General features: G+C 32.9%; 14 protein-coding genes, 2 long non-coding RNA genes and 1 pseudogene across 22 annotated transcripts; 10 read left to right on the top strand and 7 right to left on the bottom strand.

The window, feature by feature from the left end:
• Positions 1 to 39,785: 39,785 nt before the first annotated feature.
• On the bottom strand, positions 39,786 to 44,189 carry LOC144545600 (putative xyloglucan glycosyltransferase 2). Its single transcript, XM_078294164.1, has 5 exons — positions 43,199 to 44,189; positions 42,399 to 42,707; positions 41,461 to 41,751; positions 41,150 to 41,263; positions 39,786 to 40,672 (listed from the first exon to the last, which is right to left on the bottom strand). Exons 1-5 carry the CDS (start codon positions 43,901 to 43,903, stop codon positions 40,055 to 40,057), a joined length of 2,037 nt encoding a protein of 678 aa, XP_078150290.1. The 5' UTR covers positions 43,904 to 44,189; the 3' UTR covers positions 39,786 to 40,054.
• A 13,018-nt stretch (positions 44,190 to 57,207) lies between these two features.
• Positions 57,208 to 63,002, top strand: LOC144545698 (Ribosomal protein L4/L1 family). Its single transcript, XM_078294246.1, has 8 exons — positions 57,208 to 57,222; positions 57,310 to 57,594; positions 58,393 to 58,513; positions 59,301 to 59,449; positions 59,961 to 60,068; positions 60,589 to 60,708; positions 61,643 to 61,816; positions 62,609 to 63,002. Exons 1-8 carry the CDS (start codon positions 57,208 to 57,210, stop codon positions 62,708 to 62,710), a joined length of 1,074 nt encoding a protein of 357 aa, XP_078150372.1. The 3' UTR covers positions 62,711 to 63,002.
• Positions 63,003 to 64,052: 1,050 nt separating this feature from the next.
• LOC144545838 (tRNA-thr(GGU) m(6)t(6)A37 methyltransferase) lies at positions 64,053 to 67,333 on the top strand. Of its 4 annotated transcripts, XR_013508604.1 has the most exons (10): positions 64,053 to 64,189; positions 64,307 to 64,428; positions 64,513 to 64,610; positions 65,234 to 65,429; positions 65,772 to 65,864; positions 65,960 to 66,019; positions 66,193 to 66,267; positions 66,375 to 66,455; positions 66,664 to 67,091; positions 67,246 to 67,333. XR_013508604.1 is itself a non-coding variant. In XM_078294404.1 (9 exons), the coding sequence occupies exons 1-9, from the start codon at positions 64,093 to 64,095 to the stop codon at positions 67,015 to 67,017; spliced, it is 1,170 nt and encodes a 389-aa protein (XP_078150530.1). In that variant the 5' UTR covers positions 64,053 to 64,092; the 3' UTR covers positions 67,018 to 67,333. The 4 variants fall into 4 exon arrangements, 3 of the variants coding, with proteins under 3 accessions (XP_078150530.1, XP_078150529.1, XP_078150531.1); XM_078294404.1 differs by having other exon boundaries at positions 66,193 to 66,261; positions 66,664 to 67,333; XM_078294403.1 differs by having other exon boundaries at positions 66,664 to 67,333.
• Positions 67,334 to 67,767: 434 nt separating this feature from the next.
• Positions 67,768 to 73,907, bottom strand: LOC144545837 (glutamate receptor 2.7-like). Of its 2 annotated transcripts, none has more exons than XM_078294400.1 (5): positions 73,630 to 73,907; positions 70,385 to 71,706; positions 69,475 to 69,775; positions 68,914 to 69,320; positions 67,768 to 68,623 (listed from the first exon to the last, which is right to left on the bottom strand). In XM_078294400.1, the coding sequence occupies exons 1-5, from the start codon at positions 73,901 to 73,903 to the stop codon at positions 68,216 to 68,218; spliced, it is 2,712 nt and encodes a 903-aa protein (XP_078150526.1). In that variant the 5' UTR covers positions 73,904 to 73,907; the 3' UTR covers positions 67,768 to 68,215. The 2 variants fall into 2 exon arrangements, with proteins under 2 accessions (XP_078150526.1, XP_078150527.1); XM_078294401.1 differs by lacking the exon at positions 73,630 to 73,907 and adding an exon at positions 72,980 to 73,245 and having other exon boundaries at positions 70,385 to 71,738.
• A 9,151-nt stretch (positions 73,908 to 83,058) lies between these two features.
• LOC144545868 (uncharacterized) lies at positions 83,059 to 84,203 on the bottom strand. The gene is made up of 2 exons (XR_013508611.1): positions 84,160 to 84,203; positions 83,059 to 83,703 (listed from the first exon to the last, which is right to left on the bottom strand). It is a non-coding gene; the product is annotated as an uncharacterized LOC144545868 (long non-coding RNA).
• Positions 84,204 to 89,653: 5,450 nt separating this feature from the next.
• Positions 89,654 to 93,687, top strand: LOC144545697 (putative disease resistance protein RGA3). The gene is made up of 2 exons (XM_078294245.1): positions 89,654 to 92,773; positions 92,890 to 93,687. The coding sequence occupies exons 1-2, from the start codon at positions 89,654 to 89,656 to the stop codon at positions 93,685 to 93,687; spliced, it is 3,918 nt and encodes a 1,305-aa protein (XP_078150371.1).
• Positions 93,688 to 105,301: 11,614 nt separating this feature from the next.
• Positions 105,302 to 110,804, bottom strand: LOC144545696 (uncharacterized). The gene is made up of 5 exons (XM_078294244.1): positions 110,613 to 110,804; positions 108,067 to 108,497; positions 107,611 to 107,805; positions 106,760 to 107,517; positions 105,302 to 106,371 (listed from the first exon to the last, which is right to left on the bottom strand). The coding sequence occupies exons 1-5, from the start codon at positions 110,802 to 110,804 to the stop codon at positions 105,302 to 105,304; spliced, it is 2,646 nt and encodes an 881-aa protein (XP_078150370.1).
• A 1,688-nt stretch (positions 110,805 to 112,492) lies between these two features.
• On the top strand, positions 112,493 to 115,159 carry LOC144545694 (uncharacterized). Its single transcript, XM_078294243.1, has 5 exons — positions 112,493 to 112,513; positions 112,743 to 112,913; positions 113,951 to 113,996; positions 114,375 to 114,489; positions 115,132 to 115,159. The coding sequence occupies exons 1-5, from the start codon at positions 112,493 to 112,495 to the stop codon at positions 115,157 to 115,159; spliced, it is 381 nt and encodes a 126-aa protein (XP_078150369.1).
• A 12,001-nt stretch (positions 115,160 to 127,160) lies between these two features.
• LOC144545936 (putative disease resistance protein RGA3) lies at positions 127,161 to 132,169 on the top strand. The gene is made up of 2 exons (XM_078294488.1): positions 127,161 to 131,892; positions 132,050 to 132,169. The coding sequence occupies exon 1, from the start codon at positions 127,831 to 127,833 to the stop codon at positions 131,716 to 131,718; it is 3,888 nt and encodes a 1,295-aa protein (XP_078150614.1). The 5' UTR covers positions 127,161 to 127,830; the 3' UTR covers positions 131,719 to 131,892; positions 132,050 to 132,169.
• A 3,498-nt stretch (positions 132,170 to 135,667) lies between these two features.
• Positions 135,668 to 183,310, bottom strand: LOC144545545 (uncharacterized). The gene is made up of 3 exons (XR_013508541.1): positions 183,187 to 183,310; positions 135,907 to 135,978; positions 135,668 to 135,787 (listed from the first exon to the last, which is right to left on the bottom strand). It is a non-coding gene; the product is annotated as an uncharacterized LOC144545545 (long non-coding RNA).
• LOC144545538 (putative disease resistance protein RGA4) lies at positions 173,055 to 177,938 on the top strand. Its single transcript, XM_078294106.1, has 2 exons — positions 173,055 to 177,619; positions 177,816 to 177,938. Exon 1 carries the CDS (start codon positions 173,461 to 173,463, stop codon positions 177,361 to 177,363), a length of 3,903 nt encoding a protein of 1,300 aa, XP_078150232.1. The 5' UTR covers positions 173,055 to 173,460; the 3' UTR covers positions 177,364 to 177,619; positions 177,816 to 177,938.
• Positions 183,311 to 183,584: 274 nt separating the features above from the next.
• LOC144545543 (transcription termination factor MTERF8, chloroplastic-like) lies at positions 183,585 to 208,499 on the bottom strand. 2 transcript variants are annotated; one of them, XR_013508540.1, is made up of 2 exons: positions 207,207 to 208,499; positions 183,585 to 184,030 (listed from the first exon to the last, which is right to left on the bottom strand). XR_013508540.1 is itself a non-coding variant. In XM_078294111.1 (1 exon), exon 1 carries the CDS (start codon positions 208,438 to 208,440, stop codon positions 207,301 to 207,303), a length of 1,140 nt encoding a protein of 379 aa, XP_078150237.1. In that variant the 5' UTR covers positions 208,441 to 208,499; the 3' UTR covers positions 207,163 to 207,300. The 2 variants fall into 2 exon arrangements, 1 of the variants encoding a protein (XP_078150237.1); XM_078294111.1 differs by lacking the exon at positions 183,585 to 184,030 and having other exon boundaries at positions 207,163 to 208,499.
• On the bottom strand, positions 184,086 to 184,904 carry LOC144545693 (uncharacterized). Its single transcript, XM_078294242.1, has one exon. It carries the CDS (start codon positions 184,902 to 184,904, stop codon positions 184,086 to 184,088), a length of 819 nt encoding a protein of 272 aa, XP_078150368.1.
• On the top strand, positions 199,276 to 200,031 carry LOC144545692 (putative disease resistance protein At4g19050). The gene has a single exon (XM_078294241.1). The coding sequence runs from the start codon at positions 199,276 to 199,278 to the stop codon at positions 200,029 to 200,031; it is 756 nt and encodes a 251-aa protein (XP_078150367.1).
• Positions 208,500 to 210,430: 1,931 nt separating the features above from the next.
• On the top strand, positions 210,431 to 212,069 carry LOC144545917 (cytochrome P450 CYP94D108 pseudogene; annotated as a pseudogene). The gene has a single exon (XR_013508628.1). The product of XR_013508628.1 is annotated as a cytochrome P450 CYP94D108 pseudogene (transcript).
• Positions 212,070 to 234,515: 22,446 nt separating this feature from the next.
• LOC144545574 (uncharacterized) lies at positions 234,516 to 237,156 on the top strand. The gene is made up of 2 exons (XM_078294140.1): positions 234,516 to 235,763; positions 235,918 to 237,156. Exons 1-2 carry the CDS (start codon positions 234,631 to 234,633, stop codon positions 236,777 to 236,779), a joined length of 1,995 nt encoding a protein of 664 aa, XP_078150266.1. The 5' UTR covers positions 234,516 to 234,630; the 3' UTR covers positions 236,780 to 237,156.
• A 21,765-nt stretch (positions 237,157 to 258,921) lies between these two features.
• Positions 258,922 to 260,061, top strand: LOC144545691 (transcription termination factor MTEF18, mitochondrial-like). The gene has a single exon (XM_078294239.1). It carries the CDS (start codon positions 258,922 to 258,924, stop codon positions 260,059 to 260,061), a length of 1,140 nt encoding a protein of 379 aa, XP_078150365.1.
• The last annotated feature ends 3,595 nt before the right edge of the window (positions 260,062 to 263,656 follow it).

Raw genomic sequence — 263,656 nt, 5'->3', positions numbered from 1 at the left:
AATGTGCCTTTAGACTCCAACAATAGTTGAATATTTAATCCTAAAATGACTGAATTAAAATATATTATCATTGATATTGCCTCCTCATGAATTGGTAATATTTCTCAAAAAAATTGAAAAGTTTATGTAATGATAATTGAACGGATAATTTGACATTTTATATTCATGCATGTTTCATTAAGGTTCATGTCATTGAAGTTCCTCTTTGAATATCACACTAGTGAAGGATGCAATGCTCGTTCTGTTTGATATTTAAATTTTTTTTAATATAAATGTGAAAAAAACAAGAGCAATTACGTTCATAAATATATATTCTTTGAGGTATTTTAACAGAAAAAATTTTTACAAAAAAATGATAATTTTGAATTTTGATTGAGCATGTCAATATCTTCATTCTTATCTTATGCACGTAGATGTCCTGATTCAGTAATGACTTTGATTAAAAGATGAAATTTCATATTAAATATCAGCTTTCTGATCAAATTTTTGATTCTATGCATTTTTTTATGTTTCTTTTACAGGTATAAGTCTAATTTTATTTATACAAAAAAAACAAGAGCATTTACCTTCACACATATATATTATTTGAGGTATTTTAACAGAAAAAAAATGTACAAACATGCCAAGAAAAAAAATGATAGTTTTGATTGAGCATGTCAATATCTTCATTCTTATATTATGCACGTAGATGTCCTGATTCGCTAATGACTTTGATTAAAAGATGAAATTTCGAATTAAATATCGGCTTTCTGATCAAATATTTTAATTCTATACATCTTTTTTATGTTTCTTTTACAGGTACAAGTCTAATTTTATTTAGACATATACTCGTCACATGTGCTCTTTACGTAATTATCTTTCTGATTGGTCATGATTTTTTTTAGATGTCATTTAAGAAATTTTTTAATTGATTGATAATTGATTGGTCATGTATATTTTTGTTGCAATGCATGGGCACAATAATAGTAAAGAAATAAAAATTAAACATGTAATACTTAATACGTAAGAGCAAAAGATAGAATTAATGAAATTTATCTCATTACTTGTTAGTTTAAAATTTGAAATTGCTTGATGGAAGGTTAGATAGAAATACATCAACTATAATTTTTTAACTAAAAGCAATATTTTATTAAGAGAGCAAATAAATGTATCATAAAATTACTATTTTTCTAAATAGTAAAATATGATATTTTTCGTCTCAATCTAATAAATTCATCAAAATAAAACAACAAATAGTATCAAGTATCTTAACAATAAACTGAATAAAAATAACATCTATTGAGAATTCAATAAAGCTGTTAATAATATGCTCGATGCGTATTCGATCGGATAAAAAAAATAAACAAACATTACAAAAAATGCATTTTCAAATTAAGATGTATTTCTAAATTAACATCTTTAAATTAAGATGTTAATAATACTCGATGTGTGTTCGATCGGTTAAAACAATGAACAAAAATTAAATAAAATACATTTTCAGAAAAATGAAATATAATTTTAAGTAATTTAAAAACATCACAAACATTTCTAAATAATTCCAGACTAATATGTGAGATTGATTTCATGGAAAAAGAAATATTAATAGTAACTTCTGAAAGAAAATTCGGAAAATTGTGAAATTAAAATTTAAAATTATAATGAGTCTTAAATGATTCTAAATTTAATTATAAACTGACAAAAACTTGCAAAATTTAATGGTTTTTTTATTTTCTTCTAAACAGATTTAGTAACTTAGTAATGACATTATAAATTTATGATTTGGTCAATAATAACAATAAGCTTAATAATGACAATTTAATTAGTAAGTTACATTGACTATGACATCCTAAAACTTTCCATAAATTATTTAGTAGTTGAACTTTTTTACAATACCTTAAAATATTAAGGTCAATTGGAAATTATTTCTCAGAAAAAGAAAATAATTCACGTCGCAGCACGTGTCCTGTGTTGATGAGAGAACAAGAAAAATAACCCACAAATGATTTAAAAAATATAACTTTTCTTGATTAGGAAAGATGTCTTATTCTTGTCATTTTCTATCAGGTTACTGTGCGTATTACAGTAATATAACTAAGAGGATCTCTTTTCTGAAATGATTGGGTGCTGAAAATGTTATTTTCCGAAATTTTTATTTATACCATATTTGAAAAAAGAAACTATATTTTTTTGAGAATTTCAAAAATACTCGGATCGTCAATTCAATCTGCGACTCATTCTTAGGAGAGCGCAGGTTGAATTGGAGCCCCCCAAAAATCCTAAAATATATTGTCATATACTGATATTTAGGTTTTTGGGACCTCCAATTCAATTTGCAGCCCCTCTAAGAATGGGACCACATATTGAATTGACGGTCCGGATATTTTTGAGATTTTCCCAATTTCAGAGGTGTGTGTGTTTTTTTTTTTTTTTTCGAAATGATTATTAATAAAAAAAATCAGTGTTATTTGACTACTGAAAATAGTTCGTGATCTTTTTTTTTGTTTTGCCCTCACCTAAATATTACCATTTGTAAATATGAAAACAAACGCAAAATACATTGAATATTGAAAACTTATCCTATATGAAGACACGTACAGATGAGTCCAGACACAGGGACACGTCCAATAATATAAGGAGCAGGGAGGATTGATCTCGGCCAATGTTATTTTTTTCTTTGGAGAATATTCGGAAAAAAAAATGAATTTCAACGGTTACTTGCATAGCTATTTACTTCCCAAATAATCAAACACAAAATATATTGAATATTGAACTTATCCTATATCCCGACACGTACAGATGTGTCCAGACACAGGGACACGTCCAATAATACATGGAGCAGGGAGGATTGATCGGCGAATGCTGTTTTTCTTTGGTGCACATCCGTGAAAGATCAATAATTTAATATCAACTGTTACTTGCCTAGCTATTTAGTTCCCTAATAATCAACTTTAACGTATTCAGGGGTGGATTCAGAATTTTCATCAGAGATGGACAAAAAAATATCAAATCGGATTTAAACCCGTTAACTAATTAGGTATTCAATAAAAAAATAATATTTTAACTTATACTTTCCAATACTCTGACTTATAATTTTTTATTTTCTAATCTATAATTCTAATTAGCAATCATAATTAAAGAAATTTATTTTAATTTTAACTCTAACTTTAATCTGAATTAAAAATCAAAGACAAAAATATTTTTAGGGAGCAAAGTCATTCATATAAGCTAGCATCTAAATTTATTATTTGATTTGAACAAATAAAAAATGGTTGCGTGCACCATTAGCAGTCTTGTGATCTGAACAAATTTTCCACAGATTGATGATGAAATTAATTTTTGAAAATAAGATGTAGATTGAAACAAATGGCAATTATTTGAAGGTAGTCTCCGACAAAATCACGGAAGAGAAATCCTTTTTCTTGCTCCACCTAATTATGAAGAAAATGAAGGAAAAAGGTAAATTCAGTCGGAAAAGAGTAAAAGAGACGCAACCATTTTTTACCCAAGTTCATGCATAAGTGATATCAGATTTTTTGGATTTTGTTTTATATCGGTGATTTAATTATTATAATTGAATTAAAATATTTTTCATTTTTTTACTAATTAATTAATATATATCTTACTTAAAAAAGTTGTAATAAAAATATTAGTATTAATAAGTTATAATTAAAAGTACAAATAATCTTCATTTTTTCATAAAAGTACATACAGTTTATCCGAACCGATCACCATAATCTTCATATTAAAATGGATTTAAAAAAAAAATTCAAATTTTATATTTTTGGACCATCCAAAAATAATGATTTTATACCTCTCTATGAAAAAAATTAATAATAAACAGTGGTCTTCATATTCTGATTCATGCGGTTGGATTTTTCTAATTTATTGGTAATGAATTCTCAATGAATGAAACATTCCGATCATAAAAATCCAATTTTAAATAATGTTTGTTCTGCTTCTTTCTAATAAAAATATAAAATCAAAGGTCTCTTGTCACACCCCGGAACAGGGGGTCGCGCAGTTTTGTTTTAAAATGCGGTTTTGTTCATGTAGATTTATATATATATATAAATTGTTATGTTTATGTGTGTGGGCCCGCTTCTAGGAGTATGCGGGGGGTGGCAGGGGGGCGGCAGCCCCCTGCGAGCGTTGTCTGAGGTTATGAAGCATCGCTCAATAGAGCCCGGAAAATTTTATTTCGGAGAAGTCAAATTGCATTAAAATCCTTTAACCGACGGCCCAGATTAGTCAAATTATCATATGATTTGATTTAAAACAAGTTTGGTTCAAATCCGATTTAATTTGGCTAAGTTATACCCAAAACAGCATTTTTTCAGAACCCATTGCGGCCCGCAACAACTTCCAAATTTCCAGCCTCTGCAAATCGCCTCTGCCTCAATTCATTGCGGCCCGCAACAAATTTCAAAATTCCCAGCCTCTGCAAAGCGCTTCTGCCTCCATTCATTGCGGCCCGCAATGAATTTATTGCGGCCCGCAATGACCTGGTTGGCTTTTTAAGCTGCGAATTTTTCTCTGTCTACTCTCATTGCGGCCCGCAATAGGGTTATTGCGGCCCGCAATAGGGTTATTGCGGCCCGCAATAGGAGTACTGTTTTTCATTCCTTTGTCCATTTTCGTGAAATTTCACCCCGTTTTCAAACCCGATCAAAACTCCGTATAATTAAACAATTATTCCCCATTCACTAGCAATTTTAATGACATTTAATATGCAATTTCAACATTTAAGTCATAACAACAATTTAAAACATACCGTTAGGGTTTTATAACATAATACGGTTCGATAACAACCTATACATCAAAATAACCGACTACGGGTTCAACTACACATTCAAAATGGACATAAAGGGTTTGGCATAACCTATTAGCTCGGCCTAAACTCACGCGTCGAGCCCGAGTCCCACTTCACTCGCGTTTACCTGCACATTTCAGTTCAAAGGGAAAAATTCCCCGAGGGGAGGGGGTGAGAAAACCTGTCATCTGTTTTCTCAGTGCGGAATTTAAAGGGCTACTGGATTTGTGAGAAATCCATCACCAGAACTAAATACACTAGCAATAGGGCATCTATTTATTTATTCACCAATAATAATAATGCACATGTACCGGGAATAGATTCAAACGGATTTCAATTCACATAAAATCAACATCAATCAACGAATTTCCAGAAAGATTTGGTTTCACAGATATAATATATATAAGTCTGGTTATGAGGTACAGATATCAACTATCGGTCACCTCCGGCTTAACAGTTCTAATTTCTGGTTTCAAGTCATACAATCTCATCAATTCATCACTTAAAATATACACGGGCATATTCCGCGAATATGCAACAGAATATCACTTTTCTCAAAAAGAAATCACTGATACTTTCACTGAATCACTGAACCACTGAACCACAGTTCTACCTAAAATTACACTGCACTTCCCTTACCCAACCGGTACTGGGTTCACTAGGGCCATTCTCCAGATGCGCATAAGGGTCCTGGATGAAAGTCTAGTAGCTAGCTAGACTTTCCACTATGATACACTGTTCACTTCACACAATCAATCCAAGTCATACTGTGGTTCCACTCACTTATTCAAAACGACAGATCAACAATCGATAAACCGTACCAACATGAGAATCATAACAGTTATACAATTCAATTACACTAATATCACAATTAATGCAATGCAGCAACAAATGCTTTCAATCAGAGATTCAACATGCTATGCACAGTTTATTTAAATCAAGCAATCAACATAAATATAATAATATGCACCGTTATTTAGTTCTACGAATAAACCCCAAAACAGATCCCGTGAACCCCCGCACCTGGTTATGTAGGGCACGTAGAGGGTCCGCGATCTCGCGACTCGGTAAGCTCGTCAATCCCGCTAGCCGTGCTCGTTAGGATCTATCCATAGGTCAATTTATTAAATTCCGGCACTTTTACAATTTAAACCCTAATCAATTCTTGGGAAAATCCGTAAATTGGAAATTTGGTTGCACTTTGGAACACGGAATCAATCAATTTACACTATAGAAACAACAAAGGCACGGAATAATCAGTTTGGTACGATTCTACGGGTTTTCACCGAAACCCTAAAAACACAGAATCGAGAAATGAGCGAGAAATAGAAAGGGGAATTACCAATGGAACGGATGGATGTGCGAGATTTGAGCTCCTCTTCCTAAATCTCCGGTTTCGGGTCACACGGTCACCGGGGATCGTCTCTCTCTCACTCTCTCGTTGTCTTTCTCTCTTGGCGGAAACAAAGAAAAGAGAAAAAAAGGGGATGGGGCGCAGGAAAGGAAAGAAAGGAGGGGAAGAGAGAAGAATGACAAGGGGCCCCCACTTGTAAGTGGTCTTTTTGCAAAATAAACCCTCTACTTGTTCGATATTGTTTAAATGATTTATATAACACCTATTGTTCCTCTTTCTTAACACAATTAATCGTATAATTATTGTTCACCATCCACGTCACTAATTTCGTATATACGTATATATATATAATTCGATTTAACCACTTATTATTTTAATTAAATCTGAATTTTAAAAGTTCACAGTGTTACATCTCTTTATTCAATAACTGAAATCTATACCATTGAATAACTAAAATTAAATATTATATGTCTCGGTAATTTAAATATCTATGTCTGAATTCTGATGATGTCTAAAAGACTATAAAATATAAATAATTGAAGTCTAGTCAACTCAAAAAAAAAAAAAAAAAAAAAAAGACAACAGGGAAATGGATTCTCCAGTTTTATTTACAGGAGAGGATAGGATACTGTTAACCTGTCTATCCATTTATTTTATTTTAAAAAAGTTTCAAAAGCTGGTAACTTCTCTGTCATTACCAGACGGCCTTATCTTCTCCTCTCCCAGCTGGCAAGTGGCAGCGCATGCTGTTGCTGTGCATCTTTTTTTTTTTTTTTTTTTATTGTTAGAAATTAAAAAAACCAGCTGGCATGCTGCATGCATGCTTTACATTTTTTTATCTACTTTAGAAATTGAAAAAAATTCAAATTATCTGAAATAAAATAAGCTATTTATTTTGGATCTGGTAAATGAGACCAAGCCAATTATTAGATTCTATCGAGTATTTACTATAAATAATTTAGTCTCAGTAGTTTATGTAAGTTGTTTATAGTCTCAGTAGTTTATGTAAGTTGCAGTGTGTTTTTGTCGCAGAAAATTAAAAAAATGTGTGTCTAAGTAGAAACTGCAGAATTCACAAAGCTACTTCATCTCTTTTCTTTTTTTCTCTTCATGTGACTAGATTATCAATTGAGAGAGGTTAATGGGATCGAATTAATAGTTTGATTTCATTCATTTATAGAGAAAAAAAAATCCATCTTGTTGTTAGCTTGTAATAATCTAGAAGTCAATAATACGATAATTTTGATTATATAAAGCTTTGTTCATGAATTGGATGATTAATATCATTTTGTTGCCTTGAGTATTATTGTATTTATGGATCATTTCGAGTTCATGACTGAAATTGTGAAACTCCATAATATAGATGATATATACTCTTAAAAGGTCACTGACCAAGGTAATTAGCAGGAACACTAATTACCGCTGTAAGGTTAGTATGTGGATTAAATGATGGTCAAGTTTTACAGACCATAGACAAGGAGTTGTCATTTTAATCACATAGATATATGTTCCAGGAACATGATATCTGACAGACCCCGAATGAAACATTATACAGAATTGTGTTCGTGTCATTAATGCTTTCATTCAGTGTTAAGTTCTAAAGTATGAGATATTCATCTTTCCTACTAAGAAATGTATATGTGTGATTGTTATCAAACGCTGTCGGTAAAATGCAGTTATAACGGTAGCTCTTCGGTATACATGGCTTAGCTGAGGTAGTGATGGTTTACCAAAAGTACTATTGTCCCTCGTATCTCTATACGAGCTATAGCATCACTGGGCCCCTTGATAGAGTAAGATTATCAGCGCGCGGTATGATTACAAGAGTAATCATATTTGATAATCTGCTCAAGATCAAGAAAATATTAAGTTTACAAGGATGACACACACCTACCTTGAAACTAATCTGATAGCTATGTGACAAAAGAACTGACACGAGTAAATTGTTTACTGGATCGTGATATTGTATTGTACAGCATCATCTGTGTAATTGGATGGTCATGATGCGTTTTGCCAGATGCCTATCATGATTATAGAAGTTAAAACAGTTTTAATTCTATTTACCAACATAACACAGATCCTATCGGGTCACACCATATAGGAGTTAATCGGAGAATCTTATTGTGATTGATTATAAATTGGTTATGATCAATAGTAAGATGGTTATAATTAATTATACGTGTTATAATTAAATTATAAATGTTATGTAAAAATAACAAGCAAAAACATTGGTTAATTTATAAACGTGTGTGACACGTTGTATAAAAGTTAACCGGTTAATTTATAAATGTGCAGGACACGTTGTATAAATTACCGAAACAACAACCGCAAGAAAAATATATATAATTGTTCAGAATAATTATACGAATATTATTTGTATTCGGGCCGAGGGCATTCGGGTTTTTTCAGATTCGTCCTTATCCGCATGACATGTCATCGATCCTATCCAGATGACACGTCATCGATCTTATCCACATGACATGTCATCCTTATCCATTCAATGACATATCTTGTAAATAGGCATATGTTGAGGGGTATTTCGGTCTTTTGCGAACCTCCTCAAAAGCCTATAAATAGAGGGGTGCATGTAGAGAGAAAAACCGCTAATTCACTTGTATTGTTTCGTGCAGAATCGAATCGGTATTTTCTCTCTTTCTCGGTTTCTCTCCCAAATAGTGTTTCAGTTGAGAAAAGAAAGTTATACGTAGTTGACGTATAATCTTGCGGGTTGTTGTGGAGTATATTTACGAGATCGATGAATAGTGTTTTACCGAATTTCGCGGTATGTCAGTTTTTGCTTATTGATGAAACTGAGTAACCGAAAATTCGTATTTACGGGTTTTCATCTTTTTCCCCGTGAATAGTGTTTTTGCAGAATTCCGCAGTTTATAGTATTTCTGGCAAAAGAAATAAACCGCTCTCTGGTTAGTCCTGGTGGATAACTTATAGAGGTATCACACGTGTGATACTCCGAGTCGATTCCTTCTCTGGTGAGGCTCTACTCGCTCGGTCTGCATTCCAACTGTGATTTGGAAACAAGGTATAAATATGTTATATTAATCTATTTAATTGGTAAGTAGATTAAAGTTTTATAAATCAATCATGGAGTAGATCTGTAAAATGATTAAATTGGGTTTTGATACCAAAGGAATACTGAAGGTGGACCGCCTTGGAAAGTTTCCTGACATGCCCCGTTTAATCCTTGGCTTAAGTTAGAAGTAAAAATTTTTGTTCTACTTTCTTTCCGAAGCTTAAGTCTAAACGGGTTTTGGTTACCCCGAAACCCAACACTTGTTTCTGACATAATAAAAAGAAAATGCTTAGTGTGTGGGGGATGCTGTTGAATGTTAAGTTTAGTTTAAACAAAATGTGGTAACTCTTTTGTTTTTTGTTTTTTTAATTTATAAATGTGTCTAATATATAATTTACATATCGTTAATCTAAATATTTTCTTAGTTATTTTTAACAAAAAAAATAGTATAAATATTTACTTTTTAAAAATATTTATTTTCAGAGAACATGGACCTGAAACAAAAAGAAAAACCAAAGAACAAAATCTTAGTTGCTAAGGGTAATTATGAGATGACCAAAATGCATTTTCGCTACTTTATTAGGTAAGGATTTCAACAGAGCAATTTTGACTTCCTGCAGCGCAGAACAATATGAAGCACTATTTTGATTCTATAGTCTGCGGGCTGCATGAAGCCAAAACTACTCTGTTAAAATCTTTACCTACTTTATTGCCATAAACAATGCTACGTGAAAATTATATCTTTCTAATTTTGTTGTGCAAGGTAATCATGCATAATTGCATGATTTGAAACTCCATCTGCTGCCAACTAACAGAATGGAGACAAGTCTCTGAACTAGGGGTCCCGCAATAGTGGACCCCAGGCCCAGCTGTCAGTGAAATCTGGGTTTAATTTTTGGATTTATGGAGTTCCCTGCGCATCAAAATGAAACCAAATAGACATGGCGTATGGACCAAAAAAGTGAAATAGTAATTTCTGTGTTCGCTTGAAAATGAATTAAATAAAAATAATGCAATTATTCTATGTAATAATATAAAAGATGGTTACCAAGGATATAAATTATGTGGGCCCCGATAACAGTGACTCAGAACATTATTATGTAACTCCAAATAATCAAACTTCATTCATTATGTATACTTGGCTAAATTTAAAAATCACAATACCAATTCAATACAATTAATTAATAATTAATTCATACAATTCAAAACTTCAAAAATATAGTAAAAGAAAAGGGATGAAAGGAGAGATGATATTTCTGTTATAAGTTTTCTTAACGAGTTTCTGAATGAACCGCATATTTGATACGGTCCTTTCCATAGCATTAAAAAAATTCAGCATCTTTCCATTTCTTTAATTATTTTTATTTTATTTTCTAACAATAAATATTTTTTTTAAGATGATATCGTAATATTCGTTTATAGTTTAGATTATTGGCATGACAAATTCTCCATTTAACAGTGATAATACAAACATATTTCCATCATTGCATAACTTGTAAATAATCAAACGAGCGGTACCACAACAAATCAACAAATGTGTTCTTTGTTTTAGATAAAAAAGAAAGATTAACCTTTCAAACTTCATTTAATACTCTTAAAATACATTTTTTTTATATTTTTAGATAAAAAAAAGGAAGATTAATCTTTCAATTCTCATTTAATACTCATAAAAGACTTCATTTGAATTTCAAACTTGTGACTTCTTACATAAAATGTGTTGCTTTTTACCACTGTAGTTAAATAAAAAATAAAAAGTATTGAAATAATTTTATTCAACATATTTGACCCCCAAATGTAATCTAGAATATGTTGTATATGAAATAAATAACGCCGCAAATTAATTATTAAAAAATATTTCTTTAAAACTATTTTTGAAAATATCAAATAATGCTGACAGTTCGACACATCTCCAAAACCACAAGAAATCTAAAAAAAATCACATGAGATGGAGACATGAATAATGGATATTTTACCAAGATCACATGATGAGATTTACAACTATCTGAGTTTGACATTCTTTCATATAATTTAGCTATAAATTAAAGGGACCCTTAACCGCCTTTTAAAGTTTTTTAGGCGAGATTTCACAAACAAGACCCATTAATCTTTCCATTGTCAACAAAATTATGTTATCTCATGTGCTTTTCACATAAAATGATATCATCAATTTTTCATATAGTTACAACTAACTTTCAGCAAGATTTAAAGTGACACATGATATAGCTCAGAGAAGTCTCCACCTGCTGCTATAAAAACAATGGACTGTTAAATCAAAATCAGACGGTCACAATCAATTTTTAATCTAGTGACAAAAGATAACAATTTATGTACAGAAGGCAAAGCCGGTCCTGAAAATTTTGGAGCCTGGAGAAAATTTTGGGCCCTTTATATATTCAATTTTTTTATGAGTCCGACTAATACACTTCCATATATAAGTACTCATGCAACGCCATATGCCTATTAAGTCATTTTTGCATTTTGAAAGTCTAAACATTTGATCCGAATCGGTCAATATGATATCCATATTAAAACGTGCTTGGAGACCAAATTATATATTTTTTTTGGATTTTTTTTACATTTTTTTTAAGATAGGTAGAAAATCTATTGATTCAGACGATTCTAAACCATAAAAACAATGATTTTCTACCTACCGTAAAAAATAGTAAATAAATTAAAAAAAATGTAAAATTTGGTCTCCAAGCACGTTTTAATATGGATATCATGTTGAACGGTTTGGATTGACTATTTGGACTTTTAAAACACAAAAACAACTTATAAACATATGGTGTTGAACAGTTTAAGTACTATGGAAGCGATTAGTTGGTATGGTTTTTTCATTGACATGCCAATCGATCATACATATTTATAGAAAAATTTGAGTCATTTATATATCCAAAATTTGAACCCTAATATTTTATTTATTTTTAATATGTGCAAATTTTTTTTTATATATATACAAACATTTTTTTTTGGGGGCCCTTGGATCTCAAGTCCAGGGCAGTTGCTCTGGCTGCCCAGCACTAGGATCGGCCATGATAAGAGGTCACATGTTCAAATATCAAATGAGATTTTTTTTTATATAAATATTAAATAGTTGGGTGGCTTGAATCCAACATTATTTCAACAACAAAAAAAATAATAATAGCAAATGGTGTGTATTTTGATTATATATAGGAAGAATCTTATTATATCTCATGATCTGACATGAACCATTTATAAAACAGTTTGTGTGCAAATTATGACATTATGTGATCATCACTTGTATTCTATATATAGCAGCAGATGAGGAGTGATCAGAGAGGGCTTATATACTTCGTGTATAGTTTAATGGTTGATCTGAGAGTTGTACCAAATATTTCTAAAATTCTCGAGTTATTTTGTTTAAAAAATAATGTGCATTTTTCTTTTTCAAAAATTTGAGTTCGCATTGGAGTCATGACACAGGTGTCAGTCCATATTTTCTGTTCACCTTACTCTACAAACAACTGTATAGCGGATCAAGATTGTTGAATAAAATATAAAATCAACATTTGATCTAGTGACAAAAACAATATATTTTTTTTACATATGTAGATGGTTGCATATTTGAAATCTAAATAAAAGTTCTTTGTAGATATTTAATAATTGATTGGGTGACTTGATATCTAACCTTTACTTGGAAAAAAGAAAAGAAAAGAGATAGTTAAATTAAATGGAGAAGAAAGAAGGAAGACGCTCTGTTGCACAGAAGGGGCACAAAAAATCAGAAAAGGAATTGAGTGGATAGAGGTACTTGGATGAGTGCTGGGTTTGGTTTGACGTGCGAAAATTGTCTTCGGATCGGATCATGTTTTCAAACGATTCGGATTAGATTGGATCAGATGGGACGTGTTCTTCAAATTGTGTGAGATTCGTTATGTTTAAAGTGGCATCAGAATATCAGATAGAGTCAGATCAGCTTCATTTGACTTTAAACAATTTTGGGATTCCGAGTTGGATTTCAAGTGATCTAATTAACTTGGGATTATGTTTGAATCTCAAATCATCTTGGGACGAATTTGATTTTTTTACTTTCGAATTAGATTGAATCAGATAGGTGTAGGGGTGGCAAAAAAAACCCGTAACTCGTGGCTCGATCGTGACTCGCTCGTTAACAGCTCGTTTGTTATTGGATAGAGCTGTTAACGAGCCAGCTCGATTTAGAATTAACAAGTTGAAGTTGTAGTCTAGCTTGCTCGGTTAGGCATCAATTAATGAATTTGTATGAATTAGTGTGCATTTTATACTATCTAGCTTGGTTCAGTTCGATCCAAAAAGTTTGTAGAATTTATTTTCTTTTTAAAACAAGATCCATTCAGACTCAGCGAGCCAGCTCGTCAGCTCGGGCTGACTTGTCACGATTTCAAGATGAGGTTTTAGCCCGGATGCCCTGTACCTCGGTCTAGAATTAACAAGCTGAGCTAGAGCCTAACTTGAACCGAACCAGCTCGTTGCCACCCCTAGACAGGTCCTTGAAGTCGGGCCAGATGAGCTGAGATGTACCAGAAATTCAGATTCCGTGCGATACCTGACTGTGTAGAATGAGAACTGAGTCGTCTTTGAGTATTGTATACGGTCAGGTATCTTAGGGGATATACTCATGTATTATTATTGGTTATGTTTGGTTGTGGACTAAAATTAATGAGGTCTAACTTGATTATTTTAACTTAGATCGATCTAAATTATTCATGTTTGGTTGATAACTGAAGTTATACCTTGACTAAAATTATTCCTTGTTTGATAAGAATTTTATGGCTTAAGGCATGATTTGATATTACAAATTATTTTGTCCTACAAAATTTGTAATAACAATAATAAAACTATTCTTCGTATTTTTTTTCTTTTCATTTTGATTGAAAGAAATTATACAAGAAAATGAGTTATGTATAAATTAACTATATATCTTAGAGAAGCACATTGTATTTAATGAATCTTATTAATTAAAGTTTTATGTGTACTAATTTATTTGTCAAAAATATATTAGATTGTTTTGTAGTACAATTTTAAAAATATTTTATTTAATTATTTTCTAGATTGCATATTTTTGTTGATTTAAAACGTTATGTCATTTAAAAAAATGTTGACTCTATAATTGATAAAGTTAAAAGTTTCCTTATACATAAATGAAAAAAAAAACATACTTATTTTATATTTCTTAAAAAGTGATTAAAAATATATAATGAAAAGTTAGGCCTCGTACTCAATTAAAATTAAACCACCTAGAGAGTTGGTTTAGTTTAGGTCAATTTAGTCCGGTCTAAAAATCAGCTTATTTCGTCTTAGTCTGACTCAATTAAACCGCATTTGGTAGAATAAGTAAGACCTAAAGCCCTTATTTCACTGTTTAGTTCACAACCAAACAAGACCATTGGGCTCAAGTAACAATAGATCTTGGAAACCATTAAATTTTATCAAATTTTGCTTGTATGTAGAAACTAAAGCATTTTTTTAAGGTTAGTCAGTGGCTTTAAATATCTATTAAGAATTTTAATTTTATTTTAAACTTCTCTAATTAACTAATTATATTTATCTACACTTTTATTCTCTCTATTGCATCAATTTTTCTCTCTTTTCACAGTCAGATTTATTTTCGTCTGATAACTGTCGTGCTTTGACGATTGGATTTGTTCACTATCGCGTTCCGATTGAGATGAGAGGAGCGGTAAAGACTACGCTCCAAGTTTCAATAATACCACACTCTCAGCTCCAGTCGGCACTGCTCGACTCAGCTCAGCTCCCTCCTCTCTACCTCATTTTCCATTTCATTCGAGAAGGTAGTGACGAAAGAGAGGAAAGAGTATCGTTATTTCGAGAGTGAAAACTCGAAGAGAAAAGGGTGTGAAGGAGGAGCAGTGGCTAATTAGATCTAGGGTTTGAGTTTTGTTTTTTCTGATTTAGTTAAAGAATATAAAATAGGGGTATAGAATATAGATAGATATCATTTTTTTTTTCAAACTAAAGCATTTCTTATGACACTAATTGAATTTTTAAAAACAATTCAATAAGTTTAACTTATCCATTTGATGTCAATTTGGTGCAAAATGACAGTGAAAGTTATCAGATATAAACGGTAATCTTGTAAACTTCTAATAAATTGTAAATTAACTTTTATGCATGTTATAGTGTACCTTTAATTATTTAATTTGACCTTCATGTTTTAAAAGTGAAATAAAGAGTCCAAGACCTAAAAGAGCATTTTCATACCACCATTCTAACTTTAAATTAAACAACAAAACAAACAATTATAAAAATCATAATAATTGCACTGGCCATCTCATAACAAAAGTCTTAAATAATCTAAACCATTAATCTATTTCTAGCATGGACCAAAAAGGTTCTTATCCGGTACCACATAATCAATTCAATAAACCAATACCTAACTAATGCTAAGGCTAATAATCTTAGGATTATTCATTAATTATAGAGAGGTGCTTTATTTATTATGATATCTGTTTATAAAATGAAGATTGGTGGGAAAGGATCAACTTAGGCATGCGGAGAAGTGGACCACAACTATTTTACAATTTAATGGCTTATAATATAATAATATATGTATAGAACATGAAATAATTGTTGATAGACCCATAACATTTACAAAATTAGAAAATTAGAAAATTAAAACATCAAAATATGTTAGTTTTCCATTAAAATTAAACATCCTTTCCTAAATCGTCTTTATTCTTATTTTAATCTATTATTGTTTTTTCAGGGAATTTCATAGATGCCCCTTAAAAGACTCAAAATTACGTATTTTCTCTTCTAAAATTCATAATATTAAATTTATCCCTCTAAATTTCAAAACTCACAAATTTAACCAAGTTATTATCTTTTCTATTAAAAATAATTTAAATTTATAAAGTTCTCATTTATCCATTATTAAAAAATAAAAATATGTACTTTCTGTAAAAAAAATTGTTCAGTCTTCTTATTGGTCAGTTTTTTTTTAGTGAATGGTTCATTTCTTTACTGGTGACAACATATAGTGACATTTAGGCATACGTTTGTGTTCATGTTACAGGTAAGAAATAAGTCATTTGCTTTCACAACTGACCAATTAGAAGACTAAACATTTATCTTAAAAATATTACATATTTTTTATTTCTATTATAGAGGGTAAAATTGGTACATTACAAATATAAAATATCTTTATTTGAACATCGTAATAAATTGAAAAATTATAAGGTTTTGGAATTTAGAGAGGCAATTATGAAATTTCAAAGTTTTTAAGGAGTATACATGAAATTCTCCCTTGTTCTTTTTATTAAGAGGCGCATTGGCCAATTTGTCATTCTTTTACAATTAACGCAATGGTTTTATTTCTTTATTTATTTCATTTTAGTCCTATCCCTCTGAATTTCAAAACTCACAAATTTACCCAAGTTATTATCTTTTCTATTAAAATTCATTTAAATTTATAAAGTTCTCATTTATCCATTATTAAAAAAATAAAAATACGTACTCTCTGTAAAAAAAAATGTTTAGTCTTCTAATTGGTCGTTCTTTTAGAGTGAATAGTTCATTCTCCACTTGTGGCAATATACAATGACATTTAGGCATACGCTTTTGTTCAGGTTACAGGTAAGAAATGAGTCATTTGCCTTCACAACTGGCCAATTAGAAGGCTAAACATTTATTTAAAATACTACATATTTTTTATTTCTATACATAGGGTAAAATTGGTACATTACAAATATAAAATGTCTTTCCTTGAACATCGTAATAAATTGAAAAATTATAAGGTTTTGAAATTTAGAGGGGCAATTATGAAATTTCAAAGTTTTTAAGGAGTATACATGAAATTCTCCCTTGTTCTTTTATTAAGAGGTGCATTGCCCCATTTATAATTTTTTTATAATAAACGCAATTGTTTTATTTATTTATTTCATTTTAGTCCTATCCCACTCTGAGCAAACCCAATTCATTTCTGTTGTTCACGTGAAAAATTAATATGAACTAAGTGCATTTCCTCGTATGACAAGTACAATGGGATGATTAAAAATAAAAATAAAAATAAAGAATAAGAGTATAAGACAATACGAATCAGCGCCTTAATTTGCTCCGCTTTAGAGGATTGTCAATTAACTAATGAGGTTATTATTCAGACTAATTATGCTTTCGAATCTTACATTGACTTCATACACGTTTCAAGGATGAAATATTTTAGTTAACATTTGAGAAGAAAATTAAACGAATAGTCAGCTTAATACTTAGGAGAAAGTCAAGCTTAATTTGTTGTTTAAATTGTCGTCAAACCGCCCCCCTATTTTATTACCAAGATAATTACAAGTTTAGATCACGTATATGCTAGAACTAATATATACATGCAAAACATAGAGAAAATATAAACAAAGAATAGGCCCCTTTCTTTTGGTAGGCCTGGCCCAATCACAACAAGAGGTAATTTTTATAATGGGCCAGACCTATTTTAAAACAAATTATTTTGATCACCTATCATAGTGATTCTATATAGTATACTGTACAAAATTACACACAAACGATTAAAAAGGAAGGAAGGAAACCATGACATCTAACTTGACTGAGCCGAACCCAGTCGATCATTTGACTCGAGTCCCGACTGAGTCTGAAGACTATTTTCATATAAGCCCTTCCGAAAAAGCTAAATTATAGCGCACTTCCCAGAAATTTACAAATAAACCTCTAGCGACTTAAAACTTCTTCAAACTGGCCCTTGGCAGCCCATTTTGCATTCCAAACCCTGTTAAAAGCCCAAATTATAATCCCAAGTTCCTCAGAAATTACAAATAGACCCTTAAAAGTAAAAAAAAACTTCACAGAAAAGCTCTTCTAAATTCTTTTTTGTCATAACTTCTTCATTGCAAGTCCAAATTGACTCAAATCAGTTCCAAATGAACCCAAATTAAATCCTCTACACTTCTAAACCAAAATTGAATATATCCAAATATCAACCAAGTCCTTAAATGACCAAAATATTCCTCTTCTTGATTTTTAATAAATTAAAACATAAAATATAACATTCAAGAACATTTTCAAAGCATAAATGATAAAGTGATACATTTGACATATATTTCATGTTTTAAAAAAAAATTCAAATATGCATCATGTCATTTGCACACACGTAATACATATCCAAAGCCAACCAGATTTGACCAAAGTCAGTCAGGTCCGATCAAATTCAATCAAACTTGACCAAATCATACATGAGCCCTTCTTTAGCCCTATTATCCAATTTACATCAAAATAGACATAAATCCTGGGATGTCTTGAGTTATTCAGACCTGAGAGAGTCGGTTGATGTAATTAATGGCAGGAGATTGCGCCCGTTGAGAGATAAACATCTCCACAATGAAACAATACGCTCTTGTCATACTGATGATGAAGTGTAGATCAGTCAAGGGTGGACCGTAAGAAAGAGCGAAATGAAAAGGAAATGTCTCAAGTTTGGTGTCTCTCCCCACACCTCAAAAGATAAGAGACTGAACTTTGAAACATTTTACTCACTTTTAACTCCCACATACAAAAAGCAAGCTTTTTGTTCCCACACTTGTGTTGTTGAATAATCTCTCTTTTGAACTGTTGAGAAAATGTTTGAATTAAATTAGTTTAAGACATGCTCAATAGTTTTAAGATTTTGCAGGATTTGCTTAATTATTTTTTTAGTGCAGACTTAAATTACTATTGGGTTTAAACAAAATATATTGTTCTGATTTTATTGTATCGTATAGGGTTTTTATTCTTAGCAATATATTATTCTGATTTTTAGTGCAAGCAAGACTTAAGTTAATGTTGGGTTTAAACAAAACATATGATACTTTATTTTACTGTGAGCAATGCTTAAATTATGATTAGCAAATTACTGTTACTTTGTTGAACTGTTGGATCTATATTGTTCTGATTTTATTCAGCTGTTTAGGGGCCTTAAAGTACTAGGTTAATATACTTCGGTTTGTTTGGTTGGATTCTTAATCGGTTGATAAGCTTAATCATTTTTATTTAGTTTTATTTTTGAAAACCAAAACAATTTGGTTTTACTATTTACTTAGTGCTCAACCGACCCGACTATTTGAACACCCCTAATTACAACACACTGTAAGTTTAAATGCAACAATCCCAATCCGGTATAGTAGTTTTGATAATTTTTTTCAAATTTAATATTTTTTTATAACAAATGGACAAGTTTTATTAAAAAGGTTGAGTGAGTCTATGGTACTATGCATATCACGGGTTGTTACCGTACTACGGCTCTATATTCGAGTTTTCAAATCCTAACGGTCGATCCGAACCGTTCATCTTGTTCTCCATATTAATATGTGTTTGAAGACCAAATTTTACATTTTTTGAAAAAAATTTACTATTTTTTTAGATATTTAGAAAATCACTTGATCTGAAAATTCTGGACCATCCAAAAACAGTGATTTTCAATAAATCTAAAAAAATGCTCCTGAGAATTATTGTCACTCCAAGCACCAGTTTTGTGTAGCCACGCTTCATACTTGTTGCCTAAGAAGCGCTCTACCTCTTCTTTTAAATTATAGAAGACAGACTGTGACTAGGCTCTTTCTCTCTCTCTCTCTAACTGTGGTAAGTGCTCTTCGTTCCTGTGCCAGTTTATTCAGGTGCTTTGCATTTAGGCCCATAATTTAGCAATTTGGTAGATCGTGGTGACTGTGCAAGTTGCTTGGATAAATGTCCAGAGATGGTACGGTCTGGAATTCAATTTGTCAAATCTTTTCATGAAAAGTGTCCTTTTGCTTATTTTTGTCAAATAGGTGCTTGGTAACATGGAATAAAACCAATTTACTACAGTTAGGTCTTAGGATGGTAATTATGCATCATTCTTAGTATTTATTTGAAAAGTTGGGTTAGATCAAAATTGAAATACGAATTCAATTTAGTCATGTTTAATTTAGGACACTGAGAGCACACTAGGGATACTATTGTGAACTACTATTTTTTATTAGTTACTAGTTAATATTATTCATATATTTACAAGTTGTATGAGCTAATTATTGTTCTGAAAGTAATTAGGATTTGTGGTGGTTATCACCTGGGAGCTAAACTTATTTCGAGGTTACAGGCATAGTGGTGAAACTAGGCTGTTGGAAAGAGTCGATTAGAGTTTGATCGAGGTATTTTGCCAAATGAGGTTACTTACCGATCAATGATGGATTCTTTGTGCAAACAAGGACAAAGCAAGGAAGCTCAAAAGTTGCTTGACTTAATGGTAAGGGGAGGTATAAAACCAGATGCTGTATCATATTGAAAATGGGGCGAGATGATGATGCGAGAGATCTCATGGATCAGACTGCTAGTAAGCCTAATGATTGAAGTGCCGAGTTTTGTTGAAGACAGCTCATTTGAATTTAGATAATCATCTGTAATTTGGCCACTGCTTTGCTCAATATTTCTCTTATTCTGGATATTTTCTTTTCACTATTCTTTCTTGTAATGTTTTCTTTATTTAGTTTGCATTATGTATTCAAGTTGGACTTTTGAACTCTCTGCTCTTGGGAGTTTGTCACATACCACTGTGAATGTGTAATATTGTATATATGCTTAAGCGGGGGGTGCCAGTGGTATATTTAACAACTCAGGAGTCTCTTTGTAAATTTTAGTTCCAAGAGGGTTTCTGCACACTCTTGTTCATTGGGACTGGTCACATAGTGTTTTTTTTTGTTTTTGTTTTGATGTACATGTCTGTAATTTGATGATGTCCAACTTGCATCATCAAATTTATTGTTGATCTCGTTATACTGAGGGTATAATGCAAGCTTTTGTCAAATGTACATGCAAGCAATTTGATGATTTTAGAAATTAGGTGATGTTAAACTTGTACTGAAACAATTGACTTGTATGCTTATATATAATGTGATGATGTAATTAGTTGATTTTGGCTGTAGTGCATAATATTAAATTAGGAACTTCAACTGAAACAGCAAAGGTGATGATAAATTACTTAGCAGTATATGTTAAAGGTGATGATATTCTACAGGAATATATTCTAAAGGTGATGATAAATTACTTAGCAGTATATGTTAAAGGTGATGATATTCTACAGGAATATATTTTAAAGGTGATGATAAATTACTTAGCAGTATATGTTAAAGGTGATGATATTCTACAGGAATATATTTTAAAGGTGATGATAAATTACTTGGCAGTATATGTTAAAGTTGATGACATTCTAGAGGAATATATTTTAAAGGTGATCATATCAATGCTCTCTAAATTTAAACACAATGCTCTCTAAATTTCAACTGCCAGCTTCACCTAGTAGCAAGGACTACAATTAAACCTGTTTATATGGAAGACCAAGTACCATTTCTCTGGTACCAATTAAACAATTAACAGAACTCTTAGGTATTTTAGCAAATACATGATATAAATCTACAACAAAAGCCCTAAAAACAAACAGAAATTCATTTCAAAATCCATACTAAATACCTGACAAATATTACAATTTTGCAAAATGACCCCTGTCAATTATTAAAATCCAAAAACTCTCAAAAGCGTTAAGCATTGCTTGATCTTCTTTATCTTCACCTTAGCCATGTCTCACAAGCAATGAAAAGAGAAATGTAATGTGCAAAAATCAATCAATTCTAATTTCTAACGGTCTATATATAACTAAAATGACACAATATGTGATAGGATCCAAATTTTGAGTTCAAGAGCAGCCGACCTGTCATGCTCATGCACAAAAAATAAAGAAGATCTCTACTACCACATTTCCATACCAGCTTATTGATACAGATACTGGACCAAACTTGTACTGTATCTATGCTGTCAATAGTTTTCTAATTGAGAGTTCATATCTAAGTCTGTAACTAAACTTTTCGTACCTTAATTAAGCCCTGAAACATTTATTAGACTAAGATGCAGCTAAGTATATATTGGTAAATAACTTGTGCAGTATTAAACCGACAATATCAATATAAGCAAAAGAAAAATCATAACTTTTGGGTTTCTGTTACTAATAAAACAAAGCTTCTGTTATCATAGTGGTTTCCTAATCCATATCAGTATATTTTCGATCTTTTAGTTGCTTGACCAAAAAAGATTTCGTTTATCCCTAATGCATGTTTATCTAAACCACTATATATAGGTCTCTGCTGCAAGAGAAGAGTTGCTAGGTAGGCGTGTATATCCTGGATATATGTACACTGATCTGGCCATAAAATTGGTTACCTTACAAAAAGAAAAAAGAAAAAAAAAATTCCCTTTATAAGTTAATATATATGACAATAAATTAATACGCAAAATTTCAATTAAACTATTACAAATTTTAAGAAATACTATAAAATTTCTAAAAAACAGATTTTACCAGGTCGTCTACCGAACTTTCAAGATTAAGGGAAAATTATTAAAACCAGATTTAGGAGGCGATTGAATCTATTGAGGCTGCTGTTTAGAGTTCTGAGGCGAAGTGGCAGAGTGGCTGTTGAGGGGGAAGTGGCGGAGTGGCTGGCCGTGTTCTGTGTTTTCTGATCAAGGGTATTTTAGTCATTATTTTTATTTTTATTTTTATTTTTTAACAAGACTAATACAGTATAAATAACAAATTTAGGAATTAATGAAATTTGGATTGACATTTTTCCAATTTCAAAGTTTGGGATGACATTTTCACAAATTCAAGATTTTGGAGTGAAATTTTCACAATTTTCCCTCGATTAATATGTTTTCAACTATCTAGCTTATAAATTTATTATTTTCTTGTTTTAATTTATACTGATTTATTATCTACCTCTTGAATTTGTGATACCTCTTTGAGTTTTACAACTCTAGAATTTTTTTCCAATTGGTTTTCTCCAATTTCTTATAGTTTCAACACAAGTTATCAATGATTTAACATAGGAAAATAAGCTATCAAAAATGGATATATTAATTAGCTTTTATTTTTTGTAGTATTACACCATGATTATCACATTCATTTATTTTATATTATTTTGGTGATCAGATGGGTTGATTGGAGATTGCAAAAATATTAAAACAGCTGGGAATTTTTAAGTTGCCTATCGCATAAAACAAGATTATATAATAGTTGTGTCAATTTTACTAATTCTATATCATGAAATTGTTGTGTATGTGAAGGTACAAAGAAATTTTTTTCATTCCATTGTCATATAGATACAATGACCAAATCTTTCAATTCATGTTGATGCCTCACGTTTCAAGGATGAAAGATTTTAGTTAACATTTGAAGAGAATTAAACGAATAGTCAGCTTAACATAAAGAAAATACAAACAAAGAATAGGCCCCTTTCTTTTAGTAGGCCTGGCCCAATCAAAACAAGAGGTGATTTTTATAATGGGCCAGACCTATTTTAAAACAAATTATTTTGATCGCCTATCATAGTATACTGTACAAAATTACAAACAAACGATTAAAAAGAAAGGAAACCATGAGATCTAACTTGAGTTTATCGATGAATGCCAAGGCAGCCAAACTTGTGGCTGATCAGTGATCACCTTAGAGAGATTGGTGAGGAAGCGAATCCAAGCCGGAGAGATTTTTCAGTTACCGGAAGCCATGTATCTCTTTGATCGACTTCTCTTGCTAAAAAATCACCCGCCATCCATTGTTACTATCAACAACCTTCTTGTCTCAATTTCTAAAACAAAAAAACTCCAGCCGCTACCGAACTGTAGCGGCTTTAATCGCCAAATCGGATCAAAAACTCGATATTTTTAAAGAAAGTTTGTTTTATACTCTAAAAAATAGAAAAATAATTGTAAAAAGTTATTTTGTCAAAAAAATATATTAATTCAAAATATTACAATCAAATAATTATTTTGTCAAATTTGGTGTTTGTATCCAGACTGTCCGATGAGAATTCGGGCCAATCCGATCCGAGATGAAATATGCGGAGACCGTTAATATTCGTGCCAGATTAGATTAGACAGTTCTGATCTAAATACAAAATTTGGGTTACTTTTGGGAATCTGAATTCCCGTTATCCTCGATTACAACAGTTGACATCTATAAATAAACAAATAATAGTTATTCATATAAACAAGTGCCAATTAAAACCTTTTTGCCTTCCCTTTTTTTTTCTTTTTTTTCTTTTTTCATAAAAACATATTCTAGATTTAAAAATTTCCTTTTGCAGTCTGATCTCTCTTTGCCCATTTTTCTCTTTATCCATTTCCAGGTCGTTAAATGTTTCGTTCTCATTCCTTTTATATTTTGTCCTTTTTTTTCTTAATTTGAGTCCAATTTGGATTTTTATTTCGCTACGCTCCTTTTTCTATATTTCTATTTACTCAATGGTTTGACAAGTCAAACATATATTTGATCTCCAACATAATATAAATTTTTGTAATAAAAATTGAAAGTAAAACCACATTCACAAAAGCATTTTTTTCAGCCAACCTTGTGTTTTTCTAGCGCATATAACATTCTCTTTATAATAATTAACGATAGAGGCCACCAGCACAAGACACACATTGCCAGCAACAAAATGCTATTTTCAGTTACAAATTTAATCATTACAAATTCTAAATATCACTTAACAAAAAAAGCTGTATTCTTCAAATTCTCAAAGCAAGAACAATCTTAAATGAAACGAGAGGACACATGCAGTTCCATTAAAAAAATAATGTCATATAATTGTTTCCATATTCTATTTGCATACAAAATATGGAAACCATGCATGCAGCAATCCAACATTATATAACTACAAAAAAATCACAAACACGGACAGGTAAAAAAAAAATGAAGATGTCAAAATTTAATCGTTTTAATCTATATATACCGTATGTTGCTTTCTAACTAAAATAGTAGTATAATTCATAAACTAACAACAACAAAGAAATTTTCCTCTGGAAATATTTTCTATTACTCTATTGATATGTTATCTAAACATCAAAATATACTTAAATATTGAATGTTTATAATTTTAAGATTTACTTACTATATTTTGAATAATTAAGGACAATATTATTACTATCATACTAAGTAATATTTAATTACAGTGAATTTCTCATGATTCAAAAATAGTAAATAAAATTAGAAAAAATATCAAACTCAATATTATTTATTTTAAGATTAGTTATTTATTTTAAGATTTACATGTTAATTAGATACCGCACGGGTTTAATTGAAAACTAAAATTTGAAGCAGATTATGGAATGCTGCTTTGGTAGTCACATACATTAAAATTCCAGATGCAACACACGTCAATATAATCCGCTTTTTTTGCTTCTTAATTTTAGACCAGCCGGTTTCTTCCCACTCCAAAATGAATGAATAAATGAGATAAATAAAGAGGCAGTCTCTTTCATAAATACTTCTATCATATCCGTGTAAGAAAGTTAGAAAATGAGTCGACCAAAGGAACTCTCCCTAGCTCCTACCTCTTCAAGCTTCGATGTCTCTCATCATAGAGATCTTCCCTCTTCATATGAAATGTCAAACAAGCCTATCTCCTCTCTTTCCATGGTAGAACCTCACATGCACAAACCATTGAAGATTCGAAACTCTGAATAATAGAGTTAAGTGAAGCTAGTAGACTAGTAGAGTTCAATGAGAAAGGAAGAATTAGAGAACGAAGCAACTATCCTAGGATGTCCGGATTGCAATTGTTGTTGTCTTTTAATTAAGGATATTATGATCAAATTTCTTTAAACTAATCAAAAATCATAGATGGAGCATTGTTTAATATTAATTAATTATTCTTTTTAATTATATGGGTAAATAAGAAAGAGATGGAAGAGTTGAGTGATAAATTTAATATATACATGAGTTAAGGGAGAAATTGAAAATTGACAGTGTATTGAAGGGCATTTAAGAAATTAAGCCTTTTTTTTTATTAATACGTTATGATTTCTTTAGCTTGTAATTTTATTGTTTTAATTTTTATTTTGTTTTAATTTATTGTGTGAATCTCAAGTTTATGATATCTTTTTGGTTTATGGGCTTCTTGAATTTATTATATTTGATTTTCTCCAATTTCCTATACTTTAAATATATGACATCAATAATTAAAATAAATTATACTATCAAATATTTATTTATATATTATATTTTATTTTTGTAGTATTTAATCATGATAAATGCACGTATTGTTGTCAGATTAATTTATTTAATATTATTTTGGTGGGAGTGGGTCGATTAAAGTACCAAAATTTTAACACGCCTAGATTTTTTTTTTCGATGTCTATTGCATAAAGTAAGATTATATAATAATTGTGTAAAGTTTACCAACTCTATATCATGGAATTGTTGTGTATGCATGAGAAGGTACAAGGGATTTTTTTTTTTCCATTGTCATATATATACAATGACTAACACATTCAATTGATGTTGAACCCTCATGTTTCAAGGATGATACATTTTAGCCAACATTTAAACATAATTAAAATAAATAATATATACTCAGCCCAATACTTAGGAGAAAAATAATGCTTCCTTAATCTTGCTGTTTAAATTCTGGTCAAAAGTGTCTCCCTTTTTTAAAAATTAAATTAGCAATATAATGACAAGTTCGTCACATAATATAATAACAATGTTTGTGTAGTGTGTTTACACTTTTGCGTCACATAATGAGAGTAAGACTTAGGCACTCTGTGGGCTTTAAAGTTTTGATTTTAATTGGGCCTAAACTGATCAGTGATATGGCCCAAAATTGATCCGTTTTAAGAGGGGACTTTTGTTTGGTATTTGGCATGCAGAGCAGGGAGCAGCTTGTACTTTGAATATGTTTGTAAGATGCATTAGAGAAACGGATAACTTCTTGGTTCATTATTATAATGTTGTTATCTTAATTTTGATAGTGTTATAATTAAAACTCATAATGCTCTTTACATGATTGTAAAAGTTAGATGTTTTTTCCCTCTAAGGATGCTATGTATTTTTTTTTTCCAAACAATTTCAAATTGGATTTCTTTCTCTAATTTTAGTTTACTTTAGTAAATATTGTAGTCGAAGGACTTAAAAATGGGTGAATTGTGACTTAATTTTGTTCTTTTAGCTTAAGATTGACACTACTCATTTTGTTCTAATTGTAAATTAATATGACTGATTGTGGAAATGCATCAAATAATTAAAGAACTTCCATCTTTTTCTCAACTAATTAATGTCATTTTTTTTGTCACAAAAAAACCATGTATTATATATGTATAGAATTTATAAAGTGGTTCCAAGTTTAAGTTTACAAACAGAAGTATCTCTAATGCAAACAACTTATTATAAAAAAAATTTGTTAGATGACTAATTTATCTTAAAGTAAGCATAATGGACATAAAATAAACTAAAACAACGCTAAAGAAAAATTGCGTAGTAATAAAAATAGATGGAAAAAAAATACTAAATAGGTGGTTATTATGATCTGACCTGTTAAGAGGTGATTGACACACAAAAAAATAATGACATAGGCAACAAATTAAAAATATACATAAGCAAGTCACATTCATTCAGAATTTGATTATCCAAAATAATGTAAATGTTATTTCTATTATATGCTAAAACAAAAATATTAGTTTAAAATTATATTTATCACAATGAACTAAACAAAATAAATTGTAATGCTGAAAAATGACATATAATATCCATCTTGTGGTGCTTGTTAATTGGACAATAATGAGTGAAAAAAGACATACTCTTGGTTATCTTATTGCTTTATATTTCATATGCTATAGTATAAATAAATCAATCAAAAATATAAATCAAAAATAGAATCGAACTGGTATTGATATGGTTAACGATGCATTACAATTAATTCTTGATTCAACATACTTTACTTTCACAATTTGAATAAAAAATTTATATTGTTAACTACTATCTCTAATTCGATAAAATTTTAATTATTGATTTGTAACCTTTAAAAAAAATGTTTTTTTAATTTGTTTCCTTTGATGCATATGTGGTTCTTGATTTTATAATTTGTTTGTATGATAATTTTATTGTTTTGCATTTTGATTTTGCATTGATTTATAATGTGGCTCTTGATTTTATAATGTTTTTTGATTTGACGGGCTTCAGCATTTATTCACATTTGTTTTTCTCCAATATATTATAATTTTCAATTTGAGACATAAATATATATTTTGAAAAAATAATGAACTATCAAATATTTATTTATTAATTAGTTTTATATAGTGTTATGCGATGTTGGATGCACGTGTTATTTATTATTTTTTTTTGTAGAAGGGATTAATTAATTGGAGACTGTAAAATGTTAAAACATCTTGGATATTTCAATGTCTATTACACAAAAGTAAGATTATATAATAGTTGTGTAAATTTTACCAATTGTATATCACTAACTTGTTGTGTCCGCGAAGGTACAAATAAGAGATTTTCTTATGCCATTATCATATAGATACAATGACTAATTACTCTTTCAATTGATGTTGAACTCTCACGTTTTAAGGATGAAAATTTTTAGTTAACATTTAAAGAGAATTAAAAGAATATTCCGCATAATACGTAAGAGAAAATCAAGCTAACTTCTTTATTCTCTCGTTATCAAAATAATGACAAGTTTATCATGTATATGCTAAAATAAATGCTAGCTACTTACATAATAGCAATTTTTTTGTATTAATTGCATCACATAATGAGATTAAGACTACCCCACTTCGATTTAGGCAGCTGGGTTTTAAAGTTTTGATTTACATGTCATGATTGGAGCTTGTTAGTTGTTGAGAAGTGGGGTACTTAAAATTAATTAGGTCTAAAATATTTAGTGATATGACCCAAAAGTGCTCTGTCCAAAGAGTTTGATGGATATTGAATCAAATTTGATTTGATATTTATTATAAGTCATTCGATTTGCATTGCGATTAGGCCGGAAAATGGAGCAAATTCGGAACGGATAATACTAAATACCAAATTTGTATCTACTTGTTAATGATTGGATACGAATACAAATACAGATAATAAACGGATGTTAAAGTTTAAAATCAAATCAGGCTTAAAGTTTAATGAGTTAAATAAATTGTTTTTAATAAATTATGATATATATACATAAATTTGATAAAAAAAACGTTAAATTGTCCGCATAATTCCAATTAATCGGCCGCATACTGATTAATCGCTTGGCGGTACCCTGTCCATCCGACGACCGTATACAGTTATTTACAACACTGGTACGAAGTATGTAGTAGTTTAAATTATAACCCTCTCATTTATTTATAATTATTTTCTTTGGATCAAATCACTTTTTTGTGAGTCTGATAAAATCTAAAATCATTTTTATGAAAGCAAATTCTCTAATCATTTGGTACTATTGATATCTTGTGAACTTCTGTGTGGGGGTTTAGTAACATATATAAATTAGGACAGTTAAAATGTCTTATGTCTTTCATGTTTTATAATGTTTAACATTATTTATTTTTTGTTTTCAAAATTTAAAAAGTTGCTTCAAACCGTTTAACAGTCTCCTTATTAAAAATGTAATTGGAGGCTTAATTTATATATTTTTTTGGAACATTTTAACTATTTTTCGTTTTCATTGTCATATAGATGCAATGACTAACTCATTCAATTGGTATTGAACCGTACCCTCACATTTTAAGGATTAAAGATTTTACTTAGAATTAAAAGATAGTCAGCTTAATAATTAGAAGAAAATTCATCTTACTTAATCTTGCTGTTTAAATTATGGTCCAAATGTCCTCTTTATTGAAATAAATTACATAATGACAAGTTTATCATGTACATGGTAACTATACTTGGATAAAAGCAATGTTTCTAGTGTGTTTATTTTTTTGCGTCACTGACTAATAATAAGACTTCGCCACTATGATTGAAGCTGAACTCTCAAGTTTTGATTTAAATATTGCTATGATTGGATCTTATTAGTTGTTAAGAATAAGGATATTTAAAATAGGGCCTAAAATGTTTAGTGATGTCTTACAATTAATCTGTTGAAAGAAGAATTTTTCTTTAGTATTTGGAGTGCAATGCAGGAAGTATAATACGAGAGAAATGAGCAATAAATTAGATATTGGACAGCTTCACCTTAACAATATTTGTAAGATACATTGGGCAGCTTCTAAATATCTTGAATTTATTTCAATTGGTTTTCTCCAATTTCATATAGTTTCAACTTGAGCGCAACAATATTTTGGAAAAAGAAAATTAACTATTCAAGATTTATTTATTAATTAGGTATTATTTAATTTTGTAGTGTTACATCATGTTGATGGACTTGTTGTTGTTAGATTTATATATGTATTTACTATTATTTTGGTGGAAGGTGGTTGATAGACTTCAAAATGTTAACACGCCTAGGAATTTCCAATGTCTCTTACATAAGTAAGATTATATAATAGTTGTATATATTTTACCAATTTTATATCATGAAATTGTTATGTATACGGAGGTACAACGAAACTTTTTTCATTCCATTATCATATAGAGACAATGACTAACTCTTTCAAATGATGTTGAATTCTCATGTTCCAATAATAAAAGATTTTATTTAACATTTGAAGCACAATAAAATAATACTCAACATAATTAGGAGAAGTCAACATAATTTAAAGCGCACATGGTCTCTATGTGAGAAGTCATGGGTTCGAAATTCAGATAGGAGAAATTATTTGTTATGATAACATAGATATTAAATAGCCTTGCTGCATAGGGTGTTTAATTTTTTATTTTTTAAGAATACAGTATTTAGGTTGGGCTTTAAAGTTTTGATTTAAATGTTGCCATGATTGGAGCTTGTTGTAGTTGAGAAGAATAGTATTTAAAATTGAGCCTAAAATGTTCATTGAAATGGCCCAAAATCGATCTGTCCTAAGAGGGGCCGTTTCTTTAATATTTTAGACTTCATTTCCTTTTTCCATACTAGTTGCCTAAGCACCGTAAGGGTTATTCTTTTTTTAAAGTTAATCTAAAAAATAAAGATAATAATAATAAAATATATAGAGGATCGATTAAAGAATAACAAAACGAGCATTAGCAGTATGTCTGGGGAAAAAAAAAAACTATATATTAAATGAAAAAAAAAGTATTAGTATTGAAGCTTCGAATGTCTGATCCGAGCTAATTTTATAATTGTTTATGACTTTAAAATTTAAACTTACAAAATCCCGATACCTACGGTCATGTTTGATTGTGGAGTAAGAAATGAAGTAAATATTTTACTCTACACTTAAGCAGTCAAACGAAGAGTAAAATGGAAGAGTAGGAAGTGAGTTAATTATGTTGTCAACTGTTATAAACAAAGGTTCATTTATTAACATTTTACACCCTCTATATAGATTAATTTAATACATAACTTAAACTATCAAATAAGATGTAAAATATGAAGAGAAAGATAAAGTTAGCAATTTAACTTTACTCCATAACTAAACATGAAGTAAATCAAAACTTTGTTCTAGTGGTAATTAACAATATCCTCTGAGTAGAAAATCATGAGTTTAAAATGCGGATGAAAAAAAAAATGTTGTAATATTGGGAATATAAAAAAAATTCCGAGCATCTCCAATCCAGCAATTGAAATTAATTGCTAAATTAACAATTATGAAAATTTTAAAAATTAAGCAGTCCACTCTTACATTGGTGCAATCAACTAAACAATTGAGAATTAAACATTTGACCAATAAGAATTTAACATTTAGCCAACTCATCTTTAGAAAAATATTTCTTATTAAGCAATTATTTCCAACAATTGCTAAATAAGCAATAGCCATACAACCCAGCAATTACAAAAACAATTGACACGTCAGCATAAGCAATCCATAAACAATATTGTTGGAGATGCTCTAATACCTCTTAATTGATGATATATATATCCGGCCTTAGGTTATTGGGAAAAGCTCAAATATTCTGTGTCTGAATTGATTTCACTCCAACGAATTTTTTTTTTTTTCGGGATCTATTTTAGATTCACGAGAAATTTTAAAATTTGTTACAGATAAAAATAGACTGTTGGAATCTGATTTTATGAGGTCAAGGTACCTCTTATAATTCCAAAGTGTTAATGGATGCAAACAAACCGCTTCACCCGTTAACCGACACTCAAAATAATAGAACCGTCTCTGTCGTAGGCTTAGCTTCGTAGCCTCGTTCGTAGGTGTTTTATTCAAGTTGTCATGTCCCCTTTGCAATTAAAAAAAAAAAAAACACTTTTGTTTTGAGAGAATTCTATCAATAGCTAGAGTCAATCTGCGACACCATTTAATAAAGACTGCACAGCCAATTCGCGATCTCAGATTGGAGTCTGCATATTCAATCTGCGGTCTCAATTTTTTTTTTTTTTGAAATTTGTGTCCTTTGAGATATCTAAATCAGAAACATATGACATTTTTTTTTCTTGAAATTCATGTCCCCGAGATATATCAGTTTTCTTGTTTGAAATTCACGTTCTCTAAGAAATGATTTTTGTTTCTTCTCTGTCATGAATTCAATGAAATGTTTGCTTTATATTAAATGGAGGCAAGAGTATTAAGTTTGGCTATTTTTTTGCCTTTATTTTCACGAGTAATGCTTGGGTGCTATGGATAGCATAGAGGGCCACCGTGCTACGGCTCAATATTCGAGTTTTCAAAATCCAAACGGTCGATCCGAACGGTTCATCTTGTTCTCCATATTAATATGTGTTTGGAGACCAAATTTTACATTTTTTGAAATTTTTTTACTATTTTTTTAGATAGGTAGAAAATCAAATATCTTAATGGTGCAAAATTTTTTAGATTAAGTGATTTTCTACCTAGCTAAACAAATAGTAAAAAAATTTCAAAAAATGTAAAATTTGGTCTCCAAACACATATTAATATGGAGAACAAGATGAACGGTCCGGATCGACCGTTTGGATTTTAAAAACTCGAATATTGAGCCGTAGCACGGTGGCCCTCTATGCTATCCATAGCACCCAAGCCTTACTCTATTTTCAAAATCATTTATTGTAGAGAGAAATCAAAAGCACATGACATTTACTTTTATTTCTTGAAATTCGTGTCCCCAATTTTATCCTCTGAGAATGAGATGTTTCACTTTTTTTTTGAAATTCACGATCTCATGTTTGTTAATAAATGTTCTTAAAAAAATTTGGGGCGGCATAGCAACTGATGTAATTGACATATCCTCTGAGAACGATTGAAATCCAAGTTCCAACTTTATATTGATATGCTCTCTTGTTTGTTCATATTATATTATGGAAGTAGCTAACAGTCCTTCAACTCCAGTTCCTCAAAAATTTTCGGATATTTTCAACTAATTATGTAAACATCAATACTAAATCCTGTAAACTAATTCAACAAATCCTGTAAACATAAAAACGCGTGAAAGCTGTTAAAAACGCGTGACAGCTGTTGGGGACCACCTTCTGTGAACATACACATAATATCCTGTAAGCATACACATAATATCCTGTAAACATACACATATAATTCTGTAAACATACATATTGTACTTGAAATTATAGCAGTTGTAATTATGGCAGTTGTGGTAGTTAAAAACGCGTCAGAACTAAGTTAAAAAATGAAGGCTTTTATACACGGAAATTTTTGGAAGACTGTAGCCCGGGGGACATTACCTTTTCTCTTATATTATACATGACATTACAACTGATGTAATTGGCATAGCTAGTTATAGTCACATTATATAATTACACATCTAATATGTCTAACAAATTATTGCATAATGGTAGTTTGCTATGTGAACAACTGAAACAACTTGCGCTATAATTAATTTCCATATATACAATTTTAAAAAATTCTAAAATAATAAAAAAAAATTGATCTCTAAATACATTTTAATATAAAACGTATATTGAACGCTTCAAATCAATTGGTTAAATTTGAAAAATAAAGATATAAACAGAATGTAAAACAAATTAACAATTTAGTTTCAAAGCACCATGGTCTAACTCTATACACACAGTGGTTTGATGAAGTATTCAAACACTATACTTAATTAATTGAAAAACCATTCATAGATAAAATACGAGACATAATATAATATATTATTTTGAACATATTACTAAAAATGTTATTATTTCTTTGGGACGGTGACGATTCGATAGAACAGCACACCAATTATTCAAGTTTGTCTCAATATATTTAATTTAATAATTTTACAATTTATTTGATTAAATTACACAATTTTGATTCCAAAAATTAGGTTGAAATTATTGAAACCCTCGTACAGAAAACTATAGAAAGAATTCCAACAGATCTCAGAAAAGACAAAATGTTATAATTAGACACTGTTTGTACCATTTTTAATGAAAAATAAATTAAGATCCTCAAAAAAACAGTTGTAACCTCAACTTAAATCTTTTGTATATTTAATTGCACCGATCGATCGAAGGTCTTGATAAGGGTAGCTAGCGAGGGATTTTGAAATTAAGAACATCAGATCAAAATCTATCTGATACGGAGTCTAAACCATCCGATCAACATCGAAATTCGTACAAACAAATTAAATATAAACTGGTGGTGCAAATGTCCACTCAAACCGTATATTATTTATGTATATATATATGTGTATGTGTATGTGTATTTTTCTATAATTTTAAATTTCATATTTGATTTACAAATTTTTTTGGTGTAAATTTGATAAATCTAAATACGAATTTTCATGTATATTTTCAATAGAAAAATAAAAAAAATTTAAAATTTTCTGTTTTAAAAAAAAGTAAAAAAAAAAAAAAAATTGGCTTCGGTTAACGGTTAACCGAACCAACGAATCCGGTTAACCATTAACCGGACCCAAACCAAATTTCCGGTTAACGGTTAACCGGACTCTTTTATAGGGTCCGGTTAACCGTTAACCGGAAATTTGGTTGGGTTAACCGTTAACCGGAAATTTGGTCCGGTTAACGGTTAACCGGTTTGGATAGATTTCAAATTCCACAGCCGGTTTGGTTATTTTTTTAAATTTAATTTATTTTTTGGATATAAATAAAAAAATCGGCTCCAGTCCAGCTTGTACAATAATCTACATTGGCTGCATAAAAGGCCACGTGGTGAGCTACTCGGCTATTCGCCTATTCTCTTTTTTTTTCTGTCAGAGAAACATGCTGCTGCTACTACTATGCTAGCTGCTAGACATCCAATCCAATCCAATCTAATCCAATCCTATTCTACATGGACCATGCCATGAAATGAAACACGGTAGTAATGTTCATATATGTATATAAACAAAATCAATGGGCCATTGTGTCCATCTGTCTCTTATGCTTTATAGTGGGGTTACTGCCTTACTGGTACTGTGGTACAGCCTTGTGAGATTTGTAACTATGGATGTTTGAATGTAAATTGTTTCTATTTTATTCTAAGAAAAATAGGAAAGTGTATTTCTTGAATGTTTTTTTCTTTTTTCTTTTTTCTTTTTCAAAAGACAAAAAGAAGGATATAACTTAAGTTGCAGAAGATTATTACAGTTAAATTAAATTATGTTGTTTTGATTCATATACTAGTATCAAATTTGAAATTGAAAAATGTAGCTTGTTTTTTAGGATATGGTAAACCCTGTCTCTTTGTGAAACCTAATATCTTTCCTTTGAGTTGATGATCCGTACAAAATTTGAACCGTTTAGCACGAATCTTGAAGCAACCCATTTTATATTATTATTGTCCGTTTTGACATCAATTGAAAAGTTGAGATAATGCAGAGGGTACAACGGATTTTTTTTTTTAAAATAGAACTGAATTTAATATTTTCAACTGAATAAGCATCATTGAATTATTTTTTATAAAAAAATAACTCCACTGATCCTGTGGATTGGTGGAGGAAAAATGAATTTGCATAGAGTCATTTGCTATTTTTTTTTTTCTGACAAAATCATAAAATGACTCCACCGATCCTGCAGATCGGTGGAGCTGTTTTTTTATAAAAAAAAAATGCAATGGTGCTTGTTCAATTGAAAATATTAAATTTGGTTCTATTTAAAAAAAAAAATCGGGTACAACTGAATTCTTTACCACTTGCAATTGTAGGTAAATTTTTTTGTTTGAAATTATAAATTGTAGTTTTATTTAACATAACATTGCATTATTTGATTGTGATATAGAAGCCATGCACATGCTTGGTCCTGATTATTATATTTTCCCCTCGTGCTTTAAATGAGAATTATTCACATCCCATCTCTTCCAAGTTACAAATTAAGGTAGTATTATAATCTCTACTTAAATAAGAATGGGTCTGGTCTATCATTTTCTAGCAAAATTTGTGACAAAATCATGTGCCATGAGATCGAGCTACATAAAGAAGATTTATTATAGAATAACCTAATTGAAGATGTTACCTCTACACAATTTGGTTTAAGTTCAACTAAATAAGAGAAAATTGTAATAATTGATGGTAAATATTATTTTAAAAATAAGATAGCATTACTTTATGCGACAAGATTAAAGATTGATTTTTTTTTTAAATGCTTATTTATTATTTTCTTATTAAATTTTTATTTTAATGAAGCTTAAATAAAAAACATACCAAATTTGATTCCAAATTAATAACTAATCATGACCGAAAGTATAATATAGGTTATGCTACATTTACAACAAAAATGTTCCTAAAATGACAATGAACCAAACTTCAGATCTATAATCCAATAAAACCTAAACCAAAAAGGTTGTAATACATAGGCTATATATGTAGGGTACAACTAGGGTGTTCTCAAGCTTATCAAACTTTTTTGTGAATTCAACTCTATAATTTATCGGATTGGTTTCAAACGACGAATCTAAATCGTTAAAATTTATCTACTTTACGAATGATGCGTCTACATATGAAAATTTTAAATTTTCAAACTAATTTTGTATAGAGTAAAGTGGTAAAAAACACACTAAAAAAATAAATGCATTAAAATTAATTTATAAATCTTTTAATTTTGACCGCTTGACTTTATTTAAATTAATTTGAAAGTTTACATTTTTTTGCATGTAGATGCATTACTCGTAAGGTAGATGGATTTTAACGGTTTAAAATCAGTCCAGTAATTTTTAGAATTGAATTGAGTTCATAAAAATACTTGGTGAACTTAAGAACACGTTAGTTATACTCAGCTATGTAGCTTGATTGCATAAGCTTTTGATGTTGGTCATGAATTAATGATTCATGAATGATAAGATCTAAATTAATACTTCATATATAATTGGCCCCCATTAAGACCTCTATTATTACTTGGTGATAATTGAAGGAGAAGCGGTGGTAGGTATATTGCAAAACCAAACTACAAACACTATTTTCTTGAATTATTTTGTCTCCACCGACACTTTTGTAAGGACATCAGATCCTAGCCGTTGGATCTATGATCATGAGATCCAACGGTTCAAGAAGAGCACTAAAGCTTGGTGGGTGTTTTAATTAATAATCTAGAACTTAGAACTCTTCCATGACCGACAACCTAATTTCTTGTCTTTCTCAGCCATTAACTAAAATTTTGTCACTATCATCAACAAATTAAACAGGGTTTTTGGAAGAAATCACCTTTTTTATTGTCGACCTGATTTTGTTTCAAAAAGGTTGATGTTGACGAACTACTGAAATTTTGGATTCAGGGATAATTCTTTTTGGACGAATTTAGCTCCAAAATTTATTTAAATTGACTACAAAAAAAAAATTAAACTGGGTTTTTGGAAGAAATTACCTTTTTTATTGTCCACCTGTTTTTGTTTCAAAAAGGTTGATGTTGACGAACTACTGAAATTTTGGATTCAGGGATAATTCTTTTTGGACGAATTTAGCTCCAAAATTTATTTGAATTGACTATAAAAAACAAAACAAAAATTAAATCATTAAAATCGATCTATTTTATTTTATGGGTAATGCATTTGTTATATAAATTGAGAAAATTTTAAATTAATTTAGTATAAAATCGAATGTTAACAAAATTATGAAATATGAATATATTAAATTAATTTATAAATCTTTTTATGTTTGATTAAAAGTTCAAATAAGTCTAGTGGTATGCTAAACTTTCAAATTATGGCATCCATCATCTTTCAAAATTATAAAAAGGTGAAATTTATGAATTTGGAAAAGAGGAAGGATCCACTTAAATCCTTTTTTGGTGACATAAAATTACACTCTATATTTTCAAAGTTTTTAAAGTCCAAACAGTCGATTCAAACAGTTCAACATGATGAATATATTAAAATGGAGTAAAGCTAATATACACTTAAGTGTACCGTACTCTTAAGTTTAGGCCGTTCGATTTCTTTAAAAGTCGTGCTATCACGACTTTTAAAGAAATCGAATGGCCTAAACTTAAGAGTACGGTACACTTAAGTGTATATTAGCTTTACTCTATTAAAATGTGTTTGCATATCAAATTTTATATATTTTTTTTACTATTTATTAAGTATTTTACAAAATTATTATCTTCAGACTATTTAATATTTGTACCATCTTAATAAATAGTAAAAAAATTCAAAAAATTATAAAATTTGATCTTATAATTAAATTTTAATATATCCATCATGTTTTACGGTTTAGATCGACTGCCTTATAACTTAAGTAGTCAGTCAACACCAGCATAAAATGCAACTAGAATTCTAGCCAAAAGCAAAAGTTACTATAACTGTCCAATTATATAAATGATAGTTAATGAAAAATGCCAAAAGCAAAATAGTACAAAATTAATAACTAGCCAAAAATCATAATTGGATCGTACAAAAGGGCAGATGACTTAATTACCTCTGTGTAACTATCCGATAGGATTTCTCTTTTCTCAAACTTTTCATTGATTTTCTCAGATAAATTATTAAAAAAATCTTCTAAGGTAGATATTTGAAAAATAAATATGTAACGAGTCAGTAATGAAGAGAATATGGGTTAAATTTATGCTCGCTTGGTTTTTCTGACAAAAAAGAGCGTCACACGTGATCTTCAGAGAGGAGAAATTAAGAAGACTAACACATGGTAGCGACACGCCGACACGCTTGTACGGACCCACATGGTTTTCTCTTCTCCAATCAAATCTCTACACCGCTGCAAATTATTTTTTTCTCTAATATTGATTAATTGATTTAAAATAAATTAATAAACATTTATTATGTAAATACATTTGTTGCTTATTCCAAATTAATATGTTTCAAAAATGTTGCTTGCTATAATTTGTTGAATTTCACTTATTTTGCTTCTATTTTTTTAAACTTCAATTAATAAATTTATAAGAGGATGCTCATCAAGTTGAGAGGGAATTTTTTATTTGTAGAAATTAAGAAAAAGGAAGAGAGAAACAAAAATAATACATTGTATTTTAGATTGGTAGAAAGATAAATAGGAATTCTAGTAATCTAAACTTAGTTTTCTTTTACTTTTTAATCTAATACATAGATATAGATAATTCTTATATTAGATTTCTAGTAAAATTTAAAAAGTTTTCAAAAAATAGATGAAATATTTCTATTATTTATAGATTTTATGATACTCTGTCTATTTTTTTAAAACTTTTTATACTTTACTAGAAAAAATTTAAAAGAAATAAATACAAGCTGGTTTAAATCTGTATTATTCCTACCGATCCAAACATTTTAATTACTGATCTTTCTACCAATCAAAAATATGATGTACTCTATATGTTTTTCGCTCTTCCTTTTTCTTAATTTCTACAGATAAAAATTTCCAAGTTGAGACCATTGTTTATTTATGCACAATATTATAAAATATTTTACCTCTCTATTTAATTACAAAAAACATAACTACAATATAATTAAATACATAATACTAAAACTCATGTTTAGCTTTAGAGTAAAAATGAATATTTCTTCATATACAACTATGAATTAACCATTGCATAAACATAGTTTACATATATGTAGTTGGAAACAAGAAAAAATATAGAACAAATGAACAATGAAAAAAACCCAAAGAAACAAAGAATCTATCACAATCTCTACATACAAGTGCTTCCCTTTTCCTTTCCAAAAACCCATAAAAAATTAAAAAAAAAAAATGTAGCCATGAATTTTTATCAATCTACATCTGTTCCCCAATAAGATCGAGTCCGACGAGTAAAAATGAGACGCCTTGAAAGAGGAGGTAGTAAAAATGAATCCCTTGAGCAGATAAAAGACTTCTTACAGCTGCAGTAAGTAAAAGCAATGCCAATGCAAGTTCCTTTTTGTAAATTTTATTTACCCTTTTACCCCTCGGTACCGAGATCTTTTTTTCTTCCTTGATCAACTCTATCAATGCACTTTCTGATACATGCTTGTGAAATTGTGGCAAGCCCTCTACAACCTTTTGTAAATCTGATTCTGATGACCTTCCCGCCTTTTTTGTAACTACCCATTCATACGCGCTCCCGAGTTTAAATAACCCGGAAACCATGGCATTGAATTTGGTGATTGACATGGTGTTTTCGAAAAGTAGGTACGGTACAATGAAAGGGAATGAACTTGGTGATGGGAGGATGTTTAAAAAGGACATGAATACCGGTATGTAGCAAATGACCCATATGGGTAGCTCGGCTTCTGGTACGAACATCGTCAGTGGTAGAATCACACAAAAAAGTGTGAAGGAGTAAAATGGAAGGATTAGTTTGCGAAGGAGAAAGAATAAGAGGATTAAATTTGCCTTCTTCCATGCAGAAATCTGTTCAAGTGATATAGTAAAAAAGAGAAAAGACAAAATGTTAGGGGCAAAATAGGAAAAAAATTCCTGCGTAATAGAGAAAAAGAGAAACGTTTGAAATATTGTTAAAATTAAGTATCCTGCTGTCCATCAGTATTTTGTAAATCAAATTTTACATATTTTTACAAAAAATTTACTATTTTTTGTAGAAAGGTAGAAAATCACTTGATCAAAAAATTCTAAGCATTCAAGAATAGTGATTTTCTATATATCTAAAAAAATAGTAAAAAAATTCTAAAAAATGTAAAATTTAGTCTCTGTAAACATTTTAATATGGAAATCATGTTGAACGGTTGAGATTGTCTATTTTAACTTTCAAAATGAAGATATCGGTCCATAGTATGGACCAATCTGCGCTATGCATAGGACAATAGCTAATCACTCTTCTTTTTATCAGAAAAGAGAGCAAATGAAGGAAAGATAAGCTGAAATTAGAACCTTGGCAGAAAGTACATCAGGGAGACATAAGCGAAAGAGGTGCATCGGCCCCGAATGCCACCGGTGTTGTTGCTTTCGGTACGCCTCATAAGACTCTGGTACCTCACAGAGTACCTGACAAATTACAACAAAAAAAAAATATTGAGTTTTTTTGGTACCATGATATACATTTTTTTGGAAATCGGTACCATCAACTACATAGCACTGACCTAATTGAATGATACAGTATTCACAGTTATAAAATAAACAGATAGATGAATTAATAAATGACAGAATGCACCAGGATATCAATTCCTAATTTGAATTAATACCTTGACATCATTCAAGTAAATGAATTTCCATCCGTTTAAATGGGCCCGCACGGCGATATCCATGTCCTCGACAGTTGTCCTTTCGAGCCACCCACCGGACGTCTCCAGTGCCTTTATTCGCCACACGCCAGCTGTCCCGTTAAACCCGAAGAAATTGAGGAAAACACCATTCACCTGCTGCTCCACCTCAAAATGGAAGCAGAGATTTATGTTTTGAAGCCTCGTCAGAAGGTTTTCGTCTTTGTTTACAAAACTCCATCTCGCTTGTACCAGTCCGATTTCGGGCTTTCCCTGAAATATTAATATTTTTAAATTAATAAATAAGAAAAACAATTAGAGAAGAGTTATGCTTCTGGAAGTAAGCAAATCTGGACTGATAAAAAAATAAGTTTTCCTAAAGTAATAAGAAATCTCAAAAGTAGAACTTCATCAAGTACTCTAGGGACCCCCATGAAATTATCACACTACAATTTGAATAAAGGAGGCCACATTTCATAAACAAACTCAACAATGATGAAAATAAGTCTTTGCTTGTGGTTAAGTTTTGCCATAAAAGTATAGCAGAAATCAGATTGTATTATTTAAAGATATTGGGTGGTTTGGTAATTACTAAAACCAACGTATGTAATTGATAAAAGGAGGATTCAAATACATCTATTTTTGTTTCTTCATTATGCCTCTATTTTAAAACTTTAATAATTTAAAATTTAAAATTCAAATAGAAAAATAAAACCATCACATATAATCTAAGTACCACATCACTTCAAATTAGAGTTTTCTTTTCTCTCTTGATCTTCCTTTTAATTTTGAGCTCTTAGCTTGATATTTTTCTTGAATTTTTTTTAACATATCTATTTTCCAACAGCTATAACCCCAACAAAATTAAATTAGATTCTAGTGCAATTGTACAAGGATTAAAAAAAAATCAAAAGGCTTACCTCAAAATGAGGCACTGTTCGTTTAAGAAAATCAGGACTCGGCTGAAAATCGGCATCAAAAATAGCAACAAACTCATAATCCTTCACATAATCGCAATTCATAGCCGATTGGAGATTCCCCGCTTTGTATCCGGTACGCAATAACCTGTGCCGGTACACAATATTCACCCCTTGTTGGTTCCATTTTGCAACCTCGGCCTTTATCAGAGTTCTAATCGATTCATCATCGGAGTCGTCAAGCACTTGAATCAGGAACTGATCTCGAGGCCAATCCAATTGACATGCGGCTGAAATTGATTGATCATACACCTACATTATTCATTATTTCTGTTAGATTAAAACAGATAATACTGCTAAAACTTAGAAATGGGACAAACTTTTATAATTAAGGTACTCATTTCTAACATTTAATGATAATAGGACTTGATTACTAATGTCAATAATTGATGATTATCATGATGATGATGATAGTAGTGACTAGTGACAAGTACAGTTATTATCTGTATCATCATCATCATCAAATTTTAGCATAAAGAAATATGCATTTGACAAAAGTATCTTAATCATGAAGTTAATACTTGAAAACGCACCCAACATTGTATTTATCCATTTAAATAAAAGAAAGCAAAATTGAATAATCTATTGTCAATAGAAATCATGATTATACATTTACTTAGAATTTGAGAAAAGGAAAAGGAAAAGGAAAAGGAGAAGGCCTTGCTCTATTTTGAAATCATAGAAAAAAAGTAACAAAAAGACAGGAGAGAAAAATTATATAAGAAAAGGAAATTGTATTTTACCTCTCTTTCATTACACATAGGAATCTGCACAAGAACCATGGGATACTTGTAATTGGATCCTTCTTTAAGCGGGTCGGATTCAAGTGTCGGTTTAATTTTCTTAAATTTGATCCAAAAGCACCCGAGACAAAGCACAAGCCGGTCGATTGATTGAATAACAAACAAAAGTATACAGAATTTAGAAAGAATTTGAATCGGGTATGCAATATAAGACGCCCGAAACCCGAGCCATGTGAGGTACGCGCCGTGAGCCCAACTGGAGATCTCCAGTCTCTCCGGCAAGTGCAAATCCAAGTCGGGTCTCTGGAAATGCCATCCCTTCCAGTAAGCCACCAGTTCTAGACAGAGCACGGCGAGAGAAATTATTGAAAATGCTCTTATGAATTTGTAAAGAAGCCGGCTTTTTTCGGGCTTCTCCTCTGATTGGTTTGTGAGTCGCTTTCTGATGGCTCTCGGTAGGGCCCACACGACAGCGGCAAGCCACGCCATACAATTGGCCATCCGATGAGCTCTCAGCAGCAGCACCCATGTGAATTGCTTAGCATTCTTTCCTCTCCCTTTGTCGGCCGAGCTGAACACCTCCATTTCTGGGCCTTCGATTTCCACCACGGAATAGTTCGGGTTCTCCATTGTTACCACAACAGGAGTTCCTTTTCTCGCCTCCCGGCCCCACCAGTCAGAGAGAGTACCCATATTCGGTGGCATCTCTCTCCTTTCTTTCTCTCTCTCTGTCTCTCTCTTCTTTGTATTTCTCCCAATTTGTAAAGAGAAAAGCAGCAAATTACACACAATTTGAGGCGCAAGGTTGAAGCTTTTCACATTAATGGCGGAGGAGGTTTTAAGAAGAGGGAGCAAGGGTTTTTGGTGCTTGGCTTGCTCTCATGGATTCCTCAAGAAGGCATAGCAATAGCAGAGGGTAACTGGGTAAGGAAGGTATCGTTAGTAGTTGTAAAGCTCCAGGCCATGTGGGGATAATTTAATGTATCCCCAAGAAAACATATATTATATACATCGTCTCTCTTTTTCCTTTCTCTTCTCTCTTTTCAACTTTTTACTACTTTACTATTTACCAATCTCTATTTAGTCAAAACTTTTGCGTCAAGTACATCTGTACAACAGTAAAGAGAGAGAGAGAGAGAGAGAGAGAGAGAGAGAGAAGAGCCTCTGCCAAGGTTTCAAAAAGAAAAACAGAGAGAAAGGTAAGAAGATTCGAGCGGTGTGATTAGGATTTTGGGTTTGGGGCCAAGTAAAGGATAACGACAGGTAGAAAACAGAGTGCTGCGCCAGGCCTGGTGGTGAGATAATTAAAAGCTGAAAGCTTGAGTAAAAGAGAAGATAGATAGAGAGACTTGAGACTTGAGACTTGGGACTTGGAAAGAAGGATCCATAATTTTCATTTCTTTTTTTTTAAACAAGCAAAAAATAGTACAAGGTCAAATTAAGAGCAATAATTACGAAAATTGGCGCCAATAGAAATTTCACGCGGCCAGCAGAGAAGAATCCTCTCCAATATGTGTAAAAGATTGCCATCACTTTACGGTTTGAGATTCACTCTCAGTCGCTTTGAGATTCGTGCAAAGTTAAAATAACGGTCCGGATCCACTAATTCTTAAGTTTTCTTTCATTATTACCCTGTATTTGTGTGAAATATCACCAAAGTTCTTGTCAACCGATTTCATTTTCAACTAAAAGTCCCCCAGACCCAGTATTTTTCTGAAAAGTGAGAACCAAAATTATTTTTAATTATTTGTTCCGTCAATATTTCAAAATAATTGACGCGTCACTGGTCTCACAATTCATAATTGGAGGAATTACCAGTCCTAAACAAAAGTTTGATTTTCACCCTTTTCATCCCAATTGCAATTATTGGTCAATTTCAATCATTTTTATTTTTTTGAACGAGCAAAAATAGTACAAGTGTACAAGGTGGAAAAAAAAAAAAGAGCAATAACTTCAAAAATTGGCGCCAATAGAAATTTCACGCTGGTCCAGCAGAGCAAAAATTTAAGTTTTCTTTTATTTTACCCTGTATTTGTGAGAAATAAAACTAAAAACACTTCAGCATTAACAATGAGTTCAATTCAATAGAAAAGAGATGATATATAATTGAATTTTATTAATCGAAACCTTCAAGTGTAGAGAGAGAATTTAGTATTTGAAGTAGCAAAAAAAGTCTAAGTTTTTACTTAATTTACAAAAGTTGTCATTCAAATCTAACAACTAGGGTTTTGAATTTAGTATGAAAAATAATTACAAAGTAAAGGCCGCATACAGATAATTAGAGTAAATGTGAAGAGAAAGGAAAAAAAATTCTAATCCGAAGATTTATCCTCCACTAAGTGCTCAGAATAACCACATCTTGGTTCTACACAGAAGTACGAAGCAAGAGAAGAAGACGAAGGGTTATTACGTCTTAACACTTCGCTGAATTTGATTCTCGCCAAATACCTCCACTTTTCACGCGATTTTGCTGAGCACTTTTTTCTTCTCAAATTCTGCCGACTCGATTCTCTCTAGGGGTGGCAACGAGCTGGCTCGGTCTGAGCTAGGCTATAGCTCAACTTGTTAATTATGAACTGAGCTACAGCTGAGCAAGCTGGACCTAAGGCATTCGAGCTAAAACCTCAGCTTGAACTCGTGACAAGCCAGCCCAAGCTAGCTGACGAGCTGGCTCGCTAGAGCTAATTGGATCTTGTTTTAAGATGAAAATGAATTCTACAAACTTTTTACACCGAACTGGATTGAGCTAGACAGTATAAAATACACACAAATTTATACAAATTCACAAATTAATGCCTAACTGAGCTAGCGAGCAATCTAGGTCCTAACTCGTTAATTCTAGACCGAGTTAGTGATGAGCTGGCTCGTTAACAGCTCAGTCTAGTAACGAGCGAGCTGTTAGCCAGCGAGTCAGGTGCGCGTCACGATCGAGTCACGAGCCACGAGCTTTTTTGCCACCCGTAATTCTCGCTATCTTTAATGTTCTCTACCGATCACGAACGCAACACGAATTCCTTTTCCATTTCGCGTTTGAGAAATCGTGTGGTCATTCCGATCATAGGGTAAAGTCCTTGTCAATTGATTTCATTTTCAAATAAAAGTCCCCCTAGTAATTTATGAATAAGAGTGTGGAACCCACCATTTTTTACTTTTTGTTCCGTTCAATATTTCAAATATTTTGACGCGTTACAGTCTCACAAATCATAACTTGATGAATTTTTCTAATACCCATAATTCAAAAAACAAAATTTATTGAACCATCTTGAGTACTTGATTTTTTCAAAATAATCATAAGTACCGAATTGGATATTCAGTATATTTAAAGAGGTACCGAATAGGCTACTCGATACTGTCGATACATTCAATTTCATCTAATCCCACTTGCATCACTTCTATGTACCGAATAGGCTATTCGGTTGTTATGATTTTTATATTAAAAAAAAAATCACTCATGTTAGTTCAGTAATTTTTTTAAATTATGGTTATTAGAAAAAAATTCGTATTATTTGGATTTAATAAAGTTAGGTGCAATTTTTTTTTTTTTTGTTGTAAAACTATGCTCTTGTTATGACCTAGTACAGATTGACAAAGGGACCAGAAGTGGGACCGTGTCAAGTGGGACACAACTTTTGAAAGCGAATTTGTTCTTATCATTTTATATATATATTGGAAAAGAGCTTTTAGCAAGAACTAAGTAAAATTTCACTTTTTTTTGTAAAAAATATTCTTATTTACATTTGCTCACTACAAGCAAATTTTTAGCAAGTGAAAAGTGCCTCAAAATCATTATGAAATAAGATAGAACACCAATTCTGAAGAACGGTAGAAAAAAAATCAAAAGACAAAAATTAAAGCACATAATATAATTAATAACATAATTTGACTCCGCAAATATTACTTGGAATAAAAGTGGCAAAATAACTGGTATTTTTTTTTGAGTAAAGGTTGGAGGTCAAGCCACCCAACTATTTAATACTCTTGTTATTACAACAAATGATTTCTTTTATTCTGATTTTGAACTCATGATCTCTCACATAGAGACCGTGTGTCTTTGTCATTAGATCAAAATAACTGGTACTTGAGCACAAGGAAACCACGAGCAACAACAACGAAATAACTGTCAAAACCTAAAATTTAGAACAACGTGACTTCAAAATTTATCAAATTGCTTTTAAAAGACGAATTCAAATCATTCAATACCAAATAAAATTTCAAATAATTTTGTAGTCAAAAGAAGAAGGTTGTATGCAGTCAAGAGGTCAAAAAAGAAGATTAGCATTTTCATCGTATATTGATTTATTTTAAAAATTATGAATTTTGCTTATAAACATATTACTTATGAAGTAAATTGATTTAAGCAATTTGAATTTTTTGTTTAAAGCCAATACTATAATTTTGAAGTTAACCTCACCAAAAAACTTTATGAGCTTAAATACATCCTAGTTCTACTCATAATTTTGTTAATCTGAATTATTTTTAACTAACAAAAAAATTATTTTGACAAAGCATTCAGTTTCGCTTTCTATTATAAATATTTCAAAAACTTTGTGCTAGTAGAAGTTTGAAGTTTGAACAGTCGTTTTTTCAGGCGTGCTTCTTGCATGGTTGGAGATACATCTTTATCACCTAATAATAAAAAATAATAAAAATTGAAATTTTTTTTTTTATAAATTAATATATGGTAAGAAACATATATAAAGTACCGTTACCTACTCATGACAAGTGACAGCTACAGCACAAGGAAGCCACAAGCAACAACAACCTTAGTTAGAAAAATAATCAAGAGCTAAGCAACATGTTATTAATTTTTTCATGTTCCACATAATTCACCTTTTTTAGTCTTCAAAGAGGCTCTTTTTGAAATGTAAAAAATGAATTTTGTCATGTTATTACCAAAAACAAATATTCATTTAACAAAAATAAATTTAATTTAGAGCATATTCGGTGGTCTTTTTTTATGCAAAAAATGACTTTGGAAAAATACATTGGAATCAAATTTATACACAATGTAAAGGAAAAAAAAATTCTGAAATTGAACTAAATAGTTTTCTTTCTGCCATCTCTTGCGCATTCTCCCTTTGCATCTTATCAAGTTTGTTTTCTTTATGTTCATGACAAATACATTTTGTTTGATTTTTATTTTATTTAATAATTAATAATTTTTCAGTGTCACTTGTAAATTTTACTCTTTATAAAGTTTTCAAAAATATTATTAGATTTTAATCATTAGACTTTAGATTAATTGACATAAAATTATTATTGATAAATTGTTTAAAAAAAAAGAAAAGATATAGTTTTTCATAAATATCTTTTTCAAATCAGAATTTCTCACGTACTACAACCGAATATTTATTTTAGCACATTCCTTATTTTTTTAATGCAAATTTTTTTGTAGCCATGCAATAGAATTATTGCAGATGTTGCGCAAAATTTTAAAAGAAGCCCATGTAAAATATCCCGATTTTTTTATATATATCCAAAAATTAAATCAAATTACAAAAAATAACCGAAGCACTGTTGAATTTCGATTATTACCCAATCCGGTTATCCAATAACCGGATTTGATAGAAATGTCCGGTTACCCACTCCCCGGACTCAAAATGCACAAATCCGGTTAATGGTTAACCGGATTTGTGCATTTTGCCTTTTTTTTTTTTTTTTTTGAAAACAGAAATTTTTTATTTTTTTATTAAAATATTAGAAATATTGAATATATTTATTTGAAAATAGATAGAATACAGTATAATTTGATTTATTAGAAAGACTGCAACAAATAACCCGGATCAATATTTTTCAGATCGGATTTTTCGCGGCTGTAAGAAAAATTAATATATTTCTTTATGTGTTATTGGAAAAAAAATAAAAATAATTAGATTCTGAGTTATTGATCCCGGTTCAAAAGTCACTTCTAGGTAATCCAGAAAATATTGTGACCTTTCTAGTACATTTAATTTATAAAAAGTTGTATCTATTTTGATAATTCCTTTTGAAAAATAATAATTAAATAAATTAAAGTTTTTGATTTTTTTCAAAAATAGATACAACTTTTTATAAATTAAATGTACTAGAAAGATCACAATATTTCCTGAATTACCTAGAAGTGACTTTTGAACCGGGATCAATAACTAAGAATCTAATTATTTTTATTTTTTTCCAATAACACATAAAGAAATATATTAATTTTTCTTATAGCCGCGAAAAATCCGATCTGAAAAATATTGATTCGGGTTATTTGTTGCAGTCTTTCTAATAAATCAAATTATATTATATTCTATCTATTTTTAAAGAAATATATTCAATATTTCTAATATTTTAATAAAAAAATAAAAAATTTCTGTTTTAAAAAAAAAGGAAAAATGCACAAATCCGGTTAACCATTAACCGGATTTGTGCATTTTGAGTCCGGGGAGTGGATAACCGAACATTTCTATCAAATCCGGTTATTGAATAACCGAATTGGGTAATAATCGAAATTCAACGGTGCTTCGGTTATTTTTTGTAATTTGATTTAATTTTTGGATATATATAAAAAATCGGTAAAATATCAAAGGGGTTTGTTTTCAAATAACTTTTAAAATTATGAACAAAGTATTTAGAGACCATCGAATTAGAAGATTTTTAATATATTATATATTGTAAGTCTTTAACTCCTCATTTATTAATATAACTGTTACAATCGAAGAGGATCCAATACGTCACAACACGATATAATTTCAGCATAGTAAGTATATAAGTTGTGTGCTGTGAGTATCCTCCAAGATAAATAGCACGTCACGATACACAAATTAGTATAATCACAGTACGATATAGAACACGACACGACACGACACGATACGATACGACAAAAAACGTGATAAAAAATGACCACAATTGACCAAAATAATATACAATTTTGTCATTATTTATTCGCAATAACCGTCTAAATTATGAACAATGTATTTATTTTTGCAATATTGTTTTTTATTTATTTTATAATTATTTATAATTCTCTTTATTATTGATTTTTTTTTTCTGATTTTTCTTACTTGAAGTAATTTAAAATTTAAAATTTAAAAATAATAATTAAATGTGATCTAATATGATTATACTTGATCCTTTCGATCCGTTCGTGTGCACTCAACTATATAACGACAAAAAGGCCTTAATTTCACTATTATGGATAGAATAAAACAGGTTAAAGCTTCGTGTAAAAACTAAAAAGGAAACCATCGAATTTCCTTTTCGCATTGCACAAGCATTATTAAAGATTTAAAATAATGATGTCAAATGATTAGTATGTCATGATTTGATTATGTAACGTGATTACTATTTTTTGTAATCATATATGAAGTGATCAAAATTTTCTTTGCATTTTGCTAATAATGATCATATTACAAACACACGTGATATGATCAAGCGTAAAGTTAATACTTGTAACTTGTGCTTACATATTATTAAAAGTGGCGTGCCGACGCTACATTTTTCCAATTTTTTATTTTTTTTAAATTTAACCGTCTAATTAAGATGTAATGAATGACTATGTATTCTCATAATGTGATGCTTCTTATTATAAAGTATTTGTATATGACTTGTTACATAATATTATGTACTATGACTTATCAAGATCAATTTATGTGACATGACGTGTCATTTTTAACATAAGGTAATCATGTTATATCACATTGTGATGAATCCGATCATGTCGTGATTTTTTTTCTCTAAGGATCTGTCACCGCACTGGTGTGGAGTGGTCCTGTGAAACTTAAGTGAAGAATTTTATGCGGCATATACAATGTTAATTCGTATGTTGCACGTTATTTTCTCCGTTTAAGACCTTCACGCACCCTCAGATTTTGATCCGACTGAGAGCACGACCAATTATTAATAGGAAGGGGGAGGAGGTATCAGATCAAATTCGGTTCAATATTGAAATCAAACTGTTAAATTCATGTTAAGATTCGTACAAAAATTAAATTAAAATTATAAAACATTATGTGTATCTAAACGACGCACAATTCACGACCAGTATCGAACGGCTCAGATCAAACATGAAACCCCTTTGTCTCCAAATTTTTAAAGCGTTAATTAGTTTGTTTTTTTTTTAAGTTTTTATTTTGGCAATCTGTTGGAAACATATTCGTTCATACATGAAATCTGAATGCATGTTTATAAAATATTTGTCTTTACATACATTTAGGTTATTTATCCAGCAATATTATGAAAGTATTTCAATCTTTTATTTTGATTCGACTGAGCACGATTAGTTTTTAATGGGAGAGAAGGCATCAGATCAAATTCAGTTTGATGTTCGGTTTGAACTGTAAGATTTGTGCAAAAATTAAAATTATAAAATATCATGTGAATCTAAATGGATGCACAATTTTCAATTAGTATCGAACGGTCCAGATTGAGGATGAAACCCCTTCTCTCCATTAACCTTTTAAAGCGTTAATTAGTTTCTTTTTTTTTTAAGTTTTTGTTTTTGTTTTTGAAATCCGTTGGAAACAAAATGCAATTACACATGAAATTTGAATGTACGTGTTTAAAAGAGTGGATTTAAAATGTTTAATTAATTTTGTGTTTCAATCATACTTCATATTTTTTTTTTTCAAGTTCAAATAGTCAATCTGAATTGCTCAATATGATTTTCATATTAAAATGTACTTACAAACCAATTTTTTTTTTTTTTGGTAATTGTTTTTTGGACTTCAAAAATAGTGATTTTGTATCTATTTAAAATAATAGTAAAATTAACAAAATTAAAAAAAATGTCTCTAAACATATTTTAAATAGATATTACATTGAGCAGTTTGAATCGACAATTTAAACTTTGAAAACAAAAATAAAGATGTGTAGTATGATCGGAACACAAAACTAATAGTGTATTTTAACCCTATACATGTTTAAAATTTGTGTTCACATACATATTTCGATCCTGTATTTTGCATAGGTAGAATTTTCTTTGTACGCGTTCTAACAACTTGATTGAAACACATACATTTTTTCAAACGAAATATATATTTTATAGTAGTGAGAAAATCCCACCAATTTTTTTTCTTTAAAATCAAAAGGTTAGAGACTAATATCAAATATATGATACAGGTCTCCAATTAATTACATCCAGACTTGTCATTCAGTCAACAAAAAGAGCCAATTTTTCTTCCTTAATAGCATTCGAATAAGACAAAACAGATTAAAAGTCTTCCTAAATCATACATTCCAAAATATCATCAAAAATAAAAATATATCTAGCCTCCCTCAGTTGGAACTTGAAACAGGTTTGCTAACGAAATATAAAAAGATTATTATTAAAAAAATAACTGAGTTATTTTTAGTGGCCACACCTGAAAAAAAAAACCCCTTATTTATCTTTCTAGTCAAATAAAATTGACCATATTGCAGAAATTGATTGGAATTTACATGCATTTTAAAAAGTTACTATTAAAAAAATTGATTTATTTTAGTAGATCACACCTGAAAAAAAAAAATGTAATTTCTGTCCAAGAACCTTTATTTATTTTTCAGCTAAATCATGTAAATTTATATATAGACAAAGAAAATTGTCCCAATGGAAGAAATTGATTGAAAAACACATGCATTTTTTCTAAAGAAATATAAAAAAAATTACTATTAAAATTTGATTTATTTTAGTGAGGGCACACCTCAAAAAAAATGTAACCTCTGTCCAAGAACCTATATTTATTTTTCAGCCTATCATGTAAATTTGTAATAAAAAAAATTGTCCAAATGGCAGAAATTGATTGAAAAACACATACATTAATTTTTTCTAATGAAATATAAAAAATATATATTATTAAATAGAACTGATTTATTTTAGTGGGTTACACATTAAAAAAAATAGTAACATCTATCCAAGAACCTATATTTGTCTTTTAGCCAAATCATGTAATTTTTAGTCAAGCAAATTGTTCCAAATGGCAGAATTTGGTTAACTCCTAATTAAAAATTAAAAATTTGTAAAAGTAGAAGATTGTTATTGCTTTGACAAATTGTGCCTTTTAATTGGTTCATTCCCTTCTTGTGAGCAAAATTGAAATCAGACCTAAGCAATTGACACCAACGTTGTAACCGATGATAGTAACATCAATAGTTAAACTATTTTAATTGGATTCTAAATTGTAATAAAAAAAGATATGCTATGCATCCCCAATTAATCTCTTTGGTCAGATAATTTATCAACTCATCATGTCTTCTTTTCAAATGGGAGACCAGATAAAAAAATTGACTTTATACCCTGAATTATGTAAATTCGTTTGGGTATTTTATTAGATATCCAAAATATTTGTTCCATTGAGCAAATTGAATATGATGATGATGATGATGATAATAATAATAATAATAATAATAATAATAATAATAATAAATTTTCTATGTTTGGTACTACAAATGTTACATGAACTTGTTGCATTCTCATCAACAAACATAACAACAATTTTTTTTCTTACAAAATGACAATTAAATTTTTAGGAAGGGAAAACTTGAATAATGGTGCTTCCATTAATGTGTATGAGATATACAACTATAAGAACTTGATAGATCTAAAGCACAATTCCGTGAAAACAATAAATGGAAGATGGTTATGAAATCTATACTCATAACCAATATCAATAGCCATTTTAGTTAACTAAATTTGCTACCTAAATTGTGAAAGAATTAGACCCCCCTTTTAAATTTCTAGCAAAGGACATAGTATTATGTTATTCTTATATTTCCATTGTTGTTTATTTTTCTTACCTTTTCAAATTAATGCGTATGAGAGGTCCCTATTTAGTCACTTCTTTATTTTAGTTACTAATTTTACCGTTTAAAGTCGATTCGATAAAATTTGGAGGTAGTGTTATATAGACTGAAATGACACTGATGTCATACTAGCCAGACTCTATATAAATTTTCTATGTTTGTTACTACAACTGTTGCATGAACTTGTTGCATTCTCATCAACAAACATAACAACAATTTTTTGTCTTAGAAAGTGACAACTAAAATTTTAGGAGGGGAAAACTTGAATAATGGTGCTTCCATTAATGCGTATGTGATATACAACTATAAGAACTTTATAGATCTAATGCACAATTCCATGATGACAATAAATGAGAGATACTTTTGAAATCTATACTCTTAACCAACATTAATAGTCATTTTAGATAACTAAATTTGCTACCTAATTAAATTGTGAAAGTATTAGACCCTCTTTTCAATTTCTAGCAAAGGACACTTCTTTATTTTAGTTACTAATTTTACTTAAATAAGTTTTGGTTGTTTAGACATCATTATTGGATTATTACTTAATGCCTTAATGGTCAATGATTGCCTCATAATCCTCTCAATGTGCCACAATTAAATTAGAGTAAAGATATTGACAGAGCTGGTTTGGCTTCATGCAGCACACTAGTTATATACCTTTTCATTTTGTCTTTTATTATGCTGTGTAAAACCAAACCAGCTTTGTCAATATCTTTACCCACAGTTAATTAGCGTTTAAAATCTGAAGGAACCTTGGCTACTATGCATTTTTGGTTAAATCAAATTTGCATTGAATTTTAGCAGAATTAAAAAAAATCCAAACAATATATAGTACATACAAACAAAGCAATATGATAAAAACTTTTAAATTAATTAATTTAGGTTAATGTTTTGTCTTAATGTTCCTGTTCATTTTCTTGATTACATAAGAGCATCTCAAACGACTTTCAAATGCAATTGCAAAGTTCTTATTGGCAGTTTCATTTCTATTTTCAAAAATATTGAACTCTTTCAAAAGCACTTTCATATGAGAAAATTGATGGTTACTATTCTTTAAAAAAATAAAATTTTGCAATTAATATTCTTTCATGAATGCATTTATTTTGCAATTACAACTGTCTTACAATTGCTAATTAATTGCATTAATGGAGTTAGCACCGAACTGTATTGACATAGAATTCCAATGAAGTGCATACATATTTATTTGAATATAAAGGCACATCACATCAGCATATGATATGAAGTTAGAGATGTAGAAAATCATAAAGCAAGCAGGAATTAAATAACATGTCCCCATTTTTGTTCAGAATTTAATGATCAGTCACGGGAACTATGTTTATTTGAGATATTAAACCTACCTACACTGGATTTGGTTTAATTATTTAGTAGGTTGAATATTTTCAGTTTCTAACATGTTTCACCTCATATTTTAAGGAACCGGGGTTGTTTTGATGGGTATCAGATTAAATTCGGTCTGATGTCCGAAGCTGTTCAATTTGTTTTAAGATCCGTGCAGATAATTTGTATTAAAATTAGTCTGTGAATTTAATTGGAATGCACAATTTGGAGGTTGGTTTTTCTATTCTATTTTTCATCAAAGCAAAATTGAGGTATAGAGAAAAATTATCAAACAATTATGTTTTATTAATTGACATTTAAAATTTTCAAAAACCTTCCAAGATAAAAACGTGTTAAATATATAAAAAAAAAGGATGGAACTATTTGAACTCTCCTTCTTTTACATAGAAACCTAGAAAAAAAAAATCTAATTTGTCAAAAAAAATCTACAAACAAATTAAATATTGAGATACCGACAATTTTTGCAAGAGAATGGTCATGCAAAATACATGAGATTGTGTTTGAAAGATGCAACCAATAACCACACACACACACAATAAAAAATTCAAAAAGTCTCAAGTCTCTATTCAATTTTGTGAAAGCATGAAAATCCAAAAATACACAGCTGGCAATGTACATATATACATATAATCATGCAATATTGTGGGGCTGCGTTATGCAATCTATTTTGTCATGAAAGTGAGACCACCTACTTCTCATGTTTGTGTTATGTTATGTATTCTAGATCAAGAATAGACTTCCCAACCTCCATAAATTATTTTTAAAATCTCATCATCTTTAGTCTAATAGGATAAAAAAATGGAGGCCCAGATTTTTTATAATAAAAAAAATGGGTTATGACATAGATGTCTCACTACACATTTTGCCACAATTTTTTCTTCTTCTAGGTATTAATTAGGAGTCTGACTAGTATAATATCGGTGTCATTTCAGTCTATATAACACCAACTTCAAAACCTATAGAATCAACTTCAAACGGTGAATCCAAACCATTTAAATCGATCTACTTCATTAGTTGTGCATTTACGTGTAAAATTTATAACTTTATGAATTTATGTGGTATCAAGTCAAGCGGTCAAATGTGTGAGTTTAAAGTTAATTTAATACATTCATTTTTCAATATTTTTACCGCTTGATTTAATACTAAAATAACTCGAAAATATAAAAAGTTTGCATGTAAACGCATCACTCTCAAAGTAAATTGGGTTGAACGGTTTAAATTAGTCGTTTGAAGTCTATTCAATCAATTTTTGTTCATAATGTGTCATGTGACACTGATGTCATATTAGCCGGATTCATTAATTAGGAATGACTACTCTATGAATTAATTTAGTAATTTTGTCATTTATATTTTAATTTTTTTATAAATACTTATATATTTTGATCTTCTTATAAAATAAAATTATATTATAGTAATTTATTCAGTCCCTAATTTTAATTTTTTTATTTTTAATTTCGTCCTGAATACATTCATGTATTGTATTGAATACTCTAAAAAAAAAAATAGTCTAGGGTAATTATCATCTCCATTTATTAAAGCTGGAGAATAGCCGGAAAAACTTCTTTCGCTTGTATATATAATATATTCCACACGGAATGATTTGAATTTTTATTTGGTGGCTAATGGTATTTTGTTGAATTCATTCCGCCGACAAGACCGAATCGAAAATGGCACGCGTCCTTTGTGACCGTCGTGTCGTGACCTAATTGGAAACTTCCTTTGGGACGGCCAAGAGGTCCTTATTCTCTGTTACGAAACCTATGTATCAATGCCTGTAATAAGTGACTAAAAGTCCAGCGCAGATTCTTTTTCCCTTCTTCAGAGATCCATAATATACAGTTTTATGAAAATTACGTAACAGAAGATCTGGATATCTTTTTCTTCTTTGATTTAAGGTTTTTCCGAGGATGGCCCCATTATCTGTATGTACACGGGCCTCCAAAGCCCATATATTACGGCCTAGTTAAAGATTATTTTGTTGGGCCTAATATAGGCCCAATATATGCTAGATCAGATCAGACGAGCGGGGCTTAAACCAGCAACCGTCCCAAAACCTCACTTGTGAAAACGGAGAGAATAACCAAGTAAACGACGAGACACCGCCGCCGTCGTGTCGGAGATCAGGCGGCGCCACCTCTATTTGCTTCTTTGTCAATAGTTTGGGTTTGAAATCTGTACTGATGCGTGGTCTGATTCGAGCGGTGGCGCTTCTGAGGCACTGTCAGTCTCAGCCTCGCAGTTTGCTCACCAATCCAGCTCCGATCGAGGCGCCTCTCCTTCCATGGATATCTAAGGTAGTTCCTCTGGTTCGAATTTGTTTGATCACTGTTCAGGTTAATTTTTTGTTGGAATGTGGGTTTTACTGGGGTTTATCAGTTTATGTGAAGGAGTGTGATGATCCCATTGCATTTGGGGGTATTTGCAATGATTAGATGGGATGATAGCTAAGATTGTCTATGGTTAAAGCTTCAGGAGCTAGGTAGGGTTCAACAAAGTACATTAACACTCTTTGACCATGGTTTCACTTGGTAGAGTACCAATATATACCAGGTTTAGTATCTATTTATAAATTGTACCACATGTGACAGGTGTCGAAGTCTTAGCATCTTATCGAGCACATCATAGACCTAGCCTTTTTGTAGACACAACCCGCTTGTTGGTACCAACAATGGTACACCCAAACAAGCATATTAGCCACATGATCCAATTATTACAGAACTGACAGAAAACAAACAAAACATGCACAGCAAAAGTATCTGAGGTTCAACACATTTCTCAGACTAATTATGCAAAGATCCAAACTTTTCATCTTTTGGTAGCCATGAACCACATGCTCAAACTGGATCTGGCAAACTAATTGGCAATCAGCATTTGCCAGCACAACACTGGGCCCGGCACCTGAATGGGAATGAGGTCCATATCAGCTGGCATCTAGCTGCATAGATTCCTCTTCACTACTGCAGCATATTTGCCTAATAATTAAATAGAGAGCAAATTGATATAATCAGACTTTTTTACGGGTCTTCCTAATTGTGTGAACTTTTGATAAACATCATGATTTTTGTTTATTTAAATATGCTTTTTATGTGCAGAATTTGATCCCCTTTTCTCCTTACAAAGGATATTCAACTCTGGAGACTCATGAAAATGAAGTGCTGATTCCACCAGAATTATTGTCAGTCCGTTCTGTGCTGACGCCAGATAGACAAATTGGTAACTCATTTAGTTTTGACTAGTATTAGATAATAGTTTTAAAAAAAAATGCTCACAAAATAGGTTGGTTTGTTGGATGGCAATGCTGGAAATTATGTACATCGGAAATTCTATTTGAATCTTTTTCTTGGCTCTTTGTTGCTCTTTAAGTGTTATTGAGGCTTAATCTAATTGAAATATATATATTCAATTCTACCAGCTCAGTACCATTCTGGTATGGTCCTCTACAGTTTGTACCATTTTGATCCGGTCCTCTACTGGCATTTGCAGTAAGTACCACTTGGTTTGTACCAATTCTAGAATTTTGTCGGTTTTACTGCTTTTAGTCAAAGGCTGAGGCTTATTCAGGTAGTTAAGCCTGAACAATGTTTTTGCTAGCATGACCTTGATATTTATTGTATGTGCAACTAACATATACATTAAAATCTCAGTTGTAAGAAAAATTAATTTTGAGTCAAATAATTGCTTCTAGTATTGAATTGCTGAATAATTAATGCATAAGGAATTTCTTTTGATTAACATATTTGAACGGGGTTTTGTTAATTCAAGTTGGACATCAGAAAAAAAGACTCACTACACATGAACAGATTTGTCACCATTAAACAAAACCTCTTTTGTGCAAATATCTCAATTTTCACGTAATCATGGCGGCAGTAACATGAATTACAAGAATATAGAGCACTACATATTGACACAGGTCATAAAATAGTTGCATGTTAATTCCTGAACTTCATCGTACGAATAAGACGATTAAATTAACAAAAGAGAAAAATAAATACTATATTAGGTGAATATGCGGATTTAGTTACAAGGGTCACAAACTTCAGAGGAGCAGACAGGGGCTTCATGGTTTTAGCTGGAGATGTATTTGATGTTCCCCTTAGAAAAGATATTATCCATCGAGTTGTCAAGTGGCAGCTTGCCAAGCGACAACAGGTTTATTCTCTTAACAAAGAATTATTTTTTCCATTACAATTATGATTTTATCCACTTTATTATTATGTCGGTGGGGAATACAGGAGGTTGGATACCATGTTGAACGTTGACGGTAATAACTCAGCTCACATTATGTATTTTCAAATGAAAAAGCAGGTCAAAACATGTTAGTATATGTATGTAGCTTCTCTTTTTCATGATACATGAAGAATGATTAGTTTATCACTGGAAATTATGGAATGTATCATTCTCATTTTTTCAGAAAAAAAAGTTTTATGTTAGTGTTTCTTTACAATTATTTTTTAGATGTTTAGCTAAGCACTATGAAAAAACTGGGAACAGGAGGGGAGTGCAAGATATTTGCATATTTTGTAGGGTTATTGCCTCTAGTGGTACATTTCATATTGGATTACACAATATGCATTATGCATTTTAGATATTGCAGTCCTCCCCTTAAATAAATTTTGCAACTTCTTGGTTAACTAAAATTTGGATCATCTTTTCTTGGCAGGGCACACATTCATCAAAAACTGTCACTACAGTGAGTGGGACTGGAAGGAAGCCTTGGCCACAGAAGGGAACAGGCCGAGCGCGGCATGGACATCTACGTGGTCCTCAGGTTTTCTTATTTTGTCCTTTTTTTGGTTTCTTACTGTTTAGTTCTAGTTAACAATAGGCCCATGTAAATGTGTCGGAGGTTGCACTTCGTACATATGTAAATTTGTAGGTTTTGCAATCAATCAATTTGCACTGGCCTTAGTTTTTGCTTATATGTTATGTTCTTTTATGTGTGTACTTGTACTCACTTGAGTCAAATACAGTTATTGACATAATTTTTTTATACAATTAAGCGTTTAAACTTGGTTACTGTGAATGGCCCATAGTTGAACGAGTAGTTATTGGGCCTCAACTGAAAATTCTGTAACAATTTTTGATGAATTGCTAGCTTATGATATCAATTTAAAAAGGACTAGGAAAAATAATCAAAAGCATTCAGTGTCGGCAGATTTATAACACAAGGTTTGCTAAACTTTCCCTCTTTTTTGTGTTGTTTTATTTTGGTACACAATCACACATCTTTAATGGTGTTGTGTTTAAATCATCAATTTCTGATTATAGTTTCGAATTAAACATGACAGTTCAGGCATGGTGCTGCTTGCCATGGACCGAAACCAAGGAGCCATGCGATCAAGTTGCAAAAGAAGGTCAGGCGTCTTGGTCTCAAAGTTGCCTTATCTGCTAGGTTGGCTGAGGGCAAGGTGATTTACTTTATTTCATCCAATTAATATACTTCCAGAGCTTCTTTGGTATATTGGGAAATGAGCTTCAATCAGTTATCTTGTAAAAATTATCCGACATATTGCTGACTTTGTTAGCTAGAATTCAACAGTTTTTTCACGCGCCACTTAGATTACTTGCATGTTTCAAATTGTGTACCCAAGGCTGGTTCTATATTCTTCAAAGCCTTGATTGAATCAAAGGACAAGCAAACAGGTTTGAAATGATGATCTTCAAATTCACACTAGTGTCAACCTATTAGTTGAGTTAAAATGAACAATCAGAGTGAGGCTATGGTACCATGCATAGCGCACATTGGTCCATACTGTGGATCATTATCTTCCGTTTTCAAAGTTTAAACAGTCGATCGGAACCGTTCAACATGATCGCTACATGAAAAAGTACTTATAGACTAAATTTATATTTTTTAGAATTATTTTACTATTTTTTTAGATAGGTAGAAAATCGCTACTTTTGAATGATCTAGAATCTTTAGATGAAGTGATTTTCTACCTATCTAAACAAATAGTACAAAATTCTAAAAAATATAAAAGTTGATCTACAAGTACATTTTCACATGGTGATCATGGTGAACGGTTCAGATTGACTATTTGGAATTTGTAAACAGAAATATTGGTTCAAAGTACGGACCAATGTGCGCTATGCATAGTACCATAGCCTCACTCGAACAATCATATGAACTTTCAGTAATTATATTGAAATTAACACTTTTGGTTTCAATGATCTGATGTTTTCAAATACACATGAGTCTGAGTTGATAGTTTCTGTAGGTATACACGGGATTTTCTAGTAGCACAGATAAGCTGAACATTGGACAGTTTCCTTTTTCTACTTAAATTCTTTCTTGTTGGATGGAATTTAATTATTCTGAATTTATTTTGATGTTGTGAACAGCTTTTAGTTTTCGAGGATTTAGAGTTACCGAGCCACAAGACAAAGAATATTGTGAACTATGTGTCCCAAATGACAGACACAAAGAAAGTTTTGTTGGTCGATGGTGGTACGTTGGATGATAAATTAAAATTGGCTACCCGCAACCTTCACTATATCAATGTGCTACCCACTATTGTAAGTAAAAACCAATAATTACATATGTCCCATTGGCGGTTGCACTTATTCATCTGGTGATGTATACCCGTAAAAGCTCTTATTATCATGTAATTATTATGTGCATTCCTGCGAAACAAGATAAATAATTTATTACCACAATAAAGAAGTAAATACTGTCTGTATGAAACATCAAGAATTCTTCTTTAAACAGAAAAAGAAGGGACATTGTGTGGTTATTTGGGAAATCTTGAAGAAGCCCAGATATGGATATAACATTCTCACTTTTACTAGGGTATCTTGGACACACATAGAAAGTAATGTTTTGCCTCATGTATGCCTTGATCGTGTATAAATTAATGTGTAACCATGTATAACCTTGAAATGACATGCACACCCCTGCAAGATGAGAATTGTTGTTCACACTTCATAGATCCTTAACATAGGAAATACCAGGCATAACTTTTGAAAGGATAAAGAAAATATGATCAATACCTTCACTTTCAGCATTTTATAAAATATATTTAGCAGTTTTTCCAAATGTCTAGTGGCAATGATGGTTATTTTGGTTATATTTTGTATAAATATTAATATTTACCATTTGTTAGGAGTACCTGGTTTCTTGTGGTTTTTTAGGTTGATGCATTTCTTAATGGATAAGATGTACCATGAACCACTGTCATGGCAGTATAGATTTGTACTAAAAATTTACTTGTTGTAATGAATTGAGACTTTAGAACATAACCTCTCCGAGCAATTGGCTAATTGTTTTTTTTCTAAAATTTCTGCTGTCTGCTTGTACATTTAATGTAGGGGTTGAATGTGTACAGCATCTTGCAACATGACACACTTGTTATGACACGAGATGCCGTTAATAGAATCGTCGAGCGCATGCACACACCTATAAACCGGTGAACCATAAGGGTTTTATCTACCTAGAGTTGCACCTGACAAATAAAGGGAGACATAGCTTTGTGCATTTTAAATTGACTGAATTGCAATTACTAGCTCATGATGCTGTTCTATGTGCCCTTGCAATATTTTTGTTACTGATGTTTTCTTGTTTGGTCAATTTATTTTTTATGAGGCAGGTTGTAAGCTTAAAGCTGTAGATCAATCTTTTCTTTCATTTTACATTTTTGCGTCTGTAGTATTGTTTTCATGAAGAGAAACACAGTTGATGCAGCTCTCAAGTTTGCCTTGCACAGATTTTATTAGCTATGTTTTTATATTGTTGTGGGAGGTGTTTGAAGAAATTAATGGCCACTCAAGGTTTCAAATGCAATGCCCTTTTTGTTTGCTTACACTAGTTTCTGTTTCTTTGGCAAATTAACCAAACTTTATTGGAATGATAAAATTTATTTGTCTTGGTTTGTTGAACTCGGCCTGGGGATTGGTTCTCTGTAGGAATTATTATCTGACTACTGGTTCCAAGCATTCAAGGCCAATTGGAATGAGGTGTTACCTGGCAAATGATATATGTGGAGGGATCCACTTACAACAACTTGAAAGTTACAACATCTTACAACATCGTTTTTTTTCCATTTTCAAAGTCCAAATCGTCGATCCAAACCGTTAGATATTCAATCTATATTAAAACATGGTTGCAGACCAAATTTTATATTTTTTGGAATTTTTTTGCTATTTATTAAGATGGGTACAAAATCGCTGTATTTATTAAAATTCTGCACCATTAAAAAACAGCGATTTTGTACCCATCTTAATAAATAGCAAAAAAATTCCAAAAAATGTAAAATTTGGTCTGCAACCATGTTTTAATATAGATTGAATATCTAACGGTTTGGATCGACGATTTGGACTTTGAAAATGAAAAGAAACGATGTTGTAAGATGTTGTAACTTTCAAGTTGTTGTAAGTGGATCCCTCCTCATGATATATTGGTAGTATCATAAACTAAGAACAATCAGAAACCATTCATAGAGATTTCCAATTTGTAACGTGCAGGGAGCTAAATCCTGTGTTTCAATATTTGCGCTAGTGCATGGTTTTAATCTGCTGAGAAGAAAATTCCTTCGCAAAGTACCAATAAAACACAAATTGTATACATATTTATTTTTTAATTTTTCTCCTTTTTAGAGCATTAATTCAAGTGATCAATTATTTCCACAATGTCGGAAGGAAATGTGTAACACTGAATTTAGTAGAAGTAAAAATGAATTTAATGTAGTGTTAAGGCCCAAAACTAAAAGGCTGATATGGGCTTGGATCAGCCCGTATACGCTAGTATTGAAAGAGTACCTCCACCTCTCTTACTCTTAGTCAAGCCTCAAGCCTCAATGGCGACCTCTCCTCACGCAAGGGAGGCGCACATCACCTCCATCACCCTTGCCTTTGCCACCGTGGCAATCTCCGCCACTGCAGTCTTTCTCTCAAGTAACTTATTTCTTCTTTACTACTGTTTTACACAATTAATCTGGGCTAACTAATAGCAAGTGATAAACCCTAAACCCTATTTGAATTGATTGTATGTAATAATATAATTTTCTCCAGGGTTTTTCTATAGGAGAAGATGCAAGGGATTGGAGGCTCGGGTTAGAGAACTGGAGGCCTCTCTTGAGGCTTCACTGGAGAAAGGGGCTGCTGAGAGGCAAGGTCGCGTCAGAGCACAGCAGGTTTAAATAATACCAATTTATATATATTACCAATTTGTATGAACAGCTGAACTTGATCCCATTTTTTAATTTTGAAATTGTTAGGCTTTGAGGAAAGCCATGACTCAACAAAGTGGGGATGGATCGAAAGAGGTATATCCTATGATACCAATTGGTACGGTTCAGTCCTGTTTCTCAACTAGGTATCAATATTTACTACAGCGAATTTTACTATGCTCATGGGAAATGTTGTGATTTTTGCAACCCCAAATATGGGGTTGTAATTTGTAATGCAATCGCCTAACTGCGAGTTTTCATTTAAAGAAAATTCACCTCATTTGGAGGAATGATATATTCAATATAACATTCTGCGAGGATTTCAATGGACTTTGTGAAAATTTTGACAATGCCATCTCTCAAGATGCTTAATTGGAGGATATAACTTAGTTCAATTAACCATAGAGATAAAATCTAGTTGTTCCTTTAAGGGTCTGCTCCTGAGTTAGGAAGGAACGGAAAGAAAAGGGAAGAGAAGGGAAGAAACTGAGGAGGTTGAATTTCTAACCCTCTAAATTGAGAGGGAGCAAATTTTGATTGAATGAATAGAGGGATTCTCCCCATTTACCTCCCTTCACTTTTTTTCACCTCTGACAATTTTAGATCGGGAGCAAGGTGAATGTTTCTCTTGCACCCCCTCCCTTCCCCTCCTCTCCATCCACCTCTTCTACCCCAACTCGGGAGCACAACCTAATTCTAAGTTGAACCCAGTATAACCTAGATATAACCATGTGGCATTGAACCCTGAAATTTCATATTATCAATGTAGAAATGGCACTCCAAGACAGCCTCTGGTCGTGCCACTTGCAAGAGCCTGTTTGGTACTTCATCCAGCTAGGGTTTCGGCAGAGGCACTTGAAGGATTCTCGGACTACTCGCATTGTTGGATTCTTTATGTGTTTCACCTAAATACAGATCTTGAGAAAATGTGGAAAGACCCGGCTCGATCCAAGATAAAAGCTAAGGTAAAACTTCCTGATTGCTGTTCCATTTTTATGACTTCATCGGTGTTGGTCGTAGATTCTACTGTGACAAATGGTTTCTTATGGTACCAATGTGTTTTATGTTAAACATAAATCCTTAATCCAAAAAGTGAATTACTCTCTACATTCCTGTCAGATGTAATTACATGTAAAAGCCAATAACAGACAGTATCAGTACATCTTGACCTGTGCAAGTAAACGGAAATAAAAGGTTCATTCTAAGTTTCTAACATTGCATTTGATCAGTAGGTTATCAGGAAACATGACATACGGTGTACTTGTTCTTAAAGAATAAAATATTTTACATTATTATTTTAATGATAGGTTAGAGTGCCTAGACTGAAAGGTGGCAAGATGGGAGTTCTTGCAACTAGGTCTCCTCACAGACCTTGTCCTATAGGTCTTAGCGTTGCAAAGGTATATGAAAGTTATGAATCAAATCACAATGCATTGGCCAATATTGTACTATAATTTACAAATTTGAGATTTTTTATGGCAACAATGCTTTACAGATAGAGGCAGTAGATGGACAAGCAATTTTGCTTTCTGGGGTTGATTTAGTTGATGGCACGGTAGCCCCTCTCTCTCTCTCTCTATCTATCTATGCGAACTTTGTATGTTATGATAAAAAAAAAATAACAAAGATAAAAGGTTTCTGAAGGAAACAAATTATTTTATATTGTCATAATATCTCTTTTAGTTTGACCACTCCCTTCAATTAAATTTTGATCTGTTTGTGCAACAGCCAGTACTCGACATTAAACCGTACCTCCCATATTCAGACTCGGTGAAAGGTGCAACTGTTCCTAGTTGGGTACAGGTTTGCTTTTCAGCAACTTTTTTTTCTTGGAATATAATGTCTCATTGACCCCTCTTGAAGTCATGTTCCTCTTTTTAATGTTTTTATAGCATTACCTGTTATAATAGGAAGATACCACTTTGGCTGTTGGGTCAATCACCTTTAGTTCAGACTTTGTTTCTTCTCTCTCCACCTGCTGGGCTCATGTGGTAAGCAACCCCTTTATCTAAAACACAATGTTAATTTTTCCTATGGTATCTGCCAACAAATATTCTTCGAGGAAAAGGCATTTTGACTAAATGTGTCGGGTGAAATTAATTTACTTGTATGACTGCTGACCTCTTGTACCTCGGTTGCAACTAGCAAGCATGACTTACTAAAAATACATAAATTTCTCTTGTTGTTTTATCTTTTCAGGAAGAGCAATCACAGTACAAATCTTTAGAACAGTTTCAAGACCTAATAAAGGAGGTTCTAACTTGGGATATTAGGTCAGTTTCACAACGCACTCGGCCCCACACTGTAGTTACAAATAAAGTTAGTGATATAGTTGATGAGGAAACAGAGGAGGCCAATTTCAAAGAAGAGCTTTCCCCCGAAACTGCTAATGCCCTAAATCAAGTGGTGTACCACCTGATCCTTGAAGGCATTGATGTTTCATACCAAATTGACGAGAACTCGAATGTGGTAGTGGAGAAGGCTAATGTTCACCCTGATTTTGCTAATAGAAGCAGGTACAGTTACTTGGCACAGAGAGATAAGGTTAGATAGCAAAATTTGTGAACTTTTTGCATAGTTGATTTAATTTTTATTTCTAGTTCCATCAATTAGTTGTTTAACATCAGGTATAAGTTAAAGCCATGCTTGTATTTTCCATATTTGCTTTTATACGATAATTTTTATTCATGCGTGAGTGACATGGATATATTCATTAAACTATATTTGCTTTTATATGATAATTTTTATTCATGTGTGCGTGACATGGATGTTTAACGTCAGGTTTGAGTGACATGGATGTATTCATGTTATCACACAGAGAAAGCCATGCTTGTATTTTCCATATTTGAGTGACATGGATTTACAAGTTTCATCTAGAGTGCTGTCACTCAAACCTTGAAACAAGATTTTGGGAATACCTCAAGAAGCTGGGGTCCATTGGGAAAATCATGCAAGGGATTGAAAGTCTTGGAGGATTTTTCAGTTTTGATTTTTTTTTGTAAACCCTACATTTTCAATTGCCATTGATAGTGTGTGGATGGTGTCTACGCCCATAAACTACAGATACATTTTGGAGAGCTCCCCTCATTGCACTGATTACACTTAACACATAACTCTTTAGGAAATAAAATGTAGATAATTCTTTTTTTGGTTGGTTATGGATTTATTAAATGAACAAGGTTTGGTGCAATTAAACTTGAAATTTGTAATTTAGAAAAAGATCTTAGACAACAATATACCAAATAAACTGACAAACACTCCAACCTTGAGCCCTGATAAAACACATGACTCATCCCCAGAATGTTAGCAATCTCTGGTTATTTCTTTGATCCTCAAAAGATGTCTGAATTCTGTGAAATTATCAATAGTTTAAATAGACTTGAAAATATAATACCACTCAAGATAATCTTGTAAAAACTGAATAGTTACCAGCTACTTTTGATTACATCCACTATACTCACTACCTACCTATAATTTGTTTTTCCATGGCTGTCTAGCCTTCCAAATTCTAATATCCATAAAGGATCCTCCGTTCGGGTTTTGAATCTTTAACTTGCCACATGGAAGACATTGCCTTTTGTCACTAGACCAAATGTTAGTTCTCATTACCTACCCATAATTACTAACTAAAATAAAAGAGCCCGCACCTTCCAATTAATTATAAATACTTGTGACTCTTGGCATGAATCACGGAAATAAACTATACTGCAAAAATGTAAACTGAAATCATGATATCTTATTGGCGATAATTCTATGGCATCTGTGGCGAAGCATCATTGTTGTGCTTATCTGGTGATGGGCCAAAAATATCACTCTTCTGGTATTCCTCTTGGCTTATAGTAGGCAAGTCTCCATTGTCATTTCTCTCGTCAGAACTCATTTCAAGGCTCATAATGCTGATCATCTTTCGCCGTTTCTTGCAAAATGACATGATAGCAAATATTAGTAGGGAGATGGTAGTAACAACTCCTGTGATGAGAAAAAGTCCCCAGAAGTTGTAAAAGTTTAGGCTGTTGGATTTGTCGATGATGCTGCCAGTGTTGTGACAATTCTTGTCTCCAATCCATTTCTTCTCAATTCGTATTATGTCGTCTCCATCAGTTATGTTTAGAATTGCATGGGATATGTCTGGAACTAGTGGAGAACCCTTCGGGAAAGCCTATATATGTAGAACTAGAAATTAGTAAGATAAAACTGGTATCCCTACTTGTATATAAGAATTAACAATTTAAAATGTAAACTGCTTCCTTTTTCTTTTCCTATTTGTGAGTTCTTCCATATTTAATCAAAGATTATGAAGAAGCTTACATCGTCTGCTCTGAGAAAAAGTGTCATGTTTATATATCAAGTATTAAGAGTTTTCATTGTTTACAAGTTATTGTTTATGTAAAGTATGCCATTTGAATTATTTTGTAGCATATAAAATTACATAAGAAATGGTATACTTACAAATCCGTATCCTGCAGTCTTAAAAATGGGCCCAACCATTGTGTAAGAATCACAATACTTGGCAAGGAACAACTTGATGTAAGGTATTGAATGAACTATTACAGACACTCCACCATTGGCACTTCCTTTTTTGAGTGCCTCGTCAAATTCCTCGGGGTAGGAGTAACCTCTCATCTTTGATTCGTCAAAACCGATCTGTTGAATTAAACCCTCCACAAATGAATCCTTTTTATATCCAATATAGTCACCCTTGTTTAACAGATCATGGATGTCGGTTACTGTTGGTTGAAGCTGTTGGACAGTAAGCATCGAGGTTAGACTAGCAGTGTAACTCGATGTCAATACAAGGAGAACAAAGACCCATACCATAACCACTATCTTCGATAGGATGCTCTCTAGTTTCTCTTCTGCAATTTATTAGCTAAATTATTAGTTTGTGAATAAAGAGTGATAAATCTGTAAACTGTAATAGCTAATAATATTTAAAAGACATTCTTGGATTCAAAGAAAGCCTTTCAGGTATCCAGAGATCATTCTTTTGTGAACAGAGCTTTTACTTACTATATGCAAAGAAGGATAGATGCACTATGGTATGAAGATGCATAGATAATGAACCCCTAAGTGGAGCTCTCATCTTTGGCTCCAAAATCAATATGGCAATGCCTGTGTAGATCACAAACACAATGCTCACTAGCCATAGGTCTGCAGTTAATGGCTTCAAGAAAATTAATGTGTTTCTATTCACGGCTTCCTTAACCGGCACAATCATTCCTATTCCTGACTCGGTGTATGGTACTGAGAAATCAACATAGCGTGTACGGTTGTATCTAATTGTAATGTCGCCTATCACCACATCATAGTTCTGCAAGCACAAATCAATTCTTTAATCAAAATTTTGTTTATGTATTCATGGGATTGATTGATCAATTATATATTGGAGTTCAGAAAGTAAAAAGAAGAAACACAAACACACACACACACACACACCTGGATACATATTACCATGATATTATATGGCTGCAACATCTGAACAGTAATACCAACAAATTGTACTCATTTTACTCTTTTAAGGACAGTTATTCTTTTATGAGTGAGGCTATGGTAATATGCATATTACACAGTGGGCTGCACTATGGGCAAGTATTTTCATTTTAAAAGCCCAAGCAGTCGATTTGAACAGTTTAACATGATCTTCATATGTAAATGTACTTGCATATCAAAATTTATATTTTTTACCTATTTAAAAAAATAGTAAAAAAATCTAAATAATATAAATTTGATGTGCAAGTACATTTTCATATGGAGATCACGTTTAACTATTCCGATTGACTGTTTGAACTTCGAAAATAGAAATATAGATCCATAGCTTTGGTCGATTCATTATATGCATATTACCATAGCATCACTCTTCTTTTATATATATACAAGAGAAGGAAATGAAACTATGCATATTCCATAAAGAGATACTTACCCGAAGATAAACTTGATACACGTAATCGTCATAACTCAACTTCAGCGAGCTCTCGGAAGTGTCTCCAAAAAGTTTGTACTCAAAAGGGACTGCATAAGGCAATCTCTTTATCGCTTCCTCAAACACATCGATAGCATACCCGCTTGCTATTATGGCATTTGTCACAGGATCTATCTCCACGTTCATGAATCCGGGTGTCGGAGTCATTCTCACTCCTACACGCAGTTTTCTCCCGCTGACCGGGATCTCCCAACCCTTCGGCACTATAATTGATTCTCCAGGCCAAATGATTGGGTTCAAATCTGGTAATGAAGCCGAGTAAGTCTTATTAGAGTTTGCATCTACTCTTCTTGATAGTCCTTGTTTTTCTCTCCAATATCCAATTTCCCTTATCCCTGTTCCAACCACATTTATTATTTCGAATGTAGAGTACTGCAACTGCCCATCTCTCAATTCAAAATTGCCATTCAATCCTTGAAACTTGATGTTGGAAATTGCCTTGAGAAGTTGTGGTCCATTAGAGAAGACAGGCAAGTGCACACAACTCGTAAAATTCTCTTCAAGTTTCGTACTTTGAACTCCAACCTTTTCCACTGCCAGTGCCAGTGCGTTAACTGTGTCGTAGGCCCAAATGGAAAATGTACTTACTTCACAGGGTTCATCATTGGGGTTGTCTTCTTGGAATCTCTTTCTCCACCTCGTTGCAAAGTTCTCCAACTTCACTGTTTTGGGTACATAAGGTCGTACCCCGAGAGCTCCACTCATTGCTCTGACTACATTTCTATTGAAACATTCAATGACATTCACCAATCCATTCGTCATGATCCATACATATCCTTCCTCCATCATCCCTAGTTCTCTGGCCTTTAAAAATAATGTAGCGCCCTTGGAAGGCGTCATGTGTACGACAAACACCCTTGTTTGCATAGTCTGTAACTTGTAGAGCTCTTCTTGGATTTGGCCATCAGTTGACGATTCACTTATTAAGCTGCGATACGGAATTCGGACATCAATCTCTTGGAGTGCGTCGGCAAGGAAGGGTATTATACCTCTTCCGAATTCAGTATCTTCATATATCGGAACTACCTCTCGCCATCCATAGGATTTGATGAGCGCAGTAATGGCATGCACTTCAGCAGCATCATTTATTGTAGTTCTTATAAAATATGGCAAATTCATGGATGAAAGGGTGGGGCTTGATGCTGAGAATGATATAACCGGTACCTGCGTTTTGTTACCGATTTTGGAGATCATTACAGCTTGAGAGGATTGCTGAGGCCCTATGATGGCTTCAGTCTTCATGTTCTGTAGCAAGTCTAGTGCTGCATGTAGATAGAAACCTCTAATTAGGAACCTAACTTAGGATCTTTTTTTTAGGGAAATTTTTTTTTATGCCACTTCAAAACATGGAAATTAGAAAATTACCACTCCAAAACATGAAATTAGTTATTTGCCACTCTAAAGTCATTAAATTTATCAAATTGCCACACTTATACATCTAATCTACATATTTGATTAAAATTATTCTGAAAATACAATAAATTTACATACTGACTAAAATACCCCTGAATTTTTCTTTCTTTTTTAATTAATAGTCCGCAGGCATCCTCATTTACCAGTAATAACAGTACATAGAGACTTGACAAATACATTCATGTAATCCTGTCCCCTAACTATTGACTTACCCCTGACATTTAACTTACATGAAATCTACGCACCTATTATTCATCTAATAGATTAGAACCAAATCAGGGTTACTGGTAATGAAGACAAATATTCATCCTCTGCCAAAGAGGGGATATGTATGTCCCACATATGTGATTTGATGAACCCGAGCAGTATTAGCTAGTTGGTGTGCTCTTTGATTTTCCCCTCTTGGAATCTTTTTGCAATACAGACCTGGATGTTGTCGTAACAGTTTCGTAATCTGAATTATCTCCCCCATAAACTCTAAATTTTTTTTCCCAATTAATTAATAAATTATGATAGAAAAACAAAGGAAGCCTAACGGAAGTGCAAGCTGCTGCGAGCTTCCTTCCCCAATCTCTCTTTCTATTCGAACCAAACCAAACCACCGTCAAACTGTGATAATTCTGAGAAAGAGAGAGAGCTCTCAGAGTTGGTTGGTTGTGTTGTTCTTCCCCTTCCCCAACCAGACACGGAAACACCTGCCTGCCTGCCTTCCTTCTCTTCTTCAAATTGAAACTAATTGCAGGTTTTTAATTTTTATTAAATTGGGATCTCTCTTTCTCCTTTCTCAACCCTCTACTCTAGCAGCTGCTACCCTTCTTCTTCTTTGCTTCCCAAGCGGAGAAGTCAGGGGACAAGGGGAGAAGGGTCCCTTCCCTTCATTTCTTCTTCTCTTCTAAATTCAGGGGTATTTTAGTCAGTATGTAAATTTATTGTATTTTCAGAATAATTTTAATCAAATATGTAGATTAGATGTATAATTGTGGCAATTTGATAAATTTAATGACTTTAGAGTGACAAATAACTAATTTCATGTTTTGGGGTGACAATTTCCTAATTTCCATGTTTTGGAGTGGCATAAAATTTTTTTTCCCTTTTTTTTATGAAAATAGTGACAGTGGAAACCTAACTTGGATCAAGGATAGGTTTTAGGATGAGCAAAGTGTGGATAATTGGTATGGATGAAGTAACAAATGTCACATAAGTGAATAGATGTGATACTTTGTCAAGCTAAAGATACAGAAATTTCAGAAAAGAAAGAGAAGGAATAGAACGAGTAGGTCAAGAACTCGAGATAAATCCGCGTCAATGGGGAAAATGCACTCTTCACCCTTCATCAATCTTTGATTATGGGAAGTGTGTGTGTGGGTGAAGTGGGGGTGCTCATTGCTTAGGTGGCGGTATGGAAGAGGTGCCGGTCTGCGGGCATTAGGTTTAATTTGCTATCATGCAGTCTTACTTAATTTCATACATGGAACTTCCTCATCAATTTTTTCTTTAAAATGTTAGTAGTGCTATGATTGTATACAATTATACAGTTATACATTTTTTTGAAATTCACTACTTGTGCAATATAATTACACAAGGTATGTATGTAGCTACAGGTAGTACATGTTAGCGTGTCGACTTAGAGCAAATTAGCATTTAGGTTTTCTACAAGGTGGTGTGGCCTATTTTCATCATCTGCGCGCATAAAATCAGTATCACTTAAAAACCTGTTTATTTATTTCTACAATAATAGTAACACTAAAAATTATCAATAAATGTTTTAATACCTGCTGATGAAGCTTGAAGGTCGTCGCTGTTCGCATCTCTCTTATGTAGCGTAAGCCTGGTTCTGTAATTCTCATGCATCGTGTAGAAATCTTCTACAGCCATTGTAATACTTGTTTGGCCAATTTTGCCTACAAGGCTTGTAGAATCAAGTATAACTCCAACATGAAATTGAGCTGGTGTGAGGTTGTTTGAAGGTTGAGATGTAGCAACTGAAAACAAGGTAATAATATAGAAGAAAATTGTTAGCTTGATTGGTCTCTCCATTTTTAGCATCAGGCTTATAGCTATAGCTAGAGTACAGTATGTTCCTCCAATGCTGCTTATTTTATAACGTTTTCAGAAAGCATATACCTGATATGACTTTGACAAAGTCAAACAAAAGAAGTGAATATAAATATGTGAACCTCACTTGCACTCAAAATGTGTTTATACTTCTCTCAGAAACATTTTTATTCTTGATGATAAGAATGTTTATAACTTGCACTTCTAGCTAGCTAGTGACTTTTTGAAAGTTGTATTTATTTAATTATTCAACAAAGTTTTTAACTAAAATTTATTTATAATCATTCAAAAAAGACAAAAATATTAACACTTTGTCTATATACTAGATATAAATATTTACGAATTCAGATATGAATAGTTTCTACTTTAAGTACAAACACTTTTGATATTATATTGCAAATATAACGAGTGCAGAACATAGGTGCAATAATAATTTGTCTATTAATATTGCAAATTGCAGTGATCAAATTTAACAGACTTGATAATAAAGTGATCAAATTTGTACAAACATCAATATTTTTTATTTAAGAAAAGATTATCTACTATCTATGAAAAAAAAAGAGTTTTATCAGTGACAACAACAATATATAACTTTCAAGAATATCATAGTACATGTTCCTCATTCCAAGTTGCTCTAAAGATATATTATGTGCAACTAAGGTTTGCTAAACACCTGATATGCCTAAATTAGATGGACCTGAAACATGAAGATAATGCTATTGAGATAATGTGCAACTAAGTTGGTCATTGGTAATATAGTAATAAAGAACAATATCCTCCGTGTGAATTAAAGTCGCGTGTTCAAAACTGAAATAAGAAATCCTTTACGGTTATTTTTTTTATTAAAGGATCCCGTGCACTTCATCATCTTTTAGATGCTAATTTAGAAGGGTATATTAACTGCGCATTTAGATGCTAATTTTAGATGACTTTATTAAAGGAAAGTCATCTCTAGAACCTGGTGGTAGTGCATGATCCTAGCTATCATATTGTGATTTTCTTGGACTCAATTTCTGGTCTCCAACAAATTTGGCATTTAGAAAAAAAAAAAATCGGAAAGATAAGCATGTATATTAACTGCGCCGACGATAATTTTTAGTGAATAAAAAAATTAGAGACTGTCAATTTTTGAGTGACAATTATTTATTTTGACTCTGGGGGTTTGGACTGAAAATGTCTTCAATTCAAAACCGAAAATGATATATATCTGCATTAATTACTTTTCAAGGAAACTATGTGTGGTGCAAAAGCAAGAGTCAAAATATTTATGTTTAGATCCGGACCACACATAATATTATCGTCCATGCATATTATGTGTGGTGCAAAAGCAACCGAAAATGATATACGTCCATGCATATCGTCTGAGGTGACATAATATTTATGTTTAGATCCGGACCATTCGATTAAATTCGGGCCAATCAGGTCCGAGGTGGAATGCACGTAACCTTTTTAATATTCGTGCACATTTCCATCGGAAGATCTAAATCTAAACAAAAATATTATGTTACCTTAGGTGATATGAATTCCAAAAACAAAGTACTTGAGGTTTTATTTCCCATAACTAACTAATTAAATTATTTTATACAAACAAATATATATATATGAGGAGAGATCCAATTACACCTTTTTTGGTGATACTGAATTACACTTTCGATTTTCAAAGTTTTTAAAGTTTAAATAGTCGATTCAAACCGTTCATAACAAATTTGTTTAACAAGTGATGTGTTCATAACAAATTTGTTAACTTGTTTTGCATAAAGTCAAATAGTAATTAATAAAGAAGATTTAAAAGTTTATTTTATTGTGTTTATTTTTCATTATTTTTTTACTGCTTGAATATTTATTAAATGAACTAAAAATATTATAATTTAAAATATAAAGGTATTGTTTGTGAAATATATTCACCGAACAGTTAAATTTTGTCGATAAAATCCAATTGATGGATTTTAAAAAGTTAAAAGCTTACATACCATCCTAGTAAGTACGTATAAACTCATACTAATTTTATTCAAAACATTATCTTCAGAAATCAGAAGTCATTATGTATATATTTTAAATTAATGAATATATTTTAAATTAATGAATATATACATGAGATGGGCTACGGTGAGTTGCGAAGTAAAGCGACTATTTTACTTCACGCTCATATTTTGTGATTTTAAAGTTCAAAACGTCGATCCGAACCGTTCATCTTGTTCTCCATATTGAAATGTGCTTGGAGACCAAATTTTACATTTTTTGGAATTTGTTTACTATTTATTAAGCAATTTTGAAAGTCGCTGATCTGATGGTCCAGAAAATTTTACTGTTTTTACTGTTCACAGCAAAACAGTAATTTTCAAAAATGCTTAATAAATAGTAAAAAAATTTCAAAAAATATAAAATTTGGTCTCCAAGCACATTTCAATATGGATTAAACATCTAACAGTTCGGATCAATCGTTTGGACTTTCAAAATAAAAATACGGCGTGAAATAGAAACGCGTTTTACTTCGCAACTCACCGTAACCCATCTCATATATACATTATATATATGTTTGGAAGAAAGAAACTGTTTGGTTTTTAGTCTAGATACTACATAGCTGTCGAAGTCATTTAGAATGATTCAAAACCGGAAAAAGGAAAATTCGTCGAGATTGAACTTTCAACTAGTTTGAAGTAGGGGTGATTAATGAGCGAGAATGAGCGAGTTAGGGTATGCTCATGCTCGCTCATTAAGTAAATGAGCGAGTTTAAATGAGCGGATAAATGAGCGGCTCACGAGTTATGACTTATGACTCATAACATAATTATATAATGTGCTCACGCATAACAAAATTTGTTAAAAGTCATCATAACAAAATCCAACAAATTGTCATAATTCATTTAAATGAGCGAGTTGTTATGACTATTACTTGTTTTGGACTTTAGGTGGAGGTTTTGATTCTGCCGATTTACAAAAAAAAATGAATATGAAACTATGAATATTAGTATATTACACATGATTAAATGTTACATTATGCTCACTATATTACACAAGATTAAATATGAAACTATGCTCACTATCTATCAATCTTAATGAGGCAAACTTGATGTTACACATAATTACATAGGATTAAATGTGGTAGGGATTAGATGTGGCAAATTCTTAATGAGCGAGTTATGAGCGAGTTGGGACATGCTCATGCTCGCTCATTAAGTAAATGAGCGAGTTGTTAATGAGCGAGTTTAAATGAGCGGATAAATGAGCGAGTTTAGGCGAGCTTTTAATGAGCGAGTTATGAGCGGCTCACGAGTTATGAGCGATTTACTCACCCCTAGTTTGAAGTGTATATTGACAGCTAGCATGCACCCCGCCTTGATCCCTGTTGTCGTTGTTGTAGACCGTCTGAGATTGATCTATCCAATGACCCTAACAAAAATCAACTGAGAGTGTGAACTAGCTACCTCCGCAAAGGAGGAAATAGGTAGGTCTCCTGTTCATGAGATTCAAATTTGAATTCAATGGAATGGACAGCTCTTTTCAAGCTGATCGAATGTGGACGTTCAGCGACCTCATCAGTAACTACTAACTAGACGTCAATAATTTTCAAGCTGAATGAAAAGTGCGCAAAAGTCCTGAAAAAGATCTGGAAATGGTTGACTAAATTAAATGCCCCAAACAATTATTAAATTGTTTTTAATAAAAAATAATTTATAGCTTCTTTTATATTTTGTATGTAAAGTGTTTACAGCTTCTTTTTCTCTGAATAATTATAGTATTCGTTTTAAAAAAATAAAATCAAATAAAAATCAAGTGAGATAGTAATTAGGTGAAAGGCTACAAAGAAGTTAAAAATCTACAAAGTTTTAACAATCTGGAAAGACAAACAATTGAGTATTAATTTTAAAGAATAGAGTTAAAATGTACCATTAGTTTTTACCGATTTTTTTTATTTATATCCAAAAAATAAATAAAATTATAAAAAATAACCAAACCGGTATTGAAATTTGAAAACTACCCAAACCGGATAAAATTTTTCCGGTTTCAACATTAAAACCGGAAATTTTTTTTCCGGAATTAGACCTTAATCAGGAAAAAATATTTTCGGTTTCTAATGTTGAAACCGGAAAAATTTTATCCGGTTTTTACTTGTGCCACCTCCTTATGGTTTTGTTCTAGTGCTGATGCTACTCGGTACCAACTTTCTTGCACATATTAATTAGCATGAGAGATATATTTTTTGCATCATGTGAATATTAATCATTCTATCCGTGAATATTTTATTTTAGTAAGTAATTCACCTGAGCACAATAATATATAGTGATTTGGTGATTACAAACAACAATTAATAATTTATTTACATTAAGTCTTCATTTCTAATTCTATTGTATTACAGCTAGAGGTGCTATCGGGTCGGGTCGGATCCGGATACTATTATATTTGGATCCGTACCCTAAAAGTGTTCGGGTCCGAATTTCGATCCATATACTTATTTGTTTCAAATAGGGTCGGGTCCGGATTCGGATACCTATCTACCCGAAGATATTTTCGGTTCAGTCTTTCGGTTCCGAGTAGATAGATACCCATAACTTGTTTGTAGATTATCGGGTCCGGTTCGAATATGGGGCGGTTCCGGATCCGGAGCGGATATATGTCACAACACCAAAGCATTTGAAAAATCATTTACATTTAAATATAATAATTTCTTAAACATCTCATATCATAAATCATTATAATATAAATTAAAAACTACTGCAAAATAAAAATTATACTATTGATCTTGTTCATAAATAATAAAATATATCATGTTACACAACACAATAAAAATAATAACTCTATGGTTGAAGAAGAGATATAATTTTTAGAAAGTAAAATATTGGAGATGACGATTTCATTTTCTATGGTTAAAAAAAATCTATGAATGAAATACTAATAATTTGTAGAAATGACATATCAATGAGAGCAATAAATTTTCATTATTATGTAGTGGATATTAAGACAAATATTGAAGGATGTATTCATAGCAATAAATTTTATTTAAAAACTTAATGCGGCTGTTACGAAAGAAATAAATTTGACATCCATTTGTGTGTATAAATATAGCGAATATGTGACTGCATTATATTTTCTCACATTCAAGTTGTGAAAAAGTACTGGGCTCACCACAACTTATGCAAAAATTAATATGCAAAGTTGTATTTTTATATATTAATAGTTATTAATATATGTTTTAGGGTATTTATATGGGTATCAAGTTGGGTTCGATTATGGGTCGGATAATTAAATGAAACCCATATCCTACCCATTATAGTATCGGTTCCGGTTCGGATTCGGATCGAATATTAAATTATTAATTTTCTAACCGTACCCATAATTTAATCGGTTATATTTTTTAAGAGGAGGGTTCAAATGCCTCCATGTTTTTGTGCCTCCATCATGCCTCCATCTCCCTCCATTATTTTCAAAGTTCAAACAGTCGATCCGAACCGCTCAACCTAACCTCCATACTAAAATATGTTTGGAGACCAAATTTTATATTTTTAGGAATTTTTTTACTATTTTTTTAGATAGGTACAAAATCAGTAAATCTGAACCATCTAAAAACAGTATTTTTCTACCTATCTAAAAAAATAGTAAAAAAATTCCTAAAAATATAAAATTTGGTCTCCAAACATATTTTAGTATGGAGTTTAGGTTGAGCGGTTCGGATCGACTGTTTGAACTTTGAAAATGATGGAGGGAGATGGAGGCACGATGGAGGCACAAAAACATGGAGGCATTTGAACTCTCCTCATTTTTTAAACCATACCCTATCCAAATTAATCGGATTCGGGTAATCAGGTAAAAGTAGCACCTCTACTCACAACATCCTCTGTAATAGGGATATTTTTTTAAGAGTGATGCTTCTATGGACATAAGGACCTATTTGTAAAATGAACATATTTTTATTTTCAAAGTTCAAACAGTCGATCCAAACCGTTCATCTTTAACATAATGGAAGATTACGATCTTACGCAAGAAAGCTACAAAGAATTTTAGCATGGAAGTGGAATCTTCTTCTGATGATGCAAGTGTAACAGCATATTCTATAACAATTATGTAGTGGCTCTGTTTGATTCATAAATGGTTGGTTAACAATTATAATTAAAATATATTCCATTAAACTGAATAAAAGACCACCTGCATTTATAAGTAAAATCTTATACATTTAAATGTATATTACCGTTCTTCTGTGCTATTGTTTCTTTTGTTAATCGAATTGCTTTTTCACGGACTATTATTAGCAAGATGAAATATTTGGATTTTGCTTTTTCACTGACTGCATTCAATCTTTGGTTCATTTTGTATAAGTCTTTTTCGGTGGTAGAAATTTCTATGATCGATATCAAAGAACTATAGCTATTAGAAAATAATCAAGACATTGCAGTTTGGGAGAAGGATACCCCTCATGTACACCAACATACACAAAATATAAGCGGTTGCGGAAAAGCCACAACGATGCACCTAGTTTTTCTCAAACATGAATCGGTTGCCTATAAAAATGATAACATATAGGCATTGTCTCCTTATGAAGAGACATTTCTCAAAGAAGCATTCAAAAAAAAATGATGAGGGTTTAAATGTCTTTATTTTTTGTGTTTTATGTTTTTATTTTTAAGAACTTTAATAATACAAAATTTTAAATTTTAAATTTGAAAGTGAAAATAAAACCGTTGAATATGAATTACATCATTTTATCATTTTATTTCAATTTTATTTTAGTTGTCATCTAGAGCTTATAAAAATGTACTAGTGTAGAAAATTTCTAGACGTTGATTTTTCAAATGATGAATTCACATAAATATAAAATCGAAATATGATTTTTTTATGAGATAAAATAACAAATTCGCTTTCACACACGCGGTCTTTGTTACTGCCAATCGAGTTAAAACACTACCTGCTTTTCCTCTCCCCCTTTCCCGTTCCCGTTCTTCTGCTGTCACTATTCTTGTCACCACCGCCTCTGTTATCTCGCTGCTCTTCTCCTTTCCATTCCCCTCCCACCCGCCCAGATCTAAATAAATTTTTTCTGTTACCTTATAGGATATGGACTCGAGTATATACATACCATGTTGATATGACCAACACTCAGATGATTCTGGACCATTCAAAACAGTGATTTAATCTATCTAAATAATATAGTAAAAAAGTTTCAAAAAATATAAAATTTGGTCTCAAGCACATTTTAATATGGAGATTATGTTGAGCGGTTCGGATTTGACTGTCCAGACTTTGAAAATGGAGATAAGTATATGGAGCATGATTGGAGCACAAAACCAATGATGCATTTTAACCCTACTCGTATATGTATTATATATCACAGATCCAAGGAGTGAAGGAGGGATTTATGGTTCAGAGTTCAGAAAGAAATGAAATTTACACATTGAGCAGTCAGGGTTCTGTAATGTACAGAGTAGAAGACAGCACCCAAGCTAACCCTCTTTAAACAATCATATAACAGTGGTTCGAGGATCATCGGAAGGACTTGTCAGTTGAAGACAGAGCAAGAGTTGGAGACAGCAGAGGACATGTCGGTGATTTCGCCTTGGCTAATTCGGTTCTTGCCAAATCTGTGTGATTTTTAATGAATTTGCAAACAATAATTACTCCCCTTCAAATTGTGACAACTCTTATTTCTCCTGTTTCTTCCACCTTTTCAATCAGAGAAACCCTATATGTGAATTCTCATTAACATTTGAGTTACAAGAGAATTCATTCAGATCAGAGGGTAAAAAATTACAATGCTACTGATTTTTTTATTTCGAAATAAGTAGCAAAACTACATGTTTCCTTTAACAAAAAAACAACATACAATCCTCTGGATTTGTAAACTCGGAAAAAAAAGGTACCAGAGATGTACAGCTACAACCCGAAGGAACAGTATGTATCGAACATTCTCAGTCAACTGAGATACATCATCAACACCCTGACACCATTGCTTTTAACCCCCTATTGCATAATCCTACATCATAAATTACCAGATTGGTACCACTATAGCAAATTATTCCAAGCCAACCAAGTCATAAAATAAAAACAGTGAAAGTTGAGGTGGTACCATCTGCAAGGGTATCAGATAAAAGTACAATGCATTCCTTTCTTTAAAAAAATATCTTACATAGCGCACTAAACACTACCAAAAATGCATACTGGTATTCAAAAGAATGTACAAATTGCCACACATCTTACCCTATTGAAATTATAAATGCTGATTGTGATGGAACTTAGTACTAGCAGGTTATTGTTTACCAGCCCCTATTGCATAATCCTACACCACAAATTACCAGATCGGTACCACTAGAACAAATTATTCCAAGCCAACCAAGTCATAAAATCAAAACAGCACTCGTATAAAATCTCAAATAGTCTTTTTAACTGTGCCCTCTTTACATCCTAATTAGCTGCCACCCCCTCCCGGATCTGTCAGTGAAAGTTGAGGTGGTACCAACTGCAAGGGTATCACTGTATCAGGTAAAAGTACAATGCATTCCTTTCTTTAAAAAATTATCCCACATAATACACTAAACACCACCAAAAATGCACACTGGTATTCACTATGTAAATAATGTACAAATTGCCACACATCTTATCCTATTGAAATTATAAATGCTGATTGTGATGGAACTTAGTACTAGCAGGTTATTGTTTACCAGCCCCAGATCAGACTGGTACAGAGTGGTACCTCAGGTATACCAGTTACCCTGTCGAAAGATTCAGAACCAACAAATTATTGCACCAGTAGGTCCATCTCTTTACCATAAAATAAATAGATCTGGTACTGAACCAGTATATTTCAAAAAGAACAAAATGCTCAAAAGCATAATAAGATATATAATTCATGGTACCCTTTAGCAGAATCAGAAGAAAGAATAATTCTAATAAGGAAGAAGTACCTCTAATGGAAAGTAGAAAATAAAAATAAGAGGTCATGAAAGAATACCAACTTTTTGTAGAAACTTATAACAGGAATCTTTCGCAAATGAAGAAGGCAATTCAATTTTTTCCTTCTAATTTCCCAAATTACCTTCAACTGAATCTACATTATGCATTGATAACCCTTTAGTTTACAAAATTCAACCTAGAAGATTGATTTGACGAAAATGCAACGACAAAGCCAGAAAATATACATAGCAGGGCCAATTCAAACATAAGTCAATAACATTTATTAAATTAATTGAAAAGCTGGTACATGTATGAAAAAGAGCTTTGACATGTCTCTTATATTCTAGCTATTAAAAGCAATAGATTTTAAAGCAATTAAAAAAAAAATAACCCCGCTTGTTTTCCCCATTCGATATGTAGTTTCTCCATATGATATGATTTAAGTTTCAATTGAGAGATGGCTGATAAGTGACAACCATTTTAATAATCATTACAAGAGACACTGATGAAAAAAATAGAAAAAGTAAACGAAAAATCTAACCCGATGAAATAAAAAATGCAGTATCTAAGCCTGCATGAAAGTCAACTATAGATACTATTATTAAAAAATTCAACACCCTCAATTTTCCCAGCAGAAGCGTCAGCATATGCTCGGTGGAGACCAGGAATAGCATGTTCATTTGGCAAAATAAACTTCTCCACAAAATTTTCATCACTTGGCCTTGCAAAAGTAGCAAATTTTAAATTTGCTCCGGGAAGTCCTTTCGACATCAGAAGCTTTCTAACAAGGTTTCGTGGAATCAGCCGGTTCTCCAGGCCGCAATTGAACAAAAATGGATTTTGGATCACATGCAACTTATCACAACCAGCTTCCTTCATGAGGAACTCCATTTTTCTGTCCATCGACTTCTCTGCTATTTTCAACAATAAAGGGGCTTTACTAATCAAAAGTGTTACCTCCTCCTGTGAAAACCCGATATTTCTCAAATTATTTAGCTTTGCATCTATGGTGCGTTCGCTCATGCAGCTGACAGCAATTAATGCGCTGCAAAAAGATGCTGACGAACGAGCAATGCCCAACTCCTCTACTCTCTCAGGTACCCTTTTGACAAAATTCAGGCTTAGATGCGACCAATTTAGGACTTGACTTGATAACCCGGACAATTTGACGGGTTGATAAACCACAATTCTCCTGAAGAAAAGATAAATTGGGCATGATAACTTTTTCCAAGCTGCTAGCAATAAGCCCACCTTGCCACACTTTGAGTACCACAGAAAGATTCTCTACCGATCCAAGAACCCCATCCAGAACTCAATCTTTGACACAAAATTGAACCCAAACAGATCAGGGTTGACGGAAATGATACCTGAGATGTCTTCCATGGAGAAGCCGACCTCTTGGAGCTTGGCACAAGATTTTCTGCGGAATTCATTAAATTTGTCAAATGCTTCATCCTTGTTTTCTAGAAAAATTGTTCAAGTAAGACGATTATAGTCATCTACAATTACAAATACATTTATTCATATTCGCTGGGACGATAGATCCAAACAGATCCATATGAATTAATTGCAAAAGTTGAGTGGTTGGTACTAAGTTTTTTTTATTTGAAAATTCTTTTGTGAAGCTTTCCTTTCATACAAGCATCACTTAACCCCTCAACCTCTGAATTAATAGGTGGTAAGCCTCGTACCAGACCTAACATGGCAAGTTTCTTTATAGAATCTAACCTACAATGTCACAACCATAATCTAGTTGTCATGGCATTCAAAGAAGTCTCACCATATTCGAAACGAGTAAGGTACAAATAATAGGCATTTTGTTTTCTTTTTCCTGTATAAGGTAATGTGTCATCTAATATTTTTGTCAAATAACACGCGTCTTTGTCAAATTTTAGATAAAAACCAGAATCACACAATTTACTTACACTAAGCAAATTATAGTTTAGTCCATCAATCAAGTATACATCAGATATTGTTGAGTTCTGATTTTCCACTGTGCCTATTTCTACAATGGAACTTTTTCTTTGGTTGCTATCAAAGGTGACAATTCCCCCATCATACGATTCTAAAATTTTGAAATTTAAAATCTTTGGATCGGTGAACTGCAAGGCAACCAGAGCTGGTTAAAAAATACATATATGGTACCGATATTTATTTAGAGGTGGGTTCAAATGTCTTCATTTTTTGTGCCTCCATAACGCCTCCATTTTTAAAAATTTAAATAACTCAAAGTTTAAAACTTAAACGTCAAAATAAAACCGTTAGATGTGATCTATGTTATTTACTCTATGTGTCCATAAACAATTATCACATTTTGATTTTGTTTTTATGTGAATCAATAAGTTAAAAAATCAACGTCTAGAAATTATCCATATTAGTATACATTTTTATAAGTTAAAGATGATAACCAAAACAAAGTTGAAATGCCATAATTTTTTACTCGTGCATAGATAAAATGATGTAGTTTATATCCAATAGTTTTATTTTGAATTTTGAATTTTAAGATTTAAATTTTGAGTTATTAAAGTTTTTAAAAATGAAAGCATGATGAAGACATAAAAAAAGTGAAGACATTTGAATCCTCCTTATTTATTTAATAGTGAAAGATTATTATTATTAAGTTATTAAAGTTTTTAAAAATGGAAATGAAGACATAAAAATGGAAGCATGATAAAACGTGGCCCATTGATTTGTTTCGACAAAATAAATGTCAAATCAGTTGGCCTTTAATTTGGTTTGGGTCTAAATATCAGATGAGAGCTTGATGGGAATAATTACTCAATTGTAGAAACCTTTTAGTAAAAATAATTCAAACTCCTTAATTTATAATTAAACCTCAGATTGTAGAAATTTGCAATTGAAAGTGGTTCTTATATAAGTTCAATATTCTAGATCTGAGTTTTCATGAAAACAATTTTTTTTTTTGACTGAAAAATCGTAGGCAGTTTCATTGATAAAAAAATTACAAAGTAGTTGTTACATAAGATTAGACAACTAATATCTGTGAAAAATACACAGCTAAACAAAACAATAAATGCATAGGGTATATCCATCATGTGGACGCAAATTGATCATCCTTGCTTTTTAGACTATCAATGAATTTGACTTCTAATTACCTTCAAATACATACGAGGAGTATGTATGTTGAATTTGTTATATTTTAGGTATGATTGAGGTTCTTTCAAAGACAACTTTTATAAAATCTAACTACTGACTTGTCTGACAGGGGCATATTTTTTCGGGGGAATTTCACATATACCCCTCAAAAACTTAAAAATTAAGTATTTTCCCTCTAAATTTTGAAATTACATATTCCCCCTTCTAAACTTCAAAAACTCACATATTTACTCATTTAATTGTCTTTTATATTAAAACTTATTCTAAATTTATAAAATACCTATTTTACCCTTCATTAAAAGTATAAAACTTTTCATCGAACTCAAATTTGAATTTGAAGGGTTTCTCTACCGTCTGATCCGCACGCATTGCTATAAGATTATTGCGTTTCGCTTCAAGATTCATGCTAATCTAGCCCGCACGAATGTCAGAGCAATTTTGATCCGTATGCATCGCATTAAGAGCTGTGCACATTGCTTCAATTTTCACGTTTGTTCACTTCAAGATTCGTGCTGATCTAGTTTGCACAGATCTCAAAACAATTCGGATGATAGAGGAACCTTTAGATTCAAATTGGAGTCAGATGGGTGTTTTATGCTTTTAATAAAATGCTAAAATAGGTATTTTATAAAGAGGAGGGATCGGATGACACCCTTTTTTGGTGACATCGGATAACATTGTGTATTTTCAAAGTTTTTAAAGTCCAAACGGTCGATCCAAATCATTCAACTTGACGGATATGTTAAAATGTGCTTGCAGATCAAATTTTACGTTTTTTGGAATTTTTTTACTATTTATTAAGTATTTAACAAAATTACTATATTCAGACCGTTGAATTTTTGTACCCATCTTAATAAATAGTAAAAAAATTCAAAAAAATGTAAAATGTGATCTGCAAACACATTTTAACATATCTATCAAGTTGAACAGTTTGGATCGACCGTTTGGACTTTGAAAATGCACGGTGTCATTCGATGTCACCAAAAAAAGGTGTCATCCGATCCCTCCTCTTTTATAAATTTATAATGTGTGTTAATATAAAAGACAATAAAATAGGTAAATATGTGAGTTTTTAAAGTTTAGAGGGCAGAATATGTAATTTCAAAATTTAAGAGGAAAAATATGTAATTTTGAAGTTTTTGAGGGGTATACATGAAATTTCCCCTATTTTTTCCTTCACATATCCTCTAACTACTGACTTGTATTGATGCATCAAAAAAAAAAAAAAAAAACTTGTATGTGCTATCCTATTAAACACTCTAGCTCTGTTACTGGCAAGGCAAGTAAGTCTTAGCTTTATTCTTAAAGATATATTCCAAGTAGTAGCTTTTATCTTTAATGGGTGGCTTTATTCCGAGAGATGGTTCCTGTACTCTGTAATTATTTATCTTGAAATTTTAATCATATGAACACCAAATTTTTTTTTTTTTTTGTAATTGTAGTTTTAAATGGGAGAACTTATCAAAATTATTTGATGGGAATCATTTCAATAGAACTAATGTCTATAACGAGGCTTATTAGCTAATTAAGTAATACATATGTTTGTAAAAGTTTAATAAATGCACGAGATTATGTTATATTAAAATTAATGCTAAATACTTCAAAATCAAGTACATATTTAGCCAAAATGAAATTGGAGAATTTGTTATTACAATTTAATGAATGTACGATATTATGTATATATAAAATATAATACTAAATATCAGTGTTCTAAATAGCGGCGCTATAGCGTTTTTGGACCCTAAACGCTAAGCTATTCAATTAAAACACGCTATTTGAGCTACAGACGCTATAGCGGTAATAGCGGTCCGCTATAGCGCATAGCGTGTAGCGCAAATAGCGCCCGCTATGCAACATGCTGTTTTTTTTTTCTTTTCAATTTATACGAACTTTAAATAAAGGCTCAGATTGGATTTTAACCGTGATTTTTTTTTATAATTGACGTACTAAGCTTTATATTAAATTATTAATTATTATTTTGATAAAAAAAATTATTAATTATTAAATGAGATCAAATAAAGAAGCTACAGCGCGCTATGCAACATGAGCTGTTTTTTTTTTTCTTTTTTTTTTAATTTATATGGGCTTTAAATAAAGGCTCAGATTAAATATATTAAGATATTTCTTGAAGTAACAAAATGATACTTACTATATGGTAATTTGAATATTTTAAATAGATTAAGATAATTAATTATGCCATGATGTCTAGGTTATTTTGAAATTTAAATAGAAAAAAGATAGATTATGTCATGATACTGAATATATTTTGAATAGAAAAAGATCGATAGTTTATGATATTAGTAATACTATAGATATTTTGAGTCGCAATTTGGACTTTGTATTGGTTCAATATGAATACTATAATTTTTTAATCAATTTGATGTTATTTATTATTCTATGAGACTTAGATAATGTTGATATTTAGTACAAATATATGATATAATTTTTATAAAAATAAAAAAACGCTATGTGGCATAGCTTTCGCTATAGCGACGCTATTCACTATAGCTTTTTTTTCCGGCTTCCCGCTATGACGCGATAAACGCTATTTAGAACCTTGCTAAATATATACTTCAACATAAAAAAAAATAACATATTTAGCCAAAATAATATTGAAGAAGTTGCTATTAATTGAGGAGAAATGGGACACGTACATTTTTTATATTAACAAAATAATCATCATATCATTTGATATTTTATGGAATTTCTTAATTAAAATAAATCAATCAAATAATTAATTTAGTCATACTCCAATCAATTACACAGTAGTCCAGTATTGACATTTTTTGTTACTAAAAACAACAGAGGAGCCAAAATTTCTAACTATAGGGGTCAATCATATAAATTTTTTCTATAAAAAATGGAGATTAATTTTACAATATCAATTAATTTCACTCAAAATTATATAAAAAAATTATACCTAAATAATTGACCCCATTTCCTCTTTAATTCCTCCTCCCCTGCTAAAAATATAATGATCATTTGTAAAGACAAGTTTTTAAAATAATTTCTCCTCCCCTGCTAAAAATATAATGATCATTTGTAAAGACGAGTTCTTAAAATAATGAGAATTTGGTGTAGAATCAGATAAAATAAGATTTCAACAATTTTGACTGAATGCTTTAAGCTATTCTAACTGATTTCAGAGGAAACGATTTCAGACGAGTTGGCTACAGGGAACAATAGTACCCCAATTTTATTTTTGATTACAAAGTGCTTCTACGAAAGCACAATTTGTATATCATATTATTGCTTTTTCATCTGCTTTGCATCTATCAGAAAGCAAAAGCTACCATTGTCTCTCCATCTCTGTCTTTAGCTCTGTTTCTCCTAACTCAATCTCTCACTCATACAATCTGTATTTTTCTCTTGGAATCTCAATTTCTCAACTCATCTTTCTTCCAACAATCTACTACAATAACCCTTGGTAATCGACTTTCATTATTAGCTGATCAAATTTCTCTTCGCCCTTTCATTTATAGTCATATACAAGACACTCCTTGCTAAATTTTTTCTTACAAAAAAAAAAAAAAAAAAAAAAATCTGTCTTTACCAATTACCATCTCTTTCCCTCTCTCGTCTTTGGCTACTTTGTCTCTTTGTAATCGAATTTCATTATTACCCGATCAAATTTCTCTTGGCATCTCCATTTCTCATCCTATACAAGATCCCTTGCTAAATTGTTATTCTTAAAAAAAGGAAAAAAAAAACAGAGAGATAGTAAGTTAGAAGAAGAAAATCTCCATGGAGTCAGCTCTTATAAGTGTTGCTCAATGGGCGGGATCTGCTATTATTACCAAACTAATCGAGACGGCTTACTCATACTTGGGCAAGCGTATGCTGCCAGCTGATACTGAATCCCAGCTAAGTAGACTGAAGGAAGCTCTTCCCAAGGTGGCAGCTGTCATGGGTGTTGCCGAGATGCTCAAATTCAAATACCCGAATTCTGCGGTGGAGAAATGGCTGGAGAATTTCAAAGAAGCTTTCTTAGCAGCTGAAGACGTGGTTGACGAACTCAAATACCGGGAGCTGGAAGATAAGTTGAAAAAGCGAGATCAGGTTAGTGGTTCAAAACTTGATTGGCTGAAGAGTAAAATCCACATCAGTTGTCATGGGTGTTGCCGAGGTTATACCATTGGTGAAGATACATTTAGGTTGAGGGAGGCTGTGAAAATGTTAGATCTGGTTGCCACAGGTGTTGGCGATTTCTTCCATTATACAACTACACTAGAATTCCATGGCCTTGCAAAGCCAAATAATCAGCCTATTAACACTTCTAGTCGAGAAACTACTTCCCTTTTACCTGTAAGCAATGTGTTTGGCCGTGAGAATGAGAAGGCTATGATAATTGAATGGTTAAAGAAACCAGCATCTCATGGGAATATCTCTGCCTTTTGTATTGTGGGACTGGGTGGATTAGGGAAAACCACTCTTGCACAGTTAATCTCTGAGGAGATTAGCAAAGAGAACTATTTTGACAAAACAATTTGGGTTTGTGTTTCAACAAGTTTTAGTGTTGAAGATATAACAAGAAAAATCCTCGAAGACCTAGGCGAGAAAACCCATTATGGTGAGTCATTAAATGGCCTACAGAAAAGCTTGAAGGAAAAGATTCTTTCAAAGAAATTTTTTCTCATTCTAGATGATGTTTGGAATGATGATAATATGTGTGACTGGGAGAAATTGATTGTGCCCTTGGAATATGTACAACAGGGAAGCAAAATTTTACTCACCACTAGAATGAAATTAGTGGCGGACATGCTTGCTTGTGTGCTAAATGTGGAACGAGAAAATCTACTATTAGAAGGATTGAAAGAGCAAGAGTTGTTACAACTGTTCAATAAGTATGCATTTTCCGGTTATAACCCTGACAATCATAAAGATTTGCAAAAGATCGGAAATGATATTGTGAAGAAGCTCCGAGATAGCCCTCTAGCAGCAAAGGTGATTGGGAGCTTGTTGAATTCAGACATGAATATCCATTACTGGAAAAGAATTTTGAACAAGGATTCGCTGATCAACTTAGAGCAAGCTAAGGATGTGGCAGATGTGCTGAAATTGAGCTATTACCATCTACCAGCACATTTGCAAGAATGCTTTAGATTTTGCTGCATATTTCCTCAAGATTATGAGTTTGACAAAGATGAGTTGATCAAACTGTGGACCACCTCTAGTTTCATACGCCAAGAGTTACATGGAGAAGAAAGTCCTGAAGATATTTGCGAAGAGTACTTCAATAACCTTTTTAGGAAATCATTCTTTGAGAGAAGTTCTTGGAATGACAATACGTATGTTATGCATGATTTGATGCATGATCTGGCTCGAAATGTATCGGAAGGAGAATGTTGCAGAGTTGAACCAAATGGTAAATCTGATAATATACCTATAACTGCACAACATGTCTCTGTTCCTGAAATTAAAATTGAAAGGATATTAAATCTTCGAAATTTACGCACCTTGGTAATAACCTTGTCTGAAGATAACATCAATCGAGATCGATTTGTTCTCCCAAATGGTTCACTTAAGGAAACTTTGCGTTTATTGGTCATACAAGGAGGTATATGTGAACTGCCAGAGGAGATTGGTAGTTTGTTGCATCTTCGCTTTCTAAAAGTCAACCTATATAAGCTTCCTAATTCAATTAATAAGCTTTACCAACTACAGGTGCTAGAAATGTCATATAAGTATCGATATTCACATATTGAGGGTGTTGAAATAATTGGAATGACCAATCTTGTTAGCTTACGCTATATTGAACTCCCTGACGAGGTGATGCAAAACATTCACGGTATACACAAGTTGACCTCTCTACAAGAGTTAAAATTTTTTGTTGGACGGAAGAGTGGTCACCATATAGATGAGCTACAAACGCTAAACAATCTTCGAAGCCTTTCTATTCTTAATCTAGAGAATGTAGAGAATCCAATTGAAGCTATGAATGCCAACCTATCCAAAAAGGAAAGTCTTATTTCACTTTTCCTATTTTGGACTGAGAGCAATTCTGATAACCCTGAGCAAGAACAAGTAATTGATAACCTCCAGCCACATCCCAATCTCAAGGAATTGGAAATCACGGGTTATGCAGGCCACAAATATCCAATTTGGATGAAGGACTCATCTCATCTGGACCTATCATCCCTCACATTTGATGATTGTCGTTATTGTGAAGCACTACCATTTCTTGGGAAAATGCCATATCTGAAAGAACTCTCTCTTAGTCAGATGTTTGAAGTGAAAGAAGTGGACTATTCATGTGATAGCACAAGTGATTGCGCTTTTCCATCTTTGGAACAACTATTTTGCTGGAACATGCCAACATGGGAATCCTGGGCAGGACCACTCAGTTGTTATGGCTTTCCAAATCTAAAAGAACTTCTTATCGTTGACTGTTTAAACCTGGCTAAATTACCTGCTATTCCTTTTTCTCTTATGGAATTTGAGATAGAAAATGTAGGGCTTAATTCCCTTCCAGATATGCACTATGGTTCTAGCATCACAGATCTGGCGCCATCATATATGAAATCATCACTTAAGGTAGTAGCGATCATCAACTGTCCCAAATTAATATCATTGGATGGATTTCTGCAGCAACAAAACCTTGATTTACAAGCTGTTGAGAGACTAACCATCAAAGGGTGTGAGAATTTGTTACAGTTGCCTAAAGAAGGATTTGGGAAGCTAATGTCCTTGAAAAACTTAACCATTGAAAATAACCCGAAGCTGGCCGCAGTTGATTTTTGGAGAAACCTTATACCTGTAAAGCTTCAGACACTTACCATGGGAAACTGTGGTGAACTTGATGTACCACTGCTTGAGGCATCATTTTGTCTCACTAATCTCACTGAGTTGCGGATAACAGGAAGTGTAACTATTACATCCATTACCTTTATGGAAAATGCATTTCCATCTCTCAAACACTTGGGCATTCGAGATTGCCGGAACCTGACCAAATTTCCTAATCTGCCCCTTTCTTTAGAAAGTTTTCCATTATTGATGTGGCATTGAGTGATCTTCCAGAATATTTCCAAAGTTCTTGCTCAGATGGCCCTACATCATCATCCCTAACAGCATCACTCAGATATGTTGAGATATCTAGGTGCTCACACTTAGCATCCTTGAATGGATTTCTGCTTCAAGAAAATATAGATTTAAGTGGTCTTGAGGAATTGACCATAAGAGACTGTGAGAATCTGGTTCAGCTACCAACTGATGCGGTAGGGAAATTTGTGTCACTAAAACAATTAATTATAAGGGGATGCCCAAAGCTGGTTGAACTTGCATCTATGCATCAAGCAAATACTGTCAACCCAGGAAACAACTTGGCTTCTTTAAAGATCAATTATCTGGAGGTTGATCACCTTTGTCTCCTTCTTATTGAGCCACTTAGAAGCTTCAGATTTGTTAGTTCTCTGACAGTTGGCAAATGCTCAGGGTTGGAGGCCCTGCCAGAGCAATGGTTGTTACAAAACAGTAGTACCCTCAGGAAGTTGGTCATCTGGGATGCAAGCTCGCTGCGGTCATTGCCTGGTACAATGGTGATGCTCACTTTCCTTGAACGTCTTGACATTTGCAATGCTTCTTTGCTGGAAGAAATACCAGAGTTGCCCACTTCCCTTAAACGTCTTCACATGGACAATGCAAGCTCACTGCGGTCATTGCCTGGTACAATGGTGATGCTCACTTCCCTTGAACGTCTTCACATTTACAATGCTCCTTTGCTGGAAGAAATCCCAGAGTTGCCCACTTCGCTGATTTTTAAGGACATTACACGGGAATAGAGGTTGATAACTTCTCCGATTAGGCTCTCATTTGCAACCGTTGGTCTTTGTATAATTTCTTACCGTTGACTGGTGTATACACTAACACTGGCCCCACCGACAAGTGCCACAATGCTGTTGCATGGGTGTGAAACTCCAGAGGAGTAGAGGATGAAATTTCGCAAGCTCCATTACATTAAGCACAAGGCAAAATGTAATTACACAAATACAATGTACGAGCTACAGATAACTGCCAGTGGTTTATTCATGAAGGTATATATTTTTCCTTGTTTCCCCAATTTATTAGTTTCTTTGTACATTTATTTTTAAATTTAAATTTCAGAGATACTAACACAAACTTTTAACTCTGCCTATATCTAATGGAGTTCAGAGTAGGTTTGATGCCCATCGGACCTACTTTGGTTCGATGGACTCAATCGCCGTTTGATCCGCATTAATATGTGTGTATTTTGCTTTAAAATCCGTGCATGCCTGCTTCAATTTTCGTGCGCACAGATCTTAATGCGGGTCGAACGGTGTTGGAGCTCATTGGACCCAAAAGTAGATCCAATGTCCATTGAACCTACTCCGTTCTCATCTAAATGATGTAGCCGGTCCCAAGCCCGGACAAGAAGAGGAGGGTTATTTAAAAAGTTTGAGAAGTGTCAATTAAATAATTGACAATTGAAAGTGAAACTGTGAAACCAAAAAATGATAAGAACATAGTTAAATACGGTAACATAATATAAGTTGCAAATGGAAGTTTGAAGTTTTTTCTGGGTTGCAAACCATAAACCAAAAAAGATCTGCAATTCCAAAGGGCCAATGAGCAAAATTTCTAAAGATATTGACGGAGCAGTTTTACCTTAATGCAGTGCACTAGTTATATGAAGCTCTGTTTTAACTCTATTGTCTGTGAGCTGAATGAAATAAAAACAGCATTGTTAATATCTGAATCAATAATTATTGCCCATTCGTTTATATTATAATTATCCTTTTTTGAAACTTATCATTCATCATATTTTTAATTAATCCCTATCGGTGAAAGTCAGCATGTTATTTCCATCTCTTGATATAGTCAAAACAATTGGAAAAATCACAAAATGGAGATCTCCGGTGGAATTCATATCATCTAAGGTACCATAATATTTCTGTTTAGATATGGACTGTCCGATCATTAAAATCCAAACAAATATTAAAAGGGTTATGTGATTTCAATCTCGAACTGAATTGCATGAATTCTGATCAAATGGTCCAGATTTTAACAGAAATATTATGTTACCTTAGACAATATAGAAAAAAGCATTTCCATTGTTTAGTTCCATTTAACAGAAATATTTCCAAATTGAACCAGTTATCATATAGAAAAATGCATTCACTTGTTAAATTTCTCTGTCTTTTGGTTTTTAAGCTACATGTATCAGGTCAATCAGAGCTATAACTCTATTACCCTGAATTTAACAGAATTCGACAGAAACATACCTCTCAGGACTCCTTACCAGTATACATAAGCAGGGAAATAATGGCCTCTATGTACTGAAAAAAAAGGAGGGAAAGAACAGATTTTATTGTAGGCTTAATTGATATTCAAATTTTACTGGTACATGAACTTCAATATCCTGCCCAGATATCGGCGGTCGAGGTGCACTGATAAGGACTGAACATCTGGATTAGAGCCTATACAGTCGAGAATACTAGCTCCCCACTCCGTGACTCTGCCAGTGGGACCCAACCATGACTCTGCCAGTGGGACCCAACTTGCAACACCCATGTCCTTTAATATGGAGATCACTCTGTCCTTTAATTTATTCAAGTATTTTCTATCAAAATATATCATTTATTTTTTTTAAAAGTGAAAACTATGGAATCATTCTAGGATCAAAAAATTGCATCAATACATGGAAAAAAAATAATGTAATTATTAATTTTCTTTTAAACAATCTTGCTGTATCTGTGTTTGTTTTATTTTAAAATGTAATTATTAATTTTCGTTTTAAATTGTAGTCTTTTGATTTAAAATGTACGGATTGCATCGATCCGCTTGCCTTATTTACAAGAGGATATTTTATCCAAATCTAATCTAAGTACGATATAAACAGAAAAAATATAAAAGTTCATTTCTTCAGATTAAAAAAAAAAATTAATAACTTTTTTTTTCAAAATTTTGGATTTGATCACTTTCTTAGGTTATAAGTGGTAAAATCCGAAACTTAAAAAAAAATTATTAAATTGTTTTTTTTTAAATGGTAAAAAGGAAATTTTGGTGTTGTTGGATTGCGATCAAAGCTCAATTAATTGTCTTAAAAGATCCAGGATAAAGCAGAAAAAAGATAATTTGAAATTTTTTTATTTGATCTAATTACATTGCGTTCGGAAGTATTACAACTATGTATCTGTTTCAACTTGAACAAATATTGACAAAATTTTAATTAGTTATATTATTAACAAAATTAATTAACCCTTCTTTTAATATTGTCGTTATATTAGTCCATCACTATATTTATTGCCAAAAATTTCTAGTCAAATTTTTAAAACTTGTATCCTCTCCAATGTCGAAAATATTTTGGTGCAAATTAAACTGATAAAATTTTAACGAAATTTATATTTTATCAAAATTCGTCTCATCAAAACTTGAGAGAAGTCGAGAGAGGCGGCGACTCAAAATTTTGAGTTAAGATATAAACCGTCTGATCTGCATTGGCGCGAATATAACGAACTTTTTACATTCCGGATTCTGATCAAACGGATCGGATTTAACCTCAAAACTTTAGGTTAGTTACCTCAGAGGATCCGGACCGAGATACTGGTGGGATTTGGGCATTTGGGAGAAATTAAGTAAAAGCGACACTAGGATGTCAATCTGACCAAAGAGAAGGTTCAAAGTTCAAACCTTCTCATTCTAGTTTCTGCTTAATTTGAATTTGATCAATCATAGAGGATTTTTTGTTATGCCGTGGACGTGTTTTTTTGTGGTTCCTAGTCAATTTCTTTTGAAAATTTGAAATATTTGAATCAAACAGATCAAAACCCAACCAAATAAAGACTACAACAAATAACTCTTCGACTTATCCCTAGAATCTCAATCAAGGTGTTGTTGTCAACATGTGACATGGCATTTCAAGTTTTTCATTACTAGAACAAAAACTTTAAAAATCAACCAAATCTAGATAAAATTAAAATCTGGGTCCAGCTTATGCTGGTACGGAAGCTTTTCAGGGTCCATTTTTCTGAAAGTAATGGAGATCCTGAAATAATAAATTGAGAAAATGTAAAGATAATATTGATTAGTACAAATGCAAAATAATGATCTTAACTCAGTACAAAAACAAAAAATATAACATGAGTATTTTCAAAATGTATACCTCCGAGAACGGACTACCGGTAGTGAAATGGCAGTAGAAAGAATAAAGTATGAAAGTCAAAATGTATACCTCCCAAAAAAATATGACATACACGCGTGGTAGTGAAATGGCAGTAGAACCCGAGAACTCGCCGGGGCCAAGAACCTTGAGATTTCGGCCGAAGAGAATCCTAGCATCAGACAGGAAAGACACAATGCAAAACGGGCGCAAAAAATCGTTGTGATCAATGTGAGGAGGAATGCAATCGCCCTCATCATATATATTTATTATGCAGCTGTCTAGCACGTATGTCTTCGAGAGTATCTGTCAACTGACTAAACGGCGAATCATATCTCTTAGCAGGGGTGGCATCGGGTGTACTTGTACATCTCTCATAATGCCTGATAGAATTCCATTTGGGCCCTGCTAACAAAAGAAATCAATTTTTAATTCCTGGTATTTTAAAAAATCAACCATCACCATATATAACAGTTAACAAGGTTATTTAAATCCACTAACCAGTGACTAAGTTCATAAATTTTATTTTATTATGCTACTTGAGGTGAGAGGAGAGGATGTAGGCCAGCCAACAAATAGTTCAGGCCAGTGTTGTAAAAACGTCCATTTAGGCCGATTAACCGACCGATTAGTTGTTGGCGATGACCAAACCGTCATGAATTTTTCCTACTAATTGACCGATTATTTCAGATTATGGTCGATTATTCCCGATTAATCGCTTGGCAATACCCTGTCCGTCCGACGACGCATACAAGTACAACACTGGTTCAGGCAGCCAATCGAGCATGCAAAATTAAATCACAGGCATGAAACTGTATGAATGGTCTAAGATTGTGCTCCCTCTAAACTATTATCTAGCTGGTAGGATATGAAGTCTATATATGCAAAATAAAACTATTCAGCAGAAAAGAAAATCAGACATCATCTATTGGAATATGCCATAAGAGCTTTTGGTCCTGGGTTCCAACAAACTAGCAGAGCCGGATTCAATTTTACAGAATGCTAATTCTTCCATTAGAAATTAAACAAATAATAGAATATGTGCTGGCCAGATTACCATCTAAAAGCCAATATTATATAAAATTATTCATATATTCACAGGAATTGTCATCCTATATATATTATTTAACAGCTAAATCTTAACAAAACTGATGGTCGAGACTTAAACAATTTATAAAGAAGTAATACAAAATTTTGCCAAATAAAAATAAATAAATTGCAGTATCTAAGTCTGCAAGAAAGTTGGTTTTAGACTCTTAAAGCTAATTAATAGCTTCAGTGCTTCCAGCATCAGCAAAGGCGCGATGGAGCCCAGGAATAACATGTTCATATGGCAGAATAAATCTCTCCACAAACTTTTGATCACTTACGTTTGCAAAAGTAGCAAATATTAGAACACGAATTCCTTTCGACATCAAAAGCTTTCTAACAATATTTCGGGGAATCAGCCGGTTCTCCAAGTTGCAACAAAACAAAAATGGATTTCAGATCACATGCAACTTATTACAACCAGCTTCTTTCATCAGGAACTCCATTTTTCTGGCCACCAACTTCTTTGATTTAGTCAGCATCAAAGGGTATCTACTAATCAAAAGTGCTACCTCCTCTTGTGAAAACCCGATATTTCTCAAATTATTTAGCCTTGCATCTATGGTGCGTTCACTCACAGTGCTGACAGTAATCAATGCTTCGATAAAATATACTGATGAACGATCAATGCCTAACTCCTCAGCCCTCTCAGCTACCCTTTTAACAAATTCAGGCTTAGATATATAGTGGAGAACTTGGAATTAGTGTCGGATGTTTATAGGTATTAGTATCGGATATTAGGCGACACTAATCGGGCTGATACTAATACTTCTAAATGACCGACATTAAATGTATAGAAATTACTGTCGGCTGTTCATTAAAAGCCGACAGTAATGCGTATTAGTGTCGGCTATTAAATAATTAACCGACACTAAATAACTATTAGTGTCGGCCCATTAATTAAAATCCGACACTAATACGCATTACTGTCGGCTTTTAATTAATGGGCCGACACTAATAGTTTAGACCGACACTTAAAACTTGTTAGCGATAATTAGCCGACACTAATAGTCATTACTGTCGGCGTTTTAGTTATTAGCCGACACTAATAGTTATTACTGTCGGTCTTTAAATTATTACCCGATACTAATACTAATTAGTGTCGGCTAAATAATTAAAAACCGACACTAATTGTTAAAAAATAATAAAAAATAAAAAATATGTTATTTGGCCAGCTACCATATATTTTTGCTGGCCTATATAAAGAGATAAAATAAGACATCCTAAATTAGAAAGTTCACCAAATAATTAATACAAAACAACACATCCTAAATTACGTACAAAGTTCACCAAATAATACAAAACAACACATCCTAAATTAAACATCTAAGTTAAGCATGTTTAAACAACACGTCCTAAATTGTTTTACTTTTCCCGTCTAATACTTCTCTAAAAAAATATTTACCCCACATTGTTCGTATGTATTCGATGTTTACTCCGTTATACTCTTTGGGAAAATCCTGCATTTTGTAGCGACAAATGATAAAAGATCAAAATTTCATATTTTTGGCGTAAGATAAATTAATTATGCATATACCTTTGCCAAAAAAAATATACATACCGTGAGGTTCGGAAAAATATCAAGGAATCGAGTTATTATGTCATACACGAATAACATGACATAATATCCGCATTCCCAATCTCCAACTTGTTGTGGGCACTGCATTAAAAAATTTCAAATTAGGACACTATCCAAAATGTTGAATGATACAAACATATATGACGTCAAAAGATATGAATTATTCACATCATCTCTTTTCCATTGAACAAATCTGAATTAATTAATTACTATTACCTTAACATTTGAACGCTTCCACCTAGTTTTTCCAGGTCCTCCGGTACATGAATCCGTTAGGAATGGACTGTTAGAAAAGAATTCAATTGTGAGAGCGCATAAGTTCGAAAGCCTGGTTAAAAATAATCCGAGTCTAGTCCTCTAATGCAAGATAACATGATTTGCAAGTCCAAACCTTATGGAATCGGAAAAAAGAAAAAAGAGAGCATGATTTACAATTCAACTTAGCGGTATATGAAAAACCTACCCCTCAAGCGCTTTGAAGATCTTGTAAACTTTTTTCGGACTACCCAAGGAATCAAACACGTAAAACGTGCTCGCTCTTGGCATCAGCACAATCAATATCCAATGTATACTGCATATTTATGTAAAACATGCTATAATTTTTAATTTCTACGAAATGAAAGAAATTGAAGAAATTATATAAATAGAGAGAGAGAGAACTAACCCCTCATGATATGGTAAGAATATAATTTTTTTGTCTCTGTTTTCTTTCAATGCTGTTGTTAGGTATTCCTCGACAAATTGTCTATCGCGATCATCACCACCCACAAAATGGCCACATGTTTTTGCAGGGTCAATGAAACCAACGAGCTCATTCGGATATTCATCCTTGTAGTATTTATGCGCATACCTACAAATAAGGGCAGAAATGTCATTATTAGTAAATTTGAATTACAAGTATCAAATTTTTGCACTATTACAACTATTAACTCACATCATAAAGATCTGAATAATTGGTCCAGTGAGCATTGTCGCTGGTGTAATCAAAGCCTTCAAATCGTCTGCATGAACAGAAATGAGGTCCTCGCTATGGAAAAGGTCCATTGGCGGATCGATGTGGAATACGTTGCCTACTTGCTCAACAAACCGATCACGTAGACTCTTGAAGGTAGGACTCAGCCGATCGAAATTTATACCCTGAAACCCCTTGTATTGATCTCTTTCTTCAAACCCATCACTATGAACTAACTTCTCACTTCTACGAACTTCTAACTCTTTGCGTGGTTCCTGCAATTAGAAAATGAAAAATCAAGGATAACTCTACTAGTTACGGAATTGTAAGCTAAAGAATTTGTAAACAAGCATTTTAACCTCATCTAAAGATATCATATCCTTGGGCCATGCCATGAAACTAGAACGAGCTAAGCGAAGATTTGCCACCTCGTCATTTGGTACGGGTACAGGCGTCTCATCTTCACCCGCGGCATAATCATCCACCATTACTCTCACATGGCCAGGCGGTACAGGTCTACCGTGAATAACTGTGCCTGGATATATCGTCCCTACGGCCACTTCAATCTTTTGCCCATCCCGGACCAAATGGAGTTTGCAACTGCGCTCTTCCTTGAAAGGAATAACGGAATAATATAACACAACTTTGAAAAATGATAGAAAATGCATAGAAAATGGTAAAAATTGAAATTTTGGCTCTAAAATGATTGTTTTAAAGTCCTCTATTTGACTGTTCAGCTAAGAAGTGCTTTTGAGCAGTTATTCTGTACCGGTTGTATCTCCAAAATTATATATTAACAATTTTACCTCAATGAAATCGAGAGGATGTGTTGGTTGCAGTGACGGGCAACTGGTCTGGCTCTGAATAGCTCCAGTGCTACTTGCTGCTGATCGATTCTCCAATGCTACTTGGCCCATCAACATTGTTATTTGCCTGCCCTGCCTCTCCATCACCTCCAATACGTCTTTCATTCTCTCCGCTACCTCTCTTTGTATTCTCTGTTCAATACTCTCCTCAGACTCCGAAGAAGTGTGCCTCTTCCTTTTTCCGCACCCAACATAAGCTTTCTTTATACCCACCAGAGATCCAACGCCTCTCACCCTCCCCGGATGTTCTGGATTTTGTAGCGACTTTCCTAGAATATCGTTATATCGATCGGGGGTGAACGTGCCTTCCTTGAAAGCCTTTTCTTGTTCTTCCTGATATGATTAAACCAATGACAATAGGTTATAACATAATTAATTAAATTTAAAATTAAATTGAAGACACCTTAAACCATGTACTAGATGCTCACAATTGTCTTGATCATTTCTTTAGTTTCCGGGTTAGGATGAACATGTTCCCCATCGTCCAACACCTTCTCTCTTGCAAGCTTCCATGAGACGTGCCTATGTTGAACCTCCAACTTGTTGAGCTGTTCTTCCGACAGGACACTACTTGACCCGCACGATGACAAATCACTTTGTGCCTCCTGTTTAGCAATCTCCTTCAAATTTTCTTTCAATTTCTTCTGGAATCTTTCACCCTTATAACCTCGGTTTCCCAATAAATGTGGGTACAAGTTTTTCTCCTGATTCTCCTTCCCTCGTCTACTTAGGTTCTATAATTTCAACAAGAAAATAGTTGGCATTAACAAATCATATGAAATTCAGGATAGTCAAAAGGCATTAGGTAGTTGGCATGAAGAAATTAAAAAACCTGAAATTCTTCCGACCGGTGATAATTGACGAATTCAGCCCAGTCATGAGGTTCAATGGACTTATATTCATCAAAGGGTGTCTCATCCTTCTGTACGAATCTCTTATACAGAGTACGTCTGAACGTTCTAAAGCAAACACCCATCTGACTAGTGATCTCCTTCTTCAAATCTATGTTGTCATCAGGTAAATTCCAAGCGAGCTGCAAAAGAAAGACAATTCCATTATTTGGTTGACTTATGTAGTTATTTTGATCATGCCCGTAGGCAACAAGTTACATTACATTTACTGGATTTCATATAAAAACAGAACATAAAATAGAAATCATGGGAAGATAGGGTATGTGAGCCCCATAACAAACAGCCCATGCATGATGCATATCCCTCTCTTGAGCTCTTTTTTGCTAGCCCATCAGCCGTGTTGTTTACCACTTTTTTTTTTGCTGGTAGTAAACATTCACCACCAGAATAGAAATCAGAACCAGAATAGAACAGAACCAGAATAGAACATCTGTACAAATCTGTACCAAATCAGAAACAGAACCAGAATAGAACAGAACCAGAATAGAACCAGAAACCAGAACCAGAACAGAAACAGAAACAGCCAGAACAGAACAGAACCAGAACAGAAACAACGAAAACAGCACAGAAGCAAGGCAGCAGGTCAGAGGCAATCACACAGTCAACAGAACAAAGCAGGTCTACATAATTAAGTAGGTTAATGTTATTTACCTGTAGCTCTTGCCAAACAGTTTTCTTTATACGACCTGGTACGTCACGCCACTGTCGGTATTTTATAGGAACGTGGGCTCTCACTGAAATCCCAAGTTGCGTACTAAAAGGTGTTGTTTCGTCATTCATAATAGCCCTCCCAAGTGTATCAAATTTCAACGCCTTATTGGACCTATTAATCACGCCTTTAATATTCGAAGGACCTCGTCCTTTCTTTTTGGTCGAAGCAGACTCACTATCACCACCACCACTTGACATGATAAGAATTGAATGTCCTTGAAAATTCACAGATTTCAGAAATTTTTTGCTGTTTAGAAAGAAGTAAATCAGAATATAGGAAGTAAGAAGTAAATCAGAAATTTTTTGCTGTTTCAGAAATTGGAGTGCTCAAAAGTTGGTCCCTTTTCCTTTTCATTTTCCTTTTCCTTTTCCTATCTCGAACTAATTTTGTCATAAGAGCTAGGTTTATTTATATATTAATTATATAAATTAAATGTGTACCTTTTAAGAAACCAGCCTTGATCAGCCGGATGTTAATTAATGGACTGGAGCTAGCTGGCGATGTGTATTTAGCAAGGTGAGCTCGACCATAAATCACTGCCGCCTCCAACTATCCTATCTGTAATTCAAAATTACATAGATATTTAGAAGGTTGGCCGCTAAAAAGCTTTAGATGCTCTATTTTTTTTTTATTAATTTATTGTCTTGTTCATGAAAGCTATTTTCACACTAAACCTTATATGGATCATTTATTACATCAATATTAACTTTATAGCCCATCTAAATACTTTTAAACCTATAGCACAATAGTTACAGTAACTAACTATAACAAAAACATTAATTTGAGCAATATATTGATACATTAGCCTATTAATTTGAGCAATAGTTAAAAATAAACATTAGCCTATTAATTGATAAAATGATATTTAGACCTAGCCAGTGATGCACAAATTTACTTGACATTTCCTAGATTTCAAGAATCATGAATCTCAGCTTCTAGACAGGTCTGTACCAGCTAAAAGGTACCAAATTCTACCAATGGTGTACCAATGCTTTTGTACTGACTAGGAAGGGAGTGGTTTATCTAGGCACATATAGTTAGGGGCCACTCTTTTTATTTGATAATATAAGAATAAGAACAAGAAGAATGAAATCTAAAATCAAAGCAGCAATGCCAGAATTCTATCAAAAACCAAACCAGCACTGAATACTAGTCCAAAGCCTGAACTGTACCAGAATCAGTCTGATCTGAACCAGTCTAGTCCAAAAGCCTGATCTGAAACAGTCTAGTACCAGAATCAGTAAGAAAAACAGAAATCAAACCAGAAACACAAAAACTGTACATACCAGAACATCAGCTCTCAGAATCAGCAAGGTGTGTCCCGGGTTCTAGAATTGAAACTTCAGCTTGAGACTCCAATTTGTGGCCTGGCACCGGAGTACAACCCTCTTGGTTCTACCGCTTCTCAAACCTCAGAGAAAATTATTCTTCTTCTGTCACACATCTAATCCTTTTTAACACCCGATCATCATCGATTCCAAATTCACAATAAAAACGGGAGGAGAAAAAAATGGCTAAAGAGAAGCACTTGCGCGGATTACATTGTCGGTACCACTGCGCCGGAGTAGATAGAGGGTTTTCTCTCTGGCGGCGGGAGAGAGAGCGATGAGAGAGAGAGGCGCGCTCTGATGGCTTCTGACCGGCGGGAGAGAGCGACGGGGTTTTGAAAAACGACGGGGTTTTGAAAAACCCTTTGTCTCCTCCGGGGTTTTGTAAGTGAGAATTGGTGCGCCGCGCAGGGGCCAGTATTGTTTTAGCTTTGAGATTCGTGTAGAATGTCTTTGAACGGTTGAGATTTTCTAAGAAGTCATAAAAATATAAGATATCTCAGATATATATAATTTATCACCAAAATATAAGATATTCGGTTTCATTGATTAACTCCAAAATATACACATACATATATAATTTATTAAAGCTGAATTTTGTATTCAAAAAGATTTTTAATCGAGGCAAATGTTCCAAAAATCAATTTGACGTAAAAAATATTTGTAAAACATATTTACCGAATAGCTGGCATGTCTACCATCGTTCCGTCATTTAATGCATCCTGAAAAAAAAAACTTCAAGCCAATGAATCGTAGAAAATTTTTATAAAACATATTTTCAATTACGAAATTAGAAAAAACAGGGTCTATATGTAACATACCAATAACAATTAAATGAATCAACTTTCTTCAATCCATTCTCCTTCATTATGATCGTGCCGCATGTAACTTGTTTCGGTGTAATCTCCGGTTGGTAACGTTGGCATGCCAATGGAAAATGGGGGTATCTCATCAAAATGATCGTAGGCTTCTTCGTCAACTACACTATCAATCCCGATGATACGTCTTTTTCCGGATAGTACCACATGTTTTGTACGATCGGTCGGATCAATTACATAAAACACTTGTGTTGCTTGTCTTGCTAGTATGAATGGATCATTTTTATATCCCAACTTGTTGAAATCCACCACAATGAATCCATCGTTGTCAACCTTAACCCCCTTACGGTTATCAACCCATTTACACAGAAATAAAGGAATCTTAAATGTTCTGTAGTCTAGTTCCCAAATTTCTTCAATAAACCCATAATACGACATTGATGCTTGGGATGGTCCGGCATCTTTAGCTCCTGAAAAATCACTCGAAACGGCTACTAATGTCACACCACTATTCTGCACGGTACTCTTTTCATCTTGAGATCTGGTGTAAAATGTATACCCATTAATGTCAAATCCCTGGAAAGACCTCAAAACATGAACTGGACCAAGAGCCAACTTTTTGACAATGTCTTTAATGTTCTCTCCATCCGGAGCTTCCAGGACTCTACATGCAAACCAAGTTTGGAACTTTTCATTATGTTCACCAATTAACCACTTATCGGATTTCGTAGGATTATGTTGTCGCAAGATGGTCATGTGCTCGTCCAAATATGGATGAACGTCGGTTAGGTGTTGTAAAACATGGAAATGTGCTAGTGCCATTATTGTACGGTCGGGAATGATTAATTTTGAACCGATTGTGCCTACACCATGTAGTCTTCCCTCGTGGCGAGATTTAGGGATGCCAACAGCTTTTAAATCATCAAGATATTGAGTACAATACTCAATAACCTCTTCAGCAGCATAGGCTCTTATAATACTGCCCTCGGGACGATATCGGTTCCGCACATATCCCTTTAAAATTTCCATGTATCTCTCGAACGGATACATGTATCGTAAAAAAACCGGTCCACACATCTTAATTTCTCTGACTAGATGAACAATTAAATGAATCATGATATCAAAAAAGGACGGCGGAAAATACATTTCAAGATGACAAAGAGTTACAACAACCTCCTTTTGCAAATCATCCAACGTATCGGAATCTGTTACTTTGCAACAAATGGCGTTTACCTGTCAATTTTAAATCTTCCAGTGAAACTAGTTTTTTAAAATTTGAAGAATATCCGGAGGGAACTTTGACACCATGAAGACATTCACAGAAGCTTATCTTTTCCTTTTTCGACAGCGTATGCATGGCGGGTTTTAGATATGTACAAATTTTACCATCTGATCTTTCCTTCTCTCCTGGTTGTAGATCCGGCCGTATGTTCATTAATTGCATGTCTTTTCGAACATTGATTCCGTCCTTACTCTTACCTGGAATATTCAACAATGTTCCAACTATGCTATCACAAACATTTTTCACTACATGCATCACATCAAGACAGTGTCGAACCTCTAAGTGCTCCCAGTATGGTAAATCCCAAAATATTGATCTCTTCTTCCAGCAACTTTTCGGAGCCCCTTTCTTTCTTCCCCCCTTTTTCTTAAATTTCCCTAAATCAACTTTGATATCCTTTACTCGTGAATAAACTTCTTTACCGGTCAATGGATAACGTGCTTTGTTGTTCTCGGTCTTTCCGTTGAATTCTTTCTTTCTCTTTCGGTGTGCGTGATTGGTAGGAAGAAACCTACGATGACCCATGTACACAGTTTTAGAGCAATTAGTTAACCACATATCGTCTGTATCGTCTTGACAAATAGGACACGCCTTTTCTCCTTTAACACTATAACCCGATAAATTGTCATATGCCGGAAAATCATTAATGGTGCAGAAAATCATAGCATGTAGGGTGAAAGTTTCCTTCCTATATGCATCGAACATCTGCACTCCTGGTAACCACAATTTTTGTAGGTCCTCTATCAACGGTGCTAGGTACACATCTATGTCGTTTCCGGGTTGTTTGGGTCCTGATATCAGTAAGGTCAGCATGATGTACTTGCGTTTCATACACAACCAAGGTGGAAGATTGTAAATGCACAATAGCCCCGGCCAACTACTATGCTTACTGCTCATGCTACTATGCGGGTTCATTCCATCTGTACTGAACCCAAGCTTTAGGTTTCTGCAATCACTGCCAAAGTCAAACTTTCTGTCAATATTCCTCCACTGAGGAGAATCAGCGGGGTGCCGTAATTTTCCATCTTTTTTTCGATCTTCCGCATGCCAACGCAGTAATTTCGCTTCTTCAGCATTTGCAAACATAGCTTTGAATCTTGGTATCACAGGGAGGTACCACAATGCTTTTGCCGGAGGCCCTTTTTTCAGTTTAGAATCATCACTTTTATCGTTGGTTATGTTCCTTCTTATGTAGCGTGATGTACCACATTTTGGACACTCATCGAGATCTACATACTCATTTCTGTATAATATACAATCATTTGGGCATGCATGTATTCTTTGAACTTCCAAATCCACTGGACACAACATTTTTTTCACTTCATAAATATTACATGGTATCTCGTTTCCATCCGGCAGCATTTCTCTTAATAATTCTAATAACGCAGTAAAACTTTTATCACTCCAACCATTAGATGCTTTTAGATTATACAATTTCAATACACCTTGCAATTTTGTAAATTTAATACAACCAGGATACAAATATGTTTTAGAATCTTCATACAAATTCTCAAATACATGATATTGCTTATCGTTACCAAAATCCTCTTCTAAATCACGTAACATTTGATCAAGATTACCACCTTCGTCTACCGCCATATCATCATTTCCATCGCCTTGCATATCACTTCCGCTATTGTAATTATGGTCTTCCTGATTCCTACTACCAGTACCAGGACCTATGCCGGTTTCCAAACTCTCGCCATGCCATATCCAACACGTATAATCTTGCTTGAACCCACGGCGGATTAAATGATTCCTCACTTGGACGATGTTAGACCATTTCTGGTTATTGTTACAATCACGACAAGGACACGCCATCTTCACATTTCCATTATTTGTCATGTCTTCCATAGCAACTTTTATAAATTCATCAACACCAGTCAAATATTCATCTGAAACACGTGATGCTCCATACATCCAACTGCGGTCCATCTGCAATTATAATAAACACAATTAAGTACATATTTAGGGTCAAATGTTCAATTTAGGGCTTATATAGGGCCGGTTTATAATCCTATCCCACTCTTTGAATACTTTGTCTCTATAGTGAACACGTGTTAGTTGCGTTTTAGTATTTAAGAAAATTTCGGCAGCATTTCCCCTTAGTTCCCCGAGTATCCGGGGAACTAATTCAAGAAAATGCTGCCGAAATTTTCTTAAATACTAAAACGCGACTAACACGTGTTCACATCCTAATTGAGACAAAATATTCAAAGAGCAGTCCCAGAACGGGGACTATTCAAAATTAATCCCTATTGGATTAATTTTGAACGGGTACCATGACCTAAAGGCATTAATAATTCGGTTATGGCTCATAAGACAATACTTTAGCACGATACCTACCAACTATGCATAAATTTAACTAACTACATACATTTATCATAGTACACATCCATGAACAAAAATAAACATAAGTTTCAGAGTGAGTCTATGGTACTATGCATATCACGGGTTGTTACCGTGCTACGGCTCTATATTCGAGTTTTCAAATCCTAACGGTCGATCCGAACTGTTCATCTTGTTCTCCATATTAATATGTGTTTGGAGACCAAATTTTACATTTTTTGAAATTTTTTTAGTAATTTTTTAAATTTATTGAAAATCACTGTTTTTTTATGGTCCAGAATTTTCAGATCAAGTGATTTTCTAAATATCCAAAAAAATAGTAAAAAAATTTCAAAAAATGTAAAATTTGGTCTCCAAACACATATAAATATGGAGAACAAGGTGAACAGTTCAGATCGACTGTTAGGATTTGAAAACTCGAATATAGAGCCGTAGCACGGTAACAACCCGTGATATGCATAGTACCATAGACTCACTCTAAGTTTCATATTGTACTTACAATTTTTTTTGATGCCGAATCGAGTGACATGAAGAGATCGTGGCACCAAATCCCTCAAAATTGTAGCAAGATGACTATTATATATTTCCTGAAAAACAAACAATACGTATATTTTTATTCAATCATCATAGAAATTCAATTATCAGTGATAATCACACAAATTCTAAAATTAATGTTTTTGTTAATAGCGGAACGGTTCAAAATTGATATAAAAATTTATCGGATGTTAAAATATGAGGAAAGTGCAAGGTTTAGAAGATTAAAGTTGAATCAGGTGCATGATTGCTGAACGGTTCAAAATTGTTTGATTCTGACACTGCGAATCAGGTGATTGCAGAAATTCAGAAGGCTTGTGCATAACAAGCTATTTGATACAGCTAACCTTGTGCAAATTCTGGCACAGTTCAATTTATTAAATCAATTAAATGCTGTCCTAACACAGTTCAATCATGCTGGCACTTGCAAATTCCTTTTTTTTTGGAGTACGTACGTAGGATGGGCCAACTTTAATCTTTTACACAATGTTTGGTTGTGGCTGGGATATCAGTGTTTAGAAAATACCGTGTTTCGCGTAGAGAGATTTCAGTGGAGAGGGAGCTCAGAGCGAGGCTGGTGAGTTCGTCAAAAAGTGGCTGGGTGAGTTCATCAGAAAAAAACCTAGCTATAAATGATTTATTAGTGTCGGTTTTTTTACTTACTGTCGGGTTTTTATAATTAGCCGACATTAATAAATAAGTATTACTGTCGGTTTATTATAAAGAGCCGACAGTAATTTATTAGTGTCGGTTATCTCTTATTAGCCGACACTAATAACTAAGCATTAATGTCGGCTAATTATAAAAACCCGACACTAACTTTTAGTATCGGCTAATTATTATGATCCGACAGTAATGCTTAGTTATTAGTGTCGCCTAAGTTAATCAGCCGACAGTAATATTATTAGTGTCAGTTATTTCAAAATGTCCGATACTAAAGTATTAGTGTCGGCTAAATTAGGTGACAGTAATTGTGTGTTCTCCACTAGTCGATGAGAGCAATTTAGGACTTGACTTGATCAACCGGACAATTTGACGTGTTGATAAACCACAATGCTCCTGAAGGAAAGATATGTTGGGCATGATAACATTTTCCAAGCTGCTAGAAATTAACGCAGCCCCTCTCGCTTTGAGAACTACCAAAAGATTCTCTACCGAGCCAAGTACCTCCATCGAGAAATCAATCTTTGACACAATATTGAAGCGAAATGGAGCAGAGTTGGCGGAAATGATACCTGAGATGTCTTCATTGGAGAAGCCAACCTCTTGGAGCTTGGTGATATTTGGTCTCAAGCTCTTCTCCACATTGGAGCAAAGGATGCGAGCATCCCGCAACACGAGTACTGTTTTAAGACCCATTAAGTTCGAATATGTCTCAGTTATGCAATTAATTAATTAAGCACCGAATAAGTTTGGAAAAATAATACAAGGTTTTTAGTGAAGGAGATCGATATTGATTGGTTCTGGTACTAATTTCTATAGTGATCGAAAATATAACCAAATTTATATTATAATCGATAGAGGTGCTATCGGGTCGGGTCGGGTCCGGATACTATTATATTTGGATCCGGACCCTAAAAGTGTTCGGGTCCAAATTTCGATCCATATACTTATTTGTTTCAAATCGGGTCGGGTCCGGATCCGGATACCTATCTACCCGTAGATATTTCGGGTCCAGTCTTTCGGTTCCGGGTAGATAGATACCCGTAACTTGTTTGTGGATTATCGGGTCCGGTTCGGATACGGGACGGTTCCGGATCCAGAGCGGGTATAGGTCACAACTCCAAAGTATTCGAGAAATTATTTACATTTAGATATAATTATAATTTCTTAAACATCTCATATAATAAATCATTACAATATAAATTAAAAACTACTGCAAAATAAAAATTATACTATTAATCATGTTTATAAATAATAAAATATATCATGCTACATAGCAAAATAAAAATAATAACTCTAAATTATTAGTTGGTTGTTGGTTGTTTGGAGTACTCATGGTGTAACAAAAAATATTGAATTCAGTTTTTTGTTAATAGTTTTTGAATTCAGGAGGATGGAAGAGATATAATTTTTAGAAAGTAAAATATTAGAGATGATGATTTTCTTTTTTATAATTCAAAAAAAAATCTATGAATTGAATGTAATAGAAGAAAAAAGGTATAAAATAAGCTGGTTATGGAAGAATAAATTTGACAATCATGTGTCATGTGTCACATGTGTATAATATAGAACAAAAATTAAAGGACGTAATTAAAGGGCTAGTTAAGGATGTAATTAAAGGGTAGTGTAAAACAGTAGCATAAATTTGGTTAAGTTTTATCAAATTATAGCTCAGCTGAAATATATTATCTAACACAAAAACTTGATGCAGAGTTATTAATATATATTTTATCGGGTATTTATACGGGTATCGAGTCGGGTTCGGTTATGGGTCGGATAATTAAATGATACCCATATCCTACCCATTACAGTATCGGTTCCGATTCGGATCCGGGTCGGATATTAAATTATTAATTTTGTACCCATACCCATAATTTAATCGGTTATATTTTTTAAACCATACCCTATCCAAATTAATCGGATCCGGGTCGGTTCCGGGTCGGATCCGGTTCGGTTCCGGATCGGATCCGGATAATCGGGTAAAAGTAGCACCTCTAATAATCGATTTAAATTTGTAAAGTAACATGTAGATTTTCCTAATTGTCATACCAGGTTGGTTTTCAATAGATTGACATCCAGAATAGCTTATACCCTTTTGTTTGTGGTGAGATACAAGCCATATAGCATCGGAGTGAAATAAGTTGGATCAATCTGCCAACTTTGTATGTAATTCTGAAATTTTATGAACACAATTAGGTCAGCATGTTACTAAAAAAAAAAAAACAGGCACCTAATACATTTGAGATTTCTAAATCTCTATACAGCATGTTACTCAAAAAATGTTGCCAGAAGGTATTTGTGGAAATGCCTAAATGGTATTTGCACAGAGTATAGTTCTTTAGTCAAAAAAATGTTGCACTGAAGTAATTTGTGGAAATGCCTCAATGGCATTTGCACAGAGTCCTGTCCTTGAACAAAATCAGCTTTGCAAATGAAAACCAAACATGCCAAAAAAAGGATAAAACAAAATCATTTTTGACTTTATGTTCATTACTTCATTTTTCTTTTACTATGTATTATTTTTGATGCATTTTTATCTTTTTAAACCAAACTATGTCCGAAAAAAGGATAAACCAAACTCACCTATGGACTATCTTTTTAACTGAAATGTTTCTTATTCTTGCATAAAAAAAGGCAAAACTAGCTAAACTAAGAAGGGAGCTTTTGACTCCATCCTCCATAGGAGGCGGCGCAGCAGGAGAAGGATTTGATGTGATGAAGAGTGGAGATATGCTAATTGAGCTGTCAAGAAGGAAGAAAGCAGCAAATATCAAACACGACCCTGACATTGATTTACTCATGAAGGTTGAATTCAGTTATAGAAGCACATCCAATAAACTGTCTCATTTCATATGTTATAAATAATACTAATGGATTTGACAATTATATAAGATTGAATTTAGTTACAAATAGAGATATTGTTGTTGTAATCAAAGGCCTATATAAAGAGCCTGATGTAACAAAACAGTACACAAGAAATCCAAGAATTCTTTTGTCAATTCTCTTCTATTATGTCATAGTATCAGAGAAATAATTGTCTCTCCCAATTACCAGTAAATTGTTTTTTACCAGCACAGATCCCATTGCTACCACTGGGTCTCAGGTCACTTCTCCTTAACCGGCTTCGCATGATCAGATCATATAGATCTCGATTCCTGTCTCAACAAATCTAGAGAAATTGAATTTTCTGACATGGAAATCACAAGTGGAGCCGATTATCAATGGCTTTGGCCTATCACATCACCTTGACGAATCAGGTCATCTTACTCATGTTTATCACATTGACCGGATCAGGTCATCTTACCTATTATCAGCCTTGGTCTTCTCACTGTCCTCCCATGCCTTGATTATAGAAATTCTCGTCTCTTTCTATCCTTGTGAGACCGGCCTCTGCACAAAATTCTCACAAGCTTTAATTATACTTTCAGAATTTAGGTTTCCACATGCAATATATAACAACAGCTCTTCTTCTCATGAACGCAACTAATGCAGTAGAGAACAGTAGTGCACATACCATACCAGTAGCACATCTGACAGCCCCTTGCATAATTCCTGGAACCAACATTTCGTTGGTTTGATAAAGGAAATTAAACATAAGAAAAATAAGCTTATATATATAAGGGGAAGGGGAAGGGACTAATCCAAGTTATTAATTATATTTTTATAATATTAAACTTAATTAATCTCTAATTAATCTCAGGTTTTTATTAATTGGATAAATTTGTGAGTTATTAGATTTTTAGATGGTAAATATGTAATTACAGAAATTGGTCTGTAAATTTCTTGCTGTATAAATTTCTCTTTAAGGCAATTTGTAATGTTATTTGGTCTTTTTCTTTCAGCTGTTGGATTTACTTGGTATCATTGAAGGTGCAAAGGATGGTAAAGGTAGAGGAAGAGGAAGACATGTAGTTAAAACTATATAGCTACTAACTTGCAACAATACTGTTAAATATCATGTATAAATTTGCTGTTAAATATCATGCTATAGTTAAATACAGGTAGTAATAGAGGTGACGTGTCATGCTATAGTTAAATATCATGTATAAATTTGCAAACTGAGAGTCCCCAATTTACTATGGGTATACAAAGCATTAATGTCCCCAATTTAACTTTTTCTTATGCCCCAAACGCAAGACCTTGGGGACACCCATATTTCTTACATTTAGATCTGAAGTACTTTGTACTCATTTTTTTTTTAATAATTATTTAGCTGAACTATCACTTATTCTTATGCCAAATTGCTCATATTGTTTTATTTTTCAGGTTTCCCACCAAGTTCAAAGGGAAGATTTGCAAAATTACCACAAAGGGGCTGCAGTGCAATTTTAGTCAAGCTGAGGAGGTCAATGAGGTTAGATTATTATGAAGAGATAATGAGGTTAGATTATTGGCATTTTGACCTTATTTAATTTTGGAACATCTCTTGTTGAGTAGCATGTTGATATTGAATCAAGCATCATTCTTATTTAGTAATTTTTAATTATTTATCCCTTGGTATCAAACCCTGATATTGAATCAATTCAGTCTCTCTTAGGTGCATGACCTGGGTGTTGAACTCAACCAGTCAGAAACTTTGCTAAACACCCAAAACTATCACTGATCATTAATCACTTGCTGAAAAGTTAGGTTGTGATGGGGATGTATGTTCTTTACCTAGACCGTTGTTTATATTTTACTTGCATTTGTGCGAGCATCTTGGACTTGGTGATAAGTAACTGGTACCACTCTTCGGTACTGATCTGGGTCAGGTTGAAATACAAAGCCGATGTTAGGTTTTATAATTGCTTTTATATTCTTGGGAGTTGAGATGACAAGGTTAAGTTGGTAGGGTTAGATACTAGTACCAATGTTCAGTACCAGATAGGCATCGATAGATAGTCTCTCGTAACACTTCCATCAAAAGAAAACCCAAAAATCCAAAAAACAAAAATCATATCTTTGTCCTGGTATACAACTAGGTTGATTTTATGCTAATTTTTCTCATTTATTAACATTTATATGTTTAAAAAAAATTATGCAGGAAGACAGAAGGCATTTCAGTAACTTGAAAACACAAGTGCAGATAATATTTGTGATTTGTGAAGGATTGTAATATTTTACTACTTTTTAACTACTGTATATAGTGAAAATGTTTACTGAAAAAGACAATATTCTTTGCCTTTCCTTATAAAAGAACTAGTGTATATGCCAAACACATTTTAATAAATTTGTTTATAAAAAAATATTAAACTTTTATTGTTTTTGATATAAATCTGTATTATCATTTTCCTTCTTTAATGTTTTTATTAAACTCCATGTGCACTAAAACGAATTTTATGAAAAAAGAAGGGGAAAAAAACAGAGAGAGAGAAGACAGATAATTAACAAAGCAAAATCATACCACAAAAAAAAAAAATTGAATTTACTATTTAGTTTAAAGTACTAACCTGTATGGTTTGATTTCAAACTTTAACTTATTAGTCTAAGACAGTATTTGTCAAAAGAAAAAAAATATATATATATATTCTTGTCCATAATATTATTCCAAACTTTAATTTTAATTGTAAAATTAAAAATCTTGTGTTACTTACGCCCATTTTTAAATAAGTTATTGTTACTTTTTATAAAAGAATTAAAATGCGTTATTATATGATGTTTTGTATATTCAAACATTTATGTTGTATTCAGAATTTTAGATTCAGTGCAATACTGACATTTGAGTTATTTGTTTAAATTTGGCATGAATTTCAAAGAGTATTTGTATATTTCAATTAGACATGGAATTAATTTTGAACGGCTGTGAGTACTCTACACGAGCAGGTACCTTAGTGGTACTAACTCAATTATGTTTGTGATACGTACCAGTCCCGATCTCGAACTGGTTGTAGTCTTCGAGTTAGATTTGAGTTCGTGTGTAAGATATTCGGACTCCAACCTCTAGATACCTTGTGCCTATGTCAAAATGTGACCCTCCTTTCAGGCTCAGATTTGGGCCTTAGGTCGGCCCTTTACTGTTGCATAGCGCACCGATCTGGAGACCTGACAATTATGTCTGGTGAGGCAGACAGTACAGAGTTTGTTGCAGAAATCACTTCATGTGAGTGATCTCGAATTCGGACCGGACCTTGCCAAGACGCTTTATCGGCAAAGGCTTTTGTGGGCTTCGGAATTGGACTGTTGCGGCCCAATTCCTTAGGTTTGGTCCAAGGATCCTTGATGGATCGGTCAAACTGATTCGAGAGCCACCTCATATGGGTCCATGGCTCATGACCCTATGGGTTTGCTAATTAAACTGAAACAACCTCAAACGACGGCTCACCTTATAGATCATGAAAAAAACTAACTTTTCTTTTAACTAAAAAATAACTTAATAAATTTATTTGCAAAAAGGTGGATGCTAAGCTACAAATTAATTAACCAGTCCCTATCATTAGTTAGGTTCTAATTGTCGTCCGGATGATTTAAATCATATTAAATTCTAGTCAGCTAAAGACTAAATTGTGGATATATATAGTTCTCTATGTGTATCTTTCAATCATCAATTTGGTGCTTATATTTTTCAACCTTGTGCTGTCATTTTAATTAAAGAGATGTAGAAAAAAGTTTAATTTGAAAAAAAAAAAAATTGTGATCAGCTCGCTCAAGGTTGACTTGTTATGGTACGAACGAGCTTGTTTAAAGAAGAAGAATATACTCTTTTTAAACTCTCTTGCTATTAAATATCATAAAAGGATGAAACTCGTTGCAAAAATAAAATCTACATTTTTTTCAGTTTATGATCTATGCACGACTCAGGCAAAAAAACATGCTCAAGTTTTGAGTGAGTCTATGATACTATCATGAGCGGATCTAGAATTTCTATCAGGTAGGGTACTAATCGGATTCTGTTAATTAACGGACAAAACTTACAAATAACTCCGTTAATCTTCGTGCGGAAGCGGATCTTGCGAGCGTAGCAGTATCACTGGTTCTGCAAGGAATCACAAGCCGAAGCCGGAAGCCCTGCGTTTTCCACGACCTAAAACCTTCAATCCTTAACAGAGTACTTCTTGGTGCTCTCTATCTTTTCTCTCTAATTTTGGCTGTTACTATTCACACGTTTTTCTGATGATTATTAGAGAGAGATATGAATGGTTTATATAAAACCAATGCACCTATTCATAAAGGGTTGGCATCTTTTCATAACGGGTCGGATATTGAATTTGGGTTTCCCATAACGGGCGTACCATTAATTAAATCCAACATCTCCCACTCGCACAAAATGGGATACCCGCTATAAACTAAGAGAACGTAATCTCTAATCTCTGTTAAAATTCATACAAGGAAATAGGCCGTGACCAGCATATCTTAATTTGAGAGTCTATGTTGTTATCCAACTGTTAGGTATGTATAACAACATCTAAGTAGAGTAAATATGCAGTACCCCAGATCATTAAATTACATTTTTTAAGTATTACAGGATCTCTTTTATTTATTGATACAACCATACTTATATATTCACAATTATGTTACATAAACATAATTGGTGCACCAGTGAATATAACCTAATGTAACACTCAAATGATCTTTTTCTTTTATCTAGAATCTCTTAATTCCAAATCAATTTGTTATTCAGATATGTTCCATTAGATCGCATCATACATGATCATTGGTAACATTCCAAAATAACTAATTGAAAAGAAACTTCAAGTATTTAGTAAAAAATCGAAGAGTACTATGAGATCCTTTTTATCTCGCGGGTCTCACACAACAAAGAAGAAGACATCATATCTTCTGTTACCCTATTGGTCAATTGCACATATGGTATGAAACATATGTTACGGTATTATTCTTCATTTCTTATGGAGCGTATGTCTAATTTAAAATCCAATACCGTACAAGTGATAGTTCAGATATACATAATATCTAACTTGAGTCCACAACTCTACTTATCATATAAATTCACTAACAGGACTCCCACTTGGCATAAGACAGTTAAGGTGAATAGTGGGTATTTCACCTTCGGTCATAATAATATATTCATATGACCTCATCTTGATTCTCTATCAAGGCGATGTATATTTTAAGCACTTGCTCTCACATTTTGTATCATGTCTAGCTTAAAATCAATCTTATTTCTATGTCCTACCAAGACATAGAAGCGATTGCCTGTGTGAGAAGGCCAATCAACTGTCTGACATACCTTTCATTTTATATCTCATGTGTTATGCTAAATATATTGGTATTAAATAATTTGTAACAATTATAACATAAATGTATAAGTAAATAGCATTCATTGCATTTTTCCCACAAATACAAATATACATAATATATACTGTTCAATCAAAATATATATATAACTACAATCTACGTAACCCTAGAGATTTCACATGGCCAATAAACACATCTCTAGGTATTGCCTTTGTAAAAGGATCTGCCACCATTTTGTGTGTAGATATGTACTGCATGCAAACTTGCTTTCTCACCACCATGTCTCTAACGAAGTTATACTTAGTATCAATGTGTTTGGTCTTTGAGTGATACTTGGGATCTTTTGTATAAGTGATTGCTGCTTGGCTATCGCTGTATACCAACACTGAGTTAGTTTCATTCTCACCGAAACCCAAGTGATTCAAAAATCTTTTAAGCCAAACTGCTTCTTGTACTGCTGCTGAAAATGCTACAAATTCAGCTTCCATTGTGGATAAGGATATGCAACTCTGTTTCTTACTACTCCAAGAGATAGCTCCATTACTAAGTAAGAAAACATAGCCTGAGGTAGATTTTCTTTCATCTAAATCTCCTCCCCAATCAGCATCTGCGTAACCCATGAGTTGCAGATTTTCTCCTTGAAAACACAATGAATAATCCACAGTACCTTTCAGATATCTAAGTATTCTTTTTACTGCTTTCCAATGGGACTGTCCTGGATTGGCTTGATATCTACTCACCATCCCAACGGAGAAACTGATATCTGGCCTAGTACACATCATAGCATACATGAGGCTGCCAACAGCACTTGAGTGAGGAACTTTTTCCATTTGTACTTTTTCATCTGGAGTCTTTGGACACATTCTTAAACTAAGACCTTCGCCTTTTGCTATAGGAGTATCAATGGGTTTACAGTCTTGCATATGAAACTTTTCAAGTACTTTCTTGATGTAATGCTCTTGTGATAGAGCTAACATCTTCTTGGAACGATCTCTTTCAATCTTCACTCCAAGAATGTATGCTGCTTCACCCATATCCTTCATATCAAAATTGGAGGATAACCATTATTTAATGATTTGTACATACTCTTTATTGTTACTAGCCAACAGTATGTCATCCACATAAAGTGATAGAATCACAAATTTGTCTTTGGATCTTTTGACATACACACAATGGTCTTCATCAATTATTTCGAAATCAAATGATATGATTGCTTGATGAAACCGAATGTACCATTGTCTGGAAGATTGCTTGAGACCATAAATGGATCTCAACAATTTGCACACTTTGTGCTCTTGTCCTTCGGCAACAAAACCGACAGGTTGTTCCATATATATTTCTTCTTCCAGATTGCCATTTAGAAATGCAGTTTTAACATCCATCTGATGCAATTCCAAATCTAAACTGGCAACGATAGCTAGTATCAACCGTATGGAAGTAAATCTTACAACAGGAGAGAAAGTCTCTTCGTAGTCTATCCCTTCTTGCTGTGTATACCCCTTAGCAACAAGACGTGCCTTATACCTCTCAATTGAGCCGTCAGCTAGACGTTTAATCTTGAGAACCCATTTATTCCCAATTGCCTTGCGTCCTTCAGGGAGATCAACTAATTCCCAAACACTATTTGATCTCATTGACTCCATTTCTTCTTCCATTGCTTTCATCCATTTCTCTTTAGCAGGACAAGTGAGAGCCTCTCGAATATTTCTTGGCTCTTCTTCATCTTGCATGACAATCATGTAAGATTCATTTTCGATTGGAAAATGACGTTTAGGAACTCTAGCACGATTGCTATGCCTAATTTGTGATTGTGCTGAACTTTGCTCAGCATCATCTACAGACTTGCTCCCACTTGGATGAGATACTGTTGGAGGTTCAGGAATATGCACCAAACGATTTGCAACAATCAAATCATCTTGCTCCTCCTCTACTTCATATAGAGAAAATTCCTGACCTATCTCACCCTTTCTTGGAAATTCATTTTCTAAGAAAATGACATCTCGGGACTCAAATTCTGTTACACTCCCACTGGATTGTTCACCAATGAACACATAACCTTTGGAATGTTCAGAGTATCGTATAAATATACTCTTTTTACCTCTTGGACCCAATTTACCATGTTGATGAGACGAATCATGAACAAAGGCAGCGCATCCCCAAGGTCTCAGATTACTAAGATCTGGTTTTCTATTAGTCCAAAGTTCGTAAGGAGTTGAAGAAACAGATTTAGAAGGTACACGATTCAGAATATAGGCAGCAGTCAATAATGCATCACCCCAAAAATTAATTGGCAGATTTGCTTGAGCCATCATTGACCTAACCATTTCCAAAAGAGTCTGATTTCTCCTTTCAGCCACTCCGTTTTGCTGTGGAGTATATGGCATGGTTAGTTGCCTTAGTATTCCTTTTTCTTCGCACATTTGTTTGAACTCATCAGACAAATATTCGCGACCGCGATCCGTTCGTAAGGCCTTAACCTTTCTGTCTAATTGATTTTCACATAAAGTTATAAATTTCGTGAAACAAGCAAGAGTGTCAGATTTATGAGATATCAAATAGACGTGACCATATCGTGTATAATCATCAATGAAGGTGATAAAATATCTACCTCCATGTCGTGCCCTCACATTCATTGGTCCACAAATGTCAGAATGAATTAATTGCAATGGAAATTCAGACCTGGTTCCTGTTCCAAATGGTTTTCTTGCCATTTTTCCTTTTAAACAATTTTCACATGTTGGTAGACTAACCCTTTCAATTTGGCCTAACATGCCTTCCTTGGCTAATCTATCCATTCGTTGCTGTCCAATATGGCCTAATCTCATATGCCATACATTCACATCAACATTTTCATCAGCATATGATGTAAATAAAGAAAAATGGTTATTAGAAGAAGTCATCATATTAATAACATCCAGAATAATAAAACCATTCGATACATATCCATAACCATAACACACATCATCCAGATACAACTTAATACTAGTACCACACATGTTCAAAGTAAATCCAAATCTAAGAAGAACTACTACAGATACAAGATTTCGTCGAATGTCAGGTGCAAAGAGAACATCATGTAAGAGGAGGGTTCGACCATCACGCATATCCAACTTGCATGTGCCTATACCCTTGACTGGTACACGAGAGTTGTTTCCTACATAAAGCCATTTTGAACCTTGCGGAATTCGACGAAAATCCACAAACAAATCACGGTCTTTGGCTACATGGTCTGTTGCCCCTGAGTCTACAGTCCACAAAGGATGAGAATCAGCAATAAAAACAGAACTGGAAACATATGAAAAATATGAAAGTTTTTCTATAATTTGTACCTTGCGGGGCTCTTTGCATTCACAAGCATAGTGACCCTTCTTGCCACAATTGAAACACTTGATCTTGGCCTTATTATGCTTCTTAAAATTCTGAGAAGCCTTTCCCTTGCCACGATCCTGCCCCTTATGCTTTTTCTCTTGTTTGCCCTTGTGACCAAAATTTGACTTACGCTTCTGGCCTTGCCCTCCATGAGAGCTTGAACCAGCCAAATGCACAGCAGATTCAGTTTCTTGAGGCTTTGATGCCTCAATACGATCTTCCTCAAGTTCCAGATGCCTTGTTGCATCGTTGAGAGTTTTAATACTCTCATTGTGGGTCAGATTCACCTTCATGTGTTCCCAAGTATGAGGAAGTGAACGAATCACTGCTTGAAGTTGTTGCTCATCAGTCAAAACATGGCCAGCGTCCTTCAACTCACTAATCATATTTGACATCTCCCTGAGATGTTGCCGCATGCTATGATTAGGACGCTTCTTGTAAGTGTCAAACTTGATGGTGAGTTGTCTCAGTTTTGTAACAGAAGTTCCACCAAACTTCTGCTTCAAAGCAAGCCACATCTCTTTTGCAATTTCATGTTGCCTAAACTCACGCATCACATCATTATCCATACTGCTCAGCAACGTAATACGAGCAATGGAGTTCTTCTTTTTCCAAGACTCATATGCAGCACTATCAGCAATGTGCTTTGCAGTTGTACCTTTTTCTGGTTCGGTTAGAATATGATCCAGGACCGAAAGAACCTCTTGTTCTTCCAGGACATACTGAATTTTCATGGCCCAAATTTCATAATTATCGCCATTCAGTTTTTCACCCTTGTTGAGTTCTGCCACAATATTCCTAGATGCAGATGCCATTCCACTGAGAATTTACAATTAAACTAAGTTAGGACATATCACAGTTTTGATGGCTTAATACAAATTATTTAATACCTGGCATAACAATTCTAGTTTTACAACAACTGTGAAATAATTTAATAATAATAATACTTATAGATTAAAATCGAAAGATCACTAAGTTTCACAATCATCATTTAATTCTATAAATTTTATTACTATTAATTATTCACTGTGTAAAACTCCCACTGAAAATTATACATTTAATTATATAATTTTAAATTATATAAAAAAATTGATACAAAATAATGCATAATTTCATAAAAAAAATAGATGCATAAATTCATAAAAAAAAATAGATGCATAATAAATAATGCATTTGGAAACCGTAGTGGGTTAGTTATCAAAAAATCCGTACTGGATTAAAAAAAAATAATTGGATTAAACATCATTTGTAATGAATAATGCATAATTAAAAAAAATTCAGATTATAATCATTGGAAATGAAACCATAGTGTGAATTATACTGTTTTGTAGTATATTTAATTTATAGAATCAAGATGGTAACAAGAAAGTTGTTCTAGCATAGTGGTTATGGTACTTGGCTCCCACCCAATAGACACGGGTTCTAGCCCCAGCGGCTTCAAGAAAAAACTTTTATTTTTCGCGGTTCACCATCCCGGAATGGACCAAGTCTATTTAGTTTGAACCGATGCATACAACCTCTCCATTTCAAACAGTAATGGACCCATCCATTGGCGCTGCTTGAACCAGAAATGGATGCTGTACAATCCAGAAGTATAAAAATTGTACACACCGATCATGAACCATCAAATCCGAAAATTCTTGAGAAAAAATGGTTCTTTGGACGGTTGTGATTCATTTGGACCAAAAAATTGTCCAACCAGTTGTATAAGATCCATAAACAACTAAAAATGCATGATTTTGCTTTGCATCTCCCATTTCCACTATACAACATCACTGTTTTGCAATGCATCTCCAAAAGATACATTTAAAAAATCTCCAAAAACAGTGAATACAATTAAATACGTTTTTAAAAAATAAAATTCGTATTTAAATTGATCAAATTTACAAAAAAAAAATTAATTGTAAATTAAATCTGAAAATTCGTTATAATTTTTTAAAAAAATTGTAATTTCAAATTATTTCGTTTTTCCTGAAACATGAAATTAATTTTCGGAAATTCTCAAAAAAAATCTGAAAATTGCTATACAAAATTTTCAGAAAAAATAATTTCGAAAAAAAAATAATTTTATAATTTCAAATTAGGCGAATTTTCGGAACAATCCGTGTTATATATTAAAACCAGAATACATGCTATAAAAGCTCTGATACCAATGTTAATTAACGGACAAAACTTACAAATAACTCCGTTAATCTTCGTGCGGAAGCGGATCTTGCGAGCGTAGCAGTATCACTGGTTCTGCAAGGAATCACAAGCCGAAGCCGGAAGCCCTGCGTTTTCCACGACCTAAAACCTTCAATCCTTAACAGAGTACTTCTTGGTGCTCTCTATATTTTCTCTCTAATTTTGGCTGTTACTATTCACACGTTTTTCTGATGATTATTAGAGAGAGATATATGAATGGTTTATATAAAACCAATGCACCTATTCATAAAGGGTTGGCATCTTTTCATAACGGGTCGGATATTGAATTTGGGTTTCCCATAACGGGCGTACCATTAATTAAATCCAACAGATTCAAATAGTTAATTGGGTTCAAACCCATTAATTTATCAGATATAAAATTGCAACTCAATCCATGTAACTATATTTATTATAAAATAGGTTATAATAACAAAATTGATATATTTTCCTGAACTAATTAAAAATTGTTTGGCACAATTTAGAGTGGTGCTGTTCTTAGCCAATTAGCAAATTGAAGTGAAATCTTAGATAAAAATTTAACTAAAATATAAATATTGAATAATAAAAGGCCCAAAATGTTTGACCGGCTCATTTCCTTAGAATTGTAATGATAAGGCATCCCACCGTCAGACAATCCATGTCTTGTTCTCTTCTTCTCATTCATTCTATTTACAAAATAAAAAAAAACAAAATACGCAGAATCAATGAAAGTTCGAAAGGAATCGGTTCAAACTTGATTTCTGATTTATTTGTTACAATATACCACATGTAACAGCTATTAATGAAATTAAATAAGAACTTGACCCTTATTTTTTCTCAAAAAAAAAAAAATATGGGAAAATGAACTTTGGTGCAACATGATTTTTTGCATACCCAAGTGCTCATAATTTGTTCACAACCTCTTCAAATTATCTAAAACAGTATAGAGTAAAATCTGTGTGGCATAAATCAGACGACGCCTTTTTGAACAAATGCATTCCATTTTATCTAACTTTTTTTTTCAATTGTAGAATTATTAAAAAAAATGATTAAAAATATAGATAAATCTGGTCATGTTCTAGTAGTTTTAACTTTTAAGTATACAATCTACTTAACCATAGTAGACTTTAGATGTTTCTTTGTTCTATTTAAACAAATATTTTTTTCAGAAAAAAATGATAACTTGATTATAATAGACTTCAGATGAATATGTTTTATTCTATTTAATAAAAAATTAATAATATTTTTAAAAAAAATGGCAACTTTCAGTGATTTTCTATGTCCACTTTCATATTACATCCATCTAATTCTTTCCAAACAAAAATTTCCACACATTTCCAAGAATACAAAATCTCATCGATTGTATAACATAATTCCGTACTTGTCAAACCTGTTAATTTTTTTTTTAATAATTTGCATATAATTCCTTTTTTCAGACAAGGATTAATTAAAAATTAACTTAAAATCAGTAACGGAGATCAAGTTGGTATTGTGGAAGATTAAAATATTTGCGTCGCTCATTAATTTTTATTATTAAAGTCATTTTTTTTTAATTCAACAAGAAACGAACAGAAGAAATTTGGGGTAAAGATTTTAACAGAGAAGTTTTGGCTTCATGCAGCGCACAAACCACAAGCAGCAAAGTTTCGATTCTAATTTTCATTAAATATTGGATGATAAATAATAAATAAATAAAATTAATGGTTTAAATAATTGGGTCATAACATAGCAGCTAAAAAAAACGGTGCTATGCCTATATTGCGCCTCTATAGCGCCATAGCTTTTATAATTTGAAAACACTATCACGGTATTTAGAACCCAGAATAAAATGAACATGCGCTAAGCATCCAGGCGCATCATCTAATTTTTATGGTTATGAACCCTTTACTTGCATTTCTTTAAATTCTCGGAATCATAGTTTAATTATAAAAAAATCAAAATTAATTTTCAGAAAATCACAACAATATTGGATAAATTTATTCAAATTATGAAAATACCCATAAAATAGTTGGAGTAAAAATTCAGAAAATTCAAATAGTAACAACTAAAAAAAAGTAATTTAGTAAATTAGAATTGTATATTTCAAGATTGTGTCATTATTTTTAAACGTATTATGTCATTATCATGTAAAACTTACAGAATCATCACTAAGATAATTCAGAATTGTTATTTTAGCACAACCATGTTGACACAATAACTTCCAAATATCTAACAAAAGTAGAAGATATAAATTAATAAATTGAAATTATGGTCCGTAATACACAGATTAATATTTTATTTTATTTTAAATTCTAACGGTCCATCTGAACATTTAACATGATCTCCATATAAATATGTACTTGCTGATCTAATTTTATATTTTTTTTAATTATTTTACTATTTTTTTTAAGATAGATAGAAAATCACTTAATCTGAAAATTTTGGACCATCCAAAAACAATGAATTTCTACCTATCTTAAAAGATAGTCAAAAAATAGTCAAAAATATAAAATTCAGTTTGCAAGCACATATTTATATAAAAAAACATGTTGAATGGTTCGATTATGAAAACAAAAATATTAATATGTATTATGAATCAAATCATGTTATGCATAGAACCATAGACTCACTCCATAGTCCATACTAAATATCTAGTAGGTACATCTCTACGCTTAAATTACAAGTTTCCGTGACGCACTCAATTGAACTATCAGCAATAAATACATAGAAAACAATAACTATGTTGTTGGACAGTTGGAGAGGTGGATATTAATTTGCAATTATGTGGATAAACCAAGAGATTTGGATGGGTAACTAATAAAATTTATTTGGTTGGTTTTAATGATTGATTATTTTTCCAATTTTCTACGACTATAAGAGAGAGATGGGCCGTGGGGCCCACTACTCTTGTCCAGGTGGCATTATTCTTTCAATGATATTATCTTTTATGATCTGGACCATGCACACAAATTTGTTAGGTTGAGATTATTTTATTACTATGTAATCTACTTGTCACCAATCTCCTAGTCCTAGATATCCATAATCTAATAAAAAATAAATTTATTAATTTATACTTATTTACAAAAATTTGTTCCTAGCCTAGATTCGTATAATTATTTACTTATAATTAAATATATCCGGAATGATTCTTCAAATTATATATATGTGGTACGTCATGTTTTTAATGTAAATATTTATTTTATAATTGTATTCAAGTCTTGCTAATTATTCTTCAAATGATTCTTCAAACGACTCTAATCTCTACTGGTCACCAATCTCATAGATATCTGTAATCTACCATTGTCTCTCCATCTCTGTCTTTAACTCTGTTTCTCCAAACCCAATCTCATAGATATCTGTAATCTACCATTGTCTCTCCATCTCTGTCTTTATCTCTGTTTCTCCAAACTCAATCTCTCGCTCAAACAATCTGTATTTTTCTCTTGGAATCTCAATTTCTCAATTCATCTTTCTTCCAACAATCTACTACATAAACAATATTTCTGAGTTCTGTACACAACAACCCTGCTAGTTAAATTTTGTGTCTTTCTCTTGGTAATCAAATTTCATTATTATCCGATCAAATTTCTCTTGGCATCTCCATTTCTCATCCTATTCAAGACACCCCTTGCTATATTTTTTTTATTTTTAGAAAAAGCAAAAAAAAAAAAAAAAAAAAAAACAGAGAGATAGTAAATTAATTACGCGATCTTTACGGTCTTCACTCTGTTTCTCAAATCTCAATCTCTCTCTCTCTCTCTCTCTCATACAATCCATTATTTTGGTAACCAAGTTCCTTTATTAATTACCCGATCTTTTTTCTTCTTGGAATCTCAATATCTCAATTCATCTTTCACTCGAAAACCTACTACAAATTGTTAGTATTTTTTTCAAGTTCTGTACACAACAACCCTTCTACTTTGGAAAAAAAAAAAAAAAAAAAGAAAAAAAAGACAGACAGTAAGTTAGAAGAAAGCTGGGCAGCCTCTGCTAAGTTCTAACAAAAAAAAATAGTTACAAGAAGAAAATCTTCATCGAGATGGTTCTTTCAACTGTTGGTGAATGGTTCGGGTCTGCAATCATTAGCAAACTAGTCGACACAGCTTCTTCCTACTTGGGTGAGCGTGTGCTGCCAGCTGATACTAAATCCGAGTTACGTAGGTTGAAAGAAGCTCTTCCCAAGATTACAGCTGTCATGGGTGTTGGCGAGGCACTAAAATTGAAGCACCCGAATTCGGGGGTGAATGCTTGGCTAAAGCAATTCAAAGAAGCTTTCTTTGCAGCTGAAGATGTGCTTGACGAACTCAAATACCGAGATCTGGAAGACATGGTGAAAGCCCGAGACCAGGTGAGTGGATCTTCCTCTTCAATAATTGGTAATTCAACGAAGAGAAAATTTACTGGTTCTACAATTAGTGAAGATACATTGAAGAGGTTGAGGGAGGCTGTGCACATGTTAGATCTGGCCGTTGCCGATATTGGCCATTTCTTCCAATTTGCTGCTGCACTAGATGTTCATGGCCATGCAAAACCAAACGATAACAGTTTTTACAATTCTAGTCGGGAGACTACTTCCTTTTTAACAAAAAACAAAGTGTTCGGCCGTGAGACAGAGAAGGCCATGATAATTGAATGGTTAAAGAAACCAGCATCTCATGGGAATATCTCTGCCTTTTGTATTATGGGGGTGGGTGGATTAGGAAAAACCACTCTTGCACAATTAATCTTTGAGGAGATTAGCAAAGAGAACTATTTTGACAAAACAATTTGGGTTTGTGTTTCAACAAGTTTTAGTGTTGAAGATATCACAAGAAAAATCCTCGAAGACCTAGGCGAGAAAACCCATTATGGTGAGTCATTAAATGGCCTACAGAAAAGCTTGAAGGAAAGCATTCTTTCAAAGAAATTTTTTCTCATTCTAGATGATGTTTGGAATGATGATAAAATGTGTGACTGGGAGAAATTGATTGTGCCCTTGGAATATGTACAACAGGGAAGCAAAATTTTACTCACCACTAGAATGAAATCAGTGGCTGACATGCTTGCTCGTGTGCTAAATGTGGTAAATGTGGAACGAGAAACGTTGAAAGGATTGAAAGAGCAAGAGTTGCTACAACTGTTCAATAAGTATGCATTTTCCGGTTATAACCCTAACAATCATAAAGATTTGCAAAAGATCGGAAATGATATTGTGAAGAAGCTCCGAGATAGCCCTCTAGCAGCAAAGGTGATTGGGAGCTTGTTGAATTCAGACATGGATATCCATTACTGGAAAAGAATTTTGAACCATGATTCGCTAATCAACTTAGAGCAAGCTAAGGATGTGGCAGATGTGCTGAAATTGAGCTATTACCATCTACCAGCACATTTGCAAGAATGCTTTAGATTTTGCTGCATATTTCCTCAAGATTATGGGTTCAACAAAGATGAGTTGATCAAAATGTGGATCACCTCTGGATTCATATGCCAAGAGTTACATGGAGATGTAAGGCCTGAAGATATTTGCAAAGAGTACTTCAATAACCTTTTTAGGAAATCATTCTTTGAGCGACATTCTTGGAAAGACAATACGTATGTTATACATGATTTGATGCATGATCTGGCTCAGAATGTATCAGAAGGAGAATGTTGCAGAGTTGAACCAAATGGTAAATCTGATAATATACCTAGAACTGCCCAACATGTCTCTGTTCCTGAAAGTAAAATTGAAAGGATATTAAATCTTCGAAATTTACGCACCTTGGTAATAACCTTGTCTTATGACAAAAATCGAGATCGATTTGTTCTCCCAAATGATTCACTTAAGGAAACTTTGCGTTTATTGGTCATACAAGGAGATATATGTTGTGAACTGCCAGAGGGGATTGGTAGTTTGTTGCATCTTCGCTTTCTAAAAGTCAACCTATATAAGCTTCCTAATTCAATTAATAAGCTTTACCAACTACAGGTGCTAGAAATGTCAGATAAGTATCGATATTCACATATTAAGGGTGTTGAAATAACTGGAATGACCAATCTTGTTAGCTTACGCTATCTGAAACTTCCTTACATGGTGATGCAAAACATTCACGGTGTACACAAGTTGACCTCTCTACAAGAGTTAAAATTTTTTGTTGGACAGAAGAGTGGTCACCATATAGATGAGCTACAAACGCTAAACAATCTTCAAAGCCTTTCTATTCATAATCTTGAGAATGTAGAGAATCCAGTTGAAGCTATGAATGCCAACCTATCCAAAAAGGAAAGTCTTATTTCACTTTTCCTAATTTGGACTTGGAGCAATTCTGATAACCCGGAGCAAGAGCAAATAATTGATAACCTCCGACCACGTTCCAATCTCAAGGAATTGACAATCACGCATTATGCAGGCCACAAATGCCCAATTTGGATGATGGACTCATCTGATCTGGACCTATCATCCCTCACATTTGATGATTGTCGTTATTGTGAAGCACTGCCATTTCTTGGGCAAATGCCATATCTGAAAAAACTCTCTCTTATTAACATGTTTGAAGTGAAAGAAGTGGACTATTCATGTGATGGCACAAGTGATTGGGCTTTTCCATCTTTGGAACAACTATATTGCTTGAACATGCCAAAATGGGAATCCTGGGCAGGACCACTCAGTTGTTATGGCTTTCCAAATCTAAAAGAACTTACTATCACTAACTGTTCAAACCTGGCTAAATTACCTACTATTCCTATTTCTATTATGAAATTTGAGATACGAAATGTAGGGCTTAATTCCCTTCCAGATATGCACTATGGTTCTAGCATCACAAATCTGGCATCATCATATATGAAATCATCGCTTAAGGTAGTAGAGATCGTCAACTGTCCCAAATTAGTATCATTGGATGGATTTCTGCAGCAACAAAACGTTGATTTACAAGCTGTTGAGGAACTAATCATCAAAAACTGTAAGAATTTGTTACAGTTGCCAACAGAAGGATTTGGGAAGCTAATGTCCTTGAAAATCTTAACCATTAAAAATAACCCAAAGCTGGCCGCAGTTGTTTTTTGGAGAAACCTTATACCTGTAAAACTTCAGACACTTAACATGGGAAACTGTGGTGAACTTGATGTACCACTGCTTGAGGCATCATTTTGTCTCACTAATCTCACTGAGTTGCTGATATCAGGAAGTGCAACTATTACATCCACTACCTCTATGGAAAATGCATTTCCATCTCTCAAACGCTTGTACATTCAAGATTGCCGGAACCTGACCAAATTTCCTAATCTGCCCCTTTCTTTAGAAAGTTTTTCCATTTATGATGTGGCATTGAGTGATCTTCCAGAATATTTCCAAAGTTCTTGCTCAGATGGCCCTACATCATCATCCCTAATAGCACCACTCAGAAATGTTGAGATACGTGGGTGTTCACACTTAGCATTCTTGAATGGATTTCTGCTTCAAGAAAATATAGATTTAAGTGGTCTTGAGGAATTGACCATAAGAGACTGTGAGAATCTGGTTCAGCTACCAACTGATGCAGTAGGGAAATTTGTGTCACTAAAACAATTAATTATAAGGGGATGTCCAAAGCTGATTGAACTTTCATCTATGCATCAAGCAAATACTGTCAACCCAGTAAACAACTTGTTTTCTTTAAAGATCAATATTCTGGAGGTTGATCACCTTTGTCTCCTTCTTATTGAGCCACTTAGAAGCTTCAGATTTGTTAGTGATCTGGAAGTTGACGAATGCTCAGGGTTGGAGGCCCTGCCAGAGCAATGGTTTTTACAAAACAGTAGTACCCTCAGGGGGTTGGTCATCCATGATGCAAGCTCGCTGCGGTCATTGCCTGGTACAATGGTGATGCTCACTTCCCTTGAACATGTTTGCATTGGCAATGCTACTTTGCTGGAAGAAATCCCAGAGTTGCCCACTTCGCTGATTTCTAAGGACATTAGACGGGAATAGAGGTTGATAACTTCTCCGATTAGGCTCTCATTTGCAACCGTTGGTCTTTGTATAATTTCTTACCGCTGACTTGTGTATACACTAACACTGGCCCCACCGACAAGTGCCACATTGCTGTTGCATGGGTGTGAAACTCCAGAGGAGCAGAGGATGAAATTACGCAAGCTCCACTATGTTAGTTTCTTTGTACCTTTCTTTGTAAATTCCAATTTATTAGTTTCTTTGTACATGAAGGTATATATCTCTCATTGTTTCCAATTTATTAGTTTCTTTGTACCTTTCTTTGTAAATTCAATTTTCAGAGATTTTAACACATTTCAAACTAGTACAGAGGATCGAGTAGAGGACGAAATTACGCAAGGCAAACTAGTACATTATGGACAAGGCAAACTGTAATTACACAAATACTATGTACGAGCTACAGATCACTGCCAGCGTGGTTTATTCATGAAGGTATATATTTCTCCTTGTTTCCAATTTATTAGTTTCTTTGTACATTTATTTTTAAATTTAAATTTCAGAGATACTAACACAAACTTTTAAGTCTGCCTATATCTAAATGGAGTTCAGAGTAGGTTTGATGCCCATGGGACCTACTTTGGTTCGATGGACTCAATCGCCGTTCGATCCGCATTAATATGTGTGTATTTTTCTTTAAAATCCGTGCGTGCCTGCTTCAATTTTTGTGCGCACAGATCTTAATGTGGGTCGAACGGTGTTGGAGCTCATTGGACCCAAAAGTAGATCCAATACCCATTGAACCTACTCCGTTCTCATCTAAATGATGTAGCCGGTCCGAAGCCTGGACAAGAAGAGGAGGGTTATTTAAAAAGTTTGAGAAGTGTCAATTAAATAATTGACAATTGAAAGCGAAACTGTGAAACCAAAAAATGATAAGAACATAGTTAAATACGATAACATAATATAAGTTGCAAATGGAAATTTGAAGTTTTTTCTGGGTTGCAAACCATAAACCAAAAAAGATCTGCAATTCCAAAGGGCCAATGAGCAAAATTTCTAAAGATATTGACGGAGCAGTTTTACCTTAATGCAGTGCACTAGTTATATGAAGCTCTGTTTTGACTCTATTGTCTGTGAGCTGAATGAAATGAAAACAGCATTGTTAATATCTGAATCAATAATTATTGCCCATTCGTTTATATTATAATTATCCTTTTTTGAAACTCATCATGCATCATACTTTTATTAGCACTAGTTGATGTGACTAACCAATTTAATCAGCATGTTATTTCCATCTCCTGATATATTCAAAACAATTGGAAAAATCACAAAATGGAGATCTCCGGTGGAATTCATATCATCTAAGGTACCATAATATTTCTGTTTAGATATGGACTGTCCGATCAAAATCCAAACAAATATTAAAAGGTTATGTGATTTCAATCTCGAACCGAATTGCATGAATTCTGATCAAATGGTCCAGATTTTAACAGAAATATTATTTTACCTCAGACGATATAGAAAAATGCATTTCCATTGTTTAGTTCCATTTAACAGAAACATTTCCATTTAACAGAAATATTTCCAAATTGAACCAGTTACCATATAGAAAATTGCATTCGATCACTTGTTAAATTTCTGTGTCTTTTGGTTTTTAAGCTACATTTAGGTCAATCAGAGCTATACCTCTATTATCCTGAATTTAACAGAATTCGACAGAAGCATACCTATCAGGACTCCTTACCAGTATACATAAGCAGGGAATTAATGGCATCTATGTACTGAAAAAAAGGGAGGGAAAGAACAGATTTTATTGTAGGCTTAATTGATATTCAAATTTTACTGGTACAGGAACTTCAATATCCTGCCCAGATATCGGCGGTCTAGGTGCACTGATAAGGACTGAGTATCCGAATTGGAGCCTATACAGTCGACAATACTGGTTTCCCACTCCATGACTCTGCCAGTGGGACCCAACTTGCAACACCCATGTCCTTTAATATGGAGATCACTCTGTCCTTTAATTTATTCAAGTATTTTCTATTAAAATATATCATTTTTTTTTAAAGTGAAAACTATGGAATCATTGTAGGATCAAAAAATTGCATCAATACATGCAAAAAAAGAATGTAATTATTAATTTTCTTTTTAAACAATCTTGCTGTATCTGTGTTTGTTTTATTTTAAAATGTAATTATTAATTTTCGTTTTAAATTGTAGTCTTTTGATTTAAAATGTACGGATTGCATCGATCCGCTTGCCTTATTTACAAGAGGATATTTTATCCAAATCTAATCTAAGTACGATGTAAACAAAAAAACATAAAAATTGATTTCCTAAAAACTTTTTTTTTTTTTCAAAATTTCGGATTTTATCACTTTCTTAGGTTATACCTACGGAAGTGGTAAAATCCGAAACTTATAAAAAAATGATTAAATTGTTTTTTTTTAAATGGTAAAAAGGAAATTTTGGTGTTGTTGGATTGCGATCAAAGTTCAATTAATTGTATTAAAAGATACAGGATAAAGCAGAAAAAAGATAATTTGAAATTTTTTTATTTGATCTAATTACATTGCGTTTGAAAGTATAACAATTATGTATCAATTTCAACTTGAACAAAAATTGACAAAATTTTAATTAGTTATATTATTAACAAAATTAATTTGAAAAACCCTTCTTTTAATATTGTCATTATATTAGGAGGAGGGATCGGATTACACCGCTTTTTTGGTGACATCGTGTGACAATGTCCATTTTTGAAATTTCAAAATTCAAATAGTCGATCCAAACATTTCAATATGATGGATATATTAAGAGTAACTTGGAAATCAAATTTTACATTTTTCTGAATTTTTTTACTATTTATTAAGTATTTAACAAAATCGCTATATTCAGACCGTTGAATTTTTGAACCCCTCTGAATAAACCCAAAAAAAATTCAGAAAAATGTAAAATTTGATCTTCAAGCACATTTTAACATATCCATCAAGTTGAACGGTTTGGATCGACTGTTTGGACTTTGAAAATGGATGGTGTCATCCGATGTCACCAAAAAACGGTGTCATTTGATCCCTCCTCTTATATTAGCCCATCACTATATTTATTGCCAAAAATTTGTAGTCAAATTTTTAAAACTTGTATCCTCTCCAATGTCGAAAACATTTTGGTGCAAATTAAACTGATAAAATTTTATCAAAATTCGTCTCATGAAAACTTGTTCGTAAAAATTTGCAAAGTTAATTAGTTTCTATAAATCAAAATTATTTTTAGTAAATCACGAAGTAAATAGATAAAATGATGGAGAAGCAATTATGACAGAGGCATGGTTAGGTTTGGATCCATAGCGGGTCCATAACGGGTTTGAAACACAAAGTAAAGAGCAATCCAACCGATAGGTCGATGCAAGCAACTTTGACTGGTTGTTCGAATTGTAGAAGGAATATTAGGCAGTCATTTCCATAACGGATCCAATTTGGATCCGAGAAGAGACATCAAAAGAAGGGAAAGCAAGATACTGATCGGAATTTTGAGAGAAGTCGAGAGAGGCGGTGACTCAAAATTTTGAGTTAAGATATAAACCGTCTGATCTGCATTGGTGCGAATATAAAGTACTTTTTACATTCCAGATTCTGATCAAACGGATTGGATTTAAACTCAAAACTTTAGGTTAGTTACCTCAGAGGATCCGGACCGAGATACTGGTGGGATTTGGGAGAAAGTAAAAGTTCAAACCTTGTCATTCTAGTTTCTGCTTTATGCCATGGACGTGTTTTTTGTGGTTCCTAGTCAATTTCTTTTGAAAATTTGAAATATTTGAATCAAACAGATCAAATCCCAACCAAATAAAGACTACAACAAATATCTCAGACTTATCACCAGAATCTCAATCAGGAAGGTGTTGTCAACATGTAACATGGCATTTCAAGTTTTTCCTGCATTAAAGAGTATGTGGGAGTACAGCAAACTATGTGATCCAGAAAAGAGGTCTATCATCACTAGAACAAAAACTTTAAAAATGAACCAAATCTAGATAAAATTAAAATCTGGGTCCGGCCTACGCTGGTACGGAAGCTTCTCAGGGTCCATTTTTCTGAAAGTAATGGAGATCCTGAAATAATAAATTAAGAAAATGAAAAAAGAATTTTGATTCGTACTGATGCAAAATAATGATCTTAACTCAGTACACAAACAAAAAATATCAATGTAGAGTATTTCCAAAATGTATACCTCCGGGAATGGACCGCCGGTACACAGTGCTTTGCCTCATCAGCACCATTTCCACTAAGCACAAGCATTGATCTATTGAAGAATAGGAAAAACAAAACATATTTATTACTTAAACAAATTATCGACCATGATATTGGGATATATACATTTACAAATATAATGATAACAACAGTCAAATAATAATTGATAACAAACACTAGATATCCATTTAGCAAAGTCACCCTCAATAATTTTTTATACTCCAATTTATCTTGAATTTCTCTATTGCATCCTTTATATATATATAGGGTTTATATTTTGTCCAATTACTACCATTATGTTCAGGTCACATTTATCTCCTTTCTAACAAATGTACAAAATGACCATAGTACAAACTATATTTTGTGGTAGTGAAATATAACATGAATACTGAAAAAATTTCATCAATGTTGCTCCAGAATTATCTAAATTTTATTTTACCTTTAATAATGTGAACCATAGCTTCACTAAATTTATGCTGTACCAAAGTATGGCATGAATATTGAGTAATTGACTAATGCTTTCGTTGTAAGCTTATTTAAATAGATGTGTACTTTATTTATTTTTTTATGTTGAGGCCCAATTACAGTATTATAGAGGAAGGGGCAAGTATGAAAGTCAACCTAAAATGAACTGATGATTGCTCACTGTATAGGTACTTGTCACTATATAATAGATACGTAAGTTTTCAAGAAAAATATGACATATCCGCGTGGCAGCAAAATGGCAGTAGAATCCAAGAAATCGCTGGGGCCAAGAACCTTGAGATTTCTGCCGAAGAGAATTCTAGCATCAGACAGGAAAGACACAATGCAAAACGGATGCAAAAAATCATTTTGATAAATGTGAGGAGGAATGCAATCGCCCTCATCATATATATTTATTATGTAGCTGTCTAGCACGTATGTCTTCGAGAGTATCTGCCAACTGATCAAACAGCGAATCATATCTCTTAGCAGGGGTGGCATCGGGTCTACTTGTACATCTCTCATAATGCCTGATAGAATTCTATTTGATCCTGCCAACAAAAGAAGTCAATTTTTAATTGCTAGTATTTTAAAAAATCAACCATCACCATATATCACAGTTAACAAGGTTATTTAAATCCACTAACCAGTGACTAAGTTCATAAATTTTATTTTATTATGCCACTTGAGGTGAGAGGAGAGGATATAGGCCAGCCAACAAATAGTTCAGGCCAGTGTTGTAAAAAACATCTGTTTAGGCCGATTAACCGACCGATTAGTCGTTGGCGATGACCAAACCGTCATGAATTTTTTCTATGAATTGACTGATTATTTCAGATTAAGGCCGATTATTCCCGATTAATCGCTTAGCGATTCCCTGTCCGTCCGACGACCGCATACAACTACAACACTGGTTCAGGCAGCCAATCGAGCATGCAAAATTATATCACAGGCATGAAACTGTATGAATGGTCTAAGATTGTGCTCCCTCTAAACTATTATGTAGCTGGTAGGATATGAAGTCTATATATGCAAAATAAAACTATTCAGCAGAAAAGAAAATCAGACATCATCTATTGGAATATGCCATAAGAGCTTTTGGTCCTGGGTTCCAACAAAGTAGCAGAGCCGGATTCAATTTTACAGAATGCTAATTCTTCCATTAGAAATTAAACAAATAATAGAATATGTGCTGGCCAAATTACCATCTAAAAGCCAATATTATATAAAATTATTCATATATTCCCAGGAATTGTCATCCTATATTTATTATTTGATCTATTTTCTGTTCTGCCTGTTCATGAACAACAACCAACAGTTTCAATTTCATAAAATCACAACTAAATCTTAACAAATAAGAAATGTGGAGTTACAAATTTAACAGCTAAATCTTAACAAAACTGATGGTCGAGACTTAAACAATTTATAAAGAAGTAATACAAAATTTAGCCAAATAAAAATAAATAAATTGCAGTATCTAAGTCTGCAAGAAAGTTAGTTTTAGACTCTTAAAGCTAATTAATAGCTTCAGTGCTTCCAGCATCAGCAAAGGCACGATGGAGCCCAGGAATAACATGTTCATATGGCAGAATAAACCTCTCCACAAACTTCTCATCACTTAGGTTTGCAAAAGTAGCAAATGTTAGAACCCGAATTCCTTTCGACGTCAAAAGCTTTCTAACAATATTTCGGGGAATCAGCCGGTTCTCCAAGTTGCAACAAAACAAAAATGGATTTCGGATCACATGCAACTTATTACAACCAGCTTCTTTCATCAGGAACTCCATTTTTCTGGCCACCAACTTCTCTGATTTAGTCAGCGTCAAAGGGTATCTACTAATCAAAAGTGCTACCTCCTCTTGTGAAAACCCGATATTTCTCAAATTATTTAGCCTTGCATCTATGGTGCGTTGGCTCACAGTGCTGACAGCAATCAATGCTTCAAGAAAATATACTGATGAACAATCAATGCCTAACTCCTCAGTCCTCTCAGCTACCCTTTTAACAAATTCAGGCTTAGATGAGAGCAATTTAGGACAGGACTTGATCAGCCGGACAATTTGACGGGTTGATAAACCACAATGCTCCCGAAGGAAAGATATGTTGGGCATGATAACATTTTCCAAGCTGCTAGAAATTAACGCAGCCCCTCTCGCTTTGAGAACCACTGAAAGATTCTCCACCGAGCCAAGTACCTCTATCCAGAAATCAATCTTTGACACAATATTGAACCGAAAAATAAAAGGGTTGCGGGCAATAATACCCGAGATGTCTTCGATAGAGAAGCCAAGCTCTTGTAGCTTGGCAATGTTTGGTTTCCAATTCTTCTCCACATGGGAGTGAAGGATGCGAGCTTCCCGCGACACGGCGGTTCTTATGTCCAACTCACTTACGCCGGTCTCTCTCAGGAAACAGAGGACTGCATCGGGCTTATTGGAGGACTTGATGAGGCCAGGGATAAGCCGGGATGCTTTGAGTGCCTCATCGGAGGAAAGACCGCAGGATTGAACAAGGTACTGTACAGCGTAGCGGGTATTTGGGGGGGAGGCTTGTGTGGGAGAATTAGAGGAGGCAAGTGTTGTGCTCCGATTGAGGGGAAGAGATGGACGGATGCTGTGTATTCTCCACAGCCGCAGATGGATAAGCATATCCATTGAGCTTGTCAAGTGGATGGGGTTTTCTTTTCTTTTCTTTTCTTTTATTGATGCGGTTATTCTGTGGGATAAGGGTATGACTATGAGGCGGCCCAAATTGATAATTTCTTCTTCAAAAGCAACTCCACCTGGGCTTTTAGGCCTCTCAGTCCTCAACATGGATAAACTGGAACATCTATGCTCAACATGGATTTAGCGTATACGAATTTGCGTCCTCCGAGAATTCTTGGATGACGAGCTTAAGCTCACCAAATGGGTTTGTCAGAGAACTTGATCCATTAATCTTAAAAATTCTTGGATGAGATTGAGACAAAGGAATTTGACTTATTGATATTAATCTACTTGATGAGTGAAGCATTTATGTTTCTAACTTCTGATTTTTCAAGTTTTCTTTTGTATTAAGATCAAAATTTTGAAAAATAAATTGGAGTTCACTTTCAACAATTTGTAATCTCTTGGTTTTATACAAAACAAACTCAAAAAATTAAAAAAATTAAAAATATGTAGCATGTGACCATGTGCAAGTCCTAATTGGGTAGTTTTTGAGGACAAATGATTTATTTCTCTACTTCATGCATACATAGCGACATTTAGATATATGCTTGTGTGCGCGTCACAAGTCAGGAAATGAACAGTTTGCTCTCACAAACTGACCAATTATAATATAAATTGGGTAAATTTGTGATTTTTTTAACTTTAGAATGATAGATGATATTATGAATTTTACAGGGGGGGATATGTAATTTCAAGGTTTATGATGGATGTACATGAATTTCTCCCTATTTTGCTTATATTCTCGTGTTTGATAAGCTAAATCCTTTTAGTATGGTTAACCATCATCCATAGTTCCTAGAAGCTTTTGCTTACCCAAGTAAAATTTTACAGGTGAAAAGCTACTGGCTAAACTCTGATGGAGAAGATGTTATTCTTCATATGATTGATAATTTTCTCGTCTAACTTATTTGTTATTTTTATCTAACAAAACATTCCTCCAATTTGTGAAGTGTACCTAATTTTTTACCTTGAATACAGTTACAATTTTGTAGCTCGAAGACTTTCATGTATATATTATTTATCATTAAATAAAAATAATATTGTTTCTTGTCACAATTGCTAACTCATCTTTAATTGATAATTATTCTCTTGAAAAATTCAAATTATAGAATGACTTTGGTTGGCTCATTTATTATTCGACTAAGTTGGATGGGAATCCTTCAGTACGCTATAAATTTTTGGGATTAGTAACTTCATTTATTCAACTTGTCATTGTATTTTTTGTTAGATTATTGTCATTATTAGCTTTTGATAAATTATGGAAAATGATATTGACTAGAATATATGTTGACAATTAAAATTAATTAAAATTTAAACTAAAATTATTAAACGAGTTCTTCATCAGAAATTAGGTGCTAGGCAATGAATTATTTAAATAGCAAAGCTAGGGTGTGATGTGCTCACCAAGAGAGTTTGGTGAGCACAACTCCAAAAGTATATTGGATCAGCTTCAAACAACAATTCTAAACCGTTGAAATCTATGTGCTTCATAAGTGATGCATGTACATGTAAAATTTTGAATGTTTCGAATTCATTTGCTACAACAAAGTCAAGTGATCAAATAAATAAATTTTTTATAAGTTATTTTATAATTTTTTTTTTATTCATTTTTCATCATTTATTTGACCGCTTAACCTTGTAGAAAATAAATTAAAACATTCAAAATTTTGCTGATAGATGCATCACTCATGAAGTACATGAATTTCAATAATTTTGATTCATCGTTTGAAACCGATTTGATGTACTTTTGAAGTTGTGCTCACCAAACCGTCTTGGTGAGCACATCACACACTATAACAAAATATCTCAAAATTTGTGAGCTTGCCCAACAAAATATCTCAATTTCAGATGACGTTGCCCAACAAAATATCTCAAAATATCTCAATTCCATAAAGGCATCAAGCAACGGAAATATCAATTTCAGATGGCGAATAAAAAATCCAACAAATTATGTCCCGCACTCAGGAAGCATTACAACTCAAAACTATAAAGCTCAAGCAAAGCTCACAGTTTTACCCATTCAATACAACTCATTAATTTGATAAAAAAAAAAAAAAAAAAAAAGGTATGGATCTTTCTCTAATTTTCTCATGCTTTCTCATTCCAATTCTTCTTCTGATATTATACCACTTCTTCCATCAAGACCCAAACAAACAAACCACCACATTTTGCCACAAAACCTACCCTCTTATCGGTGATTTGTTTGATGTCATTAAAAACCGGAACCGTATTTTTGACTGGACAACTGAAATCCTGATCGATACCCCGACCCATACAACGGTGTCACGAGTCACTGGTTTTCGTACCGGCATTCTAACCGCCAACCCGAAGAATGTTGAATACATTCTGAAAACAAAATTTGAAAACTACCCAAGGAGCCAAACAACCATATCCTTGCTAGAGGATGTCTTAGGTCATGGAATATTTAATTCTAATGGTGAGCACTGGCATTGGCAGCGTAAGACTGCCAGCTTGGCCTTCGCGACTGGCTCTCTGCGTGGTTTTATGGTGGACACGTTTCACTCTGAGATCATACACCGACTCATTCCCTTTGTGGAGAGAATGAGTGAGAAGGGAGAGGTTATAGACATCCAAGATGTTCTAGAGAGGTTTGCATTTGATAACGTGAGCAGAGTTGTATTTGATGTCGACCCAGCTAGTCTAACTGAAGAGGGTTCCGAGTTAATGAGATCGTATGCCGAGGCATTCGATTGTCTCGTCAAGCGGTTTCCTATTGTGTGGAGGGGTATGAAATGGCTTAATATTGGGAGTGAAAAAAGGTTGAGAGAATCTATTGTTAAGATTAAAAGCCATGTAACAAGGATAATTCATGAGAAGTTAGAAAAACCTTCGAGTAAGAAGAGCGATCTCATATCTCACATCGCCTCGAGTGAAGAACACACTATGGAGAATTTAGTAGATTTTGTCACTAACCTCCTACTTGCCGGTGCTGATACTGTCTCATCTGCACTGTCATGGTTTTTCTGGCTTGTGTTGACCCGACCCGATGTGGAGGAAAAAATTCTACAAGAGATAAGATCAATTAGAATCATTAAAATTTCCTCTAGTGCAATGTTTGGGTATGATGAGTTAAGAGAGATGCATTACCTACATGCTGCCATAACCGAAGCCATGAGGTTATATCCTCCATTGCCAATTGACACACAGTCATGCAAAGAAGACGACACTTTACCAGACGGGACAGTTGTTAAAAAGGGATGGCTAGTTAGTTACCACGCATATGCCATGGGTCGGATGGAGGATATATGGGGGGTAGACTGTAGCGAATATAAACCAGAAAGGTGGTTGGAGAATGGGGTTTTCAAACCCGAAAGCCCGTTCAAATACTCGGTTTTTCATGCCGGTCCAAGAATGTGTTTGGGAAAAGAGATGGCCTATATACAAATGAAATCAATTGCCGCATTCTTGTTTGAAAGCTATAAGATTGAAGTTGTGATGGAGGGGAAGCCAGACTATTTGTTAAGAATAGGAACATTCAAAATGAAAGGTGGACTGCCAGCCAAGTTCTCCAAGAGAGAACATAATATGTTATAGAATTAATGTTTGTTGTTGCTATTTAGTTAATTATTATCTTATTTATAAAAATGGGGAATTTCATGTATCCTCCTCTAAATCTTCAATATTACGTATTTCCCCCTCAAAAATCAATAATTACATATTCGTTCTTTAAAATCTTAAAAACTCACATATTTATCCAATATAACTCTATAAAATATCAAATTTATCCCGTTAAATAATATTATTTGAGACAATTGTACCCTTGCCTTTTTCTCATCTCTCCGTCTGAGACACTCTGAATGCCCGCCAAGGCTCCAAACGAACACTGGAGGAGAGTTTGATTTTGTTACATTTGAAGAAGCTATTATCAGGTTTCACTTTCTCTGTCTCATGCAGGTTTTAAGGTGTGAATTAAGGTCCAAAAATTACAACGCCTCTATTGGTTAAATATTTACATAGTATTTATAGGTATGAATTTTTCCACGAATAATTCAAAATTTTGTAAATTAAGCTGAAATTTCAGTCTATCGTACTGATTCAGGTACTACCAAAACATAGTTGTGCAGCACTGGTTTCGGCTCAGGAGGCCACTTGCAAATGGACTAACAACACCACGGCACCGTTAGTATTAGTAGTATCGATGCTGCCAATGGAGACAATGGTACCCCTGGTACCGCTGGTACGGTTGCTGGTACGAAAGCGTTGCCAAGAAGGACCAAAAAAGAGAGGCAACAACATTGCTGATGGTACCACTGAAGACACTGGTACTGCTGATACAATTACTGGTACAACAATATTTGCGAGGATGAATGTAAAAAAATATGAACAGCATCCGGTAACTGAACCGGAAAGCATTTGTTTCTCACTGACAATGATGACAGGAAACCACCTCTTCTCCTTTGCATGGTTGACGACTCTGGCGACATCAAATTCAGGACATTGTTCTTCTTCATTCTCTTTCATATAAATGAATCGTGGCTTTGTTCCGAAATTTTTATCAATAACATAAAAAAAAAATTCAAAATTGCCCCCCGCTTTCTCACAAGGTTTTATGAATTTCGGATCACATACAACTTATTAGTTATTACAACCAGCTTCTTTCATCAAGAACTCCATATTACTGCCTACCACCTTCTTTGGTACCCCCAACAACATTGGATCTATGAGGTGCTGGTTCTGAGTGCTACCTCCTCTTGTGAAACTTCAGACTCCTCAAGTTATTTAGCCTTGCATCTATGAGGTGCTGGTTCTGAGTGCTAACAGTAAACAATGCATAGGTAAGATTTCCTGATTAACAAGCAACAAGTTCCTCAGGCCTAGGGGTGTTTATCGGTTCGGTTCGGTTGAAACCGAACCGAACTTGGTAAACCAAAGTTATAATTTGGTTTTAAAAATAGAACCAAACCGAACCGAATTAGTATTGCAACTGAACCGAACCGAACTGAAGTTTTATTTCGGTTTGTTCGGTTCAAACCGAAATATATTATTTTTTTTATTTAAAACAATTGATTTATAATAAACCGAAGTATATTAAGAAATAAACCGGAGTATTAAGAAATAAACTAAGATATTTAGAAATAAACCAAGTATTTAAAGCAATTGATTAAGAAATAAATCGGAGTATTAAAAAATAAACTGGGGTGGTTCCGATCAAATTCATATTATATGAAAGTTCGGTCAGTTCGGTTATTTCGGTTTTGAAAATTTTCAAACTGAACCGAACCGAAATTATAATTAGGTTTTGAAAAGCCAACCGAACCGATCCAATAAACCGAAATAACCGAACCGTTTAAACCGAACTAATTCGGTTCGGTCCAAAACCGATTAAACCGAAACGTTTGAACACCCCTACTCATGCCTCAGCCCTCTAAATAGTACATCTATCTATGCAAGATACTGTACTCATTGCATATTCGGATAGTCGTAATAAAAGGAATAGGACAACTAATGGAGAGTAGAAAATAAAAATAAGAAGCCATGAAGGAATTATATCAACTTTTTGTAAAAACTTATTACGGAAAGCTTTCGCTAATGATCAAAGGCAACTCAATTTTTACCTTCTAATTTCCCAAACTACCTTCAACTGAATCTGCATTATGCATTGATAACCCTTTAGTTAACAAAATTCAACCTAGAAGATTGGTTTGACGAACATGCAGCAACGAAGCCAGAAAATATACATGGTAGGGGCCGATTTTACCATAAGCCAATAACATTTATTAAATTAAATTAAATTAAATTAAAAGCCGGTACAAGTATAAAAAAGAGCTTTGACATGTCTCATAATAATTGATTATTATCATATAAAAGCACAACGAATGGTTTTGACCTCAAGTCAAAACACGATGCAACCAAATGAGGTTATGTGGGAGGAGCAGATTGGATTCAATTTCTATTTCTATGGGCTATGGGCTATGGGCTTTGGGCTTTGGGCTTTGGGCTTTGGGCTTTGGTCTTTGGGCTTTGGGCTTTGGGCTTTGGGATTTGGGATTTGGGCTTTGGGCTTTGGGCTCTGTGGGAGGAGCAGATTTTTACAGGGAAATAACTGATCCGTAGTACGAACCAATCAGCGCTATGCATGATAGTACAGTTTGCCAACTAACTTAATTTAATCATTTGCAGAAATTATAAGGGCTTTTGGGGCAGCTTGAGCTTTTAAGTGAAACTTGGCTTATTTAAGGGAATTGAAGAATGGAGAAATTAACTCTCTATTTATTTGAAGTACATAACATTTTTATTGTTGTATGTACTTCTCTTTGCATCATTGCAATATTAAATTCTAGTGCAGATTACCAATAAGATTGTTTTTTTTTCAAAATACCTAACGAGTAAATTTAAAAAATGGTTCATATCAAAATGAATGGATAGAGTTGCAAAATACTGAGAGTAGGAATGGAGACTGATTGAGATCAGGATTCAAATATCATGGGCCTGTACTAGAATCAGAATTTTGGAACAGATTTAAGTTGAGGCTGCAATTGAGTTGATTCTGAATAGATGGATAGAGTAGAGGCTGCCTTTCCGTTCATTGCAATGACCTTATGTTATTGGTACCAGTACTGGTACAGGTACCATTCCTGGTGGCTAGTACGGATCCAGCCTCTCCCAGGTACCGTAGACAATTCCCCTCACTTTACAGTTTGAGATTAAATCTCAGGTAGTTTGGGATTCGGGCTAGCTCAAGAGGTAGTATTATTGGGCTTTGAGATTCGTGCCAAGTTAAAAAGAACGGTCCGGATCCACTAATTGTAAAGTTTAAACAGATGTGAAGTATTGTTGAAATAATATTCAGCATTGTTAAACTAATACATAGTTGTAAACTAACATTAATCATTGATGACTTAATGCTGAAAACATAGAATATGTTTTAAAATGTTCAAACAAAATTTTTGGAGATAAATTTAGTCCAGTAGGATTTTTAAGCTGGAATATAATTGTTAGAAAATTATAAAAATAAATGGGTTTTTTATGAGATGAATGGCATTTTACCAATTGCAACATTGAAAAGTTTCCATAGATCCCATAGCAATTGCATCAGCCAAATGTTATACAATTCCATTTCCATTTTATGAGACCCTTACCATGCTAATAATATATTTTTAAATACTTGACAATTATAATGTTATTTCATTCTGAAACTTAAAATTGAAAGTCAAATAGGGTCTTATTATAGGCTCCAATAATATACAATGCACTCATTTATGGTACCGAGCTTTTTCTTTTGCTACAAGGGCTCTAAATTATGGTAAATTAGGATACATTGGTAATAGAATTTTGACTTGTATGCTAACTTTTAAGGAAAATAAATTTATAGTTGTTCTATAGAAATTAAAAATAACATAGTTATCAAGTTTAATCAAACTTAGATTACCATCTTTCATAGAAATAGATTTCAAATTTAATATCAGTTTTTAAATTTATATAATAACAATCATCATATTTAATAATTTATTATAGCCCCTTAACTGGATAATATTTTTAGCAATTTGTAGATATCATGAAACCAAACTAGCAAGAAACAAATGGATGCAAACAAAAATGAAGCACATCTAATCTAAGTAGGGATAATGCTAAAGAATAATATGGAGTTTCAGTTGGTAGCTTAATCCTATCATGATAACTTATAATATTTGCCCAATTTTGGTTCTGAGTTCTATAATGGAGTTGCTTTGTTTTTTTTTTTTTTTTTTTTTAAATACTTTCTACTCTTCAATGTAATTCCTCTTGACCAAAGAAAAGCAAAGAGATATTATTTAGAAATATTTTATTGGAAAGAGATAGATGGAAAAAAAAAATTAATCATGATAAGTCATAATATTTGCCCAATTTTGGTTCTAAGTTCTATAATGGAGCTTTTTTTTTTCTTTTTTCTTTTTAAGATACGTTCTACTCTTCTATGTAATTCCTCTTTTCACCAAAAAAAGAAAAGAAAAAAAATTAAATTTTTAGAAATATATTAAATATTTTGTTGAAATGGAGATAGATGGAAAAAAAAAAAACTAATCTCATAGAAGGAACAATATGAGTTTAAGTTGGTTGCTTAATCCTATCATGATAAGTTATAATATTTGACCATTTTTGCTTCTAAGTTCTATAATGGAGTTGCTTTTTTTTTTTTAATACTTTGTACTCTTCTATGTAATTCCTCTCTTAACCCGACATTTTTATTTTTACCCAATTAAAAAAATATTTTAATAATAATAACCAAAGTTTAGTAACAATTTTAAAAATACCCCACCCGTGGAATTTTTCCACGGGCTGGAATTTTTTTTTTTATAAAACAGAAATTTGTTTTTATTTTTTATTTTTTGTATTGAAATATTAGATATATTGGATATATTTCTTTGAAAATAGATGGAATAAATATAATTTGATTTATTAGAAAGACTGTAACAAATAACCCGGATCAATATTTTTTAGGCCGGATTTTTCACGGCTGTAAGAAAAATTAATATATTTCTTTATGTGTTATTGGAAAAAAAATAAAAATGCTTAGATTTTGAGTTATTGATCCCGGTTCAAAAGTCACTTCTATGTAATCTAGAAAATATTGTGATCCTTCTAGGACATTTAATTTATGAAAAGTTGTATCTATTTTTGAAAAAAAACAAAAACTTTAAGTTATTTAATAATTATTATTCAAAAAGAATTCTCAAAATAGATACAACTTTTTATAAATTAAATGTCCTAGAAGGATCACAATATTTTCTAGATTACATAGAAGTGACTTTTGAACCGGGATCAATAACTCAGAATCTAAGCATTTTTATTTTTTTTTCAATAACACATAAAGAAATATATTAATTTTTCTTACAGCCGCGAAAAATCCGGCCTGAAAAATATTGATCCGGGTTATTTGTTACAGTCTTTCTAATAAATCAAATTATATTGTATTCCATATATTTTCAAAGAAATATATCTAACATTTTTAATATTTCGATACAAAAAATAAAAAATAAAAATAAATTTCTGTTTTAAAAAAAAATTCCAGTCCGTGGAAAAATTCTACGGGTTGGTTATTTTTAAAATTGTTACTAAACTTTGGTTATTATTATTAAAATATTTTTTAATGGGGTAAAAATAAAAATGTCAGTCTCTTAACCCAAGAAAAGAAAAAGAAATATTATTTAGAAATATATTAAATATTTTGTTGGAAAGGAGAGATGGGAAAAAATATTTCAATCTTATGTAAGGAACTGAAATGATAATTCAATTTCTTTAAATATTTCTAAAAAATTGTAGGAATTTTTATATTTAAAGAACCAAAGCAATGTATTGATTTGATTTCTTTAGCATCAGTGTAAAAAAAAAGGTCATGTACCAACACATGAAGTATTGTTTCAGTTCTTTTAAATTATGATTCGCTTTTTTTTAAAATGTCTAAATAATTCGGTTCTTTCTACGACCGATTTTTTTAAAAATACCCATTTAATAAATAAATTAAATTAAAATATCCAAGTTTCAACAAAATTTATAAAAATACCCCCCGCGGATAATATCCGCGCTCCGGAATTTTTATTCCGGGGCGCGGAAAAAATTCGCGCCCGGAAAAAAAAAAAAAAAAAAAAAAATTTTTGGTCCCGACCGCGGATAATATCCGCGGGCCGAATTTAAAAAAAAATTTTTTTTTTTTTTTTTTTTTTTCTTTTAAGTCTGGAGAAAAAAATTTATTCTTTTTGTCAAACTTTGTACCTCTGGTTAACATAGCAAAACACCTTCAAATATCATGAAAATTTACCGACATGCATTCTTGACTTCATAGAATAAGACTGTAAAGTTTCATACAAAATCTCAAAACAGATCGTGAGATATCGGCTCTCAAAAATTGCCCGAACTGCTGAAGGAGTGCTTCTGATCCCAACTTTGCACCTCTGGTTAACATAGCAAAACACCTTCAAATATCATGAAAATTTATCGACATGCATTCTTGACTTCATAGAATAAGACTGTAAAGTTTCATACAAAATCTCAAAACAGATCGTGAGATATCGGCTCTCAAAAATTGCCCGAACTGCTGAAGGAGTGCTTCTGACCCCAACTTTGCACCTCTGATTAACATACCAAAACACCTTCAAAAATCATGAAAATTTACCGACATGCATTCTTGACTTCATAGAATAAGAATGTAAAGTTTCATACAAAATCTCAAAACAGATTGTGAGATATCGGCTCTCAAAAATTGCCCGAACTGCTAAAGGAGTGCTTCTGACCCCAACTTTGCACCCCTGATTAACATATCAAAGCACCTTCAAAAATCATGAAAATTTATCGACGTGTATTCTTGATTTCATAGAACAATATTGTGAAGTTTCATACAAAATCTCAAAACAGACCGTGAGATATCGGCTCTCAAAAATTGCCCGAATTGCTGAAGGAGTGCTTCATGATTGAAGGTGTTTTGATATGTTAATCAGAGATGCAAATTTGGGTTTAGAAGCACTCCTTCAGAGAGAGTTCAGTTTTGTTATGTTTGAGTTTTGATTTGTTATGTTCAGTTTTATTATTTTCTTAGTATATGTTTTATTATGTTTCAGTTTTCAGTTTTGTTATGTTTCATTATCTCACGATCTGTTTTGAGATTTTGTATGAAATTTCACAGTCTTGTTCTATGAAATCAAGAATACATGTCGATAAATTTTCATGATTTTTGAAGGTGCTTTGATATGTATATGTATATATGTATATGTATATGTATATATGTATATATGTATATGTAGAGATGGGCTACGGTGAGTTGCGAAGTAAAGCGACTATGTACATATACACACACATGTACATATACACATGTACATATACACATGTACATATACACCTGTACATATACACATGTACACATACACATACACATACACATACACATACACATACACATACACATACACATACACATACACATACACATACACAATATTGTTCTATGAAATCAAGAATACATGTCGATAAATTTTCATGATTTTTGAATGTGCTTTGATATGTTAATCAGGGGTGCAAAGTTGGGGTCAGAAGCACTCCTTCAGCAGTTCGGGCAATTTTTGAGAGCCGATATCTCACAATCTGTTTTGAGATTTTGTATGAAACTTTACATTCTTATTCTATGAAGTCAAGAATGCATGTCGGTAAATTTTCATGATTTTTGAAGGTGCTTTGATATGTTAATCAGGGGTGCAAAGTTGGGGTCAGAAGCACTCCTTCAGCAGTTCGGGCAATTTTTGAGAGCCGATATCTCACGATCTGTTTTGAGATTTTGTATGAAACTTTACAGTCTTATTCTATGAAGTCAAGAATGCATGTCGGTAAATTTTCATGATATTTGAAGGTGTTTTGCTATGTTAACCAGAGGTACAAAGTTTGACAAAAAAAATAAATTTTTTTCTCCAGACTTAAAAGAAAAAAAAAAAAAAAAAAAAAAAAAAAAAAAAATTTTAAATTCGGACCGCGGATATTATCCGCGGTCGGGACCAAAAATTTTTTTTTTTTTTTTTTTTTTTTTCCGGGCGCGAATTTTTTCCGCGCCCCGGAATAAAAATTCCGGAGCGCGGATATTATCCGCGGGGGGGTATTTTTATAAATTTTGTTGAAACTTGGATATTTTAATTTAATTTATTTATTAAATGGGTATTTTTAAAAAAATCGGTTTCTACGACATTGAAGAAAATTACGTCTAACAAAATATTTAATATATTTCTACAACTAAAAATTTTGAAAAAAAAAACTGCCACGTGTGGCAAACAATGGTGAGCTCTAGTGAGGCCCCCCAACTGGTGAGGTCTTGTTACAGCGCTGTTCCAAAATTGGGGCACCAATGGGGCCCACTAATACAACATTACCTTATCTCAATTGGACCAAATTATGGATTTCATATCTCAAAATAAATGCAATCTAGTTGGGATTTCATGCTCTAGTTTGGGATATTATATGCTCTTTTGAGCAAAACTATGCTGGAATTTTGTTATATACATGTTCCAAGAATGTGAGATTAAATAAAAGCACCATGTGCACTAAAACGAATTTTATGAAAAAAGAAGAAAAAAAAATAGAGGGAGAGAGAAGACAGAGATTAACAAAGCAAAATCAAACAACAAAAAAAAAAGATTTGAATTTAGTTTTAAGTAATATTATTCCAAACTTTTTAATTGTAAAATTAAAAATCTTGTGTTACTTACGCCCATTTTTAAATAATTTATTGCTATTTTTTATAAAATAATTAAAATGCGTTATTATATGATGTTTTTTATATTCAAGCATTTATGTTGTATTCAGAATTTCAGATTAAGTGCAATACCTGACATTTGGTATGTTTGGTTACAAAACAATAATAGCTATAATAGTTCTTTTACCATTTGTCTTATAAGAATAGTTAAATTTAACTTTTTGTAAGAATAGACTATTATAATAAGACAAAAGAGTTGAATTCACTATTCTAGTTATTCAACCACATTCAAATAAAAAACAAGCTATTCCGAATAACCTTGTTCAAATAGACATAGAATTAATTTTGACCGGCTGTGAGTACTCTACATGATCAGGTACCTTAGTGGTACTAACTCAATTATGTTTGTGATACATACCAGTCCCGAGGTGACTGGTCGTAGTCTTCGAGTTAGACTCGAGTTCATGTGTAAGGTATTCGGACTCCAACCTCTAGATACCTTGTGCTTGTGTCAAAATGTGACCCACCTTTCAAGCCCAGATTTGGGCCTTATATAAGCCAGCCCTTTACTGTGGTGTAGCGCACCGATCTATGGGGACTGACAATTCTGTCTGGCGACACAGACAGTACATAGTTTGTTACAGATATCACTCCATACGAGTGATATGGATCGGTCAAATTGATTCGGAAGCCACCTCATATGGGTCCATGGCAACTCAGGGGCGGATTTATGCATATCGTAGAGGGTGCTAAGCCACCCTATGATTTTAAAATTAGTAATTATATATATTAAAATTTAGTTGAATTTTTGAGTTTTTTTAACTTTTATATAGTCTAGCTCCTCTCATAAAATAACAAATATGTGATGATAGTCTAGTAATTTGAGCTCTAATTAGTATGTACAAGGTCATGGATTCAATTCCCACTGAGCACAATTTTTATTTCCTTTTTTACATATTACATTTTATAGATTAGCCTCCCTAATCAAATTTTCTAGTTCCGCCGCTGCCATGGCTCACGGCCCTGTCAGTTTGCTAATAAACAGAAACAATTTGTTGGAGATATTGACCTCAAACGGCTCACCTCATAGATCATGAAAAAAGCTAACTTTTCTTTTAACTAAAAAATAACTGAATAAATATATTTGCAAAAAGGTGAAAGCTCAACTAATTAAATGCTTTAAATTAACCACAATCTAATCTTGCTAAGCTACAAATTAATTAACCACTCCCTATCATTAGTTAGGTTCTAATTGTAGTACGGATGATTTAAATCATATTAAATTCTAGTCAGCTAAAGACCAAATTGTGGATATATATAGTTCTCTATATGTATCTTTCAATCTTCAATTTGGTGCTTATAATTTTCAACCTTGTGCTGTCATTTTAATTAAAGAGATGTAGAAAAAGTTTAATTTGAAAAAAAAAAAAAATGGTGATCGGTTCTCTCAAGGTTGACTTGCTATGGTACAAACGAGCTTGTTTAAAGAAGAAGACAAAACTATATATTTTTAAACTCTTTTGCTATCTATTTTTGTGTACATCATAAGAGATAAGAGGATGAAACTTGTTGTGGAAATAAAAAAATCTACATTTTTTTCAGTCTATAATCTATGCGCGACTCACAATATCAAATCAGGCAAAAAAAATTATCTATGTACGGCTTACAATAAAAATGAAATGGTTCAGTTCAACTCGTAATTGACTCAGCTAAAATCAAATTTGATTTAAGTCGTTGTGACATGAGCCGAGATTAAGTTTACAATCAACTCAATAATAAAAGTGGATCTTAATTAACAGAGAGAGAGATTAGAAAAAAGATGTTGGTAGTTTATTAATTGTATGTAAAAAGATGTTTGCGTTTTGAGTGAGTCTATGATACTATGCATATCACGATTTGGTTCATAGTACGGATTAATATTTTTGTTTTTAAAATTCTAATAGTTGATCCCGAACTGTTTAACATGATTTTCATATGGATATCTACTTGCAGACCGAATTTTATATTTTTGAGGTTCTTTTTACTATTTTGTAAAATAGGTAGAAAATTACTATTTTCTGGATGGTCCAGAATTTTCAGATCAAGTGATTTTATATCTATCTTAAAAAATAGTAAAAAACTTCTAAAAAATATAAATTTGGGTCTACAAGTACATATTTATATAGAGATAATATTTAATGGTTCAGATCGACCGTTAGAATTTTAAAAACAAAAATATTAATCTGTATTACGGACCAACCCGTGATATATATAGTATCATAGACTCACTCTTAAGTTTCTATATAACAAACAATCAACATACATTAAAATTAGAACATGTCCATTTGCCCAAGTTTGTATGGGAATGGATAGGTTAATCACAAAATTGGGTTGTTTTTTTCCTGCAAATTTTTTTTATCTCAAAATGGATTCAAATTCTTTTGGTAAAGTAATAAATTTATGGGAACATGATAATTTAATTTTATGTTTCTTCTTTCGTATATATATATTTTTTTTTCTTTTGGCTTAGTTGCATTTTTTTTCATGACTCAAATGTTTTGAGTCAAACTTTATTTCTGAGTTATTTGTTACATACCACATGTAAATGCTATTAATGAAATTAAATAAGGGCTTGATTGTTATTTTTTCTCGAAAAAAAATAAAATTATGGGAAAAAGAACTTTGGTCGGAATTTTGTTTCTTACCCAAGTGCTCATAACAACCTCATCAAATTATCTAAAACAGTATAGAGTAAAATCTGTGTGGCATATAAATCAGACGATGCCTTTTTGAACAAATGCATTCCATTTTATCTAAACTTTTTTTTTTCAATTGTAGAATTATTACAAAATGTTGATTAAAAAAATAGATAAATCTGTTAATGTTCTAGTAATTTTAAGTATACAATTTTCTTAACAATAGTAGATTTTAGATGTTTAATTCTTTATTATATTTAAACAAATATGCGCTATCCCCCCTTCAAAGACAGTAATTATTTTCCTACTACTTTTCAAAATCAAATTGTAATTACTAATTAAAATAAGGCAAAGGCTTCTATGGACATAAGGACCTATTTGTAAAATGAACATATTTTATTTTCAAATATCAAACAGTCGATCAGAACCGTTCATCTTGTTCTCCATATTAATATGTGCTTGGAGACCAAATTTTACATTTTTCTGAATTTTTTTTACTATTTATTAAGATGGGTACAAAAAATATCAAATTCAGACCATTGAATTTTGTACCCATCTTAATAAATAGTAAAAAAATTCAGAAAAATGTAAACTTTGGTCTCCAAGCACATATTAATATGGAGAACAAGATGAACGGTTCGGATCGACTGTTTGAACTTTGAAAATAAAAATATGTTTATTTTACAAATATATCCTTATGTCCATAGAAGCATCACTCTTAAAATAAACATAGAAAAATTCACTATTTAAGGAACTAATTTGAAAACATTAACTAAGAATTATAATATTTGAGAGAGTATTTATGTATTTGAAAGAGCAAAAAGCTTAATGAAATTCATTAATAAATTCTTTTTTTTTCTTTTCAGAAAATAATTTGTAGATTTATTAGTTGCTCTAAGAATACCAAAATCAGATTTTGTATTTTTTTATCAATAGCAAAATCTGATTTAAATTATTAAAGTCAATTTTTAATTCGTCGAGAAATGACCAGAAGAAATTTGAGGTACAGATTTTAACAAAGCAGTTTTGGATTTATGCAGCTCGCGAACCACGCGCAGCAATATTTTGATTCTATAGTCTGTGAGCTGCATGAAGTCAAAATTGCTCTGTTGGAATCTTTACCCAAAATTGGTATATTAAATAGATTTTCTCTTTGGTATCTAAAAAGTAAAAACAAAGAAACAAAGGTTCATAGTGACGCACTAAATGAAATAATTCCCAAAGCACCGAAATAGTTCCCTAGATTTATTTCAAGAAAACCAACCAGTTTAAAAACAATAATAAATAATAATTCATATTTTGGTAACTAACCCAATGAATGGGCATGCAATGGCCCAACACAAAGTTGGAACGAAAAATTAATTCTTCATAATTTACAATTCCAAATTTCATTAAATATTGGATGATAAATAATAAATAAATAAAAGTAAAGGTTTAAATAATCGCATCATAACATAATAGCTAAAAAAACAACACTATATCCATATTGCGCTACTATAGCACCGATAACGCTACAGCTTTTATGACCCGAAAACGCTCTAACACTGCTATTTAGAATCCGAAATAAAATGAACATGCGCTAAGCAACCAGACGCATCATCTAATTTTTATGATTACGAACACTTTACTTACATTTCTTTAAATTCTCAGAATCGTAGTTTAATTATAAAAAAAATCAAAATCAATTTTCAGAAAATCACAACAATATTGGATAAATTTATCCAAATTATGAAAATAAGCATAAAATTGTTGGAGTAAAAATTCGGAAAATTCGAATAGTAACAACAAAAAAAGGTAAAATTCGAATAGTGACAAGATATTGATACCTCGCATATTTAGCCTATATTTGACTTGATTTCGTACCAAATTCACGTTCTAAATTGTCAAAATCATGTGCATTTCATTGATATATCCTTAGAATTTGGTACTGCTGAGAGTTTGTTTGTTTTCTGCAGGATTGGAGCAAAATACACGAAGAAACGGCGTTTTTGGACTCCCTGGTACGACCCTTACCAGGCTTGGTACGGCCCTTACCAGACTTAGCCGATCCAGCCTCTTTCCCATCTTGTACGGCCTGGCCGTACCACCTTGGTACGGGCCGTACATAGATGCCGCCTGACAGAATTCAAATCTTGGCAGAGGCTATTTAAAGCGAGGGATCTCTCCATTTTCGAGGATTCCATTCCATTCCAGATTGAGAGCTCAGAGAAAGAGAGAAAGAGAGCAAAGGAGCAAGGAGAGAAGAAAAAGGAAGAGGAAGAGGCGAGAATCGACGGATCAACCTCTTCTCAACTCCCGATCTTCGATCTAGTTCTAGCATGCCTTTCTTTATCTCTTTATTTGTATTTCTCGACAGATCTATGACTTGTGAGTAGTTGATCATTGTTTCTAGGGTTTGATGATGGATTTTCTTAATTTGTTTTGCTTTTCTTGATTTGGATCTTGTATGAACTCTTTTGATTGAATTGATTGTGTATTTGCTTGTCTTGATTGATTTGTCTTTCTGTGATTGCATATGGTGTGCCTATAGTGGTAGATCAACCCTAACAAGGTCATGTGACCATTGCCTTCTCTCAACCAAACCAATCCCTTTAGGTAGACTTGTTCGAATTGAAGCCGAAAGGTTGAATTCTCCTCTAATTGACAGATTATAGGATACCTTAGATCTCCAATCAATCAACTAGAGGATCTGGACCAAAACACGAGAGTTGAGGTTTAGAAACCCTAGAAGGTGAAGAATTGACTCCAAAACCTAGATCTTGAACCAACAAACGAGAGTTGAGGTTTAGGAACCTTAGGTATGGTCAATTGAACCTTTCTCAAGAGTTGTATACGAGGTACCAGCAAGAAATGCATCAACTCGAACTTGTAAGCTCTGTTCTGGTACATCAGTACGGGTCTTACAAGAGTGGTGCGGCCTACTCGTACCAAGCCCCACACGGCTTGGTCGGACCAGGTTGGTGCGGCCTAGCCGTACCAACTTGGTAAGACCCGTACCACTAGAGGCAAATCGGAGATGAAGTCTGAAACCCTTGAAACATCTTTTATCCTAAATCAAAACACAGTTTATACTTTTCCTTGCACAGTTACTATTCTATTGCATTGTTTGATTGTTTGAATTGATCCTTTAGGAAGATTGAATACCAAAACTCCTTCTTTCTCACTTCTAGTCTTTAGTCGAGATAAGTAGACTCTAGAAAAAGAATCCGTCCCTGTTGATCGATACCCGATTATACTCCTTGATAGGGTTGTGCACTTGCAACCCTAATCGGAAGGTGTAACCGCGGTTTTAAAAGGTACGCTCTCAAGCGTACCGAAACTTGAGTTGCGCTTTCACGCGAACAGATATGAATACTTATGCAACGGACAACTCGAAAGTATGTCATCATATATCTCATTTGAAAGATAAAATTGGTTAGAAAATATTCGTGGTTTTAGATTTGCAAAATTTCTCACATATCGTCAGAAATATTATTTAGATTGAACGGAGAAGAAAAAACCACCTCTAAAAACGTGTAAAAGATGGATGAGTGATGTGTCCAGTTTTTGTATTTACACTTGCACGACGAGGATAAATATTTTCTCGATGAGGTATGAATACTTGCGTGATGAGATATGAATACTTGTGCAACAGACAACTCGAAAATATGTTATCATGGATTTCATTTGAAAAATAAAATTATGTAGAAAACATTTGTGGTTTTAGATTTGCAAAATTACTCACCGATCGTCATAAATATTGATTAGATTGAACGCAGAAAAAAAAATCACCTCTAAAAACGTATCCATTTTAAAAAAAACCCTAAACGTCAGTTGTAAAATCTTTTAAATATTAGATGGTCACCCTAGTTAGTAGTTATTCAAATAGTTAATGACTATAGAATAAAATGAGAGATTGTTACGGAGGATAGCTATCTGCTTCCTAAAAAATAACAAAATAGTCTCTTACTGTCTTACATAACAATACAATAAAATAGTATTCACGAAATATTATAAACAACAAAAACAACAAGAGAGGCAAAATTAATTTCTAAAAAGAATAAATTAAATTCGAATAAAATTTAGATGAACAGTCACTTATCTGGTATACACTGAATCAGCCCTTGGACAAAAGGAGAGATAAGTAACATGCTTTTACTGTGAAAAAATTATAATTTCAAGTTTTGAACAGCGAATAGGATTTGAAAAACTCAGAATAAATAAAATTATTAGATGACTCTCTCTCGCTATATATATATCTCCTCTTATTCTTTGGAAGCAGCCAAACAAGGCCATGAGTCATCCATGGCTCAGCCTGTTTGATTGGTTTAGATAATTAGATTCTTTTTTCTTTTCATTTTTTTTCATTTTTTTAATTTCTCTCCGTGCACAAAAGGGTTTATGAAGACAAAATAATGTCGCTTTCACAACCATGCCATGGCTTTACAAAATACTATAATTACATTCACACAATTCAAAAGTTATCGCTATCAAAAAAGAAGAACTTAATAAAGAGTTAGGCTAATATGACATTGGTGTTATTTGAAACTAAATAACACCACATCTTAAACTCTTAGATCTGCTTTAAGATTTGTAATATCCGCTTTTACTGTTCAAGCACTTTATTTTGTACGAATCTTAAAGCAGATCTAAGAGTTTAAGATGTGGTGTTATTTAGTTTCAAATAACACCAATGTCATATTAGCCTAACTCCTTAATAAATGAGATGCAATGATGAAGACCCCATTACACGCCACAAATCAACGGCGAATATCAACTGTATCAAGCCTACGGCCCTTTACACACAAATAAAAATATATCAACTGTATGATATGATAAGATATATATATCAAATATTCTTTTATTACACATTAAACCTTTCTTAATAAGAGTTTCAACTTTATAACCTTTCTATTGCATAATTAGTTTTATTTTCGGGTGTCAATGGTTACAGTACGGATCGGGTGAAGACATTTTCATATCCATACCTATTAAAATTGACTCTGCCCGTATCCTATCCATACTTATTAAAAAATAACCTTACGCAACCCTACTATTACTCGTTAATACTATCGGGTAATGAAACAGTAGCGGATAAATAACGGATAATACTAATATAAAATTAATTTTATTATATTTTACAAATTAAACATCAAAAACTCCATTTCATACATATGTAATTGCATTTCTAATAAAAAATAAAAATAAATGTGCAATCAACTACAACCAAATTATTTTTTTATAAAGGAAGAAAATTCAAAAATACGAATATATATTTAGGTAGGTTAGAAATTGAATTGAATATATATTTAGATTTTATAATTACCCTACAGGTTAACGGGTACAAAATAGTCATTATCTATACCCTTACTTATTTGGTTATCAAAAAATAATTTTTATCCATACCCATATTCAATAAGTTAACGAAAAAAAATCTTATCCATATCCGCCTAATTGAATACGATACAGATCGAGTAAATGGCTAAAAAGGTACCATTGACACCCCTAGTTTTATTGGACCTGAATTATTCAAATTTTTTTTATATTTTTAGAAACAGATATTTTTTGAATAATCAGAAAGATGATGTAATTTTTCCCTTCCGTACGTGTCATTCAAAAAGTGCCGTTATATTTCTTATTCATTAACAAATATTTATTTATTTTCTATATAAATAAAAAAGCTGCGGATTCATTATATGAGAAACTTGGAGATTTTTTAATGTAATCACAAACAATGTCATATACATAAAAGATAATTTAGGTTATGTTTAATCCCAAAATTTCGGTCTATATGTCTTTACATTTGATCATTTTGTTAATTTTTTACATCCAAAAATTTAATAAAAGCTGAGGGGCAATCTAATAGGTATATTTCTAAGCTTAAATTACAAGTTTGTGGGGCACCGAATTGAACTTTAGAGCAATAGGTACATAGATAAGTGCTCGGTATGGATTCTTCTATCCGTATCAAGATACGCACAGTAGGTTTAGAGTTATGAACAATTTATAATTTTAATTCTCTGTGCGAATTTTGATGTGAATTCAACAATTCAGACCAGACATCGGATCAAATTTGGTATAGGTTGTTCGATTCACATTGAGATCACTAGTGGAAAATGAGAAATCAGGATTAGTTATATACGGCTATTAGTATCGGAATATAACCGATCTTGATAAAGGCGATACTGATACTATCAGGATCGGTTTCTTATTTTTTAACCAACCGATTTTAATAACCATTATCTAGATCGGTTATATCTCAGAACCGATCCAGATGAGAACCTATCAAGATCAGTTATACATAAAAACCGATTTTGATAGTTTAGTATTTGGATCGGTTTTCTTTATAAAACCGATCTTGATATAATTTTTCAAATTTGTGTATTCCTATATTTTGACATATCAAGCTCGGCTGAACATAACAAAACCGATCCAGATACTTAACTATCAAGATCGGTTTTTATATATAACCGATCCTGATAGTTTACCATCTGGATCGGTTTTTTCTATTTAAAACCGATCCTGATACTTAAGTATCAAGATCGGTTATACATAAAAACCGATCTTGATAGTTCAAATAAAATCGATTGGTTGTATAAATAAAATCAAGATCGGTTGTATAAATAAAACTTTCCAAAATTATATCAAGATCGGTTGTATAAATAAAATCGATCCAGATACTTCACTATCAAGATCGGTTTTTATTTATAACCGATCTTGATATGTTGAAATATAATTTTTTATTTAAATTTGTTTTCTAGATCGGTTTTTTAAACAGAACCGATCCTGATGTTTGGTTGAATCTAAAAAATAAAATTTAATTTAATAGGCCAAATTTCATATATATATACTGGCCCAATATGCTACAGAACCAACATTTTGTGAAGCATTACATATTATAACAAGAAATTTAAATCCAAAAAAAAAAATTAATTAACAAACATACAAGTGACTAATTGGGCTATTTCTTCAATTAACACACATTTATGCAATATACACATTTATGCAATTAATGTAAGCACAACAATAAAAAAATCAATAATTACCTCTTTTGCAATCACATCACTTGAGATTAAAAAAGACCCTAAAAACAACAACAAAGGTAACAATTAGATGGAAAAACATTTTCCAATAAAAAATACAAAAAAATGTGTTTTAAAAGTATAATAATGAGAAAATTAGATGAAACTAATACCATGATAGTTGATCGGCTGGATGATTAAGCAACTTGAGCAAGATGTCCTCAAGACTGTAAAACAATATACAAACACCATTAATTAATTTTTGAAACAATAAAAAAAATTAAAAACTGACACAATTGAGCCGAAGGTGCGAGAGGCTCGGCTTTGAGAGGAAGAGACGGAGAGAAAGAGAGAGAGAGACACGGAGAAGAGGGAGAGACGAAGACAGAGAGAGAGAGACAAAGAGTACTGAGGATTTGAGAGGGAGATACGGAGACAGAGAGAGAGACGCTAAGTTGAAAATGAGAGGCGCGAAATGAAAATAAGAAGAACCCTAAACAAGTTATATATGGAGTTATCGTTAGTATCGGTTGTTTATAAAAAACCGATCCTGATACTATTTTTTTTACCAACTTTGAAAAAAATAGTATCAGGATCGGTTGTTTATAAAAAAACTGATCCTAATAGTATTTTTTTTATTTTTATTTTTTTGCAGAACCAACTTTGAAAAAAAAATAGTATCAGGATCGATTTTTTATAAAAAAACCGATCCTGATACTATTTGTTTTTTCAAAGTTGGTTCTGCCAAAAAAAAAAGTAGTATCAGGATCGGTTTTTTATAAAAAACCGATCCTGATACTATATATAAGAAAAATCACTGAGGTAAACCCCACTCATATTGATGGTCTATCAACCATCAAACGGCTACCATTTATTTTCTTTTTTGTTTGGTAATGCATGTACACGGATAAATATTAAGAAAAATGTGAAAAATATAAAAATTATTTATTTGTGTTTGTATGGCCAAATCAACTCTACTATGATCAATTTTGTACAATTTTATTATTATTAATGACATCAAATTGTTAAATGGAATGCAGACCGTTCATTTCTGCATGATCATCCAACGGTGGGTCTGTAATTAAATGACATGTAATAATTTTTAAAATGATCAAGATATAACATGGAACATTAATAACGTAAAAGTGCCGAAGGCCCGACAACTGTAAGTCTTGATCCAACGTAAACTACTTACGGCCGTGCGATGTTGCTATATTGTTTTGCTTTGATGAACTAGTAAACGAATCCTGAATTGTATCAAATTTTATAATGGTGAAATTAATATGACATTCTTTCATTTTAACGGTTCCGATCGACCAAATGCTGATGTTCGTATTCGTTCCTTCACAACCCCACACAACAGGGGTTCAAGTCCTATGTATATTATTGTATGGCACAAGTCATTGATGCATCATGCATGATTGTATAAAAAAATTCAATAGTCAAAATGACTTCAAAATGAAATATCAATGTCAAATAATTAATAATATAAATTACATTAATTTTCATCAAAAAAAATTAATGTAACAACTGATTGGTTCTGCAAAAAAAAAAAAATATAAACTACATACAGCGCACCACACAAAGTTGGTTCTGCAAAAAAAAAAAAAATAGTATTAGGATTGGTTATTTGAAACAACTGATTCTAATACTATTTTTTTTTTTCAAAGTTGGTTCTGCAAAAAAAAAAAAAAAATTAGTATCAGGATTGGTTTTTTGAAAAAACCGATCCTGATACTAATTTATTTTTTTTATTTTTTTGCAGAACCAACTTTGAAAAAAAAAAGTATCAAAAACCGATCCTGATACTATTTTTTTTTTCAAACTTTGAAAAAAAAGTATTAGGATCGGTTGTTTATAAAAAACCGATCATGATACTATTAGGATCGGTTGTTTATAAACAACCGATCCTAATACTATTTTTTTTTTGCTTTGCAGAACCAACTTTGAAAAAAAAAGTAGTAGGATCGGTTGTTTCAAATAACCTATTCTAATAGTATCAGGATCGTTTTTTTATAAACAACTGATCCTAATATATGCTAATTAGGATCGGTTGTTTGTTAGAATCGATTATGATATTATCAGGATTGATTTTTAATAAGAACCGATACTAAAAAGTTCATAAATTAGGATCGGTTGACCAAAAAATCCAATTTATTAGTTTTTAGGATCGGTTTTATTAATAAAAACGATCCAGATAGATATTAGTATCGGTTGTTTCTTATAACCGATTCAGATAAGCCGATCCTGATTTCAGTTTTTTCACTAGTGGATTTGTGTGCTAGATTTACATTCACATGCAATTTATAATTAGCTTAATTTATGCACAAACTCAATGCAAATCGAACCATTCAGACTAGACAATATTAGACCGAATTCGATATGAACCGTTCAATCCGCATAGAGATCCCTGCACCCAATTTGAATTAAAGGCATTTATGATTTTAATTTTCCGCATAACTCAATGTGTGGATCGAATAATTTAGATCGAACATCTCAGATTGAATTTGCTTTGACACCCATCAAATATGATCAGACCGATTAGGAGGCCGATTTTTTTTTCATCCAAAATTTAATGAAAGTTGAGGTGGCACATACTAAAGAGTGAGTCTATGGTACTATACATATATATCATGAGTTGGTATGTAATACATATTAATATTTTATTTTATTTTAAATTCTAACAGGTCATTTGAACCATTCAACATGATCTCCATGTAAATATGTACTTGCTGACCTAATTTTATATTTTTTATAATTATTTTTACTAATGTTTTAAGATAGGTAGAAGATAGTAAAAAAATTAGTCAAAAATATAAAATTCAGTTTGCAAATACATATTTATATAAAAACCATGTTGAATGATTCGAATTGACCGTTAGGATTATAAAAACAAAAATATTGATCTGTATTATGAATCAAATTGTGTTATTCATAGAACCATAGACTCACTCCATACTAAATATCTAGTACGTATATCTCTACGCTTAAATTACAAGTTTTAGTGACGTACTGAATTAAACTGTATAGCAATAAATACATAGAAAACAATAACCTATGAGGTTTCTTCCGGGAGAGGAGGATATTAATTTACAATTATGTGGATAAACCAAGAGATTAGGATGGGTAATTAATAAAATTTATTTAGTTGGTTTTAATGATTGTTATTTTTCCAATTTTCTACGACTACAGGAGAGAGATGGGCCAGGGGGCCCACTACTCTTGTCCAGGTGGCATGATTCTTTCAGGGTGTGTTCGTTTGTCACGGAATTGTGCAAGATGGGATTGTACGGGTTCGGGAATTCATTTTTTGTAGGAACCCATACTCATAGGTACTTGCAGGAGTTATTATAGGAATGTATTAAATGAGTGTTCAGTCGTAGGAAATTTTATTTTTCTTTCTAAAAATATCTGATATTATACATTTTTTTTTATAAAATTACCAATAATGCAACTAAATAAAAAATCAAATAATTACATTACTTATTAATTTTTATTTTATAAAATATAAAATTATTTTTATAATTAAATAAGAAGTATCTAATGATATGAATATGCTATTTTCTTTGCATACAATGTTCCGAAAATAACAATTGTATTTATGAAAATTAGGTGGTTGAAAACAAATATATAGGATAAAGATTAATTAGTTGATCTAAACTTTGGAAAAATTCAAACACCTCTACATGTACATATGAAGCATAAGAAAATAGCACAATAATTCTCATGCCACTTCTCATTCCACTTCCATATACACATATAGCACAAGAAATGAAAAATATGGATCATTTTTACTAGCCAAAAAAACAATTATCACTTTGAATATACAAATAATTAAGATTGCCTGTACTATAACAATAACTTCAAAATTCAAATTATTAAATGTCACATAAAAGTATATTCCAACTACAAAGTGTAAAATATCCAAGTAAACTAAACTCTGTCACCTCTGAAATATGCTATTATCTTAACCACAAGTGCATGCAATAAAAATCACGCAATTCATAGTAATACATATAAATTTAGCATATTACAGTTTTAGCTATAGAAATGAATGTAAATAAAAAGAAATATGAAAAGAGTCTCAGGAAAAGAAAATTAAAATTGTAACACGTAACAAATGATTTTATTGCTTCACTTCTGCTCAACCTAGCTTGAATGCACTTGAGGTCAGCTCCAGGATACCTACCAATGGTACCGTAGTCTGTACCAGCCCATGATTTCTTACCAGAGTTCATGCCTGCTGGTTCTCCATAGCCGACAGTACTGTTCAGAGAGGGCTGCAACTCCATGATAGTTGGCAAGGCATCAGCTAAGGATAGGAGCCTGTTTTGAGGTCTCAGAAGTCCGTCAGATGGTCTTCTCAAACTATTCTCGTGCCACTTGTCGTACCAAAAAGATAGAATTTCCATCCCTTATTATCTAGGCCGTTAACCACTGGAACAGTGCCTGAAGTTTCAAAAGGTGGGACCAAAATCAGCTCGAAGTGTACTGGTACCGCATCAGTACATTCTCTTTTAAAAAAAAATGAACTAGTAATCAACAAATTGACCTTTTACTCCAATGCAATAAAACACAATGGTGAAATATAACATAATTGTATCCTTAAGTAAACCTTGCCAATTTGTGCCGATCAACTTTTTTATATAAGAAGATCAGTTTATCAATTTTCAATTACTGGTATATGCAGGGTAATTGTATACATGCATCTATGTATGATGTTATTTCTCATTTTGAGAGCTAATTGTGGTACTTTTCACATTTCAAAGGTGACATGAAAATTTCTATTGACAATGAAAACCATAATGTTTTCTAGGACACAAATAAATGATAAAATGCCAACTAGGTAGGTATGCAAGATATTCGATGAAATGCCACAAAGCAGAGAGCAAAATTAGCATCTAATTTTAAATGGCATTGGGAGATTGAGAAATTTGTTCAATAAAATGCTACAAGGAGTGCAAGGTGGCTCAACTGGATAGTGAGATCAATTTGTTATGTTTACCTTCGTTGGAGAAGTTCTTCATCTTCCTTTTCGTTGCTAAATTTTTTTCGTCTTTTCCTTGGCTGAGAAGTTGTTAATTTTTTCGCTATAGCTTTTCGCGCTACCAACTTTTTTTATCGCTGAAGGAGAAAGAGAGGCAGAGAACTGAGAGAAGAGAAGAGAGAACGACCGACGCGCCGTGGGACAAAAAAGAAATTCACTCCGACTTCATTAATTTTTTCCCTTCTTTTAACACTGCGGTAAGAACGGTTTGGGAAGAAACTGTGATTACAGATGGGGAAAAAATAAGACCTCCGAACGCTGTTGGGAAATAATGTTGAAATATCCGAGATTTTTATATTTACCCAAAAAACAATATTTTTCATTAAAAATAATCACGGTTCGGCGAAATTTTTAAAAATACCCAACCCGAGGAAAAAATCCACGGCCCGGAAATTTTAATAATTTTTTTGTTTGCTGCTGTTCAGTTTATTTGGAATTTATATTAGTTTGAATTGTTAAGTTGGAGTTTTGTAAGAATTTTGTTTGTATGAATTGTTAAGTCAGAATACTTCTGAGTTCAACTTTGCACCTCTGGTTAACATAGCAAATCATCTTCCAAAATCATGAAAATTAACCGACATGCAATCTTGACATCGTAGAACATAACTGTGAAGTTTTTCAAAAAATCTCAAAACAAATCACGAGATATTATCTTTCAAAAATTGCCCGAACTGCTGAAGGAGTGCTTCTGAGCCTAACTTTGCACCTCTGGTTAACATAGGTAAACATCTTCCAAAATCATGAAAATTGACCGACATGCAATCTTGACATCGTAGAACATGACTGTGAAGTTTTACAAAAAATCTCAAAACAGATCGTGAGATATTATCTTTCAAAAATTGCCTGAACTGCTGAAGGAGTGTTTCTGAGCCTAAATTTGCACCTCTGGTTAACATAGGTAAACATCTTCCAAAATCATGAAAATTGACCGACATGTAGTCTTAACATCGTAGAACATGACTGTGAAGTTTCACAAAAAATCTCAAAGCAGATCGCGAGATATCATATCTCAAATATTGCTCGAACTACTGAAGGAGTGCTTCTGAGCCCAACTTTGCACCTCTGGTTAACATAGCAAAACATCTTCAAAAATCGTAAAAATTGACCGACATGAAGTCTTGGCATCGTAGAACATGACTGTGAAATTTTACAAAAAATTCCAAAACAGATCGCAAGATAGTATATTTCAAAAATTATCCGAACTGTTAAATGAGTGCTTCTGAGCTTAACTTTGCACCTCTGGTTAACATAGGTAAACATCTTCCAAAATCATGAAAATTAGTCGACATGTAATCTTGACATCGTAGAACAGGACTGCATGTCGGTCAATTTTCATGATTTTGGAAGATGTTTACCTATGTTAACCAGAGGTGCAAAGTTAGGCTCAGAAGCACTCCTTCAACAGTTCGGGTAATTTTTGAAAGATGATATCTCGCAATCTGTTTTGGAATTTTTTGTGAAACTTCACAGTTGTGTTCTACGATGTCAAGACTACATGTCGGTCAATTTTCATGATTTTTGAAGATGCTTTGCTATGTTAACCAGAGGTGCAAAGTTGGGCTCAGAAGCACTCATTCAGCAGTTCGGGCAATTTTTGAGATATGATATCTCGCGATTTGTTTTGAGATTTTTTGTGAAACTTCACAGTCATATTCTACGATGTCAAGACTACATGTCGGTCAATTTTCATGATATTGGAAGATGTTTACCTATGTTAACCAGAGGTGCAAAATTTGGCTCAGAAGCATTCCTTCAGCAGTTCGAACAATTTTTGAAAGATAATATCTCGCGATCTGTTTTGAGATTTTTTGTGAAACTTCACAGTCATGTTCTACGATATCAAGATTGCATGTCAATCAATTTTCATGATTTTGGAAGATGTTTCACTATGTTAACCAGAGGTGCAAAATTAGGCTCAGAAGCACTCATTCAGCAGTTCGGGCAAATTTTGAAAGATAATATCTCGCGATCTGTTTTGGGGTTTTTTGTGAAACTGAACAGTCATATTCTATGGTGTCAAGATTGCATGTCAGTCAATTTTCATGATTTTGGAAGATGCTTTCCTATGTTAACTAGAGGTGCAAAGTTGGGCTCAGAAGCACTTCTTCAGTAGTTTGGGCAATTTTTGAGAGATATCTCACGATATGTTTTGATATTTTGTATGAAACTTCACACTTTTGTTCTAAGATGTCAAAACTGCATGTCGGTCAATTTTCATGATTTTTAAAAATGTTTTGCTATGTTAACCAGAGGTGCAAAGTTGGGCTTAGAAGCACTCCTTCAGCAGTTCGGGCAATTTTTGAGATATGATATCTCGCGATTTGTTTTGAGATTTTTTGTGAAACTTCACAGTCATGTTCTAAGATGTCAAGACTACATGTCGGTCAATTTTCATGATATTGGAAGATGTTTACCTATGTTAACCAGAGGTGCAAATTTAGGTTCAGAAGCACTCCTTCAGCAGTTCGGATAATTTTTGAAAGATAATATCTCGCGATCTGTTTTGAGATTTTTTATGAAACTTCACAGTTATGTTCTACGATATCAAGATTGCATGTCAATCAATTTTCATGATTTTGGAAGATGTTTACCTATGTTAACCAGAGGTGCAAAATTAGGCTTAGAAGCACTCCTTCAGCAGTTCGGGCAAATTTTGAAAGATAATATCTTGCGATCTGTTTTGGGATTTTTTGTGAAACTGCACAGTCATATTCTATGATGTCAAGATTGCATGTCAGTCAATTTTAATGATTTTGGAAGATTCTTTCCTATGTTAACTAGAGGTGCAAAGTTGGGCTCAGAAGCACTTCTTTAACAGTTTGGGCAATTTTTGAGAGATAATATCTCACGATCTGTGTTGATATTTTGTATGAAACTTTACACTTTTGTTCTAAGATGTCAAAACTGCATGTCGGTGAATTTTCATAATTTTTAAAAATGTTTTGCTATATTAATCAGAGGTGCAAAATTGGATTCAGAAGCACTCTAACTTCACAATTCATACAAATAAAATTCATACAAAACTCCAACTTAACAATTTAAACTAATCTAAATTCCAAATAAACTGAACAGAAACAAAAAAAAAATTATTAAAATTTCTGGGCCGCAGATATTTACGGGGCGGAATAAAAAATCCCGGGCCGTGGATTTTTTCCGCGGGTTGGATATTTTCAAAAATTTCGCCAAACCGTGGTTATTTTTAATAAAAAATATTATTTTTTGGGTAAATATAAAAATCTCGGTTGAAATATCATTCCGACCCCATTGATTCCCACTAAATTTTTGTCATCAAACACGCCCTCCATGATATGATCTTTTATGATCTGGACCATGCACACAAATTTATTAGGTTGAGATTATTTTATTACTATGTAATCTACTTGTCACCAATCTCCTAGATATCCATAATCTAATAAAAAATAAATTTATTAATTTATACTTATTTACAAAAATTTGTTCCTAGCCTAGATTCGTATAATTATTTACTTATAAATATATCCGGAATGATTCTTCAAATTATATATATTTGGTAGGTCATGTGTTTAATGTAAATATTTATTTTATAATTGTATTCAAGTCTTGCTAATTATTGTTGAAACGACTCTAATCTCTACGGATATTGATTTTCGGGAATTGACGGTGACATGTTATTTCTGTCAATGCCGCAGTGCTTGACCGTGTGGACCCATGAAACAGAGCCTCAGAGCGCAAAACCAGACATCTCCAGCCTACACCAAAACCAGAGACGAAAGCAAAAGGGCACAGTGCTAGGATTCAAATTCCACAAGTCTGACGAAGCACAGGGCCCATGTGTTTAGAAAGAACAGGGACTCGATGCTAGCGAAACGGTCCTCTTCTCCGATTGTTTGCTCACGGAGTACAAGAAGCCTAATACCCTGCCATAAATGGTTCATGTACACCACTCTCACCTAAATATCAAACCAAAATATAAAAGCTACCGGTAGTGGACTTACTTGCCTTGCCGATTTTTTTAAAAATACCCACTCAAACAAATATTTAATTAAAAATAACCACTTTTCAGCAAAATTTTTAAAAATGTCCAAACCGCGGATTTTTTCCGCGCTCCGGAATTTTTATTCCTGGCCGCGGAAAAAATTCGCGCCCCGAAAAAAAAAAAAAAAAAAAAAAATTTCCGAGCGCGGATAATATCCGCGGGCCGGATTTTTTTTATTTTATTTTTTTTTTTTTTTTTTAGATTTAAAGTTAGGAAAATAATGTTTTTTTGGGAATTTGTTGTCCAACTTTGCACCCCTGATTAACATATCAAAACACCTTCAAAAAGCATGAAAATTTACCGACATGCATTCTTGACTTCATAGAATAAGACTGTGAAGTTTCATACAAAATCTCAAAACAGATCGTGAGATATCGGCTCTCAAAAATTGCCCGAACTGCTGAAGGAGTGCTTCTGAGCCCAAATTTGCACCTCTGGTTAACATATCAAAGCACTTTCAAAAAGCATGAAAATTTACCGACATGCATTCTTGACTTCATAGAATAAGACTGTGAAGTTTCATACAAAATCTCAAAACAGATCGTGAGATATCGGCTCTCAAAAATTGCCAGAACTGCTGAAGGAGTGCTTCTGAGCCCAACTTTGCACCTCTGGTTAACATATCAAAGCACCCTCAAAAATCATGAAAATTTACCGACATGTATTCTTGATTTTATAGAACAAGACTGTGAAGTTTCATACAAAATATCAAAACAGATCGTGAGATATCGGCTCTCAAAAATTGCCAGAACTGCTGAAGGAGTGCTTCTGAGCCCAACTTTGCACCTCTGGTCTCCTTCAGCAGTTCGAGCAATTTTTGAGACCCGATATCTCACGATTTGTTTTGATATTTTGTATGAAACTTCACAGTCTTATTCTATGAAGTCAAGAATGCATGTAGGTAAATTTTCATGCTTTTTTAAAAGGTGCTTTGATATGTTAACCAGAGGTGCAAATTTGGGCTCGGAAGCACTCCTTCAGCAGTTCGGGCAATTTTTGAGAGTCGATATCTCACGATCTGTTTTGAGATTTTGTATGAAACTTCACAGTCTTATTCTATGAAGTCAAGAATGCATGTCGGTAAATTTTCATGATTTTTGAAGGTGCTTTGATATGTTAACCAGAGGTGCAAATTTGGGCTCAGAAGCACTCCTTCAGCAGTTCGAGCAATTTTTGAGAGCCGATATCTCACGATCTGTTTTGAGATTTTGTATGAAACTTCACAGTCTTATTCTATGAAGTCAAGAATGCATGTCGGTAAATTTTCATGTTTTTTGAAAGTGTTTTGATATGTTAATCAGGGGTGCAAAGTTGGACAAAAAATTCCCAAAAAAACATTATTTTCCTAACTTTAAATCTAAAAAAAAAAAAATAAAAAAATAAAAAAATAAAAAAAAAATAAATAAAAAAAAATCCGGCCCGCGGATATTATCCGCGCTCGGAAAAAAAAAATATTTTTTTTTTTTTTTTTTTTTTCGGGACGCGAATTTTTTCCGCGGCCCGGAATAAAAATTCTGGAGCGCGGAAAAAATCCGCGGTTTGGACATTTTTAAAAATTTTGTTGAAAAGTGGTTATTTTTAATTAAATATTTGTTTGAGTGGGTATTTTTAAAAAAATCGGCTTGCCTTGCCAGTACTCTATAATTATTTATCTTGAAATTTCAATCGTGTGAATACCAAATTTATTAGGGAGCCTCCTGACAAGTAGGACCCATTAAACAGGGACACAGAGTTGCTGGACTGGATATTTCCATTCCTAAGAAATTGGAGGGGAATTAATAAATGCCAGCGTTTCAAATACAAGCCTTCGCAGTGCCTGACGGTGTGGACCCATTAAACAGAGCCTCAGAGCGCAAAACCAGACATCTCCAGCTTGCACCAAAACCAGAGAAGAAAGCAAAAGGGCACAGTGCTAGGATTCAAATTCCACAAGTCTGACCAAGTGCTGGTAGATTTTTCCTGTTAGATTTTCCCTTATCTTTAATGGGTGGCTTTATTCTGAGGGATGGTTCCTGTACTCTATAATTATTTATCTTGGAATGTTAATCATATGAATACCAAATCTTTTTTTTTTTTTTGTAATTGTAATTTTAAATGGGAAAACTTATCAAATTATTTGATGGGAATCATTTTGATAGAACTAATGTCTATAATGAGGTTTACTAGCTAATTAAGTAATACATATGTTTGTAAAATTTTAATAAATGCACATATTATGTTATATTTAAATTAATGCTAAATGCTTCAAAATCAAGTACATATTTAGCCCAAATGAAATTGGAGAATTTGTTATTACAATTTAATGAATGTATGATATTATGTAAACATAAAATATAATACAAAATATATACTTCAACATAAAAAACATAACATATTTAGCCAAAATAATATTGAGGAGAAATGGGACAAGTGCATTTTTTATATTAACAAAATAATCATCATATCATTTTATACTTTATGGAATTTCTTAATTAAAATAAATAAATCAAATAATTAATTTAGTCATACTCTAATCAAATACACAGTAGTCTAGTATTGACAATTTTTGTTGCTAAAAACAAGAGAGGAGCCAAAATTTCAAACTATAGAGGTTAATCATATAAAATATTTCTATAAAGAATGGTGGTCAATTTTACAATATCAATTAATTTCACCGTAAATTATATACAAAATCATAACTAAATAATTGACTCCGTTTCCTCTTTAATTCCTCCGCCCCTGCTAAAAATATAATGATCATTTGTAAAGACAAGTTTTTTAAATAATGAGAATTTGATGTAGAATCAGATAAAATAAGATTTCAACAATTTTGACTGAATGCTTTAAGCTATTCTAACTTATTTCAGAGGAAATGATTCCAGACGAGTTGGCTACAGGGAACATTAGTACCCCAATTTTATTTTTGATTACAAAGTGCTTCTACGAAAGCACAATTTGTATATCATATTATTGCTTTTTCATCTGCTTTGCATCTATCAGAAAGCAAAAGCTACCATTGTCTCTCCATCTCTGTCTTTAGCTCTGTTTCTCCTAACTCAATCTCTCGCTCATACAATCTGTATTTTTCTCTTGGAATCTCAATTTCTCAATTCATCTTTCCTCCAACAATCTACTACAACAACCCTTGGTAATCGACTTTCATTATTAGCTGATCAAATTTCTCTTCGCATTTTCATTTATTGTCATATACAAGACACTCCTTGCTAAAAAATTTCTCACAAAAAAGGAAAAAAAAAAAAAAAAAAAAATCTGTCTTTACCATCTCTTTCCCTCTCTCGTCTTTGGCTACTTTGTCTCTTTGTAATCAAATTTCATTATTACCCGATCAAATTTCTCTTGGCATCTCCATTTCTCATCCTATACAAGATCCCTTGCTAAATTGTTATTCTTAAAAAAAGAAAAAAGAAAAAGAAAAGAAAAAAAAAGAAAAAAGAAAAAGAAAAAGAAAATCTCCATGGAGTCAGCTCTTATAACTGTTGCTCAATGGGCGGGATCTGCTATTATTACCAAACTAATCGAGACGGCTTACTCGTACTTGGGCAAGCGTATGCTGCCAGCAGATACTGAATCCCAGCTAAGTAGACTGAATGAAGCTCTTCCCAAGGTGGCAGCTGTCATGGGTGTTGCCGAGGTGCTCAAATTCAAATACCCGAATTCGGGGGTGGAAAAATGGCTGGAGAAATTCAAAGAAGCTTTTTTAGCAGCTGAAGACGTGGTTGACGAACTCAAATACCGGGAGCTGGAAGATAAGGTGAAAAAGCCAGATCAGGTTAGTGATTCAAAACTCGATTGGCTGAAAAGTAAAATCCACATCAGTTGTCATGGGTGTTGCCGAGGTTATACCATTAGTGAAGATACAGATAGGTTGAGGAAGGCTGTGAAAATGTTAGATCTAGCTACCGCAGGTGTTGGCGATTTCTTCCAATATACAACTACACTAGAATTCCATGGCCTTGCAAAGCCAAATAATCAACCTATTAACACTTCTAGTCGAGAAACTACTTCCCTTTTTAGTGTAAGCAATGTGTTTGGCCGTGAGAATGAGAAGGCTAAGATAATTGAATGGTTAAAGAAACCAGCATCTCATGGGAATATCTCTGCCTTTTGTATTGTGGGGGTGGGTGGATTAGGGAAAACCACTCTTGCACAGTTAATCTCTGAGGAGATTAGCAAAGAGAACTATTTTGAAAAAACAATTTGGGTTTGTGTTTCAACAAGGTTTAGTGTTGAAGATATAACAAGAAAAATCCTTGATGACCTAGGCGAGAAAACCCATTATGGTGAGTCATTAAATGGCCTACAGAAAAGCTTGAAGGAAAGCATTCTTTCAAAGAAAATTTTTCTCATTCTAGATGATGTTTGGAATGATGATAACATGTGTGACTGGGAGAAATTGATTGTGCCGTTAGAATATGTACAACAGGGAAGCAAAATTTTACTCACCACTAGAATGGAATCAGTGGCTGACATGCTTGCTCGTGTGCTAAATGTGGTAAATGTGGAACGAGAAATGTTAAAAGGATTGAAAGAGCAAGATTTGTTAAAACTGTTCAATAAGTATGCATTTTCCGGTTATAACCCTGAGAATCATAAAGATTTCCAAAATATTGGAAATGATATTGTGAAGAAGCTCCGAGATAGCCCTCTAGCAGCAAAGGCGATTGGGAGCTTGTTGAATTCAGACATGGATATCCATCACTGGGAAAGAATTTTGAACAAGGATTCACTGATCAACTTAGAGCAAGCTAAGAATGTGGCAGATGTGCTGAAATTGAGCTATTACCATCTACCAGCACATTTGCAAGAATGCTTTAGATTTTGCTGCATATTTCCTCAAGATTATTGGTTCGACAAAGATGAGTTGATCAAAATGTGGATCACCTCTGGTTTCATACGCCAAGAGTTACATGGAGAAGAAAGGCCTGAAGATATTTGCAAAGAGTACTTCAATAACCTTTTTAGGAAATCATTCTTTGAGCGACATTCTTGGAAAGACAATACGTATGTTATGCATGATTTGATGCATGATTTGGCTCGGAATGTATCGGAAGGAGAATGTTGCAGAGTTGAACCAAATGGTAAATCTGATAATATACCTAGAACTGCACAACATGTCTCTGTTCCTGAAAGTAAAATTGAAAGGACATTAAATCTTCGAAATTTACGCACCTTGGTAATAACCTTGTCTGAAGATGACATCAATCGAGATCGATTTGTTCTCCCAAATGGTTCACTTAAGGAAACTTTGCGTTTATTGGTCATACAAGGAGGTAGATGTGAACTGCCAGAGGAGATTGGTAGTTTGTTGCATCTTCGCTTTCTAAAGGTCAACCTATACAAGCTTCCTAATTCAATTTATAAGCTTTACCAACTACAGGTGCTAGAAATGTCAAATAAGTATGAGTATCCACATATTGAGGGTGTTGAAATAACTGGAATGACCAATCTTGTTAGCTTACGCTATATTGAACTTCCTGACGAGGTGATGCAAAACATTCACGGTATACACAAGTTGACCTCTCTACAAGAGTTAAAAAAATTTGTTGGACGGAAGAGTGGTCACCATATAGATGAGCTACAAACGCTAAACAATCTTCGAAGCCTTTCTATTCATAATCTTGAGAATGTAGAGAATCCAGTTGAAGCTATGAATGCCAACCTATCCAAAAAGGAAAGTCTTATTTCACTTTTCCTATTTTGGACTCAGAGCAATTCTGATAACCCTGAGCAAGAGCAAGTAATTGATAACCTCCGACCACATCCCAATCTCAAGGAATTGACAATCACGGGTTATGCAGGCCACAAATACCCAATTTGGATGATGGACTCATCTCATCTGGACCTATCATCCCTCACACTTAGGGGATGGCATTGTTGTGAAGCACTACCATTTCTTGGGCAAATGCCATATCTGAAAACACTCTCTCTTACTGAGATGTTTGAAGTGAAAGAAGTGGACTATTCATGTGATAGCACAAGTGATTGCGCTTTTCCATCTTTGGAAAAACTATATTGCTTCTACATGCCAAAATGGGAATCCTGGGCAGGACCACACAGTTGTTATTGCTTTCCAAATCTAAAACAACTTGGTATCGTTGGCTGTTTTAACCTGGCTAAATTACCTGCTATTCCTGTTTCTCTTATGGAATTTATGATACATAATGTAGGACTTAATTCCCTTCCAGATATGCACTATGGTTCTAGCATCACAGATCTGGCACCATCATATATGAAATCATTGCTTAAGGTAGTACAGATCATCAACTGTCCCAAATTAATATCATTGGATGGATTTCTGCAGCAACAAAACCTTGATTTACAAGCTGTTGAGAAACTAACCATCCAAGACTGTGAGAATTTGTTACAGTTGCCAACAGAAGCATTTGGGAAGCTAATGTCCTTGAAAAGATTAACCATTAAAAATAACCCAAAGATGGCCGCAGTTGATTTTTGGAGAAACATTATACCTGTAAAGCTTCAGAAACTTACCATGGGAAACTGTGGTGAATTTGATGTACCAATGCTTGAGGCATCATTTTGTCTCACTAATCTCACTGAGTTGCGGATATCAGGAAGTGCAACTATTACATCCACTACCTCTATGGAAAATGCATTTCCATCTCTCAAACACTTGGACATTCGAGATTGCCGAAACCTGACCAAATTTCCTAATCTGCCCCTTTCTTTAGAAAGTTTTTCCATTTATGATGTGGCATTGAGTGATCTTCCAGAATATTTCCAAACTTCTTGCTCAGATGGCCCTACATCATCATCCTTAACAGCACCACTCAGAAATGTTAAGATATGTGGGTGCTCACACTTAGCATCCTTGAATGGATTTCTGCTTCAAGAAAATATAGGTTTAAGTGGTCTTGAGGAATTAACTATAGAAGACTGTGAGAATCTGGTTCAGCTACCAACTGATGCAGTAGGGAAATTTGTGTCACTAAAACGATTAGTTATAGAGGGATGCCCAAAGCTGGTTGAACTTGCATCTATGCATCAAGCAAATACTGTCAACCCAGGAAACAACTCAGTTTCTTTAAAGATCAATTATCTGAAGGTTGATCACCTTTGTCTCCTTCTTATTGAGCCACTTAGAAGCTTCAGATTTGTTAGTAATCTCGATGTTGACAAATGCTCAGGGTTGGAGGCCCTGCCAGAGCAATGGTTGTTACAAAACAGTAGTACCCTCAGGCAGTTGGTCATCTCGGATGCAAGCTCGCTGTGGTCATTGCCTGGTACAATGGTGATGCTCACTTCCCTTGAAGAACTTTACATTGACAATGCTACTTTGCTGGAAGAAATCCCAGAGTTGCCCACTTCGCTGATTTCTAAGGTCATTAGACGGGGATAGAGGTTGATAACTTCTCCGATTAGGCTCTCATTTGCAACCGTTGGTCTTTGTATAATTTATTACCGCTGACTTGTGTATACACTAACACTGGCCCCACCGACAAGTGCCACATTGCTGTTGCATGGATGTGTGAAACTCCAGAGGAGTAGAGGATGAAATTACGCAAGCTCCACTACATTAAACACAAGGCAAAATGTAATTACACAAATACCATGTACAACCTACAGATAACTGCCAATGTGATTTATTCATGAAGGTATATATCTCTCCTTGTTTCTAATTTATTAGTTTCTTTGTACCTTTCTTTGTAAATTTAATTTTCAGAGATACTAACACATTTTTTTTTCAGATACCTTTCTTAGTTTCTTTGTACCTTTTTTTTTTTTTTTTTTTTTTTTTTTCAAAAAAAAAAAAAATTTTCAGAGATACTAACACATTTCAAACTAGTACAGAGGATCGAGTTGAGGACGAAATTACGCAAGCTCCACTACGTGCATTATGGACAAGGCAAAATGTAATTACACGAATACAATGCACGAGCTACAGATAACTGCCAGTGTGGTTTATTCATGAAGGTATATATTTCTCCTTGTTTCCAATTTATTAGTTTCTTTGTACATTTATTTTTAAATTTAAATTTCAGAGATACTAACACATTTCAAACTTTTAACTCTGCCTATATCTAAATGGAGTTCAAAGTAGGTTTGATGCCCATCAGACCTCCTTTGGTTCAATGGACTCAATCACCGTTCGATCTGCATTAATATGTGTGTATTTTGCTTTAAAATCCGTGCGTGCCTGCTTCAATATTCGTGCGCACAGATCTTAATGCGGGTTGAACGGTGTTGGAGCTCATTGGACCCAAAAGTAGATCCAATGCCCATTGAACCTACTCCGTTCTCATCTAAATGATGTAGCCGGTCCCAAGCCCGGACAAGAAGAGGAGGGTTATTTGAAAAGTTTGAGAAGTGTCAATTAAATAATTGACAATTGAATGTGAAACTGCGCCAAATATCAGCATATCTCCATCTCACCAGTTATAATATTTTCTTATTACAGGTTTCTCCTTCAATGGATATCTTTGCCATATATATTTTATTTTATCTGCATGAAAGTTTGGCAACTTAAAACTATAAAACTGATCTACTTTTATGTTAGGCAATTTAAACTAGCAGCTTAGTGATAATTATACTAACATATGGTTCCACCATCTGTTCAAAATTTTATAATGCTTTAATCTTCTTCTCCTTTCTTTCTGAGTCGCTTGTCGCATCTATTTTTTTTGCCTCAAATCCCTTTGATTAACTAAGCAAAATGTAAAATTGGTTCGATTGAACTACCAAAAAGGTGTAATTTTGCTCTAGAAGAAAGAGATTAAGTGGAAATTTGATTGATTATTTCGTTCAGCTTCAATTTTAGCAGTTTTCTGTACAAAATTCGTCTAACCGGGAAACTCAGGAAAAAATGGCTATCCTCCGGCCGATTCCGTTCCAACTCAGTTGAGTCAACTCGGAATCGGCCTATTCTCCAAACCATACTCTGTAGTGTTTTTTATTTTACCAGATCAAACCTCGGCTCAATATATTGTCCTAATTAAACCATTAGACGTATTATCCAAAAAAAACATTAATTCAGGATATCTAGTTTTCTTGATAAAGATATTGACGGAGCAGTTTCACCTTCATGCAGTGCACTAGTTATATGAAGCTCTGTTTTGACTCTATTGTCTGTGAGCTGAATGAAATAAAAACAGCATTGTTAATATCTGAATCAATAATTATTGCCCATTCGTTTATATTATAGTTATCCTTTTTTGAAACTCATCATGCATCATACTTTTATTAGCACTAGTTGATGTGACTAGCCAATTTAATTAATCCCTATCAATGAAAGCATATTATAGTCAAAACAATTGGAAAAATCACAAAATGGAGATCTCCGGTGGTATTCATATCATCTAAGGTACCATAATATTTCTGTTTAGATATGGACTGTCCGATCAAAATCCAAACAAATATTAAAAGGGTTATGTGATTTCAATCTCAAACCGAATTGCATGAAATATGATCAAATGGTCCAGATTTTAACAGAAATATTTTGTTACCTCAGACGATATAGAAAAATGCATTTCCATTGTTTAGTTCCATTTAACAGAAAATTTTCCATTGTTTAGTTCTACAAATGCACAGTACGGATGATAAGGTTAACTGTTCAAATTGAACCAGTTACCATATAGAAAAATGCATTCCCTTGTTAAATTTCTGTGTCTTTTGGTTTTTAAGCTACATGTATCAGGTCAATCAGAGCTATACCTCTATTACCCTGAATTTAACAGAATTCAACAGAAGCATACCTCTCAGGCCTCCTTACCAGTATACATGGGCAGGGAAATAAGGGCCTCTATGTACTGACAAAAAGGAGGGAAAGAACACATTTTATTGTAGGCTTAATTGATATTCAAATTTTACTGGTACAGGAACTTCAATATCCTGCGAAGATATCAGCGGTCTAGGTGCACTGACAAGGACTGAGCATCCGGATTGGAGCCTATACAGTCGAATCATTGTAGGATCAAAACATTGCATCAAATACATGCAAAAAAAAAAATGTAATTATTAATTTTCTTTTTAAATTGTAGTCTTTTGATTTAAAATGTACGGATTGCATCGATCCGCTTGCCTTACAAGAGGATATTTTATCCAAATCTAATCTAAGTACGATATAAACAGAAAAACATAAAAGTTCATTTCTTTGGATTCAATAACAACTTTATATTGCAAGGTTGTTGCTCCGTCATGGAACGGCACGGTTACTGCACGGCACGGCACGTAATCACCCGAGTCAGTGTAATTAGGACCGTTAGGTTTTAATCAAATGGTGAATCTTGAATAAACTAAATTAAATTATGAAAAAATAGTTAAACGTGAGAAACGTGACCAATTACGTTTGGACACAGCATGCAAATAGTCACGACATGCGAGTCACGGCGTGACTCACGTGCCGCGACCACCTCTTGACATTTTGGTCACGGCACGGCACGGGTCACTGTTCACTTAGTCACGGCATGGCACGACACGAGACCAAAGTCAAGGCGTATCAGTCACGGTACGACACGACACGGCACGTTTTTTCCACTCTAGTTGCTGGCCGATGTATCCTTTTTTTACCATTTAAAAAAATAAACAATCCAATAATTTTTATTCAAAATTTCGGATTTTATAAATTGTTAGGTTATACCTAGGGAAGTGGTAAAATCCGAAACTTTTACAAAAAAAAAATGGTTAAATTTTTTTTAATGGTAAAAAAAGAAATTTTGGTGTTGTTGGATCGCGATCAAAGTTCATTTAATTGTATTAAAAGATCCAGGATAAAGCATGAAAAAGATAAGTGTAATATTATTTGATCTAATTACATTGCGTTCAGAAGTATTACAACTATGTATCAGTTTTAATTTGAACAAAAATTGACAAAATTTTAATTAGTTATATTATTAAAAAAATTAATTTGAAAAACCCTTCTTTAAATATTGTCGTTATATTAGTCCATCACTATATTTATTGCCAAATAAAGAAATTTTTTGAAATTTTCTAGTCAAATTTTTGAAACTTGTATCCTCTCCAATTGTCGAAAATATTTTGGTGCAAATTAAACTGATAAAATTTTATCGAAATTTATATTTTATCAAAATTCGTCTCATGAAAACTTGTTCGTCAAAATTTGCAAAGTTAGTTTCTATAAATCAAAATTATTTTTACTGAATCACGGAGTAAATAGATAAAATGATGGAGAAGCAACTATGACACAAGCATGGTTAGGTTTGGATCCATAGCGGGTCCATAACGGGTTTGAAACACAAAGTAAAGAGCAATCCTGATAGGTCGATGCAAGCAACTTTGACTGGTTGTTCGAATTGTAGAAGGAATATTAGGCAGTCATTTCCATAACGGATCCAATTTGGATCCGAGAAGAGACGTCAAAAGAAGGGAAAGCAAGATACTGACCGGAATTTTGAGAGAAGTCGAGAGAGGCAGCGACTCGAAATTTTGAGTTAAGATATAAACCGTGTGATCTGCATTGGCGCGGATATAAAGAACTTTTTACATTCCGGATTCTGATCAAACGGATCGGATTTAAACTCAAAACTTGGGTTAGTTACCTCAGAGGATCCGGACTGAGATACTGGTGGGATTTGGGCATTTGGGAGAAATTAAGTAAAAGCGACACTAGGATGTCAATCTGACCAAAGAGAAGGTTAAAAGTTCAAACCTTCTCATTCTAGTTTCTGCTTAATTTGAATTTGATCAATCATAGAGGATTTTTTGTTATGCCATGGACGTGTTTTTTGTGGTTCCTAGTCAATTTCTTTTGAAAATTTGAAATATTTGAATCAAACAGATCAAAACCCAACCAAATAAAGACTACAACAAATAACTCTCGGACTTATCCCTAGAATCTCAATCAAGGTGTTGTTGTCAACATGTGACATGGCATTTCAAGTTTTTCATCACTAGAACAAAAACTTTAAAAATGAACCAAATCTAGATAAAATTAAAATCTGGGTCCTGCTTATGCTGGTACGGAATCTTTTCAGCGTCCATTTTTCTGAAAGTAATGGAGATCCTGAAATAATAAATTGAGAAAATGTAAAGAGAATATTGATTAGTACAAATAGTCGTTGCCACTTGAGGTGAGAGGAGAGGATGTAGGCCAGCCAACAAATAGTTCAGGTCAGTGTTGTAAAAAATGTCTGTTTAGGCCGATTAACCGACCGATTAGTCGTTGGCGATCGATGACCAAATTATATAAAGACTACAACAAATAACTCTTAGACTTATCCCTAGAATCTCAATCAAGGTGTTGTTGTCAACATGTGACATGGCATTTCAAGTTTTTCATCACTAGAACAAAAACTTTAAAAATCAACCAAATCTAGATAAAATTAAAATCTGGGTCCGGCCTATGCTGGTACGGAAGCTTCTCAGGGTCCATTTTTCTGAAAGTAATGGAGATCTTGAAATAATAAATTAAGAAAATCAAAACATAATTTTGATTAGTACTGATGCAAAATAATGATCTTAACTCAGTACAAAAACAAAAAATATCAAATTTCCAAAATGTATACCTCCGGGAACGGACTGCCCGTACACAGTGCTTTGCCTCATCAGCACCATTTCCACTAAGCACAAGCATTGATCTGTTGAAGAATAGGAAAAACAAAACATATTTATTACTTTAACAAATTATCGATCATGATATTGCGATATATACATTTACAAATATAATGATAACCACAGTCAAATAATAATTGATAACAAACACTAGATATCCATTTAGCAAAGTCACCCTCAATAATTTTTTATACTCCAATTTATCTTGAATTTCTCTATTGCATCCTTTATATATATATATATAGGGTTTAAATTTGTCCAATTACCATACCATTATGTTCAGGTCACATTTATCTCCTTTCTAACAAATGTACAAAATGACCATAGTACAAACTATACTTTGTGGTAGTGAAATATAACGTGAATACTAAAAAAATTTCATCAATGTTGCTCCAGAATTATCTAAATTTTATTTTACCTTTAATCATGTGAACCATGCATAGCTTTACTAAATTTATGCTGTACCAAAGTATGGCATGAATATTGAGTAATTGACTAATCTTTTTTTTATGTTGAGGCCCAATTACAGTATTATAGAGGAAGGGGAAATATCATCAGTATGAAAGTCAACCTAAAATGAACTGATGATTGCTCACTGTAGAGGTACTTGTCACTATATAATGGATACGTAAGTTTTCAAAAAAATATGACATACACGCGTGGTAGTGAAATGGCAGTAGAACCTGAGAACTCGCCGGGGCCAAGAACCTTGAGATTTCGGCCGAAGAGAATCCTAACATCAGACAGGAAAGACACAATGCAAAACGGGCGCAAAGAATCGTTGTAAAAAACGTCCGTTTAGGCCGATTAACCGTCATGAATTTTTGCTACTAATTGACCGATTATTTCAGATTATGGCCGATTATTCCCGATTAATCGCTTGGCGGTACCCTGTCCGTCCGACGACCGCATACAACTACAACACTGGTTCAGGCAGCCAATCGAGCATGCAAAATTAAATCACAGCCATCAAACTGTATGAATGGTCAAAGATTGTGCTCCCTCTAAACTATTATGTAGCTGGTAGGATATGAAGTCTATATATGCAAAATAAAACTATTCAGCAGAAAAGAAAATCAGACATCATCTATTGGAATATGCCATAAGAGCTTTTGGTCCTGGGTTCCAACAAACTAGCAGAGCCGGATTCAATTTTACAGAATGGTAATTCTTCCATTAGAAATTAAACAAATAATAGAATATGTGCTGGCCAGATTACCATCTAAAAGCCAATATTATATAAAATTATTCATATATTCACAGGAATTGTCATCCTATATATATTATTTGATCTATTTACTGTTCATGAACAATAACGAACAATTACAATTTCATAAAAGCACAACATGACTCACAAGAGATGAAGATTAAGTTTGAATCACAGATCGGAGTAAATAAGTAATGTGTAGTTAGAAATTTCAAATTTAACAACTAAATCTTAACAAAACGATGGTTGACAACAATGTTACATATTGTTACAACGTAGTGCCGATTTAAAACTAAATAAATTGCAGTATCTAAGTCTGCAAGAAAGTTAATTTTAGACTCTTAAAGCTAATTAATTGCTTCAGTGCTTCCAGCATCAGCAAAGGCGCGATGGAGCCCAGGAATAACATTTTCATATGGCAGAATAAACCTCTCCACAAACTTTTGATCACTTACGTTTGCAAAAGTAGCAAATGTTAGAACACGAATTCCTTTCGACATCAAAAGCTTTCTAACAATATTTCGCGGAATCAGCCGGTTCTCCAAGTTGCAACAAAACAAAAATGGATTTCGGATCACATGCAACTTATTACAACCAGCTTCTTTCATCAGGAACTCCATTTTTCTGGCCACCAACTTCTCTGATTTAGTCAGCGTCAAAGGGTATCTACTAATCAAAAGTGCTACCTCCTCTTGTGAAAACCCAATATTTCTCAAATTATTTAGCCTTGCATCTATGGTGCGTTTGCTCACAGTGCTGACAGCAATCAATGCTTCGATAAAATATACTGATGAACGATCAATGCCTAACTCCTCAGCCCTCTCAGCTACCCTTTTAACAAATTCAGGCTTAGATGAGATCAATTTAGGACAGGACTTGATCAGCCGGACAATTTGACGGGTTGATAAACCACAATGCTCCCGAAGGAAAGATATGTTGGGCATGATAACATTTTCCAAGCTGCTAGAAATTAACGCAGCCCCTCTCGCTTTGAGAACCACCGAAAGATTCTCTACCGAGCCAAGTACCTCCATCCAGAAATCAATCTTTGACACGATATTGAACCGAAACGGAGCAGAGTTGGCGGAAATGATACCTGAGATGTCTTCATTGGAGAAGCCAACCTCTTGGAGCTTGGTGATATTTGGTCTCAAGCTCTTCTCCATACTAATTTAGCGGATCTTTTAACACTTGCATTAGCCTCTTTAACGGATCTTTTTAGTAACTTCAGAGTTTTTAGCCCACATGCCATTAAATTAGTGAACTTGTCAGATGAGTTTTTAGCAACTTCAGAGTTTAAATTAGTGAACTTGTGCCCTTAGCATTATTAGTCAAAATTACTGAAGATGCTTATGAAAGTTTATGTTCAATTAGCAGTATTGAGGAATATTGTTCTCTTTTGTCAATTTGATCTTGATTTCTTCATGTGGATACATCAATTGTTTTGTAAACTCTGGTACACACAAAAATGTTGTTATTTTCTTCAAATAACTCTAACAATGATGAATAATGTTATGTCTCATGTACTGTAATACTTTAAAGAAGTTGTAGTAGTAACCAATTTTTTTAAAAAGAAGTAAACTATATTTCAGTAGTTATACCGGTACCTGTTATTAATAAATAATTATTTCAGTTGCAATAAAAGAAGCTTACTTATTAATAATATTAAAATATTTTTCTAGTGAAGCTATTTTTTTGCTTTCTTCTATTTGCTAACAGGTTAAATAGGAAAATGAATGCAGAAGTATATTTACATATTAATAATATTAATTAATGATATTTTGTTGCTTCGCAATTGCATGAAAAAGATTTTCTAACCTGAAAATATTACTTGTAAATGCAAAATTATTTTTTATATAATCACATTCACATGCACAACAAAATAAGAACAAGTCAGATTTTGGATTTATCAATCTGATTTCCATTGGAAATGCAAAACCAGCATTGGTTTATATTTCTAAACTATGTAGATTTCCACATTGGATTTCACAAATTGAAAAAAAAAAGGTTGAATCCCTTCTTCCTCTATTACAATTTCCTAGCCCTTAGATCAACCACAACTACACTAATGTTATCAGCACTTTGCTTCCCCCTGGCAACCAACTTGATCCTGGTTCGGCCTTCGCTTTCTCTTCTTGTTCTTCTTTCATTTCATCTCCTCTTCTAACCTTTCCATTCCTCAGCCGCAAAAAACACGTACGCACAATGGACGGCTTCAGATAGTTGTTTCCTCTAGATCTATGATAATGGACAGGTTCAGGTAGTTGTCACCTGTTTCACAATTGAAAATTAATCAAATTAGGTTATACAGAAGAGTTTGGTCACTACAATAAACTTAAATTAGTAGTCAGAAGATTTTAACATGAAAAAAGTATAAATGTTATAATAAAAAACACCTACAGGCAAATTTCGAAAACTTGGAAATAATTTAATGGTCTTAAATAAGTTTAGTTTATTCTTGCATAAAAAAATTACTCAAGAGCCTCAGAAAAAAAAAAATTCAACATTATTATAGTACGATTACTATGATTACTTTAATATTTATGTAAATGAACTTGGCCACATTTCTAAGTTCAAATGAACCGGAAATCATATGAAATTACATTTCCAAAATCATCAAGTAAACTTAAAAAGCAAAACCAAAGAAAATGGCACAAAATCAAACTCGTCTGGGAACAAATTGAGGAAAAACGAACCACTAGAGGAGGAGAGAGATGTGCACGTGATGATCGGCGGTGGAGGGTCGGCACAAGAATGGAGTTATGGGAGGAGTCGCTGGACGGTGTGGCCGGCTTAGGTTTTCTTTCTTTACAAAAATTATCGGAAATAAATATTGAATTTGGAGAGACGGGAGAGAAAGCGAACTGGAGACATCCAGTTCCGAAAAAAAATTGAATTGATCTCATCCAGAAAGAAGACGGGAGAGAAAGCGAACTGTTTTACTATTTTGTTAAGCCACCGTTGGATTAGCAATTTTCAAAGTGGCTTAATAAATAGTAAAAAAATTCAGAAAAATGTAAAATTTGGTCTCTAAGCACATATTAATATGGAGAACAAGATGAACGGTTCAGATTGACTTTTTGAATTTTGAAATTTCAAATTTGGACCATGTGTATTTCGGCCCATATGCTACCGAAAGCACATTAACCTCTCTCTCTCTATATATATATATGGGTGTCATCCGATCCCTCCTCTCTCTCTATATATATATATATATATATATATTCTTGTCCATAATATTATTCCAAACTTTTTAATTGTAAAATTGAAAATCTTGTGTTACTTACGCCCATTTTTAAATAAGTTATTGTTATTTTTTATAAAAGAATTAAAATGCGTTATTATATGATGTTTTGTATATTCAAACATTTATGTTGTATTCAGAATTTCAGATTCAGTGCAATACTGACATTTGAGTTATTTTTTAAAATTTGGCATGAATTTCAAAGAGTATTTGCATATTTCAAATAGACATGGAATTAATTTTGAACGGCTGTGAGTACTCTACATGATCAGGTACCTTAGTGGTACTAACTCAATTATGTTTGTGATACGTACCAATCCCGATCCCGAGGTGACTGGTTGTAGTCTTCGAGTTAGACTTGAGTTCGTGTGTAAGATATTTGGACTCCAACCTCTAGATACCTTGTGCCTATGTCAAAATGTGACCCTCCTTTCAGGCTCAGATTTGGGCCTTAGGTCGGCCCTTTACTGTTGCATAGCGCACCGATCTGGAGACCTGACAATTATGTCTGGTGAGGCAGACAGTACAGAGTTTGTTGCAGAAATCACTTCATGTGAGTGATCTCGAATTCGGACCAGACCTTGCTGAGACTCTTTATCGGCGAAGGCTTTTGTGGGCTTCGGAATTGGACTCTTGCAGCCCAATTCCTTAGGTTTGGTCCAAGGATCCTTGATGGATCGGTCAAACTGATTCGAGAGCCACCTCATATGGGTCCATGGCTCATGACCCTATGGGTTTGCTAATTAAACAGAAACAACCTCAAACGACGGCTCACCTTATAGATCATGAAAAAAACTAACTTTTCTTTTAACTAAAAAATAACTTAATAAATTTATTTGCAAAAAGGTGGATGCTAAGCTACAAATTAATTAACCAGTCCCTATCATTAGTTAGGTTCTAATTGTCGTCCGGATGATTTAAATCATATTAAATTCTAGTCAGCTAAAGACTAAATTGTGGATATATATAGTTCTCTATGTGTATCTTTCAATCATCAATTTGGTGCTTATATTTTTCAACCTTGTGCTGTCATTTTAATTAAAGAGATGTAGAAAAAAGTTTAATTTGAAAAAAAAAAAAATTGTGATCAGCTCGCTCAAGGTTGACTTGTTATGGTACGAACGAGCTTGTTTAAAGAAGAAGAATAAACTCTTTTTAAACTCTCTTGCTATTAAATATCATAAAAGGATGAAACTCGTTGCAAAAATAAAATCTACATTTTTTTCAGTTTATGATCTATGCACGACTCAGGCAAAAAAACATGCTCAAGTTTTGAGTGAGTCTATGATACTATCATGAGCGGATCTAGAATTTCTATCAGGTAGGGTACTAATCGGATTCTGTTAATTAACGGACAAAACTTACAAATAACTCCGTTAATCTTCGTGCGGAAGCGGATCTTGCGAGCGTAGCAGTATCACTGGTTCTGCAAGGAATCACAAGCCGAAGCCGGAAGCCCTGCGTTTTCCACGACCTAAAACCTTCAATCCTTAACAGAGTACTTCTTGGTGCTCTCTATCTTTTCTCTCTAATTTTGGCTGTTACTATTCACACGTTTTTCTGATGATTATTAGAGAGAGAGATATGAATGGTTTATATAAAACCAATGCACCTATTCATAAAGGGTTGGCATCTTTTCATAACGGGTCGGATATTGAATTTGGGTTTCCCATAACGGGCGTACCATTAATTAAATCCAACATCTCCCACTCGCACAAAATGGGATACCCGCTATAAACTAAGAGAACGTAATCTCTAATCTCTGTTAAAATTCATACAAGGAAATAGGCCGTGACCAGCATATCTTAATTTGAGAGTCTATGTTGTTATCCAACTGTTAGGTATGTATAACAACATCTAAGTAGAGTAAATATGCAGTACCCCAGATCATTAAATTACATTTTTTAAGTATTACAGGATCTCTTTTATTTATTGATACAACCATACTTATATATTCACAATTATGTTACATAAACATAATTGGTGCACCAGTGAATATAACCTAATGTAACACTCAAATGATCTTTTTCTTTTATCTAGAATCTCTTAATTCCAAATCAATTTGTTATTCAGATATGTTCCATTAGATCGCATCATACATGATCATTGGTAACATTCCAAAATAACTAATTGAAAAGAAACTTCAAGTATTTAGTAAAAAATCGAAGAGTACTATGAGATCCTTTTTATCTCGCGGGTCTCACACAACAAAGAAGAAGAGATCATATCTTCTGTTACCCTGTTGGTCAATTGCACATATGGTATGAAACATATGTTACGGTATTATTCTCCATTTCTTATGGAGCGTATGTCTAATTTAAAATCCAATACCGTACAAGTGATAGTTCAGATATACATAATATCTAACTTGAGTCCACAACTCTACTTATCATATAAATTCACTAACAGGACTCCCACTTGGCATAAGACAGTTAAGGTGAATAGTGGGTATTTCACCTTCGGTCATAATAATATATTCATATGACCTCATCTTGATTCTCTATCAAGGCGATGTATATTTTAAGCACTTGCTCTCACATTTTGTATCATGTCTAGCTTAAAATCAATCTTATTTCTATGTCCTACCAAGACATAGAAGCGATTGCCTGTGTGAGAAGGCCAATCAACTGTCTGACATACCTTTCATTTTATATCTCATGTGTTATGCTAAATATATTGGTATTAAATAATTTGTAACAATTATAACATAAATGTATAAGTAAATAGCATTCATTGCATTTTTCCAACAAATACAAATATACATAATATATACTGTTCAATCAAAATATATATATAACTACAATCTACGTAACCCTAGAGATTTCACATGGCCAATAAACACATCTCTAGGTATTGCCTTTGTAAAAGGATCTGCCACCATTTTGTGTGTAGATATGTACTGCATGCAAACTTGCTTTCTCACCACCATGTCTCTAACGAAGTTATACTTAGTATCAATGTGTTTGGTCTTTGAGTGATACTTGGGATCTTTTGTATAAGTGATTGCTGCTTGGCTATCGCTGTATACCAACACTGAGTTAGTTTCATTCTCACCGAAACCCAAGTGATTCAAAAATCTTTTAAGCCAAACTACTTCTTGTACTGCTGCTGAAAATGCTACAAATTCAGCTTCCATTGTGGATAAGGATATGCAACTCTGTTTCTTACTACTCCAAGAGATAGCTCCATTACTAAGTAAGAAAACATAGCCTGAGGTAGATTTTCTTTCATCTAAATCTCCTCCCCAATCAGCATCTGCGTAACCCATGAGTTGCAGATTTTCTCCTTGAAAACACAATGAATAATCCACAGTACCTTTCAGATATCTAAGTATTCTTTTTACTGCTTTTCAATGGGACTGTCCTGGATTGGCTTGATATCTACTCACCATCCCAACGGGGAAACTGATATCTGGCCTAGTACACATCATAGCATACATGAGGCTGCCAACAGCACTTGAGTAAGGAACTTTTTCCATTTGTACTTTTTCATCTGGAGTCTTTGGACACATTCTTAAACTAAGACCTTCGCCTTTTGCTATAGGAGTATCAATGGGTTTACAGTCTTGCATATGAAACTTTTCAAGTACTTTCTTGATGTAATGCTCTTGTGATAGAGCTAACATCTTCTTGGAACGATCTCTTTCAATCTTCACTCCAAGAATGTATGCTGCTTCACCCATATCCTTCATATCAAAATTGGAGGATAACCATTATTTAATGATTTGTACATACTCTTTATTGTTACTAGCCAACAGTATGTCATCCACATAAAGTGATAGAATCACAAATTTGTCTTTGGATCTTTTGACATACACACAATGGTCTTCATCAATTATTTCGAAATCAAATGATATGATTGCTTGATGAAACCGAATGTACCATTGTCTGGAAGATTGCTTGAGACCATAAATGGATCTCAACAATTTGCACACTTTGTGCTCTTGTCCTTCGGCAACAAAACCGACAGGTTGTTCCATATATATTTCTTCTTCCAGATTGCCATTTAGAAATGCAGTTTTAACATCCATCTGATGCAATTCCAAATCTAAACTGGCAACGATAGCTAGTATCAACTGTATGGAAGTAAATCTTACAACAGGAGAGAAAGTCTCTTCGTAGTCTATCCCTTCTTGCTGTGTATACCCCTTAGCAACAAGACGTGCCTTATACCTCTCAATTGAGCCGTCAGCTAGACGTTTAATCTTGAGAACCCATTTATTCCCAATTGCCTTGCGTCCTTCAGGGAGATCAACTAATTCCCAAACACTATTTGATCTCATTGACTCCATTTCTTCTTCCATTGCTTTCATCCATTTCTCTTTAGCAGGACAAGTGAGAGCCTCTCGAATATTTCTTGGCTCTTCTTCATCTTGCATGACAATCATGTAAGATTCATTTTCGATTGGAAAATGACGTTTAGGAACTCTAGCACGATTGCTATGCCTAATTTGTGATTGTGCTGAACTTTGCTCAGCATCATCTACAGACTTGCTCCCACTTGGATGAGATACTGTTGGAGGTTCAGGAATATGCACCAAACGATTTGCAACAATCAAATCATCTTGCTCCTCCTCTACTTCATATAGAGAAAATTCCTGACCTATCTCACCCTTTCTTGGAAATTCATTTTCTAAGAAAATGACATCTCGGGACTCAAATTCTGTTACACTCCCACTGGATTGTTCACCAATGAACACATAACCTTTGGAATGTTCAGAGTATCGTATAAATATACTCTTTTTACCTCTTGGACCCAATTTACCATGTTGATGAGACGAATCATGAACAAAGGCAGCGCATCCCCAAGGTCTCAGATTACTAAGATCTGGTTTTCTATTAGTCCAAAGTTCGTAAGGAGTTGAAGAAACAGATTTAGAAGGTACACGATTCAGAATATAGGCAGCAGTCAATAATGCATCACCCCAAAAATTAATTGGCAGATTTGCTTGAGCCATCATTGACCTAACCATTTCCAAAAGAGTCTGATTTCTCCTTTCAGCCACTCCGTTTTGCTGTGGAGTATATGGCATGGTTAGTTGCCTTAGTATTCCTTTTTCTTCGCACATTTGTTTGAACTCATCAGACAAATATTCGCAACCGCGATCCGTTCGTAAGGCCTTAACCTTTCTGTCTAATTGATTTTCACATAAAGTTATAAATTTCGTGAAACAAGCAAGAGTGTCAGATTTATGAGATATCAAATAGACGTGACCATATCGTGTATAATCATCAATGAAGGTGATAAAATATCTACCTCCATGTCGTGCCCTCACATTCATTGGTCCACAAATGTCAGAATGAATTAATTGCAATGGAAATTCAGACCTGGTTCCTGTTCCAAATGGTTTTCTTGCCATTTTTCCTTTTAAACAATTTTCACATGTTGGTAGACTAACCCTTTCAATTTGGCCTAACATGCCTTCCTTGGCTAATCTATCCATTCGTTGCTGTCCAATATGGCCTAATCTCATATGCCATACATTCACATCAACATTTTCATCAGCATATGATGTAAATAAAGAAAAATGGTTATTAGAAGAAGTCATCATATTAATAACATCCAGAATAATAAAACCATTCGATACATATCCATAACCATAACACACATCATCCAGATACAACTTAATACTAGTACCACACATGTTCAAAGTAAATCCAAATCTAAGAAGAACTACTACAGATACAAGATTTCGTCGAATGTCAGGTGCAAAGAGAACATCATGTAAGAGGAGGGTTCGACCATCACGCATATCCAACTTGCATGTGCCTATACCCTTGACTGGTACACGAGAGTTGTTTCCTACATAAAGCCATTTTGAACCTTGCGGAATTCGACGAAAATCCACAAACAAATCACGGTCTTTGGCTACATGGTCTGTTGCCCCTGAGTCTACAGTCCACAAAGGATGAGAATCAGCAATAAAAACAGAACTGGAAACATATGAAAAATATGAAAGTTTTTCTATAATTTGTACCTTGCGGGGCTCTTTGCATTCACAAGCATAGTGACCCTTCTTGCCACAATTGAAACACTTGATCTTGGCCTTATTATGCTTCTTAAAATTCTGAGAAGCCTTTCCCTTGCCACGATCCTGCCCCTTATGCTTTTTCTCTTGTTTGCCCTTGTGACCAAAATTTGACTTACGCTTCTGGCCTTGCCCTCCATGAGAGCTTGAACCAGCCAAATGCACAGCAGATTCAGTTTCTTGAGGCTTGGATGCCTCAATACGATCTTCCTCAAGTTCCAGATGCCTTGTTGCATCGTTGAGAGTTTTAATACTCTCATTGTGGGTCAGATTCACCTTCATGTGTTCCCAAGTATGAGGAAGTGAACGAATCACTGCTTGAAGTTGTTGCTCATCAGTCAAAACATGGCCAGCGTCCTTCAACTCACTAATCATATTTGACATCTCCCTGAGATGTTGCCGCATGCTATGATTAGGACGCTTCTTGTAAGTGTCAAACTTGATGGTGAGTTGTCTCAGTTTTGTAACAGAAGTTCCACCAAACTTCTGCTTCAAAGCAAGCCACATCTCTTTTGCAATTTCATGTTGCCTAAACTCACGCATCACATCATTATCCATACTGCTCAGCAACGTAATACGAGCAATGGAGTTCTTCTTTTTCCAAGACTCATATGCAGCACTATCAGCAATGTGCTTTGCAGTTGTACCTTTTTCTGGTTCGGTTAGAATATGATCCAGGACCGAAAGAACCTCTTGTTCTTCCAGGACATACTGAATTTTCATGGCCCAAATTTCATAATTATCGCCATTCAGTTTTTCACCCTTGTTGAGTTCTGCCACAATATTCCTAGATGCAGATGCCATTCCACTGAGAATTTACAATTAAACTAAGTTAGGACATATCACAGTTTTGATGGCTTAATACAAATTATTTAATACCTGGCATAACAATTCTAGTTTTACAACAACTGTGAAATAATTTAATAATAATAATACTTATAGATTAAAATCGAAAGATCACTAAGTTTCACAATCATCATTTAATTCTATAAATTTTATTACTATTAATTATTCACTGTGTAAAACTCCCACTGAAAATTATACATTTAATTATATAATTTTAAATTATATAAAAAAATTGATACAAAATAATGCATAATTTCATAAAAAAAATAGATGCATAAATTCATAAAAAAAATAGATGCATAATAAATAATGCATTTGGAAACCGTAGTGGGTTAGTTATCAAAAAATCCGTACTGGATTAAAAAAAAATAATTGGATTAAACATCATTTGTAATGAATAATGCATAATTAAAAAAAATTCAGATTATAATCATTGGAAATGAAACCATAGTGTGAATTATACTGTTTTGTAGTATATTTAATTTATAGAATCAAGATGGTAACAAGAAAGTTGTTCTAGCATAGTGGTTATGGTACTTGGCTCCCACCCAATAGACACGGGTTCTAGCCCCAGCGGCTTCAAGAAAAAACTTTTATTTTTCGCGGTTCACCATCCCGGAATGGACCAAGTCTATTTAGTTTGAACCGATGCATACAATCTCTCCATTTCAAACAGTAATGGACCCATCCATTGGCGCTGCTTGAACCAGAAATGGATGCTGTACAATCCAGAAGTATAAAAATTGTACACACCGATCATGAACCATCAAATCCGAAAATTCTTGAGAAAAAATGGTTCTTTGGACGGTTGTGATTCATTTGGACCAAAAAATTGTCCAACCAGTTGTATAAGATCCATAAACAACTAAAAATGCATGATTTTGCTTTGCATCTCCCATTTCCACTATACAACATCACTGTTTTGCAATGCATCTCCAAAAGATACATTTAAAAAATCTCCAAAAACAGTGAATACAATTAAATACGTTTTTAAAAAATAAAATTCGTATTTAAATTGATCAAATTTACAAAAAAAAAATTAATTGTAAATTAAATCTGAAAATTCGTTATAATTTTTTAAAAAAATTGTAATTTCAAATTATTTCGTTTTTCCTGAAACATGAAATTAATTTTCGGAAATTCTCAAAAAAAAATCTGAAAATTGCTATACAAAATTTTCAGAAAAAATAATTTTATAATTTCAAATTAGGCGAATTTTCGGAACAATCCGTGTTATATATTAAAACCAGAATACATGCTATAAAAGCTCTGATACCAATGTTAATTAACGGACAAAACTTACAAATAACTCCGTTAATCTTCGTGCGGAAGCGGATCTTGCGAGCGTAGCAGTATCACTGGTTCTGCAAGGAATCACAAGCCGAAGCCGGAAGCCCTGCGTTTTCCACGACCTAAAACCTTCAATCCTTAACAGAGTACTTCTTGGTGCTCTCTATATTTTCTCTCTAATTTTGGCTGTTACTATTCACACGTTTTTCTGATGATTATTAGAGAGAGATATATGAATGGTTTATATAAAACCAATGCACCTATTCATAAAGGGTTGGCATCTTTTCATAACGGGTCGGATATTGAATTTGGGTTTCCCATAACGGGCGTACCATTAATTAAATCCAACAGATTCAAATAGTTAATTGGGTTCAAACCCATTAATTTATCAGATATAAAATTGCAACTCAATCCATGTAACTATATTTATTATAAAATAGGTTATAATAACAAAATTGATATATTTTCCTGAACTAATTAAAAATTGTTTGGCACAATTTAGAGTGGTGCTGTTCTTAGCCAATTAGCAAATTGAAGTGAAATCTTAGATAAAAATTTAACTAAAATATAAATATTGAATAATAAAAGGCCCAAAATGTTTGACCGGCTCATTTCCTTAGAATTGTAATGATAAGGCATCCCACCGTCAGACAATCCATGTCTTGTTCTCTTCTTCTCATTCATTCTATTTACAAAATAAAAAAAAACAAAATACGCAGAATCAATGAAAGTTCGAAAGGAATCGGTTCAAACTTGATTTCTGATTTATTTGTTACAATATACCACATGTAACAGCTATTAATGAAATTAAATAAGAACTTGACCCTTATTTTTTCTCAAAAAAAAAAAAATATGGGAAAATGAACTTTGGTGCAACATGATTTTTTGCATACCCAAGTGCTCATAATTTGTTCACAACCTCTTCAAATTATCTAAAACAGTATAGAGTAAAATCTGTGTGGCATAAATCAGACGACGCCTTTTTGAACAAATGCATTCCATTTTATCTAACTTTTTTTTTCAATTGTAGAATTATTAAAAAAAATGATTAAAAATATAGATAAATCTGGTCATGTTCTAGTAGTTTTAACTTTTAAGTATACAATCTACTTAACCATAGTAGACTTTAGATGTTTCTTTGTTCTATTTAAACAAATATTTTTTTCAGAAAAAAATGATAACTTGATTATAATAGACTTCAGATGAATATGTTTTATTCTATTTAATAAAAAATTAATAATATTTTTAAAAAAAATGGCAACTTTCAGTGATTTTCTATGTCCACTTTCATATTACATCCATCTAATTCTTTCCAAACAAAAATTTCCACACATTTCCAAGAATACAAAATCTCATCGATTGTATAACATAATTCCGTACTTGTCAAACCTGTTAATTTTTTTTTTAATAATTTGCATATAATTCCTTTTTTCAGACAAGGATTAATTAAAAATTAACTTAAAATCAGTAACGGAGATCAAGTTGGTATTGTGGAAGATTAAAATATTTGCGTCGCTCATTAATTTTTATTATTAAAGTCATTTTTTTTTAATTCAACAAGAAACGAACAGAAGAAATTTGGGGTAAAGATTTTAACAGAGAAGTTTTGGCTTCATGCAGCGCACAAACCACAAGCAGCAAAGTTTCGATTCTAATTTTCATTAAATATTGGATGATAAATAATAAATAAATAAAATTAATGGTTTAAATAATTGGGTCATAACATAGCAGCTAAAAAAAACGGTGCTATGCCTATATTGCGCCTCTATAGCGCCATAGCTTTTATAATTTGAAAACACTATCACGGTATTTAGAACCCAGAATAAAATGAACATGCGCTAAGCATCCAGGCGCATCATCTAATTTTTATGGTTATGAACCCTTTACTTGCATTTCTTTAAATTCTCGGAATCATAGTTTAATTATAAAAAAATCAAAATTAATTTTCAGAAAATCACAACAATATTGGATAAATTTATTCAAATTATGAAAATACCCATAAAATAGTTGGAGTAAAAATTCAGAAAATTCAAATAGTAACAACTAAAAAAAAGTAATTTAGTAAATTAGAATTGTATATTTCAAGATTGTGTCATTATTTTTAAACGTATTATGTCATTATCATGTAAAACTTACAGAATCATCACTAAGATAATTCAGAATTGTTATTTTAGCACAACCATGTTGACACAATAACTTCCAAATATCTAACAAAAGTAGAAGATATAAATTAATAAATTGAAATTATGGTCCGTAATACACAGATTAATATTTTATTTTATTTTAAATTCTAACGGTCCATCTGAACATTTAACATGATCTCCATATAAATATGTACTTGCTGATCTAATTTTATATATTTTTTAATTATTTTACTATTTTTTTAAGATAGATAGAAAATCACTTAATCTGAAAATTTTGGACCATCCAAAAACAATGAATTTCTACCTATCTTAAAAGATAGTCAAAAAATAGTCAAAAATATAAAATTCAGTTTGCAAGCACATATTTATATAAAAAAACATGTTGAATGGTTCGATTATGAAAACAAAAATATTAATATGTATTATGAATCAAATCATGTTATGCATAGAACCATAGACTCACTCCATAGTCCATACTAAATATCTAGTAGGTACATCTCTACGCTTAAATTACAAGTTTCAGTGACGCACTCAATTGAACTATCAGCAATAAATACATAGAAAACAATAACTATGTTGTTGGACAGTTGGAGAGGTGGATATTAATTTGCAATTATGTGGATAAACCAAGAGATTTGGATGGGTAACTAATAAAATTTATTTGGTTGGTTTTAATGATTGATTATTTTTCCAATTTTCTACTTCTATAAGAGAGAGATGGGCCGTGGGGCCCACTACTCTTGTCCAGGTGGCATGATTCTTTCAATGATATGATCTTTTATGATCTGGACCATGCACACAAATTTATTAGGTTGAGATTATTTTATTACTATGTAATCTACTTGTCACCAATCTCCTTGTCTCCTAGATATCTGTAATCTACCATTGTCTCTCCATCTCTGTCTTTAACTCTGTTTCTCCAAACTCAATCTCTCGCTCAAACAATCTGTATTTTTCTCTTGGAATCTCAATTTCTCAATTCATCTTTCTTCCAACAATCTACTACAAAAACAATATTTCTGAGTTCTGTACACAACAACCCTGCTAGTTAAATTTTGTGTCTTTCTCTTGGTAATCAAATTTCATTATTATCCGATCAAATTTCTCTTGGCATCTCCATTTCTCATCCTATTCAAGACACCCCTTGCTATATTTTTTTTTTTTTTAGAAAAAGCAAAAAAAAAAAAAAAAAAAAAACAGAGAGATAGTAAGTTAATTATGCGATCTTTACGGTCTTCACTCTGTTTCTCAAATCTCAATCTCTCTCTCTCTCTCTCATACAATCCATTATTTTGGTAACCGAGTTCCTTTATTAATTACCCGATCTTTTTTCTTCTTGGAATCTCAATATCTCAATTCATCTTTCACTCGAAAACCTACTACAAATTGTTAGTATTTTTTTCAAGTTCTGTACACAACAACCCTTCTACTTAGGAGAAAAGAAAACAAAACAAAAGAAAACAAAAGAACTTACTATTACTAACTGTTCAAACCTGGCTAAATTACCTACTATTCCTATTTCTATTATGAAATTTGAGATACAAAATGTAGGGCTTAATTCCCTTCCAGATATGCACTATGGTTCTAGCATCACAGATCTGGCATCATCATATATGAAATCATCGCTTAAGGAAGTAGAGATCGTCAACTGTCCCAAATTAGTATCATTGGATGGATTTCTGCAGCAACAAAACGTTGATTTACAAGCTGTTGAGGAACTAACCATCAAAAACTGTAAGAATTTGTTACAGTTGCCAACAGAAGGATTTGGGAAGCTAATGTCCTTGAAAATCTTAACCATTAAAAATAACCCAAAGCTGGCCGCAGTTGATTTTTGGAGAAACCTTATACCTGTAAAACTTCAGACACTTAACATGGGAAACTGTGGTGAACTTGATGTACCACTGCTTGAGGCATCATTTTGTCTCACTAATCTCACTGAGTTGCTGATATCAGGAAGTGCAACTATTACATCCACTACCTCTATGGAAAATGCATTTCCATCTCTCAAACGCTTGTACATTCAAGATTGCCGGAACCTGACCAAATTTCCTAATCTGCCCCTTTCTTTAGAAAGTTTTTCCATTTATGATGTGGCATTGAGTGATCTTCCAGAATATTTCCAAAGTTCTTGCTCAGATGGCCCTACATCATCATCCCTAATAGCACCACTCAGAAATGTTGAGATACGTGGGTGCTCACACTTAGCATCCTTGAATGGATTTCTGCTTCAAGAAAATATAGATTTAAGTGGTCTTGAGGAATTGACCATAAGAGACTGTGAGAATCTGGTTCAGCTACCAACTGATGCAGTAGGGAAATTTGTGTCACTAAAACAATTAATTATAAGGGGATGTCCAAAGCTGGTTGAACTTTCATCTATGCATCAAGCAAATACTGTCAACCCAGGAAACAACTTGATTTCTTTAAAGATCAATATTCTGGAGGTTGATCACCTTTGTCTCCTTCTTATTGAGCCACTTAGAAGCTTCAGATTTGTTAGTGATCTGGAAGTTGACGAATGCTCAGGGTTGGAGGCCCTGCCAGAGCAATGGTTTTTACAAAACAGTAGTACCCTCAGGGGGTTGGTCATCCATGATGCAAGCTCGCTGCGGTCATTGCCTGGTACAATGGTGATGCTCACTTCCCTTGAACATGTTTGCATTTACAATGCTACTTTGCTGGAAGAAATCCCAGAGTTGCCCACTTCGCTGATTTCTAAGGACATTAGACGGGGATAGAGGTTGATAACTTCTCTGATTAGGCTCTCATTTGCAACCGTTGGTCTTTGTATAATTTCTTACCGCTGACTTGTGTATACACTAACACTGGCCCCACCGACAAGTACCACATTGCTGTTGCATGGGTGTGAAACTCCAGAGGAGCAGAGGATGAAATTACGCAAGCTCCATTACATTAAGCTAGCACAAGGCAAAATGTAATTACACAAATACCATGTACAAGCTACAGATAACTGCTAGTGTGATTTATTCATGAAGGTATATATCTCTCCTTGTTTCCAATTTATTAGTTTCTTTGTACCTTTCTTTGTATATTCAATTTTCAGAGATTTTAACACATTTCAAACTAGTACAGAGGATCGAGGAGAGGACGAAATTACGCAAGCTCCACCACGTACATTAAGGACAAGGCAAAATGTAATTACACAAATACTATGTACGAGCTACAGATAACTGCCAGTGTGGTTTATTCATGAAGGTATATATTTCTCCTTGTTTCCAATTTATTAGTTTCTTTGTACATTTATTTTTAAATTTAAATTTCAGAGATACTAACACAAACTTTTAACTCTGCCTATATCTAAATGGAGTTCAGAGTAGGTTTGATGCCCATTTGACCTACTTTGGTTCAATGGACTCAATCGCCGTTTGATCCGCATTAATATGTGTGTATTTTGCTTTAAAATCCGTGCGTGCCTGCTTCAATTTTTGTGTGCACAGATCTTAATGCGGGTCGAACAGTGTTGGAGCTCATTGGACCCAAAAGTAGATCCAATGCCCATTGAACCTACTCCGTTCTCATCTAAATGATGTAACCGGTCCCAAGCCCGGACAAGAAGAGGAGGGTTATTTAAAAAGTTTGAGAAGTGTCAATTAAATAATTGACAATTGAATGTGAAACTGTGAAACCAAAAAATGATAAGAACATAGTTAAATACGGTAATATAATATAAGTTTCAAATGGAAATTTGAAGTTTTTTCTGGGTTGCAAACCATAAACCAAAAAAGATCTGCAATTCCAAAGGGCCAATGAGCAAAATTTCTAAAGTGCAGGGTCTATGGTTTAATTATGCACCACTCTAACCGACATTTTGTTTTGAGTTCCGCTTGAGTTATTGTTCCCTGGTTTACTAATTATGGACTTTGGTAAAAAAAAAAAAATTGGTGAATAGAGCAATGATAGATTCTAAAGCATTTTGCTCCAAAACTACAGAACACTTAAGGTGTCTTCTAGTAAAAAGTAATTCAGGCTCGCAGTTTTCTAAAAAAAAATTTATTTTTTTATTTCCATGGTAGTGGCTACCAGGAGTACAGAAAAATAAAAATATTTACAACTTGAAAACTGCGCCAAATATCAGCATATCTCCATCTCACCTTACCAGCAGTTATCATTTTTTCTTATTACAGGTTTGTCCTTCAATGGATATCTTTCCATATATATTTTATTTTATCTGCATGAAAGTTTGGCAACTTAAAACTATAAAACTGATCTACTTTTATATTTGGCAATTTAAACTAGCAGCTTAGTGATAATTATACTAACATATGGTTCCACCATCTGTTCAAAATTTTATAATGCTTTAATCTTCTTCTCCTTTCTTTCTGAGTCGCTTGTCGCATCTATTTTCTTGCCTCAAATCCCTTTGATTAACTAAGCAAAATGTAAAATTGGTTCAATTGAACTACCAAAACGGTGTAATTTTGCTCTAGAAGAAAGAGATTAAGTGGAAATTTGATTGATTATTTCGTTCAGCTTCAATTTTAGCAGTTTTTTGTATAAAATTCATCCAACCAGGAAAACTCGGGAAAAAACAGCTAGCGTCGGGCTGATTCTGTTCCGACTCAGTCGAGTCAACTCGGAATCGGCCTATTCTCCAAACCATACTCTGTACTTTTTTTTTTTTTTTTTTAACAGGTCAAACCTCGGCTCAATATATTGTCCTAATTAAACCATTAGACATATTATCCAAAAGAAACATTTTTTCAAGATATCTAGTTTTCTTGATAAAGATATTTACGGAGCAGTTTTACCTTCATAGAGTGCACTAGTTATATGAAGCTCTGTTTTGAATCTATTGTCTGTGAGCTGAATGAAATAAAACAACATTGTTAATATCTGAATCAATAATTATTGGCCATTCGTTTATATTATAATTATCCTTTGTTGAAACTCATCATGCATCATATTTTAATTAATCCCTATCGGTGAAAGCATGTTATTTCCATCTCTTGATATAGTCAAAACAATTGGAAAAATCACAAAATGGAGATCTCCGGTGGAATTCATATCATCTAAGGTACCATAATATTTCTGTTTAGATATGGACTGTCCGATCATCAAAATCCAAACAAATATTAAAAGGGTTATGTGATTTCAATCTCTAACCGAATTGCATGAATTCTGATCAAATGGTCCAGATTTTAACAGAAATATTATGTTACCTCAGACAATATAGAAAAATGCATTTCCATTGTTTAGTTCCATTTAACAGAAACATTTCCAAATTGAACCAGTTATCATATCGAAAAATGCATTCACTTGTTAAATTTCTCTGTCTTTTGGTTTTTAAGCTACATGTATCAGGTCAATCAGAGCTATACCTCTATTACCCTCAATTTAACAGAATTCGACAGAAGCATACCTCTTAGGACTCCTTACCAGTATACATAAGCAGGGAAATAATGGCCTCTATGTACTGAAAAAAAGGAGGGAAAGAACAGATTTTATTGTAGGCTTAATTGATATTCAAATTTTACTGGTACAGGAACTTCAATATCCTGCCAAGATATCAGCGGTCTAGGTGCACTGATAAGGACTGAGCATCCGGATTGGAGCCTATACAGTCGACAATACTGGCTCCCCACTCCATGACTCTGCCAGTGGGACCCAACTTGCAACACCCATGTCCTTTAATATGGAGATCACTCTGTCCTTTAATTTATTCAAGTATTTTCTATCAAAATATATCATTTATTTTTTTTAAAGTGAAATCTATGGAATCATTGTAGGATCAAAAAATTGCATCAAATACATGCAAAAACAAAAAAAAAATGTAATTATTAATTTTCTTTTAAACAATCTTGCTGTATCTGTGTACGTTTGTTTTATTTTAAAATGTAATTATTAATTTTCGTTTTAAATTGTAGTCTTTTGATTTAAAATGTACGGATTGCATCGATCCGCTTGCCTTATTTACAAGAGGTTATTTTATCCAAATCTAATCTAAGTACGATATAAACAGAAATACATAAAAGTTCATTTCTTCGGATTAAAAAAAAATAAAAAATCTAATAACGTTTTTTTTTCAAAATTTCGGATTTTATCACTTTCTTATGTTATACCTACAGAAGTGGTAAAATCCGAAACTTTAAAAAAATGATTAAATTGTTTGTTTGTTTTTTTAAAGATGGTAAAAAGGAAATTTTGGTGTTGTTGGATTGCGATCAAAGTTCAATTAATTGTATTAAAAGATCCAGGATAAAGCAGGAAAAAGATAATTTGAAAAAAAATTATTTGATCTAATTACATTGCGTTCAGAAGTATTACAACTAGGGGTGTTCAAACGGTCGGTTCGGTTTAAACCGAACTAAAATAATCAAACCGAACTTAAAACCGAAGTTTGAAAATCCAACCGAACCGACCGAACTAAAATAGCAAACCGAATTAAAACCGAACCATTTAAACCGATTTAAACTTCGGTTTGTTCGGTTGAACCGAACTTTCTCAAAAATCAAAACTCAATACATCTATAATACTCAATTTAAACTTTGGTTTTGATTAATGAACCAATTTAAACTTCAGTTTTGATTAATGAACCAAAATAATACTAGAAGTCTTGACCCTATCAATAAAATCGGTCGGTTCGGTTTAATCGGTTTTGAGAAATCAAAACCGAACCGAACCATTTAAACCGAACTAAGTCACAAAATCAACCGAACCGAACCAATTCAACCGAACAACCGAACCATTTAAACCGAATCTTACCGGTTCGGTTCAGAACCAAATAAACCGAACCATTTGAACACCCCTAATTACAACTATGTATTAGTTACAACTTGAACAAAATTTGACAAAATTTTAATTAGTTATATTATTAACAAAATTAATTTGAAAAACCCTTCTTTAAATATTGTCGTTATATTAGTCCTTCACTATATAGAATTTTTTTGAAAATTCCTAGTCAAATTTTTAAAACTTGTATCCTCTCCAATGTCGAAAATATTTTGGTGCAAATTAAACTGATAAAATTTTAACGAAATTTATATTTTATCAAAATTCGTCTCATCAAAACTTGTTCGTAAAAATTTACAAAGTTAGTTTCTATAAATCAAAATTATTTTTACTGAATCACGAAGTAAATAGATAAAATGATGGAGAAGCAACTATGACACAAGCAAGGTTAGGTTTGGATCCATAGCGGGTCCATAACGGGTTTGAAACACAAAGTAAAGAGCAATCCTGATAGGTCGATGCAAACAACTTTGACTGGTTGTTCGAATTGTAGAAGGAATATTAGGCAGTCATTTCCATAACGGATCCAATTTGGATCCGAGAAGAGACGTCAAAAGAAGGGAAAGCAAGATACTGATCAGAATTTTGAGAGAAGTCGAGAGAGGCGGCGACTCAAAATTTTGAGTTAAGATATAAACCGTCTGATCTGCATTGGCGCGAATATAAAGAACTTTTTACATTCCAGATTCTGATCAAACGGATTGGATTTAAACTCAAAAACTTTAGGTTAGTTACCTCAGAGGATCCCGAGATACTGGTGGGATTTGGGAGAAAGTAAAAGTTCAAACCTTCTCATTCTAGTTTCTGCTTTATGCCATGGACGTGTTTTTTGTGGTTCCTAGTCACTTTCTTTTGAAAATTTGAAATATTTGAATCAAACAGATCAAAACCCAACCAAATAAAGACTACAACAAATAACTCTTAGACTTATGCCCAGAATCTCAATCAGGAAGGTGTTGTCAACATGTAACATGGCATTTCAAGTTTTTCCTGCATTAAAGAGTATGTGCGAGTACAGCAAACTATGTGATCCAGAAAAGAGGTCCATCATCACTAGAATAACAAAAACTTTAAAAATGAACCAAATCTAGATAAAATTAAAATCTGGGTCCGGCCTATGCTGGTACGAAAGCTTCTCAGGGTCCATTTTTCTGAAAGTAATGGAGATCCTGAAATAATAAATTAAGAAAATGAAAAAAGAATATTGATTAGTACTGATGCAAAATAATGATCTTAACTCTGTACAAAAACAAAAAAATATCAAATTTCCAAAATGTATACCTCCGGGAATGGACTGCCCGTACACAGTGCTTTGCCTCATCAGCACCATTTCCACTAAGCACAAGCATTGATCTATTGAAGAATAGGAAAAACAAAACATATTTATTACTTTAACAAATTATCGACCATGATATTGGGATATATATACATTTACAAATATAATGATAACCACAGTCAAATAATAATTGATAACAAACACCAGATATCCATTTAGCAAAGACACCCTCAATAATTTTTTATACTCCAATTTATCTTGAATTTCTCTATTGCATCCTTGTCCAATTACTACCATTATGTTCAGGTCACATTTATCTCCTTTCTAACAAATGTACAAAATGACCATAGTACAAACTATATTTTGTGGTAGTGAAATATAACATGAATACTGAAAAAATTTCATCGATGTTGCTCCAGAATTATCTAAATTTTATTTTACCTTTAATCATGTGAACCATAGCTTCACTAAATTTATTCTGTACCAAAGTATGGCATGAATATTGAGTAATTGACTAATGCTTTCGTTGTAAGCTTATTTAAATAGATGTGTACTTTATTTATTTTTTTTATGTTGAGGCCCAATTACAGTATTATAGAGGAAGGGGCAAGTATGAAAGTCAACCTAAAATGAACTGATGATTGCTCACTGTAGAGGTACTTGTCACTATATAATGGATACGTAAGTTTTCGAAAAAATATGACATATCCGCGTGGCAGCGAAATGGCAGTAGAATCCAAGAACTCGCCGGGGCCAAGAACCTTGAGATTTTGGCCGAAGAGAATTCTAGCATCAGACAGGAAAGACACAATGCAAAACGGATGCAAAAAATCGTTTTGATAAATGTGAGGAGGAATGCAATCGCCCTCATCATATATATTTATTATGCAGCTGTCTAGCACGTATGTCTTCGAGAGTATCTGCCAACTGACCAAACAGCGAATCATATCTCTTAGCAGGGGTGGCATAGGGTCTACTTGTACATCTCTCATAATGCCTGATAGAATTCTATTTGATCCTGCCAACAAAAGAAGTCAATTTTTAGTTGCTAGTATTTTAAAAAATCAACCATCACCATATATCACAGTTAACAAGGTTATTTAAATCCACTAACCAGTGACTAAGTTCATAAATTTTATTTTATTATGCCACTTGAGGTGAGAGGAGAGGATATAGGCCAGCCAACAAATAGTTCAGGCCAGTGTTGTAAAAAACATCTGTTTAGGCCGATTAACCGACCGATTAGTCGTTGGCGATGACCAAACCGTCATGAATTTTTTCTACGAATTGACTGATTATTTCAGATTAAGGCCGATTATTCCCGATTAATCGCTTAGCGATTCCCTGTCCGTCCGACGACCGCATACAACTACAACACTGGTTCAGGCAGCCAATCGAGCATGCAAAATTATATCACAGGCATGAAACTGTATGAATGGTCTAAGATTGTGCTCCCTCTAAACTATTATGTAGCTGGTAGGATATGAAGTCTATATATGCAAAATAAAACTATTCAGCAGAAAAGAAAATCAGACATCATCTATTGGAATATGCCATAAGAGCTTTTGGTCCTGGGTTCCAACAAAGTAGCAGAGCCGGATTCAATTTTACAGAATGCTAATTCTTCCATTAGAAATTAAACAAATAATAGAATATGTGCTGGCCAAATTACCATCTAAAAGCCAATATTATATAAAATTATTCATATATTCCCAGGAATTGTCATCCTATATTTATTATTTGATCTATTTTCTGTTCTGCCTGTTCATGAACAACAACCAACAGTTTCAATTTCATAAAATCACAACTAAATCTTAACAAATAAGAAATGTGGAGTTACAAATTTAACAGCTAAATCTTAACAAAACTGATGGTCGAGACTTAAACAATTTATAAAGAAGTAATACAAAATTTAGCCAAATAAAAATAAATAAATTGCAGTATCTAAGTCTGCAAGAAAGTTAGTTTTAGACTCTTAAAGCTAATTAATAGCTTCAGTGCTTCCAGCATCAGCAAAGGCGCGATGGAGCCCAGGAATAACATTTTCATATGGCAGAATAAACCTCTCCACAAACTTCTCGTCACTTCGGATTGCAAAAGTAGCAAATGCTGGAACACGAATTCCTTTTAACATCAAAATCTTTCTAACAATATTTCGGGGAATCAGCCTGTTCTCCAAGTTGGAACAAAACAAAAATGGATTTCGGATCACATGCAACTTATTACAACCAGCTTCTTTCATCAGGAACTCTATTTTTCTGGCCACCAACTTCTCTGATTTAGTCAGAGTCAAAGGGTATCTACTAATCAAAAGTGCTACCTCCTCTTGTGAAAACCCGATATTTCTCAAATTATTTAGCCTTGCATCTATAGTACGTTGGCTCACAGTGCTGACAGCAATCAATGCTTCGAGAAAATATACTGATGAACGATCAATGCCTAACTCCTCAGCCCTCTCAGCTACCCTTTTAACAAATTCAGGCTTAGATGAGAGCAATTTAGGACAGGACTTGATCAGCCGGACAATTTGACGGGTTGATAAACCACAATGCTCCCGAAGGAAAGATATGTTGGGCATGATAACATTTTCCAAGCTGCTAGAAATTAACGCAGCCCCTCTCGCTTTGAGAACCACTGAAAGATTCTCCACCGAGCCAAGTACCTCTATCCAGAAATCAATCTTTGACACAATATTGAACCGAAAAATAAAAGGGTTGCGGGCAATAATACCCGAGATGTCTTCGATAGAGAAGCCAAGCTCTTGTAGCTTGGCAATGTTTGGTTTCCAATTCTTCTCCACATGGGAGTGAAGGATGCGAGCTTCCCGCGACACGGCGGTTCTTATGTCCAACTCACTTACGCCGGTCTCTCTCAGGAAACAGAGGACTGCATCGGGCTTATTGGAGGACTTGATGAGGCCAGGGATAAGCCGGGATGCTTTGAGTGCCTCATCGGAGGAAAGACCGAAGGATTGAACAAGGTACTGTACAGCGTAGCGGGTATTTGGGGGTGAGGCTTGAGTGGGAGCGTTAGAGGAGGCAAGTGTTGTGCTCCGATTGAGGGGAAGAGATGGACGGATGCTGTGTATTCTCCACAGCCGCAGATGGATAAGCATATCCATTGAGCTTGTCAAGTGGATGGGGTTTTCTTTTCTTTTCTTTTCTTTTATTGATGCGGTTATTCTGTGGGATAAGGGTATGACTATGAGGCGGCCCAAATTGATAATTTCTTCTTCAAAAGCAACTCCACCTGGGCTTTTAGGCCTCTCAGTCCTCAACATGGATAAACTGGAACATCTATGCTCAACATGGATTTAGCGTATACGAATTTGCGTCCTCCGAGAATTCTTGGATGACGAGCTTAAGCTCACCAAATGGGTTTGTCAGAGAACTTGATCCATTAATCTTAAAATTTCTTGGATGAGATTGAGACAAAGGAATTTGACTTATTGATATTAATCTACTTGATGAGTGAAGCATTTATGTTTCTAACTTCTGATTTTTCAAGTTTTCTTTTGTATTAAGATCAAAATTTTGAAAAATAAATTGGAGTTCACTTTCAACAATTTGTAATCTCTTGGTTTTATACAAACCAAACACAAAAAATTAAAAAATTAAAAATATGTAGCATGTGACCATGTGCAAGTCCTAATTGGGTAGTTTTTGAGGATAAATGATTCATTTCTCTACTTCATGCATACATAGCGACATTTAGATATATGCTTGTGTGCGCGTCACAAGTCAGAAAATGAACAGTTTGCTCTCACAAACTGACCAATTATAATATAAATTGGGTAAATTTGTGATTTTTTTAACTTTAGAATGATAAATGATATTATGAATTTTACAGGGGGGATATGTAATTTCAAGGTTTATGATGGATGTACATGAATTTCTCCCTATTTTGCTTATATTCTTGTGTTTGATAAGCTAAATCCTTTTAGTATGGTTAACCATCATCCATAGTTCCTATAAGCTTTTGCTTACCCAAGTAAAATTTTACAGGTGAAAAGCTACTGGCTAAACTCTGACGGAGAAGATGTTATTCTTCATATGATTGATAATTTTCTCGTCTAACTTATTTGTTGTATTTATCTAACAAAACATGCCTCTAATTTGTGAAGTGTACCTAATTTTTTACCTTGAATGTACAGTTACAATTTTGTAGCTCGAAGACTTTCATGTATATTATTTATCATTAAATAAAAAGAATATTGTTTCTTGTCACAATTGCTAACTCATCTTTAATTAATAATTATTCTCTTGAAAAATTCAAATTATAGAATGACTTTGGTTGGCTCATTTATTATTCGACTAAGTTGGATGGGAATCCTTCAGTACGCTATAAATTTTTGGGATTAGTAACTTCATTTATTCAACTTGTCATTGCATTTTTTGTTAGATTATTGTCATTATTAGGTTTTGATAAATTATGGAAAATGATATTGACTAGAATATATGTTGACAATTAAAATTAATCAAAATTTAAACTAAAATTATTAAACGAGTTCTTCATCAGAAATCAGGTGCTAGGCAATGAATTATTTAAATAGCAAAGGTAGGGTGTGATGTGCTCACCAAGAGAGTTTGGTGAGCACAACTCTAAAAGTATATTGGATCAGCTTCAAACAACAATTCTAAACCGTTGAAATCTATGTGCTTCATGAGTGATGCATGTACATGTAAAATTTTGAATGTTTTGAATTCATTTGCTACAAAGTCAAGTGATCAAAGAAATAATTTTTTTATAATTTTTTTTTTATTCATTTGTCATCATTTCTTTGACCGCTTAACCTTGTAGAAAATAAATTCAAAATATTCAAAATTTTGCATATAGATGCATCACTCATGAAGTACATGAATTTCAATGATTTGAATTCATCGTTTGAAACCGATTTGATATACTTTTGAAATTGTGCTCACCAAATCGTCTTGGTGAGCACATCACACACTATAACAAAATATCTCAAAATTTGTGAGCTTGCCCAACAAAATATCTCAATTTCAGATGACGTTGCCCAACAAAATATCTCAAAATATCTCAATTCCATAAAGGCATCAAGCAATGGAAATATCAATTTCAGATGGCGAATAAAAAATCCAACAAATTATGTCCCACACTCAGGAAGCATTACAACTCAAAACTATAAAGCTCAAGCAAAGCTCACAGTTTTACCCATTCAATACAAATCATTAATTTGATAAAAAAAAAAAAAAAGGTATGGATATTTCTCTAATTTTCTCATGCTTTCTCATTCCAATTCTTCTTCTGATATTATACCACTTCTTCCATCAAGACCCAAACAAACAAACCACCACATTTTGCCACAAAACCTACCCTCTTATCGGTGATTTGTTTGATGTCATTAAAAACCGGAACCGTATTTTTGACTGGACAACTGAAATCCTGATCGATAACCCGACCCATACAACGGTGTCACGAGTCACTGGTTTTCGTACCGGCATTCTAACCGCCAACCCGAAGAATGTTGAATACATTCTGAAAACAAAATTTGAAAACTACCCAAGGAGCCAACCAACCATATCTTTGCTAGAGGATATCTTAGGTCATGGAATATTTAACTCTAATGGTGAGCACTGGCATTGGCAGCGTAAGACTGCCAGCTTGGCGTTCGCGACTGGCTCTCTGCGTGGTTTTATGGTGGACACGTTTCACTCTGAGATCATACACCGACTCATTCCCTTTGTGGAGAGAATGAGTGAGAAGGGAGAGGTTATAGACATCCAAGATGTTCTAGAGCGGTTTGCATTTGATAACGTGAGCAGAGTTGTATTTGATGTCGACCCAGCTAGTCTAACTGAAGAGGGTTCCGAGTTAATGAGATCGTGTGCCGAGGCATTCGATTGTCTCGTCAAGCGGTTTCCTATTGTGTGGAGGGGTATGAAATGGCTTAATATTGGGAGTGAAAAAAGGTTGAGAGAATCTATTGTTAAGATTAAAAGCCATGTAACAAGGATAATTCATGAGAAGTTAGAAAAACCTTCGAGTAAGAAGAGCGATCTCATATCTCACATCGCCTCGAGTGAAGAACACACTATGGAGAATTTAGTAGATTTTGTCACTAACCTCCTACTTGCCGGTGCTGATACTGTCTCATCTGCACTGTCATGGTTTTTCTGGCTTGTGTTGACCCGACCCGATGTGGAGGAAAAAATTCTACAAGAGATAAGATCAATTAGAATCATTAAAATTTCCTCTAGTGCAATGTTTGGGTATGATGAGTTAAGAGAGATGCATTACCTACATGCTGCCATAACCGAAGCCATGAGGTTATATCCTCCATTGCCAATTGACACACAGTCATGCAAAGAAGACGACACTTTACCAGACGGGACAGTTGTTAAAAAGGGATGGCTAGTTAGTTACCACGCATATGCCATGGGTCGGATGGAGGATATATGGGGGGTAGACTGTAGCGAATATAAACCAGAAAGGTGGTTGGAGAATGGGGTTTTCAAGCCCGAAAGCCCGTTCAAATACTCGGTTTTCCATGCCGGTCCAAGAATGTGTTTGGGAAAAGAGATGGCCTATATACAAATGAAATCAATTGCCGCATTCTTGCTTGAAAGGTATAAGATTGAAGTTGTGATGGAGGGGAAGCCAGACTATTTGTTAAGAATAGGAACATTCAAAATGAAAGGTGGACTGCCAGCCAAGTTCTCCAAGAGAGAACATAATATGTTATAGAATTAATGTTTGTTGTTGCTATTTAGTTAATTATTATCTTATTTATAAAAATGGGGAATTTCATGTATCCTCCTCTAAATCTTCAATATTACTTTCCCCCTCAAAATCAATAATTACATATTCGTTCTTTAAAATCTTAAAAACTCACATATTTATCCAATATAACTCTATAATATATCAAATTTATCCAGTTAAATAATATTATTTGAGACAATTGTACCCTTGCCTTTTTCTCATCTCTCCGTCTGAGACACTCTGAATGCCCGCCAAGGCTCCAAACGAACACTGGAGGAGAGTTTGATTTTGTTGCATTTGAAGAAGCTATTATCAGGTTTCACTTCTTTGTCTCATGCAGGTTTTAAGTTGTGAATTAAGGTCCAAAAATTACAACGCCTCTATTGGTTAAATATTTACATAGTATTTATAGGTATGAATTTTTCCTCGAATAATTCAAAATTTTGTAAATTAAGCTGAAATTTCAGTCTGTCGTACTGATTCAGGTACTACCAAAACATAGTTGTGCAGCACTGGTCTCGGCTCAGGAGGCCACTTGCAAATGGACTAACAACACCACGGTACCGTTAGTATTAGTAGTATCGAACTATCGATGCTGCCAATGGAGACAATGGTACCCCTGGTACTGCTGGTACGGTTGCTGGTACGAAAGCGTTGTCAAGAAGGACCAAAAAAGAGAGGAAACAACATTGCTGATGGTACCACTGAAGACACTCGTACCACTGATACAATTACTGGTACAACAATATTTGCGAGGATGAATGTAAAAAAATATGGACAGCATCCGGTAACTGGACCAGGCACTACCGGGTTTCATTTTACCTCCGCTTCATTTTGTGTTAATTTCCATATATCTTCATTCAAGTTTTTGATGCTCAACTGTTTCGAGCTTTGTTTTTATCTAATGTAATAAGTCAGAAAACTCATATACCTGTTTCAATGCAATCAAATGAAGGGCAAGAACTTTATTTTTCCTCAAAATTCATTAAACCTTAGTTATGCTTTCATCGTTGTTGTTTTTGGAGGTCATTTCTTTACTAGCTGTTCAATAGTTGATATCGTTATACTATTCAAGTGTGTTATCTAAATGGAGTGTAAATAGCACCTTACTGGTATTATTCTTGTAGACTGGGTGATGACAAATCAGATGGACTTAGAATTAATTTCTTTTAATTCTTATAAGAATAAAATGGGAATTAATATAAAGTTAATGTTAAATATGTTGGATTGGACAAATATGTGAGTTTTACAATTTTAAAGGATAAATACATAATTATTGATTTTGGAGGGAAAAATACGTAATATTGAAGTTTTTGAGGGGGATACATTGAAATTCCCCTTATAAAAATAATGATTATATTACATGTTTATTGGCTAAATATTTTGCTTTTCTGTGGTTCTTTGTTTTTTTGGGGAAGGTTGCTAGAATAGTAAAACGTTTTGCGAATTGCATGCACTAGTTTAAGCAGCCTACATTTCTCCTTAATACATGTTTTTTTCATTATTAATATAAATACAATTGCTATATAACTAAAAGGTGACTAAAATAAACGTATTGTTTGTTCAACCAAATTTCTTTATAAGCAATTCACTTGGAACCCAAAATTATCTGTGCATCCAACACCCTGTGTTTTCCATTCCAGGTGTACAATTTTATGTTAAAGCTATATATCTCACCATATATACATCATGTCATTTACTGACAGATAATATCCCTGATCTTTGCATCTACCTTCTGATTTCTTGCTGTCATTTGCATATGGCACCTGAGCATTATTGAAATGACTGAGAAATCATACAAAGAAAGAACAGTTGTTATCTAACTATTTTGATGTAAAATCACCCAAATTGATCCACCTGAAATGCTGCATGCCTAATTGATTGACCATCTTGTCCTGGTTAGATAATTAAAGTGCCCTAATGAAAGAAAAGCAAAAGGAAATGAGCTATAGACTCATGCTTAGGTTTTACTGAACCAGCTACCATTTCTTGGAAAGGAGCCGTGCACTGGATTGCGGGCAGAACCGGAAAGCATTTAATTGTTTCCCATTGACAATGATGACAGGAAACCACCTCTTCTCCTTTGCATGGTTGACGACTCTGACGACATCAAATTCAGGACATTGTTCTTCTTCATTCTCTTTCATATAAATGAATCGTGGCTTTGTTCCGAAATTTTTATCAATAACATAACAAAAAAAATTAAAAATTGCCCCCCGCTTTCTCACAAGGTTTTATGGATTTCGGATCACATACAACTTATTAGTTATTACAACCAGCTTCTTTCATCAAGAACTCCATATTACGGCCTACCACCTTCGTTGGTACCCCCAACAACATTGGGGCTTTTCTAATCATAAGTGCTACCTCCTCTTTTGAAACTTCAGACTCCTCAAGTTATTTAGCCTTGCATCTATGAGGTGCTGGTTCTGAGTGCTAACAGTAAACAATGCATAGGTAAGATTTCCTGATTAACAAGCAACAAGTTCCTCAGCCCTCTAAATAGTACATCTATATATCTATGCAAGATACTGTACTCATTGCATATTCGGATATTCGTAATAAAAGGAATAGGACAACTAATGGAGAGTAGAAAATAAAAATAAGAAGCCATGAAGGAATTATATCAACTTTTTGTAAAAACTTATTACGGAAAGCTTTCGCTAATGATCAAAGGCAACTCAATTTTTACCTTCTAATTTCCCAAACTACCTTCAACTGGATCTGCATTATGCATTGATAACCCTTTAGTTAACAAAATTCAACCTAGAAGATTGGTTTGACGAACATGCAGCAACGAAGCCAGAAAATATACATGGTAGGGGCCGATTTTACCATAAGCCAATAACATTTATTAAATTAAATTAAATTAAATTAAAAGCCGGTACAAGTATAAAAAAGAGCTTTGACATGTCTCATAATAATTGATTATCATATAAAAGCACAACGAATGGTTTTGACCTTAAGTCAAAAGACGATGCAACCAAATGAGTTTATGTGGGAGGAGCAGATTGGATTCAATTTCTATTTCTATGGGCTATGGGCTATGGGCTTTGGGCTTTGGGCTTTGGGCTTTGGGCTCTGTGGGAGGAGCAGATTTTTACAGGGAAATAACTGATCCGTAGTACGAACCAATCAGCGCTATGCATGATAGTACAGTTTGCCAACTAACTTAATTTAATCATTTGCAGAAGTAATAAGGGCTTTTGGGGCAGTTTGAGCTTTTAAGTGAAACTTGGCTTATTTAAGGGAATTGAAGAATGGAGAAATTAACTCTGTATTTATTTGAAGTACATAACATTTTTATTGTTGTATGTACTTCTCTTTGCATCATTGCAATATTAAATTCTAGTGCAGATTACCAATAAGATTGTTTTTTTTTTCAAAATACCTAACGAGTAAATTTAAAAAATGGTTCATATCAAAATGAATGGATAGAGTTGCAAAATACTGAGAGTAGGAATGGAGACTGATTGAGATCAGGATTCAAATATCACGGGCCTGTACTAGAATCAGAATTTTGGAACAGATTTAAGTTGAGGGTGCAATTGAGTTGATTCTGAATAGATGGATAGAGTAGAGGCTGCCTTTCCGTTCATTGCAATGACCTTATGTTATTGGTACCAGTACTGGTACATGTACCATACCTGGTGGCTGGTACGGATCCAGCTTCTCCCACGTACCGTAGACAATTCCCCTCACTTTACGGTTTGAGATTAAATCTCAACTAGTTTGGGATTCGGGCTAGCGCAAGAGGTAGTATTATTGGGCTTTGAGATTCGTGCCAAGTTAAAAAGAACGGTCCGGATCCACTAATTGTAAAAGATTCCCTTTTCAGGTAATGGAGAGGATGTGAATTCAACTGGTACAGAGTTGGGTTGGTTTGTCAGTGGCTGAGGCAATTGACCAAGTTGCCCCTGGTGGCTTTTGAAGAACTCGGATATGATCCTACCATCGATTTCAATGTGGCAACTGTTATGACGATAGCAACTCTTGTCAGAAAGAATCTACACTGGTATTGCACGAAATTGATATTAGCTGCAACACCATTCAGATAAAAAAACAAAAAAATTGTATAGAGCCTCACTGCCAAAGTCATTTGCTAAAATTGTACCCTCTTGCAATTAACACAATTTTGTTAAAGCAGTATGTAATATTAGAACATCAGTATGCAAATTTGCTAACTGGTATGCATGCAGCATTGTGTAAAGTTTAAACTGATGTGAAGTATTGTTGAAATAATATTCAGCATTGTTAAACTAATACATAGTTGTAAACTAACATTAATCATTGATGACTTAATGCTGAAAACATAGAATATGTTTTAAAATGTTCAAACAAAATTTTTGGAAATAAATTTAGTCCAGTAGGATTTTTAAGCTGGAATATAATTGTTAGAAAATTATAAAAATAAATGGGTTTTTTATGAGATGAATGGCATTTTACCAATTGCAACATTCAAAAGTTTCCATAGATCCCATAGCAATTGCATCAGCCAAATGTTATACAATTCCATTTCCATTTTATGAGACCCTTACCATGCTAATAATATATTTTTTAAATACTTGACAATTATAATGTTATTTCATTCTGAAACTTAAAATTGAAAGTCAAATAGGGTCTTATTATAGGCTCCAATAATATACAATGCACTCATTTATGGTACCGAGCTTTTTCTTTTGCTACAAGGGCTATAAATTATGGTTAGGATACATTGGCAATAGAATTTTGACTTGTATGCTAACTTTTAAGGAAATTAAATTTATAGTTGTTCTATAGAAATTAAAAATAACATAGTTATCAAGTTTAATCAAATTAATTAGATTACCATCTTTCATAGAAATAGATTTCGAGTTTAATTTCAGTTTTTAAGGTTATATAATAACAATCATCATATTTAATAATTTATTATAGCCCCTTAACTGGATAATATTTTTAGCAATTTGTAGATATCATGAAACCAAACTAGCAAGAAACAAATGGATGCAAACAAAAATGAAGCACATCTAATCTAAGTAGGGATAATGCTAAAGAACAATATGGAGTTTCAGTTGGTAGCTTAATCCTATCATGATAAGTTATAATATTTGCCCAATTTTGGTTCTAAGTTCTATAATGGAGTTGCTTTGATTTTTTTTGTTTTTTAAGTACTTTCTACTCTTCTATGTAATTCATCTTTTCACCCAAGAAAAGCAAATAAATTAAATTATTAGAAATATATTAAATATTTTGTTGAAATGGAGATAGATGGCAAAACAATCAATCTTATGGAAATATTTCTAAAGAGTTGTAGGAATTCTTAAATTTAAAGGAACCGAATAAATGCATTGATTCGATTTCTTTAGTATTAGTGTAAAAAAAATCATGCACCAACATATAAAGTATTGTTTCGGTTCTTTTAAATTATGATTCGGTTTTTTTTTAATGTCTAAATAATTCGGTTTTTCCTACGACATTGAAGAAAATTACGTGTAACAAAATATTTAATATGTTTCTACCAATATTCTAAATAGCGTACTATAGCAACGCAATAGCGGTGCTATAGCGTTTTTGGACCTTGAACACTAAGTTATGAAATAAAAGTGCATTATTTCAGTTACGATCGCTATAGCAATAACAGCGGTCCGCTATCTATGCATGCTACATGCTACGCGTTATAGCACACGCTATGCTACATAGGATTTTATATAAAGGCCCAACTGAAAATTAATTTTAAAAATAATTTTTTTCAAGTTTCATATTGTTTTTTTTTTAAATAGAAAAAGATAGATAGTTTATTCCATGATGCTTAGATTTTTTTAATAGAAAAAATATAAAAAGATATATATTTTATAATATTATTAGAAATATTTTGAATAACAATTTAAACTTTGTAATTATTCGATATAATATTATAATTTCATAATCAACTTTGTATTATTTATTACTCTATAAAATTTTAGATAATATTAATAATTAATAAAATATAAAATATAATTTTTTAAATAATGTAGAATAGTTTTTTGTTATAACTAAACTATTCGCCATAATTTATTTTTGAGAAATTTAGATATATACCCATCATAACTTCTTCAATTAGATATTTCCCCATCAAAACTTCAAAATTAGTTATTTCCCCATATAAAATGATTATATTATAAATATACCCATTATTCAATTAAATCAATTAAAAACACTAATTAATAGTAATAGAGAAATAAAAGGACAATTATACCCTTAATTAAAAACATCTTATTGATGGATCAAGGGTTACAGAGGTTCAGTAACGAAGAAACAGTTCAGCCAAACAATGTTAATAAGAAAAGACACAAAGAAAATATGAGAAAAACGATAAAAACAGAAACAAAATTCTAAGGAGTGGCCATCCTTGCGCTTGCTGTAGCCTGTATACGTAGCTTCTTCAGTTTGTATCTGGCATAGAACTTCGTCTACCAGTTGCCTCATAACCTTTGATTCTTCTCAGAAAATTCACCATATCTCTCCCTCCAAACGAAGAATTGGGACGTTAGCAATATCGCTCTTTCCTTTGTACCGTAAACATTATGCACTATTGCCTTTGTGGTAGCTTGTATACTTAATCACTTGCACATAAATGTTTTGCTCTGAAAGGACTTGATTTGTAAAACGGGTAACCGCTTCAAAATCCATTTTGCACATGATACATCTATTGGGCAAGTATGAACCCCTTTTGCTAAGTTATCGATTGCTAATATTATATTTAATAACAATAACCAGCCAAACACCTTCATTCGTGGCGGGGTATTGAGTGCACATATTCTGTTGACAGTGGATGTTAATTTTTGGTCCATCATTTATAGCAGTGTATGCCGATTTCACCTTGAACTGCCTGTCTTGCTCCACCGCCACTGGATGTCATCCTTGGCTTGTGGGGACAACTTTATCTGGGAGAGATTCAATAGAAGGAAAGCACGAAAATTGACTAATTTCTTCAGCTAGACATTTCTACGAACACTTGAAGTGCATGAATATGTGTAGTTAACAAAACAGAACGTATGGGAGAAAAGAACCAGCACCTTCAATTGCACAGTAAACAAAACCTTTACCGGTGCATGCTGACCGTCTCTGACATTGTAATTTCTCAGTTAGATTCATTTCAGCATTTTGTGTTTTCTGAAATATTTGGAACACCAGTAACCTTGAGGACCATGTAATTTGTCAGTATCTTTGCAGGTGCTCGAATGCTTCTCAACACCAAGGACACAAGAAAAAAGTAATGATACTAAAAACAAAATATAATATAACAAATTTGTTGCAAATTCGATAGAGAACCAATCATTTTATATTGCAAATTCAATACAGGTCAAGCATAAAGACCATATAAGATCAAACATACATGATCAGTGTTTTTAATCTAAGGGTATAATTGTCCTTTTATTTATCTATTTCTATTAATTAGTGTTTTTAATTGATTTAATTGACTAATGGGTATATTTATAATATAATTATATTTAGATGGGAAAATAATTAATTTTGAAGTTTTGATGGAGAAATATCTAATTGAAGAAGTTATGATCGGTATATATCTAAATTTCTCTTTTTTTTTTTAGCCTTTCCAGTACGGCACCATAATACCTTGATTTCTACAACTAAAAATTTTGGCCAAAAAAAAAAAAAAAAAATGCCACGTGTGGCAAGCAATGGTGAGCTCTAGTGAGGCCCCCCAATTGGTGAGCTCTTTGTTACAGCGCTGTTCCAAAATTGGGGCACCAATGGGGCCCACTAATACAACACACCTTATCTCAATTGGACCAAATTATGGATTTCATAACTCAAAATAAATGCAATCTAGTTGGGATTTCAATTTCATGCTCTAATTTTGATATTATATTATGTTCTTTTGAGCAAAGCTATGTTGGAATTTTGTTATGTACATGTTCACTAAAATGAATTTATGAAAAAAGATGAAAAAAAAAAAAACTGAGAGAGAGGAGACAGAGATTAAAAAAAAAGGTGGATGCTCAACTAAATAAATGCTCTAAATTAACCACAATAAATCTTGGTAAGCTACAAATTAATTAACCAGTCCCTATCATTAGTTAGGTTCTAATTGTCGTACGGATGATTTAAATCATATTAAATTATAGTCAGCTAAAGACCAAATTGTGGATATATATATATAGTTCTCTATATGTATCTTTCAATCATCAATTTGGTGCTTATAATTTTCAACCTTGTGCTGTCATTTTAATTAAAGAGATTTAGAAAAAAGTTTAATTTGAACTTGTTATGGTACAAACGAGCTTGTTTAAAGAAGAAGACAAAACTATATATTTTTAAACTCTTTTGCTATCTATTTTTGTGTACATCATAAGAGATAAGAGGATGAAACTCGTTGTGGAAATAAAAAAAAATCTACATTTTTTTCAGTCTATAATCTATGCGCGACTCAAAATATCAAATCAGGCAAAAAATGAGGAGGGATCAAGTTACAACAATTTTTGAGTTACAACAAGCATTATTTACATTTTTAAAGTTCAAATCGTCGATCCAAACCGTTAGATGTGATCTCTACAATAAAATGTGCTTGGAGACCAAATTTTACATTTTTTCGAATTTTTTTACTATTTATTAAGATGGGTATAAAAACTAGTCAAATGCATACCATTGAATTTTGTACCCATCTTAATAAATAGTAAAAAAATTCTAAAAAATGTAAAATTTGGTCTCCAAGCACATTTTATTGTAGAGATCACATCTAATGGTTTGGATCGACGATTTGGACTTTAAAAATGTAAATAATGCTTGTTGTAACTTGTTGTAACTCAAAAATTGTTGTAACTTGATCCCTCCTCAAAAAATTTATCGATATACGGCTTAGAATAAAAATGAACTGGTTCAGTTGAACTCGTAATTGACTCGGCGATCCTTGATCTTTACAATAAAAATTTATCGATATACGGCTTACAATAAAAATGAACTGGTTCAGTTGAACAAAAATTGTTATCATGGATCTCATTTGAAAGATAAAATTATGTTGAAAACATTCGTGATTTTAGATTTGCAAAATTACTCACCGATCATCAGAAATATTGATTAGATTGAACGGAGAAAAAAAAACCACCTCTGAAAACGTGTCCATTTTTTTTTTAAATACTTGATATCTTATATATGAATACTTCATGTGTTATATATGAATACTTAATGCATTATATATGAATACTTGCGCGCATCAGTTGTAAAATTTTCAAATATTAGATGGTCACCCTAGTTAGTAGTTATTCAAATAGTTAATGACTATAGAATAAAATGAGAGATTGTTACGGAGGATAGCTAGATGCTTCCTAAAAAATAACAAAATAGTCTCTTACTGTCTTACATAACAATACAATAAAATAGTATTTACGAAATGTTATAAACAACAAAAACAACAAGAGAGGCAAAATTAATTTCTAAAAAGAATTAATTAAATTCGAATAAAATTTAGATGAACAGTCACTTATCTGGTATACACTGAATCAGCCCCTGGACAAAAGGAGAGATAAGTAACATGCTTTTACTGTGAAAAAATTATAATTTCAAGTTTTGAACAGCGAATAGGATTTGGAAAACTCAGAATAAATAAAATTATTAAATGACTCTCTCTCTCTCTCTCTCTCTCTCTCTCTCTCTCTATCTCCTCTTATTCTTTGGAAGCAGCCAAACAAGGCCATGAGTCATCCATGACTCAGCCTATTTGATTGGTTTAGATAATTAGATTCTTTTTTCTTTTCATTTTTGTTTTCATTTTTTTAATTTCTCTCCGTGCACAAAAGGGTTTATGAAGACAAAATAATGTCGCTTTCACAACCATGCCATCGCTTTACAAAATACTATAATTACATTCACACAATTCAAAAGTTATCGCTATCAAAAAAGAAGAACTTAATAAATGAGATGCAATGATGAAGACCACATTACACGCCACAAATCAACGGCGAATATCAACTGTATCAAGCCTACGGCCCTTTACACACAAAAATAATAATATCAACTGTATGATATGATAAGATATATATATATCAAATATTCTTTTATTACACATTAAACCTTGCTTAATAAGAGTTTCAAGTTTATAACCTTTCTATTTAATAATTAGTTTTATTAGACCCGAATTATTATAAGAAGTTTATAACCTTTATGATGAAGAGCAATTGGTTCATAGATTATAAGAAGTTCAACTAGTATGATATCAGTGTCATTTTAACTTAAATGATATTAACTTCAAAATCTATCAAATAAATTTTAAATTAATAATTCAAACTGTTCAAACTGATCTACTTGATAAGTGATGTGTTTGCATATAAAATTTATAAATCTTTTAATTATTTTAGTATCAAATCAAGTGATCAAATGTGAGATTTTTTTTTTAATTTAATTTTAATGCATTATTTTTTTTTCCAATTTTGACCGTTTAATTTGATACTAAAATAATTCAAAAATTTATAAATTGTGTATGTAGACGAATCACTCATGAAGTAGATCAGTTTGAGCAGTTTAGATTTGTTGTTTAAAGTCTATCCAATATGTTTTGAAAATTAGTGTCACATGATACTCATATCATACTAGCCGGACTCAATAATAATGCTCAATTTGGATCATTCGATCCGCGTCGACATACGCACGCTCGGTTTGGATTTATCAACAATTTATATTTTTAATTCACCGTGCAAATCTTTTTTTTTTAAAAGAAGAAACCTAGAGGTCTAGCCTTTATATTCCATTGATCAAGACACCAGTGATGTCGGTTTTACATTGATCAAATCTTGATATGAATAAAATAGTTCAGACCAGGTATCAGACCAAATTTGGTCTGGATCGTTCGATTCGTGTTGAGATTTGTGTGCTAGATTTACATTCACGAGCAATTTATAAGCTTAATTTATGCACAGACTCGATGCAAATCGAACCATCTAAATCAGACATTAGACCGAATTCAATATGAACCGTTCAATCCGCATAGAGATCCGTGCACCCAATTTGAATTAAAAACAATTTTTGATTTTGATTTTCCGCATAACTCGATGTGTGGATCGAATGATCTAGATCGAACATCAGACCGAATTTGCTTTGACACCCATCAAATATGATCAGACCTACACATCAAACATATTTTAGGTTAACGTTTTTTTTTAGAAATATATTTTAGGTTAAATTTCATCACTAAATTTCGTAATCTCTTTATATCTAGTAGGTTTACGCTTAGTTATGCTTAATAACTCCGTTAACTTTTTTTCATCCAAAATTTAATGAAAGTTGAGGTGGCACATACTAAAGAATGAGTCTATGGTATTATACATATCACGGGTTGGTTCGTAATACAGATTAATATTTTATTTTATTTTAAATTCTAACGGTCCATCTAAATCATTCAACATGATTTCCATATAAAATATGTACTTGCTGACCTAATTTTATATTTTTTTGAATTCTTTTACTATTTTTTTAAGATAGGTAGAAAATCACTTAATCCGAAAAATTTTAGACCATCCAGAAACAATGATTTTCTATCTATCTTAAAAGATAGTAAAACAATAAATAGTCAAAAATATAAAATTCGGTTTGCAAGTACATATTTATATGAAAACCATGTTGAACGGTTCAAATTGACCGTTATAATTATAAAAACAAAAAATTAATCTGTATTACGAATCAAATCGTGTTATGAATAGAACCATAGACTCACTCCATACTAAATATCTATTAGGTATATCTCTATTCTCTACGCTTAAATTACAAGTTTCAGTGACGCACTGAATTGAACTATACAGCAATAAATACATAGAAAACAATTGGAGAGGTTTCTTCAAGGAGAGGAGGATATTAATTTGCAATTATGTGGATAAACCAAGAGATTAGGATGGGTAATTAATAAAATTTATTTGGTTGGTTTTAATGATTGTTATTCTATCCAATTTTCTACGACTACAGGAGAGAGATGGGCCGTGGGGCCCACTACTCTTGTCCAGGTGGCATGATTCTTTCAATGATATGATCTTTTGTGATCTGGACCATGCATATAAATTTATTAGGATGAGATTATTTTATTACTATGTAATCTACTGGTCACCAATCTCATAGATATCTGTAATCTAATAAAAATTTAATTAATTAATTTATACTTGATTACAAAAATTTGATCCTAGCCTAGATTCGTATAATTATTTACTTGTAAATATATCCAGAATGATTCTTCAAATTATATGTATGTGGTACATCATGTGTTTAGTGTAAATATTTATTTTATAATTGTATTCAAGTCTTGCTAATTATTGTTGAAACGATTCTAATCTCTACAGATATTGATTAATGATGCATGCCACCTCATCACAAGTGTTAACTTTAATTATGTTAAATTTGAACTACAAATAAGTTCTACACAAATATAATTAACATGATACGTACTCATGAATGACCGTATAAAGATGAAATACTCTTACTTATTGAAATTATTTTGAGCTCACATAAAAACATAAAAATTAATTTGTCACTAAAATTTTCTACACTATCACACTACTTTTATCAAAGACCAAATTTATCTCAATCTCGTATTTTACGAATTCAGATCTAGTGCAATACATAACTGGATAGAATGAGATCTGAGTTGTCAGTTTTAATCTGACACAAATCTCAAAACAAACCCATTATATCTAAACAGATACCGAATTTCAATCGCTCAATTTAGAGTTCGCCAACACACATTGTACAAATTCCAGAATTGATCATAATAACATTTGGAAACATGAAAATGTACACAAATTTATTGAACTTTGGATCACATATGATCCACTTGACTAGGAGCTTGGACTGGTGACTCTGTGTGTGTAGTGGTGTCACAAATTGAGTGCGTATCCTCTGAGATATTTCAACTTTTGCGTGACCGACGTATCCGGTGCCTATTCGGGGGTGATGTAGGGGGTCGGTATTATGTGTGCTTTGAGATTCGTGTAGAACGTATTTAAACGGTTGGAATTTTCCATAAAGTCACGCAAAGTTTGAGATATCTCAGAGGATACGAATTCGTCACAAGTTGGGGCATTAATAAATAGATGAGATCCTCTTCTCTTTTTATTTGTATCTACCTTGGAAGTAAAGACTGGACAGGTGGTGGGTCTCAATCAGTGAAGATTGTTTTCTTTTTTTTGTACGGTTACAATTGACCGCTAGATGGAATCTGTAGACCCAGTCTACCATGTCATTCACCTGATTTTTTTTTTTTTAAATTTATTAAAGCCTGTAGGCAATTCGTTCACCTGATACTTCAGTTAAAATTAAAATAAAATCGATAAATTAAATTTTTATTCGGCTTTAAAAATTACAACAATGAAACTGAACGAAATAAATTTATCGATTAAATTAAAATCAAACCGAACTAAATTTTTGTTCGTTCAGTTGAAATGAAATAAGAAGATTAATTATAAAAGTAAATAACTTTTTGTTAAGTTTTTACTTTTTTAAGATAGAATCTAGAAAATTGTTATGTTGGGTCTAACTGGTTCTAACCTGAACCAATAAATTGAATCTAGATTGGATCCTGGAAAGCGCCAGCACATATTGGATGGTTGCTATTGCATTGAGATTCGTGCTATTCTTCATCCAGTTTAATAAAAAATTTATAGGCCGTACGTCAATGATTAGCATCTTCTTTAGTGCTTTATTTGATTGTCACCACTAACTAGGACCTGTGATTTGAATCAATTTGCTTATACTCCTTTCACACACAAAAGAATAGAAAGGAGAAACACCCAATAAATATATTTGGAAATAAGAACAAAATTTGAGAATCAGTTTTCAGTCTAGTAGCAAAGATAATGCTCTCTGTGTGAAAGGTGACAGGTTTTAAATTAGAAAGAAACAATCATTTGTGAATATTAATTAGTTGGATGGTTTGATCTTCAACCATTACTAAAAAGAAAAAGAAAACAAATAATATTTGTATTATAGCATATTATTTTTTTGAAAATATATCTAAATTTATCTACAATTATTGATAATATTCACAATTTTTAAAAATTTTTGTTTTAATAAAATAAAATATTTTCATATACTTTTTACAAAAATATCAACGAACTATTTTAAAATATCAATTGATGATTATATTTAAATTATAAATTTTAAACCTTATCGAATTATTTTTAAATTATAAAATTATTGTCATGTAAATGTAAGTGAGATAAGTCAAGCGTTGTCTATTATAGAGAGGATTATATTTGCGTCTGGACCATTAAAATTGGCAGTGTTTTTCTGATCCAACAACCAACTTTGAAACTCAACAATTTTCTTCAAAAGATTTCTTTATCTAATCCTCCTGGAACCATGATAGTTACGTCTACAATCAAACATCTATAGATATTAATAATTTAATATATATATCTTAATCAAACATCTATATATATTAACCAATATACTATTTGGAGGGTCCACCTTGAGACATTTGCTTTTGACTTTTAAAAGCAGTGCTTCAGCACTATACATAGGTGATGTTTGAATTTTCATTGAGAACTAAAATTAATAAGGTTTAAGTTGATTATTCTGATTTAAGTCGGTTTAATTTTTTTATATTTGGTTGAGGACTTAGAGGTCTAAATAGGGGTGTTCAAACGGTCGGTTCGGTTGAAACTGAATTAAAAAAAACAAACTATTTTTTTTTGTTTTCAAAAATAGAACCGAATTGAACCGATTAAACTTATAAACCGATTAAAAACTGACCGAACAAATCTAAGTAAATTTTGGTTTGTTCGGTTCAAATCTAAGTAATCATATTGGTGCCATTATTAATGAAGATTAAACATGTTCATGCATAAGTTGTTCAATTCCATACAAAATATGTAGATGTACTAAAATATTTAAACTAAAATGAAAGAAATGAAGTAATGATTGAACCAAACAAAATATAAACCATACTTGAAGTCTTGAACCAATATAATTCGGTCGGTTCGGTTTAGTCGGTTTTAAAAAGTCTAAACCGAACCGAACCATTTAAACCAAAATAATTCAAAAATTCAACCGAACCGATCCATTTAAACCGAAAAAACAAACCATTTAAACCAAAAAATTTCTATTCAGTTGAAAACCCAACAAACCAAACCGTTTGAACACCCCTAGGTCTAAAGAAGAGAAAGGGATAAAATTTATAGCTCTGGAGCAATTAATTGGATCCGGTTAGATTTGGTAAGGGTTGGCTCCCCTCCTCTCCTCTAGACCTCTACTAATAAACAAATAAATAAAACCAAAATATCTGATGTCCATCAATCAAATAAAAAATAGTGTATCTCAAATTAAATCTAATTCTGAAAAATCATGGGACTGTATGTACCAGTACCAGTGCGCAGTGCCAGTCTGGTGTTGGTATTACTGAAGCAAGGAGTGCAGTTGAAGTGTATGTGAGAGAAGCAGAGAGAATGCTTTGTCATGTAATCTAATCATCAAAGCCTTTTAGGGGACTATATAGGCTGTAGTTGTCAACTTGTCATGAGCCTGATCTCTTTGTTGGACCTTTACATATTCTTCTGACATGATGCATATGCTGCCTAATTCACATAAATCCTTGTGGGACCAAGCATAGTATGTAACCTCCATTTTTCATTGGTAGCTATCTAGTGGATGTATATGTAGTGTATATATATATGTATGTCTTAATATGCTTGTTGCCAAATGCTTTTGCCTTTGTATATATGTACAAAATACTAAAATGAATTGTACAGTAGTATTTTTTTTTTTTTTTCACTTTACATGATTATCTAGAAAATTAAATTTGTACATAATAAATTATATTATAAAAATAATTTCTAATCAATTTCCAAAGGTCAAATTGTTACAATTTTTTTTAATTAAAAAGAAAAAAGATCACTAATTCAAGAATGAAGAAAAAAGAATAACCTATTTAAAACAGTGTTCTAAATAGCTAGTTGTAGCCGCGGTGCAGCTTTTTCAAATCATAAATGCTAAGATATGAGATAAATGTGCGCTAATTCAGTTACGACCGCTATAGCTGTACTAGCTGACCGCTATTACCGCTACGCGCTATGCGCTATAGCTGCCGCTATGGTACATGGTTTTTTTTTTCTACAATTTACATGGCTTTTTGTGCTTTTGTTCCTATTTCTAATGCTACATAGTCTGCTATAATAAGTATGCTAAATCCAACTATGTGTTTCTATTCCTATTTGTGATTTAGTCTCTCATTTTAGAATCGGAAAATAATCAAATATTAATTATTTCTTTTGCTTACTCTTTGTCTAGTAGTCACTTGTAAAATTATTGCAGTTCGTTTCATTGAAAGTTGATTTTGATTATTATAATATTTAAAATGTTCAAATAAGTAAACTAAATTCATTTCACTTGTAAAATCAATTGCTCTTCGTCTATTATAATCTATAATACTATGAAATATGAACTATTAAATAATGTTACTTTGTAAAAAAAAAAAATTCTTCTTATTTGCATGATAGAAAAAAAGAAAGTATAGACTTAGCTAGATTAGTTGTTGTTTAGTTGTTATTTTAATTCTCCAATATTAATCATTTGATAATTACTAAAAATGTAGAATATAAATTTTGAAAAGAAGAAAAAACACTATATATGATAGCTTTCGCTATAATTACGCTATTCACAATAGCTTTTTTTTTTCTTTTATCTCTACACTATGCCGCCATAATAGCTATTTAAAACCTTGGTTTAAAAAGTTCCAAGTAGTTATCTTGATTGTTGATGTAATGTCAATTTTTTTATTGATAATTTACTATTAGTTTTCACTTTTTACCATATTCATTAATTAGGTTACATGTCCATTTGAGTTGTAACTAAAGATATTGGAAAGTGGTGCGGACATTCTTTTACTATATATATAGTTGCACATTTTCTTTTACTACGTATAGTTGCTTATTATATTATTTAGTTAGTTCCATATATATATATTTACGCAATGTTTGAATAGAGATTAATGGAATGGAGGTAATGGAATAGAATGGAAAATTGATATCAAATTGTGTTAGGTTGATAAAATTATGACGTATGCTTGTGAGGGGTACATGAGAGAATAGAGTTAACGGTTAACCTTTCATGATATTAGTTAATAAAATATTTTTTTCTATTTGAGCTGTGATGGATGGAAAGACGGAAAAAGAGTTAGATATACTGAAAATATTTAATTAACTTTTTATAATTATAATTAACCAAACACAAAATAAAATATGAAGGGAAGTTAAATTTATTTTCATTCGTTAATCATTCAAACAAACAAAAAGATTAATGTATTAATTTTTATTTCCATTCCATTCTATGCAACTTCCTATTTTTTTTATCTCATCTCCCTTCATCTACTCTCCATCCAATCAAGGTGCATGTGTGGTCAACCATTAATTAGTGATTGAGATGCACGGTCTTTAAGTAGGGGTGAAAAGGGTATGGATAATAATATCCTATTCATATTAAATTTGTATTCGAAAAAATAGATGTAGATATCTGATATCTGAATATCTATGTGAATATATATGATTTTACGTTTCAATTATCTGTAACTCAATAGTAGATATATATTATATATTTTTAATATATATTATGAAGAAAACATTATTCACCGTTATAATTAAATAAATATTATGAACTTTAGTATTATTTAATATTTTTTAATAAATGTCCAATCTGATCCGTATCTGTATCTATATTCGTTTGATATTTGATCCGTATTCGTATCTGAAAAATTTAAAATGAATAGGGATGTGGCTTTACCAATGTAATAAAATGCAGTCTTTGCGGCTGCATATATGTATTCAGTTATAATCCGCATAGAAATCTATATGCGGTCAATATACACGGTTCTGCATATGTGGTTACATATTTAGCAGCATTTTCTGCCATATATTACTACCACATATTATTATTGCATAATCGGCCGCAAATTATTACCGCATACTTGTTTGTATGATACCGAATATTACTGCATATTACCGCATATTATAGTATAGTTATATATATATAGAGAGAGAATGACTAAGCTCAAATCGTTTGTTCCTGGGCTCAGGAACAAACGACTGGGTTCTCCAATTTCCGAAGTTCAAACGGCCGATCCAAACCGTTAGATGTTTAATCTATATTAAAATGTGCTTGGAGACAAAATTTCATATTTTTTGGAATTTTTTTTACTATTTATTAAGAGGGTTTGAAAGTTGCTGTTTTTATTAAAATTCTGCACCATAAAAAAACAGCGACTTTCAAACCCTCTTAATAAATAGTAAAAAAATTCCCAAAAATATGAAATTTTGTCTCCAAGCACATTTTAATATAGATTAAACATCTAACGGTTTGGATCGGCCGTTTGATCTTTGGAAATCAGAGAACTGAATTGTTTGTTCCTGAGCCCAGGAACAAACGATTTGAGCTTAGCCACTCTCTCTCTCTCTCTCTCTCTATATATATATATTAGATGAGCTACGCTATTCCATGAAGTAAAACGTGTTTGTACTCCACGCCGTATTTTTATTTTGAAAGTCCAAACGACCGATCTGAACCATTAGATGTGATCTCCATATTGAAATGTGCTTGGAGACCAAATTTTACATTTTTTGGAATTTTTTTACTATTAATTAAGCAATTTTGAAAATTACTGTTTTGCTGTGAACAGTAAAAATTTCTGGACCATCGGATCAGCGATTTTCAAAATTACTTAATAATTAGTAAAAAAATTCCAAAAAAATGTAAAATTTGGTCTCCAAGCACATTTCAATATGGAGATCATGTTGAGCGGTTCGAATCAGTCATTTGGATTTTCAAAATAAAAATATAGTGTCATGGAGTACCAACGCGTTTTACTGTATGGAGTAACGTAGCTCATCTCATATATATATATATAAGTTTTCATTTTAAAATCTACATATACAGCTACATACTGCATATGCGGTATGCAGTATGCAACGGTCTTCCATATACCACATAAAAACCGCATTTAATAACATTGGTTTTACCACTACCCGCTCCGTATCCGCTTCTTTTTCACCTCTATCTCTAAGGCATGTCAAAGTCATCATAAATTTCAAATTGTTCGATCAATCATTAATTGTCGGAAAACTTAATTATATGGCTGAAAATTACTTAATATTTTACTAATAATTGGAAAAAAAAATGAACAAAAATAATTTCATTCCCCGTGATTTGAGAGAATTGAAATCTCATGCTGAAATCCGACCTAAAGACAAAAATTTGACTTAGATGTCAAGACAATGAACTAATAAATCCAACAATGTCAAACAATTTATTATAATCTTCTCCACCTTTATTTTATTTTGATTGCTTCTATTTTATAACTGATTTTTTTCTTCTTAGTTTTCTCTTTTCCAACCCTATTTTTTAAAATTTAATCACATGATTGATAAATTAGATGAATTTGAAGGTAATTTTTAAAAGCTCCACACTAAAATCTCTTATAAATTTCAAAGTTTTTTTATCAACAAACTTCAATTCACAATCTTCACTTTTCATCTCATTCAATTATAACTTATTGTACATTTTTTTTCTAAAGTTATCTGTAACTTTTGTTATTCATAGTAATTGAAAGAGATATGTATCTTGTCGTCATTTCTCATTGTCATTACCAACTCAACATCTATATATACAAAAAAGTGATCCAATAAAAGTGTGTTGAACTTGAATTGCATGAATGGGACATCCCAATTGTATGGAACAAGATTTAAAAGATACACAATTAATTGAAGGATTTTTTTTTAAAATAGAATCGATTTTAATTATTTTAGTAAAATAAGAATCATTGATTTGTTTTTTTTTTTTTGTAAAAAGCAGCTCGACCGATGAATCGGTGGAGGGAGAATTTAAATTTAAATTTAAGGAATTTGCAATGGTCATTTTTACTTATTCCTTCTTAGGATCGGTGGAGCTGTTTTTTTTATTATAAAAACAACTCTATGGTACTTATTCTATTAAAATAATTAAAATTAATTCTATTTAAAAATATATATATAATTGAAGTATATATAAAGGAAAAGGCTAATACAAGAACTAACAGTGTTTTTTCTAGAAACTTCTACTATAGAAAAATATAAATTTTACTTTCTCCATCCTTTTTATGTTAAAATACAGAGACCTTCTGTTAGTCTTTGAGGGTGGGTACCACTTGCTATTAAATTTTTTCTATCCTTAGACCGAACTACCATGCTGTACATATAGAATCTCAATCAAGATTCAACATGGGGCCTTTTTCTAACGGGCCGGGTTCGGGTTCGGGTCCACCATTCGGCTATACCTAATCCGAACATACATGAGAGAGCAGTTGAGACTTGAGAGCTCTTCAACCTTTTTAACCTGGTAAATTGAATTTTCTAAAAAAAACCTAGTAAATTGAAGGAAATTAATTGTATTGTTATAGGTTATGTTATAATATATCACGTTATATTTTGATCACGTGACGTGATTTACATATCGAGTGACATGTTTACTTACATAATTTTTTTTAATTGAAAATAATACGCTATAACATGTCATGCAAACTAATTCTAACATGTCATGCCGACATTTTTATTTTTACCCCATTAAAAAATCATTTTAATAATAATAACCAAAGTTTAGCAACAATTTTAAAAATACCCCACTCGTGGAAATTTTCCACGGGCTGGAATTTTAATTCCCATTTTTTTTTTTATAAAATAGAAATTTGTTTTTATTTTTTATTTTTTGTATTGAAATATTAGAAATGTTGGATATATTTCTTTGAAAATAGATGTAATACAATATAATTTGATTTATTAGAAAGATTGTAACAAATAACCCGGATCAATATTTTTCAGGTCGGATTTTTCGCGGCTGTAAGAAAAATTAATATATTTCTGTATGTGTTATTGGAAAAAAATAAAAATGCTTAGATTATGAGTTATTGATCCCGGTTCAAAAGTCACTTCTATGTAATCTAGAAAATATTGTGATCCCTCTAGGACATTTAATTTATAAAAAGTTGTATCTATTTTGAGAATTCTTTTTTAATAATAATTATTAAATAACTTAAAGTTTTTATTTTTTTTCAAAAATAGATACAACTTTTTATAAATTAAATGTCATAGAAGGATCACAATATTTTCTAGATTACATAGAAGTGATTTTTGAACCAGGATCAATAACTCATAATCTAAGCATTTTTATTTTTTTCCAATAACACATACAGAAAATATATTAATTTTTCTTACAGCCGCGAAAAATCTGACCTGAAAAATATTGATCCGGGTTATTTGTTACAGTCTTTCTAATAAATCAAATTATATTGTATTCCATCTATTTTCAAAGAAATATATCCAACATTTTTAATATTTCAATACAAAAAATAAAAAAAAATTTCTGTTTTATAAAAAAAAATGGGAATTAAAATTCCAGCCAGTGGAAAATTTCCACGGGTGGGGTATTTTTAAAATTGTTGCTAAACTTTGGTTATTATTATTAAAATGATTTTTTAATGGAGTAAAAATAAAAATGTCGGCATGTCATGTCATGTCACAAAACTAATTTCAAAATTTATTTATTTATTTTAACTTATTTTATAATATTTTCTTATATTTAACATTTTTTTTGTATATTAATTTGAAATCTGAAAAATATAATTAAATACGTTTAATCACTTCACTTTGTAATTAAACATGATTTGACATTATGAAACTTAAATATGTTTCAGCACGTTATGTTTAATCACATATGACGTGACTACATATGAATTGACAATTTGTATAACATAATTATTCTTTACTATTTTAATCACATTCTGTCACGTTAAATTTTTTTTTTTTATCATGTAACACGACGTAACAAAAGTAATTACCTTGTTATTGGCGCACGTTAAATTTTCCTTCACGGTCTTACAGTGCTTCAATCAGCTAAGCGGATCCGGGTACCATAATAGAGCCCTCACCCGATATCGGAAACACCGATGTAAATAGACCAATTGATAAGTTTGAAGCTGGATACACCTAAATCCTAATTGGCCGCTCTGCTTGTCATCCTTACTTAAAAGCGCTAACACTTGTGAACTGTGTGACATTTGACTGACAGATGAACCTAAATAATAAGTGACAAGTGAGTCAAGTGACTACGTTCATTAATGCAACATCGTTTTTACGTACCAAAGTGCCACAGAGAATCAGAAAATATTTTTTTCCTCAGCTGGGTCCCAATCCTTGCTTACCTATGCGGCCCGCATTCGGAGGGCCCGCCGCATTGGGCAGCAGTGACTAGAGACTAGGAGATAGGAGTAGGTCCGATGGGAAGGAGACCTACTTTATGTTCAATTAGGTCTAAAACCGTATGATTATCGTCAAGATCTATGCGCACGGAAATTAATACATATGCGCATCGGATTTTAATACGTAAGCACGAATCTTGATAAAAACGGATGGTTACTAAATCCATCGAACCAAAGTATGTCCGATGAGCATCGGACCTACTATGAATACAGAGACTAGAGGGAGAGAGAAAAAGAAAGGAAGCGACATCCCACAAGCAAAAGCGAAAGGACCCCATTCATTTCTACCTCATTCTACCAAGAATCCCCCAATCTCTCCTCTTCTACCCTTCCTCTCCCCTCTTACTCGGTCCATCCCCCATGGATTTGGTGCCCTCGAGCGCAACGCTCGGTGGCTACCCTGACTCCGTCGATTCCTCCCCACGCTCCCGTGGTGGCGAGTCATGGGATGAACCTTACCTCTCCGCCTCCGCCGGAGCCTCCCGTCTCCGCCTCATGTGCAGCTATAGCGGTCGCATCGTCCCCCGCCCCACTGACAAGTCGCTCTGCTACCTCGGTGGTGAGACTCGAATCGTGGTTGTCGACCGCCATGCCTCCCTTGCTGATCTCCATGCTAAGCTCTCTCGTACCCTTCTCGGTGGCTGCCCATTCACCCTCAAGTACCAGCTACCAAACGAAGATCTTGATTCTCTCATCTCGGTCTCCACAGATGAGGATTTGGAAAACATGATTGATGAGTATGATCGGATCGTCACTGCCGGATCCACGGGATCAGGTAGCGGATCAACAGGAGGTGGCTCCAGCCGGACTTCACGGATCCGGTTATTTCTCTTCCCTTGTAAACCTGATTCCTCCTCCTCTATTGGGTCTCTTCTTGATGATTCTACTAAATCAGAGACCTGGTTTGTGGATGCGCTGAACAGCGCCATGGGGACAATTGATGGACTGCCACGTGGCATGTCAGCCGATTCAACCTCAGTCAATTGTCTTCTTGGTCTGGAGGATGATTCTTCGACCCATTCCCGGCCAGCAGCAGCAGCAGTGGTTACTGGTGGGCCCGGTGATCAGAAGATGTCACGGCCTGATGTGCACTCGGTGCCTGATTCGCCGTTGCTGGATAAATCATCTTCCTTTGGGTCCACCTCGTCGGCCCCATCTCTATCGAATCTGCCGCCAATCAGAGTTCGGCCTGATGATCGTCCCTCGGACAATAGGATGCAGGGGAATATTGAGGATCACTTTGCGAACATGGCACTGTCGGGCTCTGCTTCTCAGCCCGAGTCAGTACAGCCGGTTCAGGTGCAGTTCCAGCCCCACCAACCTCCTGTAATCCCGACGCCCAACGCACCATCTGTTGTCACGACAGCATTTTCACCATCTGAGAACCCTAACCGTATGATTTCCGATGATGAGAAATCAGACCACAGTGTTGGGGCTCATAGGCCACAGCAGCTAAAACAAGTTGAGGCCCCACATTCAGATCCTCCATCGAGGTAGAGAATTGTCTTGTTGCCTGATTCTGATCATAAAATCTGAATTTTGTTTCCTTTGATAATTACTATTTAGGTAAATGATTTCTTTAATGAAATCTGTGTTAAATTCTTTCTTATGAAATCTGTGTTAAATATTTTCTTTCTTTTTATGTAGGCCTATGTACTATCAAGAGAGAGTATCAAATGAGCCGGTGAAGCGTGACGTACCAGTTACAACCGATGGCACATACCGCATTTCGGTACCAGTATCAGAAGCAGCAGCATATGTTTATCCCCCGATCCCACAAACAGCACAGCAACCGTCACAGCAACAGCTACAACAACAGCTGCAACAACAGCACCAGCTACAGCAACAGCAACAGCACCAGCAACAGCTACAGCAACAGCAACAGCAACAGCAACAGCAACAGCTACAACACCTGCCACCACAACAGAACCAGCAAGTGCCGCCCCAGTCATACATACCGGCCAACGCTCAGTACATGCACCATGCACCAAGTGGCACCTTCGTACCAGTTCCCTCCTATTACCCGGTACAGCAACCGCCACAGCAAGCGCATCAGTTTGACTCGCAAGTTCCGATGTACTACATCCCTATTCGTCAGAACCAGCAGTTGCCTTACAATCTGGCGACTGTTTCGCCTAATATGATGGATCCCACTTCTGGCAAACCAGCAGTTGCCATAACCCAAGTTCCTGTGAAACCAGAAGTGCCGCCAAGTAACATGTATCGCACAGCTGCACCAGCAGCCACACCAGCACCTTCTGCAGCATATCCCGGGATGGGTTATCATTTAATGCAACACCACCAACAGGTTCAGCACCATCCTTCTCAGTCTCCAGCTGCTGTTGCTAATTACGGGTATGAATTTGCTGATCCGACTCGGGCTCCTATTTACTATTCACAGGCCACCTCTCCGCCTTCAATGACCCCACAGTACCAAGCTGTGACAACGGCATCTGCGCCCTTGTCTGAGGTGGTACAGGGAGAACTGAGGCAATCTAAGCAATCATAGCCGTCTCTGGTACGGCTTTTTTTTTCTTCGGTTTGTTACTGTTAGTATTATAGAGTATGTGTAATTTGGTATAAGGGTCTTCTTAATCTTGGTTATGCTGTGTAATGGATAGTGTATTTGGCACTTTATGATAGGCTATGAGCTTAATTGAGGTTAAGTTGGCTTTTGTAGTTATGTAAATGGCCTCATGGATTGTGATGTCTCAAGTTGTTTAAGGTCGGCCATTGGTGCGAGCAAGTGTTTATGTTGGTCTATTTCTATATTTATCTGAATAAAAATAGAGAGATGTGTATGCAGATGAAGATCTTCATTAGTGTTATTATTGTCTGTATATGAGATTTTAGTTTAAAGTTTTGAAATAATACATTCTTGGGTGCCCCTACTTTTTTCTTCAAGTGAACTTGATTTGTGCCCCCACTGATAGATAAGACTACTGCACAATATGGGAAAGATGCGACTTTTTTTTTTAAACAGAGAATGTTTTATGCAATGTATTCAGTAACCTAGCTCAAATCCGATATTGTTGCCAACATTTAATATGCCTATTTATAGGCAAATTCTAGCAAGTTGACGTCTTATTAAAACTGATTTATACACCTACTGAATGATTCAGATCTGTATCCATGCAAATCTTTTAAATTTTGTTTGTACAAACTACAAGTTGTAAGCATCAAGGTACAATTTAAAGTCTGACATCTAAATTTGTTAGTGTCCCTTTTCACTGGTATTGCTATATAATTACAATATTGTCATGGTTTTGTTGTTTCTGGAGGAATGGGTGTTCATGATTCTGGGGGACTGCTATGTAACTACAATTGTCATGGGTTTGTTTTATATCTGTACCGGCACTGCTCTTGTCAGGAAATGGGGTACCCGGAATCGATATTGTAAGGGAATGGGAAAGGGGACTGTTGATTAACATGGTTGGATCTGTAAGGGAATGGGAAAGGCGACTGTTGATTAACATGGTTGGATCTCTAAGGGAATGGGAAAAGCGACTGTTATTTTCATGGTTGGATCTTTGTACCAGTACTGGTTCGGGTCTCGACACCAGAATTGCTATCGTAAGGGAATGTGTGCTGGTGCTTCCTTCAAGGGCCTCTCTGCTCTCTGTGTCAGTACTGGTACTGTTCAACCTTTGGTACCGGAACTGGTATTGTTAAGGAAGGGTCCTCAATTATAATGGGTTTGTCTTTGTCAGAGTTTTTTCTCTGTTGATCTTGAGTTTCTAATTCTAATACTGCTAACGTAGGGATGCTGGTAATAAATGGGCAATGTTGTTGGCAACTCATACTTTTGTCAGAGATATTGCTGTTGATGACTTGATGTATTAGTGTTCCGTGAAAGAAAAGCAAGAGATTAAATCACTGTTTATGCAACTTTTCCTGTTAATTATGATTAAAAGCGTACTATGTGTACCAAATCTCATGAATTAGTCACGACAAATTGAAAAGATTTGGTACACATAGTACGCTTTTAATCATAATTAACAGGAGGTAATACACCCAACTATATAATATAGTAATTCATAATTTACTGTTCAGGTGCTGTCTTTTCCCTTGAACAGCACTTTATATTTTCTCCTTGACACTTTTTACTCGTGACCTTTTAGGCTTTTACACAACATGCTTATGTACTGTTGCCAGAAGGTAAAACACTAAACTTAAAAAAGGTAACTCTATTACTTACCAAGTTACTGTAAATCTACTATTCTTTTGTTACTCTGGTCCACCTATCTTCCCTAATTAGTATTGCTATTCTAATAAATGAGAAAAGGTGTTACCATGACCTACAACACAGATTAAAATAAATATTCTTTTTCTTCAAGGAGTTAGGTGCAAAAAGGAATACCAAGTTTCTCACAAAAGTAAGCAAAAATTATAATAAAAGAAGGGTTTCATGGTGAATGTGCATTTTGTTTCAGGCATGGGGTTGAAGCACCACAAGTCCAGCAGAGTTCAGTTGGCAAATTATTATTGGGAAGTGAGATTCAGAACTGATTACACTTTAAAACTGTCCTTAAATTTTAAAATAGATAAATTAAAGTAGTTTCTGGCTTTCTGCGGTGTGTAATAAGATCTGGGGCTGGTTCGTGGTTCCTGGTTTACTGAATACTGAGGCATGTTTATTAATATTTAATTTATGGGGATTGAATGGAATAGAATAGATGCTGTACAAACCTAGCTGGATTGCATGGGAATGTGCGCGCACGGACCAGGTGCCAGGTGCCAGGTGGGGTGAGGTGAATCTGTGATTCCTTGGTAGATAGAATTATAGAAAGGGAATTTTTTTTTTTTTTTTGATAGAAATTAATAAAAAGGTTGAAAGAGAAACGGAAAGAGTATGGATGTTTTGATATTAACCGTTTTTTTTTTTTCCTACCACCCTCAAAAATCAGAATTAAATGAATACCATCTGAAAAATCGGAATTCAGATTCCGCCACGTTCGCACCGTGAATCTGCGAACGGGTTGATCCGTTCGCAGATCCACAGTGCGAACGGGTCACTCGAGCGGGTCATGACGCGAGCGGGTCAAAGCGAGCTTGTCAGTGCACAGATCCACGGGTCGGTGCGCAGATCCACGGTGCGAACGGGTCACGCGAGCGGGTCAGGGCGCAAGCGGGTCAGTCCGCAGATCCATTTCGCAAACGGGTTGGCGATCCGTCCGCAGATCCACGATGCGAACGTGGCGGAATCTGAAATCTGATTATTCGGGTGGTATTCATTTAATTCTGATTTTTGAGGGTGGTAGGAAAAAAAAAACGGTGATATTAATAGAAAGAACGGTATAAATTTTACTGATTTAAATAATCAAAAGAGTTTAGATAATACTTATCTAAACTTCAAATCAAAAAAAAAAAAAAACACCCTTTAGATCGGTAAGAGTTATACCGTTTTAAAATTCAACAATCTTTTATAAATACAAAAAAATGTATGTTAAGACTGGTGAAATTCTTACCTATCTAAACTCTTTTAAATTTTAAAATCGGTAAAATTTGTACTGATTTTTATATCAATATTAAAACTCCTATATTCTTTATGTTTCTCTCTACTTTTTTTTTTATTAATTTCTACTCAAAAAAAATTTCCTATAGAAAGAGGATTCAAATTAGCTAAAATTCGAGATCATTAACAGTACCCTGAAATTTCTGAAATTCCAAATCCAGCTGTCTAGCCGAGATCATGAACAATACCCTTGAGATACGAATCCAGCCGAGATCATGAACAATACCCCCAGAGATATGTGCACAGAAAATTCAGTTGTTCCAAGATGCATGCACAAAAAAAATTAGACGACTAGATTCAGAATTTCAAGAATTTCAGTAATTTCAGGGTACTGTTCATGGATCTCAGATTTTCAGCTGATTTGAATCCATAGAAAGAACCCTTATTTGAGAATCAAGCATTAAATTTAAAGGTGTCTCTATAGTACATTACTGTAAACTGTAAAGTAAAATAATTGCCAGCAATGGGTAGATGAGATGGGAGTGCGTGTACTGTAAATGCTAAGGGCCTGTTCGACTGTTCTCCACAAAATACTGTTCACGTGAGAAAAATAAAATTCACTCAGATTGAATTTTTTTTTCCCACATGAACAGTAAATTTCAGTTCAAAAATTTCCTATTCTTATTTCCATTCCCACTGTACAGCCGAACAGGCCCTAAATATTATATCCTTTCCAATTAACAGAGAATAAATTTCATCGATGTGCTCAAATTAAATTATTTATAAAGATATTAATAAATTTTGAAATTAATTATTCACATATGTAAAATCAATTTTATAATTTAAATGATAATTGGGATAAATTTTAAATTAAAATGTTTTAGATATAATATATATTAAATAGAACGATTTATTAATATCAGATTTTATATTATTTTTCTTAGACAATATAAATCATTTCAATTTTTTAAAAGTATGATAATGCTTAATGTATTATTGATCGATCATCAAATTACATACTTTATATATAGGCTATTTAGATATAATATAATAGACATGTAGTTTTTTTTTCAAAAAATAAAACTTTGTCAATTTTTCCTAAATTAATATTGTATAACTAGAAAATTACATTTATTTTCTGTTAGTTAATTAACCACAACTAGTTTGACCTCTCAAATAAAAAATCTTTTTGAATATTTAATGTAAAATTCAGTCCTCCTAAACCTTTTCTGATCAACATTCTTAAAATATCAATATTTTTAGTATATATTATTTGCAATATAACCAATGTATTATTTTTGATTTTTTTTATCGATATTATACTAAATAATTACAAAATTTAAACACCACTAAATAATTTTCAAATATCGAACTTATTAATATATTTCGTACTGCGTACAAAATTAGGTGCAGGGTTGAAGGTTCTTATAATGATTTAAAATATGTGAACGATTAGCCACTAAATAATGCATATAAGCTGTGAACTAAGGCCCTGTTCGATATATTACTGTTTACATGGAAAAAAAATATTCACTCAGACTGGAGTTTTTTTTTCCCCACAGTGAACAATAAAAATTAGTTCAAAACTTTTGATTCCTATTCCTTAACAGGTCGTCGAACAGGGCCTAAAATTCTCCAAAATGTTTGAATAAAAATTAAAAGAAAAAGTAAAATAAAATACCATTATAAACTGTTATTTATTAAAATATTATATGTCATCTATATTTAACATGACAAGAAAATGAAAAAATATATATTCTATTTTTTATTACACCGTCCATTCTTGTATGCACTTATTCCGAGCATAAGCTTATTTGAATGTGCTAATTCCTAAACCTCGGTAACCAATCCTAAGATTTATAATTTGTACAGTGATTTTATGTGAATAGCGCAGCGGCCCACATGTTGTTGCGAATCACTTGTACAGTATTAGGTGCATAGTGACAAATGAATTATTCGGGTTCGGTTCGGCGAGATAAAAAATTCATGATTCGGAAATAATTCCGAATTATTTGGACCAAAGATTTCAGTCCTGCAAAAGAGCAAAAAAAAAAAAAAGAACCAGGAAAAAAAGTTATCGGAAAAATTCAGGAAAATTTCGCGAATAATTCGTAAAATTTGGAAGAAAAATCATAAAATTCGCGAATCTATTCGGGTTTAATTAGGTCAAAGTTCGGTCAACCGAATAATTCGGCATTCGGTAAGAATTATTCGGGTTTAATTCGTGAATAATTCGCGAATCTTGTGACTATGATTGGGGGAGCCAAAAAAATTATTGGGAGGGACAAAACTTAAGATGACGTATAATTTTATAATTATTTTGAATATTAAGTATATCATTATAATTTTTTTTAAATAACATAGAAATAAAAGTATATTTAAGAAAAAAAATTAGGCTTAGACAAAATGTTATAATATTTTAAACTTTAAGTATATTTTTGTAATTTTTCTGAAAATAATATAAAAAAACATATTTTAATCATTTAAAGTCATAAGGAGACGATTATGCTTTGATTTCATATACTCCGTCACTAACAAATAATCTTTAACCGAGCACGAATCTCAAAACAGATTATTTATATTTACAATAGATACTAAATTTTTATTAACCAGACTGAAATTAAATTCATGTTCATTTTTTAATTGTACCCTCAAGTATCTGAGGGGATACGGATTCTACAACCTACAAGATCCAACTGAAATTTGCCTACGGGTGCAAACGGATCGGATAGTGGTAGAACTATATCTCCATCTGTTTTTATTTTTCGGATACGGATACAGATTAGATATTAGACGGATATGGATATCTGTTTTTTATAATTGTAAATAACATAAATTTTTTCATAATATATATTAAACTATACAGTATATATCTACTATTCAGATACAAATAATTAAAATTTAAAACCGTGTCTGTATCTGTATCTGTATCCGCACGGTTATTCGGATATCAAATATCCGTATTAAATTTTTAAATACGGATTCGGATACCGTCAGATAATATCTTCTAGTTTGGATAAGTTTGTTTGGTCCTAGAGAGAAAAATGCTTTAAATTATTTACTTTTTGTGTGATGCAAATTAAAGCATTATCTAATAATATCAGAGGGGATAGGGACTCCGCAATCATACGGTTGATGGCTTTGGTAATTGACAACCATTATCAGTGAATTGGTGGGTCATAAAAGAAAAATATTTGAGTCAACAATTAAAAATGGAAGGTTTAAATGTTTTAATTTTATGTTTTTATTATATTTTTTTCGTTTTACTTTTTTTTTCTAATAGTAAAATTCTAAAATTTTATGATAAATAAAATTGTTAGATGTGATTAATAATATTGCATGCTAAAAAAATTATGACATTTTGAAGTTACTTTTATATAATCAGTAAGTTAAAAAATTATCCACATCAATGTATTTTTGCAAGTTTTTTACTCAATTTTGATATCAATCAAAACAAAGTTTAAATGTCGTAATGTTTTACATGTGCATAGAAAAAGTAATTTTTTTAATTTCTAATGGTTTTATTTTTTTGATATTTAAGATTTTAATTTTTAAGTTATTAAAGTTTTAAAAATAAAGGAACCCTCCTAATAATTTTTTTTTGTGCAACTCTTTTGACAATCTATGTATATTATTACTTTTTTTTTAAAGGAAGAATTAACTACACATAGTAAATATTATCAGTGAATTAATAAGTCTTCCAAATGTTCAAAGTAAGTTTTAATTTGATATTAGTAGCATGAAACATGAAACCATATTAATGTAATGTTCCAAGTAAGTTTTAATTTGCTAATTATTTTCATTCAAATCAAGAGCTATCAATGGATGAGATTGGGATGGGATTCAAGCAAGATATCTCCTTGATTAAGTCAAATATGCCCTTCACTTTTTCTCTCAAAAAGATAAAACAAAGACATCTCTTTCAAGTTTGTTTTGTTTTAATTATTTTAATTTGCTTTAAATTAGGTGTGGCTTACAACTTAAAACCCGTGATCTTGTGATTAATTGTGGTTAATATAAAATAGATACATGATTTCTATTTTTTCTCAAAAGAGAAAAAAAAAGACATCTCATTGAGTGAATTCTGTTTTTTTTTGGGTAAGTTTATTGCTTTCTAGGGTAAGGCTAAGGTGCTATGGGTTGCATAGAGACCTACGGTGCTACGGCTCAATATTTGAGTTTTCAAAATTCAAACGGTCGATCCGAACCGTTCATCTTGTTCTCCATATTAATATGTGTTTGGAGACCAAATTTTACATTTTTAAATTTTTTTTACTATTTGTTTAGATAGGTAGAAAATCAGTTGATCTAAAAAATTCTGCACCATTCAGATATTTGATTTTCTACCTATCTAAAACAATAGTAAAAAATTTTCAAAAAATGTAAAATTTGGTCTTCAAACACATATTAATATAGAGAACAAGATGAATGGTTCGGATCGACCGTTTGGATTTTGAAAATTCGAATATTGAACCGTAGCACCGTAGGTCTCTATGCAACCCATAGCACCTTAGCCTTATCCTTGCTTTCTATGCATTTTAGTTTCAAACCGTAATTCTAGAATTTCAAACCATAATTCTAGACTCAAAATAACTCAGTTTGTTTTTTTAATAATTTTAAGAAAAAAAAATATAAAATTAGAAACTAACATATTGATAAGTCGTTGGACATATATTTAGCCTAACAAATTTCAGGCAATTCAAGTAATATTTGGTGATGCATGAAAACATATTTTCGGGCATTTAAAATTTAAATCACTTGATGTACATTGAAACATACACGGAATTTCATTATATTTTGTAGACGTGCTACTTAAATAATATAAATTATTGCCAATAATTTAAAATTTAAAATTTAAATTTTATTCTCTACAATAAAACATCTCCATCCCACATATATAGGGAATGATAATTTTGTATGCATAAAAATTATTTTAAAAATTAATAAAATAAGATGTACGGAAATATAAAAAGTATTTGATTTGCAATATTTTAGAAAGATTGGAATTAATGGTTCCCATCTAAAGTTTTCTATTAGTAGTCTCTATATGTGCATAATGAATGAAAAAAAATACTTTGAATCAGGACCATTGAATCTGATCTTTCTAACAATAATGCAAACCAACAACCATTTCTATTTTCGGACCTCTTATGTTATTAATTTTTAATGGATAAAAAATCTCTAAGGAATTGTAAATACTGATGTAACACTTGTAATTTAAATTGTATAGATTTTGTGATTGTTTTCAGCAATTTATCTAAAAATGTCACATAAGTTTTTGTGATTGTTTTCCTAAGGCAGTGTGAACATCTCCATCATGCAATTGCAAAGGATTGATTTATTTGTTAATTATGAAAATTAATTATTTTGGTCACATATGCAAGAAACGAGATTAAAATTAGGAGAATGAAACTTTCTAAAATTGATATAAAAATGCTATATTACTGATGTGACACATAAATTGCAGGAATGAAGATGGTTGTAAAGTTTATTAAAAAAATATATTCCCGTGATATTTTACATAAATATATTGAACTCCACTAACATATTTGGATCAATCATCAGATAATGGAATAAAAACGACACACACTAAGGACTTATTTAATCATTAGTTTCAAGTCAATACATTGAATCTCAAGATCATATATATGTTCATGAATTCTCAAATTGACCACCACTCCAACATGTCAATGGAAAACTTTTTCAATCTCACGCAAGGAAATGAATAAATTAATTTGATTCTTTGAGACTTTGTAATGGATTGCAACAAGCCTTCAAATTTGACCACATAAAATACAATATTAAAGGAATCAAATTGTTGCTAGTTTACTAAAATTTCTTTAGCATCAATGCATGAAGATGATGAAACAATGCTACAAATCTTTTAAATTTTCAGAATTATTTTGTGGCAAACTTGAAGACATGTATCGGTGCATAAAGGAACTGAATCACATAAGAGTGAAAATGGATCAAACACAAATCGAATAGTGATAAAATTATATACTTATTCATTTTTATTTTTTCGGATACATATACGGATCGGATATTTATCTAATTATAATGGTGAATAACATATTTATCCAATTGCATCTTTTTTGGTGACACCGAATTACACTCTCGATTTTCAAATATCTCAAAGTTCAGATAGTCGATCCAAACCGTTCAACATTATGAATATATTAAAATGTGCTTGCAGATCAAATTTTACATTTTTTGGATTTTTTTTTACTATTTATTAAGTATTTAACAAAATCGCTATAACCATTGAATTTTTGTACCCATCTTAATAAATAGTAAAAAAAATTCAAAAAAATGTAAAATTTGTTATGCAAGCACATTTTAACATATCCATCATGTTGAACGGTTTGGATTGACTGTTTGGACTTTGAAAACATAGAGTATAATCCGGTGTCACAAAAAAAGAGTGTAATTAGATCCCTCCTTAAATATATATAGAGAGATCCACTTACAACAATTTAGTTTTGCGATTTTTAAAATCCAAACAGTCAATCCAAACTGTTCAACATGTAATCTCTACTAAAATGTGTTTAAAGATCAAATTTTGTATTTTTTTTTGAATTTTTTTTATTATATATTAAGTATTTTATAAAACTGCTATTTTTCAGTAATCCAGAATTATCTAAAAACAATAGTTTTGTAAAATACTTAATAAATTGTAAAAAATTTCAAAATAAATGTAAAATTTGATCTTCAAGCACATTTTGATACAAATTACATGTTGAACAGTTTGGATCGACTGTTTAAATTTTAAAAATCGCAAAACTAAATTGTTGTAGGATGTTGTAACTTTGCAAGATTAAATTATATCTATTATTAATTAAAAAATAAAACATCTATGTATTCATATTAGAAAATATAAATTTCTAATGATCTATTTATCCGTCCCATTTTTATCCCTAAAATAACGTCTCAAATGCATAAAGATTCCTTAGAAATGATTGAAGGAATGATCGGTTCTTTCTATCACATCGATAAAATTATTATATATTTCCTTTCCGACAAAATATTAATTATGTTTTTCAAAAATTAAAAATCTCAATAAATTCCCCTTGCAGAACATAGTGCCAAAAATAAAATAAAATAATAGTAGTACTAGGTCTTAGTAGGGGAATACTTTGTGGCTACACATCCATCCAAGTTGTCATATCATTTGAATAATTGAACCGTGACTAGTAGTACTAGGTCTTAGTAGGTATCGAATTTCTTCTATGTAAATCTTACGGCTATTAAATAATGAAAATTTAAACTATTTACCAATTTATTGAAGGCGACTTGTTGTTGTTATTAGGGCTGGCAAAAAAATTCGAGGTTCGTGATTCGATTCGGGTTTGATTCGAGTTTAATTCGATTCGAAATGAGTTCGAATTGAAACGAACCAAATCAGGTTTGGTTCGAAATTAATTCAAATCAGACCTAAACCTAGCCTGGTTCGATCGAAATGGGTTCGATCATTTTTATGGTTCGAATCTCATAATAACATTGGTCGTCCATTTACCTGATGAAATTAAAATCCAAGATAGAGAGTCATAATTTAACTTAGCCGACACTCCCTCGCTCTCAAATCTCAATAACCTAGTTCTCTCTCCACCTCTCCCTAACTCACTCTCCCTCTAGCTCTAAAATCTAGCTGACGCTCTCGGTGACTGGCTGTCTCTCCGACTGTCACTCCTCTCTCCGGCCTAGATGACTGTCTCTCCTCTCTCTTCGGTCGTCTCTCATAGTTCATACCAGGAAAGCCGTCTCTGATGTATTTTTTTCATGAACAATTTTTCAACTTAAAAACACTCATTTCATAGTTCATACCGGTAAAAGGAAGCCATGTGAATTGTCCCGCGAGAAAAAATTAATGTATAAACTACCGGTATAACTAGGACTGTTAAAAAATAATTTAGTTCGTGATTCGATTCGGGTTCGATTCGAAAAATGTGTAGTTCGAAATGGGTTTGGTTCGAAACGAATCAAACCAGGTTCGGTTCGAAACGAATCAAACCAGGTTCGGTTCGAAATTAATTCAAACCAAACTCAAACCTAAGGTAAGTTCGGTTCGGTTCGTTGCCACCCCTAGTTGTTATTATTATTTTTTTTTTACAGATTTACCGAAAGCAATTTTTAATTAATTTATTAGATAATGCCTCTGTTTTATTTGTTCTTTTTTTTTAATATAAAGGTAGGCTTTAAAAATAACTTTCTATTCCGATGTAATTATTCAAATAAAATCCGTCTTATAGTTATTAAATGTTAATGTCCTTTCTTAAAATTAAAAAAAAAATTGATAAAGAAAATGTTCATCCATATAAGTGGAAATAGTTCAATAAGTGCAATAAACACAAGTTTTCCGTGCATGGTTGTTTAAAATAATGTCTAAATCTCGTAAAAAATGTGTTTTCATTTTTTCAGTGATAAAATTAATGGAAGATTGTGAAATTGGTACTAATCATTTATGCTATTTTTTAATCTCACAATATAATAATCTAAGTATAATTTATTACCGGCTTAAGTTCTCCAATATAAACTTGAAAATTTGGACTTCTTTTAAATCCCAATTATTTTAATTTCATCCATTCTACTATCAAATGTAAATTCTAATAACCGTTTTATTGTCAAATTTATCATTCTATATTAATTGACCAAAATTTTGAAGATGTTTGACGATATTTTCTCTCAACAGATCCGGGATTCATTTGCTTGGGTAGACTCAGATTTATACAGATATTTTCTCTTTAATCGAATTAATAAAACAATTTTTGGGCCAAAAGAGAGAGAGAGAGACTAATTTTTGGGCAGTTAGATGCAGTATTTTTTTTTAAAGAGGTATTGAGATATATTGTAAAGTATCAGAAAAATGCTTTTATTTTTTTATTTTTTATTTTTAGAGTTTGAAATATACAGATATTCTCTTTAATCTGCATACAAATTTCAATGATTTGATTTTTTTTATGACATAAAAATTTTCATATTTTTTTTTAACAAAATATTTAATATATTTTCAAAAATAAAATTTTTTCTGGTCAGACAGTCAGTGCCACGTGATTGACCAGTTGTACCGGTATCCAACATTCCCCAGCAATTAATTTCTTTTTGAGTTCTTCATTGATCCAATAGGCGTGCATGCTTATACTGACAGCAAACAGCATCCATCCTGATTTTCTTTTTATCTTTATCTTAAACTTAATCCATGGAAATTTCTGATAAATGATGGCGAGATGACGTGGCATGGGACCAGAAGGACCATCCATTCATTGGCTGCTTGACCCAAGCAAACACTCATCAATGCTGATCCCCTATTACTCTCTACCTATACCAGTCCGTGTAGCATGTCACTGACAACCATCCCAAACAAAATCTCTCTTTCACCAAAACAAAGAACCTTTGGTCCATACTTCAAAGTAACGGGAACAATTTGGGGATTTTTTTTAAAATATAATCAATATTAATTATTCTAACAGAACAAGTTTCATTGGTTTATTTTTTAGAAAAAATAGGGATCGATGGAGGAAGAAATAAGTAGAAATGACCAATGTAGATTGCTCATAATAATATTTAAATTCTCCCTTCACCGATTCCTAGGATCGGTGGAGTTTTTTTTTTTTTTTTTTCTAAAAAACAAACAAATGATGCTTGTTTTCTTAAAATAATTAAAATTGATTCTATTTTAACAAAAACCCAATTTGGGTCCAACGACTAATCCAATGGATTATGCGGTCGTCTGATATGTTTTAGAATCCGTGCGCATAACTTCAATATTTGTGTTCGTCTGTTTTAATATTCGTGTGTATCTAGCATGTACAAATCCTAAGCGGATCAGATGGATGCAGAGCACAGTAGATGCAATTTTGAATCCGATGGGCATCATACCCAAATATGTCCCCAATTCACATGACTATGTGTTGTACCGTGATCAGACCAATTCATGTATCGTGTCATACTAATTTTTCAAAAAATAATTACATCACATGTATAATTAAGATACGGATCACATAAGTCACAACATGCCGTGACTTTTTTACATCTCTAATTATTACATAAGATATCAAACAAGATATTTTGTGGAGATTTACATTTGCAAATTCCACGAATTGGCTTTTCAACGACTCTATATATATACACATTATTTTTGTTGAGAGAATCTGATAAAGAGATCAGAGATGTGATTTGGGGAGATGAATGTTGAAAAAGGAGAGAAGGAACAACGGGTCAATGGGGGAAAGCAAAGCCAAAGCAGCATGGCGCACCGGATTTGCCCCAACCAAGAGTAGGACACAGTATGCTTGGTCTTCAAAATTCAAAACAGACCAGTGCTCTGATTTAATAATTACTGCACTGGTACATATTACAAAGGTACTGCTGACTTGGACCACGTGTGAAGGTACCAATATTGGATCATCCACTTTTAGGCTCTGTTCGGCTGCCAGCTTGTCGCTATGTTCGAAAAAAAAAAAAAAATTACTCAGATCCTGTTCGGCTGCCACTGTTTTTGTGAAAAAAAATCACTCAGATCCTGTTCGGCTGTCATTGTGTCCGTGGAAAAAAAAAATTCACTCCGAGTGAATTTTTTTTCCCACACGCACAGTATTTTGGCCATTCTAATTGAATCCGAACTCAAGCCCATTCTCGTTTCCACCTGGCAGCCGAACAGGCCCTCAGAGTGATTTTTTTTTTCTCATGCGTACAATATTTTGGCCATTCCAATTAGACTCGAACTCAAGTCCATTTCCGTTCCCGTCTGATAGCCTAACATGTCCATTGTTATTATTATCTCTTTTGTTTTTTTCTTAGGTTGTATATATATTAATTAACACGCTTCACCGGCTCTAGTAAGATGTTACATAAAGTCTCTGTATGAACAAATTGGGCTTTTAGGCAGTTTGGATTGTTCTATTTTTTTCTGTTCAAGTAGCCCAATTTCTATGCTTAATTACAATTTTAGCTTGATGCTCAAAAGAATTAACAAATCAATTTGTACATATTTATTCTATCTCTTCCTTCATAAGATAGTACCAATATCACTCACTGGCAACTTTTACTTGTATATATAAAAGTTATTCCATAATTTAGCTATATTTGCTCTTAAATATATTGCTAGAAGAGTTCCATTTTTTTCTTTATATAAATTCAGAATTATATATTTTGAAATTATCTTTTTGTTTTTTAAATTCCACTGACTTTCTAAAGATAACATTTGAAGAAAAAAAAATCTTAATTTGTCAGTTATTAAGGTTTGTTAAATTATATTAAAAATATAATATTTGTTGGTTGTTTACACAAATATTAAAAAATCTTTGACTTCTAAAAAAATTATGCCTAAAATAACAAAATAAATTAAACAGAGTAAACAAAATTAAACAACCACATCCAGACACTGATCAACACATGGGTGGGTGAATGGCATGTGTATGACAATCAGTCTGATTGGCCGGAAAACGAAGGCCTAACCCTTGTTCCAAATGACAAAAATAATACTTTGGGTTGAAGGCGAGTCAATAGGATTCTGATGTGGCTTGATTTACTGCATAATAGAAGGAGAAGACATCAGGCTGGCCGAGATACACAGGAACAACAAAACATAGCTGCTCGAGATGCACGAAGTAGTTAACTCATATTTTTTAAATTAAATTCCAACTTTGAAAAAAAAATAACAATACATTTTTGTTTGTCAATTTTCAGGTTGAGAGAGAGACAAGCAATATATTTTTATCTAGTAGTCAATTTTATGTTGTGATTGCATTGCTTGTTTGTTGTAATATTTTGAAGAATATTATAATTTCCTTTACATTGTTTTGATTACTATCAATCAATTTTGTGTGTCATAGTTGAGACCAAAAACAAAAAGAGCTGCTTCAGAAAAATCTGATGCCAGAGCACAGCTGCAAGCAACTAAGAGGCCCCGCCTCTGGTCTCTATCTGATATTTAAATTTCTACGAATGGGTGTTTTTCTTTAAGGCCCTTGATTACGATGTAGCTTCAGTCGGTTTTGTGTTGTTTAGTGGATATGTTATCTATGCAAGTAAAGGTTTTTGAATGTAAATTGGTAGTGTAGGTTACAGCATTACTTTGCATATTTTATAATTTTTTTGTGGAAAAATAAGGTGGAATATATGGTTTTGTTCAGGCTTCTAAATAGCTAGCTATAGCGGCGCTATAGCTTTTCCGGACCATAAACGCTAAGCTATGAGTTAAAATTGCGCTAACTCAGCTACGACCGCTATAGCTATAATAGCTGACCGCTATTACCGCTATATGAGATCCGCTATAGCTACCGCTATGCTACATGATATTTTTTTTTGCAATTTATATGAACTTCTGTACTTCTATTCTTATTTGTAATGCTACATGGTCTTCTACGATAAGTATACTAAACCAAACTATATGCTTCTATTTTTATTTGTGATTTATTCTATCATTCTATATCAAGAAATATTCAAATACTAATTCTTCATTTTGATTACTCTTTTTATAGTATTCATTTGTAAAATTATCATCGTTCGTTTCAATTGAAAGCTGATTTTGATTATTATTATAATTATAAAATGTTTAAATATATATATTGACTTCATTTACCTTATAAAATTAATTGCTCTTTGTCTATTATAATATGTAATACCGTGAAGTATAAACTATTAAATAATGTTACTTTTTAGATTTTTTTCCTTCTTATTTGCGTAATTGATAAAAAAGTATAGACTTAGATTAGTTGTCATTTAGTTGTTACATCAATTCTCTAATATTGATTATGTTGATAATTAGTAGAAATATAGAATATAAAGTTTGAAAAGGGAAAATCGCTATGTGTGATAGCTTCCGCTATAGCTACGCTATTCGCAATAGCTTTTTTTTTTTTGTCTCCCCGCTATGCCGCTATAATCGCTATTTAGAACCTTGGTTTTGTTCCATCAGCTCTGAATTTGGTTTGAAATTGAATTCTGGAATGAATATTGTTTCACTTTGTTCTATTTTATCATCTCTCACATTATCGTAATTCTATTTGTAAGGGGTGGTGGTAATGTAAAGAGTCTAATTAAACTATCCTATTCTATCCGAATTTGAATCCGCATCCTCTGCATTAACTCAAAAAAGAATCTTTTGAGTTAATGCATCTTCACTGTTCGATACGCTTTCATATTCGTGCGAGTTATATCCGCACTATCCCTGTGTTATAGACGGAGGATCGGATTGGCTCTTTTTTAAATCAGACAGTTAAAATGTATTAACTCAAAAGATGCTCTTTTGAGTTAATGCAGACAATGCGGACTCATCCTATCCTTGGTTCATATATATATATATATATATATATATTAACTGATTAGGGATTATTGGTTCATCCATCTGTCAGCTGTTACCAGGGGCGGATCCAGTATTTCCGTCAGGGTAGGGCACTAATTGGGTTCAAATAGCTAATCGGATTTAAACCCATTAACTTATTGGGTACAATACTATATTCGTACGATCCACTTTTATAATAAGATAAAATCATACAAAGGATAAAAATAATTGTAAAATTGACATAGTTAAATTGTAAATTCCAATATTACATAACAAATAATGTTATATACATCATAAAATAAAATAACAATTAAGAAATAAAGAAATGCAAAAGGTTAAATTAATTCTTACATATCATAGAAGAGATGAAGGTTAATTATTGATTGAATATTCTATTGATGAAAATATGCCTTTACAAAATGTACGTAGGTGTATTTATAGATCCTTTTGATCTTTCTTAATTACACAAGATTTCTAACCATTGGTATTTCCTTAATACACAAATTTTCTATGGTTGTTATTTCCATAATAAACAGATTACACTTACAGGGAAGATTTGAGATAGGTGTATATTCCTAAACAGTGTGCTAATTAAAGCTGGTTAGCTGTTATTGGATCGGGTTGCTTTGGTAATCTTCAATATCTTCCACGTTAATTAACAACCACATGTAACGTTTGGTCTAGAAAACACTTGTGGGCTTTGGTGAGTCTAATTGGGCTGAAATTGTCTAAAAGTTAAATGGCATGTGTAATAAATTTAATGGGTCCCACTGTCATAAACATCTTCTTCATTTTCTCCTTCTTCCCTTCATGATTTATCTTCTCCCGCTACTCAAATCTCAAATTTATTTAAACCAGATTTTCTTTTTTTAGAATAGGGACTGAGCCAAAACAGATCAAAACAAAGGTATTTTTGAGTTAGGGATAGGCACTCTATCAAATCAGGGGTAGGTACATCAAAAAATTAGTACTAATTCTAAAAAAAAAATCAAATCCAGGGGTAGGCAAGTGCCTACCCCTGAGCCTTCATAGATCCGCCCCTGGCTGTTACAGTCTGGTAGACTAGACTAGACTAGACTGGTATTTGATCATTCTATCTATTGCAGAGTTCTTTGAACTTGATTAATATTTGTTTTCTACACTAACACACACATCATGCATATATTTCTGCTAGATGAAGAGTTGAAGACTGCTTCTAGTGCTAGTGCTAAAGGGTCAAAATTAACTTTACAAAGACCTTTGCATCATTGTTTTCAAACAGTATTGTCTACAAAATTTCGCCTATTTTATCTTTAGGATTAATTTTATCATAATATTGGTCCCTACTATGGATCAATATCTCTAATAAAACATAATAACATGCCAAAGTAATATAATTATATGAGAATATCATGCACTTGTAATAACTTGAGAAAGTTAATTAAATGAAATTTCTCCAGAAGTAGCTACTAATTATATATAAGTGTCAGTAAGAGGACCTGACTCATGAAAAATTTGTCACCAAACAAAAAGAAGTTAATAAGAAGTGATTAAAATGAAAAAATGACCTTGATTAGGAGGAGGAATTGTCCTGTTGTGTGTTGGATGTGTAACAGGTGTCAATTTCTGAAGAAAACAAAGAAGAAAGAAGAAGAATTAGTAAGTAAATAGAAAAGTGAAATAATAATAACAGGTGTCAATTACGGAGGGTTGAGCGGTGGGTGAGAGCGGCGGAGCTGAGTGAAATTGTGTGGATCGAAAACAAGGCCAATCGCCAATAACATAGCCCCTGTATTCTGTTTGTTAGAACTATCGCTAGCGGACCGCTTCTCTCACGGGCGGTCTGCTAGTGCTATGGACCGCTTCTCTTACGGCCGGTCTGCTTGGTGTTTTGGGCCATCTGTGGACTCAGCGGTCAGGGTAGTTTTGAAAAAAAACAGAAGATTGAGGCATTTTTAAAATTTTCTTTTTTTTTAGGATATTAATAAAAATGGTCGCACAATTTGTTGCTCATGGCTTGAAGTCGGTTGCTCGTTTGGGAGGATTTACGGGTAAATGCGAAGGAAGAAGAAAGGTCTATTCCAGCTGAAAACCCTTATCCTAGGCGTGCCGTGCTGATCGGCTTCGTAGCCGTGGTTCGATTGCATGTGCGAAGTCACGCGTTAGGTGACCTTGTTAACAGTTATATATGGTGGTGGTTGATTTTCTAAAATATCAGCAATTAAAAATTGACTTCTTTTGTTGGCAGGGCCCAAATGGAGTTCTACCCGGCATAATGAGAAACGTAGAAGTAGACCAGATGCCACCCCTGCTAAAAGATATGATTTGCTGTTTGGTCTGTTGGCAGATATTCCCGAAGATATCTAGTATTTGGCACATCTATTTAAATAAGCTGATAACGAAAGCATTAGTCAATTACTCAATATTTATGCCATACTTTGTTACAACATAAATTCAGTAAAGCTTTTGTTCACATGATTGAAGGTAAAAGAAGATTTAGATAATTATGGAGCAGCATTGATGAAATTTTTTTCAGTATTCATGTTATATTTCACTACCACAAAGTATAGTTTGTACTGTGGACATTTTGTACATTTGTTAGAAAGGAGATATCATGCATGTGACTTGAACATAACGGTATAGTAATTTGATAAATTTAAACCCTATATATAGTAATTGGGTAATTCAATAACTTATTTGACGTAAAATGTAGTAAATTGGAGTATACTAAATTATTGAGGATGTATTTGCATATTGAAGTACTCTAGGTGATATTTTTGTTTTTGTTTTTTGTATCGAGTTAAGATTATTATTTTGCATAAGTACTGATCAATATTGTCTTTTCATTTTCTTAATTTATTATTTCAGGATCTCTATTACTTTCAGAAAAATGGACCCTGAGAAGCTTCCGTACCAGCATAGGCCGGACCCATATTTTGATTTTATTTAGATTTGGTTGGTTTTTTTAAGTATTTTGATTTTTCGTATATTGCTAAAAAGTGATTGGTTGGTATTGGGATTAGTCTTTTTTTTTTTTTAATTTAATTCAATAACATTTTGGATATTTTATTTGTTCATTAATGTTTTTTGGAGTGTTATATATATATAGTAGGCCAAACACCTTCCAACGCAGATGGAGATGATATCTAATATGTTACAAACAAATTTATTCTTGCACTTGAACCAACTAAAATATTGATATTTTTCTATATTTCTGGAAGGTTGTGCTCACTACTAGAAAGAACACACCTCTATACCCTTAGAAACTTTACTGGTTCAAAGGCACTAGTAAACACAGCTGATTGTAACAAATAATTACTATTATACCTCAAAATATGTTAGGGTAAATCATATTAAAGTTTAGAATAGGAAGTTTATAATTTAGAACAAAATCTAATTTGATGCTATAAACTATAGTATGTACCATACCTTGCCGTCAAATATATTACCGAAATTTCAAGTTTTTTCTTCGTTCGTACAGTAAAGAATCAGTCTATATATATATATATATATATATATATATATATCAATTTGTTTTTAAGGTCATTATGATTAAACCGTCGGGGATTATAAGAAAAAAATGGAGAGGCTAGATCCTTTTCTTTCATATATAAAAGAAAAAAGAATTCATAAATAAGTGCAAGGTTCAAAACTTCAAATGCCTCATGTATTTCATGTCCGAACCGTGTTTCACATCCAGCCAACTAAGAAATACCAGTAACAAGACAGTGCCAGTAACTCCATACAGGTCAACCTCAATCCATAATTACACTAAATATTTATTGTTTTATGAACAATACCCAACAGTTTGACATTCATAAAAGCACAATATGAATGAGAAAAGATGATAAGTAAGTTTCAATTGAGAGATGGGAGTCATGAATAATGAAGATGAGTATAGTGTAGATGAAATTTAAGCACTCAATATAAACAAAATTAATAGTTGATGACCATTTCACTAATTGTTACAAAATGACACTTACATAAAAATATTAGAAAAAATAATAAAAAAATCTACGGACTCAAATACTAGAGTTCGCATAGACAATCTGCAGCCCAGTTTTAATTTTTCTTTTTATTTTCTTTTTTTTCGTGGAATTTGTGTCAACAAAGTTTGATTATAAAAATTTGGATTTAATAGAAATTCGCGTCTTCTGACTATCTGACATATCTCAAAGTTTGTGTCAACTTGTTATAATTAAGTACCCTTTTGTTATTGATGTTAATCCATCACCGTGACCATTCATACTTGGAATTTGTGTCAACAAAGTTTGATTATAAAATTTTGATTTAAGAGAATTCGCGTCTTCTAACTGTTTGACATATCTCAAAGTTTGGCTAAAGTTTATTTGTTTATTATTAATAAATGCTTCCTTAAAAAAAAAAAAAAAAAAAGTAGGTTGGGCTACATATTGAATTTGCGGACCCCCATTTTGAGACTACAGACTAGTTGTGCAGTCTTTTATTAAATGAGAACGCGAATTGTCTATGCAGTCTGAATATTGATAGAATTCCCCAAAATCTGGAGTGTTTTTTTTTTTTTAATATGGTAACAGTAAAGTTTTCCGATATTTGGATCCTCCTACTTAATAATTGATTATCATATAAAATATTTTCTTTTCAATATTTTAATTTTTTGTCTTTATATTATGTGAGTATATATGTTTGTAATTTTTTTTTTATTGAATACAGATATGTGATTTTTTGAAAGTACACCGCATGTGGACGAAAAAAAGAAAAAAAACATTGTAAAGTAGATTACTGTAAGTGCAAGGGAATCTCAAAATGGAGTACAATACCTGACGGATTACAATGAGATCTGTGATGCCAGTTTTAAGCTTGCAAGAATCATAAAACGGGTCGCCTACATCTAACATAGGCACGGTATTTACTTTTGGCTGACTGGAAGTGTTGTACTCTGTCCGGTACCGATCAAGAGGATGTAGACTCTATGCGCGAGTCTGTCTGAGATATCTAAAACTTTGAGTTGTTTTAGGATTTAGTATTTCTGTGCTTTGAGATTTGCGTAGAAATGATTTGAATGGTCTAGATTTTGTAAAGATCCACTCGAAGTTTGAGAGATCTCGGACGACGCAAATTCGTATATGCGCCTCCTCCCTCCGAAGGGATCCGTATCCTCCCAGGTATCTGACTCAACACAATTGAAAAGGACGGTCCATATTTAATTTCATCTGGTTCTTGCTCGAGATGATTGAGAGGGCAGTATTATTTGTGCTTTGAGATTCGTGCCAAGTTAAAAAGAATAATTTTGGACCATCCGATTCAATTGTACTCAGTCAGGTAACCTGAGAGGATGTGAATTGCCTCCAAAGTATGAAAATATTGTAAAGTGATTAGACAATGTTCATGGCATACATGTCACCAAATATTTGAATCCGGATAAATCAATGGAAAAATATGAACGAGACTAGTGAAATTTTGTATGTTTACAACTATTTGAAATCCATGTTGAGCACAGATGTTCCAGTTTATCTGCCATGAAATATTGTACAAATTGTACATGTCTCTGCAATTTTCCTCGAGAAAAAATAAATAAAAATAAACGAAGAATGAATCAAATAAATAGGAAATTGACTAAAAATGTAGAAAAGACATTGACTTGAATATATTTTTAAAATTTATTATTATGATGATTTAAGATAAACTATTGTTCCATCCCATTATATTATAGCATTTTAGATTGTATTTTAAAATAATTCACTAAAAATCAATCAAATAATGACAAGTTAGAGGATTGAAAGGCCCAAAGCCCAGAAAAGGAGCAGATGGAGTTGCTTTCGAAGCAGAAGTCATACCCTCATCCGTAAGAATAACCGCATCAATAAAAGAAAGAAGAGAAAACCCCATCTGCAACTTTACAAAGCTCAGAAAAGGACCAGATGGAGTTGCTTTCGACCGCCACTTGACAAGCTCAATGGATATGCTTATCCATCTGAGCCTGTGGAGAATACACAGCATCCGTCCATCTCTTCCCCTCAATCGGAGCACAACACTTGCCTCCTCTAACGCTCCCACTCAAGCCTCACCCCCAAATACCCGCTACGCTGTACAGTACCTTGTTCAATCCTGCGGTCTTTCCTCCGATGAGGCACTCAAAGCATCCCGGCTTATCCCTGGCCTCATCAAGTCCTCCAATAAGCCCGATGCAGTCCTCTGTTTCCTGAGAGAGACCGGCGTAAGTGAGTTGGACATAAGAACCGCCGTGTCGCGGGAAGCTCGCATCCTTCACTCCCATGTGGAGAAGAATTGGAAACCAAACATTGCCAAGCTACAAGAGCTTGGCTTCTCTATCGAAGACATCTCGGGTATTATTGCCCGCAACCCTTTTATTTTTCGGTTCAATATTGTGTCAAAGATTGATTTCTGGATGGGGGTACTTGGATCGGTAGAGAATCTTTCTGTGTTTTTCAAAGCGAGAGGGGTTGCACTAATTAATAGCAGCTTGGAAAAGGTTATCATGCCCAACTTATCTTTCCTGCTGGAGAATTGTGGTTTATCTACCCGTCAAATTGTCCGGGTGATCAGACAAATTCCCCAATTGATTTCATCTAGGCCTGAAAATGTCAAAAGGGTAGTTGAGAGGGTTGAGGAGTTAGGCATTGATCGTTCATCAGTATCTTTTCTCGAAGCATTGATTAATGTCAGCTGGGTGAGCCAACACTCAATAGATGCAAAGCTAAATAATTTGAGAAATATCGGGTTTTCACAAGAGGAGGTAGCGCTTTTGATTTGTAAATTCCCTTCGATGCTGACTAGATCAGAGAAGTTGGTGGCCAGAAAAATGGAGTTCCTGATGAAAGAAGCTGGTTGTGATAAGTTGCATGTGATCCGAAATCCATTTTTGTTTTGTTACAACTTGGAGAACCGGCTGATTCCCCGAAATATTGTTAGAAAGCTTTTGATGTTAAAAGGAATTCCTGTTCCAAAATTTGCTACTTTTGCAAAGCCAAGTGATGAGAAGTTTGTGGAGAGGTTTATTCTGCCATATGAAAATGTTATTCCTGGGCTCCATCGCGCCTTTGCTGATGCTGGAAGCACTGAAGCTATTAATTAGCTTTAAGAGTCTAAAACTAACTTTCTTGCAGACTTAGATACTGCAACTTATTTAGTTTTAAATCGGCACTACGTTGTAACAATATGTAACATTGTTGTCAACCATCGTTTTGTTAAGATTTAGTTCTTAAATTTTAAATTTCTAACTACACATTACTTATTTACTCCGATCTGTGATTCAAACTTAATCTTCATCTCTTGTGAGTCATGTTGTGCTTTTATGAAATTGTAATTGTTGGTTATTGTTCATGAACAGTAAATAGATCAAATAATATATATAGGATGACAATTCCTGTGAATATATGAATAATTTTATATAATATTGGCTTTTAGATGGTAATCTGGCCAGCACATATTCTATTATTTGTTTAATTTCTAATGGAAGAATTACCATTCTGTAAAATTTAATCCAGCTCTGCTAGTTTGTTGGAACCCAGGAACAAAAGCTCTTATGGCATATTCCAATAGATGATGTCTGATTTTCTTTTCTGCTGAATAGTTTTATTTTGCATATATAGACTTCATATCCTACCAGCTACATAATAGTTTAGAGGGAGCACAATCTTAGACCATTCATACAGTTTCATGCCTGTGATTTAATCTTGCATCCTCTCTTCTCTATCCTCTTACCGAGTTCAGATTCAGTGAAGTAACTCAATCTTTGAGTTTTAAATCGGGACCGTCCAATTCAAATCCATAATAATCTATCTGAAGTGGAGCGCACACATGCTGAGAGTTGAATTCGAATCAAGAAGCAATCTCGAGCGACGGATTCGAATTGGACGGTCTCGATCCAAAACTCAAAGATTGGGTTACTCTAGGGGATCCGGACCCCCTCTTACCCACCCTTCTCTCCCTTCTCTCACAATACTTTGAGTGCGAGTGTTGGAGGAGGCAAGTGGTGTGCTCCTAATGAGGGGAGGAGATTGATGGAGGCAAGGGTTTCTCCAAAGGCACAGATTGATAGTGATAGACATATCCACTTACTGAGCTTCTCAAATCTCAAATGGCGGTAAAAGTGTGAAAGGGTTTCTTTTACCAATTTTTTTTTTTTTTTTGAAAAAAAATAAGAATCTAGTCCTTATTTGTTTTATTGATCATAAAAGGTTTCAACATGAAACCAATTACAAAAACTTAATGTTATTCAACCTAGGTGAATATGAAGAAAACAAAATGAGAAAAACAAACAGAAAAAAAGAAAACAGAAAACTGACAAAAACCAGGGTTTAAAATGCAAAAATTGTAAAACTCTTCTTGTCAGTGAAGAGAGATCCATTGTTTTTGAACTTCCGCCTTCTGTTCTTATATCCATTGCTGCGCCTTCCGTTCTGAAGATACGAGTACCATCCATTGCTGCGCACCATCTTCATGTAACTTCTTTCTCCAATTTGAATTCGGTATCTCCATTTCTGGTACCGGTCCTTGTACCAGTAGCTAGTTCTTCACTGTGATTGTCAATTGACGTACCAGTATTCAAAATTTCCACTGTTTTCGGTCACCAGCACCTGATCCCTTACCAGCAAACAATTCCCTGCTGTTATTGTTACCGGTACCGGACATTAGTCTCAGAATACGTACCAGTAGACTAATTCCTCCCTGTGTTGGCATCGGCTTTATATCAGAAATTACAATATCCATCTAAACACTCAATGTATGAAATTCCATTGCTCTGGCACTTCTTCAATCATCTTCTTTTACCAATTTTGACCTTTATTTTTGTTTTTGTTTTTTTACTGTGGATTATTTCATTGATTATTTCACCCTCTCACTTGTGATTATTTCATTGATTATTAGTGGATTCAGGGGCAGGGGCTGATGACAAGTTTAGTGGGAGAGGAAGAAATGATGCTGTACAGCTCTTCTAGTCTTTTTGTGATTTTTAATTAAATTCAGGGACTGACTTGAAGAAGAAAACTGAAGAACTGATGCTCTATCAAGGGAAATAAATCTACTATAATTCTATAGGAATAACAGGAACCTGTTATTTCGATCCAACAACTGTTGTTCTTTGTTGAGATTCGCATATCAAAAATATCTAACCATATTCAAAATAAAATAAATCTAACCTATTCAAAATAAATCTAACATTTTTAAAATAAAATATAATGGAACATATATAAATTTTAACATTCAACAAATTTTAATCTAATAATCTAACCATATTCAAAAATATTTCTAACATTCAAAGATTTCTAATTATCTAACCTATTAAAAATAAATCCGAATTTGAAACATAAAATCTAACCTATTCAAAACAAATCTAATTACTTCACATATTCACAAAAATAAAATCTAACATCTTTTTAACCTATTAAAAATAAATTCGAATTTCAAAAATAAAATCTAACCTATTCAAAACAAATCTAATTACTTCACATATTCACAAAAATAAAATCTAACATCTTTTTTTAACCTATTAAAAATAAATTCGAATTTGAAACATAAAATCTAACCTATTCGAAACAAATCTAATTACTTCACATATTCACAAAAATAAATCTAACATCTTTTTTTAACCTATTAAAAATAAAATCTAACCTATTCAAAACAAATCTAATTACTTCACATATTCACAAAAATAAAATCTAACATCTTTTTTTAACCTATTAAAAATAAATCCGAATTTCAAAAATAAAATCTAACATATTCAAAACAAATCTAATTACTTCACATATTCAAAAGAATAATTCTAACATATTTTTTTTAACCTATTAAAAATAAATCTGAATTTCAAAAATAAAATCTAAGATATTCAAAACAAATCTAATTACTTCACATATTCAAAAAAATAAATCTAACATATTTTTGTAACCTATTAAAAATAAATCCGGCTTTCAAAAATAAAATCTAACATATTCAAAACAAATCTAATTACTTCACATCTAACAAATCTAACATAAACTAAATAAATCTAATTACTTCACATTTAAAAATAAATCTAACCTATTCAAAATAAATCTAATTACTTCACATATTCACAAAAATAAAATCTAACATCTTTTTTTAACCTATTAAAAATAAATCCGAATTTCAAAAATAAAATCTAACATATTCAAAACAAATCTAATTACTTCACATATTCAAAAAAATAATTCTAACATATTTTTTTAACCTATTAAAAATAAATATGAATTTCAAAAATAAAATCTAAGATATTCAAAACAAATCTAATTACTTCACATCTAATTTCTGAAGAAAACAAAGAAGAAAGAAGAAGAATTAGTAAGTAAATAGAAAAGTGAAATAATAATAACAGGTGTCAATTACGGAGGGATGAGCGGTGGGTGAGAGCGGCGGAGCTGAGTGAAATTGTGTGGATCGAAAATAAGACCAATCGCCAACAACATAACCCCTGTATTCTGTTTGTTAGAACTATCGCTAGCGGACTGCTCCTCTCACGGGCGGTCTGCTAGTGCTATGGACCGCTTCTCTTACGGCCGGTCTGCTTGGTGTTTTGGGCCGTCCGTGGACCTAGTGGTCAGGGTAGTTTTGAAAAAAAACAAAAGATTGAGGCATTTTTAAAATTTTCTTCATGTAACTTCTTCACTGACAAGAAGAGTTTTAAGATATAATTTGTGAATCCTGTGACTATGTTG

The sequence above is a fragment of the Carex rostrata genome, chromosome 28 (genome assembly GCF_964058835.1).
Source record: "Carex rostrata chromosome 28, lpCarRost1.2, whole genome shotgun sequence".
In the NCBI taxonomy this organism is placed as follows: domain Eukaryota; kingdom Viridiplantae; phylum Streptophyta; class Magnoliopsida; order Poales; family Cyperaceae; genus Carex; species Carex rostrata.
Note: the sequence above shows the minus strand (reverse complement) of the source record. Positions and strands in the feature narration are given on the sequence as shown.

Coding starts and splice junctions, on each gene's coding strand:
- LOC144545600 (XM_078294164.1), bottom strand. CDS start 43,903: ATGCCACCGAATATGGGTACTCTCTCTGACTGGTGGGGCCGGGAGGCG. Junction 41,264..41,460: donor TTTACTTGAATGATGTCAAG/GTATTAATTCAA, acceptor GTAATTTGTCAG/GTACTCTGTGAGGTACCAGA. Junction 40,673..41,149: donor CTGATGTACTTTCTGCCAAG/GTTCTAATTTCA, acceptor TCACTTGAACAG/ATTTCTGCATGGAAGAAGGC.
- LOC144545698 (XM_078294246.1), top strand. Junction 60,069..60,588: donor GACATCTACGTGGTCCTCAG/GTTTTCTTATTT, acceptor TAAACATGACAG/TTCAGGCATGGTGCTGCTTG. Junction 60,709..61,642: donor CTAGGTTGGCTGAGGGCAAG/GTGATTTACTTT, acceptor TGTTGTGAACAG/CTTTTAGTTTTCGAGGATTT.
- LOC144545838 (XM_078294403.1), top strand. CDS start 64,093: ATGGCGACCTCTCCTCACGCAAGGGAGGCGCACATCACCTCCATCACC. Junction 64,190..64,306: donor CACTGCAGTCTTTCTCTCAA/GTAACTTATTTC, acceptor AATTTTCTCCAG/GGTTTTTCTATAGGAGAAGA. Junction 66,268..66,374: donor CTGTTCCTAGTTGGGTACAG/GTTTGCTTTTCA, acceptor CTGTTATAATAG/GAAGATACCACTTTGGCTGT.
- LOC144545837 (XM_078294400.1), bottom strand. CDS start 73,903: ATGCTAAAAATGGAGAGACCAATCAAGCTAACAATTTTCTTCTATATT. Junction 69,321..69,474: donor TCTATCCTTCTTTGCATATA/GTAAGTAAAAGC, acceptor AATAAATTGCAG/AAGAGAAACTAGAGAGCATC. Junction 68,624..68,913: donor AGACTGCAGGATACGGATTT/GTAAGTATACCA, acceptor CTACATATATAG/GCTTTCCCGAAGGGTTCTCC.
- LOC144545697 (XM_078294245.1), top strand. CDS start 89,654: ATGGAGTCAGCTCTTATAAGTGTTGCTCAATGGGCGGGATCTGCTATT. Junction 92,774..92,889: donor AGTTGCGGATAACAGGAAGT/GTAACTATTACA, acceptor TTCTTTAGAAAG/TTTTCCATTATTGATGTGGC.
- LOC144545696 (XM_078294244.1), bottom strand. CDS start 110,804: ATGGGTCTTAAAACAGTACTCGTGTTGCGGGATGCTCGCATCCTTTGC. Junction 108,498..110,612: donor AGATTGATTTCTCGATGGAG/GTACTTGGCTCG, acceptor TTATAATTGCAG/ATGGACCGCAGTTGGATGTA. Junction 107,806..108,066: donor TATCATGTATTTGAGAATTT/GTATGAAGATTC, acceptor TATATTATACAG/AAATGAGTATGTAGATCTCG.
- LOC144545694 (XM_078294243.1), top strand. CDS start 112,493: ATGGCATTTGCACAGAGTCCT. Junction 112,514..112,742: donor TGGCATTTGCACAGAGTCCT/GTCCTTGAACAA, acceptor GCATAAAAAAAG/GCAAAACTAGCTAAACTAAG. Junction 113,997..114,374: donor AGGTGCAAAGGATGGTAAAG/GTAGAGGAAGAG, acceptor TTTATTTTTCAG/GTTTCCCACCAAGTTCAAAG.
- LOC144545936 (XM_078294488.1), top strand. CDS start 127,831: ATGGTTCTTTCAACTGTTGGTGAATGGTTCGGGTCTGCAATCATTAGC.
- LOC144545538 (XM_078294106.1), top strand. CDS start 173,461: ATGGAGTCAGCTCTTATAACTGTTGCTCAATGGGCGGGATCTGCTATT.
- LOC144545693 (XM_078294242.1), bottom strand. CDS start 184,904: ATGGAGAAGAGCTTGAGACCAAATATCACCAAGCTCCAAGAGGTTGGC.
- LOC144545692 (XM_078294241.1), top strand. CDS start 199,276: ATGGAAAATGCATTTCCATCTCTCAAACGCTTGTACATTCAAGATTGC.
- LOC144545543 (XM_078294111.1), bottom strand. CDS start 208,440: ATGGATATGCTTATCCATCTGCGGCTGTGGAGAATACACAGCATCCGT.
- LOC144545574 (XM_078294140.1), top strand. CDS start 234,631: ATGGATTTGGTGCCCTCGAGCGCAACGCTCGGTGGCTACCCTGACTCC. Junction 235,764..235,917: donor CATTCAGATCCTCCATCGAG/GTAGAGAATTGT, acceptor CTTTTTATGTAG/GCCTATGTACTATCAAGAGA.
- LOC144545691 (XM_078294239.1), top strand. CDS start 258,922: ATGGATATGCTTATCCATCTGAGCCTGTGGAGAATACACAGCATCCGT.